Below are 288358 nucleotides of genomic sequence, written 5' to 3'. Positions count from 1 at the left end.
ATTATGTCTACTCACGACGAGTCACGAGCCATGGACACCAATTATGACGTCTATAGTGAACCGTTGCCCCCTCCCCTCCGGGCCATGAGTATTGATTCTGTGGTAGGCCTATACTAAATTATATTGATCCCTGGAATATATCAACTGGGAATGGAAAGTCATCACCAATCATGGTGGTGACGCGAGGTTAATGGCCATGGGTGTAATTATGCATAAGCACCACAGGGTGTCGCTGTATAGTCCTACAAATCAACCTGAATCATTTCTGCTACAGCTGATTCAGTCGCCATCTTTTTCCCCAGACATAAACAACACCGTGGGGTCGCGGACCGCGGTGGCATTTTGATGCACACTTTGACATTTCGGGAAGTTTAAACCAAAGATCCGACCTCGTTAGCCCCCCCGCAGGGCACCGGCCGGGTCTTTGATCTTTCCCCTCGTCCCAGAGATGTGACAGGGGGATCCGGGGACCTGAGGGACAGCTGGTCGGTGTTGGTTGGTGGTGCTGCTGACAACTAGAACAACGTCACCGTGGAACAGAGGGGAGAGGAGGCTCGTCAGATCAGCTGTTTGCAAAGTAATAGGTAACGGTTTGTTTGCATGATGACAACTGTCTGTGTGACAACCATGCATGTCTTGATGTTTTGTCGTATCTGTTTGAATAGCAGTTTGTAAAACGTGTGTTGGGTTTGTTTGCAGTCGCGCAGCCAGTGTGGCGTCGCTTATTTGCCCCAATAGTAGAGGCCATTTAACAACCTCGTTTCATAGCAAGATATTATCTTCTTGCAATGCGATGAAACGAGGTTGTTGTCATAATTCATAATTTAGATGTCGCTGGCCGACAAGAGCTTGTAGATCGGCTCTTGTCTGCGACCGACACCGGCGTACGAAGGACAGGGTATACAAATAAAAAGTCAGGCTAGACAGCGTTACTTGGCAGATGTGTGATATATTTGTATTCTGTCTTGTAAAGACAGACACCATGGGGGTCCAGAGTCGTGGACCTCCTGGTGCGACGGACTGAAGGTGTTTAAATAAAGGTGGGAGCCAGGAGGAGGTGGTCAGGGCTGGTCCTACACATGTAGAAGACATGGACCAGGAGTATGAGAGAAGACTGCTGAGGCAAATCAACCACCAAAACCTGCCAGCAGCAGAAACCCACCTGACTATAAAAGTGAGTTGTAATTTAAATCAGTGCTGTTATGTTCTCCACACATTTTCAAGTCAAGGACCCCCAAATGGATATGCATAGTCCTCTGAGTGACCCTCCTAAAAAAAGATTTTCAAGGATTACTTTCTCACTGCTGTTGGAGGTCCAAATATGAAGCTGTTATCCACCACAGGTTGGATAGGTATTGGCCTATTACAATATACAAAATGGGTAATTGGGGCCAAGTCAGGTGTTCAACTGGGAAAGCCACAAAGTAGCGTTTCAGTGATTTTGTTGTTTAATCTATATGGGTTTGGGAGCCTATATGAATTATGCCTTATTATACCAAGTACAACTGTTTGCCGAAATAAATGGGTTGACAAATCCAAAGATATGAGCTCTTGACATCCATCTACCAGAATTGAGCATGACAACCATGGAGTTCAGAGTCAGCGTTCGCTAGGGTCTCACAGCACACGCGTGCTCCAAATAACTCCAGTCCACATTTTGCACAGATATTGCTCAGTATTCTGGCTATGAAGATACAGTAGCTGCTTCCCACACCATTAATGTACATTTTTCATGTAATTATTACGCAATCATTTTGCAGACACTTGCCGGAAGTGGTCTGACCGTCTGATGCAAAATACGTCACATTTTCCACATAATGATGTTGCCGCTTGGCCCCTCCCCTTTTCACTGCACACAAACAAAGCGACAAGAGTTGTTCCCCAAATCGACATGGGTCCATGGAACTGCTTAGGACACAGACAGACAGACACGCTGTTCCCACAGGAAAGAAAGAGTCCTGGCTGCCTCTCGACTCTTGATCTATTATAACTACTGTAAGCTGTCGGCAGGTTTGGCGAGATCGCACGAAAGCCAGACAGACACGCACACGAAGCAACACGTTTTGTTTGTTAGATCAATGTTTAACAGTGGAAAGATGGAAACCTCTAGTCTGCCAGTGAAATAATTGTGACTCATTTTGTTGGGGACCACCTGTAACCCCCTTGATGACACATGGGGGGCTTCTTGCTCAATATTGCCATATAAGCTTGATAAATGTAGCCCCACACTCCTGCTGTGAAACGATGAAGCATTCTCTCTCTCTCTCTCTCTCTCTCCCTCACCCCCAGTGTGGAGGGGCCACTTGCAGCCCCCCCAGTGTCAAGTCAGGAGATCGCTTCATTCCCACTCGTGCTGGAAGCAATTGGAGCATCAACTTTCATTATGCCAATGTGAGAGTGCGTGCGTGCGTGTGTGTGTGTGTGTGTGTGTGTGTGTGTGTGTGTGTGTGTGTGTGTGTGTGTGTGTGTGCGCGCGCGCACAGTATATACTGTAGATACACACGCACCCAAAGATTTGCACACATTGTCACAATTTAAAATTCTTGAATTCGTGCCGCACTATGAGCTTGTATATCTGCTATTTTTGAATAGCCGAAGTATAAAATAATGGTTAAAATCTAAAGTGACACAGATGCTTTCTCCATCTTAATGGGTTAAAGCTATTGCTATGGTTGAGATGTTGTCTTCTTTCTCCTGTAGGAAAACTGTCGCTCTCCCAGTCAGAGTCACAAGGCGAAGGACGCCAGTTCAGATTCAGGCAAAGGTTGGTCATCCTTTTGTCATGGACACAGTACAATTCTCTCTGTTATGCTCTTTGCAGTTAAATGAACACCAAGAAGTGTATTATCTGTATTCTGACCATAGTGATTAAACAACCTTTTATTATTATTATTTTTTTTTATCACAATTACCGTAATAGATTTATTTTGTATGGAGATTCCTGCCAAGGTTTCTGCCTGACAGCAATGTTGTGTAACTCGAGTTGATACCATAAATGAGGGTCATTCCACACAAGTTTTCCACTTGACAGACAATATTTTGTTCTTATCCGTTCTTGTTCTTACATAATGTGCGGTGCTTCTTCCAGATGCTGTAGCCTATGCTGCCCTGTTGAGGAATGAGTTATTGGGGGCGGGAATCGAGACGGTGCCAGACCCGCACACCGATGACCGGAGACATACAGTCCTCTCCCCAGACTCCCACAGCCTCTTCAGGGTATATGAACCACCAGCAGTAGCACAAACTGTTGCATCAGTGGTGTTGCTTGCTCTCCCTGCAAAAATGTTTAGTTTAGTTTAATGGGTTATTTGAAAAACAAACACACACAATATAGGTTGGAATGTTTCAAGGATGAGACACATTAAAGTCCAAGTCTTATTTCCATTGTGGTCCTCATGCACAAAATACATGACAGATCACACAAGTGACAGTAAGGTAAATAATACCAACTTTCAATTGCACATGAAATCTAAGGGAAAAAATAAAAGTCAGCAACCCACATGGGTAGTGGAAACGTGTACCAGTGGTCAGATCAGAATACATTTCAGAACAATATTAGGAGTAGTCTTTGGTCACATTATTTTGGTGTTTTGTGTGCAGGTGACCCATAAGCCATAACTCGAAAACTTCACTATGTAACAAGCAATTCTTTTGTGTTCCCCACCAGTACACTGTCCACACGAGGAGAGCGCCTTTCGACGGCGCTAACGAAGTCTCGCCCTACTCCCTTTCTCCTCTTAGCAACAAGAGGTACAGTATGTTAATATCCCACTTGCCATACTCCAGTGTGTCCACTGGCTTCTTGAGGGGGTTCCAGTGGCCAGTGGGTCCCCAGCTAAATGCTGGGTAGAACTACCCATGAATGGACTGTTATGGCTCTGTAACCGAGTTAAATTGAGAAGGCTTTAGAGCAGTGGTTCTCAACCTTTTTTGTACCACCTCACAAAATATTTGGCTCTCCAAGTACCACCATTATGATTCATGTTAAAATTCAGTAGCGTACACTTAACCGTATCACATCCTATTCAGCTAGGCACAGTTCACACAGAAGGCAAATGAATCGTATATTAATGTATACAAATACAAGTAAGACGCGCAAACGCGGGAAGCGAACGCAGCTCGTAAATTGCAATAACAACAATTAGAATAAATTACGTACTTTTTAAGGTTTTTTTTAAGTTAAGTTTTTTTAAATTAAATGTTTTTTCAAGTTTTTTTTTAGTGTGTGTATGTGTGCGTGCGTGCGTGTTTCCTTTTTACGTTTTTTTTTTAAGTGAAGTTTTTTTTTAAGTTAAGTTTTTTTTTAAGTTAAGTTTTTTGTGTGTGTGCGTTTTTCCTTTTTACGTGAAGTTTTTTTTTAAGTTACGTTTTTTTAAGTTAAGTTTTTTTTTAAGTTAAGTTTTTTTTTAAGTTAAGTTTTTTGTGTGTGTGTGTGTGTGTGTGTGTGTGTGTGTGTGTGTGTGTGTGTGTGTGTGTGTGTGTGTGTGTGTGTGTGTGTGTGTGTGTGTGTGTGTGTGTGTGTGTGTGTGTGTGTGTGTGTGTGTGTGTGTGTGTGTGCGTGTGCGTGCGTGCGTGCGTGTGTGTGTGTTTTTGTGTGTGATACAGCTGCGCCCTCTGGTGGTGGGCGGGTGGTGTTACAGCGTGACACACAGACACACACACACACAGACACACAGACGTGATCTGCTGGGTCTCATAGTAAATGCTCACTGCGTTCGCAATAAAGAATATATATTTTTCACATTTGTCAGCCAAAGTCATGCTGTACAAAATGGTATTGATAAAACTGTGACTTTAACACCAAGTTATCACACGGCACAGACAGACAGATACTCCCGAGTCCCCACCCCCTCCTTTTTCATTTTCGGGAAGATTCATCGTACCACCAGAGGAGGTCTCCTGTACAACTAGTGGTACGTGTACCACAGGTTGAGAATCACTGCTTTAGAGTGTATTTTGGGGTCCCAGTGAAAATAAATGACCAAAAGGTGTCCTTGGCCTAATATCGTTGCTTGGAAAGAAACATCTCCACATTTCAACTTTGTATATTCCGTTCGTAAATGAATGCCCTGCTTCGTCCTACAAGACGGGCCAGACAAAAGTAAAATATTTAATTACGATTCACCAAGAGCCTGGATGGCTTGGTTCCAGGCTTTAAATAATTTATATAAATATTAAATCTCTATGGGGAAAAATGAATGGGTTGACAAATGAATATGTGGCACCACAAAATGGACTGATATGCTATGGCTATGCCCTATTAGCTCAATGGTAAAACTTTCAGCACTTGAAAGCACATGAAACCGGGTTCAAATCCCGGATAGGAGAGGAAAGTTACACAAGCTCACAATGCGAGCTTGAAAATCTGCTTTCATCAGTTTGGGTCCCGGGCTCCCGGACGGGCAAATGTCTACTGTAATCTCTCCTTTGGGTCTTGCTCTAGTGACTGTACAGATAACAATGCCGTTTAGGATTGTGTCCAGCTTTTTATGTTTTTTTGTGGCTTTCGCCTTTATTTTTTTATGGAGGGACAGACAGTAGATTGTGTCCAGCTATTGTCGTCTTGTTGACCTTCCTTCTTCACTCTGTTCCCCATCAAACATTTGCAGTCACAAGCTGCTGCGTTCCCCGCGCAAGCCGGCCCGCAAGATCTCCAAGATCCCCTTCAAGGTGCTGGACGCCCCGGAGCTGCAGGACGACTTCTACCTCAACCTGGTGGACTGGTCCCTGGGCAACCTGCTCAGCGTGGGCCTGGGGGCCTGCGTCTACCTCTGGAGCGCCTGCACCAGCCAGGTGAGCTGTGAATCACTTTGTGACTCATTGTAGCCTTGTAGATCTGCTATTTCTGATTTTTCATTTACTAGAGTACGAGATCAGGTCCAGAGCCTGGGCAGAGACCCTGTACACACACACGTACGTACGTACGTACGTACGTACGTACGTACGTACGTACGTACGTACGTACGTACGTACGTACAGAGACTTGGTGCATGTTATGTATAGATAGATGTAACATTCAAACGTGGAAACGATTATGACGATTATAACAAAATAATTGCGATTATCTAAGTGCCATCATCATCATCATCGGCGATCACTCGGTGTCGAGTATGATGGTCCTCCTGGGGGGTCCTTGTTGTGGGTCGTCAGATGCCTATGAAGGCCGATTCTGGAACCACATATTTTTGTGCAGTGTGGGCATGGGTGTGAGGTGCTGGGGGTGGGATGTGGAACGGCCTCTCTGATGGTAGTTGCTGCTCTCTCCTTTCGTTGCTGCCTCTTGACTGTGTCAGCCCGGCGGAGATTGCGTTCATGGAATATGGCTCCCTGTTACATTCCCTTATATGTCTAGGGGTTATTAAAGGATGCAACAAGGCTGGCAAGTGAACTGTTGTTTATTCACGGTGCTTCAATAAGGTATTTACACAAGACAGAAGGTATGCAATAATACAACAGTATGAATATATATATATAATATAGGAACATATATATAGCTATCCTTCTATCTAGACAACCTGTACGGACTAATAACGATAGTTTCTGGGTTTCCAACCAACTTAAATATAGGGCTGAGCCCTCTCGAGCCAAGTCGAGTTACAAGGTTTAACTTAAATATTATTTAATTTATATAATGAAACCAAAAGGCTGTATGGGGCAAACCAAAGAAAACAACAAAACAGACTACACCTATCCTAACGCAAACAGAACCCTCTAGCTAATCCTAACCAACAAAAGAAAAAGAAGGGTTACAAATTATCAAACTATATAAACTCTCTACTCTTTCTAATCCTAACCAAATACGAACTGTTACAAAAACCAAGCTCCCACACGCCAAATCATACCTTTCCACTTAACAAAAGTATAATTTCTTGTAACGTTACCACAGCGAGACAGGTCAGACAGATAAACACTAAGGGTGCTCCACACTGGAGACCCTGGTGTATGTTTATACAAGGTGTAGCTTCACAGCTCCCTGGACAGAGTGCTCTCAATATCACAGACTGAGGCTGCGTTCGAATTGCTAGGGTTGTTCCCTACTCCCTACTCCCCATACGGGGACCCAGACTCAGTGGACTCAAATAGTGATGAATTCGGACAATACTCCCTGTATGGGGAGCACCGACTCTGACGTCAATATCGGTAGAGGGCGCTATAGGTCCGCGGGTTCATGTACTTTTTATTTGCATTGTAATCCCCATAGGGTTTTTTTCAGATCGCCTCATAAAGAACTGTATGAAAAATAAACAAATCATCCCGCCGTTTCACTCATTTGGATATGAAGAATCAACTGACACCAGTCAAAACGCTGCTGCTGAAATGATGATAAAAAGGTTATTCTTTTAAAATAACATAGGCCTATGATTATTATCAATAAATTAATATTATATCCATTATCCAGCAATATGAAAACAGTGCACCACCTTGACAATATGAAAATATCAGCAGCATGATTATGAACCCCGCTAATCCTGGGGGGGGGGTGAGCTCTGCTCACAATACGGACGTTAACAGAAACAGCAGTCCAATAAATTGCTGCCTACTGTAGTGGCAGAAAATACTACTGCCACTACACTACATAATGAAGTTTTAATGTATTTAGCGCAATTCAATGAAATAATGTTAGATAACATATATGTTTTAATGGCAGGAATTAATTAATATTAATAAAACATATGTTCGGAGACACAATTAATATGTCTCACATGCATGTACAAAATATATATTTGACTTTAGCACATAAATGAAAACCTCACCAACCTTAATCCAAAAACTATTAAAAAAGTCCGCGGTTGTAAAAATAGTGTCGGCAGCAGGGCGCGAAACCGTGAACCGATGAACGATGGTTTGAAAGGCGGCGTAACAGCCCACTAGACTAACGAGGAAGCTGATAGAATAGGGTTCTGAGGCAGCATAGGAGTCAAATAGGCCAGCAGGGCAGCTGTCAGAAAGGGGTTCAGATTAGTAATACTATTGCAAATGAATTGTTTTATTATAAATAAATAAAATAAAACAATTGAAAATAAATGCACAGATCATTTGTCTCGAGATCTGTAGCTTCGAGATCCGCCAGGGAAGAAAAGAGAGGGGAAACGATAGTTTTAAAAGTACATTTGTGTTGATTTCTTTCGCTGGTTCAACTTCTGCCTCTTCTGAGTTGGAGCGCAATGAGCGCATGCATGCAGAAGCAGCGCACGTGCACGCAAACGCGTGCATGTGCGCTCAAGGGCGAGCTTGCGCAATGCATTATGGGGCAGATTTGCTTCGCTGTGTTTTTGTAGTGACCATCGGATGGTCCCTACAATTCCCGGTGCATTGTGGGATACTTCAGTCCACTACATTAGGGTGCAAAAATGCTCACTACATATTCGGACACTATAACAAAATGGCGGAACCCCAAAGTAGTGCACTATATGGGGCATAGGGAATTAATTCGAACGCAGCCTGAGTCACACTGCCAACGAGCTGGCATCACAGCTGCTCTTAAGTAGTCTTCCACAGGCTGGCCTTCTGATCGAGGATAGGCTCCCGTTGACGAGGTGGGCAGGTGGAAGGTAGATAGGTCTCCGCCTCCGAGCACCAGCCAGACCTGTGACTGAGAACTTCGATCAGCACTCTATACAAGCAACAGCATATGACCGACAACTCCATACTACCATAATCACTGTATACTATGTAATATATATGTATAAATATAATCACCGTATAACATATAATATATATATATAAATATACTCCCTGTATAATATATAAATATAATCACGGTATAATATATAATACATATAAATATACAATCACCGATTATGTAACACTCCTTCATAGAGACTTTTCCTCCATGTGCTTCTATTTCGAGCAAGGTCTTCCCAGCTTGTGCTGTCTATGTGGAATTGCTTGAGGCTGATCCTAATGTCCTTGAAACGCTTTTTCTGACCTCCAGGAGTTCTCTGACCAGTCGCTAGCTAAGTGCCACAGGCCCCCTGGCCATAATGATCTTTGGGTAGTAAGGGGTGTACATTAGTCCAGTGCCTCTGAAGCGTTTTTCCTTGGAGCCCCCCTTCTGACATCTGACAAAGGTTGAGACCCCCAACCTCCATATCTCTGGTGACCTGGATGGCAGGTTATGTTATGTTTATTTATTTGATATGGACATCACAATCGCATTGCTCATTGCACAGTTGTACAATTTGTAGATGCATTGTTTACAGTGTGTTAGCACAAGTACTAATATTCACCACCTGTCCACAGAAGACTAAAAAAAAACTAAAAATACAGTAACACTTTAGTTTAAAAAACCCACTCAAGTACAAAAAAGGAATACATACTACTACTAATAAACATAATCACTCACGTAACCAGTCAGAAACTATACATGTGAGCACAGTTGATTTGATTTCAACCATTGTTTGAGTCCTCTGTAGAACACATTACCATCCGTCTCTAGTTAGAACCGTAAGCATTAGTCCATGCCAGTGCAATGTGAGTGGGTATGGGTTGTGACTCGGACAAAACCAACATGAGTTGTCCATGTTTGAGCACGGATGTGATGAGAAGGTTAATTGAAAGGTGTCCTGTGTTTATGCATGTCTTCAGGTGACCAGATTATGCGACCTCTCCATAGACGGTGATTCTGTTACGTCGGTTTGCTGGAATGAGAGGGTGAGTTTGACTGTTTTTAATGGACATGTATCATATAGTCACTGTCAGACAGAAACCTCTTATCTCCATATTCTAACTTTTTGTGTTTTCCCCCATGTAAATGTATGCCCCGTTTGCTCATACTACAGCGTCACTTTGCTGCGTGAACTTGTAGATCTGTTACTTTTGAATTTGAATCATGAAAAGTAACAGTTTTAGACATGAGAGGTTTCCACCCGACAGATGATCCCCAGCCAAAAACCTAGTACACAACGTTTGAAAGAGTAACTTCAAGAGTATACAAATGGAACCAAATAGACCCACATGGTTCGTTTGGTCCATTTGAACTGTACAAACAGTTCATCATTTATCAGCTTAAATTTCATAATATTCCAATGTTTCTCACACAATTCAAACATTTTCCATGAAGATGTTTATTGTCTTTACTCTGTAGTTTAGTCTGTGTAGTAGTAATGCCGTGCTCTTGTTTCATAAGTATAAATATGTAAATGTAATTGTTGCGTGTGCTCCTGTCAGGGCAGTCTGGTCGCTGTAGGAACCCATAAAGGTTACGTCCAGATCTGGGACGCGGCAGGAGGCAGGAAGCTGACCAGCCTGGAGGGTCACTCGGCACGTGTAGGTCAGTCACTCCTTCACTCGCTTTCATTTTCCAAAACCTTTATTAAAATATTTTTTTTTCTCTATGAATTCTGAACAGAATTGGTTTGGTTTGTAATGTCAGACATGAATTTATACTTTTGTTAAAATAAAAATGTGGGATTTCATATGAAAACATCTATCTTACCTATACACCCCTGTCCGTCTTGGTGTCTTCAAGGTGCCCTGGCGTGGAACGGGGAGCAGCTGTCGTCGGGGAGCCGTGACCGGGTCATCCTGCAGAGGGACGTTCGGACGCCACCCCCTGTGGAGAGGAGGCTGCAGGGACACCGGCAGGAGGTGTGCGGCCTCAAGTGGTCCCCGGACCACCAGCACCTCGCCTCCGGTGGCAACGACAACAAAGTGAGAGAGCATCACGCGTCTTATATCTAGTCTACACACACGTGACACGTCTTCTTTGGTTCCATTTTTATTTCCTTATTTAGTTCCTTTTAAATGCCGGGGTCCAAATCTATTTTTCATATTAAACGCCCGGGCTAATATTTGGAAAAATACGGTAACTACAACATTTGAGTACTTTTTCCCCACCACTGTAATATTTCGGACTAATACAGTATTTAATCTAATCCTCCAGCTGCTGGTGTGGAACAGCTCCAGCCTGCTGCCGGTGCAGCAGTATGGCGACCACCTGGCAGCGGTGAAGGCCATTGCCTGGTCGCCCCACCAGCACGGGCTGCTGGCATCAGGCGGCGGCACGGCCGACCGCTGCCTGCGCTTCTGGAACACGCTGACGGGCCAGGCCCTGCAGAGCACGGACACCGGCTCGCAGGTCTGCAACCTGGCCTGGTCCAAGCACGCCAACGAACTGGTGAGAGAGAAACGGCTTATTATTGCATGATTGTTGCTGGAAACCTCGTACGCATGGATTAAAGTTCTCAGTCGTTCGTCCACGACTGATCTTAGTCATTTGGATTTCAGGGAAGCAAGCACCATATCTTCTATGAAAGCATGTCGCTTTGTACTTTTTATTTTGTATATTATAAAGTAATTTCCCATTTCTTGTTCATACATTAGCTTGGAAAAAGACCACAAGGTTGAAACGTCGTACAGTATATTGCTGCTGCACCTTGAGCACTTCATCTATTTCCAACCATATCTTCATAGAATTGGTCCTCACAAATGCTCATTATGAATTTCTGCCTACTGACAGAAACCTGCGGACCAATGACATTATCAATGGGGATTCCAATCTAATATAAATTCAGCTTTTCTCCTCCTGGAAATTAACATGGTGAAATAGAAGCCATGTTCTTGAAAACATTATAAAATATATTATATTGTATTATATATACAAGTTGGAAAACGTGTATATATATAAAAAATATATATGGAAATGACGAACATTAACACACACATGCAATCAAATCACAATAAGAATTCTCAAAGCTTTTGTCACATTTATTTTAATTCTAAGCGCTGGGCCCGGTTTCCCCTAAGTACCAGTACTGACACTGCTTTAAATCGTTCCATTCTAGTCTACAATGTTAAACCTACAGTTGCAAGCGTTTGCATTATCTAACTGTTTTCCTGTGATCTCAGGTGAGCACTCATGGCTACTCTCAGAACCAGATCCTGGTATGGAAGTACCCCTCACTAACCCAGGTGGCCAAACTGACGGGACACTCCTACAGAGTTCTATACCTGGTAAGACCACATTGGAGGTTAGACTATTTTATATTGTAGACTTCAGTCATGTTGGCGTCTTAAATCAATCCCTCTCCTTTTCTGTTCTTCTGCACCCAGGCTGTGTCACCGGACGGTGAGGCCATTGTTACGGGAGCCGGGGACGAGACACTACGCTTCTGGAACGTGTTCAGTAAAACGCGATGTACCAAGGTACAGTGCAGTGCAGGCACCCGTCATACACCACATTTTGTGACATCATAACCCTAACCCCTCCCCATTATCCTACAAGACACAGCTGTGGCGGAGGCTTAAGTTCAGTACGCTTTTTTAGTATAATCATAGTACCTGAGGATCATGTTTTAGGGGGGGAAGAAAATCACGGCACTCCATCTTTAAGTTTACAACTGGAAAGCAGTTCAGTAAACCAGATGTTTTGTGCCTTGTCTTCCTCAGTAAACCAGATGTTTTGTGCCTTGTCTTCCTCAGTAAACCAGATGTTTTGTGCCTTGTCTTCCTCAGTAAACCAGATGTTTTGTGCCTTGTCTTCCTCAGTAAACCAGATGTTTTGTGCCTTGTCTTCCTCAGTAAACCAGATGTTTTGTGCCTTGTCTTCCTCAGTAAACCAGATGTTTTGTGCCTTGTCTTCCTCAGTAAACCAGATGTTTTGTGCCTTGTCTTCCTCAGTAAACCAGATGTTTTGTGCCTTGTCTTCCTCAGTAAACCAGATGTTTTGTGCCTTGTCTTCCTCAGGAATCCAAGTCAGTGCTGAACCTGTTCACCAGGATACGGTAGTGGCGAGCGACGAGGAAGGGGGACTTCAGAAAGTGGGGGACACGCTGGCACAGACCCCCTAGCACATGGCAGGTGCTAGACCTGCTAGACCCCCTCTCTCTCTCTCCTCACAGTACTACCCCGACACTGCACCGCGTCTCTGAGACCACACCTCTTCATTCACTTTTTTATACAGAGGACACGTCGTCCAACAATCTCCTGATTGAAGACTTACCAATGATCATGGATTTAAAATCAAAGCAACCTGGAGTTTGGGACATTTTGACTTTTGCGTAAAAAGCTTTTTTTTTCTCATTATGGATGTGTTTAAAAGAAAATGTTTTATCATGTATTAAGTATAAACGTGCAATAAGCTATATATAATGGAGACATGTTTTCGTAAAACAAAAAAGCTCTTTTTAAGTTCTCAATTCTCAAAGGAGATGAGGCTCCTGGGGTGATGTGCAGCCCAGCTTTGGGTGTGTGTGTGTGTGTGGGGTGGATTTCTATATTTTGATAACATGCGTATATGATCGATAGTATACGATGGAAGATAAATAAATATGTGCACCCACATAGCTGCTCATGCAGCTGCAAAGACCATGTTTTTGTGCTGTTTTATTCTTATCACTGTCCTAACCATGCAGATCCCGTGAGCAGTGGTGGACAATGTCCTCTCAACTCCAGTGCTTGAGTCAAAGTAGAGATACTCCACTTGTCATGGTAGACCTGCGGCAAGGTCTAATGGTTTGGACTCTTATTATCTAGCCTGGAAACCAGATTAATCTGCCACAGCAAAAAGGGCCATGCCAGGCCGTCTGCATTGTTTTTGTTATTCCCTTTGTGTCCACTGAGTGACGCTGCAGCACCATGCTGCTTCAGGCAGGCTGAGTGACTGCAGCACCATGCTGCTTCAGGCAGGCTGAGGCTGCTCTTCTTCTATTTCACACAAATCCCAGCAGCAATCAGCAAGTCTCTTAATTGTACCCAAATGAATTAATTTGGAATTTAAGCCTTAATTAATTAAAGCCATTTCATCAATCTGTTCCACTGTTGCTGCCACTTCTGCTAAATTGTTTTGGTGAGCAAGTCGTTTTGAGGAACACAGTTTGCATCAGCTGGCTACCGACAGCTTGAATGTACAGTTGGGTGCCACCGATATTGTCCCTTATCATTTGACCCATTTAGGCCTGACCTCAAAATTTAAAAAAAATCCTTCTAAATCCTCCAGTTTTCTGAAATAAATATTTTCACGATTTTTCAAAAATAGCAGACCTACAAGCTCGTAGCGCGCCACTTGGTGGCGCGCTATGAGCTTGTAGATCTGCTATTTTTCAATAGCTAAATTATAACAATGTTAAACACAAAAAGAAAAGGACAATATCGATGGCCTCCAACTGTACTGTATTGTTCTTGACAGTGGCAAGGAAATGAGTGGCACTGTGACCATTGTAAAGAAATCCCCTAAAATACAGAGGGCGAGACAGACAGAGAGGGAGGGAGGAACAGGAAACTCTGGGCTGCCACCAGCAGGGTTTGTAATGGGACTGTCCGACATGGTAGAGTGGCGACAGGGCCTGCTGGCATGGTGGCACCCTGATCTGCACGTAGGCATGTCTGCCCTCTTGACAGGAACCCAACACTCATTAACAACAACACCTCCTCCCCTCTGACATAGGCGCAGTCACATGCGCGTGTGTACGCGCGCTGCGCACACACACACACCAATATGTGCTGAAGCATAAACAAAATACTGTATACGTGTGTGTGTGTGCACTGCAGATAAGGAGCACTCACGTGCATGCATGCACCCACACTGACCCATGCATGCCAATGCCATGATTGCCCACTTCTCCCTCCCTCCCAGATACACAAGCTATGTGACCCACATCACATCATGTGTTATCTGGCAGGCCAGACATAACAGAGCCTGTAATCTGCACCCTCCATCAGCTCCAGGGTCCAAAACATGTAGCCTTCCACGGCCTCGTGGTGACGTGTTGCTGTGCTCCACTGGTGGAAAGTAAAAGTAGTAATAAAAAGAATAATACATTTTATTTATTGTTGCTGTCGGCCAGAAACCTTATCTCGATATTTAGTTTTAGTTTAGTTTTTTGTAAAATAATGCTCTACAAAAGTATCAAACGAAGCAGATCTATAAGCTCAAAATGTGGCACAAAGCAATGTGTTTTGAGCTTGTAGTTTGAGTAACAGTTTTGGACATAATGTGGTTTGCGCCCGACAGACGTTATAAATAATGCACTTTAGATTTGAACAAATCTCAAACCCTCACAAGTACTTTATTGCCTAATTGTAGGCATTATGTTTACTTTTATTTACACAAATAGTTTAGAAAATATTATTTGACAATTTGGCCAATTATGCTTCACCATATGATTACTTTCCTTAAATGGTCACTAAATCCCAACCCCCAGGTTGGCCTTAGAACAGTGGTTTTCAACCCTTTTCATATCCTATCATACCATTATTTATACCACTATTTCAGGACATTTAGGCCCTCGCAGACCCAAAACTAAGGGATTTTTTGCGATTTTTCCACAATTCCATGCTGTATTGATGTTTGTACTGTACCATAAGAGAGACAACAGGCAAATGGTGATCAAGATGTGTAGACTTATTTAACATTAATTTAACTCTTGAGAGTGTAAAATGAAACCAAATGGACCCGTTTCATTTTACACTCAAGAGTTAAAGATCTATAAGGGTCCATTTGGTTTCCATCATTTTGCTGGGGACCACCTGGAACCCCCTCAAGGACCACTGGTGGTCCCCAGACCACTGGTTGAAAACCCCTGCCTTAGAAGCCAGCAGATCAGTGGATCCAGCATCCAGGAAGCCTGCCACCATGCCCTCACACAACGACACAACAATGGACTGCACACTAATCTCATCTCAAGAGCATGATGACAGACAGCCAAAGAAAAAGTTCCATCAACACTATAGCTACACAAAATCCTCAGACATGAGTCTGGGCACTGTGTGCAGTGTAGAAATTGACACCATAAGCCCTACTATTATTTGTCCTATATTATGCTTTTTCGTTTCAGTGCTGCAAACAACATCAAACAAACCACATTTATTTGCTTTATGTTGTTTGCAATAATAATGCATATTAATAATAATAAATAAAATAACTGGAATGGTTAATGGCACAATATTTTATCTTTTTCCATAATAGCAGGCTGTGTTGTGATTTTGACAGTGTCTTAAAAAATGGAGATGTATGTATGCTCAGGAGCCCTTTAACAACATGTTTTTGATGGCATCTGCAGTTTACAAAACAGCTGCTGCTATCTCTGTGTTGACTAGAATGTGTATCTGCATTCTTCTTATGGATGATTATTTTCTCACCGTTTGTACAGTCACTTGGTTTACACCGGCCCATTCCACCCCCCCCCCCCCTCTCTCTCTCTTTCCCTCTACCCCACCTATCTCTCTGTTTCTCTCTTTCTGTCTCCCTCTGCACACAAATCCACTAGCACTCAATCAGAGGGCTGGATGGCGAGAGAGCCACAGGCTGTGCCAATGCAGCGTGAGTAAAGTGCAGAAGCTGTGCACACACACACACACACACACACACACACACACACGCACTACTGATACATCACAGATCTGCCCCCCACTCCCACCCCCTCTCCCTGGCAGGGACCCCTGTGTGAAACAAGGACAACCATTGATCTGGGCATGGATTGAGAGAAGCCTCACAGACATTACACATGATGTCGTTTCCAGCAGATGCACATCTCTGCCGGGAAGGCCGACATGAATCAGAAGGCCTTCGCCCTGTTGTATGTTACTGAAGAAAGTGAAGCAGAGGCTTGTGGAGTGTTTGTTGAATATGAACAGACATATTCCCGTATGTGTTTGGGGTACACAGCAACACCCACTGTGTTGTGTCATTGTGTAATGCAGTGGTTGTCAAAGGGTGTTCCCGGGCAACATACATAAAAATGATGGTTTTCGACGATCAAAACATTTATGAAAATCATGCTTTTCGACGACATACTGTAGCACAGGGGTGTCTACCCATGCACCCAAAAATATTATACCATGCTGGAAATAGTTAAAAATTAAAAAAATGTACCTGAGTGGGCTTTGGAATTGTGGCACTGGTGTTACGACAAACACAAAAATAGAGGGGGACATTTTAATTGGTATTGTTTTGTAATGTTACTCACATTTGTGTGCAACATACTCGGTATTTTCATCTTACGCAAACATTAAATCCCCATTGACAATGAATGGAGAATGTACGTCATATACTATATGTGTCTGAGCAAATTAATGACATATTACGTCATGATGTACGATAAGAGCACACCTCACTTCACACGTGTGTGATTTTTACTTACATTGATAGTAGACAAGAGGATTTGAAGGATTTGTTAGCCTGACTTTTTTTGTGTACTTACTAGCCTATGTCTGTATAATATTTGAACAGGAATATATTGTGCATTATAGTCTGGTGATGATGTATTCAATATGATGCATATACACTGAGACAGGTGTGGTGTGTCATGACTCACACCATATATACTAATACTATACATGTCTACTCATTTGTGTGAAGGTCTGAGGAAGGGCTTCGGCCCGAAATGTTACCACATTTAAGTAAAGATATGTCTGGGAGCAAAAAATTGGTGTGCTGACCTTTTCATTCTTGAGTTCAAACCACACTCAACTCTATTTTTACTTTTAACTTAAACGCCCAATGCATTTGTGGTGTATTTTCACACACAACTAACCCAGTAAACTCACTAAACTAGAGAGAAATGAACTCCCTAGACTAAATAGCAAACTGTAGTCAACACATCAGATGATCGGATGAAGAACAGGCAGAGAGGTGAACTGGAGATCCCATCAAAGTAGTATTTATTTCGGAAGTACAAATACAACAGAGAACAGAGCTTCCCGCGGCCCTGGCCCACGGGAGCTCCCAGCAGACTGACCGTGTGGCCAGCCTGCCAGAGACTGCTAGTTTAACAGTTACAATTGACATGATATATACGTTCACAAAACAACAGTTGAATTCTGGAAGGGTGGAGTTAAGATTTACATACAGCATTTGGTGGAGGTTCCTAGACAATAGAATGCTAAATTCTCCAACACCTGGCCTAGCCTCAAACAGTTTAGAACAATGCAGGGTACTCAGGCTGAGTGATTGCTCTAGACCTGTTGGAGACATTTTTATCAACCTCTAACCAAATTAGCACAGTGACCAAAATGTATAGTCTAATTATTGCAAATATGGCTTATGGACTATATTTACGAGACCACACATTCTCAATGGCAATAGCACAAACTTTGGCATGCTACTAGTCCTACATACTTAGACCTAGAAACCCCATTCAAACCTATTTAGGTTCATCTTACGGTGGACATGTTTGCCTGTAAAGGAATCTTTGAACATTTTCATAGTTTTAGAAATATAGTGCTTTCAAATTTGAGAAATTTACAATGGGGCTCAATGGCAGATATTGGCACATCAAAAAAGCACTTTCACCTAGAAACTCCATTCACACTTTTTATAATTCAGCTTACTGTGGAGACACAAGCTGGAACTTTTTACTTTGAAATGTTTTGTAGTTTCGGAGTTTTTCGTCTTTTTTTCAAATCCTCAAAAATGATGAAAACCGGAAACGGCATGCTATAGTATGCCGTCCGAGACCATGGGCTATAGCCCATGGTCAAAAAGGATGAGAAACGAGGATTTGAAAAAAAGATGAAAATCACTCCGAGACCATGGGCTATAGTCCATGGTCTCGGGGTGATTTTCGTCTTTTTTTCAAATCCTCAAAAATGATGAAAACCGGAAACGGCATGCTATAGTATGCCGTCCGAGACCATGGGCTATAGCCCATGGTCAAAAAGGATGAGAAACGAGGATTTGAAAAAAAGATGAAAATCACTCCGAGACCATGGGCTATAGTCCATGGTCTCGGGGTGATTTTCGTCTTTTTTTCAAATCCTCAAAAATGATGAAAACCGGAAACGGCATGCTATAGTATGCCGTCCAAGACCATGGGCTATAGCCCATGGTCAAAAAGGATGAAAAACGAGGATTTGAAAAAAAGATGAAAATCACTCCGAGACCATGGGCTATAGTCCATGGTCTCAGGGTGATTTTCGTCTTTTTTTCAAATCCTCAAAAATGATGAAAACCGGAAACGGCATGCTATAGTATGCCGTCCGATGGTCAAAAAGGATGAAAAACGAGGATTTGAAAAAAAGATGAAAATCACTCCGAGACCATGGGCTATAGTCCATGGTCTCGGGGTGATTTTCGTCTTTTTTTCAAATCCTCAAAAATGATGAAAACCGGAAACGGAATGCTATAGTATGCCGTCCGAGACCATGGGCTATAACCCATGGTCAAAAAGGATGAAAAACGAGGATTTGAAAAAAAGATGAAAATCACTCCGAGACCATGGGCTATAGTCCATGGTCTCGGGGTGATTTTCGTCTTTTTTTCAAATCCTCAAAAATGATGAAAACCGGAAACGGCATGCTATAGTATGCCGTCCGAGACCATGGGCTATAGCCCATGATTTTCGTCTTTTTTTCAAATCCTCAAAAATGATGAAAACCGGAAACGGCATGCTATAGTATGCCGTCCGAGACCATGGGCTATAGCCCATGGTCAAAAAGGATGAAAAACGAGGATTTGAAAAAAATATGAAAATCACTCCGAGACCATGGGCTATAGTCCATGGTCTCGGGGTGATTTTCGTCTTTTTTTCAAATCCTCAAAAATGATGAAAACCGGAAACGGCATGCTATAGTATGCCGTCCGAGACCATGGGCTATAACCCATGGTCAAAAAGGATGAAAAACGAGGATTTGAAAAAAAGATGAAAATCACTCCGAGACCATGGGCTATAGTCCATGGTCTCGGGGTGATTTTCGTCTTTTTTTCAAATCGTCAAAAATGATGAAAACCGGAAACGGCATGCTATAGTATGCCGTCCAAGACCATGGGCTATAGCCCATGGTTAAAAAGGATGAAAAACGAGGATTTGAAAAAAAGATGAAAATCACTCCGAGACCATGGGCTATAGTCCATGGTCTCGGGGTGATTTTCGTCTTTTTTTCAAATCCTCAAAAATGATGAAAACCGGAAACGGCATGCTATAGTATGCCGTCCGAGACCATGGGCTATAGCCCATGGTCAAAAAGGATGAGAAACGAGGATTTGAAAAAAAGATGAAAATCACTCCGAGACCATGGGCTATAGTCCATGGTCTCGGGGTGATTTTCGTCTTTTTTTTAAATCCTCAAAAATGATGAAAAAAGGCATGCTATAGTATGCCATCCAAGGCCATGGGCTATGGGCCTATAACCTACTGTGGGCCTATAACCTACTGTGGTGACTGTGGCTCAAGAGGTAGAGCATGTCGTCCAATGATCCATGGGTCGGTGGTTCGAATCCCGGCTCCTCCTGTCTACATGTTGAAGTGTCCTTGGGCAAGACCCTGAACCCCAAATTGCTCCTGATGTGCTGGTTGGTACCTTGCATGGCTTCCGCCGCAATCAGTGTATGAATGTGTGTGTGAATGGGTGAATGTAATGCACAATATATGTAAAGCGCCTTGGATAAAGGCGCTATATAAATGCACCATTTACCATTTAACCTATTTAGGTTCATCTTACGGTGACATGTTTTCCTTGAAAAGGAATCTTTGAAATGTTTCATAGTTTTAGAAATAGAAAAGCTATAGTCCATGGTCTCGGGGTGATTTTCGTCTTTTTTTCAAATCCTCAAAAATGATGAAAACCGGAAACGGCATGCTATAGTATGCCGTCCGAGACCATGGGCTATAGCCCATGGTCAAAAAGGATGAGAAACGACGATTTGAAAAAAATATGAAAATCACTCCGAGACCATGGGCTATAGTCCATGGTCTCGGGGTGATTTTCGTCTTTTTTTCAAATCCTCAAAAATGATGAAAACCGGAAACGGCATGCTATAGTATGCCGTCCAAGACCATGGGCTATAGCCCATGGTCAAAAAGGACGAAAAACGAGGATTTGAAAAAAAGATGAAAATCACTCCGAGACCATGGGCTATAGTCCATGGTCTCGGGGTGATTTTCGTCTTTTTTTCAAATCCTCAAAAATGATGAAAACCGGAAACGGCATGCTATAGTATGCCGTCCGAGACCATGGGCTATAGCCCATGGTCAAAAAGGATGAGAAACGAGGATTTGAAAAAAAGATGAAAATCACTCCGAGACCATGGGCTATAGTCCATGGTCTCGGGGTGATTTTCGTCTTTTTTTTTAAATCCTCAAAAATGATGAAAAAAGGCATGCTATAGTATGCCATCCAAGGCCATGGGCTATGGGCCTATAACCTACTGTGGGCCTATAACCTACTGTGGTGACTGTGGCTCAAGAGGTAGAGCATGTCGTCCAATGATCCATGGGTCGGTGGTTCGAATCCCAGCTCCTCCTGTCTACATGTTGAAGTGTCCTTGGGCAAGACCCTGAACCCCAAATTGCTCCTGATGTGCTGGTTGGTACCTTGCATGGCTTCCGCCGCAATCAGTGTATGAATGTGTGTGTGAATGGGTGAATGTAATGCACAGTATATGTAAAGCGCCTTGGATAAAGGCGCTATATAAATGCACCATTTACCATTTAACCTATTTAGGTTCATCTTACGGTGACATGTTTTCCTTGAAAAGGAATCTTTGAAATGTTTCATAGTTTTAGAAATAGAAAAGCTATAGTCCATGGTCTCAGGGTGATTTTCGTCTTTTTTTCAAATCCTCAAAATGATGAAAACCGGAAACGGCATGCTATAGTATGCCGTCCAAGACCATGGGCTATAGCCCATGGTCAAAAAGGATGAAAAACGAGGATTTGAAAAAAAGATGAAAATCACTCCGAGACCATGGGCTATAGTCCATGGTCTCGGGGTGATTTTCGTCTTTTTTTCAAATCCTCAAAAATGATGAAAACCGGAAACGGCATGCTATAGTATGCCGTCCGAGACCATGGGCTATAACCCATGGTCAAAAAGGATGAAAAACGAGGATTTGAAAAAAATATGAAAATCACTCCGAGACCATGGGCTATAGTCCATGGTCTCGGGGTGATTTTCGTCTTTTTTTCAAATCCTCAAAAATGATGAAAACCGGAAACGGCATGCTATAGTATGCCGTCCGATGGTCAAAAAGGATGAAAAACGAGGATTTGAAAAAAAGATGAAAATCACTCCGAGACCATGGGCTATAGTCCATGGTCTCGGGGTGATTTTCGTCTTTTTTTCAAATCCTCAAAAATGATGAAAACCGGAAACGGCATGCTATAGTATGCCGTCCGAGACCATGGGCTATAGCCCATAGTCAAAAAGGATGAAAAACGAGGATTTGAAAAAAAGATGAAAATCACTCCGAGACCATGGGCTATAGTCCATGGTCTCGGGGTGATTTTCGTCTTTTTTTCAAATCCTCAAAAATGATGAAAACCGGAAACGGCATGCTATAGTATGCCGTCCGATGGTCAAAAAGGATGAAAAACGAGGATTTGAAAAAAAGATGAAAATCACTCCGAGACCATGGGCTATAGTCCATGGTCTCGGGGTGATTTTCGTCTTTTTTTCAAATCCTCAAAAATGATGAAAACCGGAAACGGCATGCTATAGTATGCCGTCCAAGACCATGGGCTATAGCCCATGGTCAAAAAGGATGAAAAACGAGGATTTGAAAAAAAGATGAAAATCACTCCGAGACCATGGGCTATAGTCCATGGTCTCGGGGTGATTTTCGTCTTTTTTTCAAATCCTCAAAAATGATGAAAACCGGAAACGGCATGCTATAGTATGCCGTCCAAGACCATGGGCTATAGCCCATGGTCAAAAAGGATGAAAAACGAGGATTCGAAAAAAATATGAAAATCACTCCGAGACCATGGGCTATAGTCCATGGTCTCGGGGTGATTTTCGTCTTTTTTTCAAATCCTCAAAAATGATGAAAACCGGAAACGGCATGCTATAGTATGCCGTCCAAGACCATGGGCTATAGCCCATGGTCAAAAAGGATGAAAAACGAGGATTTGAAAAAAATATGAAAATCACTCCGAGACCATGGGCTATAGTCCATGGTCTCGGGGTGATTTTCGTCTTTTTTTCAAATCCTCAAAAATGATGAAAACCGGAAACGGCATGCTATAGTATGCCGTCCGAGACCATGGGCTATAGCCCATGGTCAAAAAGGATGAAAAACGAGGATTTGAAAAAAAGATGAAAATCACTCCGAGACCATGGGCTATAGTCCATGGTCTCGGGGTGATTTTCGTCTTTTTTTCAAATCCTCAAAAATGATGAAAACCGGAAACGGCATGCTATAGTATGCCGTCCAAGACCATGGGCTATAGCCCATGGTCAAAAAGGATGAAAAACGAGGATTTGAAAAAAACATGAAAATCACTCCGAGACCATGGGCTATAGTCCATGGTCTCGGGGTGATTTTCGTCTTTTTTTCAAATCCTCAAAAATGATGAAAACCGGAAACGGCATGCTATAGTATGCCGTCCAAGACCATGGGCTATAGCCCATGGTCAAAAAGGATGAAAAACGAGGATTTGAAAAAAAGATGAAAATCACTCCGAGACCATGGGCTATAGTCCATGGTCTCGGGGTGATTTTCGTCTTTTTTTCAAATCCTCAAAAATGATGAAAACCAGAAACGGCATGCTATAGTATGCCGTCCAAGACCATGGGCTACAAAAAGGATGAAAAACGAGGATTTGAAAAAAAGATGAAAATCACTCCGAGACCATGGGCTATAGTCCATGGTCTCGGGGTGATTTTCGTCTTTTTTTTAAATCCTCAAAAATGATGAAAACCGGAAACGGCATGCTATAGTATGCCGTCCGATGGTCAAAAAGGATGAAAAACGAGGATTTGAAAAAAAGATGAAAATCACTCCGAGACCATGGGCTATAGTCCATGGTCTCGGGGTGATTTTCGTCTTTTTTTCAAATCCTCAAAAATGATGAAAACCGGAAACGGCATGCTATAGTATGCCGTCAAAAAGGATGAAAAACGAGGATTTGAAAAAAAGATGAAAATCACTCCGAGACCATGGGCTATAGTCCATGGTCTCGGGGTTATTTTCGTCTTTTTTTCAAATCCTCAAAAATGATGAAAACCGGAAACGGCATGCTATAGTATGCCGTCCGAGACCATGGGCTATAGCCCATGGTCAAAAAGGATGAAAAACGAGGATTTGAAAAAAAGATGAAAATCACTCCGAGACCATGGGCTATAGTCCATGGTCTCGGGGTGATTTTCGTCTTTTTTTCAAATCCTCAAAAATGATGAAAACCGGAAACGGCATGCTATAGTATGCCGTCCGAGACCATGGGCTATAACCCATGGTCAAAAAGGATGAAAAACGAGGATTTGAAAAAAATATGAAAATCACTCCGAGACCATGGGCTATAGTCCATGGTCTCGGGGTGATTTTCGTCTTTTTTTCAAATCCTCAAAAATGATGAAAACCGGAAACGGCATGCTATAGTATGCCGTCCGATGGTCAAAAAGGATGAAAAACGAGGATTTGAAAAAAAGATGAAAATCACTCCGAGACCATGGGCTATAGTCCATGGTCTCGGGGTGATTTTCGTCTTTTTTTCAAATCCTCAAAAATGATGAAAACCGGAAACGGCATGCTATAGTATGCCGTCCGAGACCATGGGCTATAGCCCATGGTCAAAAAGGATGAAAAACGAGGATTTGAAAAAAAGATGAAAATCACTCCGAGACCATGGGCTATAGTCCATGGTCTCGGGGTGATTTTCGTCTTTTTTTCAAATCCTCAAAAATGATGAAAACCGGAAACGGCATGCTATAGTATGCCGTCCGATGGTCAAAAAGGATGAAAAACGAGGATTTGAAAAAAAGATGAAAATCACTCCGAGACCATGGGCTATAGTCCATGGTCTCGGGGTGATTTTCGTCTTTTTTTCAAATCCTCAAAAATGATGAAAACCGGAAACGGCATGCTATAGTATGCCGTCCGAGACCATGGGCTATAACCCATGGTCAAAAAGGATGAAAAACGAGGATTTGAAAAAAATATGAAAATCACTCCGAGACCATGGGCTATAGTCCATGGTCTCGGGGTGATTTTCGTCTTTTTTTCAAATCCTCAAAAATGATGAAAACCGGAAACGGCATGCTATAGTATGCCGTCCGATGGTCAAAAAGGATGAAAAACGAGGATTTGAAAAAAATATGAAAATCACTCCGAGACCATGGGCAATAGTCCATGGTCTCGGGGTGATTTTCGTCTTTTTTTCAAATCCTCAAAAATGATGAAAACCGGAAACGGCATGCTATAGTATGCCGTCCGAGACCATGGGCTATAGCCCATGGTCAAAAAGGATGAAAAACGAGGATTTGAAAAAAAGATGAAAATCACTCCGAGACCATGGGCTATAGTCCATGGTCAAAAAGGATGAAAAACGAGGATTTGAAAAAAAGATGAAAATCACTCCGAGACCATGGGCTATAGCCCATGGTCAAAAAGGATGAAAAACGAGGATTTGAAAAAAAGATGAAAATCACTCCGAGACCATGGGCTATAGTCCATGGTCTCGGGGTGATTTTCGTCTTTTTGTCAAATCCTCAAAAATGATGAAAACCGGAAACGGCATGCTATAGTATGCCGTCCGAGACCATGGGCTATAACCCATGGTCAAAAAGGATGAAAAACGAGGATTTGAAAAAAAGATGAAAATCACTCCGAGACCATGGGCTATAGTCCATGGTCTCGGGGTGATTTTCGTCTTTTTTTCAAATCCTCAAAAATGATGAAAACCGGAAACGGCATGCTATAGTATGCCGTCCAAGACCATGGGCTATAGCCCATGGTCAAAAAGGATGAAAAACGAGGATTTGAAAAAAAGATGAAAATCACTCCGAGACCATGGGCTATAGTCCATGGTCTCGGGGTGATTTTCGTCTTTTTTTCAAATCCTCAAAAATGATGAAAACCGGAAACGGCATGCTATAGTATGCCGTCCGAGACCATGGGCTATAACCCATGGTCAAAAAGGATGAAAAACGAGGATTTGAAAAAAAGATGAAAATCACTCCGAGACCATGGGCTATAGTCCATGGTCTCGGGGTGATTTTCGTCTTTTTTTCAAATCCTCAAAAATGATGAAAACCGGAAACGGCATGCTATAGTATGCCGTCCGAGACCATGGGCTATAGCCCATGGTCAAAAAGGATGAAAAACGAGGATTTGAAAAAAAGATGAAAATCACTCCGAGACCATGGGCTATAGTCCATGGTCTCGGGGTGATTTTCGTCTTTTTTTCAAATCCTCAAAAATGATGAAAACCGGAAACGGCATGCTATAGTATGCCGTCCAAGACCATGGGCTATAGCCCATGGTCGGCATACTATAGCATCCCGGCATACTATAGCATGCCGTTTCCGGTTTTCATCATTTTTGAGGATTTGAAAAAAAGACGAAAATCACCCCGAGACCATGGACTATAGCCCATGGTCTCGGAGTGATTTTCATCTTTTTTTCAAATCCTCGTTTTTCATCCTTTTTGACCATGGGCTATAGCCCATGGTCTTGGATGGCATACTATAGCATGCCGTTTCCGGTTTTCATAATTTTTGAGGATTTGAAAAAAAGACGAAAATCACCCCGAGACCATGGACTATAGCCCATGGTCTCGGAGTGATTTTCATCTTTTTTTCAAATCCTCGTTTTTCATCCTTTTTGACCATCGGACGGCATACTATAGCATGCTGTTTCCGGTTTTCATCATTTTTGAGGATTTGAAAAAAAGACGAAAATCACCCCGAGACCATGGACTATAGCCCATGGTCTCGGAGTGATTTTCATCTTTTTTTCAAATCCTCGTTTTTCATCCTTTTTGACCATGGGCTATAGCCCATGGTCTCGGACGGCATACTATAGCATGCCGTTTCCGGGTGGTCTCGGGGTGATTTTCGTCTTTTTTTCAAATCCTCAAAAATGATGAAAACCGGAAACGGCATGCTATAGTATGCCGTCCGAGACCATGGGCTATAGCCCATGGTCAAAAAGGATGAAAAACGAGGATTTGAAAAAAATATGAAAATCACTCCGAGACCATGGGCTATAGTCCATGGTCTCGGGGTGATTTTCGTCTTTTTTTCAAATCCTCAAAAATGATGAAAACCGGAAACGGCATGCTATAGTATGCCGTCCGATGGTCAAAAAGGATGAAAAACGAGGATTTGAAAAAAATATGAAAATCACTCCGAGACCATGGGCAATAGTCCATGGTCTCGGGGTGATTTTCGTCTTTTTTTCAAATCCTCAAAAATGATGAAAACCGGAAACGGCATGCTATAGTATGCCGTCCGAGACCATGGGCTATAGCCCATGGTCAAAAAGGATGAAAAACGAGGATTTGAAAAAAATATGAAAATCACTCCGAGACCATGGGCTATAGTCCATGGTCAAAAAGGATGAAAAACGAGGATTTGAAAAAAAGATGAAAATCACTCCGAGACCATGGGCTATAGCCCATGGTCAAAAAGGATGAAAAACGAGGATTTGAAAAAAATATGAAAATCACCCCGAGACCATGGGCTATAGTCCATGGTCTCGGGGTGATTTTCGTCTTTTTTTCAAATCCTCAAAAATGATGAAAACCGGAAACGGCATGCTATAGTATGCCGTCCGAGACCATGGGCTATAACCCATGGTCAAAAAGGATAAAAAACGAGGATTTGAAAAAAAGATGAAAATCACTCCGAGACCATGGGCTATAGTCCATGGTCTCGGGTGATTTTCGTCTTTTTTTCAAATCCTCAAAAATGATGAAAACCGGAAACGGCATGCTATAGTATGCCGTCCAAGACCATGGGCTATAGCCCATGGTCAAAAAGGATGAAAAACGAGGATTTGAAAAAAAGATGAAAATCACTCCGAGACCATGGGCTATAGTCCATGGTCTCGGGGTGATTTTCGTCTTTTTTTCAAATCCTCAAAAATGATGAAAACCGGAAACGGCATGCTATAGTATGCCGTCCGAGACCATGGGCTATAGCCCATGGTCAAAAAGGATGAAAAACAAGGATTTGAAAAAAAGATGAAAATCACTCCGAGACCATGGGCTATAGTCCATGGTCTCGGGGTGATTTTCGTCTTTTTTTCAAATCCTCAAAAATGATGAAAAACGGAAACGGCATGCTATAGTATGCCGTCCGAGACCATGGGCTATAACCCATGGTCAAAAAGGATGAAAAACGAGGATTTGAAAAAAAGATGAAAATCACTCCGAGACCATGGGCTATAGTCCATGGTCTCGGGGTGATTTTCGTCTTTTTTTCAAATCCTCAAAAATGATGAAAACCGGAAACGGCATGCTATAGTATGCCGTCCAAGACCATGGGCTATAGCCCATGGTCAAAAAGGATGAAAAACGAGGATTTGAAAAAAAGATGAAAATCACTCCGAGACCATGGGCTATAGTCCATGGTCTCGGGGTGATTTTCGTCTTTTTTTCAAATCCTCAAAAATGATGAAAACCGGAAACGGCATGCTATAGTATGCCGTCCGAGACCATGGGCTATAGCCCATGGTCAAAAAGGATGAAAAACGAGGATTTGAAAAAAAGATGAAAATCACTCCGAGACCATGGGCTATAGTCCATGGTCTCGGGGTGATTTTCGTCTTTTTTTCAAATCCTCAAAAATGATGAAAACCGGAAACGGCATGCTATAGTATGCCGTCCAAGACCATGGGCTATAGCCCATGGTCGGCATACTATAGCATGCCGGCATACTATAGCATGCCGTTTCCGGTTTTCATCATTTTTGAGGATTTGAAAAAAAGACGAAAATCACCCCGAGTGATTTTCACTCGGAGTGATTTTCATCTTTTTTTCAAATCCTCGTTTTTCATCCTTTTTGACCATGGGCTATAGCCCATGGTCTTGGATGGCATACTATAGCATGCCGTTTCCGGTTTTCATCATTTTTGAGGATTTGAAAAAAAGACGAAAATCACCCCGAGACCATGGACTATAGCCCATGGTCTCGGAGTGATTTTCATCTTTTTTTCAAATCCTCGTTTTTCATCCTTTTTGACCATCGGACGGCATACTATAGCATGCCGTTTCCGGTTTTCATCATTTTTAAGGATTTGAAAAAAAGACGAAAATCACCCCGAGACCATGGACTATAGCCCATGGTCCCGGAGTGATTTTCATCTTTTTTTCAAATCCTCGTTTTTCATCCTTTTTGACCATGGGCTATAGCCCATGGTCTCGGACGGCATACTATAGCATGCCGTCTCCGGGTGGTCTCGGGGTGATTTTCGTCTTTTTTTCAAATCCTCAAAAATGATGAAAACCGGAAACGGCATGCTATAGTATGCCGTCCAAGACCATGGGCTATAGCCCATGGTCAAAAAGGATGAAAAACGAGGATTTGAAAAAAATATGAAAATCACTCCGAGACCATGGGCTATAGTCCATGGTCTCGGGGTGATTTTCGTCTTTTTTTCAAATCCTCAAAAATGATGAAAACCGGAAACGGCATGCTATAGTATGCCGTCCGATGGTCAAAAAGGATGAAAAACGAGGATTTGAAAAAAAGATGAAAATCACTCCGAGACCATGGGCTATAGTCCATGGTCTCGGGGTGATTTTCGTCTTTTTTTCAAATCCTCAAAAATGATGAAAACCGGAAACGGCATGCTATAGTATGCCGTCCGAGACCATGGGCTATAGCCCATGGTCAAAAAGGATGAAAAACGAGGATTTGAAAAAAAGATGAAAATCACTCCGAGACCATGGGCTATAGTCCATGGTCTCGGGGTGATTTTCGTCTTTTTTTCAAATCCTCAAAAATGATGAAAACCGGAAACGGCATGCTATAGTATGCCGTCCGATGGTCAAAAAGGATGAAAAACGAGGATTTGAAAAAAAGATGAAAATCACTCCGAGACCATGGGCTATAGTCCATGGTCTCGGGGTGATTTTCGTCTTTTTTTCAAATCCTCAAAAATGATGAAAACCGGAAACGGCATGCTATAGTATGCCGTCCGAGACCATGGGCTATAACCCATGGTCAAAAAGGATGAAAAACGAGGATTTGAAAAAAATATGAAAATCACTCCGAGACCATGGGCTATAGTCCATGGTCTCGGGGTGATTTTCGTCTTTTTTTCAAATCCTCAAAAATGATGAAAACCGGAAACGGCATGCTATAGTATGCCGTCCGATGGTCAAAAAGGATGAAAAACGAGGATTTGAAAAAAATATGAAAATCACTCCGAGACCATGGGAAATAGTCCATGGTCTCGGGGTGATTTTCGTCTTTTTTTCAAATCCTCAAAAATGATGAAAACCGGAAACGGCATGCTATAGTATGCCGTCCGAGACCATGGGCTATAGCCCATGGTCAAAAAGGATGAAAAACGAGGATTTGAAAAAAAGATGAAAATCACTCCGAGACCATGGGCTATAGTCCATGGTCAAAAAGGATGAAAAACGAGGATTTGAAAAAAAGATGAAAATCACTCCGAGACCATGGGCTATAGCCCATGGTCAAAAAGGATGAAAAACGAGGATTTGAAAAAAAGATGAAAATCACTCCGAGACCATGGGCTATAGTCCATGGTCTCGGGGTGATTTTCGTCTTTTTGTCAAATCCTCAAAAATGATGAAAACCGGAAACGGCATGCTATAGTATGCCGTCCGAGACCATGGGCTATAACCCATGGTCAAAAAGGATGAAAAACGAGGATTTGAAAAAAAGATGAAAATCACTCCGAGACCATGGGCTATAGTCCATGGTCTCGGGGTGATTTTCGTCTTTTTTTCAAATCCTCAAAAATGATGAAAACCGGAAACGGCATGCTATAGTATGCCGTCCAAGACCATGGGCTATAGCCCATGGTCTTGGACGGCATACTATAGCATGCCGTTTCCGGTTTTCATCATTTTTGAGGATTTTCAAAAAGGATGAAAAACGAGGATTTGAAAAAAAGATGAAAATCACTCCGAGACCATGGGCTATAGTCCATGGTCTCGGGGTGATTTTCATCTTTTTTTCAAATCCTCAAAAATGATGAAAACCGGAAACGGCATGCTATAGTATGCCGTCCGAGACCATGGGCTATAACCCATGGTCAAAAAGGATGAAAAACGAGGATTTGAAAAAAAGATGAAAATCACTCCGAGACCATGGGCTATAGTCCATGGTCTCGGGGTGATTTTCGTCTTTTTTTCAAATCCTCAAAAATGATGAAAACCGGAAACGGCATGCTATAGTATGCCGTCCGAGACCATGGGCTATAGCCCATGGTCAAAAAGGATGAAAAACGAGGATTTGAAAAAAAGATGAAAATCACTCCGAGACCATGGGCTATAGTCCATGGTCTCGGGGTGATTTTCGTCTTTTTTTCAAATCCTCAAAAATGATGAAAACCGGAAACGGCATGCTATAGTATGCCGTCCAAGACCATGGGCTATAGCCCATGGTCGGCATACTATAGCATCCCGGCATACTATAGCATGCCGTTTCCGGTTTTCATCATTTTTGAGGATTTGAAAAAAAGACGAAAATCACCCCGAGACCATGGACTATAGCCCATGGTCTCGGAGTGATTTTCATCTTTTTTTCAAATCCTCGTTTTTCATCCTTCTTGACCATGGGCTATAGCCCATGGTCTTGGATGGCATACTATAGCATGCCGTTTCCGGTTTTCATAATTTTTGAGGATTTGAAAAAAAGACGAAAATCACCCCGAGACCATGGACTATAGCCCATGGTCTCGGAGTGATTTTCATCTTTTTTTCAAATCCTCGTTTTTCATCCTTTTTGACCATCGGACGGCATACTATAGCATGCTGTTTCCGGTTTTCATCATTTTTGAGGATTTGAAAAAAAGACGAAAATCACCCCGAGACCATGGACTATAGCCCATGGTCTCGGAGTGATTTTCATCTTTTTTTCAAATCCTCGTTTTTCATCCTTTTTGACCATGGGCTATAGCCCATGGTCTCGGACGGCATACTATAGCATGCCGTTTCCGGGTGGTCTCGGGGTGATTTTCGTCTTTTTTTCAAATCCTCAAAAATGATGAAAACCGGAAACGGCATGCTATAGTATGCCGTCCGAGACCATGGGCTATAGCCCATGGTCAAAAAGGATGAAAACGAGGATTTGAAAAAAATATGAAAATCACTCCGAGACCATGGGCTATAGTCCATGGTCTCGGGGTGATTTTCGTCTTTTTTTCAAATCCTCAAAAATGATGAAAACCGGAAACGGCATGCTATAGTATGCCGTCCGATGGTCAAAAAGGATGAAAAACGAGGATTTGAAAAAAATATGAAAATCACTCCGAGACCATGGGCAATAGTCCATGGTCTCGGGGTGATTTTCGTCTTTTTTTCAAATCCTCAAAAATGATGAAAACCGGAAACGGCATGCTATAGTATGCCGTCCGAGACCATGGGCTATAGCCCATGGTCAAAAAGGATGAAAAACGAGGATTTGAAAAAAAGATGAAAATCACTCCGAGACCATGGGCTATAGTCCATGGTCAAAAAGGATGAAAAACGAGGATTTGAAAAAAAGATGAAAATCACTCCGAGACCATGGGCTATAGCCCATGGTCAAAAAGGATGAAAAACGAGGATTTGAAAAAAAGATGAAAATCACCCCGAGACCATGGGCTATAGTCCATGGTCTCGGGGTGATTTTCGTCTTTTTTTCAAATCCTCAAAAATGATGAAAACCGGAAACGGCATGCTATAGTATGCCGTCCAAGACCATGGGCTATAGCCCATGGTCAAAAAGGATGAAAAACGAGGATTTGAAAAAAAGATGAAAATCACTCCGAGACCATGGGCTATAGTCCATGGTCTCGGGGTGATTTTCGTCTTTTTTTCAAATCCTCAAAAATGATGAAAACCGGAAACGGCATGCTATAGTATGCCGTCCGAGACCATGGGCTATAGCCCATGGTCAAAAAGGATGAAAAACAAGGATTTGAAAAAAAGATGAAAATCACTCCGAGACCATGGGCTATAGTCCATGGTCTCGGGGTGATTTTCGTCTTTTTTTCAAATCCTCAAAAATGATGAAAAACGGAAACGGCATGCTATAGTATGCCGTCCGAGACCATGGGCTATAACCCATGGTCAAAAAGGATGAAAAACGAGGATTTGAAAAAAAGATGAAAATCACTCCGAGACCATGGGCTATAGTCCATGGTCTCGGGGTGATTTTCGTCTTTTTTTCAAATCCTCAAAAATGATGAAAACCGGAAACGGCATGCTATAGTATGCCGTCCAAGACCATGGGCTATAGCCCATGGTCAAAAAGGATGAAAAACGAGGATTTGAAAAAAAGATGAAAATCACTCCGAGACCATGGGCTATAGTCCATGGTCTCGGGGTGATTTTCGTCTTTTTTTCAAATCCTCAAAAATGATGAAAACCGGAAACGGCATGCTATAGTATGCCGTCCGAGACCATGGGCTATAGCCCATGGTCAAAAAGGATGAAAAACGAGGATTTGAAAAAAAGATGAAAATCACTCCGAGACCATGGGCTATAGTCCATGGTCTCGGGGTGATTTTCGTCTTTTTTTCAAATCCTCAAAAATGATGAAAACCGGAAACGGCATGCTATAGTATGCCGTCCAAGACCATGGGCTATAGCCCATGGTCGGCATACTATAGCATGCCGGCATACTATAGCATGCCGTTTCCGGTTTTCATCATTTTTGAGGATTTGAAAAAAAGACGAAAATCACCCCGAGTGATTTTCACTCGGAGTGATTTTCATCTTTTTTTCAAATCCTCGTTTTTCATCCTTTTTGACCATGGGCTATAGCCCATGGTCTTGGATGGCATACTATAGCATGCCGTTTCCGGTTTTCATCATTTTTGAGGATTTGAAAAAAAGACGAAAATCACCCCGAGACCATGGACTATAGCCCATGGTCTCGGAGTGATTTTCATCTTTTTTTCAAATCCTCGTTTTTCATCCTTTTTGACCATCGGACGGCATACTATAGCATGCCGTTTCCGGTTTTCATCATTTTTAAGGATTTGAAAAAAAGACGAAAATCACCCCGAGACCATGGACTATAGCCCATGGTCCCGGAGTGATTTTCATCTTTTTTTCAAATCCTCGTTTTTCATCCTTTTTGACCATGGGCTATAGCCCATGGTCTCGGACGGCATACTATAGCATGCCGTTTCCGGGTGGTCTCGGGGTGATTTTCGTCTTTTTTTCAAATCCTCAAAAATGATGAAAACCGGAAACGGCATGCTATAGTATGCCGTCCAAGACCATGGGCTATAGCCCATGGTCAAAAAGGATGAAAAACGAGGATTTGAAAAAAATATGAAAATCACTCCGAGACCATGGGCTATAGTCCATGGTCTCGGGGTGATTTTCGTCTTTTTTTCAAATCCTCAAAAATGATGAAAACCGGAAACGGCATGCTATAGTATGCCGTCCAAGACCATGGGCTATAGCCCATGGTCAAAAAGGATGAAAAACGAGGATTTGAAAAAAAGATGAAAATCACTCCGAGACCATGGGCTATAGTCCATGGTCTCGGGGTGATTTTCGTCTTTTTTTCAAATCCTCAAAAATGATGAAAACCGGAAACGGCATACTATAGTATGCCGTCCAAGACCATGGGCTATAGCCCATGGTCAAAAAGGATGAAAAACGAGGATTTGAAAAAAATATGAAAATCACTCCGAGACCATGGGCTATAGTCCATGGTCTCGGGGTGATTTTCGTCTTTTTTTCAAATCCTCAAAAATGATGAAAACCGGAAACGGCATGCTATAGTATGCCGTCCAAGACCATGGGCTATAGCCCATGGTCAAAAAGGATGAAAAACGAGGATTTGAAAAAAAGATGAAAATCACTCCGAGACCATGGGCTATAGTCCATGGTCTCGGGGTGATTTTCGTCTTTTTTTCAAATCCTCAAAAATGATGAAAACCGGAAACGGCATGCTATAGTATGCCGTCCAAGACCATGGGCTATAGCCCATGGTCAAAAAGGATGAAAAACGAGGATTTGAAAAAAATATGAAAATCACTCCGAGACCATGGGCTATAGTCCATGGTCTCGGGGTGATTTTCGTCTTTTTTTCAAATCCTCAAAAATGATGAAAACCGGAAACGGCATGCTATAGTATGCCGTCCGAGACCATGGGCTATAACCCATGGTCAAAAAGGATGAAAAACGAGGATTTGAAAAAAAGATGAAAATCACTCCGAGACCATGGGCTATAGTCCATGGTCTCGGGGTGATTTTCGTCTTTTTTTTAAATCCTCAAAAATGATGAAAACCGGAAACGGCATGCTATAGTATGCCGTCCGATGGTCAAAAAGGATGAAAAACGAGGATTTGAAAAAAAGATGAAAATCACTCCGAGACCATGGGCTATAGTCCATGGTCTCGGGGTGATTTTCGTCTTTTTTTCAAATCCTCAAAAATGATGAAAACCGGAAACGGCATGCTATAGTATGCCGTCCAAGACCATGGGCTATAGCCCATGGTCAAAAAGGATGAAAAACGAGGATTTGAAAAAAAGATGAAAATCACTCCGAGACCTTGGGCTATAGTCCATGGTCTCGGGGTGATTTTCGTCTTTTTTTCAAATCCTCAAAAATGATGAAAACCGGAAACGGCATGCTATAGTATGCCGTCAAAAAGGATGAAAAACGAGGATTTGAAAAAAAGATTAAAATCACTCCGAGACCATGGGCTATAGTCCATGGTCTCGGGGTGATTTTCGTCTTTTTTTCAAATCCTCAAAAATGATGAAAACCGGAAACGGCATGCTATAGTATGCCGTCCGAGACCATGGGCTATAGCCCATGGTCAAAAAGGATGAAAAACGAGGATTTGAAAAAAAGATGAAAATCACTCCGAGACCATGGGCTATAGTCCATGGTCTCGGGGTGATTTTCGTCTTTTTTTCAAATCCTCAAAAATGATGAAAACCGGAAACGGCATGCTATAGTATGCCGTCCGATGGTCAAAAAGGATGAAAAACGAGGATTTGAAAAAAAGATGAAAATCACTCCGAGACCATGGGCTATAGTCCATGGTCTCGGGGTGATTTTCGTCTTTTTTTCAAATCCTCAAAAATGATGAAAACCGGAAACGGCATGCTATAGTATGCCGTCCGAGACCATGGGCTATAACCCATGGTCAAAAAGGATGAAAAACGAGGATTTGAAAAAAATATGAAAATCACTCCGAGACCATGGGCTATAGTCCATGGTCTCGGGGTGATTTTCGTCTTTTTTTCAAATCCTCAAAAATGATGAAAACCGGAAACGGCATGCTATAGTATGCCGTCCGATGGTCAAAAAGGATGAAAAACGAGGATTTGAAAAAAATATGAAAATCACTCCGAGACCATGGGCAATAGTCCATGGTCTCGGGGTGATTTTCGTCTTTTTTTCAAATCCTCAAAAATGATGAAAACCGGAAACGGCATGCTATAGTATGCCGTCCGAGACCATGGGCTATAGCCCATGGTCAAAAAGGATGAAAAACGAGGATTTGAAAAAAAGATGAAAATCACTCCGAGACCATGGGCTATAGTCCATGGTCAAAAAGGATGAAAAACGAGGATTTGAAAAAAAGATGAAAATCACTCCGAGACCATGGGCTATAGTCCATGGTCTCGGGGTGATTTTCGTCTTTTTTTCAAATCCTCAAAAATGATGAAAACCGGAAACGGCATGCTATAGTATGCCGTCCGATGGTCAAAAAGGATGAAAAACGAGGATTTGAAAAAAATATGAAAATCACTCCGAGACCATGGGCAATAGTCCATGGTCTCGGGGTGATTTTCGTCTTTTTTTCAAATCCTCAAAAATGATGAAAACCGGAAACGGCATGCTATAGTATGCCGTTCGAGACCATGGGCTATAGCCCATGGTCAAAAAGGATGAAAAACGAGGATTTGAAAAAAAGATGAAAATCACTCCGAGACCATGGGCTATAGTCCATGGTCAAAAAGGATGAAAAACGAGGATTTGAAAAAAAGATGAAAATCACTCCGAGACCATGGGCTATAGCCCATGGTCAAAAAGGATGAAAAACGAGGATTTGAAAAAAAGATGAAAATCACCCCGAGACCATGGGCTATAGTCCATGGTCTCGGGGTGATTTTCGTCTTTTTTTCAAATCCTCAAAAATGATGAAAACCGGAAACGGCATGCTATAGTATGCCGTCCGAGACCATGGGCTATAACCCATGGTCAAAAAGGATAAAAAACGAGGATTTGAAAAAAAGATGAAAATCACTCCGAGACCATGGGCTATAGTCCATGGTCTCGGGGTGATTTTCGTCTTTTTTTCAAATCCTCAAAAATGATGAAAACCGGAAACGGCATGCTATAGTATGCCGTCCAAGACCATGGGCTATAGCCCATGGTCAAAAAGGATGAAAAACGAGGATTTGAAAAAAAGATGAAAATCACTCCGAGACCATGGGCTATAGTCCATGGTCTCGGGGTGATTTTCGTCTTTTTTTCAAATCCTCAAAAATGATGAAAACCGGAAACGGCATGCTATAGTATGCCGTCCGAGACCATGGGCTATAGCCCATGGTCAAAAAGGATGAAAAACAAGGATTTGAAAAAAAGATGAAAATCACTCCGAGACCATGGGCTATAGTCCATGGTCTCGGGGTGATTTTCGTCTTTTTTTCAAATCCTCAAAAATGATGAAAAACGGAAACGGCATGCTATAGTATGCCGTCCGAGACCATGGGCTATAACCCATGGTCAAAAAGGATGAAAAACGAGGATTTGAAAAAAAGATGAAAATCACTCCGAGACCATGGGCTATAGTCCATGGTCTCGGGGTGATTTTCGTCTTTTTTTCAAATCCTCAAAAATGATGAAAACCGGAAACGGCATGCTATAGTATGCCGTCCAAGACCATGGGCTATAGCCCATGGTCAAAAAGGATGAAAAACGAGGATTTGAAAAAAAGATGAAAATCACTCCGAGACCATGGGCTATAGTCCATGGTCTCGGGGTGATTTTCGTCTTTTTTTCAAATCCTCAAAAATGATGAAAACCGGAAACGGCATGCTATAGTATGCCGTCCGAGACCATGGGCTATAGCCCATGGTCAAAAAGGATGAAAAACGAGGATTTGAAAAAAAGATGAAAATCACTCCGAGACCATGGGCTATAGTCCATGGTCTCGGGGTGATTTTCGTCTTTTTTTCAAATCCTCAAAAATGATGAAAACCGGAAACGGCATGCTATAGTATGCCGTCCAAGACCATGGGCTATAGCCCATGGTCGGCATACTATAGCATGCCGGCATACTATAGCATGCCGTTTCCGGTTTTCATCATTTTTGAGGATTTGAAAAAAAGACGAAAATCACCCCGAGTGATTTTCACTCGGAGTGATTTTCATCTTTTTTTCAAATCCTCGTTTTTCATCCTTTTTGACCATGGGCTATAGCCCATGGTCTTGGATGGCATACTATAGCATGCCGTTTCCGGTTTTCATCATTTTTGAGGATTTGAAAAAAAGACGAAAATCACCCCGAGACCATGGACTATAGCCCATGGTCTCGGAGTGATTTTCATCTTTTTTTCAAATCCTCGTTTTTCATCCTTTTTGACCATCGGACGGCATACTATAGCATGCCGTTTCCGGTTTTCATCATTTTTAAGGATTTGAAAAAAAGACGAAAATCACCCCGAGACCATGGACTATAGCCCATGGTCCCGGAGTGATTTTCATCTTTTTTTCAAATCCTCGTTTTTCATCCTTTTTGACCATGGGCTATAGCCCATGGTCTCGGACGGCATACTATAGCATGCCGTTTCCGGGTGGTCTCGGGGTGATTTTCGTCTTTTTTTCAAATCCTCAAAAATGATGAAAACCGGAAACGGCATGCTATAGTATGCCGTCCAAGACCATGGGCTATAGCCCATGGTCAAAAAGGATGAAAAACGAGGATTTGAAAAAAATATGAAAATCACTCCGAGACCATGGGCTATAGTCCATGGTCTCGGGGTGATTTTCGTCTTTTTTTCAAATCCTCAAAAATGATGAAAACCGGAAACGGCATGCTATAGTATGCCGTCCAAGACCATGGGCTATAGCCCATGGTCAAAAAGGATGAAAAACGAGGATTTGAAAAAAAGATGAAAATCACTCCGAGACCATGGGCTATAGTCCATGGTCTCGGGGTGATTTTCGTCTTTTTTTCAAATCCTCAAAAATGATGAAAACCGGAAACGGCATGCTATAGTATGCCGTCCAAGACCATGGGCTATAGCCCATGGTCAAAAAGGATGAAAAACGAGGATTTGAAAAAAATATGAAAATCACTCCGAGACCATGGGCTATAGTCCATGGTCTCGGGGTGATTTTCGTCTTTTTTTCAAATCCTCAAAAATGATGAAAACCGGAAACGGCATGCTATAGTATGCCGTCCAAGACCATGGGCTATAGCCCATGGTCAAAAAGGATGAAAAACGAGGATTTGAAAAAAAGATGAAAATCACTCCGAGACCATGGGCTATAGTCCATGGTCTCGGGGTGATTTTCGTCTTTTTTTCAAATCCTCAAAAATGATGAAAACCGGAAACGGCATGCTATAGTATGCCGTCCAAGACCATGGGCTATAGCCCATGGTCAAAAAGGATGAAAAACGAGGATTTGAAAAAAATATGAAAATCACTCCGAGACCATGGGCTATAGTCCATGGTCTCGGGGTGATTTTCGTCTTTTTTTCAAATCCTCAAAAATGATGAAAACCGGAAACGGCATGCTATAGTATGCCGTCCGAGACCATGGGCTATAGCCCATGGTCAAAAAGGATGAAAAACGAGGATTTGAAAAAAAGATGAAAATCACTCCGAGACCATGGGCTATAGTCCATGGTCTCGGGGTGATTTTCGTCTTTTTTTCAAATCCTCAAAAATGATGAAAACCGGAAACGGCATGCTATAGTATGCCGTCCGAGACCATGGGCTATAACCCATGGTCAAAAAGGATGAAAAACGAGGATTTGAAAAAAAGATGAAAATCACTCCGAGACCATGGGCTATAGTCCATGGTCTCGGGGTGATTTTCGTCTTTTTTTTAAATCCTCAAAAATGATGAAAACCGGAAACGGCATATTATAGTATGCCGTCCGATGGTCAAAAAGGATGAAAAACGAGGATTTGAAAAAAAGATGAAAATCACTCCGAGACCATGGGCTATAGTCCATGGTCTCGGGGTGATTTTCGTCTTTTTTTCAAATCCTCAAAAATGATGAAAACCGGAAACGGCATGCTATAGTATGCCGTCCAAGACCATGGGCTATAGCCCATGGTCAAAAAGGATGAAAAACGAGGATTTGAAAAAAAGATGAAAATCACTCCGAGACCTTGGGCTATAGTCCATGGTCTCGGGGTGATTTTCGTCTTTTTTTCAAATCCTCAAAAATGATGAAAACCGGAAACGGCATGCTATAGTATGCCGTCAAAAAGGATGAAAAACGAGGATTTGAAAAAAAGATTAAAATCACTCCGAGACCATGGGCTATAGTCCATGGTCTCGGGGTGATTTTCGTCTTTTTTTCAAATCCTCAAAAATGATGAAAACCGGAAACGGCATGCTATAGTATGCCGTCCGAGACCATGGGCTATAGCCCATGGTCAAAAAGGATGAAAAACGAGGATTTGAAAAAAAGATGAAAATCACTCCGAGACCATGGGCTATAGTCCATGGTCTCGGGGTGATTTTCGTCTTTTTTTCAAATCCTCAAAAATGATGAAAACCGGAAACGGCATGCTATAGTATGCCGTCCGATGGTCAAAAAGGATGAAAAACGAGGATTTGAAAAAAAGATGAAAATCACTCCGAGACCATGGGCTATAGTCCATGGTCTCGGGGTGATTTTCGTCTTTTTTTCAAATCCTCAAAAATGATGAAAACCGGAAACGGCATGCTATAGTATGCCGTCCGAGACCATGGGCTATAACCCATGGTCAAAAAGGATGAAAAACGAGGATTTGAAAAAAATATGAAAATCACTCCGAGACCATGGGCTATAGTCCATGGTCTCGGGGTGATTTTCGTCTTTTTTTCAAATCCTCAAAAATGATGAAAACCGGAAACGGCATGCTATAGTATGCCGTCCGATGGTCAAAAAGGATGAAAAACGAGGATTTGAAAAAAATATGAAAATCACTCCGAGACCATGGGCAATAGTCCATGGTCTCGGGGTGATTTTCGTCTTTTTTTCAAATCCTCAAAAATGATGAAAACCGGAAACGGCATGCTATAGTATGCCGTCCGAGACCATGGGCTATAGCCCATGGTCAAAAAGGATGAAAAACGAGGATTTGAAAAAAAGATGAAAATCACTCCGAGACCATGGGCTATAGTCCATGGTCAAAAAGGATGAAAAACGAGGATTTGAAAAAAAGATGAAAATCACTCCGAGACCATGGGCTATAGCCCATGGTCAAAAAGGATGAAAAACGAGGATTTGAAAAAAAGATGAAAATCACTCCGAGACCATGGGCTATAGTCCATGGTCTCGGGGTGATTTTCGTCTTTTTGTCAAATCCTCAAAAATGATGAAAACCGGAAACGGCATGCTATAGTATGCCGTCCGAGACCATGGGCTATAACCCATGGTCAAAAAGGATGAAAAACGAGGATTTGAAAAAAAGATGAAAATCACTCCGAGACCATGGGCTATAGTCCATGGTCTCGGGGTGATTTTCGTCTTTTTTTCAAATCCTCAAAAATGATGAAAACCGGAAACGGCATGCTATAGTATGCCGTCCAAGACCATGGGCTATAGCCCATGGTCAAAAAGGATGAAAAACGAGGATTTGAAAAAAAGATGAAAATCACTCCGAGACCATGGGCTATAGTCCATGGTCTCGGGGTGATTTTCGTCTTTTTTTCAAATCCTCAAAAATGATGAAAACCTGAAACGGCATGCTATAGTATGCCGTCCGAGACCATGGGCTATAACCCATGGTCAAAAAGGATGAAAAACGAGGATTTGAAAAAAAGATGAAAATCACTCCGAGACCATGGGCTATAGTCCATGGTCTCGGGGTGATTTTCGTCTTTTTTTCAAATCCTCAAAAATGATGAAAACCGGAAACGGCATGCTATAGTATGCCGTCCGAGACCATGGGCTATAGCCCATGGTCAAAAAGGATGAAAAACGAGGATTTGAAAAAAAGATGAAAATCACTCCGAGACCATGGGCTATAGTCCATGGTCTCGGGGGGATTTTCGTCTTTTTTTCAAATCCTCAAAAATGATGAAAACCGGAAACGGCATGCTATAGTATGCCGTCCAAGACCATGGGCTATAGCCCATGGTCGGCATACTATAGCATGCCGGCATACTATAGCATGCCGTTTCCGGTTTTCATCATTTTTGAGGATTTGAAAAAAAGACGAAAATCACCCCGAGACCATGGACTATAGCCCATGGTCTCGGAGTGATTTTCATCTTTTTTTCAAATCCTCGTTTTTCATCCTTTTTGACCATGGGCTATAGCCCATGGTCTTGGATGGCATACTATAGCATGCCGTTTCCGGTTTTCATCATTTTTGAGGATTTGAAAAAAAGACGAAAATCACCCCGAGACCATGGACTATAGCCCATGGTCTCGGAGTGATTTTCATCTTTTTTTCAAATCCTCGTTTTTCATCCTTTTTGACCATCGGACGGCATACTATAGCATGCCGTTTCCGGTTTTCATCATTTTTGAGGATTTGAAAAAAAGACGAAAATCACCCCGAGACCATGGACTATAGCCCATGGTCTCGGAGTGATTTTCATCTTTTTTTCAAATCCTCGTTTTTCATCCTTTTTGACCATGGGCTATAGCCCATGGTCTCGGACGGCATACTATAGCATGCCGTTTCCGGGTGGTCTCGGGGTGATTTTCGTCTTTTTTTCAAATCCTCAAAAATGATGAAAACCGGAAACGGCATGCTATAGTATGCCGTCCGAGACCATGGGCTATAGCCCATGGTCAAAAAGGATGAAAAACGAGGATTTGAAAAAAAGATGAAAATCACTCCGAGACCATGGGCTATAGTCCATGGTCTCGGGGTGATTTTCGTCTTTTTTTCAAATCCTCAAAAATGATGAAAACCGGAAACGGCATGCTATAGTATGCCGTCCGATGGTCAAAAAGGATGAAAAACGAGGATTTGAAAAAAATATGAAAATCACTCCGAGACCATGGGCAATAGTCCATGGTCTCGGGGTGATTTTCGTCTTTTTTTCAAATCCTCAAAAATGATGAAAACCGGAAACGGCATGCTATAGTATGCCGTCCGAGACCATGGGCTATAGCCCATGGTCAAAAAGGATGAAAAACGAGGATTTGAAAAAAAGATGAAAATCACTCCGAGACCATGGGCTATAGTCCATGGTCAAAAAGGATGAAAAACGAGGATTTGAAAAAAAGATGAAAATCACTCCGAGACCATGGGCTATAGCCCATGGTCAAAAAGGATGAAAAACGAGGATTTGAAAAAAAGATGAAAATCACTCCGAGACCATGGGCTATAGTCCATGGTCTCGGGGTGATTTTCGTCTTTTTTTCAAATCCTCAAAAATGATGAAAACCGGAAACGGCATGCTATAGTATGCCGTCCGAGACCATGGGCTATATATAACCCATGGTCAAAAAGGATAAAAAACGAGGATTTGAAAAAAAGATGAAAATCACTCCGAGACCATGGGCTATAGTCCATGGTCTCGGGGTGATTTTCGTCTTTTTTTCAAATCCTCAAAAATGATGAAAACCGGAAACGGCATGCTATAGTATGCCGTCCAAGACCATGGGCTATAGCCCATGGTCAAAAAGGATGAAAAACGAGGATTTGAAAAAAAGATGAAAATCACTCCGAGACCATGGGCTATAGTCCATGGTCTCGGGGTGATTTTCGTCTTTTTTTCAAATCCTCAAAAATGATGAAAACCGGAAACGGCATGCTATAGTATGCCGTCCGAGACCATGGGCTATAGCCCATGGTCAAAAAGGATGAAAAACAAGGATTTGAAAAAAAGATGAAAATCACTCCGAGACCATGGGCTATAGTCCATGGTCTCGGGGTGATTTTCGTCTTTTTTTCAAATCCTCAAAAATGATGAAAAACGGAAACGGCATGCTATAGTATGCCGTCCGAGACCATGGGCTATAACCCATGGTCAAAAAGGATGAAAAACGAGGATTTGAAAAAAAGATGAAAATCACTCCGAGACCATGGGCTATAGTCCATGGTCTCGGGGTGATTTTCGTCTTTTTTTCAAATCCTCAAAAATGATGAAAACCGGAAACGGCATGCTATAGTATGCCGTCCAAGACCATGGGCTATAGCCCATGGTCAAAAAGGATGAAAAACGAGGATTTGAAAAAAATATGAAAATCACTCCGAGACCATGGGCTATAGTCCATGGTCTCGGGGTGATTTTCGTCTTTTTTTCAAATCCTCAAAAATGATGAAAACCGGAAACGGCATGCTATAGTATGCCGTCCAAGACCATGGGCTATAGCCCATGGTCAAAAAGGATGAAAAACGAGGATTTGAAAAAAAGATGAAAATCACTCCGAGACCATGGGCTATAGTCCATGGTCTCGGGGTGATTTTCGTCTTTTTTTCAAATCCTCAAAAATGATGAAAACCGGAAACGGCATGCTATAGTATGCCGTCCAAGACCATGGGCTATAGCCCATGGTCAAAAAGGATGAAAAACGAGGATTTGAAAAAAATATGAAAATCACTCCGAGACCATGGGCTATAGTCCATGGTCTCGGGGTGATTTTCGTCTTTTTTTCAAATCCTCAAAAATGATGAAAACCGGAAACGGCATGCTATAGTATGCCGTCCAAGACCATGGGCTATAGCCCATGGTCAAAAAGGATGAAAAACGAGGATTTGAAAAAAAGATGAAAATCACTCCGAGACCATGGGCTATAGTCCATGGTCTCGGGGTGATTTTCGTCTTTTTTTCAAATCCTCAAAAATGATGAAAACCGGAAACGGCATGCTATAGTATGCCGTCCAAGACCATGGGCTATAGCCCATGGTCAAAAAGGATGAAAAACGAGGATTTGAAAAAAATATGAAAATCACTCCGAGACCATGGGCTATAGTCCATGGTCTCGGGGTGATTTTCGTCTTTTTTTCAAATCCTCAAAAATGATGAAAACCGGAAACGGCATGCTATAGTATGCCGTCCAAGACCATGGGCTATAGCCCATGGTCAAAAAGGATGAAAAACGAGGATTTGAAAAAAAGATGAAAATCACTCCGAGACCATGGGCTATAGTCCATGGTCTCGGGGTGATTTTCGTCTTTTTTTCAAATCCTCAAAAATGATGAAAACCGGAAACGGCATGCTATAGTATGCCGTCCAAGACCATGGGCTATAGCCCATGGTCAAAAAGGATGAAAAACGAGGATTTGAAAAAAATATGAAAATCACTCCGAGACCATGGGCTATAGTCCATGGTCTCGGGTGATTTTCGTCTTTTTTTCAAATCCTCAAAAATGATGAAAACCGGAAACGGCATGCTATAGTATGCCGTCCGAGACCATGGGCTATAGCCCATGGTCAAAAAGGATGAAAAACGAGGATTTGAAAAAAAGATGAAAATCACTCCGAGACCATGGGCTATAGTCCATGGTCTCGGGGTGATTTTCGTCTTTTTTTCAAATCCTCAAAAATGATGAAAACCGGAAACGGCATGCTATAGTATGCCGTCCGAGACCATGGGCTATAACCCATGGTCAAAAAGGATGAAAAACGAGGATTTGAAAAAAAGATGAAAATCACTCCGAGACCATGGGCTATAGTCCATGGTCTCGGGGTGATTTTCGTCTTTTTTTTAAATCCTCAAAAATGATGAAAACCGGAAACGGCATGCTATAGTATGCCGTCCGATGGTCAAAAAGGATGAAAAACGAGGATTTGAAAAAAAGATGAAAATCACTCCGAGACCATGGGCTATAGTCCATGGTCTCGGGGTGATTTTCGTCTTTTTTTCAAATCCTCAAAAATGATGAAAACCGGAAACGGCATGCTATAGTATGCCGTCCAAGACCATGGGCTATAGCCCATGGTCAAAAAGGATGAAAAACGAGGATTTGAAAAAAAGATGAAAATCACTCCGAGACCTTGGGCTATAGTCCATGGTCTCGGGGTGATTTTCGTCTTTTTTTCAAATCCTCAAAAATGATGAAAACCGGAAACGGCATGCTATAGTATGCCGTCAAAAAGGATGAAAAACGAGGATTTGAAAAAAAGATTAAAATCACTCCGAGACCATGGGCTATAGTCCATGGTCTCGGGGTGATTTTCGTCTTTTTTTCAAATCCTCAAAAATGATGAAAACCGGAAACGGCATGCTATAGTATGCCGTCCGAGACCATGGGCTATAGCCCATGGTCAAAAAGGATGAAAAACGAGGATTTGAAAAAAAGATGAAAATCACTCCGAGACCATGGGCTATAGTCCATGGTCTCGGGGTGATTTTCGTCTTTTTTTCAAATCCTCAAAAATGATGAAAACCGGAAACGGCATGCTATAGTATGCCGTCCGATGGTCAAAAAGGATGAAAAACGAGGATTTGAAAAAAAGATGAAAATCACTCCGAGACCATGGGCTATAGTCCATGGTCTCGGGGTGATTTTCGTCTTTTTTTCAAATCCTCAAAAATGATGAAAACCGGAAACGGCATGCTATAGTATGCCGTCCGAGACCATGGGCTATAACCCATGGTCAAAAAGGATGAAAAACGAGGATTTGAAAAAAATATGAAAATCACTCCGAGACCATGGGCTATAGTCCATGGTCTCGGGGTGATTTTCGTCTTTTTTTCAAATCCTCAAAAATGATGAAAACCGGAAACGGCATGCTATAGTATGCCGTCCGATGGTCAAAAAGGATGAAAAACGAGGATTTGAAAAAAATATGAAAATCACTCCGAGACCATGGGCAATAGTCCATGGTCTCGGGGTGATTTTCGTCTTTTTTTCAAATCCTCAAAAATGATGAAAACCGGAAACGGCATGCTATAGTATGCCGTCCGAGACCATGGGCTATAGCCCATGGTCAAAAAGGATGAAAAACGAGGATTTGAAAAAAAGATGAAAATCACTCCGAGACCATGGGCTATAGTCCATGGTCAAAAAGGATGAAAAACGAGGATTTGAAAAAAAGATGAAAATCACTCCGAGACCATGGGCTATAGCCCATGGTCAAAAAGGATGAAAAACGAGGATTTGAAAAAAAGATGAAAATCACTCCGAGACCATGGGCTATAGTCCATGGTCTCGGGGTGATTTTCGTCTTTTTGTCAAATCCTCAAAAATGATGAAAACCGGAAACGGCATGCTATAGTATGCCGTCCGAGACCATGGGCTATAACCCATGGTCAAAAAGGATGAAAAACGAGGATTTGAAAAAAAGATGAAAATCACTCCGAGACCATGGGCTATAGTCCATGGTCTCGGGGTGATTTTCGTCTTTTTTTCAAATCCTCAAAAATGATGAAAACCGGAAACGGCATGCTATAGTATGCCGTCCAAGACCATGGGCTATAGCCCATGGTCAAAAAGGATGAAAAACGAGGATTTGAAAAAAAGATGAAAATCACTCCGAGACCATGGGCTATAGTCCATGGTCTCGGGGTGATTTTCGTCTTTTTTTCAAATCCTCAAAAATGATGAAAACCGGAAACGGCATGCTATAGTATGCCGTCCGAGACCATGGGCTATAACCCATGGTCAAAAAGGATGAAAAACGAGGATTTGAAAAAAAGATGAAAATCACTCCGAGACCATGGACTATAGCCCATGGTCTCGGAGTGATTTTCATCTTTTTTTCAAATCCTCGTTTTTCATCCTTTTTGACCATCGGACGGCATACTATAGCATGCCGTTTCCGGTTTTCATCATTTTTGAGGATTTGAAAAAAAGACGAAAATCACCCCGAGACCATGGACTATAGCCCATGGTCTCGGAGTGATTTTCATCTTTTTTTCAAATCCTCGTTTTTCATCCTTTTTGACCATGGGCTATAGCCCATGGTCTCGGACGGCATACTATAGCATGCCGTTTCCGGGTGGTCTCGGGGTGATTTTCGTCTTTTTTTCAAATCCTCAAAAATGATGAAAACCGGAAACGGCATGCTATAGTATGCCGTCCGAGACCATGGGCTATAGCCCATGGTCAAAAAGGATGAAAAACGAGGATTTGAAAAAAAGATGAAAATCACTCCGAGACCATGGGCTATAGTCCATGGTCTCGGGGTGATTTTCGTCTTTTTTTCAAATCCTCAAAAATGATGAAAACCGGAAACGGCATGCTATAGTATGCCGTCCGATGGTCAAAAAGGATGAAAAACGAGGATTTGAAAAAAATATGAAAATCACTCCGAGACCATGGGCAATAGTCCATGGTCTCGGGGTGATTTTCGTCTTTTTTTCAAATCCTCAAAAATGATGAAAACCGGAAACGGCATGCTATAGTATGCCGTCCGAGACCATGGGCTATAGCCCATGGTCAAAAAGGATGAAAAACGAGGATTTGAAAAAAAGATGAAAATCACTCCGAGACCATGGGCTATAGTCCATGGTCAAAAAGGATGAAAAACGAGGATTTGAAAAAAAGATGAAAATCACTCCGAGACCATGGGCTATAGCCCATGGTCAAAAAGGATGAAAAACGAGGATTTGAAAAAAAGATGAAAATCACTCCGAGACCATGGGCTATAGTCCATGGTCTCGGGGTGATTTTCGTCTTTTTTTCAAATCCTCAAAAATGATGAAAACCGGAAACGGCATGCTATAGTATGCCGTCCGAGACCATGGGCTATAACCCATGGTCAAAAAGGATAAAAAACGAGGATTTGAAAAAAAGATGAAAATCACTCCGAGACCATGGGCTATAGTCCATGGTCTCGGGGTGATTTTCGTCTTTTTTTCAAATCCTCAAAAATGATGAAAACCGGAAACGGCATGCTATAGTATGCCGTCCAAGACCATGGGCTATAGCCCATGGTCAAAAAGGATGAAAAACGAGGATTTGAAAAAAAGATGAAAATCACTCCGAGACCATGGGCTATAGTCCATGGTCTCGGGGTGATTTTCGTCTTTTTTTCAAATCCTCAAAAATGATGAAAACCGGAAACGGCATGCTATAGTATGCCGTCCGAGACCATGGGCTATAGCCCATGGTCAAAAAGGATGAAAAACAAGGATTTGAAAAAAAGATGAAAATCACTCCGAGACCATGGGCTATAGTCCATGGTCTCGGGGTGATTTTCGTATTTTTTTCAAATCCTCAAAAATTATGAAAAACGGAAACGGCATGCTATAGTATGCCGTCCGAGACCATGGGCTATAACCCATGGTCAAAAAGGATGAAAAACGAGGATTTGAAAAAAAGATGAAAATCACTCCGAGACCATGGGCTATAGTCCATGGTCTCGGGGTGATTTTCGTCTTTTTTTCAAATCCTCAAAAATGATGAAAACCGGAAACGGCATGCTATAGTATGCCGTCCAAGACCATGGGCTATAGCCCATGGTCAAAAAGGATGAAAAACGAGGATTTGAAAAAAAGATGAAAATCACTCCGAGACCATGGGCTATAGTCCATGGTCTCGGGGTGATTTTCGTCTTTTTTTCAAATCCTCAAAAATGATGAAAACCGGAAACGGCATGCTATAGTATGCCGTCCGAGACCATGGGCTATAGCCCATGGTCAAAAAGGATGAAAAACGAGGATTTGAAAAAAAGATGAAAATCACTCCGAGACCATGGGCTATAGTCCATGGTCTCGGGGTGATTTTCGTCTTTTTTTCAAATCCTCAAAAATGATGAAAACCGGAAACGGCATGCTATAGTATGCCGTCCAAGACCATGGGCTATAGCCCATGGTCGGCATACTATAGCATGCCGGCATACTATAGCATGCCGTTTCCGGTTTTCATCATTTTTGAGGATTTGAAAAAAAGACGAAAATCACCCCGAGACCATGGACTATAGCCCATGGTCTCGGAGTGATTTTCATCTTTTTTTCAAATCCTCGTTTTTCATCCTTTTTGACCATGGGCTATAGCCCATGGTCTCGGACGGCATACTATAGCATGCCGTTTCCGGTTTTCATCATTTTTGAGGATTTGAAAAAAAGACGAAAATCACCCCGAGACCACCCGGAAACGGCATGCTATAGTATGCCGTCCGAGACCATGGGCTATAGCCCATGGTCAAAAAGGATGAAAAACGAGGATTTGAAAAAAAGATGAAAATCACTCCGAGACCATGGGCTATAGTCCATGGTCTCGGGGTGATTTTCGTCTTTTTTTCAAATCCTCAAAAATGATGAAAACCGGAAACGGCATGCTATAGTATGCCGTCCGATGGTCAAAAAGGATGAAAAACGAGGATTTGAAAAAAAGATGAAAATCACTCCGAGACCATGGGCTATAGTCCATGGTCTCGGGGTGATTTTCGTCTTTTTTTCAAATCCTCAAAAATGATGAAAACCGGAAACGGCATGCTATAGTATGCCATCCAAGACCATGGGCTATAGCCCATGGTCAAAAAGGATGAAAAACGAGGATTTGAAAAAAAGATGAAAATCACTCCGAGACCATGGGCTATAGTCCATGGTCTCGGGGTGATTTTCGTCTTTTTTTCAAATCCTCAAAAATGATGAAAACCGGAAACGGCATGCTATAGTATGCCGGCATGCTATAGTATGCCGACCATGGGCTATAGCCCATGGTCTCGGACGGCATACTATAGCATGCCGTTTCCGGTTTTCATCATTTTTGAGGATTTGAAAAAAAGACGAAAATCACCCCGAGACCATGGACTATAGCCCATGGTCTCGGAGTGATTTTCATCTTTTTTTCAAATCCTCGTTTTTCATCCTTTTTGACCATGGGTTATAGCCCATGGTCTCGGACGGCATACTATAGCATGCCGTTTCCGGTTTTCATCATTTTTGAGGATTTGAAAAAAAGACGAAAATCACCCCGAGACCATGGACTATAGCCCATGGTCTCGGAGTGATTTTCATCTTTTTTTCAAATCCTCGTTTTTCATCCTTTTTGACCATGGGCTATAGCCCATGGTCTTGGACGGCATACTATAGCATGCCGTTTCCGGTTTTCATCATTTTTGAGGATTTGAAAAAAAGACGAAAATCACCCCGAGACCATGGACTATAGCCCATGGTCTCGGAGTGATTTTCATCTTTTTTTCAAATCCTCGTTTTTCATCCTTTTTGACCATGGGTTATAGCCCATGGTCTCGGACGGCATACTATAGCATGCCGTTTCCGGTTTTCATCATTTTTGAGGATTTGACAAAAAGACGAAAATCACCCCGAGACCATGGACTATAGCCCATGGTCTCGGAGTGATTTTCATCTTTTTTTCAAATCCTCGTTTTTCATCCTTTTTGACCATGGGCTATAGCCCATGGTCTCGGAGTGATTTTCATCTTTTTTTCAAATCCTCGTTTTTCATCCTTTTTGACCATGGACTATAGCCCATGGTCTCGGAGTGATTTTCATCTTTTTTTCAAATCCTCGTTTTTCATCCTTTTTGACCATGGGCTATAGCCCATGGTCTCGGACGGCATACTATAGCATGCCGTTTCCGGTTTTCATCATTTTTGAGGATTTGAAAAAAAGACGAAAATCACCCCGAGACCATGGACTATTGCCCATGGTCTCGGAGTGATTTTCATATTTTTTTCAAATCCTCGTTTTTCATCCTTTTTGACCATCGGACGGCATACTATAGCATGCCGTTTCCGGTTTTCATCATTTTTGAGGATTTGAAAAAAAGACGAAAATCACCCCGAGACCATGGACTATAGCCCATGGTCTCGGAGTGATTTTCATATTTTTTTCAAATCCTCGTTTTTCATCCTTTTTGACCATGGGTTATAGCCCATGGTCTCGGACGGCATACTATAGCATGCCGTTTCCGGTTTTCATCATTTTTGAGGATTTGAAAAAAAGACGAAAATCACCCCGAGACCATGGACTATAGCCCATGGTCTCGGAGTGATTTTCATCTTTTTTTCAAATCCTCGTTTTTCATCCTTTTTGACCATCGGACGGCATACTATAGCATGCCGTTTCCGGTTTTCATCATTTTTGAGGATTTGAAAAAAAGACGAAAATCACCCCGAGACCATGGACTATAGCCCATGGTCTCGGAGTGATTTTCATCTTTTTTTCAAATCCTCGTTTTTCATCCTTTTTGACCATGGGCTATAGCCCATGGTCTCGGACGGCATACTATAGCATGCCGTTTCCGGTTTTCATCATTTTTGAGGATTTGAAAAAAAGACGAAAATCACCCCGAGACCATGGACTATAGCCCATGGTCTCGGAGTGATTTTAATCTTTTTTTCAAATCCTCGTTTTTCATCCTTTTTGACGGCATACTATAGCATGCCGTTTCCGGTTTTCATCATTTTTGAGGATTTGAAAAAAAGACGAAAATCACCCCGAGACCATGGACTATAGCCCAAGGTCTCGGAGTGATTTTCATCTTTTTTTCAAATCCTCGTTTTTCATCCTTTTTGACCATGGGCTATAGCCCATGGTCTTGGACGGCATACTATAGCATGCCGTTTCCGGTTTTCATCATTTTTGAGGATTTGAAAAAAAGACGAAAATCACCCCGAGACCATGGACTATAGCCCATGGTCTCGGAGTGATTTTCATCTTTTTTTCAAATCCTCGTTTTTCATCCTTTTTGACCATCGGACGGCATACTATAGCATGCCGTTTCCGGTTTTCATCATTTTTGAGGATTTAAAAAAAAGACGAAAATCACCCCGAGACCATGGACTATAGCCCATGGTCTCGGAGTGATTTTCATCTTTTTTTCAAATCCTCGTTTTTCATCCTTTTTGACCATGGGTTATAGCCCATGGTCTCGGACGGCATACTATAGCATGCCGTTTCCGGTTTTCATCATTTTTGAGGATTTGAAAAAAAGACGAAAATCACCCCGAGACCATGGACTATAGCCCATGGTCTCGGAGTGATTTTCATCTTTTTTTCAAATCCTCGTTTTTCATCCTTTTTGACCATGGGCTATAGCCCATGGTCTCGGACGGCATACTATAGCATGCCGTTTCCGGTTTTCATCATTTTTGAGGATTTGAAAAAAAGACGAAAATCACCCCGAGACCATGGACTATAGCCCATGGTCTCGGAGTGATTTTCATATTTTTTTCAAATCCTCGTTTTTCATCCTTTTTGACCATGGGCTATAGCCCATGGTCTTGGACGGCATACTATAGCATGCCGTTTCCGGTTTTCATCATTTTTGAGGATTTGAAAAAAAGACGAAAATCACCCCGAGACCATGGACTATAGCCCATGGTCTCGGAGTGATTTTCACATTTTTTTCAAATCCTCGTTTTTCATCCTTTTTGACCATGGGCTATAGCCCATGGTCTTGGACGGCATACTATAGCATGCCGTTTCCGGTTTTCATCATTTTTGAGGATTTGAAAAAAAGACGAAAATCACCCCGAGACCATGGACTATAGCCCATGGTCTCGGAGTGATTTTCATCTTTTTTTCAAATCCTCGTTTTTCATCCTTTTTGACCATGGGCTATAGCCCATGGTCTTGGATGGCATACTATAGCATGCCGTTTCCGGTTTTCATCATTTTTGAGGATTTGAAAAAAAGACGAAAATCACCCCGAGACCATGGACTATAGCCCATGGTCTCGGAGTGATTTTCATCTTTTTTTCAAATCCTCGTTTTTCATCCTTTTTGACCATCGGACGGCATACTATAGCATGCCGTTTCCGGTTTTCATCATTTTTGAGGATTTGAAAAAAAGACGAAAATCACCCCGAGACCATGGACTATAGCCCATGGTCCCGGAGTGATTTTCATCTTTTTTTCAAATCCTCGTTTTTCATCCTTTTTGACCATGGGCTATAGCCCATGGTCTCGGACGGCATACTATAGCATGCCGTTTCCGGGTGGTCTCGGGGTGATTTTCGTCTTTTTTTCAAATCCTCAAAAATGATGAAAACCGGAAACGGCATGCTATAGTATGCCGTCCAAGACCATGGGCTATAGCCCATGGTCGGCATACTATAGCATGCCGGCATACTATAGCATGCCGTTTCCGGTTTTCATCATTTTTGAGGATTTGAAAAAAAGACGAAAATCACCCCGAGACCATGGACTATAGCCCATGGTCTCGGAGTGATTTTCATCTTTTTTTCAAATCCTTGTTTTTCATCCTTTTTGACCATGGGCTATAGCCCATGGTCTTGGATGGCATACTATAGCATGCGTTTCCGGTTTTCATAATTTTTGAGGATTTGAAAAAAAGACGAAAATCACCCCGAGACCATGGACTATAGCCCATGGTCTCGGAGTGATTTTCATCTTTTTTTCAAATCCTCGTTTTTCATCCTTTTTGACCATCGGACGGCATACTATAGCATGCCGTTTCCGGTTTTCATCATTTTTGAGGATTTGAAAAAAAGACGAAAATCACCCCGAGACCATGGACTATAGCCCATGGTCTCGGAGTGATTTTCATCTTTTTTTCAAATCCTCGTTTTTCATCCTTTTTGACCATGGGCTATAGCCCATGGTCTCGGACGGCATACTATAGCATGCCGTTTCCGGGTGGTCTCGGGGTGATTTTCGTCTTTTTTTCAAATCCTCAAAAATGATGAAAACCGGAAACGGCATGCTATAGTATGCCGTCCGAGACCATGGGCTATAGCCCATGGTCAAAAAGGATGAAAAACGAGGATTTGAAAAAAAGATGAAAATCACTCCGAGACCATGGGCTATAGTCCATGGTCTCGGGGTGATTTTCGTCTTTTTTTCAAATCCTCAAAAATGATGAAAACCGGAAACGGCATGCTATAGTATGCCGTCCGATGGTCAAAAAGGATGAAAAACGAGGATTTGAAAAAAATATGAAAATCACTCCGAGACCATTGGCAATAGTCCATGGTCTCGGGGTGATTTTCGTCTTTTTTTCAAATCCTCAAAAATGATGAAAACCGGAAACGGCATGCTATAGTATGCCGTCCGAGACCATGGGCTATAGCCCATGGTCAAAAAGGATGAAAAACGAGGATTTGAAAAAAAGATGAAAATCACTCCGAGACCATGGGCTATAGTCCATGGTCAAAAAGGATGAAAAACGAGGATTTGAAAAAAAGATGAAAATCACTCCGAGACCATGGGCTATAGCCCATGGTCAAAAAGGATGAAAAACGAGGATTTGAAAAAAAGATGAAAATCACTCCGAGACCATGGGCTATAGTCCATGGTCTCGGGGTGATTTTCGTCTTTTTTTCAAATCCTCAAAAATGATGAAAACCGGAAACGGCATGCTATAGTATGCCGTCCGAGACCATGGGCTATAACCCATGGTCAAAAAGGATAAAAAACGAGGATTTGAAAAAAAGATGAAAATCACTCCGAGACCATGGGCTATAGTCCATGGTCTCGGGGTGATTTTCGTCTTTTTTTCAAATCCTCAAAAATGATGAAAACCGGAAACGGCATGCTATAGTATGCCGTCCAAGACCATGGGCTATAGCCCATGGTCAAAAAGGATGAAAAACGAGGATTTGAAAAAAAGATGAAAATCACTCCGAGACCATGGGCTATAGTCCATGGTCTCGGGGTGATTTTCGTCTTTTTTTCAAATCCTCAAAAATGATGAAAACCGGAAACGGCATGCTATAGTATGCCGTCCGAGACCATGGGCTATAGCCCATGGTCAAAAAGGATGAAAAACAAGGATTTGAAAAAAAGATGAAAATCACTCCGAGACCATGGGCTATAGTCCATGGTCTCGGGGTGATTTTCGTCTTTTTTTCAAATCCTCAAAAATGATGAAAACCGGAAACGGCATGCTATAGTATGCCGTCCAAGACCATGGGCTATAGCCCATGGTCAAAAAGGATGAAAAACGAGGATTTGAAAAAAAGATGAAAATCACTCCGAGACCATGGGCTATAGTCCATGGTCTCGGGGTGATTTTCGTCTTTTTTTCAAATCCTCAAAAATGATGAAAACCGGAAACGGCATGCTATAGTATGCCGTCCGAGACCATGGGCTATAGCCCATGGTCAAAAAGGATGAAAAACGAGGATTTGAAAAAAAGATGAAAATCACTCCGAGACCATGGGCTATAGTCCATGGTCTCGGGGTGATTTTCGTCTTTTTTTCAAATCCTCAAAAATGATGAAAACCGGAAACGGCATGCTATAGTATGCCGTCCAAGACCATGGGCTATAGCCCATGGTCGGCATACTATAGCATGCCGGCATACTATAGCATGCCGTTTCCGGTTTTCATCATTTTTGAGGATTTGAAAAAAAGACGAAAATCACCCCGAGACCATGGACTATAGCCCATGGTCTCGGAGTGATTTTCATCTTTTTTTCAAATCCTCGTTTTTCATCCTTTTTGACCATGGGCTATAGCCCATGGTCTTGGATGGCATACTATAGCATGCCGTTTCCGGTTTTCATCATTTTTGAGGATTTGAAAAAAAGACGAAAATCACCCCGAGACCATGGACTATAGCCCATGGTCTCGGAGTGATTTTCATCTTTTTTTCAAATCCTCGTTTTTCATCCTTTTTGACCATCGGACGGCATACTATAGCATGCCGTTTCCGGTTTTCATCATTTTTGAGGATTTGAAAAAAAGACGAAAATCACCCCGAGACCATGGACTATAGCCCATGGTCCCGGAGTGATTTTCATCTTTTTTTCAAATCCTCGTTTTTCATCCTTTTTGACCATGGGCTATAGCCCATGGTCTCGGACGGCATACTATAGCATGCCGTTTCCGGGTGGTCTCGGGGTGATTTTCGTCTTTTTTTCAAATCCTCAAAAATGATGAAAACCGGAAACGGCATGCTATAGTATGCCGTCCAAGACCATGGGCTATAGCCCATGGTCAAAAAGGATGAAAAACGAGGATTTGAAAAAAATATGAAAATCACTCCGAGACCATGGGCTATAGTCCATGGTCTCGGGGTGATTTTCGTCTTTTTTTCAAATCCTCAAAAATGATGAAAACCGGAAACGGCATGCTATAGTATGCCGTCCAAGACCATGGGCTATAGCCCATGGTCAAAAAGGATGAAAAACGAGGATTTGAAAAAAAGATGAAAATCACTCCGAGACCATGGGCTATAGTCCATGGTCTCGGGGTGATTTTCGTCTTTTTTTCAAATCGTCAAAAATGATGAAAACCGGAAACGGCATGCTATAGTATGCCGTCCAAGACCATGGGCTATAGCCCATGGTCAAAAAGGATGAAAAACGAGGATTTGAAAAAAATATGAAAATCACTCCGAGACCATGGGCTATAGTCCATGGTCTCGGGGTGATTTTCGTCTTTTTTTCAAATCCTCAAAAATGATGAAAACCGGAAACGGCATGCTATAGTATGCCGTCCGATGGTCAAAAAGAATGAAAAACGAGGATTTGAAAAAAAGATGAAAATCACTCCGAGACCATGGGCTATAGTCCATGGTCTCGGGGTGATTTTCGTCTTTTTTTCAAATCCTCAAAAATGATGAAAACCGGAAACGGCATGCTATAGTATGCCGTCCAAGACCATGGGCTATAGCCCATGGTCAAAAAGGATGAAAAACGAGGATTTGAAAAAAAGATGAAAATCACTCCGAGACCTTGGGCTATAGTCCATGGTCTCGGGGTGATTTTCGTCTTTTTTTCAAATCCTCAAAAATGATGAAAACCGGAAACGGCATGCTATAGTATGCCGTCAAAAAGCATGAAAAACGAGGATTTGAAAAAAAGATGAAAATCACTCCGAGACCATGGGCTATAGTCCATGGTCTCGGGGTTATTTTCGTCTTTTTTTCAAATCCTCAAAAATGATGAAAACCGGAAACGGCATGCTATAGTATGCCGTCCGAGACCATGGGCTATAGCCCATGGTCAAAAAGGATGAAAAACGAGGATTTGAAAAAAAGATGAAAATCACTCCGAGACCATGGGCTATAGTCCATGGTCTCGGGGTGATTTTCGTCTTTTTTTCAAATCCTCAAAAATGATGAAAACCGGAAACGGCATGCTATAGTATGCCGTCCGAGACCATGGGCTATAGCCCATGGTCAAAAAGGATGAGAAACGAGGATTTGAAAAAAAGATGAAAATCACTCCGAGACCATGGGCTATAGTCCATGGTCTCGGGGTGATTTTCGTCTTTTTTTTAAATCCTCAAAAATGATGAAAAAAGGCATGCTATAGTATGCCATCCAAGGCCATGGGCTATGGGCCTATAACCTACTGTGGGCCTATAACCTACTGTGGTGACTGTGGCTCAAGAGGTAGAGCATGTCGTCCAATGATCCATGGGTCGGTGGTTCGAATCCCGGCTCCTCCTGTCTACATGTTGAAGTGTCCTTGGGCAAGACCCTGAACCCCAAATTGCTCCTGATGTGCTGGTTGGTACCTTGCATGGCTTCCGCCGCAATCAGTGTATGAATGTGTGTGTGAATGGGTGAATGTAATGCACAATATATGTAAAGCGCCTTGGATAAAGGCGCTATATAAATGCACCATTTACCATTTAACCTATTTAGGTTCATCTTACGGTGACATGTTTTCCTTGAAAAGGAATCTTTGAAATGTTTCATAGTTTTAGAAATAGAAAAGCTATAGTCCATGGTCTCAGGGTGATTTTCGTCTTTTTTTCAAATCCTCAAAAATGATGAAAACCGGAAACGGCATGCTATAGTATGCCGTCCGAGACCATGGGCTATAGCCCATGGTCAAAAAGGATGAAAAACGAGGATTTGAAAAAAAGATGAAAATCACTCCGAGACCATGGGCTATAGTCCATGGTCAAAAAGGATGAAAAACGAGGATTTGAAAAAAAGATGAAAATCACTCCGAGACCATGGGCTATAGCCCATGGTCAAAAAGGATGAAAAACGAGGATTTGAAAAAAAGATGAAAATCACTCCGAGACCATGGGCTATAGTCCATGGTCTCGGGGTGATTTTCGTCTTTTTTTCAAATCCTCAAAAATGATGAAAACCGGAAACGGCATGCTATAGTATGCCGTCCGAGACCATGGGCTATAACCCATGGTCAAAAAGGATAAAAAACGAGGATTTGAAAAAAAGATGAAAATCACTCCGAGACCATGGGCTATAGTCCATGGTCTCGGGGTGATTTTCGTCTTTTTTTCAAATCCTCAAAAATGATGAAAACCGGAAACGGCATGCTATAGTATGCCGTCCAAGACCATGGGCTATAGCCCATGGTCAAAAAGGATGAAAAACGAGGATTTGAAAAAAAGATGAAAATCACTCCGAGACCATGGGCTATAGTCCATGGTCTCGGGGTGATTTTCGTCTTTTTTTCAAATCCTCAAAAATGATGAAAACCGGAAACGGCATGCTATAGTATGCCGTCCGAGACCATGGGCTATAGCCCATGGTCAAAAAGGATGAAAAACAAGGATTTGAAAAAAAGATGAAAATCACTCCGAGACCATGGGCTATAGTCCATGGTCTCGGGGTGATTTTCGTCTTTTTTTCAAATCCTCAAAAATGATGAAAAACGGAAACGGCATGCTATAGTATGCCGTCCGAGACCATGGGCTATAACCCATGGTCAAAAAGGATGAAAAACGAGGATTTGAAAAAAAGATGAAAATCACTCCGAGACCATGGGCTATAGTCCATGGTCTCGGGGTGATTTTCGTCTTTTTTTCAAATCCTCAAAAATGATGAAAACCGGAAACGGCATGCTATAGTATGCCGTCCAAGACCATGGGCTATAGCCCATGGTCAAAAAGGATGAAAAACGAGGATTTGAAAAAAAGATGAAAATCACTCCGAGACCATGGGCTATAGTCCATGGTCTCGGGGTGATTTTCGTCTTTTTTGCAAATCCTCAAAAATGATGAAAACCGGAAACGGCATGCTATAGTATGCCGTCCGAGACCATGGGCTATAGCCCATGGTCAAAAAGGATGAAAAACGAGGATTTGAAAAAAAGATGAAAATCACTCCGAGACCATGGGCTATAGTCCATGGTCTCGGGGTGATTTTCGTCTTTTTTTCAAATCCTCATAAATGATGAAAACCGGAAACGGCATGCTATAGTATGCCGTCCAAGACCATGGGCTATAGCCCATGCATACTATAGCATGCCGTTTCCGGTTTTCATCATTTTTGAGGATTTGAAAAAAAGACGAAAATCACCCCGAGACCATGGACTATAGCCCATGGTCTCGGAGTGATTTTCATCTTTTTTTCAAATCCTCGTTTTTCATCCTTTTTGACCATGGGCTATAGCCCATGGTCTTGGATGGCATACTATAGCATGCCGTTTCCGGTTTTCATCATTTTTGAGGATTTGAAAAAAAGACGAAAATCACCCCGAGACCATGGACTATAGCCCATGGTCTCGGAGTGATTTTCATCTTTTTTTCAAATCCTCGTTTTTCATCCTTTTTGACCATCGGACGGCATACTATAGCATGCCGTTTCCGGTTTTCATCATTTTTGAGGATTTGAAAAAAAGACGAAAATCACCCCGAGACCATGGACTATAGCCCATGGTCCCGGAGTGATTTTCATCTTTTTTTCAAATCCTCGTTTTTCATCCTTTTTGACCATGGGCTATAGCCCATGGTCTCGGACGGCATACTATAGCATGCCGTTTCCGGGTGGTCTCGGGGTGATTTTCGTCTTTTTTTCAAATCCTCAAAAATGATAAAAACCGGAAACGGCATGCTATAGTATGCCGTCCAAGACCATGGGCTATAGCCCATGGTCGGCATACTATAGCATGCCGGCATACTATAGCATGCCGTTTCCGGTTTTCATCATTTTTGAGGATTTGAAAAAAAGACGAAAATCACCCCGAGACCATGGACTATAGCCCATGGTCTCGGAGTGATTTTCATCTTTTTTTCAAATCCTCGTTTTTCATCCTTTTTGACCATGGGCTATAGCCCATGGTCTTGGATGGCATACTATAGCATGCCGTTTCCGGTTTTCATCATTTTTGAGGATTTGAAAAAAAGACGAAAATCACCCCGAGACCATGGACTATAGCCCATGGTCTCGGAGTGATTTTCATCTTTTTTTCAAATCCTCGTTTTTCATCCTTTTTGACCATCGGACGGCATACTATAGCATGCCGTTTCCGGTTTTCATCATTTTTGAGGATTTGAAAAAAAGACGAAAATCACCCCGAGACCATGGACTATAGCCCATGGTCTCGGAGTGATTTTCATCTTTTTTTCAAATCCTCGTTTTTCATCCTTTTTGACCATGGGCTATAGCCCATGGTCTCGGACGGCATACTATAGCATGCCGTTTCCGGGTGGTCTCGGGGTGATTTTCGTCTTTTTTTCAAATCCTCAAAAATGATGAAAACCGGAAACGGCATGCTATAGTATGCCGTCCGAGACCATGGGCTATAGCCCATGGTCAAAAAGGATGAAAAACGAGGATTTGAAAAAAAGATGAAAATCACTCCGAGACCATGGGCTATAGTCCATGGTCTCGGGGTGATTTTCGTCTTTTTTTCAAATCCTCAAAAATGATGAAAACCGGAAACGGCATGCTATAGTATGCCGTCCGATGGTCAAAAAGGATGAAAAACGAGGATTTGAAAAAAATATGAAAATCACTCCGAGACCATGGGCAATAGTCCATGGTCTCGGGGTGATTTTCGTCTTTTTTTCAAATCCTCAAAAATGATGAAAACCGGAAACGGCATGCTATAGTATGCCGTCCGAGACCATGGGCTATAGCCCATGGTCAAAAAGGATGAAAAACGAGGATTTGAAAAAAAGATGAAAATCACTCCGAGACCATGGGCTATAGTCCATGGTCAAAAAGGATGAAAAACGAGGATTTGAAAAAAAGATGAAAATCACTCCGAGACCATGGGCTATAGCCCATGGTCAAAAAGGATGAAAAACGAGGATTTGAAAAAAAGATGAAAATCACTCCGAGACCATGGGCTATAGTCCATGGTCTCGGGGTGATTTTCGTCTTTTTTTCAAATCCTCAAAAATGATGAAAACCGGAAACGGCATGCTATAGTATGCCGTCCGAGACCATGGGCTATAACCCATGGTCAAAAAGGATAAAAAACGAGGATTTGAAAAAAAGACGAAAATCACCCCGAGACCATGGACTATAGCCCATGGTCTCGGAGTGATTTTCATCTTTTTTTCAAATCCTCGTTTTTCATCCTTTTTGACCATCGGACGGCATACTATAGCATGCCGTTTCCGGTTTTCATCATTTTTGAGGATTTGAAAAAAAGACGAAAATCACCCCGAGACCATGGACTATAGCCCATGGTCTCGGAGTGATTTTCATCTTTTTTTCAAATCCTCGTTTTTCATCCTTTTTGACCATGGGCTATAGCCCATGGTCTCGGACGGCATACTATAGCATGCCGTTTCCGGGTGGTCTCGGGGTGATTTTCGTCTTTTTTTCAAATCCTCAAAAATGATGAAAACCGGAAACGGCATGCTATAGTATGCCGTCCGAGACCATGGGCTATAGCCCATGGTCAAAAAGGATGAAAAACGAGGATTTGAAAAAAAGATGAAAATCACTCCGAGACCATGGGCTATAGTCCATGGTCTCGGGGTGATTTTCGTCTTTTTTTCAAATCCTCAAAAATGATGAAAACCGGAAACGGCATGCTATAGTATGCCGTCCGATGGTCAAAAAGGATGAAAAACGAGGATTTGAAAAAAATATGAAAATCACTCCGAGACCATGGGCAATAGTCCATGGTCTCGGGGTGATTTTCGTCTTTTTTTCAAATCCTCAAAAATGATGAAAACCGGAAACGGCATGCTATAGTATGCCGTCCGAGACCATGGGCTATAGCCCATGGTCAAAAAGGATGAAAAACGAGGATTTGAAAAAAAGATGAAAATCACTCCGAGACCATGGGCTATAGTCCATGGTCAAAAAGGATGAAAAACGAGGATTTGAAAAAAAGATGAAAATCACTCCGAGACCATGGGCTATAGCCCATGGTCAAAAAGGATGAAAAACGAGGATTTGAAAAAAAGATGAAAATCACTCCGAGACCATGGGCTATAGTCCATGGTCTCGGGGTGATTTTCGTCTTTTTTTCAAATCCTCAAAAATGATGAAAACCGGAAACGGCATGCTATAGTATGCCGTCCGAGACCATGGGCTATAACCCATGGTCAAAAAGGATAAAAAACGAGGATTTGAAAAAAAGATGAAAATCACTCCGAGACCATGGGCTATAGTCCATGGTCTCGGGGTGATTTTCGTCTTTTTTTCAAATCCTCAAAAATGATGAAAACCGGAAACGGCATGCTATAGTATGCCGTCCAAGACCATGGGCTATAGCCCATGGTCAAAAAGGATGAAAAACGAGGATTTGAAAAAAAGATGAAAATCACTCCGAGACCATGGGCTATAGTCCATGGTCTCGGGGTGATTTTCGTCTTTTTTTCAAATCCTCAAAAATGATGAAAACCGGAAACGGCATGCTATAGTATGCCGTCCGAGACCATGGGCTATAGCCCATGGTCAAAAAGGATGAAAAACAAGGATTTGAAAAAAAGATGAAAATCACTCCGAGACCATGGGCTATAGTCCATGGTCTCGGGGTGATTTTCGTCTTTTTTTCAAATCCTCAAAAATTATGAAAAACGGAAACGGCATGCTATAGTATGCCGTCCGAGACCATGGGCTATAACCCATGGTCAAAAAGGATGAAAAACGAGGATTTGAAAAAAAGATGAAAATCACTCCGAGACCATGGGCTATAGTCCATGGTCTCGGGGTGATTTTCGTCTTTTTTTCAAATCCTCAAAAATGATGAAAACCGGAAACGGCATGCTATAGTATGCCGTCCGAGACCATGGGCTATAGCCCATGGTCAAAAAGGATGAAAAACAAGGATTTGAAAAAAAGATGAAAATCACTCCGAGACCATGGGCTATAGTCCATGGTCTCGGGGTGATTTTCGTCTTTTTTTCAAATCCTCAAAAATGATGAAAAACGGAAACGGCATGCTATAGTATGCCGTCCGAGACCATGGGCTATAACCCATGGTCAAAAAGGATGAAAAACGAGGATTTGAAAAAAAGATGAAAATCACTCCGAGACCATGGGCTATAGTCCATGGTCTCGGGGTGATTTTCGTATTTTTTTCAAATCCTCAAAAATGATGAAAACCGGAAACGGCATGCTATAGTATGCCGTCCAAGACCATGGGCTATAGCCCATGGTCAAAAAGGATGAAAAACGAGGATTTGAAAAAAAGATGAAAATCACTCCGAGACCATGGGCTATAGTCCATGGTCTCGGGGTGATTTTCGTCTTTTTTTCAAATCCTCAAAAATGATGAAAACCGGAAACGGCATGCTATAGTATGCCGTCCGAGACCATGGGCTATAGCCCATGGTCAAAAAGGATGAAAAACGAGGATTTGAAAAAAAGATGAAAATCACTCCGAGACCATGGGCTATAGTCCATGGTCTCGGGGTGATTTTCGTCTTTTTTTCAAATCCTCAAAAATGATGAAAACCGGAAACGGCATGCTATAGTATGCCGTCCAAGACCATGGGCTATAGCCCATGGTCGGCATACTATAGCATGCCGGCATACTATAGCATGCCGTTTCCGGTTTTCATCATTTTTGAGGATTTGAAAAAAAGACGAAAATCACCCCGAGACCATGGACTATAGCCCATGGTCTCGGAGTGATTTTCATCTTTTTTTCAAATCCTCGTTTTTCATCCTTTTTGACCATGGGCTATAGCCCATGGTCTTGGATGGCATACTATAGCATGCCGTTTCCGGTTTTCATCATTTTTGAGGATTTGAAAAAAAGACGAAAATCACCCCGAGACCATGGACTATAGCCCATGGTCTCGGAGTGATTTTCATCTTTTTTTCAAATCCTCGTTTTTCATCCTTTTTGACCATCGGACGGCATACTATAGCATGCCGTTTCCGGTTTTCATCATTTTTGAGGATTTGAAAAAAAGACGAAAATCACCCCGAGACCATGGACTATAGCCCATGGTCCCGGAGTGATTTTCATCTTTTTTTCAAATCCTCGTTTTTCATCCTTTTTGACCATGGGCTATAGCCCATGGTCTCGGACGGCATACTATAGCATGCCGTTTCCGGGTGGTCTCGGGGTGATTTTCGTCTTTTTTTCAAATCCTCAAAAATGATGAAAACCGGAAACGGCATGCTATAGTATGCCGTCCAAGACCATGGGCTATAGCCCATGGTCAAAAAGGATGAAAAACGAGGATTTGAAAAAAATATGAAAATCACTCCGAGACCATGGGCTATAGTCCATGGTCTCGGGGTGATTTTCGTCTTTTTTTCAAATCCTCAAAAATGATGAAAACCGGAAACGGCATGCTATAGTATGCCGTCCGATGGTCAAAAAGAATGAAAAACGAGGATTTGAAAAAAAGATGAAAATCACTCCGAGACCATGGGCTATAGTCCATGGTCTCGGGGTGATTTTCGTCTTTTTTTCAAATCCTCAAAAATGATGAAAACCGGAAACGGCATGCTATAGTATGCCGTCCAAGACCATGGGCTATAGCCCATGGTCAAAAAGGATGAAAAACGAGGATTTGAAAAAAAGATGAAAATCACTCCGAGACCTTGGGCTATAGTCCATGGTCTCGGGGTGATTTTCGTCTTTTTTTCAAATCCTCAAAAATGATGAAAACCGGAAACGGCATGCTATAGTATGCCGTCAAAAAGCATGAAAAACGAGGATTTGAAAAAAAGATGAAAATCACTCCGAGACCATGGGCTATAGTCCATGGTCTCGGGGTTATTTTCGTCTTTTTTTCAAATCCTCAAAAATGATGAAAACCGGAAACGGCATGCTATAGTATGCCGTCCGAGACCATGGGCTATAGCCCATGGTCAAAAAGGATGAAAAACGAGGATTTGAAAAAAAGATGAAAATCACTCCGAGACCATGGGCTATAGTCCATGGTCAAAAAGGATGAAAAACGAGGATTTGAAAAAAAGATGAAAATCACTCCGAGACCATGGGCTATAGCCCATGGTCAAAAAGGATGAAAAACGAGGATTTGAAAAAAAGATGAAAATCACTCCGAGACCATGGGCTATAGTCCATGGTCTCGGGGTGATTTTCGTCTTTTTTTCAAATCCTCAAAAATGATGAAAACCGGAAACGGCATGCTATAGTATGCCGTCCGAGACCATGGGCTATAACCCATGGTCAAAAAGGATAAAAAACGAGGATTTGAAAAAAAGATGAACATCACTCCGAGACCATGGGCTATAGTCCATGGTCTCGGGGTGATTTTCGTCTTTTTTTCAAATCCTCAAAAATGATGAAAACCGGAAACGGCATGCTATAGTATGCCGTCCAAGACCATGGGCTATAGCCCATGGTCAAAAAGGATGAAAAACGAGGATTTGAAAAAAAGATGAAAATCACTCCGAGACCATGGGCTATAGTCCATGGTCTCGGGGTGATTTTCGTCTTTTTTTCAAATCCTCAAAAATGATGAAAACCGGAAACGGCATGCTATAGTATGCCGTCCGAGACCATGGGCTATAGCCCATGGTCAAAAAGGATGAAAAACAAGGATTTGAAAAAAAGATGAAAATCACTCCGAGACCATGGGCTATAGTCCATGGTCTCGGGGTGATTTTCGTCTTTTTTTCAAATCCTCAAAAATTATGAAAAACGGAAACGGCATGCTATAGTATGCCGTCCGAGACCATGGGCTATAACCCATGGTCAAAAAGGATGAAAAACGAGGATTTGAAAAAAAGATGAAAATCACTCCGAGACCATGGGCTATAGTCCATGGTCTCGGGGTGATTTTCGTCTTTTTTTCAAATCCTCAAAAATGATGAAAAACGGAAACGGCATGCTATAGTATGCCGTCCGAGACCATGGGCTATAACCCATGGTCAAAAAGGATGAAAAACGAGGATTTGAAAAAAAGATGAAAATCACTCCGAGACCATGGGCTATAGTCCATGGTCTCGGGGTGATTTTCGTCTTTTTTTCAAATCCTCAAAAATGATGAAAACCGGAAACGGCATGCTATAGTATGCCGTCCAAGACCATGGGCTATAGCCCATGGTCAAAAAGGATGAAAAACGAGGATTTGAAAAAAAGATGAAAATCACTCCGAGACCATGGGCTATAGTCCATGGTCTCGGGGTGATTTTCGTCTTTTTTTCAAATCCTCAAAAATGATGAAAACCGGAAACGGCATGCTATAGTATGCCGTCCGAGACCATGGGCTATAGCCCATGGTCAAAAAGGATGAAAAACGAGGATTTGAAAAAAAGATGAAAATCACTCCGAGACCATGGGCTATAGTCCATGGTCTCGGGGTGATTTTCGTCTTTTTTTCAAATCCTCAAAAATGATGAAAAAAGGCATGCTATAGTATGCCATCCAAGGCCATGGGCTATGGGCCTATAACCTACTGTGGGCCTATAACCTACTGTGGTGACTGTGGCTCAAGAGGTAGAGCATGTCGTCCAATGATCCATGGGTCGGTGGTTCGAATCCCGGCTCCTCCTGTCTACATGTTGAAGTGTCCTTGGGCAAGACCCTGAACCCCAAATTGCTCCTGATGTGCTGGTTGGTACCTTGCATGGCTTCCGCCGCAATCAGTGTATGAATGTGTGTGTGAATGGGTGAATGTAATGCACAATATATGTAAAGCGCCTTGGATAAAGGCGCTATATAAATGCACCATTTACCATTAAACCTATTTAGGTTCATCTTACGGTGACATGTTTTCCTTGAAAAGGAATCTTTGAAATGTTTCATAGTTTTAGAAATAGAAAAGCTATAGTCCATGGTCTCAGGGTGATTTTCGTCTTTTTTTCAAATCCTCAAAAATGATGAAAACCGGAAACGGCATGCTATAGTATGCCGTCCAAGACCATGGGTTATAGCCCATGGTCAAAAAGGATGAGAAACGAGGATTTGAAAAAAAGATGAAAATTACTCCGAGACCATGGGCTATAGTCCATGGTCTCGGGGTGATTTTCGACTTTTTTTCAAATCCTCAAAAATGATGAAAACCGGAAACGGCATGCTATAGTATGCCGTCCAAGACCATGGGCTATAGCCCATGGTCAAAAAGGATGAAAAACGAGGATTTGAAAAAAATATGAAAATCACTCCGAGACCATGGGCTATAGTCCATGGTCTCGGGGTGATTTTCGTCTTTTTTTCAAATCCTCAAAAATGATGAAAACCGGAAACGGCATGCTATAGTATGCCGTCAAAAAGGATGAAAAATTAGGATTTGAAAAAAAGATGAAAATCACTCCGAGACCATGGGCTATAGTCCATGGTCTCGGGGTGATTTTCGTCTTTTTTTCAAATCCTCAAAAATGATGAAAACCGGAAACGGCATGCTATAGTATGCCGTCCGAGACCATGGGCTATAACCCATGGTCAAAAAGGATGAAAAACGAGGATTTGAAAAAAAGATGAAAATCACTCCGAGACCATGGGCTATAGTCCATGGTCTCGGGTGATTTTCGTCTTTTTTTCAAATCCTCAAAAATGATGAAAACCGGAAACGGCATGCTATAGTATGCCGTCAAAAAGGATGAAAAATTAGGATTTGAAAAAAAGATGAAAATCACTCCGAGACCATGGGCTATAGTCCATGGTCTCGGGGTGATTTTCGTCTTTTTTTCAAATCCTCAAAAATGATGAAAACCGGAAACGGCATGCTATAGTATGCCGTCCGAGACCATGGGCTATAGCCCATGGTCAAAAAGGATGAAAAACGAGGATTTGAAAAAAAGATGAAAATCACTCCGAGACCATGGGCTATAGTCCATGGTCTCGGGGTGATTTTCGTCTTTTTTTCAAATCCTCAAAAATGATGAAAACCGGAAACGGCATGCTATAGTATGCCGTCCGATGGTCAAAAAGGATGAAAAACGAGGATTTGAAAAAAAGATGAAAATCACTCCGAGACCATGGGCTATAGTCCATGGTCTCGGGGTGATTTTCGTCTTTTTTTCAAATCCTCAAAAATGATGAAAACCGGAAACGGCATGCTATAGTATGCCGTCCGAGACCATGGGCTATAGCCCATGGTCAAAAAGGATGAAAAACGAGGATTTGAAAAAAAGATGAAAATCACTCCGAGACCATGGGCTATAGTCCATGGTCTCGGGGTGATTTTCGTCTTTTTTTCAAATCCTCAAAAATGATGAAAACCGGAAACGGCATGCTATAGTATGCCGTCCGATGGTCAAAAAGGATGAAAAACGAGGATTTGAAAAAAAGATGAAAATCACTCCGAGACCATGGGCTATAGTCCATGGTCTCGGGGTGATTTTCGTCTTTTTTTCAAATCCTCAAAAATGATGAAAACCGGAAACGGCATGCTATAGTATGCCGTCCGAGACCATGGGCTATAGCCCATGGTCAAAAAGGATGAAAAACGAGGATTTGAAAAAAAGATGAAAATCACTCCGAGACCATGGGCTATAGCCCATGGTCAAAAAGGATGAAAAACGAGGATTTGAAAAAAAGATGAAAATCACTCCGAGACCATGGGCTATAGTCCATGGTCTCGGGGTGATTTTCGTCTTTTTTTCAAATCCTCAAAAATGATGAAAACCGGAAACGGCATGCTATAGTATGCCGTCCGAGACCATGGGCTATAGCCCATGGTCAAAAAGGATGAAAAACGAGGATTTGAAAAAAAGATGAAAATCACTCCGAGACCATGGGCTATAGTCCATGGTCTCGGGGTGATTTTCGTCTTTTTTTCAAATCCTCAAAAATGATGAAAACCGGAAACGGCATGCTATAGTATGCCGTCCAAGACCATGGGCTATAGCCCATGGTCGGCATACTATAGCATGCCGGCATACTATAGCATGCCGTTTCCGGTTTTCATCATTTTTGAGGATTTGAAAAAAAGACGAAAATCACCCCGAGACCATGGACTATAGCCCATGGTCTCGGAGTGATTTTCATCTTTTTTTCAAATCCTCGTTTTTCATCCTTTTTGACCATGGGCTATAGCCCATGGTCTTGGATGGCATACTATAGCATGCCGTTTCCGGTTTTCATCATTTTTGAGGATTTGAAAAAAAGACGAAAATCACCCCGAGACCATGGACTATAGCCCATGGTCTCGGAGTGATTTTCATCTTTTTTTCAAATCCTCGTTTTTCATCCTTTTTGACCATCGGACGGCATACTATAGCATGCCGTTTCCGGTTTTCATCATTTTTGAGGATTTGAAAAAAAGACGAAAATCACCCCGAGACCATGGACTATAGCCCATGGTCTCGGAGTGATTTTCATCTTTTTTTCAAATCCTCGTTTTTCATCCTTTTTGACCATGGGCTATAGCCCATGGTCTCGGACGGCATACTATAGCATGCCGTTTCCGGGTGGTCTCGGGGTGATTTTCGTCTTTTTTTCAAATCCTCAAAAATGATGAAAACCGGAAACGGCATGCTATAGTATGCCGTCCGAGACCATGGGCTATAGCCCATGGTCAAAAAGGATGAAAAACGAGGATTTGAAAAAAAGATGAAAATCACTCCGAGACCATGGGCTATAGTCCATGGTCTCGGGGTGATTTTCGTCTTTTTTTCAAATCCTCAAAAATGATGAAAACCGGAAACGGCATGCTATAGTATGCCGTCCGATGGTCAAAAAGGATGAAAAACGAGGATTTGAAAAAAAGATGAAAATCACTCCGAGACCATGGGCTATAGTCCATGGTCTCGGGGTGATTTTCGTCTTTTTTTCAAATCCTCAAAAATGATGAAAACCGGAAACGGCATGCTATAGTATGCCGTCCGAGACCATGGGCTATAGCCCATGGTCAAAAAGGATGAAAAACGAGGATTTGAAATAAAGATGAAAATCACTCCGAGACCATGGGCTATAGCCCATGGTCAAAAAGGATGAAAAACGAGGATTTGAAAAAAAGATGAAAATCACTCCGAGACCATGGGCTATAGTCCATGGTCTCGGGGTGATTTTCGTCTTTTTTTCAAATCCTCAAAAATGATGAAAACCGGAAACGGCATGCTATAGTATGCCGTCCGAGACCATGGGCTATAGCCCATGGTCAAAAAGGATGAAAAACGAGGATTTGAAAAAAAGATGAAAATCACTCCGAGACCATGGGCTATAGTCCATGGTCTCGGGGTGATTTTCGTCTTTTTTTCAAATCCTCAAAAATGATGAAAACCGGAAACGGCATGCTATAGTATGCCGTCCGATGGTCAAAAAGGATGAAAAACGAGGATTTGAAAAAAAGATGAAAATCACTCCGAGACCATGGGCTATAGTCCATGGTCTCGGGGTGATTTTCGTCTTTTTTTCAAATCCTCAAAAATGATGAAAACCGGAAACGGCATGCTATAGTATGCCGTCCGAGACCATGGGCTATAGCCCATGGTCAAAAAGGATGAAAAACGAGGATTTGAAAAAAAGATGAAAATCACTCCGAGACCATGGGCTATAGCCCATGGTCAAAAAGGATGAAAAACGAGGATTTGAAAAAAAGATGAAAATCACTCCGAGACCATGGGCTATAGTCCATGGTCTCGGGGTGATTTTCGTCTTTTTTTCAAATCCTCAAAAATGATGAAAACCGGAAACGGCATGCTATAGTATGCCGTCCGAGACCATGGGCTATAGCCCATGGTCAAAAAGGATGAAAAACGAGGATTTGAAAAAAAGATGAAAATCACTCCGAGACCATGGGCTATAGTCCATGGTCTCGGGGTGATTTTCGTCTTTTTTTCAAATCCTCAAAAATGATGAAAACCGGAAACGGCATGCTATAGTATGCCGTCCAAGACCATGGGCTATAGCCCATGGTCGGCATACTATAGCATGCCGGCATACTATAGCATGCCGTTTCCGGTTTTCATCATTTTTGAGGATTTGAAAAAAAGACGAAAATCACCCCGAGACCATGGACTATAGCCCATGGTCTCGGAGTGATTTTCATCTTTTTTTCAAATCCTCGTTTTTCATCCTTTTTGACCATGGGCTATAGCCCATGGTCTTGGATGGCATACTATAGCATGCCGTTTCCGGTTTTCATCATTTTTGAGGATTTGAAAAAAAGACGAAAATCACCCCGAGACCATGGACTATAGCCCATGGTCTCGGAGTGATTTTCATCTTTTTTTCAAATCCTCGTTTTTCATCCTTTTTGACCATCGGACGGCATACTATAGCATGCCGTTTCCGGTTTTCATCATTTTTGAGGATTTGAAAAAAAGACGAAAATCACCCCGAGACCATGGACTATAGCCCATGGTCTCGGAGTGATTTTCATCTTTTTTTCAAATCCTCGTTTTTCATCCTTTTTGACCATGGGCTATAGCCCATGGTCTCGGACGGCATACTATAGCATGCCGTTTCCGGGTGGTCTCGGGGTGATTTTCGTCTTTTTTTCAAATCCTCAAAAATGATGAAAACCGGAAACGGCATGCTATAGTATGCCGTCCGAGACCATGGGCTATAGCCCATGGTCAAAAAGGATGAAAAACGAGCATTTGAAAAAAAGATGAAAATCACTCCGAGACCATGGGCTATAGTCCATGGTCTCGGGGTGATTTTCGTCTTTTTTTCAAATCCTCAAAAATGATGAAAACCGGAAACGGCATGCTATAGTATGCCGTCCGAGACCATGGGCTATAGCCCATGGTCAAAAAGGATGAGAAACGAGGATTTGAAAAAAAGATGAAAATCACTCCGAGACCATGGGCTATAGTCCATGGTCTCGGGGTGATTTTCGTCTTTTTTTTAAATCCTCAAAAATGATGAAAAAAGGCATGCTATAGTATGCCATCCAAGGCCATGGGCTATGGGCCTATAACCTACTGTGGGCCTATAACCTACTGTGGTGACTGTGGCTCAAGAGGTAGAGCATGTCGTCCAATGATCCATGGGTCGGTGGTTCGAATCCCGGCTCCTCCTGTCTACATGTTGAAGTGTCCTTGGGCAAGACCCTGAACCCCAAATTGCTCCTGATGTGCTGGTTGGTACCTTGCATGGCTTCCGCCGCAATCAGTGTATGAATGTGTGTGTGAATGGGTGAATGTAATGCACAATATATGTAAAGCGCCTTGGATAAAGGCGCTATATAAATGCACCATTTACCATTTAACCTATTTAGGTTCATCTTACGGTGACATGTTTTCCTTGAAAAGGAATCTTTGAAATGTTTCATAGTTTTAGAAATAGAAAAGCTATAGTCCATGGTCTCAGGGTGATTTTCGTCTTTTTTTCAAATCCTCAAAAATGATGAAAACCGGAAACGGCATGCTATAGTATGCCGTCCAAGACCATGGGTTATAGCCCATGGTCAAAAAGGATGAGAAACGAGGATTTGAAAAAAAGATGAAAATTACTCCGAGACCATGGGCTATAGTCCATGGTCTCGGGGTGATTTTCGTCTTTTTTTCAAATCCTCAAAAATGATGAAAACCGGAAACGGCATGCTATAGTATGCCGTCCAAGACCATGGGCTATAGCCCATGGTCAAAAAGGATGAAAAACGAGGATTTGAAAAAAATATGAAAATCACTCCGAGACCATGGGCTATAGTCCATGGTCTCGGGGTGATTTTCGTCTTTTTTCAAATCCTCAAAAATGATGAAAACCGGAAACGGCATGCTATAGTATGCCGTCAAAAAGGATGAAAAATTAGGATTTGAAAAAAAGATGAAAATCACTCCGAGACCATGGGCTATAGTCCATGGTCTCGGGGTGATTTTCGTCTTTTTTTCAAATCCTCAAAAATGATGAAAACCGGAAACGGCATGCTATAGTATGCCGTCCGAGACCATGGGCTATAACCCATGGTCAAAAAGGATGAAAAACGAGGATTTGAAAAAAAGATGAAAATCACTCCGAGACCATGGGCTATAGTCCATGGTCTCGGGTGATTTTCGTCTTTTTTTCAAATCCTCAAAAATGATGAAAACCGGAAACGGCATGCTATAGTATGCCGTCAAAAAGGATGAAAAATTAGGATTTGAAAAAAAGATGAAAATCACTCCGAGACCATGGGCTATAGTCCATGGTCTCGGGTGATTTTCGTCTTTTTTTCAAATCCTCAAAAATTATGAAAACCGGAAACGGCATGCTATAGTATGCCGTCCGAGACCATGGTCAAAAAGGATGAGAAACGAGGATTTGAAAAAAAGATTAAAATCACTCCGAGACCATGGGCTATAGTCCATGGTCTCGGGGTGATTTTCGTCTTTTTTTTAAATCCTCAAAAATGATGAAAAAAGGCATGCTATAGTATGCCATCCAAGGCCATGGGCTATGGGCCTATAACCTACTGTGGGCCTATAACCTACTGTGGTGACTGTGGCTCAAGAGGTAGAGCATGTCGTCCAATGATCCATGGGTCGGTGGTTCGAATCCCGGCTCCTCCTGTCTACATGTTGAAGTGTCCTTGGGCAAGACCCTGAACCCCAAATTGCTCCTGATGTGCTGGTTGGTACCTTGCATGGCTTCCGCCGCAATCAGTGTATGAATGTGTGTGTGAATGGGTGAATGTAATGCACAATATATGTAAAGCGCCTTGGATAAAGGCGCTATATAAATGCACCATTTACCATTTAACCTATTTAGGTTCATCTTACGGTGACATGTTTTCCTTGAAAAGGAATCTTTGAAATGTTTCATAGTTTTAGAAATAGAAAAGCTATAGTCCATGGTCTCAGGGAGATTTTCGTCCTTTTTTCAAATCCTCAAAATGATGAAAACCGGAAACGGCATGCTATAGTATGCCGTCCAAGACCATGGGCTATAGCCCATGGTCAAAAAGGATGAAAAACGAGGATTTGAAAAAAAGGTGAAAATCACTCCGAGTCCATGGTCTCGGGGTGATTTTCGTCTTTTTTTCAAATCCTCAAAAATGATGAAAAACGGAAACGGCATGCTATAGTATGCCGCCCGAGACCATGGGCTATAGTCCATGGTCTCGGGTGATTTTCGTCTTTTTTTTAAATCCTCAAAAATGATGAAAAACGGAAACGGCATGCTATAGTATGCCGCCCGAGACCATGGGCTATAGTCCATGGTCTCGGGGTGATTTTCGTCTGATTTTAAATCCTCAAAAACGATGAAAAAAGTTATGCTATAGTATGCCATCCAAGGCCATGGGCTATGGGCCTATAACCTATTTAGGTTCATCTTACGGTGGACATGTTTGCCTGAAAAGGAATCTTTGAAATGTTTCATAGTTTTAGAAATATAGTGCTTTCAAATTTGAGAAATGTACAATGGGGCTCAAAGGCAGATATTGGCACGTCAAAAAAGCACTTTCACCTAGAAACTCCATTCACACTTTTTATAATTCAGGTTACTGTGGAGACACATGCTGGAACGTTTTACTTTGAAATGTTTTGTAGTTTCTGAGTTATTTAACTTAAACGCCCAATGCATTCTCAATGGCAATAGCACAAACTTTGGCATGCTACTAGTCCTATACATACTTACACCTAGAAACCCCATTCAAACCTATTTAGGTTCATCTTACGGTGGACATGTTTGCCTGAAAAGGAATCTTTGAAATGTTTCATAGTTTTAGAAATATAGTGCTTTCAAATTTGAGAAATGTACAATGGGGCTCAATGGCAGATATTGGCACGTCAAAAAAGCACTTTCACCTAGAAACTCCATTCACACTTTTTATAATTCAGCTTACTGTGGAGACACATGCTGGAACTTTTTTACTTTGAAATGTTTTGTAGTTTCTGAGTTATTTAACTTAAACGCCCAATGCATTCTCAATGGCAATAGCACAAACTTTGGCATGCTACTAGTCCTACATACTTACACCTAGAAACCCCATTCAAACCTATTTAGGTTCATCTTACGGTGGACATGTTTGCCTGAAAAGGAATCTTTGAAATGTTTCATAGTTTTAGAAATATAGTGCTTTCAAATTTGAGAAATGTACAATGGGGCTCAATGGCAGATATTGGCACGTCAAAAAAGCACTTTCACCTAGAAACTCCATTCACACTTTTTATAATTCAGCTTACTGTGGAGACACATGCTGGAACTTTTTACTTTGAAATGTTTTGTAGTTTCTGAGTTATGTAACTTAAACGCCCAATGCATTCTCAATGGCAATAGCACAAACTTTGGCATGCTACTAGTCCTACATACTTACACCTAGAAACCCCATTCAAACCTATTTAGGTTCATCTTACGGTGGACATGTTTGCCTGAAAAGGAATCTTTGAAATGTTTCATAGTTTTAGAAATATAGTGCTTTCAAATTTGAGAAATGTACAATGGGGCTCAAAGGCAGATATTGGCACGTCAAAAAAGCACTTTCACCTAGAAACTCCATTCACACTTTTTATAATTCAGCTTACTGTGGAGACACATGCTGGAACTTTTTACTTTGAAATGTTTTGTAGTTTCTGAGTTATTTAACTTAAACGCCCAATGCATTCTCAATGGCAATAGCACAAACTTTGGCATGCTATGATGCTACTAGTCCTACACACTTACACCTAGAAACCCCATTCAAACCTATTTAGGTTCATCTTACGGTGGACATGTTTGCCTGAAAAGGAATCTTTGAAATGTTTCATAGTTTTAGAAATATAGTGCTTTCAAATTTGAGAAATGTACAATGGGGCTCAATGGCAGATATTGGCACGTCAAAAAAGCACTTTCACCTAGAAACTCCATTCACACTTTTTATAATTCAGCTTACTGTGGAGACACATGCTGGAACTTTTTACTTTGAAATGTTTTGTAGTTTCTGAGTTATTTAACTTAAACGCCCAATGCATTCTCAATGGCAATAGCACAAACTTTGGCATGCTACTAGTCCTACATACTTACACCTAGAAACCCCATTCAAACCTATTTAGGTTCATCTTACGGTGGACATGTTTGCCTGAAAAGGAATCTTTGAAATGTTTCATAGTTTTAGAAATATAGTGCTTTCAAATTTGAGAAATTTACAATGGGGCTCAATGGCAGATATTGGCACGTCAAAAAATCACTTTCACCTAGAAACTCCATTCACACATTTTATAATTCAGCTTACTGTGGAGACACATGCTGGAACTTTTTACTTTGAAATGATTTGTAGTTTCTCAGTTATTTAACTTAAACGCCCAATGCATTCTCAATGGCAATATCACAAACTTTGGCATGCTGCTAGTCCTACATACTTACACCTAGAAACCCCATTCAAACCTATTTAGGTTCATCTTACGGTGGACATGTTTGCCTGAAAAGGAATCTTTTAAATGTTTCATAGTTTTAGAAATATAGTGCTTTCAAATTTGAGAAATTTATAATGGGGCTCAATGGCAGCTCTATGGCACGTCAAAAAATCACTTTCACCTAGAAACTCCATTCACACATTTTATTATTCAGCTTACCGTGGAGACAAATGCTGGAACTTTTTACTTTGAAATGATTTGTAGTTTCTTACTTATTTAACTTAAACGCCCAATGCATTCTCAATGGCAATAGCACAAACTTTGGCATGCTACTAGTCCTACATACTTAGACCTAGAAACCCCATTCAAACCTATTTAGGTTCATCTTACGGTGGACATGTTTGCCTGTAAAGGAATCTTTGAAAATATTCATAGTTTTAGAAATATAGTCCTTTCAAATTTGAGAAATTTACAATGGGGCTCAATGGCAGATATTAGCACGTCAAAAAAGCACTTTCACCTAGAAACTCCATTCACACTTTTTATAATTCAGGTTACTGTGGAGACACATGCTGGAACGTTTTACTTTGAAATGTTTTGTAGTTTCTGAGTTATTTTCGTCTTTTTTTCAAATCCTCAAAAATGATGAAAACCGGAAACGGAATGCTATAGTATGCCGTACGAGACCATGGGCTATAGCCCATGGTCAAAAAGGATGAAAAACGAGGATTTGAAAAAAAGATGAAAATCACTCCGAGACCATGGGCTATAGTCCATGGTCTCGGGGTGATTTTCGTCTTTTTTTCAAATCCTCAAAAATGATGAAAAAAGGCATGCTATAGTATGCCATCCAAGGCCATGGGCTATGGGCCTATAACCTACTGTGGGCCTATAACCTACTTTGGTGACTGTGGCTCAAGAGGTAGAGCACGTCGTCCAATGATCCATGGGTCGGTGGTTCGAATCCCGGCTCCTCCTGTCTACATGTTGAAGTGTCCTTGGGCAAGACCCTGAACCCCAAATTGCTCCTGATGTGCTGGTTGGTACCTTGCATGGCTTCCACCGCAATCGGTGTATGAATGTGTGTGTGAATGGGTGAATGTAATGCACAATATATGTAAAGCGCCTTGGATAAAGGCGCTATATAAATGCACCATTTACCATTTAACCTATTTAGGTTCATCTTACGGTGACATGTTTTCCTTGAAAAGGAATCTTTGAAATGTTTCATAGTTTTAGAAATAGAAAAGCTATAGTCCATGGTCTCGGGTGATTTTCGTCTTTTTTTCAAATCCTCAAAAAGGATGAAAAACGAGGATTTGAAAAAAAGATGAAAATCACTCCGAGACCATGGGCTATAGTCCATGGTCTCGGGGTGATTTTCATCTTTTTTTCAAATCCTCGTTTTTCATCCTTTTTGACCATGAAAACCGGAAACGGCATGCTATAGTAATACTATAGCATGCCGTTTCCGGTTTTCATCATTTTTGAGGATTTGAAAAAAAGACGAAAATCACCCCGAGACCATGGACTATAGCCCATGGTCTCGGAGTGATTTTCATCTTTTTTTCAAATCCTCGTTTTTCCGGAAAAACGAGGATTGTAGTTGTTCTTCTGGAAGTCTTGAACGTAAGGAGAGATCTCGAGATCATGGAGCCAGCATCCTAACTCAGTGAATTACTTGCTACTGTACTTGCCACAACACAGTCTTCCTTTGCATTTGAGTTGGAATTTTGAAGTTGAAAAAAAAAGCAGGAGATTTGTCTATCGATTGTTGTGCTGTTGTTTATCTAGATGTTTGAATGTTTATGAACCACAATGGAAACAAGTCTCTATAGTGGTAACTGGTAACGCACCAACAGCAAATAGAATCGCATCAGGTTTTATCCAGCCAATTGGAGGCAGCATAGCTTGATAGGGCCACTTTGAGGGCAGCACACATCACACCAGTATAACTATCCACCAAATGGTGTCAGTATTGCACTGTACTAAGTTAAATAAAGCTTTGCTATTACACGTTAGTTACTATGAACTCCTGCCCCGCGAATGGACGCTGGCTGTGGCGGACGGCACCACACATTTACACATGTTCCTTTTTTAGTGCTTATACATTAGAATGATTAGATGCTGGCTTGCTGTTAGTCTGATAAACATGCTTTACATTAAAGAGCAGCCTATTAGTAGATTTAAAAAGCAGGCAGGGTTGGCGAAAAGGGCCTTTCTATGTGGAGTTTGCATGTTCTCCATGTGTCCCCTAGGGCAGGGGTTCTCAACGTTTTTGGCTGGGGACCCCCGAAAATGCTTTGGCAACGTCTCGGGACCCCCGCCCCGCCCCCTCCCGACACCCAATATAAATTGACTGCTACAATAACCTTAAACCATTTTGGGCGGGAACCCCTTTTGGTGTTTTAAGCATTGTTATAATTTAGCTATTTAAAAATAGCAGATCTACAAGCTCATAGCGCGCCACCGAGTGGCGCGCTATGAGCTTGTAGGTCTGCTATTTTTTTTAAATCGTGAAAAAAATAATAATTTGGGGACCCCCTAAAATAATTTGGCGACCCCCCGAGGGGTCGCGACCCACGGGTTGAGAACCCCTGCCCTAGGGTAGGTAGTACTAGGTGCCCTTACTATGGAGGGTAATTACTGCCAACAATGTAGTCGCTCAAGCCAGACTCTTCCACAATCTTGGAATGATACAGATATGAATTTGCAGACCAGTAATCCACTACCGGTTTTTGACTCATTTGGTTTCCAGTAGAACTTATTTACATGACTGTACAGGTGAAAAGGAAGTGCCAACAACAATGTCATTCAATTACCAGAAACCTAGATAGCAATCCTTCTAGTTCACCACAATGTCAACAGTGTAAGTGAAGTCATTGAGCAGGTCCTAAAATGCATTGCATGTAAACAGAAATGAAACCGCACTACAGAGGAATATTGACAGAGTGGAGATAACATATACCAGTAAAGTTGAGGTCATATTTTTTCTCACGGTCAAATACATTTAGGCTACAGTGCATGCAGCTGGAAATTTGTATTTACTGTATTTACAAATGTCCACCTGATTTCTCGTAGACCATGATGGAGATTGAAGATCCACATAATTTCATGTACGTGGCTGAAACAGGATTCAACATGTCAGAACAGTGCATGGTATTCAAACGGGGTCCGGGGGGGTTGTTTTAGTAATAAGTCATGGTTAACTGTTTTTCAAAAGTTACTTCTGTTTCGAGAAATGTGCTCAGGGCAATTGAGAAAAACTGTAAATCAACAGACATTGAGGCTGTTTATATAGCAAACAGTGCCAAAGCCTATCTGAGATTTATATTCAACATACAGTAATGCTCTAGTTTCCAATGTGTACCAGACATCAGGGTTGCGATACTCTTGCGATACTCTTGCGATACTTTTGTACTTTTTATACTCAAGTTATCTTTAATTCACGACTATTACATTTAAGTGCTTTTTCCACCACTGAATGTGTGTGCACGGCACATGTACGCACGTGTTTGCATGCGTTTACACATGTGATTGTGTGTTTGCATATGCATGCAGGCGTCCTTGCGTGCACGTGCATGCGCGTCTGCACCACAGGGTGAGGTGCTTTGTCATGTTCCCACTAGCCTCGGAAACCCAGACGTTTATGTTCCCACTGACCCAAAGTGACAGTGTGACAGAGCCCCAGGCCACTGGTGTCCTAACCCTCTCTGTACTGCTTGTGTTGGCTGAAGAGCCATCGGGAATGTCACTATACCAGTGGTGGAAAGTAACTAAGTACATTTACTTACGTACTGTACTAATTGGGAGGTACTTTTACTTTATAGGAGTATTTACAAATTTCACAAATTTTACTTCTACTCCACTACAAAACTTTAGTTACTAGTTACTTACTAGTTACTTAGTTACAAAACATACTGTCCTGTAATACATATAAAGCTCACAATGCGTCACGATGCGAGCTTGCAGATCTGCTATTTTCAACCAAAAAAATCATACATTTTATACAGTTGAAAACGTGTGAACTGGGACATTCTGCATAATGATTACTTTCTACTTTTGGTACTTCAAGTACATTTTGATACCAATACAATTTTGTACTTTCACTCAAGTACATTTTGAATTCTGGACAAGTAAAAACTTGTAACAAAGTATTTCTACATTGCAGTTACTTTTACTTAAGTAAAACATGGGAGTACTTTTGTCACCACTGGTCACTATACTGTACATAGAAAAATCCACAGTGTTAATTAAACCCTGAGAGTGTAAGTGCGTAAGTGCGGAGTGACAAACTCAAACAGCTGCTTTGAAACCAACTTAATTGCCACACAGATTTGTTTTTTTTATCCACACAGGCTAAGTAGTGCCGACCCAACTCCTAATAGATTATTTCAAGATGATATTATGTATCCTGGAAAAAAACTCAAATCTAACCACCTGGATTTGAGACCAGGCTCTCCAGCATGGATTACGAAACATCCACCAAATCACACCTGACCACCAGTTTTGCCTTAAGGGCTACAGGCAGGCCGGCTACTTCTACTGCACGTGCTTTTACAGAATTTAAAGACGAGCTGATTTGCAGATAAAACAGAACAACACCGTGGTATATCTGTGGCAACTACCGTCATGTCAGATAACCACATGATTTGTGGCATTATTCGGGAAGGACACATCCTGTTATTGTCCAAATCGTCCACATCAGACCACGGGAGACAAACACAGGCACACACAGTCACACAAAGATTCTCCTTACGGGAAGCCAACTGCCTCATCTGATCTACTCTTTCTTCATCATTTCCCCCAGAGACTGGAGGGTGGGGAGCTCAGTACTTGAGTCAAAGTAGGCTATACTGTAAAGTAGGATACGATCTGTTTCAATATTACTCAGCTACTCAAGTGGAACTTGGAAGTTGCTCAGTCAAATTTGTACTTGAGTCAAACGTAGTACTATATTCAAAAGTACATACTTTAGAAAAACTGTTAAGCATTCAAAAGTACAAATTATACAAAGTGCATTTCCTATTTTAAATAAATGCATTGCTGCACCCAAAACCATTCAAAGATTACAAAAATATCAATAATAGCGCTCGAAAATAGCAAATCTACAATCTCACAACTTCTAAGATCTGCTATTTTCATATTATAATCTTAATCGGGGCTTAAAGTGTTTCATTCATTGTTCATAATGTGCTCTTTCCTTTTCTAGAAATGTACTTGAGTCAAACGTAGCCTACAACACTTTCAAATGTAGTGGAGTGAAACTCATCAAATATTCAAAAATACAAATACTCAAGAAAAGCACAGCTATGCAAAAAATATTTACAAACTACAGTACAGTACTCAGTACATGTACTAATATTTACTGCTCTCAGCCCACCTCCCCATCCACCTGTCCAAGCCACTCAAAGTTGATCTCTACCATCCATGGCGTTCTATTGAATTAGCCTGGAATGCCCTGCATTACCCCATACTCCTCTCCCAGTGACTGGCCCAGCTGACTGTCAAGCCAACGAAAAAACAAACAGCAGCTGGCAAAGGAGAAACTCCAGGAAGAAATGTGTTTTTATAATGTGGATATGGAGAGAGCAGGTTTGTTTTGCTGGAAGTGGTTCTGCCCCCCGTCCCCCGTCTCCTTGGCTCGGGGCCCCAGGGCCCCTCAGGGACCCTCAGCCCCTGGCTGGTACAGCCGGGAGTGTGTACTGTCCACCAATGGCGGAGGAAGAACTACTCTGATTGTGGAGTTCAATAAAAGTAGCTGTATACCACAGTGTCAGAACTAATTTGTTACCATGTAGTAAAAGTCCTGCATTCAATATCTTACTTAAAGGGGAAAACCACCCATTTTCAACATTTTACTATGTCATTAATATACCTTAGAGCTGTTGTGTGGTAATAATAAAAAAGTCCCCCCCATTTTGTGTTTCCTAGAACTGTAATTATGGAAAAAACCATTAACATGGTGAAACACATCTTGATGACATCATCAAGATTTGTTTCACCATGTTAATGATTTTTTTCAGACCTCTAGTTCTAGGAAACCTTGAGTACTTAAGCACAGTACTCAAGTAAATGTACTTAGTTACTTTCCACCACTGTTGGGTTGTTGTGTCCACGTGCCTCGAGAAGGCCCCCGAGTGCAGCACATGTGGCCGGCTGAGGGCCTGGGGTGGTCAGCTCTCATCTTACTGATATAGCAGCAGACAATGGCAGCATCTCAGAGTCAGACACACAGACAGATAGACCGAAAGAGAAAGAGAGAGAGAGAGAGAGAGAGAGAGAGAGAGAGATTGAGAGATTGAACGGAGCTCTGCGGGCCCACCATGGAAGCTGCTGGCCCCTGTTTGCACCTCTGTTTACTGTAAACGGGCTCCTCAGTTTCGCTGAATCTAGAACGGAAGAGGAAGAGATTTAAGGTTTCCTCTCTTGCCCTCTAGCCGCTCTTGAACTCACTCAACTCAGAGAGAGATAACGCAGCGAAATCAAGTAGGCTATTATTTGTCAGCATACCTGTACATTTTAATGGAACTTTAATTAAACGTTCAAGTTGGTCATCTCGATGTATCATCATACCATTCATGTACAGTATATTACCCTTTGGTGGTCCTGGCCTGTGCAGAGCTGTTCATTATTTGGTATAGGTGTTTCTTTTGCAGTCCTGCACGCATACGGTAGCCTAACACTTATGTTACTTCTTATCTTATCAAACACGTCACCACAATAATGTTAGGCTCCCAAAAAATCCCCACCCAGATGGTGCCACGATATAGGTGACTTCAACCGGAACGATCTAAAAGGGGTCTTTCCTAAATTCCACCAACACGTCACCTGCAGCACCCACGGTGACAATATTCTTGACCACTACACACCTTTAAAGATGGATACAAAGCTCAGAAAGCTGTCCACCGCCCCCCGCTCAGAAGCTCTGACCACTATTCCATCCAGATGCTACCGGCCTACAGGCAAAGGCTTAAAAGGGAACCGGTTGTTGAGAAGGAGGTCCGGAAATGGGCTGAGGACACAGACGCTATGCTACAGTCCTGTTCAGACTCACTGGGAGATGTTTAAGGACGCCGCTGGGAATAACATCAACGAATACTCAGACTCAGTTACTGGTTTTATCAGCACGTGTATAGACGATATAGTCTCAAAAAAGACCGGATCTACCCGAATCGAAGTGGAGTGCGTACACAATTGCACGAACGGGACGGCACGGTTTCTGATCCGGCGACATGAAAAATGCCTACTCCAAAAAGATGGAGGACCATTTTGAAAGCGGCAACATCAGGAGCACGTGGCAGGCGCTACACACCATAACGGACGATAAAGCAAAAAACAGAAGTGAAGTGAACCCGCCTGCCTTCCTGCCCAACGAGCTGAACACCTACTACGGTCGGTTCGAGACCAGCTCCACACGCAGCAGCCAAGCGGAGCCATCAGCAGCAGCATCAGCAGAGGAGACCTTCCCCTTCACCATCTCAAGGGACGAGGTATGAAAAACCTTCAAACGGGTCAACATCCAGAAGGCAGCAGGACCCGATGGGATACCAGGCCGGGTCCTCAAAGCATGCGCGGACGAGCTAGCAGATGTTTTTGCTGACATCTTCAACCTCTCCCTCTCCCAGGCTGTGGTCCCCGCAGGTTTCAAGATGTCAACCATTGTGCCCATCCCCAAAAAGGCAGAAGTGACATGCCTGAACGACTGCCTGGTGACCTGTCGCTCTCACACCAATAGTCAGCAAATACTTTGAGAAGCTGGTGAGGAAATACATCGGCTCAACACTGCCTGCCTCGCTAGATCCGTGGCAATTTGCATACCGCAAAAACAGATCCCAGACAACGCCATTGCCATGGCTCTCCATACCGTCCTTTCGCAGATGGACAACAAGCACCTGAAGGACAATATGTACGTATGCTGTTTGTGGACTACAGCTCAGCATTCAACACCATTGTCCCAGCAAAACCTGACACAAAGCTCTGAGATCTAGAGCTACACCCAGGCATGTGCGAATGGATACAAGACTTCCTGTCAAGCAGACTTCAGGTGGTGAGAATGGGCAGCATCACATCTGACCCCTTCACCCTCAACACTGGAGCACCCCAGGGATGCGTCCTGAGCCCTCTCCTCTACTCCCTGTACACGCATGACTGCACAGCCACACATGACTCCAACACCATCATAAGTATACGCGGACAACACGGCAGTGATAGGCCAAATCGTCGACAATGATGAGTCCGACTACAGAGACGAGATCAAAACACTGGCACTCTGGTGCCGGGAGAACAACCTCAACAAGCTCAACGTCGACAAGACCAAGGAGCTGATCATGGACTTCAGGAGGCCACGGAGAAATCATGCGCCCATCCTCATCGATGGCACTGCAGTGGAAAGGGTCAGCGAGTTCAAGTTCCTCGGAGTACACATCCAAGTTTGTGTGACGCTGTACTAGTATGATCAAGTAGGGCATTAATTTAAGAAAAAACACAAAAAGTTAAAATATGGAGTTAAGAGGTTTCTGCCCGACAGCAATTTATGATCTATAACCTCACGATGCACTGTGAACTTGTAGATTGGCTACTGTAGTATGCTCCCTGCTGTGAATACAAATTGGAGCATTTAAAAGTGAGCTGCAAGCCTCCCTCTTGTGTTTCATACTACCGTAGTAGTATAATCTCACAGAAGAGCATTATGATGAAATTAGGTCTCCGCCCTGAGCAAGGAAAAATATAGGCTACTGCAGCGCTAAGAAAACTATATTACAATTATTTTAGACTCATCTGGTGATTTGGACCTGCCCTGTTTTGGATGCAATTTAACAAAACAAAAACAAGAACTGCCCAAGTTTCATGTTAATGCTAATTTTAGCCTGGTAAATATTAGACATCATGTGCCCTCATGATTATCACGTATGCCATTTTCTTATCAGTGCGGGCCGAGGCACACAGGGCCATGGGAGAGTGAATGCCCCGAAGGCCCGGCGCATAGCACCGCTATCTCTGCCCTTCCTGTTTACATTCCAAGCCCTGCGTCCTGCAGCACTGTACAGTATCTTGCACTGTTTCCCAAACAGTGGGTTGGAACTTGGGACCCATTTGTGGGTCACAGGCACATCTTATGGGTCCCTTTGTTTATTTAGTTTCCTACATTTTGTTTTTAATTAATATTATTTCAAAACATTTACGGTTCAAAAAAGCTACATTTTTCATGAATTGAAAACAAAACTCAATGATTCTTTTCAGTAATTTCAGGAAGAAATAAAAGAAAAATCTAAGAAATTCCATGAATTAGAAAAATGTTTAAGAAGTACTGAAAATAGCTGATCTACAAGCTCATAACGCTGCACGAAGCGACGCGTTGTGAGCTTGTAGATCAGCTATTTTCACTAGTTTGGGTCCAAGGCAAACATCTAATCTCTCTTTTGAGCCTTGGGCTAAAAGGTTTGTGAAACGCTGTCTTGCTGCTGGACCCAAACCATGAGAGATGTCAGTGCTAATCCTGGGATTTACTGGAAGATAAACAGCACATTAAGGTGATGTATTAAATCTTACAGTAAATAACATGTCTATACACTCGGTCACCACAGCCTAATTCCAATACACACGTCTTCAAGATTCAAGTTTTCTATCTTAGGCTATAACAGAGTAAGATTATTTTGTTTCTAAAAATAAGACATAGCACCCTTTGAATTGTGTGTGTGTGTGTGTGTGTGTGGTTCCCTATGTGTATTTGCACAGTGCACAGGATGTGTGTATAAATATGTAATTACATGTATATAGGCCTATCCGCCTACAGTATGTGTGTATGTACTGTATATTTATGTGTGCATATGTTGGCGTGTGCAGTCTTAAAGGAGTAGTTCACCCACAATTATACACCCCATGAAGCCTTGAATTCATGGAGATTTCTTATTTTTTTCCCCTGACTTCTTAATTATTATTTTTTGAGTGGTGCAACCACTCCCTTACGGAGCTATGTGTGTGGGTGGGTGGGTGGCTGGCTGGGTCTGAGCACGAAAACAGCATGGTTGTTTTTTCACCACCTGTGCGCAACCTAACACACACAAACCCACACGCACATATTAACTGTACAGTATATATGATGATTTCGGGTGTGCCAGTACAGTAGCCTGGCTAATAAGCCAGACTAATATCACACAACACTGTCGTGGTATATTAGTCTGGGCTGGCTCCACTTGGATTTCATTTCCCGGGGGGCGGGTTCAAACATTTTCTCTTTGACGCAATTGGTCAGAGCTACTGTCAGTCAAAGGTCTCAAGCATTGAACGTCACTGTACCAAAGCCCGCCCATATTGCATACCGTGTCCCGATTGGCCCGACCTGTTCTCGGTTGTAGGAAAGAGGCGTGCTACTGAGCCTCGCCAGACCCTAATCCGCTGGCAGGCAAAAAAATGTTTGCCAACGGCTGATTCGGTCTGGTTTATTAACCAGGCTACCAGTACAGTACAGTGACAGTACAGTACAGTAGAGGGACCCCCACACGGTAACTGTCATTTCTCAACCGTTTCGGACGCAGGGCAGCACGTCGGAACCGGCCCGGCCCCCTGGGCACGTTCCTGGGGGTCTGGATGCTCCTGGGACCCCCCGGGTCCCCTGGGGATCCCCACATGGTAACTGTCATTTCTCTACCGTTTCGGACGCGGGGCGGCTCGCCGGAACCGGGCCGGCACCCTGGGTGCGTTCCTGTGGGTCTGGAACACTGTAGAGCTCAAGAACCTGATGTTAGATATAGGAGAGTGTGGAGGCGGGCAACGATCCAGGAGTCCGCAGTAACTATAACTTTTAAAAATGTAGGAAATAAAAGGGACCCATAAAAATGTGTCAGCGACCCACAAATGTTGGGAAACAGTGAGATAGCCCATGCAGGGTCACACAGCTGGTGGCCTCTCCCAGTCAAATGCCCTAGATGTAGAACTCAAACAACTATCTCCCATTCTCCACATGATGATGAGCCAGTAGGGATGGAAAATATTTGAACTCATACAGCAGAGGTTAGGAGAAAACCTCCTTTTAGCAAAACCCAGCACAAAAAGGAAAGGCAGTAAAAAGAAAATTGGTTCCCCCAACTTCCCAGATACAAGAACTCACAAGGGAACAGTGGCGGAAGTACGCAGATGCTTTACTTAAGTGATTAATGTATGTTTTGTAATACTCAAAAGGTACAGTAACTAGTAACTGACGTTTTCAAAAAGTTGTAGGAGAGTAAAAAAATTACAATATTTGCCTCCGAGTAGTGGATGAGAATTGAAATATGGAAATCCTTGAGTAAAGGGAAGATGGCGAGGTAGTGTGATCTCCTCAACTGTAACTTGTGACATGTCACAATGGAAACAAGCTTTTGCTTTTTTGTGTATAGTCCATGCGTTTTCTAAATTGATGTCATTTTTTGTCTATCTATCTATCTATCTATCTCGACCAGACAGACCAACAAGGGAGTCAGTAATTCATGCTCATCTTTAATAATCTCATAGAAAATATTCGCTGAGCACAATAAACACTGTCTTACCATACGTTGTGTGAATGATAAAAAAACAAAAATAAAAACATTGAAAAGTTCCATTTGAAACATTGTATACAAATATACGTATGTAAATGTACAATGACCTGTCACCGTACGTATGCAATATACTGCAGTATCAATCCAGCCTTTAGAAGACTCTGGAAACGGAAGGGAAAAGTTAACACACCTTTTCTGTCAAGCGTCTCTCACATGAGACGTTGGGCGTTAAGACCAAAACTAAACACATACATTTAGAAAATTGGAATTCTCCGTTTCGTCAGAACATCGAGAAAGGTCAAAATTGAACAGCACAACTAAACATATGTTCTTTGCGAAATAACTCGCCAAAAAACAGAAAACAAATAAAATAAAATAAAAAATAACCACCATTAACGGTTCAGTCAGTTCGTAATTTGACATGTATTGGTGGTAGTGTGTATAAATTATACCAACTGTACACTGACATTAATAGTATTATTATGTACACGAAAAAGATAATAAATATACTGTTACAAACAGTCAAAGTATCAGCACATCACGGCTGGGTGCAAGAAGAGATTGTGCAGCTATACGAACACACACACACACACACACACACACACACACACACACACACACACACACACACACACACACACACACACACACACACACACACACACACACACACACACACACACACACACGAAGAGAAGTGTTATCTTTTTGTGAAGCTGTAATGACTTCCCTCAGAGGGTAGCACCTTACAACGTGGTACCGCTAATGCCCAATTTATTCTCCATCGTAATACAGCGTCATCACGGACTGGAAATAGCAGACCTGTAAACTCTCAGGACATTATTGCATCAGCAATGCATTGTGAGTTTATTAGGTCGACTATTTTCTGACCACAACAGCATCATTACAATTAAGTATAAATCGGCTTAAGGTGGTTAAGACAGACCGGCAACCAGCTGCCGAAACTGTCAAATTATTAAAAGTGCTGGGGGGAGGGGGACACATAAAAAACAAACTAACATTCACCTGTTCAGTCACTACAGTCTACAGTTAATCAAAACTCAAGAACTTTCACTTGGTTTTAGCGGTCTTCATTGGCCTGCAATGCTGCAAGAAGAAATGTCAGCACAAAAGCACAAACAGGCTAAATGAAAGCAGGAATTCGTAGAAGGGATGTGTTTACGGGTGACGGCCTCACACAATCCAGCTCAGAATTAGATGTAGACTTCCGTACACTACGGGATCATTTAGGGTATTTATCGGGTTTGATTGGGTGAGCATTTCACCAGCGACTTTTCAAGCGTAGATTCTATCAAAGTGCTTTCATCACACATTCTTTGGAAATCTACAGATCTTTTGGACAATGTTAATCTCAATTCTAAGGAAGACTTTGCTCTGAAATAATTGCTTTTGTGCTGAAATACTGAAAATTAGACATAAAATAAAAAGACATAAAATGGATAGAAGTTGATTTTACGCAGAACATGGACTCATCCATTATGCTATTGCTATTGCATTACGCATAATCATATTTTTTGTTTACTTTAATGTATTATGACTTGGAAAGTAGCTGATGTTTTATACACTCTCTTTGTACGGTGTCTCAAAGTGCAAATTGTGCTGGGAAGTCAAATTTTAGAGATACATCCACCAAACACGTTTGTGAGAACAAGCTTATACTATTGCCAGAACATCAGAGGAAGACCAAGAGAGCGAAATATATTCTCTGTGTAGAAAACACAGTTCACGTTCACACAAAGTGTTCAATAAATTATAAAAAAACACCTACAAAAGTCACGGCTGTAAAAAACAAAAACAAAAAAGGCACGTGACATCTTTAGACAAGTGTTAGGAAAAAATGGTATCTATTACAAATACATGTTGAGCAGTAGCTTTGGACGGACCGCCTTACTGGGTGGCGTCCGATCCCAACACGACACAAGGAATCGAAGTGCAAGTTCAGAGTTCTTGTTGTGTCCGTACTGTATATATACCGTCACATTCACCTTCATTTGCCTGTGAGAACCAAAATACAGCATTTCTACAGCACTGGTTCTCAATGTCTGGTCCGGGAACCACCAGGAAGTCTAAATGGACGCTTACGGATCTGTAAATTGTAGAATTTTACAGTGCATATTGGGGTCTCAAAGACCAAAAACAATTGTCCCATTTGTACACTCAAGAGTTACAGAACCATAAGGGTCCATTAGCACCATGCAGATGGTCCCCAGACCAGACGTTGAGTGTCCTACAGTAGTCCCTTCTTCAGAGAATTGAGCTGTTATGGCAAACACTCTATCCTCCCTTCTGGAGGCTCAGAAACATTAACCACTGCAAGGTTTCCAACCCTCTTCTACAGGGTGGCGTGGTCACCGGGGAGGGCCCCAAAGTCAGCCAGGCTCCCTCTTAGCCGCAAAGAGGCAGATTGCAGGATTGCTCCACTGCAACGAAACCAACTCCCAAACCATAAAAAACAGCACGAGAGACGTGCTGTTCCCTTATGGACATCAGCGAATGGTGGAAGTGTTCGGGGACGTCCGGCTATGTCTCGGCCAGAGAGTCAGCGGCATGGTCGTCCGGGGGACAGCCCTGGAACGTCCCGCCGTCTCCGTCACATCCCCCCGCCCTCGCCTCCATCGTCTCGCCGCTCCCCGCCTCGTCGCTCTGGAACGCGTCCTGCTCGTCCAGAGTCAGCTCAAACTGGAACTTGGCCACGGCCGGCTCGCGGTCCTCGTCCCCCAGCAGGACCTCCTCGCTGTCGCCACTGTAGAAGGGCGGCGAGGGGCTCTGGGGGATCATGCTCTGGTACCAGTTCCTGTTGTCCTCCAGCGTGTCCAGGATGTCCTGGGCGTCCGGGTGCACCAGGTCGGCCCAAGTCTCCCACAGAGGGTGCACGATGTAGTCGATGAAGCCCACCTGAACGAGGAGATGACGGACGACCATCAGTAAATTAAGGCGTTTTATCTTTTCAACTGGTAATCAGCTTTTTTTTCTATAATCACACTTGCTTCTGTGAGAAAGTCTTTGTTGTAGTATAATCTCTGAGACAAGTGTTGGTCACTGCCCCTGCTGGAACTAGTTCCCCAGGAGGACTAACAGCAAGCATAACAACAATGATATAACAATGATATATATATATATCATTGTTTTTAGGCCTACATCTTTCTTTGAGATTTACTTTAGACACAAGCCAACAGAATAGCGATCGGGTAGAAAGAAATCGTGGATTTTACCGCAAATTTGCAGAATTTTGTAGGGGACCGTTTGTTTTGTTAGCAAGCAATGCTAGCTAGCGCTTGGTAGCTCTAACATTACATCTAGCTACTTGTTTAAGCATTCATTTAATATTTAATTGTGGATTTCAGGTCTGACATTTATGTCAGACACACTCTAGTATGTGAAGAGTTTACCTGTGCTATTAACTCATTTTGGATTAAAAAATAAAATCACACCGTTTTAGTGTTACATCAGCGCGAAGGCAGTCTCTGAATTGGTCACAGTCACATATATCAAAACCGACAAGTGATTGTAGCAGCATGCTAACCTGTGTCCTCTCCACGGAGGCGGTGTGTTTGTCGCACATGGGGCTGATGTCCATGCCCCTCTCCCTCTCTCTGTCTCCCTGGTGGAAGAACTCGTCCATGATCCTGTCCGTCCACTGGCGGTACAGGTCCAGAGACTTGGTGGGGTTGCTGAGGTCAGCGCAGTGTACCATGTTTCGCAGGACCTGTGGGGGACACAGTGGACCTTCGTTAAGCATCTAGCATCGCATCTGTCTTTGTGTACATCTGTGTTTGTGTGTCCTTGTATTACTATAATATGCTATAGAAATAGACATTGTGTGGACAACTTTCCTGGTCTTTACAAGAGAAATGGTTGTTTTATGCAAAAAAAACAAAACAAAAGATGTATGCAAAAGTATAATAAAACAAATGTAGTGTGTGTGTGTGTGTGTGTGTGTGTGTGTGTGTGTGTGTGTGTGTGTGTGTGTGTGTGTGTGTGTGCGCGCGCGCGCGCGCGCGCGCGCGCGCTAGGCCTACCTGCATTCTATCTGTATTGTTGTCCAGCAGCAGCACTCCAGAGCTGGTGACCTTCTTGGTCTCCACCATTGTCTTCAAGTCAGCCAGCAAGCTCATGTGTTTGGACATGTCTGTGGCCAATACCTGGACAGCAGAGAGGAAATGTTTAACCTAACTAAATAAAACATACAACGTATGGAAAACGAAATAAAGAGGAAATCATAAGGAAAGAAAATTAATTACGAGGCGCATCAGTTGCTCCCCGTTTGAAAAAGGCATTCAAAGGCAATACTAAAATAACGCCAAAAAACACAATTAACGAGACCAGATTCTACAAATGTCTACAAACAGTTTTCTGAAAAAACCCATGTTTCTATGTTGGTGGTTCTCAAACAATTTTGTGTCGAAGACCCCAAAATGATATGTATTTGGCCGCCGACCCCCATCTGAAAATATGTTGTTCCAGGGACTCCCTCCCCCAGTAGCAAAGATTTGAGGTAAAATTGGTTAAAAGCTAAGGTGACACAGATGCGTTAGACTATATATATTAATAGAGACGGCACCCGGAGGAAACCCTGAGGCGAAATGGACATAGTGGCCAAATTTGGTATTGCAGCTCGAGCCAGCGCTGGTCCGTTGACTATCATTGCGCACGGTTTCATACATAAACGTGTGCAATGATAGTCAACGGCCAGCGCGTTCACGATTTGGCCCAATCCATCCCAGAATGCACTCTGTTCCTAACCGGAAGGAGGAGTGAAATCGCCTCATGCGCTTTTGAGCAACTTAATGCAAGTGGATGGGAGGAGAAATCCGGTGACGTCTCTATTCATATATACTCTAAGGTTCCATGTCTTATACTGTTAATCGCAATTATTTGTGTGACAATCAATGGTAAACTTGGTGCCAGCGCTACTAACTCACCATGTCTATGACCATCCTCCTGAGGCTCTGCCGCTGCTTCTTGCTCAGGTTCTGGAAGATGTCACAGTTGTCCTCCTGCAGCAGCTTGAAGCCCACCGCCAGGTGGTGGTTCTCCAGCACAGACTCATCATTGTACATCAGCGCCAGCTCAGAGTCTGCATTTGTTGACACAGAGAATGCACAGATTAATATAAAGCAGTGCTCAACTGGTTCTGGACCTTTTCAGGCCGTGACACCCCTCCCTCTCAAATAATTGAGAAGCGTGTTTCCTGTTTTATACAGTATATTCTTTAAAGTTCAGAATCACTGACCACAGTGCTTCCATTTTCATAGACCCAAAGCACAAAGCGGACTTACTGGTGTTGATGAGAAACTGGTTGGAGACCCCCGGATGGTCGACGTCATGGATGGCAGCCGCAAAAATGGCCGCCAAGATCTCCAGGTCAGTGAAGACTGCCTGCGTGTGTGAGAACATACCAGGAAATGCAGGGTGAGACAAGGGGAAGCGAGAGCATAATGACAATACAATGAACGTGCGTCATAGTCAAGGGAACTGGCTTAGCAAGTTACAGCTTTTGGGACAATGGTATGAACCCGGGACTTCCCTTATTATGTCATCTTCTGCTAATGCATCATATCAACGACAGTCATGCGGGTTCAGGGTCTTATTATCTTCAATACTAATCCCAGCATATCCGACAAGGCGAGGGAGCATGTTTAGAAACCACAGGTTGTAATCAAAGGTTAAAATCCTTCACTATACAGACCTGGAACGCATCGGTGTCACTTTAGCATGATTTAAGCACATTAACCATTTAACAATTTTGCTTCTGTGACAACATATTTTCAGAAGGGGGTTTACAGCCAAATACAGATAATTCTATAAGTCCTTGACGTGAAAAAGCACCACTGATACGTTTTTCAGAAAAGGAACGACATTTTTGTAGAATCTGGTTTCAGGTCTCAATGGGTTTTAAGCACGGGGCTGCAGCCCGAGGCATCCAAGCTCCGGGGAGCACAAGACCCCCTGGTCTTAATGTGGATGAATTATCCAGCATTAGAAACAGACAATACTAAGACCTAACCAATAGACATTCTTTCGTTTTTAGAGGAGAAAGACAGCTTGAAGAGGAGAGCGACTGAGGGGAAGAGGAACGTACGTCCAGAGCGGGGGTGGACAGCAGGATGTGCGTGGACTGGGCTACGTCGGCAGCGTGCAGGCTGTTGTGGTACGCCACGTCAGAGTGGTAGTGATTCTCCAGCGTCAGCATGAACGTCACCAAGGTGTCCGCCGGGATCTTGAACGTCCTCATCAGGTCTCGCTCCTGCGTCCGGGAGAGAGAGAGATGACGTCATGACGAAAAAATTAAAAAACGAAGACGAGTGCCGTGAGCTAATATCACTAATAATTACAGCGCTATACCTGGGTGACTCGCTGTCTGATTTTTTATTTTATTTTACTGCTCATTTCCATTCTGAGCAGGTGGAGCACTCTGGTGATACAGAACAATGAGAGTGTGTGTGGTTGGGTGCTAGTGACTCACCAAACTCACTGCTAGTTATGTATGCGTGTGCGTGTGCATGTGCGTGTGTGTGCGGATGACCAGCACCCACCTGAAAGATGGTGTAGATGATGCACGTCAGCGGTCGGTTGTGGGAGTGCTCAGCCACCCTGAAGATGTTCAGACCCCACTTGTTGATGTCCTCCAGGTCCTATCGGTGGTGGAAGAAACATGGATTCATTATGACACCACATACAGTTGGGTGCCACCGATATTGTCCCTTATCATTTGACCCATTTAGGCCTGACCTCAACATTTTAAAAAATCCTTCTAAATCCTCCAGTTTTCTGAAATAAATATTTTCACGATTTTTCAAAAATAGCAGACCTACAAGCTTGTAGCGCGCCACTCGGTGGCGCGCTATGAGCTTGTAGATGTCACACAATTCTAAATGTTACTAAATGCTAAATGTAACTCAATGTTACATATTGCCCACATTATGCTAAATGTCAAATGTTGCCAAATGTGCTAATGCCAGGATTAGAACAGAGCAGAGGCAGTTCCTCTATGATGCATTCATTCCCCATGACACAAACACCCTCCATCTATCTACACTGTGTGGGACATGCAGTACGTGTGTTGAACATCATGTTCTTCGCGCTGACCGTTATCTAATACATGCAGCTGGTTCCTAAACAATGGGTTATGGGTCCCTTTACTTTTTTTGTTTTCTACATTTTGTTTTGAATTATTATTTCAAAACATTTTCAAAAAACTTCCAGAAGAGAAGCTACATTTTCCATGAATTAAAAGGAAATTTGATGATGTTTTAATTAATTTCATGAGGAAATAAAATAGAAATCTAAGAAATTCTATAAATTAGAAAACAAATGTTTAAGAAGTAGTGAAAATAGCTGAGCTACAAGCTCACAACGTGGCGCGGAGCAACGCCTTGTGAGCTTGTAGATCAGCTATTTTCAGTAGCTTGGGACCCGGGGAGATACCAAATTTCTCTTTTGGGTCACGGGCTCAAATAATAAAGTTTGGGAACCACTGATCTACACTATACCATCTGTCTGTGACTGTCCCGGCGTGGCAAAGGCATCGTAACGTACCTTGGACAGGAGCTCCTCCTGGTCAGTCTTGACCCCGAAGCGGTGGTGGGAGGCGTTGCATCCGGAGAGGCCACCGGATGGCGTGTGGCTGAGCTTCCTCACGCCGCTGATCTGGCTCATCATCATGGCGTCCGGCTGCTGCTGCTGCTGCTGCTGCTGCTGCCCGCCCTGGATGCCCCCATGCTGCCCCTGCCGCCTCTTCCTCTCCCTGCTGGCCTTGGGCACCGGGCACGGGAGCTCCAGCTCATTCTGCTTGTCTGGTGGTGGTGGATGGAGATGGAGATGGAGAGAGGGTGGATGGGGAATGGGAGACGAAATGGAAAGAAGTGGTTAAGAACAGTAATTCTCAAACTTTTTTTAATTTTTATTTCAAGGAAAGTTTCATATGCATTAGGCCAAGGACCCCCATTTGATATACTTTTCTATCTCTGGGATGCTAATCTACATGATAAAAGCCTAACTCTGAGAGTGTAAATAATTTACCAAATGCACTTTTATACAGTAGTTACAGATCCGTGGCATGTACCTCTTGGACCCCACCTTGAGAACCACTGGTTCTCAATGTGGGGTCTGGGGACCCCCCAGGGGTCCTATGAGGGGGTTCAAGGGGGTCCTCAGCTAAATGATTGATTGTCCTGACTCCTGGGCTCGGCTTGCTGTTGCTGCTGTACAGAGCAAACAAAGTGAACTCGCTGACCTCTCACACCGAGGCGGCAAGCGCATTCAGTCTTTCTCTCTCAGTCCACTGACAGCTGGTCAGTTAGCATGGCTGAGTTTTATAGCAGCAAATATGTTTTTCAAGAATTGTCATTTTCACACAAGCAGCCGGGTTGCTGTGTGGCGCTATTGAGTTTCTGACAAACCCTGACAAACTAACGACAGCTCAGCTGTTCAAAGAACACGCGTGCTAGAGATGACCAAGTGGGAAGTGTGAGGAGCCGTGGGAACGTGGAATCGTCGACTCACACAGCATGCAGAAGTTGGGAGAAGCTACAGTAGGAAGGATGCGTTGCAGTGCAGTGTGCGGCAGTGGCAGATTTCCTTTTTATAGTATCAACACTCACACTGCAATATGAAAATACTCTGTTACGAGTAAAAGTCCAGAATTCAAACATTACTTGAATAAAAGTATTGGAATCAAAATGTACTTAATAACCTCACCTAAAAACTGCTATTTGTTATATTGAGTAAATTCTTCAGCATTTGAAGCTGTGAAAGAAAACAACAACAACAACAATAATAATAATAATAATAATAATATAAACAATTTCTTTGATTTGCCTACTTGCGGCACATTCTATCCAACCCTACAGCCACCTACAGTATGTGCTCTGACTTGGTGTGGGTTGATGTTGATGTGGGATTTCTCACTCGTGTGTGTCTGTCTAGGGTAACATGCAGCAATTCATTATGCCGCCATCGTGAAACGAAAAGCCTCCGCTGGGGAAAATGAAGGCACAGAGGATCTCGCTACACCCGACAGATGCTGCTCGCTTACAACACATCATTTTGTGACGTGCTGTAAGCTTGTAGATCAACTATTTCCGCTATTTTGTAATTCTTTTGGAAAGAAAAAAATATTAAAAATTATTAAATGTGTCAGTGATTTCTTAAATTAAATAGTTAGTCACAATTAAATGTGTGACAATTAATCGTCAACGTGATTTTGGAATCGCCTTCTCCATGAAACCTCTGTTACAAAACAAAAACCTCTCTAATGCAAGCCACGTACACAGCAACTTCTCTGTCTCTTTGTTCCTCTATCCCTCCTCCTTTCTCTGTTTTTCATCTCTGTTCACCTTCTTTCCACCTCTTCGGGGAGAAGATGGAGGCATGTTTGTTTACCAGCCAGTGGGAACCGTGCACTGCGCCGTGTTGTGGAAGAAGACACCGACAGACAGACATACGTAGACAGTCTGTATGTCCGCTGACTTAAAAGCAGCACCACCATTTTATTTACTTGATATATTTAGTGGCATTAAACTTAACTGCAGGTTAATTCAAAGTAAAGCGTGGCTTAGAGGGATAGAGAGGGTTTCTGTGAAGCATTTTTCCTCTGCTGAGAGACGTAAGATGTAAATTAGTATTGATCGATATGTTTTCTCCCACTTAGCTCACTGATTATATTTCAGAGAACTCAATATTGCCATGCCCTTTTACAATAAGCCTGTTTCAAGGACTGGGCAGACTTGAGTGCGATGGCTAGATGTGTGTCACTAGCCTGTCTCACTGTCTTGAAGTCTGACTGCTGAGCCCATGCACAGGGGAGAGCGAGGCCTGCTCGCTGTCACGTTGACGGGCTGACTGATGGAAGGTGACTGGCTGGCTGGCGGTGAGTCACTAAATGCCAGCAGGCTTTTAAAAGACAGGGAAACACTGCTGTCTCCCACCATGAATAATACAACCACCATTCGCGCCTTTGTCTGTACTCACATGTTAACACACACGTGCGATTGTATAACTTAGTATCCACATTGTAGGACAGTGATCTATTTTATGAGTGCCATTTACATTTATTTTTATCCCTAAAGCTGTCGCAGCACGATGCGTTTAGAGCTCGTTGATCTGAGCTTGTAGAACTGTGCGTGACACCGGCACACAACTACGTTTTAATCAAGCAACCATAAAAACAACTTCTGGCGTGTGCGCCAAGTGTGTGTGTGTGTGTGTGTGTGTTTCAGACCAGATCAGACTGCATGGTTCGCACAGACAGCACAGCACACCAACTCGGAGGCTTTCCAAGACTCAGCACATGTTTGCAGTCAGTGACCCAATGACCTTGACTGAACAGACTACATCGTTCCCAGAGGATGAGAGCAGCTCTGGGCACGTCCATGTAGGGCTGCAACTATCAACCTTCTTCTTAGTGCTTATTCTAGCCATTGCTTTTTACATTGACTGAATAATCCAGAAGCATCTATACCATATATGTCGTTCTCGGGCAGAAATCTCAATATTCTGTGTGTTTTGTTTTTCCGAATGAATGCCGTACTTGAGCGATCATACTACAGTGATCATACTACAGTGATCATACTACAGCGATCATACTACAGTGATCATACTACAGTGATCATACTACAGCGTCACACAAAAGCATCAAAAGTTGCAGATCTAGCTAAAAAAGTGTCATGTTTTGAGCTTGTTGATCTGCTGCATTTGCCATTTATGAATTTGAATCCTGAAAAGTAACAGTTTGGGACATTTTTCCACCCGAAAGATAAGATACTATATTTGATTTAATTTTAATTTGAACAAATCTACAGATATTCTAATTTAATTTGTATCATTGACTGAATATATCAATTAAAGACAAATTGTATAGTTTGTTATTCAACGATGGCGTGCATTTTTTTATAAAAATAATCAATTAGCTTGATTAACTGTTGCACCCCTACGTGCACAATGCACATGCACAATGATTCCTGTAGTGTGTGTGTGTGTGTGTGTGTGTGTGTGTGTGTGTGTGTGTGTGTGTGTGTGTGTGTGTGTGTGTGCGCTCACCTAGGAAGGTGTTGGAGATGTACTCAGACACCTGGTTGCCAGCGCGACTCTTCTCTGACAGGTGGCTGAGCTCCCTGTTCAGCATCCTCTTGAACTGGAGAGAGAGACCAGATCACATTAGTTCAGTTGGAAGACACACTGGACTAAAGGCCACATGCAGTAAACACAGAAAGCCAATGGCCTAGTGGTTAAGGCACATCACACATTTAGGCTCTAATACAGCCTGACAAGAGAGTTGCAGGTTTGATTCCCGAGCCTGACAACCTTTGCTTTTAAACAAAGGAAACACAAGGAGAGTTGCCAGCGACTATTAAAACAACCTGGCACCGTAACAATTTCCCAAGTAGAGGCATAGAGTTTCCTGTTGTTCTTCCATTGGAAGATTCCCCTTGGGAGTGACACCCATTGTTTATTAGGTCTTTGGTTCTCGAGGTGGGGTCTGGGGACCCCTAGGGGTCATTGAGGGGGTTCCCGCTAGCACGTATTTGATACTTGATAGATTTGGAATGATTTCAATGTATAACAACACTAATCTTTACTTACTGAATACATATCAATTCGGGGGTTCTTGACATGCAAAGTTATGAGAACCATTGGTTTATAAAATATCAAACAGATGAGGTCTGGCTTCAGGTCCTATAGTTTCAGTTAGCGGTCGAACTCAACCACTAAACACCTCAGCATAGACAGAACGAGGTGCAACATGGTTGTTGTTTAGGTTCCATTTATTTCCCACCACATAATCAAACACTTTTTTCTTTCATCAGGAGATGCAGTCACACTGCCAGCCAGCCTCGGGCACTGTGTGATGCTGACAGAATCAGGCTAATCTACAGGTGTACAGACACACGCAGCTACAGTATGCAACAGAAACAGACATAAACATCTACAAATTGGGGAATTCTGACAGCTATAAAATGCACACTAGGACACAAAAATGATGGGTGTACGAACACACACCCCCACATACCCACACACCCACCCCCACTCACACACACACCCCCACACAGGTCCTGAGCCAGTCACAAACTGCGAGACACACCTTGATGTATCCCCAGGAGACAGAGAGCAGGTAGTTGACCTCCGGCATGTTGCTGTGCTGTTCTACGCCCCTGGCGTTCCCCAGCAGAAGCCCTGCGCGCTCCTCTCTGAGTGGAGCCCCAAGGCTGAGCTCAGACACAACAGCCGCACCGCTGCCAGTCACCGGCAAGTCGGCCGCGTCAATCCCCCCGTTCCTCCACAACCTCCCCCTCCTCACAGCAGATCTCTGCCGAGAGACGCCGCTGCGACAGAGACCCCTAGCCGCGAATGCGTGCACCAACTCATGGCCGCCTCCGTTGCCAGGAGGTAATTCGCGAGGGACGAGGGCTCGGTGTCTCCCCCAACCTAGCGGCCACGGATCGGAACTGGTCAGTATTTCCGTCTTGGTCTTGTGTCCTTTCCTTGCCCTGCGCTCCCACGCCAAAGCTGGTCTTCTCTGCTCCTTCACCTGACCCTCAGAGGCAACGCAAATAAAGGAATACAGCCAGCCCAGTCCCTCTGCTGCCGATCCAAAGACAGCCAGCAGCCCAGTCCGCGTGATGCGCCGATGAAAGGCAGGCTCTACAAGTGGGAGGAACAGAGATACTGTACTGTGTGTGCGCGTGTGTGGGGGTAGGGTGGGGGGCTTCCAACCGTAGAGTCCCTTGTGGCAGACAGGCGGGTGGAGGCGGCTACTCTCTCTCCCCTTCTCTCTCTCTCAGCCCTGCGAAGCACTCGTCAACAGTCACCACTGCAGAGAAGCCTGGAGAATCCCATCTCCTATCTACCTCTCTCTCCCTCCCTCCCTCCCTCCCTCCCTCCTCCCTGCTCAGTAATGCAGAACAGACCCCACCGCATGGCGCATAGCGCTGCACGCTGCTCTGCAGCAGCAGGCTTCCATCCAGGCACCAGGGCTGTTTACCACAGCCATGATGATGCTATGGAGTAGTTTCTAGTTTGGGTTAGGGAGTGCTTAGGCTTTATAACGTGCAGAGGAGAGGACAGCCAAAGGTACTGTAGTTATTTAGTTACAGTTAGGCCCCTTGTCTGTCATAACTACCGTTTCTCAACGTTGGGTGGAACCAAATGGTCCATTTGGTTCCATTTGTACTCAGAGTTGGAGTTTATGGTCTAGATGGGGTGGGACCCCCCATCAACTAGAGGGGGTCCCTGAAATAAAAAAGGTTGAGAAGCGCTGGTCATGTCCGACGGCGTGCTTCAAACGTCTGCCGGCAGGACGGGACTGCTATTTGCATGCAGCTCTGCATTAGTCTGCAGCAGGAAGTACGTTGAGCCAAGATGAAACTGAGATATTACACAATACAAAGAAAGAGAGGGAGGAAATTATAAGATAGTGAGAGAGAGAGAAGATAGTGAGAGAGGAAGAGAGAAGATAGATATGAATAGAGTGAAGATAGAGAGAGTATACAGAGAGAGAGACAGCAGTATGAGTTGTAAGTAGACTGCAGTGTACCACCAGCGGACCACCAATTGCACGGCAACCTAAACGCCATGGCAACAGAGTCACGTGCACCACTCTCACTCACGACGGCCGCCCAAAGCCCCCCTCTTCCAGCCTCCAAACGCATCATACCAGCCCACAGTCCCATACAGCACACTCACACGCATGCACGCACAGATGTGGAAATGTGCGCACGCACGCACACACGCCTTTTGTGTGACGCTGTAGTATGATCGAGTAGGGCGCTACTTTACGAAAGAACACAAAAAGCCCTGAGGAACACAGATAAGGAACCTTTGTGACGTTTTGCTTTTTTTCCCTTCTTTTTGGCTTATTACACACAAAGCATAACTATTTTTTCTTAGCGATTATTCCACTGAATACTGTTTAAATTGATCTATTCATTGAAAATGGCATACCTACAAGCTTATCCCTCGTTTTGTTATTTAATGATCAATTTATGAATTTGTTCTCAAAATTGATTATTTCAATTACCTGTTACACACCTAAACCACGTCTTGCCCCAGAGTTGTACAATGGTTTGGATATTTCACAATCCTTTTTTATCTTTGCATTCTCCTCCTCCCCATTTCTTTTTGTTTGTTAATTCTTTCAACTTCCCAAACGTCCGTCATCACAAAAGATATGGTATGAAAAAAAAAAGGAATTCTGCCGTGATTGTGCTATTTTGCAAGAGGCATCTTTGATCCATTTCACTCGCTCACAAAGGGGTCTTTTCTGGCCCTGCCAGCACTGGCTCAGTCTCTGGCCTCAACAGCTGTCTAATAGCTGTCAACTAGACAGCTAACTTCCACTCAACTGTGAAACTTGAACGGCACTCTCAAAGCTTTGGCCTGAACCTCACAAAGCCCCCACAAATCCTGCTGCCAGAGACAGTCCATAAAAAAGAAAGAAAGAAAAAAGAAATCAAAGAAAGCTCATAAAAAGAGGGAGAAAAAAGAAAAGAAAGAAAGAAAGAAAGCCCAGAATCAAGTGGCTTTATTCCAGTGGTTCTCAAACTGTTTCATGTCAACAACCACCAGATTCATTATGCACTTTGGCCGCAGACACTCATCAGAAGATATTTGTTCCAGAGACCCTCCCATACAAGATGTGTTTTAAAATGTTTCAAAAACGTAAAAAAAGAAAAATCCCCAACTAATCTTTCAAGATGTTTTGAAAATAGATTTTCAAATGGCCGATGTACGGATTTAGGGTTTAAGAGGTTAAATGACTTTTGACGCTATATTAACTGATTTAACACCGCTCAAGGACCCCTGGGGGGGTCCCAGGACCCCACTTTGAGAACCACACAGCGCTCTAGGAAACTGAAATCAGTCATAGTTCAGTGTGGACGCACGACATACGTGGATTACATTGAGACATGATGACAGGGCCATGAGTGTGTGGAGTGGCGGCGCAGATTAGCCAACACACGCATCCTGTTATGTCAGCCTGACGAGACCTCTCTCTTAGCTCATCCACACAGAGGTCCCACATCGCAAGAGCAGGAGAAGAAGAGGACATTGTGTTTTCACCAGAGACATGCCGTCAAGAGGCCTCAAAGGAAACTCTTGAGAGTGTACAAATGGAACAATTAATGGTTCCGTTCTCAGAGTTGCAGACCTGTTAGGGTTCATTTGGAACCCTTTCAAGAAACCCCAAAGGGTCCCCGGACCTAGCTTTGAAAACAACTATACTGTAGTATAGCATCTTAACACTTAACACTGCACTGCCTGTAAATCATCCTCCTAAACTGGAAACGCACAAACATTCCACAGTTTAAGGGAAAGCAAGGTTTTGAAAGTGGGATGAACGGCCGTTGAAACAACTCCATAATGCTAGGTCTTACTGACTTTAATCCCAAAAGTCTGCCATCTCCCATCTGTTTCATTTTTGTTCTTGTTTATGTATGCATGGATGTATTTGTTGAATTGTTTTGTCTACTGTATTTGCTGTTTTCTGTTGGACCCCCTCGAAAACGAGATGATACATCTCAATGGGATACCCTTTCAATAAAGGTTCAAAGGCACCATGTCATATCAATTAGTTATGACAGACAACATTTGCACAAAACACAATTCACGAAAAATCTAAACTAAAACAAACACAATTCATAAAGAAATACCTTCAACAGCTCTCGGATGTGTAAGACCTTTCTTTTTTTTTTACAACCCACAAACTTATTCACAAAAAAATAAGAAACTCTCACCTGTGTCCAACTAGTGTGTAACCCAAACTCTTTCTTGTTCTTTTCAGAGCAGCATAGTCCCATTGTAAAAACAGAAGCCACGCCGCACAGTAATACTTCTTGCATGCTATGCACAAGAAGTCGTGTTAAGTTCCAGCCGAGGTCCGTTCAGTTCAGTGTAGTGAGTGAGTGAGTGAGTGAGCCACAGACTGTGTGTGCTTCAGTGTGTGTGACTATGCTTCTGCTTCCTCTGTGTATACAAGTCTGGTTGTGCTGGGGCGCCAGTCAGGAAGCATATAGCGATAAAGCTCAACTTGACTGACTGGAGAGACATGGCTCCTCCTCTCATTACCAGTGGTGTAAAGTAACTAAGTACTTTACTTTTCCTAATACTTTTATTACTGATCTTATTGATCTTACTTAGTCATCTGAGGCAAATCTTGTACTTTTACTCGAAAACTTTAGGTACTAGTTACTTTGTAGATTTGGATTATTATTACAAAACATACATTAACCACTACAGCCATATACTGTACATTTCTGCCATTTAAAAATAACCAATCTACAAGCTGCGAGCTTGTAGATCTGCTACTTTCAAAAGATGTTTTTAATACATTTGAAAACTTTAAATGAGACAGTCTGCATAGAGTACTTTCTACTTTTGGTACAATTAAGTACATTTTGAAGCCAATATACGTTTGTGCTTTTACTCAAGTACCTTTTTTTATTTCCGAACGTTTACTTGTAACGGAGAAGTATCTCCACACTGCAGTACTGATACTATTACTCAAGTTCAAAATGTGAGTACTTTTCCCACCACTGCTCATTACAGGCCCATGCAGCAGCACGTGTCCCCCCCCCCCCCCCCTCCTCCTCCAGACTCTGGAGAGTCTACTTCTATGCTGACAGATCACTGAGGTCATTTCACTGGCAGCCTCCGGCACCAACTCATAAACACACACCTGCGTGAGCGTGCCAATTGGTAAAGCCCCACATTTACGGCAGAGCAGAATTTCCGAAGGTGAAAAGTTGAAGGTGACTACTAGGCTGGGAGGTATTTCGTAAATTATAGGCCTGGGAAATAAATTAAAAAAAACACTTAAACCCTCTAGTTGTAAGAGAACCAGACTGGAGTTACAACGCCACTTTGACCGTTTCTTTCAATCTATACCAAATCTCAAAAATAGCCGAACTACAAGCTCACAACGCGTCGCAACCCACGACACGTTGTGAACATGTAGATCGGCTACAGTATGTTTGGTGAATTTCCCCCCAGAATAGGCATGCTGGGGTGGTTTCTGGTTAACAGAAGAATTATTGAAATCAACATTTTGAGGTTAACTAAATAATCGAGAAGCAGGTTTTTTTTTAGGTTTTGTACACTTGTATTTTCACATTGAAAACGTTTGAGACAACGGTTAGTTATTATCGCCCCGGCCCTACCGGAGAGTTTTGCCAATTGGTAAAGCCCCACATTGCGGCAGTACAGACAGAGATCTAGAAGGTGAAAGGTTGAAGATGACGTGGAGGTGTTTCATAACTAACTCATCTTTTTGTTGGGAGCTGCCCCGTACAGTCACTCCGTGAGAGAGAGAGAGTGAGGGAGAGAGACATGGGACGAGAGATAGAGAGAGTGAGGGAGAGAGAGCGAAGCGGGCCTGATGGCACCAGAGTTCAGTCGGTGCATTGGAAAGTTGAAATTGTTTAAGTTGACAGAGCCCAGAGTGAGCCAATGTCAACCACCTGTGGCCCAGATCTGACTATTTACACTGTCAACATCTCTGGAAGTCATGCACCAGAGAAGAGCCTTACTACCATCAGTTCTCACACCACAAATACAGCTCTCATAGACAGGAGTTCAGCTAAGGCAGTGCTTCTCAAACCTTCATGTCAAGCAAGGACCCCCAAAATAATATGTATACTGTATGGCCGCAGACCTCCACCCCATCTGAAATATTTTGTGCCGGGGACCCCTACAACATTTGTGTTCAAATGTTTAAAAGTATATTCAAAATTCTTCAATTATTTTCAAGGTTCTTTTTTTTTTATAGCAGGTATATAAGCTCGTTGTGAACTTGTAGATCGGCTATTTTCAGAGAGCCTATATGGGTCAAAATGGGTAAACTAGTTTTGCTGGGGACCCCCTGGGCACGCCATCTAGAATGACTGGAGGTCATCCCCAGACCTCACTTTGCGAAACACTGAGCCAAGGTATATGCAAAAAATAAAAGATAAAACAAAATCCTAGCGATCAACACTAGATTAATATCTCTCCCTCTTGGCTTACTCTCCATATGGTGAATGATGGTTTGTAAATCCGCATCACGTTTCCATTTACAATTAGACATCTTTAATCACCGCTGCAGCGTGTCCCTGTCTCCTCGCCACCCCTTCAATCAAACATAATCACCACCGCAACTATAATTTAACGTCCATTACCCCCTCGCCAAAGCTACTGACCCACCGCTACATCTGTTTCAATAATTCCGTCATTTTTTCCCCCCCAGAAGACGGTGGGGCGCTTCAAAGTCGCCTAGTGACCACACGTGAGTTAAAGTTTCCTACACTCGCTTTTCTTTTTGCGCTGCCGCTCGCCCCGGCGCCCGCTTCGCACGCTAGCCCGCAAAAAAAAGAGCAAGAAGAAAAAAGGCTGAAAAAAAAGAGGGGCTGCTTCCACTAACTGGATTCAGATGGCAGTGTTTGTGCAAGGCCGTCGCCAACGTCAGAGTGGAAGTGTGGCTAACGCTAATGATAGTGAGGGGGCATGGGCAGCAGCCTAGCTTCTACTGAGGTCATGGCGACCGGTGCCCGGGCGGTCAGCGGGGTGTGTGGTCCCACACACACACACACACACACACACACACACACACACACACACACACACAGGTTTGTATTGCTATACTTGTGAGGACATTTTAGGATGGTATGAAAAAAAGAAGCCAAAAACAGTCGAAAATTGCAGATCTACAAGCTCAAGCGCTCACCGATCTGAACTTGCAGATCGGCTATTGTTTTGGTGCATGACATCGCCGCACGGCTGTGTATAAAATAGAGAAGACTCTTCCCTTCCATTTCTCTACTATACTTTGGTCCTCACAAGTATAGTAATGCAAGTACACACCCCCACCCCCCCCCCGGATACACCTGCGCCCTTGGAAAATGAAAGTGGAGTCGCCCTCAACGTTTTGGTCACACTGCATGGACAACCTTCTCCATTACATCCTCTCTCTCCACGCATGAACAGTAATGGTGCTCATTAGCGTTTTGGGTTGTGGGGGGTGACGGGGGGACTGGAGTCGTGTTACCTCAAGGAACCACACTCAGCACCCACCCGTAGATGAGCAAACCATTCAGCACCCACCCGTAAGATGGGCAAACCCATTGGGTGGTGCAATAAAGGAAGCATGACGGTGGTTATCGTCGCTGTCGGGCAGAAGCCTTGTAGTTCCAAGAGTGTTACTTCTTCAGGAAATGGGTGGGGAAAAAAGGAAGCTGTGGTCCAATATGGATCCAACATAGTTATTATATAGTGACAAGGTCTTGTTAATACTTTTCAATATTATTCTATATTTATAAAACCCACAGAGACTTAACCCCTAAACGAAAATATAGCAAAAATAGCCGCTCTACAAGCACACAAAACAACGCATGATTTCAGCACTTATATTGGCTATTTTTGCTAATTATGCAAATATTGCACGACACTCATATGACAAATCAGGGCATTAATTCACGGAAAACCATAAAGAAACATGGAGGTTCCTTCCTGCTTGACAGCAACATTATGCCATGTCTCTTTGTCCAATAAGTTCTCCTTTTCCCCTTTCCGCCTGTACAAGCACACACACAACAGTCAAAGGGCACTTGCCCAATTTAATTTGGGACATCTTAATCTCTTGGCGTCCTCACTCTTTGAGCCCTTATTACCGAGTACAGGGTACGAGGTTGCCCACACCAAAGTGGCAGTGCCGGGTCATCCAAAATGAAGGACAAATGATTCATGGCCAACAGTGTGGCCTGGCGTGCGCTCGGCCCGGGAGCAAGCGACTGGGACCGCCATGTGTGCCGGGAGGGGGGGCCGGCTCATTGTCTTCGAGAGTCCCAGTGACGTCATAGCCTGTAAAGCCCTCAACCTGGACGCCGGGACCCTGACTGGCTCTCTGGCTATTGTCGTCTGGCGACAGGGAGGGGGAGGAGCGGGGTGTGCTGCCTGCTGAGGGCACAGGAAAGAAAGACAGGAAGCTTGCTGTCATGGTCACGGTCACCCGTCACGGTCCAACTCCTCGGTCCTACGAACTCCATCTTCTCCCTTATTCCTCCCCTCCTCCTTTCCCCTCATCTCCTCTCCCTTCGTCTCCTCCTATCCCCTTCTCTCCTCTCCCTTCCTCTCTTTTCACTCCTCTCCTGCCGTCCCTTTCTGTCCCCTCTCCCTTCGTTTTCGCTTCTCTCGCCCGCCTCCCCTCCTCACCCCTCCTCTGCTTCCCTCCCTTCGATTTCTCTCCTCTCCCTCAAACCACACGCGCCACCGCTCTGCCACTGTGTGTAGACTAGTGGAGGAAGTGGACAAACGCCACCCTGGATGTTTAGATTGTGACACTGCCATAGTTTCTCGCCCTCCATGTGTGTTTGCTCCATAATGCAGTTGAAGTCATGTTGAACTTTAATAGCAGCCTAGGTTGGACTGTACCTGCAGGATATGATATAAGTCCGAATATTGCCTGTCATCTTTTTACGATACTTCTGTGCTCTGTGAGTGAGGAACCAGAAGTAGTAATTCCACCTTTTTAAATTACGTCCCTTAAATTGAGTCCCTGGCACAAGATAGTCAGATGGGGGTCAGGGGCCAAATAGAGGGGGTCCTTGTTTGAGAACCATTGCAATAGCGAACTTCTGGCAATGGTAATTTTATTTAACATGAACACAGGCATGTAACTTTCACAACATTTGTTTTGACACCGTCATAAGTATAAATTAAACTTTTGTCTTTAAACCGCAAGGGTGGAGGCCAAAGTTAAAAACCTCACGACCTTTATGTAATGATGTCACTGGAGAAAAAGAAACAGTTATACCACGCAAACCCACTGACACTACCACCATTCACAGTGACGTCACACACACGCACCGATTCTCTCTCACACACCGACACACACCGATTCTCTCACACCGACACACACCGACACACACACACACACACACACCGACACACACCGACACACACACACACACACACACACACACACACACACACACTATATGTCCAAAACTGTTACTTTTCACGATTCAAATTAAAATAACACTGGTGTGAAGTCTGCCACTCCATTGCAGATTCACTGCCACTAATACTAGATACTGTACATGACATGAATGCTGTATAAAACAAAACCAGTCACAAGATGTATTTATATATATATAATATAGACTTGGCTGTTATAATATGTCATTTCAAAAGCTAGCAGATCCACAAGCTCAAAAGCAAGCTTGTGGATCTGCTACTTTTGTGTACAGTATGTATGATCAGGTAGGGTATTAATTTACGAAAAAACAAGTTTAAAATTATGGAGACAACAATTTGTTTCCTACTATAACTATGACTTGTTTAGCTGGGGACCCCCTGGAACCCTCCGGGACTGCTGCACACCGCATTTATGACCAGTGCAGCATGTAATAAATGCATGCAGTCTTTAGCCCACCATAAAGCAGACAGGTGTTTTAAATGAGTCCTCTATTTTACCATCCTAGGAGCAGCGAGCAGCCGCTGGTGTGAAACACCCAGGGAACAGTTAGGGGTCAAGTGTCTTGCTCAGTTTGACACTTCAACACATTGCTGAGAGCTGAAAACGAACCTGGGACAGTGGGACCTTTGCCTTCCAAGGCAGGCTCTCTTAACCGTAGAGCCATTCCTCAGTAGAAAAAGGCAATTTTATTGTATTTTATTTTTTTGTAGAGAAAGACCTTTTCGTTTTCACACATAAAACGGAAAACATGGTAAACGGAATAGCAATGCAGTGCAAGGATGTGAACAAAGGCTGAGAAAGAGACAGATTGTGACATACATTCAGCTACACTTCCAACAAGAGACTATTGATATTGCACTGTAGATAAATAAAACTGTTGATAAATAAATGCAATGCATATGTATTGAATTTGTTATAGTCCAAATGGATGGGAGATAAAGCATTTTCATATTTTCAAATATGAACCGCCTTTGAAAAACCTTGCCTTGGACACCACTGCCATACAATATCATGCGTCAGCCTCGGTTTCTGTCACTTGCTCTGCATCAGAGGCAGTGTGAACATGGGCGACAGAGTCGAACCCAACATCGCACTGCATTCCCAGGAATGCGGGCGGTGACGATATTCCAAAAGATAACAAGAAGTCTGCGGTGCTCTATGCAAACCCACCCCGCCTGCATTTTACTGTAGGCCCATAAAACACTGGTGGCGGGCGGCTCGGACGCGCTACCACAGATGGGGCCTGTTACTTTGCAAGTGCGTCAGAGTGGTGAAAAGGCAATCTATATTTTGCATACGCTGAGCACTGGGGACAAAGGCCTATTGTACAGTCATGGACAGGCTGCTACAGTCATCACCATGGTAATTCAAAGTCTCTTCATTTCCATGTGTTCTCCAACCGCTCAACTGCCCACTACCTGGACATACAGTGTGTACTGTACCGTACATATGCCTGTGTGTGCATATACTCCATTGCCACTCATTTCATACATACTTGATATCTGCTGCTAAATGACGCTGCATTGAGTGGTCAGTTGGGTGGACGACCGTGAATGTCCTTCGAGATTTTCAAGTGGATATACAGTATGACATTACATGTGTGTTGTACAGTATGACATTACATGTGTGTTGTACAGTATGACATTACATGTGTGTTGTACTTGTACTGCAGTCCTATGGTGGATATACATTATACAGTATGACATTACATGTGTGTTGTACAGTATGACATTACATGTGTGATGTACTTGTACTGCAGTCCTATGGTGGTCGTACTGTATGTAGTCTGATAAGTGGATAAAGCATTGGTTCTCAACTTGGGGTCAGAGGACCCGTAGGGGTCCTTGAGGGGTTTCCACGGGGCTCCTTAAGCTGAACGATTGATAGGATCTTTAGGGGTCTGGGGATCTTTGGAATGAAAAAGGTTGAGAATCAGTGTGGCAGAGCATATTGTTGACACAGCCATGGTAAGGAGGGTGATTGTCAATGTAAGGCAAACTGTATAACTGCAGTTGGAGGCCATCGATATTGTCCTTTTCTTTTTGCTGAGGTTTGCGTGATCTGCGCAAAAGGACAGTTAACCCATTTTGGGCGGGAACCCCTTTTGGTGTTTTAAACAGTTATAATTTAGCTATTGAAAAAAAGCAGATCTACAAGCTCGTAGCGCGGCACCGAGTGGCGCGCTACGAGCTTGTAGGTCTGCTATTTTTGAAAAATCGTGAAAATATTTATTTCAGAAAACTGGAGGATTTAGAAGGATTTTTTAAAATGTTGAGGTCAGGCCTAAATGGGTCAAATGATAAGGGACAATATCGGTGGCACCCAACTGTATAAAGCATTCAGCAGGATGTACTGTACAGTCATATGGCATCCTTCTTGCACTCGCAAAAGGTTGCTGCTCCTCTTTCCTGCTCACATTGGTGTACTCTTTCAGTGATTCTCAAGCCTTTCAGTTTCAAAGACCGCCCCCTCGTTTGATATGACGGGCCTTCAATCTACACTGCACAATCATCAGTGCTGATTTAACTCTGAGTGTACTAATATTAGTTGTATTCGATTATTACTTATTCGTTTTTATCTCGATGAACTGTTGCACACCTACAGAGGGCACACACATAAGAGGTGAGACATGTCTGAGACATGGCGCGAGGAGTCAGATTTGAACTCGCAACTGACAAAGACCATGTAGTGAGCCAACTGGTTGAGCTGCCATGGCATCTAATTACTAAATGCTGTGCTCCTCATTACTAGAAGTGCATGTCATCACTGTCAGGTGGAAACCTGTCCAAAATGGTTACTTTTCAATTCAAATTGATCCAATGCAGTTATTTAATATTTATTATTTAGTCATTGGTTCAATATTTATAAAATCCACAGAGAGACATAACTTTCAACCTTTTGCCTCTATTTCGAGCTTTTAGATCAGCTATTTTAGCTATTTTTAGCACTTAACCGTTATACAACGCAGCATAAAACGTAACGTAACGTAAAATATATTTAAAACATACAAGATTAAATATGGAGATACGAGGTTTCTAAGCCTATACTTGCAACGAAATGCAAGCTCAGTGCAACTTCAATGAACTTGCATCACACGCTCTCAAACAAACATCAAAAGGGTCAGGGAAAAAAAACAAACAGCGGACATTTGCAGATGTATATTCCCATCAACAGGCAGCAGCCACATCACACACAATCCCTGTTCAAATAGTGCATCACGCCAGCAGTGCAGCTTCTTAAGCTTCTTAAACTTAAAGACAATATGATTGTTGCTGTGCAAACAGGCCCCGAAAACAAACAAGCTTTTGCAGACCGGTTAACTACACGAAACATAGCTCGGGTGTTCTCAAAGTGGGGTCTGGGGAGCACCAGGGGTCAGTGGGGGGGGTTCAAGTGCGTCCACTGTAACCTCATAAATACCTTGGCTATTTTGATTTTTTTTTAAGGTTAAATACATGGAGTATTTCCGAAACATTAGAACAACACAAATCTTGTATGGGAATTGGGGGATCCCTGGTAAAAAAATATTTTCAGATGTGGGTCCGTGGCCAAATACATAATGAATGGGGCAAACATTTGGCAAAAATAGGAGACCTACAATATTGTAGATCTCCGATTTTCAGCAAAGAGATACTAGCAGAACTTGAACAGAGAGAAGGTTAACTGTGTGTTTAGGGCAGGGGTTAGCTCAGCTAGAACCCCCTAGCTGAGAGAGAGAGAGAGCTGAAGCAGGGACCCCCGCTATATATGTATATATATATATATATATATATTTTTATTTAATTGAATTGTTTTATCTGTACTTTCTGCTCTTTTTTCCCTCTACACTAAACCTCTTTAACAAAAATAGCCGAACTACAAGCTTGTAGATCTGCTACTTTTGGTAAGTTCCTCAGAATAGGAATGCTAGGGTTCAAGTCGTTAATGTAAAAATAAAATTTGTCGGCTTCTCTGTAGTAACTCTGAAGACCCCCTAGGGGGTTTAGGGTTTTAGTGAATACGATGCACGTATGGACTGAAAGGTCCACGGATGGTAGGAGAACCACCGCATGGGAAGGTGCGCTTAAAACGTTTCAGGGTCCACAGTAGACATAACACAAACATCATCCCCACTCACCATTTTACGCAGAGGTACATTAAAGACTTATTTCAAAAGGGTTCTCAAAACAGGAGAACTTCAGACTCATTCGACTGAAACAGATTGTGGTTTTCAGGTGCCATGAAAGGAAGATGCTTTCACGTCCAGTGGTGGACAAAAGTACTCAACCCTAGTACTCGAGTCAAAGTATAGATATTCATGGTCAAATATTATTCCAGTTGCTTTTAAAAAAGTACATATTACAAAAGTACATATTACAAAGTACATTTTCATTTTAATATCAATGCCATTGCTGTATTAAAAATTTGATTTAGAAAATGTTCAACAAATATCAATACTGACAATAGGCTCCCATTAAAAAATGAACCACCCTCCAAGTGGTCAATTCATGTTTTGTCAAGTTTGCAGTGGAGTGAAAGCCCACAATTATAATTACTTCAAGTAAAAGTACAGATACTCAGGCAAGTACAGTATTTGAGTAATAGTACTTTGTTACTGTCCACCACTGTTGACGTCAAAACAAGCCATAAGAGAGCCAACGGTGCCCATACCTTGTTGGAGGCCATGTCACTGACAAGAGTGACAGACTCCTTACCTTGTTGGAGGGGGTGCAGTACTTAGTTTAGACAGTTTTTGGTTTAGACTAGTCATTGGTTAGACCAGTCATTAGTCCTACAACTACAACCTGGGGTGCATACTGTCTAAACTAAGTACTGCACCCCTACAACGCATCTCAAACCCTCACCCTAAACCTAACCTCCCACGGGGCAGCACACCTAAAACTAACCTTAACCCATGTCTAACCAATGACTAGTCTAAACTAAGTATGCACCCCTGTTGGGGGCCATGTCACTGACAGAGCAATAGTCTTACCTTGTTGGAGGCCATGTCACTGACAGAGCAATAGTCTTACCTTGTTGGAGGCCATGTCACTGACAGAGTGATAGTCTTACCTTGTTGGAGGCCATGTCACTGACAGAGCGATACGTCTGGATGGTCTCCAGCTGGTCCAGACACCAGTCCAGCTCCTCCATGGTCTCCATCGCCAGCTTCTGGTACGTCTCATCTGCCAACAGACAAACAGACATGTACTCAGAGGGTCCCAGAGGGTCCATGTTGCTCACAACGTCGGCGTTAGAGCCCCCCGGCAGCACTGAGGCAGCGTGCTGCTGCTGCGGGGGTCCGGGTCCAGTCCGTACGGAGGACGAGGTGGGCTGCCCCACACCACCACCAACGGGACGTCCCGCAGTGGACGAGGAGCAGCATGGGGGAGAGAGGGAGCACGAGGAGGAGGTGGGCTGCCCCACACCACCACCAACGGGACGTCCCGCAGTGGACGAGGAGCAGCATGGGGGAGAGAGGGAGCACGAGGAGGAGGTGTGCACGCCACACAGCTGCTCCTTCATGCCGTTAACGCGGGGGTCCGCGGCGCCTTTAAAACAACTTCAGTGGAAAGAAAAGTCCTGCTCCAGGGGGGGAATGCGATGCCGCTTCGGCACGTTTCTCCAGCTTTCTCGCTCTCTCTCTCTCGCCTCTTTGCACCGTCTCTCTTTGTCAATATGCCCTTCTTTCCCTCGCTCCCGTGCTCCCTGTGCGCCCCCCTCCCGTTCTGTCCCATTCCCACTCTCTCTCTCTCTCTCTCTCCTTCCCTCTCTCCCGCCTTAACCCTGTCGTGCGAACTAGGCGGTCTGCTGCCTCCTGCTGTAGCTGTGTCAATGACCCCACTAACCCCCCTTCTCCTCTCTCTCACACTCTCTCTCACACACACACACACACACACACACACACACACACACACACACACACACACACACACTTGGATTACTGCACTTGAGAGACCGTCAAAATTTTAGGTTGATTCTATGAAATCTTTTGCAATTTTTAAACGCCAACTGTGCAACCTGAATATTTTCCTAACTGTAAACCTGACACTAAGAATCTTCGTTTAAACCATAAGAGCCATGTAAGACCAGGAAGACTGTCCTATAAGTCTATTTCTAAAATTCGAATATGCTTGTGGGGCCCTCAAAAGTATGCACACAAACACACACACACACGCACGCACACACACACATGCACACCCCTGAGGGGGCTTTTGGAAGAGGCGGAGTCCAGTCAGGCGAACTCATGCACCCCTTTTCAGTTTTGTTTTTTTTTACCCCCAAAGCAGAAGACAAAAAGTGTGGGGCAGATTGACGTGTCAGTCAATCTGTTGCATAAACTATGATACGATATCACTGCAGGAAGGGATCCCATAAGCTATGATACGATATCACTGCAGGAAGGGATCCCATAAGCTATGATACGATGTCACTGCAGGAAGGGATCCCATAAGCTATGATACGATGTCACTGCAGGAAGGGATCCCATAAGCTATGATACGATGTCACTGCAGGAAGGGATCCCATAAGCTATGATACGATGTCACTGCAGGAAGGGATCCGATAAGCTATGATACGATGTCACTGCAGGAAGGGATCCCATAAGCTATGATACGATGTCACTGCAGGAAGGGATCCCATAAGCTATGATACGATGTCACTGCAGGAAGGGATCCCAAAATATCAGGATAATATATGTTGTACAATTAATAGTAAAACATAGCTGACCTACAACCTCACAACGTGTTCCCATGTGAAGTTCCGGTCGTTGAGATGGACAGACGTGTTTCGTCTCGCTCCTGCGCCAAGTCACAGAATGTGGACAAAAAAGCGTATTTTCTCGCTCATTTTCTTTTTATACTCCTGTGGATTATGGATTTCTACTCCAATTCACCCTGGTTCTACCATCACGTGGATATGAGGAAAATTGATTACGAGAACAACACCAGCGTAAACAACGAAGAACACAGCACGTTTTATCTCCTCGGCAACAACAATGGGTCGACCGGTAAACATCTCGGGCACGGCGCGGCTGGAATCCACGCGCTATTAACCTGCAATCCGGCCAAAAGAAACAAACCCCTGCTTGGCAAGATCGACAGACGCCTGTTCTGTTGTATATTCTTGTTAATGGCAGGAGACATCCAACCCAATCCTGGTCCTGTACTCACTAGACTTCAGGTGAAGAAACAAATTTGCAGCCTGATGAACACGGACGCAAGGACAACAAAAGAGACGGTCACGGCCACACAGCCAACTCAAGGTACGGGCACGCAGTCGACTTGGGGACCCATCGCAAGGACAACACATGAGACGGTCACGGCCACACAGCCAACTCAAGGTACGGGCACGCAGTCGACTTGGGGACCCATCGCAAGGACAACACATGAGACGGTCACGGCCACACAGCCAACTCAAGGTACGGCCACGGAGCCGACTTGGGGACCCAACGCAGATCCTCCAAGGCAATCAAACAAAGGAACGGAGCTGAACGTGAATCTTCCCCCCCCCACCCCCACCGAGGACGCCCGCTCCCTTCCCCCCATTCAACCCATGGCTACTAACAAAGACAATGGACCTGATCAACTCTTCTCAATGGCTGACATCAACAAATCAATCCTCAACAACAATGGTATTCATCTTTTTCATCTCAATGTAAACAGCCTTTATTCCAAACTGGCCGAAATTAGAGAATTATTCCTTACCGGCAAGGCAAACATTTTGTGTTTTTCTGAGACCAAACTAGATGAATCCATCAGGGACGCTGAGATTGAAATTGAGAACTATTCAGTAGTCAGAAATGATAGAAACCGTAATGGGGGTGGTGTTTGCATGTATATCCACAAAGATACTGAATTCATTACCCGTACTGACTTACAGCATGTTGAAATTGAAACTGTGTGGGTTGAATTAATTTTCAAAAATGCGAAATCAGTACTAGTTGGCACAGTCTACAGACCTCCTGATCAGCAAGGCTTTTATGATATTCTTGAGGGTTGCTTAGCTGAGGAGGAGGGTGCAGAGAAAATCCTGATGGGTGATCTGAATACAGACGTACAGCGTAAAGAGGCGCCTGTTTTCAAATCATTTAGTAGGTTTTGTGATCTCCATAGTATTAGCCAGCTTATTACCCAACCCACTAGAGTGTGTGTTTCTACTCATTGATCTCATTCTGACCTCGGACAAATCCAGAATCTCCAAGAAAGGTGTTATTGTATGCGGGCTTAGTGATCATTTCATGATATTCTGTACCCGCAAAAAACAAAAACAAAAGTCTGGCTGCCACAAAGCAGTCATATCAAGGGACCTCAAAACCTACTCATGTGAGGTCTTTAACCAAGAATTGGAGAGTCTGGATTGGTCCGATGAGCTTAACAGCACACTTGTTGAAGAAGCTTGGCTTGGCTTCAAAACCAAATTTACATCAGTACTGAACTACATGGCTCCTCTGAGAACCATCAGGGTCAAAACCCGCTCGGAGCCATGGATGAATTCGGACATAATGACTGCAACAAATGCCAGAGACAAAAAATGCTCTGAATTTCTAAAATGCAAGTCAAAGCTTGCCAAGCGCTTCAACAGGGGTCTCCAAGCTCAGCTGGACAACCTAAAAACCCAACGAAACAGGCTAAGAAAAAATGTTACTGCCATGATCAAATCCGCCAAAAGTAACTTTATTAATAATAAAGCTGAGGAAAACAAAAACAATCCTCGAGAGCTCTGGAAGCTACTCAACAACCAATTAGGCTATAGTCAGAAACTGAAAACCAGGTTTTCAAACATAAACATTAAAGCGAACAACACTCTCATCACTGACAAGCTTGATGTGGCCAACTACTTGAACATCTTCTTTACAAATATATCAACAACGCTGGTTAACAATCTGCCCTCCCACTCTGGGCTCTTTGGTGTAGAGCACATTAAAACCTTCTACAGAAACCTAGGTGTTTGTAAAGACGATTTTAAATTAGTTATGGTAACAACTGATGAGGTACTTAAGAAACTGAGTGCCCTCCAACCCAACAAGGCCACTGGCCATGACAATATTCCCTCCAAATTTCTCAGAGACTCAGCCATCTCTATAGCTCCAATCATCACCCACATAGTAAACCTCTCCATCAAACAGGGACAGGTCCCCCTAGATTTCAAACTGGCCAAAGTAACCCCCCTGCACAAGAAAGGGAGTAAATTAGACCCCGGCAACTACCGCCCTATTTCTATTCTAAGCTCCATCTCGAAAGTGATGGAAAAAATAGTCTATGAACAGGTTGAAAAGTATCTTGCCACCAATAAATTATTGTACGAGTTCCAATCTGGCTTCAGAACATCCCACTCCACTGACACATGCCTTCTCTATTTGAGCGACCACATCAAACAAGAGGTGGACGCTGGCAAATACTGCGGCATGGTCATGCTGGACCTCCAAAAGGCTTTTGACACAGTGAACCACTCCATACTGGTTAACAAGCTAAAAGCAATTGGTTTCGATAGCACATCAGCGAGCTGGATGCAATCCTACCTGGAGGGGAGAGAACAGATGGTGGAAGTGAACGGAACACTGTCCCCCCCCCTCCCAGTGAGCTGTGGCGTTCCACAAGGAAGCATACTGGGGCCTCTACTGTTCCTAATATATGTTAACGACATGACTTCAGCTTGTGACTGCAACTTGTTCCTGTTCGCAGATGACTCGGCACTGCTGGTCTCGGACAGGGACAAACTGCAGGTTGAAAATGCCCTCAGCTCTGAACTCGGTAGAATCTGCACCTGGCTCGCTGATAACAAACTATCTTTACACCTGGGAAAAACTGAATCCATTCTCTTTGGATCTAATAGTAATCTCAGCAAGGCAAATGGCTTCTTGGTTAGAGTGGGTGACAATGTTATCACACGTAAAGATGAAATTACCTACCTAGGTTCCATCCTGGAGGCTAATCTTTCCGGTGATAAAATGGCCACCAACGTAATCAAAAAAGTCAACCAAAGAACAAGATTCCTTTACAGGATCTCCTCACTGGTCGACAAAAACACCTTGAAGACCTTAACAGGAGCCCTTGTACAAGGCTTCTTTGACTATGCATGCACCTCCTGGTACCACAGCACCTCAAAGGCCCTTAAAACTAGGCTCCAGACCTCCCAAAACAAACTGGTCAGGCTCCTACTTGGCCTCACCCCCCGAACCCACCTCACCCCTGCCCACTTTGACAGACTGGCATGGCTTAGGGTCGGCGACAGAGTACAGCATCTTGCAATGGGTCTGGTCCACAAGATTCGATACTCCACCAAGATACCCATGTACCTGTGTAGATACTTCCTTAATGTTAACGAAGTCCACACCCACAACACCAGAGGGAGTGCAACGAATCATGTTCAACCCAGATTCGGCACAAACAAGGGACTAAATTATTTTCGCTCCTATGCCACCAAAATGTGGAACGCCCTACCAACAGTCATTAAGACATGCGAATCCCTTGACTCCTTCAAAACCGCTCTTAAAGGGCAACTACGGATGGCTGCAATTCGAAACTGGCCCCCGTAAAATCTGAATCCCCCCCCACCGCCCCCCCCTTTTTTCCCTCACTGTATATGTTTCTTTTCCCTTTTTACCTCCATTATGATGAATTCCTGTACTGTTCTTTGTCTATATAGAAGTGTCTATTTGTACGTCTCTAAATGTTTTGATGATTTGAACATGGTGGACCCTGTTGTAAACAAGTGTAATGCTTAATTGGGTCGTCCACTCACAGTTAACAGCCTTTGTATTGAGTTTGTGCTTGAAATGTACTGTAATTCTGCAAACTGTTAATACAATTTTTCAATCAATCAATCAATCATGCGTTGTGAGGTTGTAGATTTGGTATTTTCACAGTTTTCGCCTATACTAGTGACCTGTCCAAAATAGGGACGCCAGGTGTGAAGTGGTTAGTGGAATTGAATTAAAAATGTAATAGCAATAAAAACACTGTTACAAGTAAAAGGCCTGTGTTAAAAATGTTACTTAATAAAAGTACAAACATATTGGCATCAAAATATACTTGGGAGAAGATACAAAGAACCAAAGTGGAAATACATCAGATTTAAAAAATCGTTTGTACCAGCATCAACTACGATGTTGAACGAGGCTCTGAAACAGCAGTAACTGTGTGAGGCTAGATTATCCACATCATGTGTGCAATTGTGTAATGTTGTGTCTCCCTCTGTAATGTATTTTTGTTTGTCAATCGTCATTGATGTTTTATGTGTGGCTGTAGCTGGGGTGAAAGCCCAAGACAAATTTCCCTTGTGGACAATAAAGTTTACCTTGACCTTGATACTTAAGTACCAAACGTAAAAGTACTAAATATTTGAGAATAGCAGATCTACAGCGCTTGTAGAAAATAGCGCTGAACTGGTTAACGTATGTTTCGTAATGATAATAATAATAAAAATATACAAAGTAACTAAAGTTTTCAAATAATTGTAGTGGAGTAAAAGTGCAATATTTGCCTCTGAGATGTAGTGGAGTTAGTAGAAGTAAAAGCATTAAAGATTGGAAGTAGTCCAGTAAAGTTAAAAATACTTCACAATTGTACTTAAGTACAGTACTTTGCCACAAAGACAACCTGCAGCACATTCCAAAACCCATCTGATTCACCTGAGACAGATCAGGCTGCTTCTTCTGAACTACGCTGTCCAGACTCCTTCAAGGCAGTGGTTTAAAGTAACCAAACACATCTACTCTCTCTCTCTCTAGGTCGTCCTCAGACGAGCCCTCCATCGTCGTTTCAAGTACTGTACTTCTATGTACAAAATGTGAGTACTGGAATGTCAGAAATAAATGTCAAACCTTTTAAGAAATACAGAAAATAGCAGAGCTTGCAGTGGCAGCCGTTTTCTGGTTCCATCGGTCCCCATTTATTTTCCCCGTAGAGATTTCGAAACATATTTATATCAATTATTTTAAGCCTAGAATCCAGGATCCTGGTGAATCATGACCATAACACATTACATTCTGTGAAAATAATAATGAAAGCCGCAAAACAAAAGGTATTTATTAAATATGGTATATAATTAAATATTCCTTTTTTTCACAGAATAAAGTGTTTTATGGTCATAATTCACCAGGATCATGGATGGCTTGATTCTAGGCTTAAATGAATTGATATAAATGTGTTTGGAAATCTCTATGGGAAAAATGAATGGGGTCTGGAACGATGGAAAATGGCCACCAGTCGGCCACTGCTAGGGCTTAGGTAGTTACTAGTTATTCATTCATAATGTTTTTTTGTCCTGGCTAAACACCAAATTTCTGTTTGGGGGTTTGAGTTGAAAATGTTTGGGAATGTCTGCTTTACAGACAATAGCAACTCGCTTTGGCACCATCACCACGTTGGCCCAACCGGCTGTCTGCCATCCCATACCCTCTGGACAGAGAGAGAGAGAGAGAGAGAGAGAAAGAGAGAGAGAGAGAGAGAAGCCTGTATCAAACAGCAAACGCTGTGTTTGCACAAGCAACACGAGAGGCAAACTTTGACTCCCTGAATTGGGGGGAGTCCAGACCAGGGTTTGACTCGGTGCCAAAGAAACCAAAGCACTTCCTCTCTGGCCCTGAACTTACACAAAACACGGAGAGGAGTTTTTAGTCGGAGCTGGGGGTCAGTCACTGTCAAAGACAAACGGTCAACTTGACTAAAACAACCCTGTCGCCAGGAATTAGGTTGCATTGTGTCAGGCATCTTGTTGGTGAAATGTGATAAAATAATCAAAAATAATAATGCAAATACGTTCAGAATTCAGCTTGGAAGGGTATATCGCACAGGGTGTTTATTTAAAATAATAATCAGGGCCCAGAGTGAGAGAACATTGAAGGCATCTGGAACTCCCTACAGTAAAAGTTTTCATTTTACACATTTTTTTATCCCTAAAGTAATCAAAATCTGTCAAAATCTTTTAAGAAAATGGCATATTTCCGATTAGTATAAAATAGGGTTTAATTGGCCGATGTAAGTTTTGTAATAATAATCTAAAGTAACTCGTAGCTAAAGTTTTCAACAGCTGTAGTGAGTAAAACCTCAAGGATGTACTGGACCAGTACACGAGTAAATGTACTTAGAAAAAGGAGCCGTGGAGGAAAAAGTAAGTATGGAAAACACTCATCTTTACTTCATAGAGGGCTTCACACATGGAAGAGATTTAGCCCATATGCTTAGCACAACAGGACGACCCGCGTGCCCCCCCCCCTCCCCCTCCCCCTCCCAATTTACGTCAATATAGTGGATCAAAGCACATCAAAGCGCTGCGATGACATAAAAGGCTCAACGGACCGCTGCTGTTTAAAACAAAGAGCTCCAGTGGAATCACATTCTGCGCGGCGCGCATGCAGTTGGCGTGCGGTCGCTGCTAATGAAAGGTACAGTCGCACAGCGTAATAATGATGACCAGGGCTCTTGGGACCCCCAAAAGGGAGGGCGAGTAATTATACAGGATTACCTATATGGTTGGTTGTCACGCCATCTATCTGCCACGGCGGCTCTCAAGTGGCGGCTGGCGACCCGCGATGTGCCACGACTCCTCGAGCCTCGTACTGCGTATACAGTATATACACACACAGATTCCTCACATGAACGCATGCACAAAAGGCTTGCGTGTGCACAAAGCCCCCTGGATGAAATTGACCTCTTAAAAAGGACCACTTCACCACTTTTCAACCAATCTTCATGCACAATTTTGTTCTACTCAGTCTGTGTCTCATGGAGGGCTGTGGGCAGTTCAGAAACCAGTATATCTGGGACAGAATGCAAGCTAATAGAAACTGCAGGCTTTAGATTCCTGAAAAGTAGCAATGCGATAATGGAAGCCATCGTTCTCGCGATAATACAAATCTAAATATATTTAAAGGTATATTCAGTGATTTCACTTAATTCAAATATCACTTATTTTTTTGTTTTGCTGTGATAATCCTCCCTACTATAGAGTGTGCTGACCATATAAGGAGTTCCTGCCTGTCCCCAGTTAACCCCTGGGGGTCAAAAAACCGTAGGTTTCGTTTTTGGCTAGGTGGCCCAGCCTTCATCCAATCAGGATAGAGAGGGGCTTTCCGCCAATCATGATCAAGCGGGGGCGGGCCTTGGTGTGTGTGTGCTGTTGGCCTGTCGCGTGTCCCCCCACTGTAGTGCTTGCATGTGCACATCTTGTTACCGGGGCGGACCGGGGTTTTTTCAAAATCACCCAGATCACTGAATGCTCCTTTAAAAACAATCTTGTTTAAAAAAAAGCCTAGGATTATGTCACTGGAAGACGGGTTTCTGAACTGCCCACAACCCTCCTATGAGACACAATAGAAAAACATGTGTGCTGTTTAATCATGAACATTAGTGAGGACCAATTATATGAAGATAGGTTGAAAAGTGGTCCTTATCAACCCATAAGACCTGAGGCCGATTCTACAAATATCTTCTAAAACAGTTCTCTGAAGAATTTATATGTTGTGGTTCTCACACTTTTTCATCTCAAGGACCCCGGAAATTGTATGAATTTGGCCTTAGACACGATTCTCAATATATTTTGTTCCAGAGAAGCACGGGCATGGGTTAACACTCAAACAGGCATCCCTATTTTGGGTTGTCATCATCGTCATTAATATGGGCAGAAAAGTCCAGAAATTATCAAACATGGGTACAATTCTTCCAAAAATAGTTACAATAGCAGATCTACAAGCAAGTTGCTGGCTATTTTAGCTAATTTTGCTACTATTGCAACTCTAGTACTGCCATACAACAAAGTATGTACTGTAGGGTAGTCTTGGGTCCCAAGCTGAAAAGTTTTCACGAACTCTTTTCTACACGATATGTAATTGAGAAGTCTAATCCACGCCCCCGCCCCCATAACCCAAAACGACTCCCAGACACCCTTGGCATTTTAGTCATGTAAAAGTCAGTGACACGGAGCAAAAGGAAAAGAAGGAGGGGCTGGAGGGGTGGACGAGATCAAAGCAAGGCAAGGCGGCGAGGGATGTTGAACGCAGGCACACACACCAGCGTGCGGCTGCCCTGAGCCGTAGGAACGAACGGGGGAGACCGTGCCAAGAAGGTATTGACCACATCCTGCCCCTGGTTCCCTACCAAGGGGATATTATAGAGACATTAGAGGGCTTTTTGCAGGGCAGTCAGAAGACATCAAAGACTCAAATGTCATGGGCCGCCTCGTCTCCACAGCCATTCACATGGGCCGCCTCGTCTCCACAGCCATTCACATGGGCCGCCTCGTCTCCACAGCCATTCACATGGGCCGCCTCGTCTCCACAGCCATTCACATGGGCCGCCTCGTCTCCACAGCCATTCATGGGCCGCCTCGTCTCCACAGCCATTCACATGGGCCGCCTCGTCTCCACAGCCATTCACATGGGCCGCCTCGTCTCCACAGCCATTCACATGGGCCACCTCGTCTCCACAGCCATTCACATGGGCCGCCTCGTCTCCACAGCCATTCACATGGGCCGCCTCGTCTCCACAGCCATTCATGGGCCGCCTCGTCTCCACAGCCATTCACATGGGCCGCCTCGTCTCCACAGCCATTCACATGCATAGATATTAAGAAATAGATGCCTAATTTGCCGCTGCAGTTCATTGGAGCGACGTGTATCGCAATGAAGGCGGAAGTGCAGTGCTGAAGGCTTTTTTTTTTTTTTTTTTAACAAATCTTTATAACAGTCATGACAATATACATTACAATACAAAACAAGACAAACAAACAAACACAAACAACAAAGTTATTAACAATACAACATCAGAGCCAGGGGGGATTAGATTACTAACAGAAAACATTAAAGAGTGAACACAAAGCAACAGTTCTCCGCAGCTTTCTTATTTAGAAGTGCTGAAGGCATTTGCTGAAGGCGACTGCGTCGCTGCCCAAGTGACGTCACTCATGTGACTCCTCCATGTCTCTCGCTGTCACTCAAGTGACTACTGGCCAATCACAGCGCGTCTTTTCCGGGACTTATGTTACGCACGCGGAAGCTTGACAAGCTTCCACTTTGCTTCCGCTATTCTTCGCAAGGAATGTCGGGAAAATAGTGCCTTCAATGGTGACACACGCCTCAGAGCCGGAAGGGGCGTCTATGCAGACATATATACATAGACGCCCCTTCCGGCTCTGAGGCGTGTGTCAAAATTGAAGGCACTATTTTCCCGACATTCCTTGCGAAGAATAGCGGAAGCAAAGCGGAAGCTTGTCAAGCTTCCGCGTGCGTAACATAAGTCCCGGAAAAGACGCGCTGTGATTGGCCAGTAGTCACTTGAGTGACAGCGAGAGACATGGAGGATTCACATGAGTGACGTCACTCGGGCAGCGACGGACGCAGTCGCCTTCAGCAAATGCCTTCAGCACTTCTAAATAAGAAAGCTGCGGAGAACTGTTGCTTTGTGTTCACTCTTTTAATGTTTTCTGTTAGTAATCTAATCCCCCCTGGCTCTGATGTTGTATTGTTAATAACTTTGTTGTTTGTGTTTGTTTGTTTGTCTTGTTTTGTAATGTATATTGTCATGACTGTTATAAAGATTTGTTAAAAAAAAAAAAGCCTTCAGCACTGCACTTCCGCCTTCATTGGGATACACGTCGCTCCAATGAACTGCAGCGGCAAATGAGGCGTCTATGTATGTCTATGCGTCTATGTATATATGTCTATGTTCACATGGGCCGCCTCGTCTCCACAGCCATTCACATGGGCCGCCTCGTCTCCACAGCCATTCACATGGGCCGCCTCGTCTCCACAGCCATTCACATGGGCCGCCTCGTCTCCACAGCCATTCACATGGGCCGCCTCGTCTCCACAGCCATTCACATGGGCCGCCTCGTCTCCACAGCCATTCACATGGGCCGCCTCGTCTCCACAGCCATTCACATGGGCCGCCTCGTCTCCACAGCCATTCACATGGGCCGCCTCGTCTCCACAGCCATTCACATGGGCCGCCTCGTCTCCACAGCCATTCACATGGGCCGCCTCGTCTCCACAGCCATTCACATGGGCCGCCTCGTCTCCACAGCCATTCACATGGGCCGCCTCGTCTCCACAGCCATTCACATGGGCCGCCTCGTCTCCACAGCCATTCACATGGGCCGCCTCGTCTCCACAGCCATTCACATGGGCCGCCTCGTCTCCACAGCCATTCACATGGGCCGCCTCGTCTCCACAGCCATTCATGGGCCGCCTCGTCTCCACAGCCATTCGCTTCCAGTTCCTACTAGTCTAAAGAGCAGTGGTTCTCCAAATGTTTTCATGTCAAGGAAGGACCCCAGGCCCAGACTGAAATGGATTTGCCCCCCGCCCCCCATCTGAAAATGTTTGGTGCCCGGGACCCCCATTAAGAGAAGTTTAGTCTGTTAAAAGCTTTCACAATTATTCACATTTTTTCAAAATGTTTTGAAAATAACCTGTCGCTATTTAATACAAATAAATAAAAAAGCAACCCCCCCAAAAAGGATTATTATTTTTATATAATAGATTAACGTTATTAACTGTTGCACCCCTACTATACAGAGAGGACAGATGAGTTAATGTTGTGGTGTAAAACAAATTGTCTTAAACCGAAATTTCGGTTGACTCTAGCGCTCGCTCAGTCAAAGAAAGCCACACCAGTGGCTTCCACTATAGATTACACTGACCTTGTGCAACACTACAAATACTTGAGAATGGAGATAGATCTTAAAAGTGTATCCAAACAGAAGCCGTTTATTAGAAGGAATTACAAGTGCCTTCATTTTATGAGGAAACTGAGACAATTTAGAGTAGAGAGCGAGAGATATTATTGGTCTATTTTATTGCTCATTTGTAGAGAGTGTTTTAACATGCTGCTTTGTAGCATGGTTTCTACTCTTTAACAGTGTGTCATAAAAGTACGATGAACTAAACTGTGAACATGGGCAGCCAAATTACTGCGGCACATCACTAACCATGATGTTTATACAGGTGGAAACTAAGTAACTAAGTAGATTTACTTGAGTATTTAATACTTACTCGATACTTCTACTACACTGCCCCATTCCCTCCTCTACACTAAGATACTTCTACTACACTGCCCCATTCCCTCCTAGTCTACACTAACGTACTTCTACTACACTGCCCCATTCCCTCCTAGTCTACACTAACGTACTTCTACTACACTGCCCCATTCCCTCCTAGTCTACACTAACATACTCTACTACACTGCCCCATTCCCTCCTAGTCTACACTAACATACCTCTACTACACTGCCCCATTCCCTCCTAGTCTACACTAACATACTTCTACTACACTGCCCCATTCCCTCCTAGTCTACACTAACATACTTCTACTACACTGCCCCATTCCCTCCTAGTCTACACTAACGTACTTCTACTACACTGCCCCATTCCCTCCTAGTCTACACTAACATACTCTACTACACTGCCCCATTCCCTCCTAGTCTACACTAACGTACTTCTACTACACTGCCCCATTCCCTCCTAGTCTACACTAACATACTTCTACTACACTGCCCCATTCCCTCCTACACTAATCTCTTTACTAAACATAGCTGATCTACAAGCTCACAACGCTTTGTGAGCTTGAAGATGGGCTATTTGACGAATCTTCGCCAAGAGGGCCGCTATAGGGTCCAAAGTGGTTAATATTATTCTCTAATAAAGGTTTGCCATTTGTGTTGACTACTATATGGGTTTCCATATGTGTTGATTTATAGGTACAGAAATGTTTAATGTATGTTTTTTTAATGCATACAGTATATCTTTTTAAATGTGGATCCTAACTTAGACAACTAGCGGAGTTCTAGGCCCGGGCACAGCTGGATCCTAATTCCTAACAAATAAACAGAATAGTATGACACAGCTACAGTATCATACAGTCATGTATGTGTGCTGTTGTTTGATAGTCTATAACAACGGTTCTCAACCTTTTCAGCCCGTGATAATAATAATAATCATATTTGATCTGGGGATCCCCCACCCTGACAAGCACTTGGAAGTGTAGGAATTTAGTTTGACTCTGTTCCACAGACAGATATTGTGAAAATAGCAGAGCTGTGTAGTGTGTAGATTGGCTATTTTTGTGAGACTAAAAAGGTAAGGCAAGGCATTGGCTACAGTAGCAAGTGATTGATTAACATGGACAGGCCTAAAATAAACGGTTTGTGACGCCAACAAGATGGCACCGAAGTGGAAACTATTTGTTTGTGTTAAAGAAAAACAAAGACAACACAACACTGCCAAAGACTAAACTGTAACAACTTTAGTTAAACATAACCGGATAGTAGAGACCCCGCGCACACGCACACACACACACACACACACACACACACACACACACACACACACACACACACACACACACACACACACACACACACACACACACACACACACACACACACACACACACACACACACACACACACACACACACACACACACACACACACACACACACACACACACACACACACACCTCTAGTTGGTCATAAATGCAGTGCTAAATGGGTCAACAGACATTTCACAATGTCATCTGTCAAAGGTGGCGTGATGCTCTGTCAGTGTGAAAAGTCCCACTCCAGGACACACAAACGCACACTGAACTTTTCCAGACAACAGGCTGTATTTTTTATTTATTTTTTGTCTGAGGATTGCTTTTTTTTCTTCTGGTCCTCTACTCACTACTAATGCTTTGGCCATATGCTGGATACTGCACAGAGGACAACAGGCTCTCAGTGTGTGTGTGTGTGTGTGTGTACACTTGTATTACTATACTTGTGAGGGCCAAACATCCCCCTCCCCCCCACCCCCAAGTACAGTACACTATACCAATGTACTGGTCCTCCTCACAGGAGAAACGGTTGTTTTATGATTAAAATAAATATTTGGGTAGTTACAGTAGGCATAGTGTTAGGAAAACATAAATATTTGGGTAGTTACAGTAGGCTTAGTGTTAGGAAAACATTAATATTTGGATAGTTACAGTAATCATAGCGTTAGGAAAATAACATAACATTTAGAGTTTAGGTTTAGAGTTACGCCTGATTTATACATAGTTGTGTCCCGGTGTTACGCGCCGGAAAAATCACCATTTTGTCCCCACATGTATACTGTAGTAATACAAACGCATGCGTGCGTGCGTGCGTGCGTGTGTGCGCATAGACAGAGCGAGCCATCATCTCTTCTTGCTCTCTCTCCCTCTAACCTCACAAACCAGCCTCTGTGAGAGTCATCAAGTACAACAATCAGCCATAAGCACCCCTACGCACGCAATAATCTAAATCTACAAAGTAACTAGACTAAAACTAAAGTTTTCAAATAATTGTAGTGGAGTAAAAGTACAGCATTTGGATCCGAGATGTAGTGGAGTAGAAGTAAAAGTTGGAAATACTCAAGTAAAGTACAAATTCCTCAAAATTGTACATACTGTAAGTACAGTACTTAGTTACTTTCCACCACTGACACCAAGCACCAAAGTGCTAGTTCTGAATGTATATTATGAGCATCTCAGTAGCTTATGGAAGTTTTAACCACTTAAACATTATACTTAGTTGACCGGAGTCCCCCAGGGGTCCATACCGGGCCACTCTACGAGCTCACAGCGCGCTGCATTGTGAGTTTGTGGAACTTGCACATTTGCCAATTTTCGTCACCGTTTGCCTCTTATGACATGTGTTGATAGCGAATACGGATCCAAATTAAATAGCCATACGCTGAATGTCACACAGCGTAACACCATGATGTAGGTGTGACTAACATAATGTCTGTACAGGAAATAACACGATCAATGTCAATGCCAACACGCAGTTAACCAGAAGTATCTGACTCATTTCTGGAGAAAGAAAGAGTTGAACAGGTTCGTCTTATCTAACACACACACACACACCTCTCTACTTGACCACACACACTTGCTTGGTGTGGTGTTTACATTTGTCTGCCGCCTGCAACATTACGTATGAATCCGGGAGGCTTGTGGGGAATTTGAGGGGAAAACACAATGAATCACGTCAGTGTCACCCCGAAAAAACACGAAACATTCACACGTACGTCAGCTGCCTTGGCTGCTGAGCGATAAAGAAAGATACACAAGAAAACAGAGAGAGAAAAGGAAAATAATGGGGTGAGAACCGAAGGCGAGTGAGACAAACGGAGAGGGAGGAAGAGAGAATGAAAGAGAGATCAAGAAACAGTGAGAGAAAGAGACAGCATGAAGATGACTCAGGGAGATAAGGAGACATGAGGGCAGCCAGGTGTCTGCAGCTCAACAGCAGTGATGGAACAAGTACTCAGATACTTACAAACGTAAAAGTACGTAAAGTAGCAATGTATAAATACTCTGTTACAAGTAAAAGGCATGCATTCAAAATTTGACTTGAGTAAAAGTACAAAAGTATTTGAAGATATATATTTTTCTTTATCCAAAACTAGCAGATCTACAAGCTCACAACACGTCACATCGTGAAACATCGTGAGCTTGTAGATCAATCAAAATATATAATGTTTAAGTAACTAAAGTTGTATTTACTGTAGAGTGGCGTGAAAAGTACCCTCTGAAATGTAGCGGAGTAGAAGGTTTAGCCCGTAGCACTTGCCGTAGCCTTGACGACCTTACAGGCGTATGCAAAGGCTCAACTTATCTAACTTAGATAGCATTTTATGTAGACTATGCATATATACATTACTATATAGTGCTATGTTTCATTATATAGATATTCCACTGTTAGTTTCTTAGCTTATGTACAGGTATGATTCATGATGACTATTTTTATGTAGGCCTATGATGTATTCCCATGTTTTTGTTCTTGCCTACTGTAAATCGCTCTGGATTAAGAGTGTCTGCTAAATGCCTAAATCGGAATACGGAAACACACAAGTCAAGCACAGCACTTACAGTAACTGTACTTCACCTCTGCATGCTACAGTACTGTAGTGTATATACTGTAGATTCAAGCACTGTAAACACCTCAGATGTTCCCACGGATAGGCCTGTAGCCAAATGTCACAGGAGAAAAACAAACCCCGCTATCGGAACACTAATCCATTTTCCTCACCGTCGCAGAAACAAAAAGCAGATTAGCGGCATTATGTTTTGGGGCGGCGCATTCCTCACCCGGCACATAAACAGGCCTTCAAATTATGAGCCGTATATTTGACAGCCCATTAAAAAATAAATAACTTCAGACCAACATCGCCATTATTTCACTCGTTCATAAACGATTTATTGTCATAGTGAAAATGGCAAATCTACAAGCTCACTTGTACAGTTGGAGGCCACCGATATTGTCCCTTTGGCCATTTAGGCCTGAAATCCTCCAGTTTTCTGAAATAAATATTTTCACGATTTCTCAAAAATAGCAGACCTACAAGGAGTGGCGCGCTACGAGCTTGTAGATCTGCTATTTTTCAATAGCTAAATTATAACATAATGTTTAAAACACCAAAAGGGGTTCCCGCCCAAAATGTGTTAACTGTCCTTTTGCGCAGATCACGCAAACCTCAGCAAAAAGAAAAGGACAATATCGATGGCCTCCAACTGTAGGTCTTCCATTTTCAATATTTTTGCACGCCGCCATTGTACATTGAGGTACATAATACAGGGTCATGGTACTTAATCAGACAAATCATTTAGTTGATTGTATAAAAATAAATTATATATATATATATATATATATATATATATTTGTAATCGTCCCCGCCCCAATAACTTGTTTCTCAAATTATTCGATAACCCACATGAGCAACGTCTATGTGTTTGTCTGTTTCAGAGCAATATTAACCCATTAAAATCGGGGAAGGCATCCGTGTCATTTTAGATTTTTGCATTGGCCATTCAAAAATAACAGAACTACAAGCTTGCAGCGTGCTTGAACGTCTATTTTTCGACACTTTTGAAAAAAGTGTGAGACCTAACCGATTTAGAAGGCATTTGTAGAATCGGCCTCAGGTCTTAATGGGTCAAGTGGGTTATTGGTTCTAAATATCGGTTTGGATAAATATTGTGTGTTGATTTCCCAGCCCTAGTAGTAGTTGTTGTTGTTGTTGCTGCCAGTAGTGGCATATGGAGTGTGAGGACGCGCTTGTCTCTTGGGGACCATGTGGTGTGTGTGTTGTTAGACCTTCTGGTCGCACTGGATTCCCACCCACACCACACACTGCCACTGCTTTGTATTCATCTCCCAGGAACATAAACAACCTGCCCTGTTCTGCTGATTGGGTCTCTTCATGGTTTACAAGTGTGGCTTAATCTCTTCATCCATCAAAAACAACAGCCGTTCCGCTGAAAACACACGAATGCATGTGCGTTTGAGTGCGTGCGTGCGCGCACACACACACATTTATTACAATACTTGTGAGGACATCAACATTTAATTTTCTTTATTATTAACCATAACCCTCAAGTCTAAAATAGCCGATCTACAAGCACACAACAATGTGCAAAACAAAGTGTTGTGAGCTTGTACATCGGCTATTTTCGTTGCGTGACACAGGCGCCGCACAACTAGGCATACATCAGGCATAACTCCAACCTCCTAAACCTAACCTCTGAATGCCTCATTCTAACCGTGACCCCAGCCTGAATCTTTTCCAAATGTAAGCCCAATGCCAAAAGAATATCAGTTTTAACCGTGAAACATCCATTTCTCTTGTGAGGACCAGGAAAATGGTCACACAATCCCCCACATTCTACCATACGTGCCCTCACAAAGTCACAAGTACCACACACACACACACACACACACACACACACACACACACACACACACACACACACACACACACACACACACACACACACACACACACACACACACACACACACACACACACACACACACACACACACACACACACACACACACACACACAGCTGAGGCCTGTTTGACAGGCCTTCACAATGCACCATGGAGCTGTGCTGGCACAGGGCAGCAGGAGGGATGGGCCAGCAGTCAGGTTTATGGCTGTGCTGACGTCAATAACATAATTCAAATACTTAACCAGGCTGCACGCTTCCAGCCCTCAGGATCCTCTCCTCTGGACGGGAGGCTGGAAAACCCGACACAGACATCCGGGATGACGGTGGCGATGCAGAGGCAGCTGCTGTGAGAGCTGAGCGACTACACAGAGAGGCTGGAAGGGACTGCTGGAGCAGTTTAGAATGAGAGACATCAAACCTGTTGAATCCTCCAGTTCGCCACTATATCACCACTTTAATCCAGATTGCTCTTTGTTCATTTTAGAGGTGTGAGAGTTCATTGAACTATCATCGATTTAATCGTTTGTAAAAATAGATAATTTAATAAAATAACCCTATACGAAAATGTGGAACAATAAATTGGCCTAAACGTATGTTGTCTTCCGTATAAGCTTAACCTTCGGGAGGTCAAACACCATTTGAGAAGCGATGAGTGTCTGCTGGCCTGTCGTACAGTCCCCAGTTGGGGCTCCCTGGCTGCATCAGAACATCCAATTAGTTCCCAAACCTTTTTGCTCAAGACCCAAAAGAGAAATTTGCCGTTTGCCCGGGACCTAAACTAGTGAAAAATTGCAGATCTGCTATCTCAAAACAGGTCGCTTCACACCGCGTTGCAAGCTTGAAGATCTGCCATTATCACAACTTATTATTTTATAGTTTATTCATGAAATACTCGTTTATAAATGTACGAAATGAAGAAAGAAAAAACCCTGCTAATAATGCACTAATATCGCAATATTGTGCAGAACCTCACAGGGCAGAATAATGTTTATTCTGCACTTTACCTGGCAGTAGAGATCCCCCCCATTCATGCAGTGAAGCCTGATGACGCACCGTGGCCCATGTGTATTTTGGCACAACCTGCCCTTCTATTCGGCTAGTATCTCCTTACCAGGGGGATTACCAGATAGCCAAACAGTTGTCATGATTGGAATACGTAGGGGTGTGGTGGCGCAATACGTAGCAATGTTGCCTCACAGCTAGAAGGTTCCGGGTTCAATTCCTGTCGGGGACGCTGATAGGCACGTGTGTTCTCCCCTGTACAAATGGACCCTAACGGGTCCATTTGGTTCCATTTGTACACTCCGAGTTAAATTAACATTGGGGGTCCAAGAGATAGAAATACCATTAAATGGGGGTCCGTAGACTAATGCATGTCAATCTGGGGGTCCTTGAAATTAAACGGGTTGAGAATCACTGCTAGAGCCGTAAAAATCTTCTCTTATGGGGGTCCCTGGCATATCTTTTCAAATGGGGGTCTGCGGGCTAATATGTATCAATTTGGGGGTCCTTGACATGAAAAAGTTTTGGAACCACTGGTTTACATAACCAAAGAAGTGTCTGCTGCATATGTTTAGATGCCTGTTAGATTGTCAGATCTATGCTGCATGAATGTGTATGCTGAAAAACATTTGCGTACACAAGCTGGGACCTGACGTGAGACGTTGGCTGCTATCCAGTCAAATTGACAACATAATGATACATGCCGACAGTTGCGTTGAGAACAACATACAAAAATGTTTCGGTCTGCGCAAGTTTCATAAATGACGGCCCTGGGGTGCGAAGTTGGCGTGATGTACAGTAATAATGTACATTTTATCCTAAGGCTGGTGCTACTTACTAGAGCGAAGGCCAAGGGTTCACGAAAAATTTAAATAAATCTTCCCTCCCCGTCCGATCTAAGCTGATGCCGGAGATTTTACTCAAGCACCAGTGCTGTTTCTCCCCAATTACAGTAAATTAACACTAGGTCATAGCCCCTCTATGACCTGCTTCTGATTCACTGTAATTAGGGAGAAATAAATTATTCAAGTTAGAAGAGTAGCTGGAACAACATAAATATTTACTTTGCAGCAAAACACTTTGAGATTTGCGCAAAAAGAAAATGAAGTTGCCGTAGCAACTTACTACACACATGTAAGAATATGCAGAAGAGTGCAGACATAATGAAAGCAGCAAATGTATAACCTCACAACGCGTCGCATCGTCACATTTTTAAGCACTTTATACTTGACCGGAGTCCCCCTAGCCTCGCGTAGCAATACTAATACCACGGAGTCCCCCTGGCCTCGCGTAGCGATACTAATACCACCGGGGTCCCCCTGGCCTCGCGTAGCGATACTAATACCACGGAGTCCCCCTAGCCTCGCGTAGCGATACTAATACCACGGAGTCCCCCTAGCCTCGCGATACTAATACCACGGAGTCCCCCTAGCCTCGCGTAGCGATACTAATACCACGGAGTCCCCCTAGCCTCGCGATACTAATACCACGGAGTCCCCCTAGCCTCGCGTAGCGATACTAATACCACGGAGTCCCCCTAGCCTCGCGTAGCAATACTAATACCACGGAGTCCCCCTGGCCTCGCGTAGCAATACTAATACCACGGAGTCCCCCTAGCCTCGCGTAGCGATACTAATACCACGGAGTCCCCCTAGCCTCGCGTAGCGATACTAATACCACGGAGTCCCCCTAGCCTCGTGTAGCGATACTAATACCACCGGAGTCCCCCCTGGCCTCGCGTAGCGATACTAATACCACGGAGTCCCCCTGGCCTCGCGTAGCGATACTAATACCACGGAGTCCCCCTAGCCTCGCGTAGCGATACTAATACCACGGAGTCCCCCTGGCCTCGCGTAGCGATACTAATACCACGGAGTCCCCCTAGCCTCGCGTAGCGATACTAATACCACGGAGTCCCCCTAGCCTCGCGTAGCGATACTAATACCACGGAGTCCCCCTAGCCTCGCGTAGCGATACTAATACCACGGAGTCCCCCTGGCCTCGCGTAGCGATACTAATACCACGGAGTCCCCCTAGCCTCGCGTAGCGATACTAATACCACGGAGTCCCCCTAGCCTCGCGTCGCGATACTAATACCACGGAGTCCCCCTAGCCTCGCGTAGCGATACTAATACCACGGAGTCCCCCTAGCCTCGCGTAGCGATACTAATACCACGGAGTCCCCCTAGCCTCGCGTAGCGATACTAATACCACGGAGTCCCCCTAGCCTCGCGTCGCGATACTAATACCACGGAGTCCCCCTAGCCTCGCGTAGCGATACTAATACCACGGAGTCCCCCTAGCCTCGCGTAGCGATACTAATACCACGGAGTCCCCCTGGCCTCGCGTAGCGATACTAATACCACGGAGTCCCCCTAGCCTCGCGTAGCGATACTAATACCACGGAGTCCCCCTAGCCTCGCGTAGCGATACTAATACCACGGAGTCCCCCTGGCCTCGCGTAGCGATACTAATACCACGGAGTCCCCCTGGCCTCGCGTAGCGATACTAATACCACGGAGTCCCCCTAGCCTCACGTAGCGATACTAATACCACGGAGTCCCCCTGGCCTCGCGTAGCGATACTAATACCACGGAGTCCCCCTGGCCTCGCGTAGCGATACTAATACCACGGAGTCCCCCTGGCCTCGCGTAGCGATACTAATACCACGGAGAAATTTGCCAATTTTCATCAGTGTTTGCCTATTATTAGGAAATGGGTTGATACCGGATGAGGATCCAAATAGCCAGACGCTGAACACCATGATGTAGCTGTGAATTATCAGCAGCGTGGTGTGACTAACATAATGTCAATTTGATATGTAGTCCTTTGACTGGAAGGAAATTGCCAATGTCAACAATATGCAGTCAACCAAAAATATGACTCATTTCTGGAGAAAGAAATGGATGAACATGGTTTGTCCGAACACACACACACACACACACACACACACACACACGACACATTACATTTGAATTAATCGAAAAGTAAAAGTAAATCCACAATAAAATAATCTATTCCGGGCACCTGCTGGCCTAGTGGTCCAGGCGCATGCCACATATAGGCTTTGGGCCGACAGCGTGCTGCGTGTCTCTCCCCTTCCTGTCAGTCTTCACTTGATGTACTATCAATAAAGGCAGAAAAGCCAAAAACAAATCTTTAAAAAAAAATAATCTCTTCCTTTCTCAATATGTGGGAGCGTGGAATGTTCAGTCATTCATTTAGGAGGAGTTCCAGGATGTTTGTCACAGTCAGAGCAGGAAACAAACAGACGGGGGGCTAAAACATAACCTCCTTAATGCAGGTAAAAACAGCACTGCTTTCCTCCCTCTGTGCCGCCCGCCCCACACACACACACACACACACACACACACACACACACACACACACACACACACACACACACACACACACACACACACACACACACACACACACACACACACACACACACACACACACACACACACACACACACACACACACACACACACACACACACACACACACACACACACACACACACACACACACACACACACACACACACACGCACACGCACACGCACACGCGCACACACACGCACACACACGCCATGCTGCAACGAGTTGCGAGTTTATAGATCGGCTATTTTCGGTGAGTGACATCGGCGCGCAACTAAGTATAAATCAGTCAAAACTACAAACCCAACTCCTCAACCTCTGAGCTCTAGGGGCCCCATTTAACCCAACTCCTCAACTTCTGAGCACTAGGGCCCCCATTTTACCCAACTCCTCAACCTCTGAGCTCTAGGGGCCCCATTTAACCCAACTCCTCAACCTCTGAGCTCTAGGGGCCCCATTTAACCCAACTCCTCAACCTCTGAGCTCTAGGGGCCCCATTTAACCCAACTCCTCAACCTCTGAGCTCTAGGGGCCCCATTTAACCCAACTCCTCAACATCTGAGCACTAGGGGCCCCATTTAACCCAACTCCTCAACCTCTGAGCTCTAGGGGCCCCATTTAACCCAACTCCTCAACCTCTGAGCACTAGGGCCCCCATTTTACCCAACTCCTCAACCTCTGAGCTCTAGGGGCCCCATTTAACCCAACTCCTCAACCTCTGAGCTCTAGGGGCCCCATTTAACCCAACTCATCAACCTCTGAGCTCTAGGGGCCCCATTTAACCCAACTCCTCAACCTCTGAGCACTAGGGCCCCCATTTTACCCAACTCCTCAACCTCTGAGCTCTAGGGGCCGATTTTCACCAGTGTCTTAATTTCTTTGCCGTTTTTAATTTGAACAACATTTTTAAATTCTATGCCGATCTACATGTTGTGAGCTTGTAGATTGGCTATTTGAACATTTTTTTAAAAATAGTAACAAAAAAGGCTAAGAAGTTTAGGGATAAGGGGTAAGGCACTGGCAAAAATAGAGCCCTAAATGCCTAACGCTAGCCTTAATCCTTTTCTAATTGTAAGCATAACTCCACAAACCATTTTTATGTAAGAACCCATTTATCTTGTGAGGACCCAGAACACTGTCCTCAAAATGTGTGCGTCTCACACACATACGCAAGTCGCAAACTAATCAAAAAGGTGTGTAATAGATGTGTGCAAAAGCAGGACATTTCAGAAAAGAGGACGATGCAGCAAAACCACAGTGTGACGTGCGCGCAAACAGCAAGCCACACTTCAGCAACACATCCTGTTGCATTTTCCCTAAATACAATTGCTCATCAAGAAGTGCCGCAGAAGTGCATAATAATCAGCAGACAGACTCCACCCCCACCCCCGCCTCATTACCATGTCAGAACAAACCTGTTTCACATTGCGGTCTGTTTAGCTTTGGATGACGCGCTCGCGGAAATGAGACAAAAGGTGGATGAGCAATGCTTACTGAAGAGAGAGAGAGAGAGAGAGAGAGAGAGAGAGAGAGAGAGAGAGAGAGAGAGAAAGAAAGAGAGAGAGGGGGGCCCCATACACCCCGAGCATGTACGCACGCCAGGGGCGGAAAAAGTACTCACATTGTTTACTTGAGTAAAAGTAATTGAATACTGCAATAATATAGAAATACTCTGTTACATGTAAAAGTCCGGAATTCAAAATGTACACACAACAAAAGTTTTCAAATAAATGTAGTGGAGTAAAAGTGCAACATTTGGATCCGAGATGTAGTGGAGTAGTAGTAGTAAAAGTATTGGAAAATAGAAATACTTAGTTAAAAGTAAAAGTACCCCAAAGTGTTACTAAAGTACAGCCCTTGAGTAAACGTACTCCGTTAGTGACGCACACACTCACGTGTCTCTCCATGGTTCTCAGAGCGTAAAGCATGTGTACGTTAGGATGGAGCCGTGGAGGGCAGTCAGCTCACATTCTGTTTAGTCAAGTCATGTGGTTTTGAGTTGCACACCAACACTGTGGGGGGAAGAAGTACTCACATGTCTTTTACGGTATACGGTACTATAATACTATATATTAAGAAGAAGTACAAAAGTGTTGGCATTTGAAATATACAGTAATATGTTTCACACACATGATATACTGTACAGTTGGGTGCCACCGATATTGTCCCTTATCATTTGACCCATTTAGGCCTGACCTCAAAAAATTAAAAAATCCTTCTAAATCCTCCAGTTTTCTGAAATAAATATTTTCACGATTTTTCAAAAATAGCAGACCTACAAGCTCGTAGCGCGCCACTCGGTGGCGCGCTATGAGCTTGTAGATCTGCTATTTTTCAATAGCTAAATTATAACATAATGTTTAAAACACCAAAAGGGGTTCCCGCCCAAAATGGGTTAACTGTCCTTTTGCGCAGATCACGCAAACCTCAGCAAAAAGAAAAGGACAATATCGATGGCCTCCAACTGTATGTGTGAAACATTTTCAAGAATAGGTCTAGGCCTACAAGCTGCCAAAGCATCACAATGCAACGTGTGTTGTTCCTTGAACAGTAGTTGAAGTTAAAAAAAAAACATGGCTCATTTGGTTAATGTATGTTTTGAAATTGAATTAATAATCTAAATATGAGAAGTAACTAGGAACTAAAGCTGTCAAATATCTAAAGTATTGAAAAATGAAAACAGTCAAGTGAAGTCATAGTACCTAACAATTGTACTCGTAGTACTTGAGTAACTGTACTCGGTTGCTTTCCATCTCTACACTGGCTTTCGTGGGAATGGGCCTGCGGGGCTGCACAAACAGATGTGCATTGAGAATAATTAGACATGCACGTGCAACAAGGACAGATAAGCATGAATAAACATGCCAATGGGAAGTCTCCGAAGGGGGACCAAAGGATTCAGAAGCAAGACAGATGTGAATGGCACACTGTGTGCAAATAGAACCTCTCAAAGTTCTGGGGGTCCACCCCACCGTGGCCAAATTAATTCCAAACTGGGGGTCCTTGAAATTAAAACGTTTGAGGACCACTTCACAGTACTTAGTTTAGACTAGTCATTTGGTTAGACCAGTCATTAGTCCTACAACTACAACTACATCTCAAACCCTCACCCTCACCTCCCACGGTGCAGCACACCTAAACCTAACCTTAACCCATGTCTAACCAATGACTAGTCTAACCTAATTATGCACCCCCACGTCATTAGGCACCGCTACGTAAACATGAATAGCGCAGTGCGGCGGTCAAAAGGACTGTAGTGAAACATAACTATGGCCTTCTAAGTCCAACATGCCCCCAAGCTTCCCCTTTAGCATCCGTGACTACATTCAGCTCAGGCCAGCAAAAAGCCGTCGCAGATTTTGTACTGATCACTGATGGCAAAAGACGTCACAACGTGCCATTTGCCTGAAAAATACCGCTTATCAAGCATAATTCAGAGTAAAGCCCATAATCAAATTCGGTCCGCGGGTGAGTGTGGCTTTTGTTACTCCACTGGCTCATGAGACTCGGGTGCAATGGGCCAAGGAGAAGCGTGCGGCATAAAAAGTAAACTCACGTGTGAGAAACAATATGGCTAATAGTGTAGAGTGGCGTACAGTGACGCAACTGCAACTGATCTGATTTAGGCTTATCCTTTGCTTCTCTTTCATCACACACACACACACACACACACACACACACACACACACACACACACACACACACACACACACACACACACACACACACACACACACACACACACACACACACACACACACACACACACACACACACACACACACACACACACACACACACACACACACACACACACACACACACACACACACACACACACACACACACACACACACACACACAGAGAGAGAGAGGGTGGGCTATGAGCGCTTGCAAGATTTTCAAGTGGGCCTTGATCCATAAAAGGTTGGGTACAGTGAATATCAAAATCTTTGTCAAAATCTTAGACAAAATGAACAGTCGACTAAGACTAAGACAATTTCAGATGACTGAAAATAGGACTAAAACTAAATGGTGCGTTATTCAAAAGACTAAGGCCAAGACTATATCCAAATTTGCTGTCAAAATTAACACTGTATGGAAACCACTGCTGCTACAATCAAGCGATTGCTGAGGCTGAAAAGTAAACATCTAATGCTGATTTCACAACGGCTAATGGAAAAAAACCCATCAAAAACGACTCCTCAACTAACAAAGGTTTGGTTGACTAAGATCAAACTGATTCATTAATTGATTAATCTGAGGCGACAGCCGTACTTTTCATTCCTTTGGTTAATTTACATATTTCCATCTCCCCACGTCAAGCACGATCAAACCGTCCAATGACAGTGACGTCTGAAGCGTAATTAACTAAAAATTGCTTGAAGAAGAAGAATTGCTTGAAGATCTGTAATTTACAGTAGGACAAATTGTAAATTAGGTTCAACACTGCCTTTTGCCATTCCATTTCCATGTCTTCTATACATCCGTTTGTCTTTCTGACAACAAACTTGTTCTGCTGAACCCTGTGGTTCCTTGCCACAGTCAACTTCTCTTGAACCCTGTACTGTTGTTGTGGTGTGTGTGTGTGTGTGTGTGTGTGTGTGTGTGTGTGTGTGTGTGTGTGTGTGTGTGTGCACACGCACGCACGAACGCACAAACGCACAGGCATTCTAGTCCACGCGTGTGCGTGCGTGCTTCTATTACTATACTTGCGTGGGCCGTGTCTCCCTACAATTACAGTATAGTAGAATCTGAGAAAAAAATAAAAATAAAATAAAAATAAAATTGTCTTGGGTGGACGTTGGGTCGACGGACATCACAAACATAATGATTTTCAGGCCACGAAGAGGCTTAAGTTAACCCTTAAGGCTAATGGCAAAGAAAATGCACCTGCTTCGAATGTTATCAACCGATAATCACCACCAGTATGTTATCTTGACCATGCAATGCAGGCAATATGGACATTTCCACATACCGCCTACCGCAGGTAGGCGACTAGGAAATGTGGAAGTGAAATTACTGCCGTCGAAGCGAAAACATCGTGAAACTGACTTACATGGCTGGTTAAGACCGATATGAGGTTAGGGGACTTACGTGGCCGGTTACGACTGAGGTTAGGGTTAGGGTTCAAGTTAGGGTTAGATTTAGGGTTACGGTTAGTAATAATCGGACAACGCAACCAACGTCACATCGGACAATGGCTGACAATACTGGCTGCATTGAATGGTGTTGATAAGGGCTGATGAAATCAACTGATAACATCCGTAGCCGCTAGAAAATGTGTGCCATTCACAAAATCGCTGCATGTGTGTGTGCGACTGTGTGTTGTTCGTCACATTTTCCACCCTCGTTAAACCCTTTAATGGAGGTACTCAGTGTTGCTACTGTCAACAACGGCGCTCCCGTGCGGAAACACGCAGGTACCCTCCTTCCCGCCGTGATGCGGCTCGTTAACAGTGGGAACATTGTTACCTCATCCCCAAAAAACGGCGAGACAGACGGCGAAAAACAGGAAAAATCTGTTCTCCTTTTCCTGCCAATGAATGATTGTATTGAGAAACAAGACAACGAGGCGACGGGAGGGCTGAGAGCGTCCTTCCTATACGCTGCGTTCATTGACTCATTGTTATTGGCTCTCTGGTGTTGTCGTTTAGTGGCAGGTGTACACGCTTACGTATATCCAGACTTCCATTTGCTTCTGACCATGGGGGGGGGGGGGGGGGGGGGTCTAGGGCTGCAACTATCCATTTATACTATATTTTCGAAGTGATTATTCTACTGATAACGTTTTTGTTTAATCAAATAATTGATGAGCAGCATGCCTCATGCCTCCGTTTTTGATACCACCTATGGTCATTGATGCATTAGTCTCAGTTTTCCTATGCATTTATGGATGTGTAAATACTGGCCGCAACCCCCCCAAAAAAAAGAAGAAGTCTGTGGATTCTACTCGTATCAAACCAAATACTATGCTTGTTCTCGACATATGGTAGAGTCCAGGGTTCCAGGGGGTGGCCAGCAAAATAATTTAAAGTTATGAATCAAATGGACCATTATAGACAAATCCATGGCGGGGAGCCCATAGCTGAGGTGTACAGCTTTAAATCTCAGCACTGATTAGCTACACCTGGCCTACAGGGCACTGCTCCATGGATTCGTTTATAGGTGCAGTGTGTGCCTCAGAGAGTGTACACTCAAGGGTTATGATAAACATACAAAGCACCCGCCCAACGCGCAATGTTCCGGTCACCACAACCTTCTTCAAGCATGCACCGTGCTGGCATTGGGTCCCAGCCAGAGATAAGCATGTCAAATGGGGGTCTGTCTGTGGACCAATGCATACCAAACCGCCGGTCCTTGACATTAGAAAAGGCTGAGAACCAGTGGCGTACAACACGTGCAGCGTCGTGATATCTGAATTCTATTTATTTTTTTCCGCGATGGGAGCCGGCGGCAAGGTCAAGGTTTTGGGAGGGAGGGAGCGGAGGAGGAAGGACAATGAGGGACTCCTCGCAGTCATGTTGTGTCTGGCGTGTTTTTTCCTGCCGGGGGACGGCTCCTAACGGCCCCATCTGTGCTGATAGGAAGCGGAGAGCGCCCGTATGTGGGCCAGCATGACGTCAATGGACCTGCAGGAACCAGCGCTACAGGAACCACAATCTCACTGACAACCCCCCCACACACACACACTCCCACTCCCGCTTGCTCTCCCCTGCATAGATCTACACAGCTAAATACTGAGTGTTAATTTAACACAGTGTGTGTAAAACTGGACACAGAGGGGTCTCTGTCTGTCTGTCTGTCTGTCTGGTCTGTGTCTGATTTGATTTATTAAGACGTCATAAAAGACAAATACATGCTACATGTTTATCAGAGAAACGTCAAGGATATAAACATAACAATGTCCGTTTGTCTCTCTAACTAGGACTGTCTATCTAAGTTACTCTGTCTGTCTCTCTCACTCTCTCGTTTTTTCCTTCCATCTCAGATAATAACGTCTGCGTGCGTGCGTGCATGTTTTCTCTGTGTGCATGTTTCCTCAAACCATAACCACGTGCACAGCTCCAGTAGGTTGAGGCTGGGTTAGGGTGAGGGCGAGGCAACCTAAACCTTGATTACAGAGTTGTTGCACATGTACATGTAAAGGACCAGTGGTGGAAGAAGTACTCAGATGTTTTACTTAAGTGAAAGCAGCAGTACTACAATATAAAAGAACTCTGGTAAAAGTAAAAAGGCCTGAAGTCAAAGCTTCAGATACTCAAAGTTACGTGTGTGTGTGTGTGTGTGTGTGTGTGTGTGTGTGTGTGTGTGTGTGTGTGTGTGTCATCTATACCAGTTAAACATCTACAGTTTCATCGTAATAATGACCTTTATTTAATTTACCAGTTAGTTCCAACATAAGCAAGAAACATGAAGAGTTTCCGATTTTGATTATTCTGTCCTGCACCAGCGCCAAGAATGGATGTGCATAACCGTGTCAATAGAATGGATGTGCATAACCGTGTCAATAGAATGGATGTGCATAACCGTGTCAATAGAATGGATGTGTATAACCGTGTCAATAGAATGGATGTGTATAACCGTGTCAATAGAATGGATGTGCATAACCGTGTCAATAGAATGGATGTGTATAACCGTGTCAATAGAATGGATGTGTATAACCGTGTCAATAGAATGGATGTGTAACCGTGTCAATAGAATGGATGTGCTAATATAATGGACGTGCATAACCGTGCCAATAGAATGGATGTGCATAACCGTGTCAATAGAATGGATGTGTATAACCGTGTCAATAGAATGGATGTGTATAACCGTGTCAATAGAATGGATGTGTATAACCGTGTCAATAGAATGGATGTGCATAACCGTGTCAATAGAATGGATGTGCATAACCGTGTCAATAGAATTGATGTGTATAACCGTGTCAATAGAATGGATGTGTATAACCGTGTCAATAGAATGGATGTGCATAACCGTGTCAATAGAATGGATGTGCATATTTAACCGTGTCAATAGAATGGATGTGCATAACCGTGTCAATAGAATGGATGTGCATAACCGTGTCAATAGAATGAAAGACATGTCAGAGTGTCATAGCAGTAGTTGAGACGGAGACGCAGTAACAGAAGACGGCAGAGAGGTGGGTCGGAGGAAACGGCTAGAAGACTTGAGATTGAAAATGTTGTCAACAAATAGAAACTAGACTAAAATGTTATGGATAGGGAGAGACTAGTGGAGAATAGATCCAGAAGAACTAAAAGACAAAGGTTAAAGGTTAAAGTCTGTAGTGCTGTATGCGAGGTTTGTTCTCCGCATTTGACCCATCTCGGTGAATCATTTGTAGTTGATCTAACCCCCCAATCAAAGTTCCAACCCTTGATGCTTGGTGCCAAGCAGGGAGGGATAGGGAGGGACTAGTGGAGAAGAGATCCAGTAGAACTAAAATCAGTCATCTTATGTTTGGTTGCATGCTGAAAATAGAAGATCTAAAAGCTCACAACGCTTGTAGATCCGCTATATCAACGAGCTTGTAGATCGGCTATTTTCTTTAACTGATCTTGTGTGTAACATCATCATAATCACCGTACTGCAGCAGGACTCACCTGACAGACAGACTCTGGTGACAGGGGGCGGAGCCACCGGAGACCTCCTACGAGCAAAGATCAGTAGAATTCTTGTTTAGGCCAACAGCTTGACACACAATAGGCCAATAAATAGCTTGAAAATAACAGTGTTAAACAGTGTAGAAATTGAACCATATGGGAAAACTTTTACTTTTTGAGAGAAAAATTAACACTAAGGAGGATTTTCCTGTTCATGTCTGATGCTACTGTAGCCCTAAGTGACCTTATAGAGAGTATGTGTGTGACATCACCATCATGGCAAAATAAAACTACAGTCTGGCTTTGACAGCCCATACATCCAAACAGAAAAGTCCTATCTGATTGCATTTAATTAAACAACGTTAAACTCACTTTATGCATGCGCATATCCTCTATCCACGTGATGATGTTATATTGAATATGTCACTATTGGGAGGGCATCTTCGTTCCTACTCTCACCTATGGTCATGAAGTGTGGGGCATCTTCGTTCCTACTCTCACCTATGGTCATGAAGTGTGGGGCATCTTCGTTCCTACTCTCACCTATGGTCATGAAGTGTGGGTCATGACCGACAGAATAAGGTCGCAAATACAAGCGGCCAAAATGAGTTTTCTTCGACGGGTGGCTGGCATCTCCCTTAGAAATAGGGTGAGAATGAGAAGTTCAGTCACGCGAGAGAGACTCGTGGGTAGAGTCGCTACTTCTTGGCTTGGCAAGGAGCCAGCTTAGGTGGTTTCGGGCATCTGGTTAGGATGCCTCTCGGGCGTCTCCCTAGGGAGGTCCTCGAGGCACGTCCCACTGGGAGGTGGGAGGAGACCCCGGGGCAGACCAAGGCGCAGTTGGAGGAATCACATCGACTCACTGGCCTTGAAACGCATCAGGATCCCCCAGGAGAAAGTTACTAGCAACTAAGTTGCTTTGGAGAGGAAAGTCTGGAGCTCCCTGGTGGAGCTGTTGCCCCCGCGACCCGACTACGGATAAGTGGTTGAAGATGGATGAGAGTGCATGGTTTATGGCAGGGGTTCTCAAAGTTGGGACCCCAGAAAATGCTTTGGCCGTGTCTTGCGACCCCCGCCCTCCTCCCCACCACCAATACAAATTGACCGCTACAATATCCTTAATAAAAGAAAATACATCATAAATAAATACTGAAAAAATATAATCATTAAGGAAAGTTTATGCATGCACTATGTAAACTCTCAATTTTCATTTTCCAGCCATTCAGTTGCACAAAAAAAAGAACCCCACCCCTTTTTTATTATATATATATATATATATATAATTTCTGGACCCCCCCGAAGGGTCGCGACCCCGAGGTTGAGAACCCCTGATTTATGGCAGTGGTTCCCAAACTTCTCAGGTCAAGACCCGGCTTTTTTCCACTACTTCTTAATTCTATATTTTTATTTAGGCTATGGAATTTCTTTCATATTTTGTACTAAAAGAATATCTTGAAAGATATATATTTTTTTAAATGTAGGAAAACAAATGGGATTTTTACTCGAGTTGTGACCCATAAAAATTGGTCTGTTACTCACAAATGGGTCCCGAGTCCCGACCCACTGTTTGGGAAGACAGTGGGTTTATGGTGCCCTTCAATGGTTACGGTATGACGGCATGTGCACATTAATTATTCACCTCCCGTTCATTTCCATTCTATGCAAGCATAGAATGGAAATCTTCACGTAAGTCATTTTCACGTAAGTAAAGAGAAGCCCACAAGGTAGAAGGGCTCGTTGTGCTCAACAGGGACAACTTGCATCAGAGAAAATAAAAACAGTGGCACTTCAGGAGACACTATACCAAATAATTGTTTTGCAGGAGTGACTGACGTTTCGACTTTCGTCAAAACAATAAAACACGTGCAGACCACAGACCGCAGATCACATCACGTGCCTTGAGTGGCGTTCAACGTTGTTGAACTTTGATGTGGATTTCGCCATCGAACCAATCTATTAGAAAATCAGCGATAATCAATATTTTTTATGAGACAATCGATTAATAATCGATCCCTATTTTGGCATGTCATTATAGGAGAAAAAAGTTTAAGTAAAAAAGAAAGTGTTGAGAACTTTTTTTGCACGTCATCATTGTGCGAAGTATAAAATAATGCTTAAGTGCTTATTCAATAATAACAAAAACTATTTGATCAATCGAAAAAGTTATGATTTTGTTACAGTCCCCGGATTTCTAAGAAAATAATTTGACAGCTGCAGCCCTAATCTGATGCCACTGAACTATTCTCCCCCAAATCATGAAAATATTTCAGCAAACTGGTGTCACGCAGTATAGTACAAACACTGCTTTAATTCCTCTGTCTGAGTGCCGCGTTCAAATGCAAACAGCCGTGGCAAAAACTAGCACAGGACTCTTGGGGAAGCTTAAGATGTTGAAACTCTCTGAAGTCTCAGTTGCATGAGAACTTTTTCTTTGAACCCGTCTTAGAGGCTGCTGTAGGACATCTGTGACGCACTAGCGCCCCCAAGTGATCCATGTTGACAGTCAAAACCCAGCATCAAAGCACAGGGGTTTACAACGCATCCTGGTTAAGAACAATTTAACATGCAGTGCCTCCGTCCCACTCCTCCCACCCAACATTCCCCACTGACAGGTGCTGCTCCAGTCCGTAGGAGTACCCCTAGGGCCGATTCATACTCCTATTTTAGAGCCGAATAAAAGTCGGTTCGGCTCTGTAGAGCCTACAATGTGACGTCATTTGAGGTTCGGGAGAGCGGGTACCGTCCTAAAGTCGGCATAATAATTTCGGCACTACAGCGGTAAAATAGGAGTATGAATCGGACCCTAGACTCCACAGTGGTGGGCAGGTGCTTTACCACTGCGCCACCCGAGAAGTAAACTTTTTTTTTTTTTGTATTATTTGCCACGGTGGAATCACTTACTTATTTGACGCGCACTGTACATTGGTCAATGTGGTGAAATTGTTCCTGACTGTGCGGAGACTTGCCAGGACCTAAAAAAAAACAACAAAAGAATAACCCGAATCAGTATTTACAATTCATTTACTGATGGCTGTCAATCATGACATGGTGTTGAATGAGGGCAGAACCAAATGCGTCTGACCCTTACCTGTGCAAATGGAGTCACAATCAAGTCTTCTCCATGTCTGAAATTACAAGAAAGATATTAGTAGGGTCAACCATGTAATTCTGGTAATATATGGATCTGAAAATCTAATAATTGCAATTGCAAAATGCTGTTCTACCAGCAGCTGATGCCAGAGATAAAGTAGTCCATTTGGAATCTTGAAGTTTGTTGCCTACAATAACAGATGTACAGTATGTTTTCACGTCACTGAAGAATGATTCCATGATCAACTATGATCTGCTCTCTCAACTCAAGTGGCGTGTGAAGCTCATCTTATTTTGCGCTGCAGTACCGGTAATCTGATTCTAGCTAGGTCAACGTAATCATCACGCAAGTTCAGCACTTCAGGCTTTTCTCTCCAAATCAGTCCTCCCGAGTACAGGTCATAAATGCACATAATGATAAACAGACCTGAGGTAATGGAATCTGAAACTTGCAGATTGAGAGGCTTTAACCTTTGCTTTTTATGGAATCTGAAACTGCCCGGGACCCAGTTAAAACATTGACCCGATCCGGGTCTAGGGTATTGTTTGGTATTTTCGGACTTGTGAAGACTTGAGTCAGAGTTTGATTGATGCTTATTATAACTTGATATAGTTCATTGGTTCTCAACGTCGGGTCCGGGCCCACCAAGGGGTCCAAATGGACACCTACAGGTCCTTTTTTCTCTTTGGTTCCAATTGTACACTCTCAGAGTTAAATTAACACTGAGAATTGTACGGTATAGATTGGGGCCCCAAAGAGAAAACATGGTTCCATGTGTACACTCAAGTGTTAGTAATTTTGATCCCTGGTAGGTACAGAAACAGTGAGCTTTTAGGTGTAGCTAGTGTGACTGATATTTAAGTGTGTCAAGGTGAGGTGACAGACTGAATGAGTAATGACTGTAAAAGGGTACATTTGCCACACTTGAAACTCCATTACTTTTTATTGTCGATTAATTAGTTCTAAGTGTGCCAGCTTAATTGCTTTTACTGCTAGAGATAGTAGAGATAAAACATTGCTTTACATAAAAAATGTGGAAGCCCATTCTGAATGAGCACAGCAGGGTTTATGCCTAATGTATTGCACACCGGTGCCATGCATCAAAACTAGTCAAATTGCAAGGTCATATGACCTTGTATATTCGATGCGCAAATGCGATGCACAACCAAGAATAACTCAAGCTTGAGGCAACTAATCTCTGTCAACACCACTGCCCTAAACATGTAATGATGTTGTTAGTAGGAATAAACACAGAAGTACCAGGGAGGAAGTGGACTAAGACAGGGGAGGGAGCCAAACTGAGTTCCTGCTCTACACAAAAAAGGACCTTCCCCAGAGGCAAAAATAAAGGGAACACATGCTGTACCCATGCTGGCTTGTGGTGGATATTGTCAAGTTTCTATTTTTGCCATGGACATTCAAAATGAGTAGACAAACGCATCAAGAGCTAGCCCTACAGTAAATGACCATTACAGGTCTGTAACTCAGAGAGTGTACGAATGGTTCCATTTGTACACTCCCAAGAGCTATGGGGATCCTTGAAAATACAACATTTGAGAGTGGACTACTAATGTGCCATAATAAATCAGTGTCATACTGTACATAATATGTTTGGTGAGAGAATATTATTCTCTCACCAAACCTGAAACTGACATTCAGTAATTGGGTCTTATGATCAAAACAAGAGCATTATAATGTTATGTTAAAAACAAACAATCTACCCCCCCACGGACAAGGACAAGTCTTGCCATGGACACATGTGTCCGCACACACTGTGCGGCCACATTGATGACCTCTGGACAATGGACTCACAGTTCACTGACGATGGAGGAGTTGCGGGACATGGACCTGGGCGACAGCTCATAGTCGCTGTCAGAGCGGTAGAGGAAGGACTCTCGCCGCTGGCCCTCTCTGGCCAGGTTGGGATGCAGAACCAGGCCCGAACCCGGAGACGACGCCTGGAGGTCTGAAGGGCTGCCGCACGCCGACGAGCCATTCTCTATCTCAAAGCTATAAGAGAGAAGAGACGAGAGGAGAATGATGACACCTGGATTAACCCATCAAGACCTGGAACGCACTTTAGCATTTAACCACGTTAACCATTACTTTATACTTTAGCTATTGAGAAATAGCAGATACACAAGCTAGCGCTACGAGCTTGTAGATCTGCTATTTTTGAAAATGTCTTATTATTTTTTCCCGGTGAATGTTTTTTAACTCAAATCTTTGCTTCTGGGGGATCCCTGGAACAAAATATTTTGAGGTCAGCAGCCGGATACATTAATAACATAATTCTAGGGGTTCTTGAAAGAAGTTTGAGCAAGACTGACATAGGTTATAGGATAGGATACAAAAGAAGACATTTGTATAATCTGGTCTCAGCTCTTAAGCAAAATAAAATCTCACAACAGAAAAATCTTGTTAAACAAGTCCTAAAATGCAATAAGTCACATTAGCCCCGTTTCAACCAAAACAACATCAAAACGTATGTTTTTGTATGTTTTGATAGCCATATACAGCCAGCCAGTTGAGAGGCTTTCCTTCTGGAAATTTGAACATGTTTGACCATTTTGTTTGACCATTTCAAACACTTAATTTAAAAATAATTAATAACCAAAAATACTTCTATGGAAGCCAAATGATTAATTATTCAGTCATTATGACTAATTTCAAAGGACAACTTTGGTTTTTTTCAACCAAGGTTCATGTTTTAGGTTGTTCTTAGAGAAAGTAAAAGATGATTTTTCTCTCTCATTTGCCGTTTTCTTTCGTTTGAGGGATTTTAGCTATTTTTGACAGGGGGACGGGGGCATTCGAACATGGGGCTAAATAAGTCTTTACCAAATGTTATTATGGCGATTTCTTTATTATTTACTATAGTCCTACTAGACCCCAGGAAATTACATCTAGCCACAAAAGATCACAGGATCTACTGAATGTGAAGGTAGCCTACTGGGGGGATGCCATACTGTGTGCCGTAGGTTTGTCACCACCCCCTTCACATTCAATAGACCCCGTGATCTTTTGTGGCCATATGTAATTTTGATGTCTAGTAAGACTATAGTAAATAATACAAAAAGAAATCGCTATAAAATTTTGTAAAACAATAAAGAAAGCAGCAAATGAAAAAATAACTCATCTTTTACTTTATCCAATAACAACCTAAAACATGAACCTTGGTTGGAAAAAAACTAAAGTTGTCCTTGAATCCATGATGACAATGACGATTACAGTATGTCTCTTCCTAGACTCAAAACATTCAATTGTATTGGGCGATACTATGCAGGCTTGCACAATTATCATACAAATCAGATCATCAACCAAAAACCTTTGTCCAAAAACGCAGGTCAGCTGACTCAGCTCCATAAATAGTGAGCAAATAAAAACCAGATAAGAAAAAGAAAGACTGCAAGTAAAAACATGTCCATTACGTGTAGGTCATAGGTGAGATCTTGTCCATATATACAGCATTGATTGAAAAGGGGGAGGGTTGTGCAAGTGTGTGTGTGAGTATGTGCACATTGACCTATGCACGTATCTATGCACATGGGGGGTAACTATAGAATCTAGGTCAGCCCCCAATGTTTGGCATAGATCTAGGTCCGACCTAAACCATGCCATTGTTCAAACTAAATCCATCCATGACGTAGGCACGGACGTCATAGACACAAAGTCATGCATTTGATCTGACCAACGTGCTTTGAGGAGGGGAGCGGAACCAAAGAAAACTACCGTCCGTGACTGATCTCCAAAATCAGCTCAGACATAGAATTTGTCACGGTACTCTCTCTGGTGTTAGTAGTTTTATTAGTTTAGTTTTTGCTTAGGTTTCATCAACCCTCAAAACTAGAGACGATACAAAATGAGTGCATGTGAAATGCGAGATTTGCATTTGCGTCTGTCCAACTACCGTACAGACGTATACGGGTCGGACACGGTCCATTCTTCACCATGAAACGGGGTGGAGGACCGGATGGGTAATTCTTTAACCAGATCACCAGGCAGGAGCCGGAGGTCAGATGGGCAGACTGGGCTTATTAGAGGGCAGAGGTCCAACGATCAGCGGCGCCACACACCAGGACAACATAATATACCAGTAATCCTCAATTAAATTAAACATTCATTTGCGATTCTGAATTTTTTGATTTCACAGTGAGAGAGTGAGATTGTGTGAGTGTGTTTGAGAGAGATACTGAAAAGGGAGAGAGAGACAGCCACAGATTTTGTTTGCGACTCAGATGTAGGCCTAGTACTGTACCTGCTCTTAATAAAGCCTAATTTATCATTGATAAAGACAGCTTTGCTTGCCAGAAACAACTCAAGAAGAAGCCATTATATCATAATGACATAATGACAACATATAAATTAGGCTGGGGCCTCATCATGGAGCATCATGTTAAATTCCACCACTGCATTTATATCATAAATAATCCAACTGCACTGACACGAGATGAGCCTGTCCTCAGGAATCACTCAATCAGCTCACTGACCATCCTTAATGGAACCACATTTTAGTGTTTGACCCACATTCAGCCACCACACCTCACCCTAATCTGTGTTATACTTGGGATTGTCTGAGCCGATATGCCACAGGGACACTCTCAACCCTACACCTCTGCCAGAGAAGAGTGATGGGGCTCTCTCTCCCTCTCTCCCCCTCTCTCCCCCCCTCTCCCCCCCCCCCCCCTCTCCCCCCCTCTCCCTCTCTCCCTCTCTCTCCCTCCAGGGTACAACCCAGTGTGCGTCATCATAGACGACACACGCAAATACGCAGCGGTGCATTTAAAATCCCTTAATCTGACACAATCATGCATTAAGCCGTAGTAGTATTCAACAACCTGGGTTTGCTATAAATCCTTGTTTAATCTGCAAAATAGAGCATTTGAATAGATGCTACCGTCGAAAGTCTATCATCTCTGTCGGGTGGAAAGCTCAAAATGTCCAAAACTGTTACTTTTCAGGATGGAAATTCTAAAATAGCAAAAGGAGCAGATCTACAAGCTCAAATTGAGCTTGAGGATCTGCTACTTTTGTGTGACACTGTCGTATGATCAAGTAGTAGGCCATTAATATACGGGAAAAAACACGTTTAAATAAGGAGATAAGAGGTTTCTGCCCGACAGCAACAATTATGCTTATTTCAAAATACACACATACTGTAAAGACCTTTACACACCGGGAGTGTGACCAATAAACACAACTATTTCACATCAAACTTTAGCGATGCCTCATTCATACAGGTTGCCTTGATTCATACAGGTTGCCTTGATTCATACAGGTTGCCTTGATTCATACAGGTTGCCTTGATTCATACAGGTTACCTCATTCATACAGGTTGCCTTGATTCACGGCACAAAACCAAAATCCCATCTTGTCCCGAAAAATTACTTCCATCACTTTATCACCTCGTTATGTCATCGTTCTGTGTGGATGTACTTAATCACACACACGAGTCACTCAGAGCCTTCATACTGTACTGCCTTGTACGATAAAGTACAAACATACGGTATGACTGTACAAGCTTCTATTTGCCAACAACTAGAGATGCATCACACAGTTAATCAAACTTATCAATGTAATTGATTATTTAAAAAAGATAAAGTAATAAAAGAATAGATTAATAATCTATAGGCATCATGACAATGCGTCATGATGTGCCACGTTGTGAGCTTGTAGATCTTTCACTATTACAAATATATAAATTAATGCTTAAGTGGTTAATCGATGCATTAATACAAATTAAAATACAAAAATAAACCTAATCAACAAACTAAAGTAAGCAACAGAATCACAACAGCTAAGAAAACAACAGTTGCAGCAGTCCTGTCCTACAAGCAACACCGTACTCGGGAGTCAAAAGTCACCTGGGTGTGAGGTGGCTGAGCACCTCCTCGCTGAAGTCAAAGTGCGCTGCCGGGCGGCCTCTATGGGACCTCCTGAACATTCTCCTCCTCTCCAGTTCCACTCGCCTGCGCCCTCGCTCCTCACTGGCCATGCCTAAACACTGGCTGCTCTATCTGCCGTGGCACACATGCACACAGACGTACACGCTTACACATACACACGCACACGCGTACACACAGACTTGCACACATACACACGCTGCTCTGTCCTGCAAAAGGCCACATGCTGTCTGAACGTAGGCTGAGGCTGACCACAGGATAGAGGGCAGATCTGGGCTGGACTCCAGGGACTGGACTCGTTTCTCTCACCCTCTGCTCATCTGAATGCTTCCCTCTCCATCGATTTGCTCTTAATCTCTCTCACTCTCTCTCTCTCTTAATCTCTCTCTTTCTGTCTCACTCTCCCTCAATCTCTCTTTCTGTCTATCTCTCCCTCAATTTGTCTCTGTCTGGGTCTCTCTTGGATTACGGATCCCAATTTGATGAACTGTGATATTGGGTGTTACAGTTCAAAGAGGAGATTGTGTGCACATCATATACCTGTATTTAGAGCAGGTGCTAAACCTGTACAATGAGACCTAACAGTATAATGTTGAAACGTTGCCATTGTAGTAATACGACTTTCTTTCAACTGATGTTACTGACCCAAATAAGGGTCCATTTGTACACTCTCAGAGCTACAGACTGTAAGGTTCCATTTGGACCCATGGGTGGTCGCCAAACCGGACATTGAGAAACAGTGTGTGAAATTTGCATTTCAGCTTAAACTGCATGTTTATCCGTTATTCTGTCTCCCACAGAATGCCCATCACCTGCTGCACTTGCATCTGCTCCACAGGAAGTTAATTTGTAGGGCACATTTCAACAACGAGGCGCTTCAATGTACACAAAACAATAAGCAAAGGAAACACAGTACAAATAACATTTGGATTCAGTAAAAAAAAAGAAAAAAAAGTCGTTACTGAAAACAGTCAGTAAAAACATATATATAATATATCTCTCAATGAAAGTAAGTAAGCAAATAAGAGTTGCAGCACACACACACACACACACACACACACACACACACACACACACACACACACACACACACACACACACACACACACACACACACACACACACACACACACACACACACACACACACACACACACACACACACACACACACACACACACACACACACACACACACACACACACACACACACACACACACACACGAGAAAGGAACGTAATTGCAGTAGCACAGTGATGAACTCTCACTGCTTGCAAAGCTTGTGCTGGGAGTTGCTCTTTGCAATGAAATTGCAAGAAATTCCCACCATCCCATGGGACCCCAAATTATGCCCCTGCCCCATTCCTAAAAATAACTAACAAAAGTGACCGGAGGCTGAGGTCAGAAATAGAAGATGTGACAAAAGGAGGAACTACAGTAGGCCTATACTGTAGGACGTAGAGGGTAATTGTTTAAAAAAAATGTGTCAAAATCTTTCTAAAATAGCAGATCTACAAGCTCATACAACTGGTACCAGCAAAGTATAGTATTGATTGAATACTTGATTAGACAGAAATGCAAACATCACAGTTATACACTTGGTCCAAAAGGATAACACAAAACAGTCCTGTGACTTGTTTCCATTGAGGTCCAAGTCCACAGAACTACAGTATAGGACAGGGTTTCTCGAAGTGGGTGCCATGGCACTCTTGAGTGCCTTGACGCAAGTCAGAATACTTTGATAATAGTTGGAATGTATCAATATCACTGCAGTTTGACCCACCTAGACACTAAAATGGACCCGAGTTGCACTGGACTTGGTGCGTTCCTACAGTACACTCTTCACCAAACATAGGAAGTTCACAACGCGTCACACTGTGAGCTTGTAGATTGTTTTTTTGGTGAATGTTCCACACAGAATAGGGATTCTCTCAGGTTTTCCTCGTGATATACTGTATGTCAGGGGGAAAGATTTACAAATTAATATGTTATAATATGTATAAATGTAAGGTGCTATAAACTAGTAGCACAATGTAATCCAGGGGTGCCGTGGATGAAAACATCATTTACAGGGGTGACAAAAAATGTTTGAGAAGCACCGAGTATACAGTAGATAGAGGGGACTGGGGCATGGTGCCACAGACTGTAATAAACAGCTGTGGCAACGACGGACAATTATGAAACGACCACATTTCAAAGTCTGACCATCATTGTTACAAAACAGGCCCGATCTTGAAACCCATAGAAAAGTGAAAGTTCAGAGGGTTCACATGTCAGTGTTTTCCCTGTTTGGTTTGGTTTTCCTCTGGAACGTCCAGGCCAGCCTCAGCTAACTGAATGAGTGTGACTGGGCTGTCTGAATGGCCGCGCGGAACCAGAGACACCCATTGTTGTCTGAGTGGAAACAGATCAGCGTAGAGGAGGAGGGTGGAGACACACTGGCTGTTCTTTCTCCACCAAAACCACACAGCTGGAGCGCAGTGCGCCGATCAACAAGCTTCAGGGAATACACACACAGTGGTACTGGACAAATACTCAGCCTCGGTACTTGAGTAAGTACAGATGGTCAGATATCACTCAGCTTAGCTACAAATGGAAGTTGCTCTGTCAAATTTGTACTCTAGTTAAAGTACCAGAGAACTGGATTTTTACAAAATAAGAACAAAAAAGTTCATGCTCAAAAAGAAAACATTTGATTTCTAGCCTCGTGTAGTGATACTAATATCACTGCGTGGATATTAGTCTCGTCCCAGTATTACGATTTCTTTCTCCAATGTCCCACCCCATATTTGTATACTGGGCCCTGGTTGGTTATATCCTGGGTCCAGAGTGACGAATCTGGTTGGCTCGTCACCACTATGGGTGTGAAGTCCTCCCTCACACATGAGAGGGGCAAAACTTAATCTGCCTGGGGCAATATACATAGCAATGGCATTGTGGAAGGCAGAGGAATGTCTCTTCTTTCACACGGAGACAAAAAAATTATCAACCATTGGTTCATACTGTAAGTTAGGGGCAGTGGAAAAAAGCTTCTTTTGAGAAATCTCGTCTTCGGCATCCCAAAGAAAGTACAAGTTACATCTTCTTTTTAATATTGGAGGTCACTTGCCCTGCATAGGATGAGGAGAGTGTGGAAATATGAAACAACCTCAAGGAGGCGTGCTGTAGCTACAGTGGAGTGGTTTACTGCTGTATGGCAGAGGTTCTCCAATCTGGGAACCCATCGGGAAAAAAAGGAAAAACGTAGCCCTCTTTAGCGCAGCGCTGGAATCTGTTCTTGAGAGATTAGTGGTTCACAAACTTTTTTGGCTAAGGTCACACCTGTAAATGTTTTCATCCAAGGCACCCCTGAATTACACTGTTACAAGAGAACCTTACATTTATCATTTCCTTTCATTTGATTCTCTTAACAGCCTTTTTATATTTCAGTCTGTGACATTTGTATGACTGACTCAGCCTCTAAATTATTCTGAGGCAATATTACTTAGTAGGCTGAATAATTTATGCAAATAAGGGACTTTGTTATGTCGTTTCAAAGTTCACCTGAACATTCAAGAATATGTAATGAAATTAATAATTCAGTAAAAACAAAAGTGAACGTGGCGTGATCAAAACATTGAAAGATGCAGTTTTTCAACAGTGTAACTACCATCTGTTCAATTATTATGAACAAACATTCCCTTGAATTAAACGTCAGGCTGCAAAGCTGAACCAAAATTGCTTAAGCACAATTGCTCACTAAATCAAGTATTTTTAATCAATTCAATTGATACATTGATTAAAAGATGTATCCCTAAAAAAATGGATTAGTCAAATTATAAAGAGAATCTATTCAAATGTTTTGTCATTCATATATGTGTGTGACTAACATAATGTCAATTTGATATGTAGTCCTTTGACTGGAAGGAAATTGCCAATGTCAACAATATGCAGTCAACCAAAAATATCTGACTCATTTCTGGAGAAAGAAAGGGATGAACATGGTTCTCTCTCTCACACACACACACACACACACACACACACACACACACACACACACACACACACACACACACACACACACACACACACACACACACACACACACACACACACACACACACACACACACACACACACACACACACACACACACACACACACACACACACACACACACACACACACACACACACACACACACACACACACACACACACACACACACACACACACACACACACACACACACACACACACACACACACACACACACACACACACACACACACACACACACACACACACACACACACACACACACGCGGTGTGAGCTTGCAGATCGGCTTTTGAATCTATTTTAAAATGTTTTTCAAAATAGTAAAAAAAAAAAATCCTACAAAGTTTAGGCGCACAAGATAGGCCACCCTGCCATCTAAAATCCTTACCAAGTGTGAGCTACAGTGAAGCGTCTGTATCGCCGCAGATCCTTACTGCCAGCCTGCCTGCGGAAGGACAGGGGCGAGCCAAGAGGCGAAGCGGTTAGGATCTCTGCACTCCGGCCGTGATGATGACGAGAGACGGGGTCGACGTGACCCCGCTGCTCCTCCTGGCCTAGGATGAGCTCCATGCTTCCAACAGCACTGCTCTCCATCCCACCACCACTCCCGCTTAAAAAGCTGCCTGTGTCCAGGCCAGTGACGGAAGAGTGGAAAACTGAGCGGTCGGTTCCTTCCCTCCACGACAGTCAACGTCACGCGCTGGTCTAAAGTTTAAATATCACTGCCTTCAATCACTTGCTGACACATTTTTGACACGTCTCCATTCCCAGAGTGATATTCACTCTGCTGTGGCAGACGCTTTTTAAAGCTACCAGACAGACGGGAGTGGGATTCTCACAGATTTTGGCTCGACCGTGATTGGCGAGTGTCTGGTTTCAGTCGAGCCCCGAGAGGATGTGATGTCACCCCAGCAAGATTACAAAATAACACGCCGCAAGCTGGGTTGGCTAATCAATGATCGTCAGAAACTCAACACAACACAGCTGTGAAGCGTCACAGACAGTAATATACGCCAGCTGGTTCTCAAGATTTTTAATTTCAATAACTCCAATAACCCTGAGATGTGTACAAATGGAACCTGTAGGGGTCCATTTGGTTCCATGTGTACGCTCTCAGAGTTACGGACCTGTAAGGCTCTATTTAGAAGCCCCTCAAAGAACACAGAGGGTCGCTGGACTGGAGCCCACTTTGAAAACCACTGACAAACAAACCAGAAGGTTACTTAAAGACAGATTTTAAATCCAACACTGGAAATTCAAATCATGTTAAGAAACACTACCTATGTTATAATTTGGCATTCTCATAAACAATGTTATATACATTTTGGTGTTTGAAGTTTGAACAGATAATTCTACCCCGCCTCAACAATTCCCAAACTCAAGACAGTCCAAGGACCTCAGTAAGGAGATAGGCATCCTAAAGTCTGAACCACCTAAGCTGGCTCCTTTTCAAGCGAAGAAGCAGCGTCTCTACTCCGAGTCTCTCTCGTGTGACTGAATTTCTAACCCTATCTCTAAGGGAGATGCCAGCCACCAATCTGAGAAAACTAATTTTGGCCGCTTGTATCTGCAACCATATTCTTTCGGTCCTGACCCACACTTCGGCCATAGGTGAGAGTGGGTCTTCTCCTTCTCCATCCTCCCCTCACTTGTGAACAAGACCCCGAGGAACTTAAACTCCTTCACCTGGGGTAATGTCTCATTCCATACTTGGACTGCACAATCCATCGGTTTCCTGCTGAAATGCTTCCAGACCATTGCAAATAGAAATGCTCCTAGACCACTGCAAATAGATAAAGTGTTAGTGAGCTTGTCAGAAAAGAAACAAATGATAAAAGCCTCAATGCGGGTAGCATCCATCGACAATGTAATTCCCTTGCTCCATATAATGTCGGCGTGTCGCACATCAACAATGCAAAAAAATAAAATAAAAATAGAATAGAATACGCAACGCACATCACTTAGTTGAGGTGCTGAGTTAGATAGTGACATCAGAAAAAGAAGAATAAAGCCACACACTCAATTGCTCCAATGTAATTTATTGACAACTTCATCTGGTCAAATCTGGTCGTATGGTTTGACCAGATGAAGAGCCTTGGCTCGAAACTTCGTCAATAAATTACATTGGAGCAGATGAGTGTGCGGTCTTATTCTTCTTTTTCTGTACATCGACAACATGCCATGGTGTGACACATTGTGAGCTTGTAGATTTGATGTATTTTCAATGTGCAACACAGGCACGCAACCAAGTATAAACCTGTCTTTAGAGAGTGATTCACAGCAAAGGAAAACATTTAAATAAGTCATATTTCAGAGAACTTTGTCGCTAAAGAATGTGAAACTAAATGGCGAGACCTTCTGTGCCATAACTGAAAAACATCCAGTAGAAGCAAGGAAGGCGTTGGCTTTTTTGTCTTTTTTTCCTCCTGTATTAGATTCATATTGTTTGACCCCAAAGCAAACAAACATGTAGCACTGTCATCACCTCTGGTGTCTGCTGCGACTAAGTCTGTCACGATCCTGACATTTTACTTGACCATTAAATGTCATTAAAAATGACCATTAAATTAACAATTTAATTGAAATAATTACATTTGTGTTTGCTTTTTAGGCTTTGTAAACAAAACAAATGTGCACAGGGCAGATTTGACAAATAATTTACTATGACAGGTATCTATAATGAAAATAAAATGTAATATTAGCCAAACAACTTGTGAGCTTTCAGATTGGCCATTTCCGCAATTTTTCTTTATACAGATGGCTGGGAACGATTCTGGACGCCTATACAAGAAATAACTGAATACCTGAAATAAGTGCGATCAGGCAATTACTTTACTATTAAAACAAGGAAAGCATCGGTGTCATTTTCGATTTTAGTGTTGGCTATTAAAAATGGCAGATATACAAACTCACAGCACGTCACTTCGTGCCGCACTGCAAGCTTATACATCTGCCATTTTTGACAATTTTGAAAGATTTCCGCGGTGGGTGCAGTAAGTTCCGACCAGTCATTGGTCCGACAACGACAACCTACCTCAAACCCTAACCTAACCATAACCGCAAGCACGGAGCAGCGCATGTTCGCCAACCTTAACGCATGTTTGTCAACCTTAATCCGGTCGTTTTCTGCATGTCGGACCAATGACTGGTCAGAAAAGCGTACGGACCCCTTCCAGGGCCAAATATACATCCATGTGGGGGTCCTTAGCACAGAAAATAACTATTGATTCAGATCAGAAGGCAGTTGTACAATCAGCCTCAGGTTTTAACACTTTGTGAGCCGCTTACTGTACATACCGGTAGTGTAGCTGCGACACTCACCTGTTGGGGTCGGCCTGCGTGATGTCGATGCGAGGCAGGGTGTTGATGGGCAGGCTGGTGGGTCGGATTCGGGCCCCCCTCTCCTCTTCGGGGGTGAGGGAGACCGACCGGCCCCTCTCCCGGTCCCTCTCCATCTGCCGCCATGACAGCGGCGGGAGCTGCAGGTTGCCGGAGAAACGGCGGTAACCCCGGCGGAGGTCCACGCCCAGAGTGCTGCCGGCGGAGAACAGCATCCCCGGAGTCTCCTGACACACGATGGGGACACAAAGGAAAACATAAATCAGTCTCCTGACACACGATGGGGACACAAAGGAAAACATAAATCAAGGTAAACATTACGCGTTCATCATAGTCGGCGGTGGGAAAAGTACTGAATCCCAAGTATGTCAAAGTAGACTTATTAGGGAATCAAAAATGCATTGTATGTTTACATTATTTACTAGTCCACATTAATTAAGTCTATTTTGTGAAGCTCTTTGTTCATATCGGGGTCTGCACTGATCAGAAGCTGGTCGATTTGACTGCTTTGTTCATAGGCAAGTGCCTCCCGAGTACCCATGAAATCCTATATGCATAATAATAAATATGTTTGTATAGAACCTTCTATAGGAAACATGCAGCTCAAAGTGCTAAAGATTAGGTATAAAACAAATGGAATGGAATCATGTGAATCTCGGCATCGACAAGGGAATGCACGGTTCCAATGTGGATCTTGGACATGTGTCCAGTCATGTCTATGACATAATATATGATGTATGACTCCAATTTAGGTTTCAACCCAAACAGAGTCCCTTTGACCAACCCTAACCCACAGGACATATGCACATTAAAAGGAAGCAAAAAAAAAAAAAAGGGACAGCAAACAAGAAAACAAGAAAATCTTAAGACTGTGCGGTACATTATGAATTCCATATCCGTATAGTGAGCACTGTTAATGTGAATGTACTAGGGCAAGATATTCAAAGCATGATAATTTACAGATGGCAGCAGGCAGGAGATAGAGTTAGAAAGAGTTTCAGCACAAGTTGAAGGCAAATTGTTTACTCTTTCAATAGTCGCTCACAACAAGTTGTACACTGTGTAGACTTTCCTTAGTCACGATAACCAGCAGCACCGGGTTTCATTTTTCACTGGTCACTCACAACAAGAAAGTTTGATTTTAGGGTTCGTGAACTTGCTATCTGTTCTGGATGTAGGAGGGGAAATTAGCAGATATACAAGCTCATAGGGAGTCATTTTGTGCCGTACTATGAGCTTTCTTTGTTCCTGGGGAGGTCCCTAAAACGAAATATTTTGAGATGGGGTGTCCACTGTCCACAGCCAAATACAATTTTGGGAGTCCTTGACATGGAAAAAGTTTGAGCACCACTGATATATGCTTCAGAAAACTGTTTTGTAGAACCTGCCTCAGGTCTTATCCTTTCGTTGAAGGAACTGAACTGCATTGATGTTGGAACTCTTTGAGGAACAGAGACAAATTTGTTATGGCACTGAAATGATTAATGAACTACACTTTCAAGAAAAAAAGAGAAATAGATCCAATATAACCTTTGAAAATCAAACTGACTGATGTTGTGGTTGGGGTTCAATTCATTTGAGCGTTTCATTTTACTGTCCTGCAATGAACTTTAACGCAAGTCATTTGTGTTGGGAAAATAAGCAGGGTACAGCGTTTGGTAATTGGGATGTTAACCTTTGCGGGGTGGGACACTGACATTTTGACTGGGTGGGTTTAAAGCTTGGGGTTTAAACTTGCTCCACGTCCCGTATTTCTAAGTGACAATGTTGACAGTTCTGGTCAGCAGTGTGTCATCAGGGACGTCATGGGACTGATGATGGGTCCTTGTTTTGTCTCCTTGGTTGTTGTCGTCCTCGGTTAACCACTGAAACCCTACTGTATATCAGCCATTACAAACCTGTGGGCCAGGGCCTAAGAAGTGGGCAAGTGTGCACTGTAACGCATTATCCACAAAGTATCCATACCAAAGCCCACCTCCGTTTGCACGAGGAACAACTAGTCCTAGTTCTTCCTAGTTAGGCCGACCTGAGACCACATTCTACAAAATGTCTTCGAAATCCTGACAGTTTTCTGAATAAACCTGTTTCTATATCAGTGGAGCGCAAACAATTTCATGTCAAGGACCGCCAAAATGATGTAATCGGCCACCGATGCCCATCTGAAAATGTTGTACCAGGGAGAGGCAAAGATTTGAGTTAAAAACGTTTGCTGTGAAATAAATAATATATTCAAAGATTTCACCACATTTTCAAAACTTTTCCAAAATAGCAGAGCTACAAGCTCGCACACTCACACTCGCACACTCACTTCAGATCTGGCAATCCATTGCAGTGGGGCTATCATACATTTTCAATAATAGGCTAACAACTGGACTAATAGTAATATCAGGCATTTACACCAACATCCCCCTAGAGGGCACTGTAAGATCATAAACCATCTATTACAGTAGTGTTAAGACTGAAAAAGAAAAACCTCAGAATGAGATGACATATCACGATGATATTACACTTTACTTTGATCCCAAAGAGCACACCGGGACATCCAAAAATATTCAACCAAATAATTTAAATCAGCAAAGCAGCCCATCCCCGAGTTAACATCAAACACGAACTGAAATATTATAAATTAAAAGAGAGGCATCATGGCCTTGGGCAGAGAAGCACATCAATGAGAATTCAACCGGGACTTCAACAGTGAATGTTGATTCAGTAACCCACAAACACAGCTATAAAAACAACCGCAAACCCACGGACAAACTAGACAAGACTGATTTATGAATACCCTGCCTTTTAAAAAATACACAATTTCTTGGTTCCATTCCCTCCGACTCATTAGAGTGAGTAAATTAACCGTTTAGTCAAAAGCCCATTTCCAGCACTCGATGCCTCGGAGACGTTCTTTACGGCGCGGTGTTGAATATAAATCGTGCGCTCACTTGATGCGGTTGATTGGGTGGCGTGACCTGGGGCCGCCGGGGCGGGAACGCCGGGACGCATCGGTGCTTCGACGTTAATGGTCGGCCGTAAACCAAGCTGCCATTCCTCGCAGGAGAGCAGGCTGCCAGCCAGGGTACACTACACGCATACAGGAGAGCAGGCTGCCAGCCAGGGTACACTACACGCATACAGGAGAGCAGGCTGCCAGCCAGGGTACACTACACGCATACAGGAGAGCAGGCTGCCAGCCAGGGTACACTACACGCATACATCACCAGTCACATTTACCTCCATCCCGCGGTGTAAATGAAGAGGCCTGGCTGACAGACACGTCCCAAATGGAACAGCAGCCAGAGACAGAGCCGGAGGGAGAGGAGAATCCAGGAATTCCTAGAATCAGTGTGAGTTTCTTATAAGACCTGAGGCAGGTTCTACAAAACAGTTTTCTGAAGCATATATCAGTGGTGCTCAAACTTTTTCCATGTCAATGACTCCCACAATTGTATTTGGCCGTGGACACCCATCTCAAAATATTTCGTTCTATATAGGGACCTCCCCAGGAACAAAGAAAGCTCATATAGCACAGCACAAAATGACTCCCTATGAGCTTGTATATCTGCTAATTTCCCCTCCTACATCCAGCTTTTAGTTACCGACCACAAACGTCGTCTTAAACAAACATTACATTCCCGTTGATAATGAATGGAGAATTTTACATCATAGTGTCTGAGCAAATAGGCATAGTGTCTATTTTACGTCATGATGATGTACTACGATGATAAGAGTTTAATAGATACAGTACAAAATAATGGTTAACGTGGTCATGGTTAATATCTAAAATGACACAGAAGCTTTCTGGGTTTTAATGGGTTAATAGGGCCTATGCACTGCAGCCCATTGGACTGCATGTTACTTACAGTATTTCAAAAGGTGTCAGCCTATATGATGCCCAATTAAGGCTCTGTTCCATATAAGTGCAGCAGAGCCTTTCCAGTGAGCCAACGGGAAGAGAACACAATCTTAATTATCATTGTGTGAGTCAAAAATGTGTTACCCTACTGTATGTTACTACATGTAATTACTGCAGCAAAGCCTTCCCACAGAGTTCAATTTCCAGGTCCAATTTCATGCCAATATAGCTGCAGACAGTGCGTGCACACGGTCTGTGTGTGTGCGTGGCTGCGTACGCACGCATGTGTGCGTGCGTGTGTGTTTTGAGAGAATGACTAGAAAGGAAAAGAGAGAAGAGAAACTAGAAATACTGCATCGCAGGTTGTATGCCTCCACCAACCGGTAGCTTTGTCTGTCCAGACTGAGACTCATGAATGATGATTGTGAAGGAATTTTAACAATGTATTTTTTTTTTTGAGCGACCTTCTCATATTTCTAACCAGGTCATCCTTGAGAGTCCAAGCCAAGGGGACGTTTGTGCCAAATGTCGTGAAATGTTCCCTCAAGGCATTCCTGAGAATGCCGTTCACACTGTTGGGAAGGACAGACAACAACCCAAAAATGGCATGGCTGTCCGGAGGCGGAGGCATACAAATAAGACGATAGAGAGAGAGAGAGAGAAAACGAGAGAGAGAGAGAGAGCGCGAGTGAGCAGGAGATGTACGTCATTTAAATTGCACTAGACTCTAGTACATCCACCCCAGGCGCCATGTGTCTGACTCTCCCCCTTTAAGCCCAATTAACCAACCTGAGTGCTGCTCAACACCCCTCCTACAAACTGGCCATGCCAAAGCGAGACTCGAGTTGCTAACTCAATTCATGAATAGCAGTTAAGTACGTATAAAAACTATTAAACAAACAGACTGTTCCACATGATGGGCAGACGTGTGGCTCTTTTCAACTACAGTATGAAACACAACCCAGGAACTTCTATAAGCTTTTTAAACATTCCAGAAGCACCCATTTAGGACGGGAAACCCTTTTGTGGTTTACACCTTTCAAGACTGGAACTCCTTTTTGGGTTGTTGTTACAATGTACAATATACAGTAGAAACATAATTGTTTGTCATTTTTGAATAAATATTTGATATAATATTTTTCAGAAACCTTTGGTCAGGATTTAGAAGGCCTCAGGTCTAAATGGGTTAACTTATGTAATGTTTTTTCGAGGGGAAAATACATCATTAAAAAAAAGCTTGCATGACAGCATTTTGCCAGCCTACTACACAACCGGATTTGAGATCTTTCCTCTGCGTCAAACACCTACAGTACTCCCCCACACAGCTGGATAGCAGCTGGGATACCAGTGTCTTTTAAATAGAGTTAGTGTTGCTTACACAACATGTCTCACAGCTCACATTTGGACATTTGCTGGGCGCTAGCCCCTCCTATGCCCAGCTTTGAGTATTTGTGTGAACAAACAGTGAAGACAAGTGTGTAAACACACACACATCATTGAAGACAAAAGTGTGTAAACACAAACATGAGGACGCAAATTGTGATTGGCCGGGAATGAGATGATGTATGATGATCGATCCATCTGGTACACGCCAAGATGCCGACAGACAGAGATATGAGGGCTGTCAGTCCAGTTGTTACAATTTAGCCTACACTTTTCAGAGTTAAAAATGTCTAAATGAACACTGAGGGTTTTAGTGTGCAGCGTGGCGTGTGCTGAGGTGAGAGAGAGGTGGACATGCCGGACATATGTGATTATGATACAGTATCGAGGTCGATTCTACAAATGTCTCTACAGTCCTGAAAGTTTTCTGAGAAAACCAATGTTTCTCATCAGTGGTTCTCAAACCTTTTCATGTCAAGGATCCCCAATTTTTCAGATGGCGGGGAAAAAAGGTCATGGAAGGGGAACCTTCTGAGAGCTTCCTGAGCAAAGGTAATAGTCTAGACTTCAAAATCAGTCAGGGTGACCACTGACCACACATGTGTGTGTGTAAAAAGAATAAGTTCTGAATTCTGGGTTCCCAGAAGTCCCGCTACGTTAGTACTACTGTACCTCCTGAGCAGCAGGGCCCATATTAGGTTCTGAGAACCTTATGTGAAACCAAGCCGCAGCATATGGAAAACAAATCCAGAACCCATGAAATAAGTTATGGCCCGGCTCACTTCTTAGTTCATATAGTCGACAAGAGCTAGATGCAATTGGTGAGTTTAAGAGCAAAAGAAGATTGAGAACGACAGAGGCAACAATACGTAGGATCCACAGAAGACGGAGCCGAGGAAGAGAAGAAAGGAGAAGAGACAGAGCAAGTGTGAGGGAAACCAGAGACAAGGACTCCAGTTTCCCAGCTCCCTCCATCCACCGGACTATCAATGAACACAGTTCTGCTGACTGCGTCTGTCCTTTAGAGGAAATGGGAGGACGTCTGGTTTATTCTTAGACATTCTTCCTGTACCAGGGAAGAGAACAGAAAACACGATGTCAGTTGAGACACCGACATATACGTCCTGTTTCAGGGAAGAAGACACGGTCAGTTGAGACACCCATGTCGATAGTGATACATGACGGTATTGTTGTTCCGTTTCATCTATTCATCTATTCATTGTGCATGGAATGTGTCTCCGAGACGAGAACATGACGCTCTCTCCCGTTTATGGATTCCTTCCTCGATTTGACAAAGGAATAGTTCCTTCCTCCGTGGCCTTGATTGGACAAAGGGGAAGTAAACACTACTGCATATCCACTTCATGCATTTCTCATTATATCCACTTACAGAGGATGAGAATAGAGCAGTGGTTCTCAAACATTTTCATGACTAGGACCCCCAAATGTAGAAGCATTTGGCCACAGACCCCCATCTGAAAAGGTGTTGTGCTAAGGAGAGCTTGTACATCTGCTATTTAAGTATAAATAGGCTTAAAGTAGTAAAACTACTATTTTGATGGTTATTTTGCAGGGTACCCCCTGGTCCCCTGGGACCGCCCAAAGGCATCTGGGGTCGCCAGACCCCACTTTGAGAACCACTGGATTAGAACACTCAATCGAAAAGGTATCAAAAGTGTAGTTTTATTAATCAAACTGCTCGCTATGGGAGAGCGCCCTCTGGTGTGATCATACAGAAGCATTACGTCATACACTCACAGGCAATGATTGGCTGGGCATGTCACGTGTGCGCCAAGGCCCCGCCCTCCAGGCAGTGGGATATAGGCGACCGACCCACGTGACTACCTCATTCCAAGCTTAAAGTAAAGAATTATACCCGAAGTCTGGTGATTTGGAGGACTGAATGTCTTCTGGTACCGCAAAACGTATTGATTCTCTATATTAGACTTCTATATGCTCCAGAAGATCGAGGCTTGCCCTCTATCATCCAGATTACCAGCACAGGAAGTACAACTGTTTCTATCCTTCCCCCCCCTCTGCCACTCAGGTGGAAGAGCACATCACTGCATGCCTGGCTGACATCTCACAGTGGATGTCCTCCAACCACCTCAAGCTGAACCCAGACAAGACTGAGCTTCTCTTCCTGCCCTATGCGGGAGCTAACTATTTCAGTAGACAACGACCTGGTAACGTCTGTCCCAACAGCCAGGAACCTTGGTGTTGTCCTGGACAGTCAGCTCTCGTTTAAAACTCACATCACAGCTGTCACTCGATCCTGTAGGTTCACACTCTATAACATACGACGAATTAGACCGTTCCTCACCCAGAAATCAGCCCAGCTCCTAATCCAGACAACATCCAGTCTTGTCAAAACTTGACTATTGTAATTCGCTCCTTACTGGCCTACCGGCATGTGCACTTAAGCCTCTCCAAATGAGAGCTCGTCTGGTCTTCAACCAGCCAAAATTCTCACATGTCTCCCCCCTGCTCCACTCCCTGCACTGGCTCCCAGTCGCTGCCCGCACAGAATACAAAACTCTGATGCTGGCATTCAAAGCAACCAAAGGTATGGCTCCCCCATATCTTGCAAGCATGATTGAACCCTACAAACCCTCCCGCGCACTCAGATCAGCCAACGCAGGAAAGCTGGAAGTACCCTCACTAAAAACACAGGGACAACGCTCCACACGTCCCAAACTCTTCTCCCTTCTGGCCCCAAAACTGTGGAATGCACTCCCCGTTGCAATCAGAACTGCAGCATCACTCCCAATCTTCCACCGTAGTCTGAAGACCCACCTTTTCAGACTCCATCATGGCCCATAGCACCTACCCCCTTAGATAGCACTTTTTAGACTTAGATAGCATTTGAAACAGACTTATAGCATGTCATGTAGACAGCACAATAATTGCATTGTATATAGTCATAGCACATCATAGTACATATGTATAGCATAGTATAGTATATATGTAGAGTTAATATGTATAGTGTCATATATAGATATGTTCTAGTTACGTTCTTAGCTTACGCATGTTTCTTGATAAGTGCATTTTATATATGTGATGTATTCCCATACTTTTGTTCCTGCCTAATGTAAGTCGCTCTGGATTAAGAGAGTCTGCTAAATACCTAAATTGTAAAGGTACAGCGTCATGCAATATGGAGGCACTAAGCCTTCTGTGTCAAACAAACTTGTGCTGGATAATGTTTGGGATGAAGATGAAATGGCATTTTGTTGGCCACAAAGACTAAACAACTGGGCTGCCCAAACCATTCTTGTGTGTGTGTGTGTGTGTGTGTGTGTGTGTGCGCGCGCGTGCGTGTCGTTTTTCCAGAAGGAATAAGGGTGTAACACAAATCGATTGAATTGATTAAAACAATTGATTTGCAATTTATCTGTATGTCATTAAAAGGCTAAATAGACGATCTACTGTTGCTATATTCACTATTTTACGACAAAGTAAAAAAAAAATGGTTAATCGAGACTTTGGATTACTTTTTCGATTAATGGAATAATCATAGAATTAGAATAATAATAAAGGAAATAATAATGTTTCGCCCTGATGAAGACCTTTACCGTTCAAAACACGTTGGCATTTTTATAGAATAAAACATGTTTTAACTTTACTTCCTCTCCTCCAAATTTTTTTGAGTGCTTGGATCTCCATTTTAAGTCTACATAACTCTCTGATCCTCGAAGCACCTTCGATCCATTCATAAGACATTCTCCTGTAAGCACCCGGTTGGCCTCTGTGGCTTTTTCTCTGAATAATAACGTTGTTGAAGAAGCCCTCGATGAATAAATGATAGGAGTTTGGCATTGAGGCTTTGAGAACATGCCGTGCAGTTGAGCCATAGCAGAGCTTGCTTGTTTCTAGTGGTTGATGTGAAGAGGAAAGACTGTCCACATCAATTATTGATGGTCAGGTGTATAAAATGTGAATGGCTTCATGAAAAGGCAGAGGACATGGTGACTCATGTTACTGAACAAACAATCATAGCAATGAGTACTGTCAGAATTTTAACCAAAATAACTCACTTACCCTACCTTTAAGACAGTACTCAAGACAGTAAATGTTTTCAACACCATCTTAAAAACAAGCACCCCATTCCCAAACGGCCAAAGGTGACCGACCTACAGTAAATTACTGGCTTCCCATAGCCCTCACTCCCATAGTCAGCAAGTGCTTCGAGGGCCTGGTTAAAGGACTCATATTGCCCATGCTTCCCGCCACCCTTGATTGATCCCCTGCAGTTTGCCTACAGAGCAAACAGGAGCACAGAAGATGCCATCGTCCATGTGCTGCGCACACGGCCCTTTCCCACCTGGAGGGAAGTCGCACCTACGTGAGGATGTTTGTGGACTATACTGCAGCTCCACATTTAACACTTTAATTCCCTCCAGGGCAGGCTCGATGGCAAGCTCCGGGACCTGGGCCTCAACACATCACTGTGCGACTGGATTCAGAGCTTCCTGACAGACAGCCCCCAGACAGTGAGAGTGGATGATCGTACGTCCTCCACTCCTGTCCGCATAGGGGCACCACAGGGCTCTCTTGCTCTGCTGTACTCCCAGTGTAGACATACGACTGCGTGGCGACACAGGAGTCAAACCATGTCGTGAGGTTTTCTAACGACACGGCAGTGGTGGGTCTGATCTCCGGCGGCGATAAGTCGGCCTACAGCGAGGAAGCAGTGGTGAACACTGCACAGACAACCACCTCTCTCTGAATGTCAAAAAGACCAAGGAGATTGTGGGTGACTACAGGAAGAAGAAGGATGAGCACCAACCAGTCAGCATCAATTGCTCAGTGGTGGAAAGGGTGGACACTTTCATTGAACATTGAGAAGGACCTGTCCTGCTGTCGTAAAAAAGGCCCAACAGCGCCTGTATGGACTCAGGAGTCTGAAGAAATGTGGCCTGAGACCCAACACAATCAGGGACTTCTACAGGGGAACAATAGAGAGCCTCCTGACGGGCAGCTATTAAATAGCACGAGAGGTATTCCCAATTTTGGCAAAATAAATCCATTGAATTTGATGTTTTCTAGGCAAAATAAACCAAATTAAAATGTAGAAAAGAGGAGACATCTGACGCTTTTGCAGTTTGTCGAAGCTAGCGCATTTTTGATGTGCCGAACAGCATTGAAATTTTGGGTCAAAATAGAAAAATCAAACATGCTTGCTCGCAAACAGAGCCAATAGTCAGCAGAGCTGTAGGCGCAGATTTTGACCGACATCAAAGTCAAACCGATGTTGGACTCGGGGGACATAGGACAGTTTGTCGGCCTTTGTCCAGTAGTGTGAAGATGTCAAACTGGAGAGAACGGGTTGTAGATCTGAAAACTGTGTTTTTGGAAGTGCCTGACTGCTGGGAAACCACATATTGCAATATTGCTGGAGGAAGGCTTTGAAAATCCAACTATAATGCACCAAATAAAAAAATTAAAATTAAAAAACCCTGATATCTTCTTTGACACACAGCAACACCATAACACTCTGTATTTGCTTTTGACACATCAGTGAATAACGCAAGCATATAGATTCAGAGGGGTCGCGACCGCCAGGTTGAGATCCTCTGCTCTACATCCCAGTAATGCTAACTAACCTAGAAGACTAAAGCCTGATTTATGCTATATCGTACACCGCCAAAAGTAGCAGATATATAGTTGTGGCACGTTGTGAACTTGTAGATCTGACAATTTCACTGTGCAACACCACAAAACGACAAAGTATGAATCAGGCTTGAAGATGAATTGCTTTGTACGCACTACGCAGGCATACCTCAACAGGTATGGATGTAGATTACAGAGATGTACGGAGTGGTAATAATACAGGCAGCGTACAGACAGTACAGACAGCACAGACACAGTAAAGACAGTAAGACAGTACAGACAGCACAGACACAGTAAAGACAGTAAGACAGCACAGACACAATACAGACAGTGCAGACAGCACAGACACAATACAGACAGTGCAGACAGCACAGACACAATACAGACAGTGCAGACAGCACAGACACAGTAAAGACAGTAAGACAGTGCAGACACAATACAGACAGTGCAGACAGCACAGACACAATACAGACAGTGCAGACAGCACAGACACGGTAAAGACAGTGCAGACAGCACAGACACGGTAAAGACAGTGCAGACAGTACAGGAAAGTGATGAGGTCCTACTGTTCATCGTCACAAATGTTCTGGTCTTGCACGTCTAATTATAAACACTGCTGCTTTTGAGGGGAAACAGATGGACCTTTTCACTCTCGCACTCTGCACACGCACACACGCATGCACGCACACACACACACACACCACCATCACCCCACCCTTTTGTCAGATCTCTCTCTCTCTTTTCCTGTTTTTCCTTCACCTTTGTCTCCTTCTGTCTTCCTCCAGGCTTTTAATCCCCCACCACCTCTCTCTCTTTTTCCCCCCTGCTCTCTGCCTCGCCCCACCAAGCCCACCCTCCCCTGCTCCGCAGTTGGCCCTGCCCAGCCAGGCCAGCCGTCTGTTGAATGGGCATCTGTTCAGTGAGTCAGTCACCATCTCCTGATGAGACTGCACCATAACATCGTCCAAAAGCCTCACCGTCACCGCCGGCTGGTCCAACGCGGACGACAACACACGGACGAGGAGTCACATTGTTAAGGATGAGGCACACAAAAAGAAAATAATAGATATAATAAAGTTCTACACAAGAGGAATGAATGGCGGTGGGCTCGGCAACTAGGGTTCATTCAGGATTTTCAGAAGTGGCCGTGGGCGAGGCGCAGTGATGTATGCAGGGGTGCAACAGTAAATCTAACTAATCTATTTAATCAATTATAAAATGTAATCGCTTTGGAGGGAACATTTGAAATATCGCTTTTTGTTCTTATAAAATAGATAGATTTAATCTATTATATTAAAATTGATAAGATTTATATTATAGATTTATATCTATTATATTAAAACAATCTATTACATATTTTTGATATATAAAAGATAAACAAATGATCCAAAAAAACATGCCTCTACATTATTCAATTCAACTTAAAAGTAATCAATAGAATAATGGCTAAGAACATCATCGATACTTGCATCCCTAGAGGGATGAACTGATGAATGAATGGATGGATGGATGATACAGGACAGGAAAGGCGGGTCGATACTCACATCACCTGGGGTGACTCCCAGCGCACTCCTGCTTTTCTTCATCCTGACTGATGTACCCTCGGAAGAATCGTCCGCCTCCTCCTTTCGATCTGTTTTAAAACGTCCGTCCGTCCACCCGCTGTCCCCTCCTCCTCCTCCTCCTCCTCCTCCGGGCAGCCTCAGCGCTACACCTGCACAATGACAGAGGAGTGGAGTGTGGGCGAGCAGAACACCAGTCCAAAGGCTGCTCTTTTGGAATGCATACAGTGACAGAGCAGCCTCTGTCAGAGTAATGTTGTTCAACAATACACATTCATTGTATCGTTTCTGTATTGTATTTGTAACAAGTTGATTCTCAGTCCCACAGAAGGTGCACATTCTGCTGTGACATGTGAATCTAACATACCTGTGTTTATCTATGTAGATGCTGTAATTGGGACGCTGCCTTGATTGCCTGAAGAGAGCTCTGATTGATTGCTTTAGGGGGAGCGTCTTGTGTGCTGCTAAATGCGTCGTGATTTGCTGACTGCTTAGCCAGGGGTGGAGTCAGGAGTCTATATAAAGGGGAAATGGCTCAGTAGAGAGTGGGCTGCCATGGGGAGAGGTTGACTCCAGTACCTCTCTGTTAAGTTATGTTATTTTAGTTATTTTCTTCACTTATGTTGTCCAGGCCTGGATCTAATTAAACTCATCTTTCACCTGCAAGTCTGCCTCATGTCCATTATGTCATTTTTATGGTTTTATTACTGACAAACGGCTGATCTACGATCCCACTTGGTAACACATACAGTGCCTGTTAAGACAGATGGTTCTCAAACATGTCATGTCAAGGACCCCCACGTTTATATGCATCATCAGGCTGCGGACCCCCTTCTGATAAGATTTTCTTTCATAATCTTTCAAAAATCTTGGAAAATAGACAAACTAAAAGCTCAAAAACGCATCGCAACGCATTTTGATTCTTGATGCTATATTAACTAATTGGGGACCCCCTGGAATACTGTCAACTTGTGTCAAGGACCCATGGAAGTCCCCGCCTCCCCGGACCCCACTTTGAGAACCACTGCTTTAAGATATGATATTAACAAGTTGTTTTTCTGCAGGCATACCATTATGGAGATATTACCTGATGTACTGTAAGGTCTATTCTGCTCAACAGTTGGATCAGGTAAAGGCCACATTGCACACCCAATAGCCAGATTAAGGTCATGCTGTCCTTTGATTATGAGAACCTGCATTTGATGTAGCCTCGGTCCCAGGCTCACTTAACTGCGAAAAAGAAGAGCCTGGTCACAACCTAGGACAAATAAGCTATCTAAGGCAGGACTTCCGCCGTGTAACCCCCCCCCCCCCCCCCGGAAGTTAACGTTTTTTGACCAATCGCAGCGTTGTGTTCCCGAAAATGTATTCCCGCTGAAATGATCATTGGGTGGGGACTAGTAAACACAGCCGCACCGCGTGACGTAGTTATCTTACACGCAACACTTCCGCCACTTCCGCTGATAGTCTTTTCAGCGTAGGTCTTGGCCAGGGTGCATTTGATGCCAGTAGTGTTTGTAGCGAACCCAAGCCAGAGAATGGTGAAGCGTACTGATGTTTCCAGAAGGTTTTATTTATGCTCAGCCTTAGACCTTGTTTTGAACATAAAGTCCTTTCCTTTGTGTGAAACACCTCTTTTCTGGACAGACACCGTAAGAACTATAGGACAGATAAAAAATGAGCTCTTACAACATACAAACATTACAAACCAGGTCATAAAACAATAACATACAGAATGGGCCTTTAAAACACACACAAAACATAATCATGAATAATCACAATGTTTACATGAAAGCAACACCTTCTCTGTGTTAATATAAACATATCCAAGTAAATGCACAGAATCATAAAACACAAACACATTACCTTGTTCCCGTTCTAGCTGGGTGCTAAGATAAAACTGTTGCTGCTGCTTGCCTCAAACATTTCCTTCTGATTCTGAGCAGCCAGGTGAGTGCAATAACCAATCAAGGAAACCCCCAGTGGAAGATTACCAGGCTCTCAGCCACACTGAACTCAAAACAAAAAAAAACCCTTCAAAATAAAAGTATGACACATGTTGCATGCAAATAATTACAAAGACAAAATACAGTGCCATGGGTCATTTACAGTGTTGATTCTTTATGTCATATTTTAGTCATCTGAAATGTTTTAGTTTGTCTAGTTTTAGTCGACTCAATCTACAGTTGATTTAGTTTAGTCTAAAATGTATCTTTACTATCTTGGCAGGCCTTGATGGTGTCGTAGTGCCGTAAAAGCTCACAACGCATGCAAGCTTGTAGATCTGCTATTTTCAGCATGCAACCAAGCATAAAATGACTTGTCTTGTAGTTCTACTGGATCTCGTCGCCACTAGTTCCTCCCTAACATTTTAGTCTAGTTTTTATTTGAAGAAATTGTCAATATATAAATTGTCAATATATTTAGTCTTAGTTTTAGTCATCTTAGTTAGATTAGTTTTTATTTATTTGTCAGTGTAAAAAGGTAGTCGAACAGGATGCCAGGGATATGTAAGCCACACATACACCTCCCATTGCAGTATTCACGGCAAGCAGGTAATCCAGGTTTATAGAGCTTTGAGTGCATTTAAACGCAATAAGGTGGGTGTAAGCTGCCAAACAGGGGGGGTGAAAATACGGTTAAATAATGAGGTCACAGTGGGATCTTTATATCCAATAAAAGGAATTATTACCGGGGTATGCATGCTTAAAGTTGTTATATAATAGATTCCTGTCCTGTCCGGTCTGTCCGTCTGCTAGGTAGCGTCCTCTGGATGCCCGAACAGAACATCACTTACAGAATTACTTCAGCTCTCCGAAAGCATCCAACAGTCAGACCGCGGTTGGCTGATCCATCAACCAATATAGCAATCATGTCACTATTGATTTTTTCATTTATTTTGATTAACAGGCCCCTGTGTGTTGTTGTGTCAGGATTCTGATACACAGTTAAATGTGGATTTTGCCGTGCACCTTCTGGTACCATTGACAAGTGGTTATGAATAGAATATGAATAGACTTCTGCTGTGACACAGGATGGCTTCATTCTGTTGAGGCTTACAAGACATCAGCTTCCTGGAGCTCTCAGTAATTGCCAAGGAAAGTGACATGAAACGCAAAGTGGGCAGAGGTAGTGTTATCACACACAGCATGTCATGGACATCGGAGGTATGATGATCAAAACGGGTCCAGCATGTCAAGAAGAATTGAGGTATGATCACACAGACCTTCATGAAGGTCTGATCTCAGCAGGAAGGGAAGGGAAGACAATTGCTCCACATTATGCACGGTCAGCAGGCATGAGGGTCTGTTCGTTTATCAGAAGTGCATCCTCCATGCCTCTGAAGGTAAGGAAGAACATGATAAATGTGATCCTAACCGGCAGGAGAGATGAGAAGATGATATTACGTACAGTATGAATGGATGGGTGTTTTTAATGCTCTCCATTCTCATCTATGGGCTGCACTACAAATTAAATGAAACCACACTTTTCTCACACACAGCCCGTTCCCCCGCCTTTAAACGAAACCCTGGCTTAGAATCAAAAAGAAAGAAAGAAAAAAGCAATTGAAAACTTTTTGTTTTAAACCACTTTCAACCTGGCGTCCCTATTTTGGGCATGTCATTAGACTGACACTACTGAAGTAGAAAATACTGGCTAATCAATCCTAAGCTGTCAAACTGCTTTCCTAAAAGGTTTTCTGTACAGCCATCACTGGCTTTAAAGAGGGATAAATGTGGAACTATGGGCACATGCATTTACCCAGTGAACAGCATATTTGATGAGTGAATTTGATATCATTAGCCTCTCTACCGGCTACTACACCCCTGAGCCACTGTTGCCTCAATATATGTAACAGGATTGCATTGATTATTATATTGATATCATGATATGCAGCCAACTAACATTATGCTGTGCTCAGGTAAAGGGTCTAGGAGTTCATATCCACCACGGTGCATTTGGCTTGCCGGGCGTCTCTATATGAAAGTGAATGAAAGTGTTCGGGGAAGGGAAGCTGGGCAGGATGGAGGGTGATCTTTATCACTGTACATACTCCTGAAGCACCTGTCAGATTAGGATAGAGGCACGTTCTTCAGTGGACGTGATTAAGCAGCGGGAGGAATTAATTGGCATTACAACTAGGCTATAGTTGGAGGAATAAAAGGCTCTACAATAAGCCTAATGACCATGATGATCCGCAGCAGCAGTCGACCAAAGTAACAGGCCTTCGTCGCACGCACGCACGCACGCACGCACGCACACACACAATTATTTTTCTGACCATAGGGTTCAAATTGTGTTACTACTGGGCATGTAACGATTCACTCAACTCACGATACGATTCGTATCAGGATATGAGGTTCACGATACGATTTTCACAATATTTTAAACAAAAATATTTTCCAGAAAAAAGGTTTTATTTTATATAATTTATCTTCCCCCCAAGCTTTATTTTTTTATTGAACTACATTGCAAAATAAGTAGAATTACTTTTGACAGTGCAGAAACATAATTGCATTCCCTGATGTATTAATGAGCATCAACGACCATCACCTGGGCAGTCACAGACACACAGCTCCCCTCTACAGAACTCTACTACTGAAAGTGACTGCATGGAGTGAGGAGTCGGTCTCATTTCTGTAAAATTACTTAATTTCTGTGCAACAACTGTAAACATACTTTCTTGTTTAGAACCTAGCTCGAGTTAACATGTAAAAAAAAAAGGCATCTTGATGGCATCTTAGGTTAGATGTAGATTTGACAGTGCAGCAACATAATTGCCTTCCTCGATGTATTAACACAATCAGCGCCGGGATTTCTTTCAAAATAGAAGCTCGGGGTGCCGGGAAGATATGGCCGCTTTTACTCTGTAAGCCCCCCCCCCCCCACCCCCCGTTCCGGACAAAAAGATTAGGATATAAGTCGCTGATGATCGCTCACTTCATATTTTGAACGAGAGGCATGTTGAAGTCAGAAATTAGGAGCTTAGTATATCCATCTGGTCAAAACCACGGAGAGCTCTTTAGATTACGCCCGCCGAGCCTTTCTTTGTGAACGGTAAACAGGGAAGTGAAGGCCAAATCCAAAAAAAGAAAGAAAGATCTGAATATTTTTCTCTCGTTTGATATCAATGAAAAGGCGCAACCCGTCGGTTGGATTAGTTATGACATTCTCGCACATCGTACGGCCTAAATGGGTTAATGAGCATCAACGACCATCACCTGGGCACAGAAACATACAGTTGGGTGCCACCGATATTGTCCCTTATCATTTGACCCATTTAGGCCTGACCTCAAAATTTTAAAAAAATCCTTCTAAATCCTCCAGTTTTCTGAAATAAATATTTTCACGATTTTTCAAAAATAGCAGATCTACAAGCTCGTAGCGCGCCACTCGGTGGCGCGCTATGAGCTTGTAGATCTGCTATTTTTCAATAGCTAAATTATAACAATGTTTAAAACACCAAAAGGGGTTCCCGCCCAAAATGGGTTAACTGTCCTTTTGCGCAGATCACTCAAACCTCAGCAAAAAGAAAAGGACAATATCGATGGCCTCCAACTGTACACACTCTCTAGTGCTCTACTACTGAAAGTGACTCAGTCTCATTTCTCTCCAAAAATAGTTACATGCCTAGTTACTACTGTTATCTACTACAAATACTATTAACATTGAGGGACTGCAGTTTCTTCCAGCGGTGAAATGACCTTTTAAGGATCTCCAATACGTCCAAGGTCCACTGTCTCCAGAGGCCAAGAAGGTCATTAAAAGTCAAACTGAAGTGTTGTTCTAACAAGCAGACACTCGTATGACATGAAGGGTCCACATGTGTGAACTAGGGGGCGCACGGGCGCACACACACACACACACACACACACACACACACACACACACACACACACACACACACACACACACACACACACACACACACACACACACACACACACACACACACACACACACACACACACACACACACACACACACACACACACACACACACACACACACACACACACACACACACACACACACACACACACACACACACACACACACACACACACACACACACACACACACACACACACACACACACACACACACACACACACACACACACACACACACACACACACACACTTTTAGCTGCACATTTTTTTGATCTTTCCTCTCATCAAAGGACCTGCTGGAGTTTGTGTTACGTGCCTTCATTTCCTCCTGAATCAATTATTGGAATTCCCTTTTAATTGTCTTTCTGGGTTGCAGTTATCTCAGAAGGCAGCTGGCTGCTAGGCTATCCGAGTCCAAGAAGGAAAGGACATTTACAGTTGGCAGATTGGTCTCACTGGGATCCAAATTGGAGCCAAATGTTCCAGAGAATGCATTGAAGTCAATGAGAGCTGGGTGGACAAAATATTTATGAATGGATGCAAACTTTGTCAAATTGATTCAGTATTTCTTTGTATGGGTTCATGAAAGGCGCTATACAAATTCAAGCCATTATTATAATAATTATTATTAAAGAGTAAAATCAACAGACTGTAGAGCACAGTCCTCTGTGACGTTGTCCACAAGAAAGGACATCAAAATACAAGTGCACAAACATCAAAACCCACCAGAGTACTGACAATGCTGCAGGGCAGGACCATTTCTGGAGGTTGAGAAAACTGCTAATGTTTTATATCAGCATCAGGCCTCAAGTAACCCGTCCTCCCTGCCGTTCAGCCACACTTACGCCATCACTACTGCCCGTAATTGGCTTGTTGATGTGGAGTTAGTATGTGGTAACCACAGTAACAACGGCACTTTGCCCGGGCTCGTACCATCAAAGTGCAAGCATCTAATTTATGACACTGAAGCGGTGCTGGAGGTCAGGATGTGTTTCAGTGTGTGAGGGCAGACAGTTCCTGCTTTAAAAGCATGTGGGGGTGCAGAATGCAGATTTAAAATCAGATTCATCGTTTCTCCCCTTAAACTATTAACACAGGGACCTGAGGCCGATTTTAAAAACGCCGTCTAAATCTTAACCAAAGTTTTCCGAAAATCTTCAATTTTTTTATTTACAAAAAACAAAACAAATCCTGTTGCAATATACATAGTAATATCTAAAATGACAATGCTTTCCTGGGTTTATAAAAGGCACTGTATAACAACGTATAGGCTTTTAATGGGTTAAGGCCTGAGGCTGATTCTACAAATGCCTTCTAAAATCAGTAGTTCTCACACCTTGAAGATTTTTTCAAAAATGTCAAAAAATAGCAGATGTACAGTTGAATAGCCAAGGCTAAAATGACACAGATGCGTTCCCAGTTTCAATGGGTTAATCTCCCTACTGCATTAACCCATCTATATTATAGCGCGACCGATGCCAGATTTTGGGTCCGATGCTAATCTTGATTAATCAAAATAGTTAAATAATCGGCAAGAAATGGATCGATAGTACAGCCCTAAATCTAAATAACACTATAAGAAAACACAATATATGAGGCTACCTATGGTGCAGTGCAGGATTGTGTGCTCAAGGTTATAACTATACCAAATACAGCAGAACTAAATTCCAAGTGTTTTTCCTACATGTGATGCAGATGCACATCATGTGCATGTGCAGTACTGTAGGTGTGCATACTTACAATAGAGTCTTGACTCGTTTTACAATGCAAATAACTGACTAAGTACTTCTGTGTTGTATTTAGCAATTTTAAGAAAAAAGTTTAATTATTTTTCAATTTCGCTACACTTGGTCTATCGATAAATGTGTGTATTCTCTGTGTCATGTCACGGTTTGTCTTAAATGTGTTCAAAATACAATGTCTATGTTAGTTGCTGCGAGAGTGAGGTCTAGCCAACACCAACTCTGGATTCCTGGATCGCTGCCCTCCACAATTTCCTATCCAACATCAGGTTCTTGAGCTCTGCATTGTTGTCAGCCAAGCTGTAGCACCGCAGCACGTCTATATAGGTGGTACGCTTCTTTTCCCTCCTGGCTTTGCTCCCATAGGGTAAATTTACTTGCCTCAAGTTCTTGGTGCCTGACGCAGTGCCCCACCAGCCTCATCCTTCTCTCTCTGACTTTGTCCATGACCCGTGGTAGGTCCCCATAAGAGGTCCACATTTCTGATGTGTTCCGTCCATGTGACACCTAGTGCCATTCGTAGCATTCTTGTGTAGACTCCATCCAGGGCTTTTTCCTGTTGTACTGTGAGGGTCCATGTCTCGGCCCCATACAGCAGTACTGACTCCACAGTAGCTATGAACAGCCGCCTCTTAAGGTCTTCTCCCATATCTGATTTGATGGTTTAGTCCTCGGTGTTGACTGTCATTACATTTGTTTTCTTGGCATTGTATTGAGCTTGAGGCCGATCTTCCTGCACTCCTTTTCTACTGCCAGTCGTAGCTCCCTTCCTTTCTCGACTGTATCCGAGATTAGGGCGATGTCGTCTGCATAGTCCAGGTCAGTGACTATGATGAGGTGTACTCTCCTTGACTTCCTCGAGACCAGAGTGAACCCCAGTGCCTCCTCTCTGCCATTGATTGCAAGTCTCAGTGCATGATCAGCGACAAAGTCCCTGTGTGCAGCTCTCAGCTCCTCCCTGGCTTTGATGATTCTGGGGTCAAGACATCAGTCTTTCCTTCTTGCGTTGGGGACTTGCTGGAGACATGTCTCCAGCCAGTTGCCAGTTGACTCCATTCATATTTCCCCTTCCTCCTTCCCTCCTTCCTTGGGGCCCTCAGGTTCAGTCTGACTGTTGCTGTGACGATCCTGTGGTCCGAGTAGAGTGAGCTGAAGGACCCGTATGCCTCGCTGTTAGTGACACTGCTCCTCCATTTCCTACGAGTAAGGATGTAGTCAATCTGATGTGCCGTGTCGTGACATGTATCTTAGTATAGCATCAGGTGCCCTGCACCCGTTAGCTACGCCCCGCCCAGGTGGGTTTAGGGGCGCAGCATCATCCGGTCGGTCTGGCAGACACGCTTGGGTACCTGGCACTGTTGTGTTCCTGGGGACTCCCGCCCATGGAAGTATAGGATTTGTGTTTCTGATGTAATGATCCATAGTTTCCTTTCGTGGCCGTTTACATTCGAGGGTCGCCGGTCCTCTCGAACGGAACAGATTAACGTCATGCCCAGGACTGTGTATATGTATTTTGCCAGAGAATCACTGTTTACTTATGTATATGCATATTCATACATTTTCCCTTAAAAAAAACTTGCACTATCCACGTTTTACACAGATTGAATTTATTTGCTAAATAATTACTGTATCGATTTTAAATCGAATCGTATCGCCATAATACCAATATCGTCCATATATCGTATTGTCAACCATGTATCGTGATACGTGTCGTATCGCTGTAAAATGGATCATTACACCCCTACCTTTAACCCATTCAATCCGGAAAAGCATCTGTGTAATTTTTTATAAACACACAGAAACAACATTTCCATTAAACAGTTAGGATTTAGAAGGGATTTGTAGAGTTGTCTCCAGGTAGAACCACTTTCAATGTTCCCTATTTTTGCCCTCGTCTTCATGAGGCAAACATTTTCAAATAATTGTGAAAATAGCAAATCCACAAGCTCATGTATCGCAGCACATTGTGAGCTTAGTGGGCTATTTTCACTATTAATGATGTGAGTCATGTGACAAAGTATATGGGGCGGCTTAATTGTTTAAATTGCTCACTGCAATACTGAATGCAGCCTCCAACATGTTAATGAGCAACAAACACAAAAAAGTTAATGCGCAAACTTTGAACCTGGGATCATCGGTTTCTCAAGCGGCCTCTGTACTCATTCAGCTATGGCCGCCCACCAAACAATAGCATTAATGTACTGTAGCCTGTAACATTACCACAGCAAATGATCTTTGAGGAACACTGCTTTGCAGGCAGTATAAACTTAAAGTCAACTCCCAAGAGTCTCTGAGGAGGTCGTTTTCAAAATATTTTCAGATAGGGCAGGGGGTCGTGGCCAAATACCAATTAAGCATGAAAAATGTTTGATAAATCAGTGCTAAAGAATTTACAGTGGAGTTCAGTCTCCAAAACCCAGACACAATACATTTATGGTTGTGTGCCGTGAGTCGTGACTCATTCAAAAAATAGCAGGGAAAGAGTGTGTTCCTGTTAGACAGCTCAATTTGTGTCACATGTCTACGCGGAGTACACTCACACAATGCCAAGGCTGTGACGTGCGAGTCAGTAGCCGTCACACACTTATGAGAACAGGACACCCAAACAAAGGTATCTTTTATGGCGCCACAACAAAGGGAGGTCAAGGCATCATGCCTTCAATTGCATTAATATATAAAGTTCAATTTCCGTTTGTCTCAATAATGAAAGTATATCAAGGCCATAGGGGTCTACACACAATGACGATGACGATGTCCACTTGCATATATTTGCTGTGCTTTTCAACTTTTTGTGATTATTTGTTTTATCACGGCGTGTTACGAGATGGTAGACCTGCTATTTTCTACTTTTAATTTCTAGCTAACTCATCCTGTATCTTTTAAGTTCCATATTTAATGCTTTAGTCTACCCAAATTAAATGTCAAGTATACAGTGAGCGGTAGTCAATAACAATTAACATGCCAGACCACTGGCATGTTCCTTTAAAACCTCACTTTGAAGCTTTGATATACTGCACTGTATCCATCTGCCTCTCTTGGAAGTTGTTGACATAATGACTCTCTTGATTTGATTTCTATCAAATCAAGACTCGTAAGAGATGATTAGACCAGGACAACGGTTCCCACTGTGGCAGAGAGAAGAGATTTGGTCAAACTAGCGGCTTTGACAGTGTTGGCCTGCGTTTATAGAAAATACCACAACAGCTGGGCCTTTATACAAAAACTATACAGTTCACATGACCACAGTTTACTACATATTACGAGAAAATATAATTAACAGGGAAATAAATTAATCACACTGAAGTAAATCTGTGGGATACAGTCTCGTAAATAGGCTGTTTTTCTTCACATCAACTTTTTAGGAAACAATGTAGGTCATTTTTATTCTGAGCTATTGAGCTAACCTTCAAGAAACAAATAAGGTTGCAGTAACAGTACAATCTTGTTTTTATCGTTAGAAAGATATTCAAAAGATTACAGTATGTCGCTTTTAGTCTCCTCATTCTGCTGAGAAAGTAATCTGTACGAATACCCACCTGACATTCATCATCACACCAGAAATTCCATTTGTAACTTGGGAACACTATGTTCCCATTTACACAAGAGTGTCCAGATAGTACTACAGTGTTACATTGAATTAGATCTCTTTCCCCGCGCAAACTGCAGATTTGTCATTTCTATGTATTTCTACTGCAGTGCATACATTATTTACATGCAGATTGAAGAGTGACACATTGCATTTAAGCTACACTTCATACCGGTAACTTAAGTGCCCAAATGTGTCCATGTCCACCTTCAAAGCTGTCGGGTGTTCGAATATGCAATGTGTGTAGACATTTATACCAGACTCGTGTTGCGTTTTGGAACTATTCATTTATAATCCAATCTTTAACTATTAGTAGACTATTAACTGTCATACAAAGAATTGCGATTAACAATTTAATTGTGTATCTGGTGTTGAACATTGGAAGATATGAATACAAATTACATTTCCGTTTCGCTTCTAGGCTTCGTTACTAAACTTTTCAAGCAGCATCTGGTTAAACAAAAAGTGATAATTTGCAGAATACAATGGAATCCACTCATAAGGAGTCAGGTTTCACAGATGGGCTAGCTTGTCCCGGGAACAGATCTAAATTGCAAAACAAGAGTCACATTATTACTAAACAGTCCTAGTGCATAATGTCCTTGAATATAAAACAAGTTCACCAACACCAAATCGAAGTATACATATTCTGTCAGTATCAATGATGATACACCCAGAGGAAGTGTGGTTAACAGTCCACAACTTCCACAAGCACTGAATAAGGACAGAATGGCAACAGTACAGTACAAGCAGAGCACTACATTTACACATGGTCCACTCAGTGCAGTGACATAAAAACATGTACAGTTGGGTGCCACCGATATTGTCCCTTATCATTTGACCCATTTAGGCCTGACCTCAAAATTTAAAGAAATCCTTCTAAATCCTCCAGTTTTCTGAAATAAATATTTTCACGATTTTTCAAAAATAGCAGACCTACAAGCTCGTAGCGCGCCACTCGGTGGCGCGCTATGAGCTTGTAGATCTGCTATTTTTCAATAGCTAAATTATAACATAATGTTTAAAACACCAAAAGGGGTTCCCGCCCAAAATTGGTTAACTGTCCTTTTGCGCAGATCACGCAAACCTCAGCAAAAAGAAAAGGACAATATTGATGGCCTCCAACTGTACATTACAATACAAGCAGCACTCTACATTTACACATGGACATGGTACGTACATTAGGTACCACTAACCACGTGTACCACTAGGCCTATAAGTAAGTTAGTATCCTTGGAAACCAACGGTTCCAAGCAAAGTGTCCCATAGGTCCCATACAGCAGCCTTTCTCCTGTTTCCGTCAAGTGAGGCAGCTTGATGTACAAGTACATCCTCAGTGCTTTTTGCAGATCATGTGGTCCTGATGGCACAATCGGTCCAAGACCTTCAGCTCTCACTGGACCGGTTCGCAGTTGAGTGTACGGCGGCTGGGATAACCGATGGATTGAGATCAGCTGGAGAATCAGAGTGGCAGGGGCCGTATTGCAGTCGCTCTACCGCACTGTTGTGACGAAAAGAGAGCCAGAAGGCAAAGCTCTCCATCTACCGAGCAATCTTAGTTCAGACTCTCACTTATGGTCATGAAGTGTGGGTCATGACCGAAACAGCCTAAATGGGTTTTCTCTGACGGGTGGCTGGCATCTCCCTTAGAGATAGGGTGAGAACTTAAGTTTAGTCACACGAGAGAGAATCGGAGTAGAGTCGCTACTTCTTCTTCACAAATAATTGTGATTAGCGATTGTATTGTGTTTTGATGACGAATAGAAATTAGATTTCCGTTTGGCTTCGTAGTGCACATGGCAGTTATGACAAATAACTTGTAGATCTGCCATCTCTGCTTTTTTATGTATGAAAATGACACAATGACAAAATAATTGATCTCAAATAATTGCGATTAGACGATTATGTAACAATTGTGACAACCTCACCGCCAGCCACTTCAGATGAAGAGTGTCATGTCGGACACAAGGCCACAGAGCTGGTACACCAAGTGCAGTGAGGTAAAACATAACAGTACAAAACAAGCAGAACACTACATCATGGTAGACTCAGTGCAGGGGGGTAAAACTCTGTGCCTTGTGGAGGAGGCGTGCACACAACAGTGTGTGGAAGCTGTGATAGTGACATCACCATGGAGGCCACATCATGGAAGCAGTCAGCCAACTATACTGTCCCACACATTCAGCCTGTGACTTACATCTACATCGCAAAAGTCATTAATATAGTCCATACTGCATTATTGTTAAAAATACGTATTTTTTTGTTCTTTAATGGCCAATATGGGCTATATATTCTAGGCTTGCATGTGACTCTAGGCAGGCTATTTTGAGGCCCTTCGAGACAATGTGTACTCGCTCAGCTCAGTTTTATACTGTATTTGTGATGATATTGTATTTTGGTGTTATTTTTGAGGGGCGATAGCGCTAGCCTATGTCCAGCTTTTGAGGGTGTGTGTAAACACAAACATTGTCCTAAAGCCCTAACCACACCAAAGGGTCACCATGCAACTCCTTGGGTCCAAACGGTTGCAAGGAGTTAACGCTAAAACCGTCTCGACCCTTCGGTGTGGTTTGGTCCATTGAATTCCATGCATTGAATCACTAGGGACGACAATGTGCAACAGGACATATCACACCGCAGGGACAACGCTAAAACCGTCTCGACCCTTTGGTGTGGTTAGGGCTTTACAAACATTGAATGCCATAGATAATGAATGGCCAGTTTTGAGCGTTTGTCCCAACACAAACATTAAATGACATTGACAATGAATGGCCAGCTTTGAGTGTTTGTGTAAACACAAACGTTGAAGACGAAGGTGAGGACGTGATTGGCCGGAATGAGATGTACGATGATAAGAGCGCCCCTCACTTCACACAGGTGTGATTTTTTATGCCACGTTGAACCATTTTAGAAAAAAGTCAATACCGAGGACTGAATAGTGAATGCAATAAGACCCCATTTATAGACTTGTCATAACAAGGTAAAACTGTAGCTAATACAAAATGAATAGGGGGTACATTTGATTTACAGTAGGTAGGTATCTGAGGTGGCAAGATAAGAATAGACCAATTCAAGACTAGACCTGTGCCCTCGGGGCACAGGTCTCCACCAGGGCAGGTCAGGTTGTGGCCTCCTGGTGGCGCTATAATAGGCCAATGTGAAAAGGGTTGGATATATTCCTCAGCCTAGTAGGAAATAGGGTTGGGATTCGTTAGGATTTGAACGGTTCCGGATCCTTACGGTTCCCTTAACGGTTCATAATATAAATTTTTTTCCGCCTTTTTTCCTGACATACATTATGCTTATATTATAACTAACCTAACCAAGTAGTAAGTACATAATAAAGACACATTCAATAATTGTATGCACTTTACAATTATGAGGTGGCACTATTATTTAAACTTCACCACCACCACCAGCTTGCCACAACAACAATATCATTGTCGCAATTTGTACTGTAAATTATATTGCAATTTGAACTGTGTATATTAAATATACAGTACACATTGCAATAATGATATTGTTGTGGTGACAAATGTTGTAACTTTAATGTTCAGATTAATTTAATATGAAGGACCCCAGTTACCCTAATGGAAACAAGCCATAGTGCTTTCTTGGGTTATAACATCCTCTTAGCAGACCTTGTATTGAACTGTAGGCTATGTTCCTGTGCTTTTTTTCCTGCAAACTGTTTAATAAGTAATCAATCTATGGAGGTATATATGCACCTAAAGGCTGGGCTCTCAACAGTCGCACGATTAATTTAGAGCCTAATCAAAAGCAGTTGAGTTGCTTATAAGTTGTAAAAATAAGTGCAGACAAATTGATTTGGCTCTATAGTTAACGTGATTCATAAAATATCAGACAGAAATACGTTGAGTCATTGGCGTTATAAATTAACACCATTAACAACAGTTGTACAATACGCCTAATGAAAAGTTCTGTAGAAGTTAGTAGTTTTTATTTTCTAACGTTACTAGCCTGGGGAAAGTGAACCAGTCTTGCATCATCCTCATCCCCCGCCGGCTGTGGTGGACTGCGGGGAGTGCGGGCACGGCTTTCCGCAGGCTCTCAAACACGATGTGCCTAGATTAATCTCGTGAGTCGTGGACTCGTGTAGGCATATATTGATTTTGAGATGTTTCCTCAATGTGGACATGCAACTGGTGCAAGTTGCAACAACCTATAGGAAACTATTGCATCGCATTTATTGCACTTTGTGTGCTCAGCCTCAGTCATTTCCCCTCTCTGTTAACCACACTTTCGGTCGGTCGCTGAATGCACAGAACAGTGGTATCCCCCCCGACCCCACTCACTCGTGTAGGTGGGGTGACGTCACCCCAGTAACTTGGCTCTGCTTGCATGCATGCACAGACACAGCAGAGCTAAATTACAACTAATGAGAACCATTTGGGGAACCGTTAATAAAAAAACGATGGAACCGGCTCCGGATCCGCAATGTCGGAAACCGGGTCTGAAACAGACCCGAATCTCAACCCTAGTAGGAAAGTCTGTGAAAGATTTCACGTAAATTGCACGCTGCGTTCATGATTTGAGGCTTTTTGTTCAAAACGGGCCAATCCTGCAAACTTTGAAAGCCAATGTTAGCCAATTAGGATGGAATATCGGACAGATCAGTCTTGAGCACATGACTAGAGATACTGTGTAACGATTTGCGGGATGTTTGGACAGAATCTGGAGGAGTAATATCCAAAGATGTGTTTTACAAAAGTCGGCCTCCTGGTGGCGCTATAACAGGCCGTTCTGGAGAATTTGGGTTCATCGTTGGCATCAAGAGAGTGTGTGTGCAAAATTTGGCATCGACCGGGTTAACGGTGCCGGAGATTAGCTGGTAACAGACGGACGGACGGACGGACGGACGGACGGACGGACACACACACACACACACACACACGGATGGATGGACGGACGGACACACGGACGAAGTGCAAAACATACTCTCTCCCCGTGCCTTCGGCCTGGTGGAGACAAAAATCTAAAATATAGTTATATCATATAAAACTAACTAATTCTTGTTCTCAGGCTTTACCCTCGAAGTCATTGAGCCTTCACAGCAACAGGCATGCAAAACAATATGTACCCTAAGCTCTCAAGGTGTAAAAACACCATTATAAGTCTTAAACAGTAGCCTTATAACAGCACCATCACAACTTAGCAACTAGGGCTGGCCAAAAATATATCGAATCTGACTTAACTCTGCTCATGTAGGTTAAAGGGATAGTTCACAATTTTTGAACTTAAGTTGTATGAAATACTTACACGTGGTTGCAACTGTATTATTTGACTGCCTGAGTCCCGTGGTGGGAGTTCGTCTCTGGTTTTGGTGAATATTAAGTAGTTCCAGTCATTTTGTGGGGGGAACTGGGGCCACGCATTAATAGTAAATGAATCCACAAAACTAGCGTCATTTGTATTGTTTGTACTATTTCTAAAATATTAGTGCAACTCTCATTCAACTTTGACCCCTCTATCACATGGAACTATTTTTTGGGCGTAGTGATATGGACACAAAGTACATAGTTCTGTGTGATAGAGGGGTAAAAAATGAACGAAAGTTGCACTATATGGTAGAAATAGGTCACCAATACCAATGACATTAGTTTTGTGAATTAATTTACTTTTAATGCGTGGCCCCCTGTGCCCCCCACAAAATGACCGGAACTACTTAATATTTCACCAAAACCAGAGCAGAACTCCCACCACAGGACTCGGGCAATCAATTAATACAGTTGCAACCACTATATTAATGGTTATATTTCATACAGCTTAAGTTAAAACATTCTGAACTATCCCTTTAATGGAATAATTAAGAATATATCTTAAATATAACAACTAAATCCACTAGTATGATTAAGCCTGTATTATACTTTGTTGTACAATGATGGCGTACAAACATTAACATTTTCAATTACTATTAAATAGTGATAATAGCCAATCTACAAGCTCAAAAGCTTGAGCTTGTAGATCTGCCATATTAAACTTTTTTGTAATAGTAGTTGGAGGCGAAAGTTTGAGAGAATCATCGCCCAGCGCCACTGTGCTCAGTGCATGGTCACAATTCCTGAGAAATATCTCTAAACAAAATAGCAAGCTTATACTGAAGTGAAAACTGATTTGAAACTGCAGTAGTAGAGACAAGTTAAGATTGAACTTAAAATAAAATTGCAGGTGAGACCAGGGCCATCAACATTTTGTCACAATATTCTTCCACATCGCTGGCTAAACATGCACCTCTGGTCCATAGAGTAATAAAAGGATAGAGACCGAACCGGAGCGTTAGCCTCGCCTCAAATTTGAGGTCCGGGCTGACGCACGTGACGTCATGAACGTCCGTCCACCTCCTTTAAAGTGCTGCAGTTCCACTTTTCGCCAGTAGGTAGTGGGCGGCAGCTTCAACTTTCGATAGCCTTACTGGGGGCTTGCTCTGGTCGCATTAATGAGCAGTAGGGGACTAATTTATCACTAGGTCTTACTGCTGTGCTGCTGCTGCTATAAAGAGGCATCACAGAGGTTATCCAAACCCAAAGAAAGGAAAACTAATTGGGCAGACAGGACACATTCATCATCTGGGCCAGTCACTATTTGATCAGATATCTGACTGCTGCCGGCCGGGTAAACATAATAAATCATTTGGGCGTTCTAAACTCTGGCACTAACACAATAGGTGACTACAAGCCCATTGAGGTAATGCCAAATAGTCAATGGCTACTCAAAATGAAACACCAGCTAATTCAGCACTTCATCAATTAGACATTGGATTTGGATCACACAACTATGATGGATGGAATTGGGCTCCAGGGTGCGTTATAATGAATGACATACTGTGTGACTAAGAGGATAACAATAGCACCTGGCACCTGAGGGATTTGGGGGAGGAAGAGGTGCTTGGGAAACCTCCTGGGATCGGCAGCGTGTTCAATCAACACAGTAGTCAAACCTTCACCGGACTGTCGAGAGAGACATTTATCAAAGTGCAGCCTTGGCTGTCCTAATGAACCCCTCTGTACACACCACAAGCACAAGAGTCAAGACACACATCTAGATAAAAGCCAGACCAGAACAACTATGCATGTGCGAGCCAATCAGAAATCAATGATTTTCAACTCTCGGGTAGGAGACCATTAAAACTGGTCCCCAAACGAATCAATTAAATTTGAACACAAGATATTGCTGGACGCCTGTGGAGGTTCTATACCATTTTAAATCACAGGTCAGGGACCACACAGGGGCAGAGGTTTTTAAATATTAACACTCCGATTGCCCGGGGTTATTTAATCCATTAAATCATAGCAGGGGGGAAAGTTTTCGAAGACGTCCCACTGTGACGTCCCACTGTGACGTCCCACTGTGACGTCCCACTGTTACGCAACATCGAATGTTGCGCAACAGGCGCTCCCAGGCTGTGGAGCGATGCGATCGGTTTTGATAAAACTTCGTCCTGGGCGCTGGGTGTTACTAATTGAAAGGACGGTGAACTTCGTCCTGGGCGATCGGGGTGTTAACAAGATTTAGTTCCTTTTTGTATAATTCTATGGAAATTATACTTAAATTGAGAGTTGAAATGAGTTTTGAAAAAGGTGACCCTTTAATGCCAGCCAGTCCACATCCACACTCCACATCAATGCAACTAGTCAACTCCTCGCAGAAAAAACGTTGCATGATGCAACTATTTGCAACCATTATCCCCAATGGCAGTTGCAAGTAGTTGCATTGATGTGTGGACCGTCCATAAAACGGTTTTATTTTTTATTTTCCAAAAAAGGGGACATGACAGTGTGCTGCATAAATGGCACCACAACACTGAATGCCTCCGTGGTGTAGATCTGCCATTCAGCCACTAAGTGCATTTTCTTGTTTAGGCTGTAGATGTTTTTAGCCCCACAAGAGACATGGCAATGTTGGTCAGTCAGTTGGTCACATGGGGTTTAAAGATGAACTGGAATGAAAAATATGTTTTACTCACGTTTAGAGGCAGAGCATATACTGTACTGTACATATACATGTTATTAACGGACATAGTCAATGTATGCCAAAAGAAAATGAAAAAGTAACATACATATACGATATGCACCTGTTAATCTGCATGTTGTTATCAATTTTGTTACAAAAAAAAAACACATATTTGTTAGTGCCTATCCTATTGCTTAGCACCTACTGGTTTAAATAACCCACCGTGAGTCACTGGCTGAAGTTCCAAAACAAAATCTTCTCCCAGATGGTTTTGTCCTACTTATCTGAATGGTAATGCATGCAGAAGACTGATAGGATGTCAGGCTTGATGTATAAAATATATGAATAAATTAAAGTGTTGAAACTTGTCTTTGTAAATGGACTGTTGCACACATGTCACTTTGGCCATAAATGCTCCCAAACCAGTAATGAATATTAATTTAGTCTGGCAAACTCAAAATTAACGTATGAAACGGAACGTTTTACACCAATGCATAAAATCCTTGTTGAACCGTTTCTGGACAAAACTGCAACCACTGTAATTTAAGCCGAAACAACATCAATGATTCGCCACACAACTCCTGTACAGAAGTAGGGGTATAACAGTTCAACTAATTGTATCGTAAATAAAATAATCGATTAACAGTCAATCCCTATTTTGAGCATGTTATTATTGGTGAAAATGCCAATTTTCACCAATAATAATGCCAATGCCAATCTACAAGCTCACAACAACGCATCAATTCGGGATGCGACACATTGAGATTGTACATCTGCCATTTTCGCAATTTTTGGATGACACAGTTGAGCGATGAAGTATTCACTGATTATATTCACTGAGTATTTTTTTCTTCCCAACTTAAATTTGATTCATTTTTCATGAACAATCAATAAGACACAAGATTTAAGCGATTCACTGATTATGAAAAAAAAGCTTCTTGATTATTCGATTGATCAAAAAAGTTATAGAATAATCGCTTAAGAAAATAGATAGTAATAGTTGCAGCCCTATACAGCAGATTGCAGTCAGCAGCAGTCAGCATATAGCTGCATGACTCGCAGACTACAGACAGCAGTGGAAGAATATGGGATGGATTTACTTGTGGTGGTGTGAATGGGTGGACAGAATTCAATTGAAATATTTTTTTTCCTCTTTCACTCAATATATGTAAAGACATAATTTAATGGGGGTGCAGCCTTGTTGCAAAAAGTTAAATTAAGGATTCAGGACACGTAAAGAAAAGTTTTACTGGTGTGCTCTATTGCTTCAATACGCAGCAATTAACAGCACACTCAGCAGTTACCTCAGTGCATGGTATCCAAGTCTACAAAAGAAACACCGACTTGCCTTGATTCAGCAAAAAAAAGAAGTCAGATAAACATTCAGAGTGACAAAAGGAATGCGTTACACAGACAGACATAGCACGTATTCATTCACTGGTGAGCATTAATCATACAAGGGCAGCTCTTGTGGCTTGCTTACCAACAGCATAGCCTTAAAACAGACCAGTCAGCTCGCCAGCCAGTCAGTCAGGCAGCCAGCCAGAATAATTCAGCCATGCCAGTCAGCCTGGCAGTCAGCCAATCAGTCAGTGAGATATTTCATCCAGGGGCACAATAAGGGGGAGGGGATGCCCTGAATGATTCAGAAGGGCGGGGCCAGAGCTGGACAGGGGCCCTGCATCACGCCAGAGATACCAGGCTTGGAATCTTTGAAGTTTGTCGATGGCAGGAAATCCTGTTCGCAGACATGAACCTACTCTTCTTGAATGCGTGCCACCCAGTTGCGTGTCCACAATGTTGGCAATATGAATATTTTTAAAGTGACGTGTTGTGAACATGTAGATCGGCTATTTACCATTTTTTGGTGCATGTGAAAATGTTCACCTACAATGACATGCCCAAAAAAGGGAATAATATTAATCAATTTTATTAAATTGATTATTTTTTATAATAGTTTATAAAAGTGTTGCACCCCAAGTGATATTGACAGTATGAAATACACTGACAAATTAAATATACATGAGACATTTAATTTTAGTATGAAATTAGGTTCATATGTGGGCCGGGATTTCTAGCCACAGCCTTCCTTAATTATATCACAAACATCAGTAAGGTCTTGGATGCATTCCTGCTGTAGGGGTAATGCTTGGCCATGTACCTATTCAGTTTTTTTTGGTTTGACCTTAAAGAAGAACACCCTGCCTATCACATGCCAGTGTGTGTTCACAAAAAGAGTTCTGTTATCCCATCATAAGATGTAATGCCACCGCCACACCGTCAAAACATGTAAACAATTAGTCTGACTCTGACGATGTTCAGAATGTTTTTGTTTTCTGAAAGACTATTGTTCAGCAAAGTTCATCACAGCCCCAGCATTGTAGACCACCACTGTAATAGCACCACACTGACGAGGGAAAATAAATGTAGACGGACACAGACAGCTCAGATTCACAGCTCCACACAGGACACTGTCCTCACAGCAAGTGAGGCTTTTTATTGAACACATGACACACCCATAATCACATACACGCCCACCGCAGGTGGCACTGATCAGTGTTCAATTACGCATAAACATGCACCAGAGCAGTAATAGTTTGCCTCTGTACATAATAAAAGATACAATTAAGAGCACTTCTTAACACTATAATTTAAGTTTGGAACTGAGACACTAGAAGTTCAAATAAATAGTTTATTTCAGATTAGTTCTTAGTTCGAGTCACTTTTGTTGACTTGTCAAATTTGAAAAATACTGGACTAAGAATAACATGATTTCTAACTAGAAATCTAGGTTCCCAGTTCGAACCCAGATTGTTGAAGTCTCCTTGAGCAAAATACTGAATTAGGATACATACTTTTGACTCCACTACATTTCTAAGAATACTTAAGTATCCTTTAGTTTAAAGCAAGTACTGAAGCACTTTAACTCAAGTACAAACTTGATAGACCAACTTTCACGTGTAACAATATTTGACCAAGAGTATCTATACTTTACCCTGAGCCATCCAACCCTAGCATAATGAGCAGGGTGGACTAAGTACTCAAGCCCAGTAGTAGAGGACAGAGACATGCAATGGGCCTGGTTTTCAAGATACTCAAGGGACCAGTGTCCATGTACCTGTCAAACTAGTGAGAAACACCCACGGACACAACACCAGAGGGAGCTCCACTGATCTCATTCCCCCAGATTCGGCACAAACATTTGGATGAATTCATTCATTCTACGATTATGCCACCAAAATGTGAAATGCCCTACCACCAGCCATCAAAAGGTGAGACTCCCTAGTCCTGCCCTACTTCAAACCCACCTTAAAAGAGCACTGGAATGCAATCTGCAACTGGCTTTCCAAAATAAATGATCCCCCACTGTTTTTCTGCTGCTGATTGAAAATGTTAACAGTTTGTAGAATGGGTATACAGTTCAACGGAAGTACAGGTCAATACAAAAACTGCTATGGATAAAACCAGAAAAAACACTAAGAATTGTTTACATCAGGGCCCTCCATTTTCAATTCATCAGAACACAGAACATTTAAAGACATTTATGCAACAAAATAAATCATGATATACAGTTAGTTTAGTTAGTTATCTAGTATTGATGATTTCTTATAGTATAGCCCTCAGGGCCTTTTGTGTTATCCTTTTAGCATTTTTGTATACTGTATACTTTTTTGCAAACTGTTAATACAATATTCAGAGATTAAAATAGGGTGCATTTTTTTTGTTTATAGTTAAAGGACGCAATAAAACAACGACCTCTGCATCCATGGTATGCACTACTGTACTGTTTTTTTTTATTCTAGTTTACTTTGCTAGCTTTATTTATAATCATTTCTTAATCTGTTTTCTACATGAATATAACCACATTATAACCATATAAAATGAAATTGTAGTTAAATGCTGCAATTTGTAAAAATGGCAAAATATGACTCCTAACATCGTTGAACTCATAAAAAGTCACTAAAAGACCATCCCTGCATCACGGGACTCATTACATTGAAAACCTATTTTCATCACTGAATCAATCAATTACCTGAGCCTAGTCAAAGGCTCTGAGCCTAGTATGTGCTCTCTGGCGCCCTCCAATGGCGAAGAGACGCAAGGCTAGGTTACAATGGGGCAGCCTGCCCTACACAGTAGTACACACCCACAACCTCCTCTATCAGATTCACATGATTCAACATTCACAGAAGGAAAGAGTGAGACTAGCCTGCTTAACTGACCCGTACGGACGAAAGCACGCTCACTCCACCATGTCGACTGTCTGCAGCAATACCCATAGCGAAAAGTATCGAGTCTGTCTGTCTGAGACTCAGACAAAGAACCAGACGAGACGGCATGCGGGTAGCCTACACACGAATAGCTGCATTTTGATTAAAACTATTCAGATATGTTTAGTCGGAAATTAGTTGTGCACAACTTAGGCAACAGACTACAATGAAAGTAGACAAGTTCCGCAAAACAAATGTGCTCAACTTCCTTTTTTGCAAACTCATTGGCTTAACCAGCGTACAAAATACGCAAGTGCAAGTCACATACGGGATAATCAATCACCCATGCCATGCAGGGCCTTCTTTACCAAAATCATTATTACGGCCGGTGCTGTACCTGTTTTAGTGCGTTGAGAAGATGCCGTGGTTGTTGTGGGGCTGATGGATGGTGTGCTGCGGTCAGCTCCGGTAGACAGGCTCTCAGGCTGCCTTTATGAGCTGTCGCGCTTTCATTCCCTGTGCACCTCCCAAACCACATCGATTGGTTTAACACCCATGACGAAATGCCTTCCATTTACCAATGACTGCAGGTCGGTCGGGTCCGCGCGTCCTCCTGTGCGCGCTCCCTACACCGTCGTCACCTATAGTGGTCTCGAGTCTCGACTCGTCTAGTTTCTTCAATTTATCCTGTAAAATGCATCTATCTGTCTCTCTCTCTCTCAGTCTCTCTCGCCTGTTGCTGCTGTTGTTGTTGTTGTTGTGAGATTGTAGATAGGCTATTTTTGGCAAATAGATAATGGGCAAAAGAAAAAAATAAGCAGAGGACCCCCAAGTCTCCCGTATAGACAAGTATATCTGAAATGAAATGAAATGATTACTATATTTACCCAGGGTATCTGGGCTAAGCTCAAGAACTTGTTTCCAGCCAGGCCCTGCTCATAGAACATTTCATCGTAGTGGTTCAATGCCTTGTTCAAGGGCACTTCAGCGGTGGTAATTTGAACGTGTCGGACCGCTGATTCGAACTGGCGACCTTCCGGTATCAAGACCGCTCCGCAATCCGTTCGACCACCGCTGCCACAGCCATCTTACATACTGTAGGCCTATTAACCTATATCAACATAATATTCAGCTAATAATGTAATGTGCTTATCCCCAAATACAGCTCTGAGGATCAGGGGAATGGTTAAACCAGGACAGATTTATTTCCACCCTCACATCTACCGGTGCAATAGTGAATAAAAGTTAAACGAGTCAATTAAAAAAATAGGCATATAGGCATAATAGGCCTAACTAGCAGGAGTACATTCTCACAACACATTGCGACAAGTTGTGAGCTAGCTAGTCATTTTCACTATTTTTCCTGCGAGTGTGACAAAGTATAAAATATTGCTTACTGTAAGTGGTTATTCATTGATACACACACATATACATTGTTTTCTTTATTTAAAATCACACCCGTGTGAAGTGAGTGGTGCAACTCCGTGTGGGGGTCCCGGGGATCCCCGGAACTTCCAGACCCACAGGAATGCGCCCGGGGTGCCGGCCCGGTTCCGGCAAGCCACCCCGTGTCCGAAACGGTCGAGAAATGATAGAGTTACCGTGTGGGGGTCCCCAGGGGGACCCTCTACTGTACTGTACTTTACTGTCACTGTACTGTACTGTACTGTCACACCCGAAATCACGTAATGGCTGCTAAAAACTCAGCTTCCCATCATGCACCTGTGCAGTGTGAAGCTCAACATCGCCACTTTGTCACCTGTTGGGACTCTAAACAGGCATGCACGCACACATACATACATAGGGACACACATTGCTGTTCAATGGAGTGGTTGCACCACTCAAAAACACACTTCTCGATTATTCGATGAATTGAAAAAGTAATCGACAAAATAAACAATAGCTGCAGTCCTACTCAGATACTTTTTCACAGCACAGGCACAGCACAGATGTAAAGTTTGGTCTCTCTGGGGTATAGCCACTAGCCAGATGTGCCTGTGACTGCCTGTTTCTGTGATCAGACTGTATCCAGTCATGCAGTGACAATCTGTACAAGTGTACATTGTCAACGTTTGTCTCAACCACGGTTGGCTAATCTGCCACCATTTCTGTTTAGGTTCAAGTCAAATTGTGATTTGTGTTTCAATAGGCCTACTTGAGATAATTTTCTTTTGGTTTTGAGATAATTGGGTTGTTGGAGGCTTGGAGCAGATTGATTGCTACTGTCCTGAAGCCCCTGGTGGGGTGGGCAGAGCAGAGCATCAAGGGCAGCTGGTGGGAGTGGGCAGAGCCGAGCACAAGCACAGCTGGTCCTTATCTTTGTTCAACTCTTGGCCTTGAGGGCCTTTGTTGTGGTACTCCACTTGATTGGAGATGTTTATTTTGATGGCTGGCTTTTAGATGATTCACCCCTTAAGCCCTACTTTATACATAGGCTAGTTGTACAATGGTTTTGCACTGAAATAACAAAGATAACCAATTTACAAGCTCAGATAGTCAATCTAAAAGTTGTGAGCTTGTAGATCGTCTTTTTCTTCCTCTAGGTTTAAAGTGGTTAATGGGCCGCACACTTCATAATTGGGTCTCTTACTGAATTTAGAGTACTGAATAGCACTCGCCTTTCGGTCACATGGGCTCAACTTCAATCCCGGGCACCGCCAACTCAAGAGACACAGCTTGGGTGCAGTAAGTACTGGAAATGATGGTATGGTGTTGTGCTCCATATAGGTATAAGTGCAGCTGAAACTAACGTACCAGACCACCTGAAGGCAATAATAGACCCCCCTGCAGTTTCCCTACTGGGCTAACAGGTATACTGTAAGTGGCACCTGTACTTTCAGGGGCCTGCTGCCTGTGCAAAGATTTTGTTTGTGAACTAGATTAATTCAACACCAGTGTGTCAGAGCGGATAAACTCCAAACTAGGGCTGGGTGATATGACTTCAAATGAATATCACGATTATTTCAAACTTGCTGGATGTAATTTAGGCCTGAATCCATCGATAAGTCCTGACAGACAGAGCAGCAGGAAAGCACATCTCAAACTCAAACCTACACTGCAAGGCTACGTGCTCTAGCTCTCTCCTCGCCTTTTCTCTTCATACACCTCCACAAACTCCTCTGTCTTAACCACTTAAATCCTATATATTTCGCTGGCCAATTTGAGGCCTTTCCACTAAATATCGTTGACCCAGACAGTGGCCTTGTGGTTAGAGTGTCCGTCCTGAAACTGGGAGGTCGGGGTTCGATCCCCGGCTGGATCATACCAAAGACTGTAAAAATGGGACCCAATGCCTCCCTGCTTGGCACTCAGCATCAATGGGTTGGATTGGGGGTCAAATCAACTAATGATTCCCGAGCGCGGCGCACGCTGCGGCTCACCGTTCCAAGAGATGGGTCAGATGCGGAGAACAAATTTCACTGTGGTAACGTCTGTGACTAATCGTACGACTTTGACTTTGACTTTGACAGGGATGGTATAGGATTCAAGCTGTTATAGGTTTGTGGAAGACAACTCTGATTGGACTCATCTGGAATGGGTATGAATCTGCATACAGACAGGAGTTTGTCAGACCAATGGGCAAGATCATCTCTGACATCTTCCAATATAGTGATCAAAGGGAGTTGAGGCTGATAAGCTTGTGCTGAATGGTTATATACCTGCCATATAACCCCAAGGGCTAATACAGCATCTCTTTGCATGAGGAACTCAACATGTCAAACATGATGAAGGAAATACACGGCTGAGGATACACTGGAGTTCATCTGGGTCAGCGGTGAAGGGAGTAACCTACTCAGATTTCTTATGTTAAAGTAGAAATACCAAGATATGAAAATACTGTGTTATAAGTTAATTCATTAGTTTGTATGTTTTGTAACAATAATCAAAATCTGCAAAGAAACTTATAACTAACATGTAGTGGAGACTGGAGAGTAAGTATTGAAGAATGGACATACTCAAGTAGGCCTACGTTGAAATTGTACTTAAGCACAGTACTTGATCGAGTACATGTCTACTTAGTTACTGTCCTCCTCTGATCTGGCTGAAAAGTAACAACAACACGGAGAGGAAATTAAACAGTGGAGAGTTCACAGAACGGCTGGCAGCCAGCAGCACTTGCTGTCAAGGTCAAGGACAACTATATTGCTCTACAAGTGGGGAAATTAGGCATGGGCTTACCATAAAAAACATCCCTATATCACGTAACATGTTTTCACACAACTCCAGGGCAAGCTTTTACCTACCTGTATGCACATTATAAAATGGCATAATTTCTGTCTATTCTGTGTCTCATTGATGGGACTAGACCTGTACGTGCCCGTCGGCCACTGTGCACATCCTACTATAAATGTGCCACGTCGCTGCGTGCGTGCGTGCGTGCGTGCGTGCGTGCGTGCGTGCGTGCGTGCGTGCGTGCGTGCTATAGACGAATAACAGTTAAAGTCCAAATTTTATTCTGACCCCTCCACGAAAAGGCCTCGTTGTCCTGTCCCCTTATCCATCATTTTTAATCTTTATTTCAGTTAACTAAAATGTTTTTTAGTTTTCATTATGTCGTAACTATAATAACTCTGACATTGAGTTGAGTGTCACATAATTGGGTTTAGCCGTTTAAGGTTGAACTTTGGGGCTAAAGCTGCAAAGGATAGTCCCTAGGTTTTTGCAACAAGGCCACACCATCTGATGCATTGGCTGTTGCCAGGCAACAGTTGTCCTGAGATGAATGGCTGTCCTTGTACTCCTTATTCTCATCCTCATCATCTTCATCTCTTTTTGTGAGCCAACACACGTGCATGCTTGCACGCACACACACTCACAAACTTCATAAAATATAAATAAAGTTTGATTTAATCTTTATTTTAGCTCTCTAGCATAGCTCTAGCCCGGAGGATTTGCCTGGGTTTGCAAGACGAAGGAAAACCAATGCTGTGTGTGAAGTGTATTATACAGTAGGTCAACCAAGGTGAAGAGATTAATTTGGCAGACGCATGCACACTCACAGCCTCGATGCAATGTGAATTTGGGAAACAGAACCCAACATTTTGTTGCTGTCAGGCAGAAACCTGTTATCTCCATATTTATTTAACTTTTTTCTGTAAATGTATGGCCTACTTTGTCATACTAAACTACAGTGTCACACAAAAGTATCAAAAATAGCTGATTTTACAAGCTCAAAACATGTAGCTATATATGCGAAACATTTTGAGATCTGCTATATTTGCAACTTTGGAATTTGAATCCTGAACAGTTTTGGACACATGAAGTTTCCAGACAGCAGTGATTTCCATACAGTATTAATAAGCTACCTTGCAGAGCTGTCTTGAGTTATAAGCTCCACATCTAGCAGCCTCATTTGTGAAAGTAGACTACATGAGGTTGGTGTGAACTGTAGTAGTGAAAGTAAATGTAGCAAAGTGTAGAAATACTCTGTTACAAGCAAAAGTCCTGTATTCATAATTGTAGTTCAGTCAGATAATTCACAAATACATTGAACAAATATTCATTATAGAATGAGAATATAAATGTGCATATAATATTTTATCTTGGCGTTCGGCTCTGCTACATTTTATCAGTGTTTGGCACAATTATACAGCCCTCCTTAAACAGTAAGAGCAGGGAGATAGATAGATAAACAACAACCCACAGACGCATGAGTCCACCGGTGGTGCTGGGGTGGTGGTGGGAGAAAACAGTGCATAACTAGAAAAAGTTGTTTGGACAAACTGTGTAGGAGTAATATATGAAACATCAAACAGATGTGTTGAACACATGACTATAGAGATATTGTATACCGATTTGCGTAATATAAATACATGTGTTTGTCGACCTCATGGTGGCACTATAACAGGCAGATGCGAAAAATGCAGGGCAAAAAAATGTCCTTGGCCTCTAGGTCTAGGGAGTGCGCCTGAAGATGTACACAGATCGGTGCAGTTATAGGTAAAAACAGGAATTGGACTCTTATAGCGCCACCATGAGGCTGATTTGGAATGAAGTGGCATTTCTTCCTCTGCCTAGTGGGAATGTGCATGCATAATTGCACGGAAATCACACGCTGTGTTAAGATTTGAGGCATTTAGTTAAAAACGGAAAACATGGGGCAGAGGTTTATCGTTGGCATCCAGGGAGTGTGCATGTGTGCAGTTCGGCATTGACCGGGCCATTAGCTGCGCACGCACGCACGCACGCACGCACGCACGCACGCACGCACGCACGCACGCACGCACGCACGCACGCACAGGATTACCAGCCAATTAAGGTGCCTAGACGGCTACGCCAGCCGCCCGGGCTGACTGAACTAACTCTGCAAGCTACTTGATCATCTCAAGAATCAAAAGTTTTAATATTGTCTTATCTTACTTACAGTATACGAGTACAAGCAGTCAAATGTTGTAGGGACTTGTTCTGGAAAACTTTACTTGAGTAAAAGTATTGGCATCAAAACCAAGATCATGCAAACCCGGCCATGTCCAAGGGTCCTTGACTACCAGGGGCCACTAGGGGCCACATAGCTTAATATTCCCTTACTCCACCTCAGGAACGTATACTAGCCAAACTTCGGCCCACCCTTACACTCTCTCTGAGTCCTTTGTCTCCTCCAGGCTGGATTACTGCAATGCACTTCTCATCCCTAGCAAGAGCCTCCAAAAGCTCCAACACATTCAGAACAGCACTAGGATCCTGATGAGTGTGTAAATATGTGCATATCAATCCATACTCATACACGGTTACTGTGGTTACTGCGTCTATACATCATCATCATGATAAAAATCATGCTCACTTCACACGGGAAATGTGATTTTCGAGTGGCTTTGTGTATACCCAAGAAATGTTGGTATATGCGTGATATGAGGACAGTGGAATTAAACTCAAGAGGCTTGTTCTTCAATTCCAGATGTATACTACAAGCTTAATTATACAGCAGAAGAGAATCAGACACCTGCACAAACTGCAATAGTGCCTGCAGAAATGGGCTTTTTGAGGAAAACACCAGCGCACTCACACCGGAGAAAAACCTTTTAGTTGTGACAAAGGCCAGTCCGGTTCTCTGAAAGCACACGTGCGACAGCGCACACCGGAGAAAGACCTTTTAGCTGTGAGCAGTGTGACAAGAGTTTTGCTCGTTTAGATAACCTAGCGGCACACCGGTGCATTCACACGGGAGAGAAACCTTTTGGCTGTCCACAGTGTTACAAGCGAAGTCAATCTGGCTCTCTGACAAATCACCTGCGTGCCGTGTGCATAGAGAGGCCTTTTTACTGCACTTGGTGCAACAAAGATCCTGGACTGAAGCCGTGTGAACACTATCATCCAGAGGCGCTCATACATGCTATGCCCATAAATGGAATTCCCTGACGTCATGAATATGACCTTATAGCATTGACATAGACTGGCCTATAAGTACTATGATAACGGAGAGAATCCTAGTTGTAAGTCTGCCTAGCGGAAGAGTAACCTGTTACTATACTGTTAACATCCAGAGCCAACTATTCCCACCACCCGGTTCAGTCAGCGAGGTTCTAACGGAAGGTCAGCAGAGGAGTAGTTTCTTCACAAGCCAGGAGGTTCTGAAACAGAAAGGAGGAAGACAAAGAGGAGATGTTCCCAGAAGAAAGAGAAGGAGGCGTAGAGGCAGGACATGATGACAACCACGTGGAGACCAGGCTGTACGGCCGTCGTTTCGCCGTCCTGACGGTGTTCAGCCTGAACTCTCTGCTCAGCGCCTTCCAGTGGATCCAGTACGGCATCATCAACAACGTGTTCAGCCAATACTACGGCGTGAGCGGCGAGGCGGTGGACTGGCTGTCCATGGTCTACATGGTGGTCTACGTGCCGCTCGTCTTCCCCGCCGCGTGGATGCTGGACCGGAAGGGCCTGAGGCTGACGGTCGTGGCGGGCGCCGCATTCAACTGCCTGGGGGCGTGGCTGAAGTGCGCCAGCGTGCGGCCCGACCACGCGGGCTTCGCCGTGACGGCGGCCGCGCAGACGGTGTGCGCCCTGGCCCAGGTGTTCATGCTGGGCCTGCCATCTCGCGTGGCCTCCGTGTGGTTCGGCCCTGGCGAGGTGGCCACGGCCTGCGCCGCGGCTGTGCTGGGCAACCAGCTGGGCTCGGCCGTGGGCTTCCTGCTACCGCCCGTCCTGGTGCCCAGCAGCCCCGACGACCCGGCGACGACCGGACGCAACGTCGGAAACATGTTCTACGGCACCGCGGGGGTCGCCACTGGCCTCCTCGTCCTCACCCTCGCCTTCGTAAAGGACCGCCCCGCCATGCCGCCCAGTCGGGCTCAGGCAGTGCTGAGCCAAACCCATCCGGAGGTTTACTCCTACAAACGCTCCATGCTCAACCTCTTCCAAAACCAGGCCTTCGTCCTGCTGCTGCTCAGCTACGGCATCCTGACCGGCTCCTTCTACTCCGTCTCCACGCTGCTCAACCAGATGATCATGGCTCACTACCAGAACCAGGAGCTGAACGCCGGCCGCATCGGCCTGACCCTGGTGCTCTCCGGCATGGTGGGCTCGGTGCTTTGCGGCCTTTGGCTGGACCGCACCAAGATGTACAAGGCCACCCTGACGACGGTGTACGCCCTGTCACTCGTCAGCATGCTGGTGTTCACCTTCACCCTGGACCTGGACAACATCTACGTGGTCTTCGTCACGGCCGGTGCGCTGGGCTTCTTCATCACCGGCTACCTGCCTTTGGGCTTCGAGTATGGCGTGGAGATCACCTACCCCGAGGCCGAGGGAACGTCGTCCGGCCTGCTCAACGCCTCCGCTCAGATCTTCGGGGTGGCTTTCACTCTGGGCCAAGGCAGACTGACCACGGTCCATGGCCCTCTGGCGGGGAACCTGTTCCTGTGCGCCTGGATACTCTTGGGCCTGTTGCTGACGTGCTTCATCCGCTCGGAACTGAAGAGGAACAGCGTGAACGTCGAGGCAGACAGCGAGCAAACCAAGGGACAGTTTTTAAAATGGGAGTTTTTGGGAGTTTTTAAAAAAAGACATAGGAGCGCCACATAATTGTGGAAAATAAAAAAATCACCTTGTCCGACGGACAAATAACTTTTAATCCACAGAAGCGGACAAGCCTTAATGTCAAGCCCTTACTATACCTTTAAAATACTAAGGCCCACGCCTGACTCAGGCGTGGGCCCTGCATAGTGCATAGTCCCCTGGGACTCTGTCGAGTGCCTACTTGCTTGTTGCACACAAGTAGGCCTACTAGTGCGCAAGCAGAGCGCAAGTACTGTCGACCGCTACAAACTGTCAAATCTCAGCTTCTCTTTGAAAGAACGATTGAAATATTGAATTATTAGGTTTAGCTATTTGCTACGTACCTACTTTTTGCACGTAAAAAAGTAGTATTATGAAGTATATCGTAATAAAGATGTGGATTAAAGGACCCAATGCCTTCGATGGTGACGTATATCTCGATCAGTGTTGGGTGGATTAAAGGAAATGCCTCTATGTATATGTATATGTAATTTGTAAGTTGATTAGCGGTATACTGTGGTTACTTTTGATGCGTATGCACCGTCCCAGCATATGACGTCAGGGTATAACTGGTACAGCTAGCTCTCAATGATGACGTAATAAAGATGTGGATTAAAGGACCCAATGCCTTCAATGGTGACGTATATCTCGATCAATGTCGGGTAGATTACAGGAAATGCCTCTATGTATATGTATATGTAATTTGTAAGTTGATTAGTGGTATACTGTGGTTACTTTTGATGTGTATGCACCGTCCCAGCATATGACATCAGGGTATAACTGGCGTCATATGCTAGCTCTCAATGATGACGTAATAAAGATGTGGATTAAAGGTCCCAATGCCAGAGTGTAATTGGTTTTCGATGGGGACGTAATGACGATATGTTTTAGTGTCGGGAGGATTAGAGGTAATGCTCCTATACATGTATGTAGTCTGGCACCACTGCCGTATCAGGCACAAGTAGTCATTACGTCATTTGCTGGGACGGTGCATACGCATCGTCGGGCGAAACTAGTACTTGCGCGCTCTGCTTGCGCAAGTAATGACAGTGTGGGGAGAACAAGGATCCTTCCGCTGGCTGCAGGGGGCGGCAGGGAGACGTCCCTGTCGCTGCTCCACCACCCAGAGATGTTCCGGGATTAAAGGAGCGAAACATCTGTGAAGGGTGGCTCCCGGCTGATGACCCTGCAGCCGGCACCATGGCACCGTCGGAGGTGCGTCATGCAGAAATGCCCAGCAAGTCTTCTCACTTGTGCTTACATCTAAAATACTAAAATAGTGGTGCCCGCTTCATGGCCCAATGGTATGCATGCCAGTGTGTCGCATGTTCGAGTCCCGTTCATGACTACCTTTGCTGCATGTCTCTCCCCCTCCCTCTCTCCCTCTTCTTCTTCCCTGTCCGTCTTCACTGTAACTATCAATAAAGGCACAAAAGACAAAAACCTTAAAAAAACAAAAAAACAACTAAAATAGTAATATAATAGCAATGTAAACTAGAAAGGTGCAATTCTGGGAAATTGCAAGTGTGGTTGCAATTTCTCTCGAGCAGCTCGCTAAGTGCAGTATGACCCACATGACGTCACAGGTAACCAGATAAATTAATAAATTATATGAAAGAAAGAAAGAAAGAAGTCAGGCAATTACTGTAGTCTTTTAGAGCCTAAATAACCGGTTGCCAGCCAAGTCTATGGACTTTAATGTTTGTTTGATGACAAGTGATGACGTGCACTGTTGAGTTGAGACAGTTTATTGTCTGGTTGTTAGTGCTTCCCATTAAAACTTTATCAAAGCTTCCTGTTGTCATGCTCACGAAACGGAATAATAAATCCCCATCTTGGAGATAAAAGAGAGAGAGACATGTCTGGCTGAGATTCAGTGGTTTCATCATGTGTTCAACAGCACGCTACCTGAATTACTCACCAACTCCTCACATCAAGGCCAAAAAGCAGATTTGTCTGTCAAATGCTGAGGTTTGACTCTCTCGCATTCCCTCTTCAGGGAGGTCATTAAAATGGTAAGGTGTAAATTTATATAGCATGCTTTGCATATAGTTTGTGCATTACATTCACACTGCAATTCACACACACATTGTCATACACTGATGGCAGAGGAAACCATGCAAGGCACCTACCTGCACATCGGGAGCCATTCCATTGTCTTGCTCAAGGACACTTCGACACTAACTCTTGGGGAGCCTGGGATCGAGCCGGCCACTCTACCCCTGAGCCACTTCCCGGCCACATTACTAGTCAATACTATAGGCTACTGTTGTACTGTACTACAAACCTACAGGCAAAAGTGGACAGTAACAAAGTACATTTACTTTTTTTTTGAGTACCTGTAATTTCCTTGGGCATTTGTATTTTTTTATTCTTGACTTTCACTCCACTACATTTCAAATATGGTATTGTATTGTACTTTTGACTGTTGAATGCAATGCATCATCCCTCACAGGGACTGACAGGCCCCAGTGCTGACTGCTGAGGGCCTGTGAAGTGAAAATGATTCCCCACCAATTTCACAGACAGACATATTTCTCATTAGATCAACAGCAGACAGATAGGCACGGTGAGCAGTCTAATTCATTATATCGTTGTTTTTTTAAAACTATTATATTTTCTCAAACAACAGAGACAACTCACTCACTATAAAGAGCTTTAATCAGAGTTAGAAAACAGAAGGCAGTCCAGTTCCAAGACCTGTTTAGCGTTGGCTAGTGTTTTCAAAGTGCGGTTGGGTTCTGGGAGTCACATGACATACTGTAGTGGAGAACGTACGATGCTTGTACATTCTTGTAGTGTACAATGTTTTCCCTTGTTAGCCATGTAGCAGAAATTCAATTATATCAAGGATTGAAACATACAAAGAGTGAGAGTATAACAGCAACAGCTGGTCAAAATTGAGCAAATCACACTTCAGACATTCACTAAAACATTGACCGGTTCTTTGGCCATGTAATGGGGCAATAACAACAGATACAACTCCCCAATAATGCTACATAGACTTTCTTGACAGTCCAGTGCAACATAAAAAATACTTTTCTATGCAAACGTTGTTTATGTATGTCATGTTGTGTATAGATGAGTTTTCTACTTCTAAAAAAAGATATGGTCTAAAAAGACATAATGTACTGTATATAACATTCAATGTGTAAAAAATACAATTCTAAAGCGGATATAATTGCCAATAGTTTGTCATGTACAGTAGTTATAAAAGGACTATCCAATTTCTTATGGAAGACTGCTTAAACATTTTGTATGGGTTAAGATTTCATCGATTTCACGTTTCTTGCCTGCCGTTGTAGACATCGGTGCATAGCACACAAATACATTTCATTTTACAGTCCAAAAAATAAAAAGGTCTTTGGTGAACATGTAAACATTTGCAACAGGATACAATAAGGCCTTAAAGTCACAGTGCCAAATGATGATTCTTTTCTTTTGATAAAAATGTTAAGTTGTATTAGGAGAAGCAATACAATTATGACAATAGGTGTCTAACAATACAATTCTAAATAGTTGTCAGAGAGCCTGCATTGCATAGTACAGACAGGTGACAGGTTGACAACCCCAAATAAAAGGAATGGATAAACTTAACTAATGCATCCTACGTGAGCACAGTTGACCTCAATGTTGGATCAAGATTACAAGATGAAAAGATTTAAGTGACTGTAAAAGGTTTGTTATTGAGGCACAGATGGCAGGAGCTTCACTGTTCAGCTGGCTTACAGCTGGCTAGTGTTTCAACTGAAGCAATCTGGGAACCCATCAGCAAAAAAAAGGATGTATAACAGGATGTTGACCGGTTTGGCCCGGCCTCAGCCCTACACTTACTGTCATTCCCCCTATCAACAGTCTATACACATTCTGAATGGCCTTGCTGACAGGTTCGGTAGCACAGCACAGAATCTGTTCTCGAGAGATTACAACTGAAGTGACATCTACATTTGATTACCTTCTTAGCAAATATTCTCTTGATGACTTTTTTGGTTAAACAATCGAGAATCACTTTTTAATAATCGACCCAAAACATGTGGGGGTCGCTCTTATCGTCATACATCACATTCTGTGCTCAGCCAATCAAATCGCAATGGGTTATACACAGACACACAAAGCTGCGCATAGGAGGGGCTAGCACCCCTCAAAAACTGTGAATTTAGCTGATTCACACGTGCGTTATGACTAAGCTTGTAGATTATCCATTTTTGTTTTCACTACTTTTCCGTGGGGGGGGGGGGGGGGGGGGTAGAAAAGTTATCAAGGATTTGCCATTTAGTTCGATTAACTGTCACACTATGCGAAACACTTCAGTGAATAGAAATTGGTAGAAATGTCACATTTGGTGACTGTGATGAAAGAGGAAAATCAGAACTCTCCCTGAGGAGACTGAGAATGGCAAAGCAGAACGTGATCAGACTGGATCAAGAACCATGAGTCAACAACTAGAGGTGTTATTATAGTAGGGCTTCACTTGCAGACAGTGCAGAAACCCCTCGGTTTTAACAGACACATTTGAAAATTCATATTCCTGCCATGGTTTGGGTCCACTTATCAAGATATTCGGAGTGATCAGCTTTATCTTATGATGACATTTCCAGGATGATCCACCCACTAGGCACGAGGTGTCACTCATTGGTTTGATGAGTATAAACATGATGTGAATCATATGCTATAACCTTCACAGTCACCAGACCTCAACCCAGGGAGTTTTTGGACCGATGTTTTAGACAGCACTCTCCACCGGCATCATCAAAACATCAAATGAGGGATTATCTCTTTTGTTATAATGGTGTTTGAACCCTCCAGTGGAGTTCCAGAGACTGACACAACATAATATACCAAGCTTCTGGTGGCATGTAGTGGTGCCAACACCTTTTACTACTATTACTAAAAGACACTTTGTTGTTTTCTTTCATTTGTCACTTGTCTGTACTTCACTCCAGTGAATTCCCTCCGGAGGAAAAAAGATTGAGGGTATCCAGTGTGAGAGAAAGAAAGAGATTGTTGCAGTGCGAATTACAACAGAATAATTACCGGTACGGTAATTAATGTCCCATATTATTAAAAAAATAGACCTAATGTATACATGCAAAAACAATTTGCCAGGTGGAGAAGGGGTAAAGTTCCTGCCACCAATAATGGAGTTTTATTCCTCCACAGTGCCTCTGGCTACTGAGCACTCCGACCAACACAACTGACCGTGTTTGCAGATGGGAAGCTGGAAGGGGACTGCGTTCTCTGTCGCTGCACTAGAAACTTCTAGTTTGGTCGGGGCACCTGTTCAACAAGGAGTGGAACCATGAGGAATAGCACACTCCTCCACATGCGCAGCACCCTCCTGTTGAATCTCCTTTGGGAAAGAAGCGCCTTGCGACTCTAGTGTGTATCACGGGAGACATGTGGTTGTCTATAGCCCCCTCACACTAAACAGTATGGGTTAGCTGGGATAGGGACTATAATATACATGGGGGCAATTGGCAATGACAAATATTTGGGACTAAAACAACAAAAACAGCTTATTTAAGGAAAAAGGAAATGGTGTTATTTTTTTCTCCCTCAGTAAAAAAAGGAAAGGAAAAAAAGCATGATTTAGGACAAAAAGACTTCAGCTGGATACATGCAGATTAAGAGGGCTACAGGTATGGTTTTATCAGTGTCTGCTCTCTCTACAGACACAAGACACGGGTATAGAGGACACAGTGTCATCCCCAACCCCCCTCTCCATGAAAAACAATCAAAATATGTCCTCTAGCAAAGAATTATAGGCATTATAAATGAGCAACAGATGCATCACTCTCCAGGGAGTGTAATAGACTTCAGGGTCCCTCCGTCTTCTCTTCCACCCTCTCCTCTGTCTGTCTGTCTGTCTGTCTGTCTGTCCATCCATAGTCCACAGGGAGCTGCTCTACCACTGCTCCCAGCTGAAGTCATCCCCACCACCGAACACGACAAAGAAGCCGAGGATGGTGAGAAAGATGACCGTGTTTCCTGCCATCACCAGACCACACGCGCCCCACTCGATCTGGAAAAGAGACATCATATTATAGGTTGTAGCACTAGCGCCTCCCAGTGGCTCTTTAGACAAAGACGTTACAGAGATTCAGAGAGACCCCAATTGATCCCTGCAGGGGAAATTCAGTTGTCAATGGCAGTACAGCAGCTACAGCTAAGGGTAGCAACAAAATACTAATAATTATGAATATACAAAAAAGGGTCAGCAAGGACAACACACTGGGACTAGGAAAGGAGTACCAGGTAGACACCAGGTATTCTACAGGAAAAAAAAGGGGGAAAAAAAGAAACGTCCTCCACACTTGACTAGTGTATTTCAGAAAAATACACCACTACTACTACTAATAATAACTATATGTATATGGACATTATATAACCCCCAATTAATTAGACCAAAAGCAACAGTTATTGCGTACATAGGCAGGTTCAGGGTAGGTAGGCAGCGAGCGTACTTGTCTCCCCTCAATTTGTTTGTAATTAAATAAATCCGAGACAAATGAACACACATTACAAGAAAGAACAGACAATATTTAATTTCTTAACAAGGAAAGGGAGAACTCACAATAGCCTTGCGGGCTAGGACAACCGGAAGGCCGAAACTTGATACCACAATTCCAGTGGTGAAGAAATATGCCAGCTCCCTACACGCATTGCTGGCAGCATCCGTGTCATCGCTGAGTCTTCTGGCAATGAATGTCGGGATGGGGCTCAACACGTAGAAGATGAGAACAAACAGTGGCCAATATTTCCTAAGAAAAGCCAGAGTCAGTAAGTAAGGACTAAAGTCTGAACATTTGAAGTGCAAGACTGCATATAAGGATTGGAAATGTATGCCTTTAGAGCTCATGCCTTTTGTCTACCGTTTGTGTTGTTCAGACTCAGGGATAAAGTTTAAAACTTGTGCAACTCCTCTTCTCCCATGCTAATTGATCAGGAGTCAATAAGGGAATCCATAAAGAATCAGACTGATATAAGCATGCTAATGACATTGGTATCAATAAAATCGCATCAATCCCATCCCTAACAGCATAATGGTAGGAGTCATGAAGTTATTCTGTCAGCCTATCACATACAGTAAACTCACTGGTAACAAGTTACAACGTCTGTTAGCTGCTTGTAGATTCAAAACATTTTGAAAACAAAATTTTCTCTTATGGGTCACCTGCAAAACATTTTCAGGTAGGGGTCTGCAGCCCGCCTAGCCTAGTACATCATTTGGGGGTCCTCCTCGGCTTGACATGAAAATGTTTGAGAACCACATTCAGTACAGCACTGGTTGAAGGTTCTCAACCTTTTCAGGCTGTGAACCCCAATATAATCATATTCGAAATGGGGACCCCCCCCCACCCTGAAAAGCACTTGGAGTTGAGGCATTTAGTTTGACTGATAAATATAGTGAAACTAGCAGATCTACCAACTCACAACGCCTCACGTTGCAAGGCATTATTAGTCGCAATTTGCAACTCTAGATATTTTTATAATGGGATGAATCTAGAGTAGCAATACGCTCCATTGACTCCCCACTCATCCAAATTGCAACTCTATGTGGGGGTCCCCGGAACTTCCGGACCCGCAGAAACGTGCCCAGGGGGGGTATGTGGGGGGTATGTGTGTGTTAGGCTACACAACAGTGACACTTGGTTTTGAAAACCAACCAAATGCAATTTCCTTGCTCAGACCCATGTACCCAGCCAGCCAGCCAGGCAGCCAGCCAGGCAGGCACACACAAAGCTACTTAAGGGGTTGCACCACTTCAAAATCCACCGTAGACATGTTGTGAGCTACTTTCTGTCAAGACATTCTGTGCAGGTGATTATCTTTCTAAGTGTTGGAGTTTGGAAGCACTCGTTTTTATCAACGGTCGCGCTTATGTGCGAATTCGAAACAGGTGGTACGCAGGGCCGTTCAGTGACTTCGACGAGTACTTCCAAACTCCAACACACGCAATTTGGATGAGTGGGGAGTCAATGGAGGGTATTGCAACTCTAGATTCATCCCATAATAAAAAAATCACACCTGTGTGAACCGAGCGGTGCAACTATACATTTATTAGGCTTACCATACGTCCTCTTTTGCCCGGACAAGTCCTCTTTTGGGGGGCTGTCCGGGGGGGTTTTATAAATTCCTTCAAATGTCCGGGGTTTTACACGCATCTGTACACTCAGACCATTCAGACCAAAGTGTATTACAATGCACGTTCAATGGTTCGTAGTGGAAAAACACTGTGGGAGGCGGACTTTCAGCCCGAACCCCTGAATGTGTATTATTCATAACTGCATGCGCGCTGACAGCACTGGTCCCGATAGCAGATCAGAGAAAGGCTCGCTGCTGCTCCGCTGTTGCAGCGCTGCATAGACTGTTGTCTCTTGCTCTCCGTGAGGAAAGCTTGAATTGCAAAAGAACTATCTCATCATTGACATGCAGAAAAAGTATGCTACTGTTTTCTTACCTATGTGACCAATGAGAAGCAGATTGTATTGTCTGCAAAGGAACTATGTGTCTGTCACAAATAAAAGTTTTCCTGCAAGCCCATGTCAACAACACAGACATGGCAGCTGTGCGCGAGGTGAGTCCTTCTGCAAATTAAATTGACCCAATATTATTTTGTACAACCAAGCAAAGCATAAGATAATATGATGGTTTGGAGAATAGGCTGGTCTCTCTTTTTATAAGAGAAGCCATTGCATACAGGTTCTCAAACCTTTTAATTTCAAGGACCCCCATAACTGAGAGTAAAACTTCATTCCAGATTCCATTTGTACAGTATCAGAGTTAAAAGTTATTAAACTAATTAAAGGGTCCATTTGGTTCCATTTGTACTAGTTAAACTCTCAGAGTTACAGACCTGTAAGGGTCCATTTGGTTCCATTTGTACTCTCTCAGAGTTACAGACCTGTAAGGGTCCATTTGGTTCCATTTGTACACTCAGAGTTACAGACCTGTAAGGGTCCATTTGGGTCCATGTGTTACACTCTCAGAGTTAGACCTATAATGGGTCCATTTGGAACCCCTTCAAGGAACCATGAGGGTCCCTGGATCACACCTTTGAGAGCCACTGTAATATAGAGCATATTTGATTAAATTTAGGAGCATACCATTTGTTTTTGTTATAGATTATTTTGACATGTTATAGATTATTTTAACCCTAACCCAAACAGAACCGCGCACGCACGACACATGCACACGCACGACGCGCACGTGCACATGCACGCGCACATGCACGCGCGCATGTGTCCTCTTTTTGGTCATTCAGAATATGGTAACCCTACATTTATTGTTATAGTTACTGTACTCTGCTGTGCTCTGTACCGTACTGTATTGTAGTATACTGTGTGGGGGTCCCCGGAACATCCAGACGTGCCCATGAGTGCCGGCCCGGTTCCGGCGAGCCGCCCAACACGGTCGAGAAATGATGGATTTACCATGTGGGGATTCCCGGAACATCCAGCCCCCCAGGAACGCGCCCAGGGGGGTGGTCCGGTTCCGGCGAGCTGCCGCACGTCCGAAACGGTCGAGAAATTACAGAGTTACCATGTGGGGGTCCCCAGGGGGGTCCCGGAACATCCAGAGCCCCAGGAACGACCCAGGGCTCGTACTGTAGTGTACTCTGTGCCACTTTACTCTGTGCTGTACTCTACTGGCCAGTTTAGGTGTTGCAGCTTTCCGTGCTCGGACATACGGACGGACGGAGCGGATCGAGGCACCGCTCCAAAATCTAGAGTTGCAATTTGCGGCTAAGGCATTATAAGCTTGTAGCTATTATCACATTTTCCTCTTATGTTATTTGATAATTTGGCCAATGTTTGACCAGTTTTGATATTATCTAGTTTGTTGATCACTTTTGATATCTTAATAATGGTCTTTTTTATTTTTTAAGGTAAGTTAGGTAAGGTAAAGGTACTCTTAAGTCCCTACATCCATTGTCATCTTGTCCGGGACACCCCCAAAATCATCACAGGTTGAGAATCACATACAGTACATACCCGTACTGGTCCAATGCACAGCCCAGCAGAAGGAAGGTCAGCCCGATGGCACCACTAAACGACAAGCCAACTAGTGCTGAAAGGCAAACCGAAAACGTAGAAGTCATTCTATTGCATGGCCGACATACAATGACACGTTACTATGTCGACATGAATGTAAACATAGGATGGGGCACCGCGATAACCTGTTGGTATACTGTTATTACGCATTCAAAGACAGAATGACATCATCAATGATTCAAGACCAATTTTGACAAGGTTATGTTAAAACAACTTTACCAATACGTGTACACGTTTAAGAAACTCAAAGAAGTGTCGCGAACAAAAAGGAGCCTTGGAAAATGTAACTTACGATAAACAAGCTGTCGTGACTCTTGATCATGGTGATAATCAAAGTTAGTAAATTACAAGTAACTCCCTTAATTACCTTTCACGCCCGCCATTGTATAAAGATGTGCTTTTTCAGCTTCTCTCCTTTTCTTTCGTGTTGTTTATTGTGCTCCTTTCTTTCTTTCGTCTAACGCCGTACCACTTCCTCCTTTCCAGTGTTTTTTGTCTCTCTTTTCTGATCATCAGCTGACCTTCTTAAAGGTACAGTGACTGTCACTGAAAGTTCCTGACCTTAGAGGGACTCAGCTGATGCTCAACAATTAAGTTCAACAACTATTGATAGTTCTCATCTCAACCCATTACATTTCAATGACCCAGGTCAAGGCCAAGTGTATGTCCCAAACTGGGCAATTAATTAAAAAACTCTCAAAAACACTTATAGAGTTTTTTTTAAATATTTAACTGTACAGTACACTACACACAGTAAAACATACATAAACAAGAACAGACATACGTATAATAATGATAACAAGATCCAGGTGGTATTACATTTTAAATATAAAGTGCAACTACAACCAAAGTGCAACCACAAGTGTGACTATTAACCATCCTCACCACCCACCCCTGAAACTAAACAGCAGCTATACCTCCTCCTGCTTCCCTTGTTGGTGGCACGATTGTATGAATGAGAATTTGTACCAGTTTGATTCATTGATTGGTTCATTTGGTTCCTAATGAGGTTAGGGCCTATACTTACCCATACAAGTGACCCTAATTATGTATCAGTCAGCTGGGAAGTGGGAACCATAGGGGTGGGAAGTGGGAACCCACTGGAACCCCCAGTTTACCGGCCCTCACGCTAAGAAGTAGCCTCCTAGCCAAGTTGATATTTGCACAAGCAGTAATCCATCTGTACTATATGGTCGCAAAGCATATTTACATTACAGTTTACACATACTGCATTACACCTTTGAGACATAATATAAAGGGGAATAATGTATGCAAATTGCATATAGCACATTGAAATAGGCCTAAAGGCTTTAAAGCTATTCATTCATTCTCTCTCTCTCTCTCTCTCTCTCACGCACGCACGCACGCACGCACACACACACACACACACACACACACAATAATGATATTTAATTAAATCCAAGAATTGTAGTATGTCTAAGACTTTAAAACACCTTCTTCTTCAACCTCACTTAACTTAAGTGTGTTGTGTCATATTTCTGCTAGGTCATTCCCTCTCTATTTCCTTGTGTGGTTGAGAGGATTTATTGGGGAGATTAAACTGGTTGGGGCATAATAATAATATACAAAGCTTCAAAGCATGCAAGTTCACAATTAGTTGGAATCAACATGTGAAATGTTATTGGTGGTGTTGATGTTGAACATGCAAATAATTGCCTGGGTGCTGTCTCCACTCACGCTGTTTTTGTTTGTCTTAAATTGGAAAAACCTTGCCCTGTTATGTAGCCTATCTGTTATTTGCAATGTGTTGCAGTGGCTTTTATTTTATTTGTGGCCCTCTCAGATTGGTCTACAGCAGCATTTCCCCAACAATCTGACAACCCCTTACATTTAGTCTTATACCTGTAAATTGTTGTGCAATGCCACAAACTGATACAAAGCACCCCCCCCCCCCCCCCACCCCTTTTCCCCCTCACTGTATATGTTTCTTTTCCCTTTTTACCTCCATTATGATGAATTCCTGTTCTGTTCTTTGTCTATATAGAAGTGTCTATTTGTACGTCTCTAAATGTTTTTGATAAATTGAACATGGTGGACCCTATTGGAAACAAGTGTAATGCTTAATTGGGTCGTCCACTCACAGTTAACAGCCTTTGTATTGAGTTTGTGCTTGAAATGTACTGTAATTCTGCAAACTGTTAATAAATATTTCAATCAATCAATCAAAAAACACGTACAGTATAAGCCCTATAAAAGAAACAACCAGCAAAAATAGATGATCTACACGCTGTGTTGTGTAGGCAAGTTCTGTACAAATAAAAGTACAAACGTGTTGAGCTTATCCTTTTTTTTTGTTGCTGCATTGTCATTACCAGATATTAACTTTTGAGTATTGATTTCATCCAACTTAGACCATCGATTGTTCCCTATAGATGAGGAGCTACTTGGATTTCTGGATCATACAAATACTGTACTGTAGCAGCAGGACAGGGAGCACAGAATACTGTACTGTAGCAGCAGGACAGGGAGCACAGAATACTGTACTGTAGCAGCAGGGCAGGGAGCACAGAATACTGTACTGTAGCAGGACAGGGAGCACAGAATACTGTACTGTAGCAGGGCAGGGAGCACAGAATACTGTACTGTAGCAGGGCAGGGAGCACAGAATACTGTACTGTAGCAGCAGGGCAGGGAGCACAGAATACTGTACTGTATCAGGGCAGGGAGCACAGAATACTGTACTGTAGCAGGACAGGGAGCACAGAATACTGTACTGTAGCAGCAGGGCAGGGAGCACAGAATACTGTACTGTAGCAGGGCAGGGAGCACAGAATACTGTACTGTAGCAGGACAGGGAGCACAGAATACTGTACTGTAGCAGGACAGGGAGCACAGAATACTGTAATGTAGCAGGGCAGGGAGCACTGTGGCTCAAGAGGTAGAGCAGGTCGTCCAATGATCCATGGGTCGGCGGTTCGAATCCCGGCTCCTCCTGGCTACATGTCGAAGTGTCCTTGGGCAAGACACTGAACCCCAAATTGCTCCCGATGTGCTGGTTGGTACCTTGCATGGCTTCCGCAGCAATCGGTGTATGAATGTGTGTGTGAATGGGTGAATGTAATGCACAATCTATGTAAAGCGCCTTGGATAAAGGCGCTATATAAATGCACCATTTACCATTTACCATTTACAGAATACTGTACTGTAGCAGGGCAGGGAGCACAGCATCTTTAAATGAGCTTTTCGACCGGACCTTATTTTAATTGATGAAAACTGCAATCCGTAACATATTCTATCATACAGATTAATTAAGACAACATTTTAGTCACAATAAAGAAAAGTTACGTATGTGGGCGTGTGTGCGTGCGACCGTGCGTGCGTCCGTGCGTGCGTGCGTGAATCAAACAGCAGTTTGAGAGCTGAGGTTGAGATACTGTACTGTAGCAGCAGGACAGGGAGCACAGAATACTGTACTGTAGCAGCAGGGCAGGGAGCACAGAATACTGTACTGTAGCAGGACAGGGAGCACAGAATACTGTACTGTAGCAGGGCAGGGAGCACAGAATACTGTACTGTAGCAGGGCAGGGAGCACAGAATACTGTACTGTAGCAGCAGGGCAGGGAGCACAGAATACTGTACTGTATCAGGGCAGGGAGCACAGAATACTGTACTGTAGCAGGACAGGGAGCACAGAATACTGTACTGTAGCAGCAGGGCAGGGAGCACAGAATACTGTACTGTAGCAGGGCAGGGAGCACAGAATACTGTACTGTAGCAGGACAGGGAGCACAGAATACTGTACTGTAGCAGGACAGGGAGCACAGAATACTGTAATGTAGCAGGGCAGGGAGCACAGCATCTTTAAATGAGCTTTTCGACCGGACCTTATTTTAATTGATGAAAACTGCAATCCGTAACATATTCTATCATACAGATTAATTAAGACAACATTTTAGTCACAATAAAGAAAAGTTACGTATGTGGGCGTGTGTGCGTGCGACCGTGCGTGCGTCCGTGCGTGCGTGCGTGAATCAAACAGCAGTTTGAGAGCTGAGGTCAGTATATCGAGGAGAACTTATGGAGGCATGCTGAATGCTTGAAGGCATACTCATACTCAGGCATGCCCAGAAGTATTACTATAGAGACCTCACTGTCACAGTGAGGTCTCTATAGTATGACTTGTTCAATTCCAAACTCGAGTTTCACTTGATTTCACAGAGGTTTGTGCAGTGCATTTTATTAAATCTGAGACAATTAAATTGCTACACATTTGGCACATTTTGTTAGGAAATATCAAAATGATATCATGTTTAGCGTTTGTGTGGCTGCAATTAATTGAATATATTGATATAATCCATTATAAAAAATGATTGATTGATTGATTGATTGATTGATTGATTGATTGATTGATTAATAATAAACCCCAATTTTGGGCATGCCATTGTAGGTGCAAAGTTTCAAAAGGTCTGTCAAAAAACATGTTGCGAGCTTGAGTTTCTAAGTAAATCGAAAGAAGAATTGCTAATAAAATAATTGATAGTTGCAGTCCTATTTCAAAGTATCTCCATAATACTATGAAGTCATTGCTATGACCTACAAGATACAGTATACAATTTAGTTGTGTACATGTTGCCTAATATGACAAACAAAACAAAAACTCATGAACCAGACCTCAACACAATAAGCAGATGTTTATTGTGGTACATACAGTGAATGGGGTTCACAAACTTTTCAGGCCGCGACCCCCCCAAAAGGGACCCCTCACCCTGACAAGCAATTGGAATTGTAGGCATTACATTTTAGTTCGACTCGGTTCCACAGATACATGTGAACATAGCCGAACTACAAGCTCACAACGCCTCGCACTGCGAGACGTTGTGAGCATGTAGATCGGCTATTTTCGTATTGTTTGCCTCTGTCTTATGTAATATTAGACAATTTGGCAAATCTTTTAAATGTTTTTTTGTGGCTTTCGTCTTTATTTTATACTTTTTTATAGAGGGATAGACAGTAGGCTGACAGGAAACGGGGAGAGAGATGGGGGGGCGACACACAGCAAAGGCCGTCGAGATCGGGAGCCGAACCCGCGGCACACTGCCAGACCGGACTACCAGCCAAGGTGCCCGGACCTCCGAGCCACGGCCCAGGCCAATTTGGTATTAAAAAGGTCTTAAAGGTCATGAAATTATCACTTAAAATGTGCAGATACCCTGTATACACTTACACTGTATGTTGGTTTGTGTACTGTTGAAGCTATCATCTAATCATCTGGAGACCCCCCCAAAACAATTGGGGACCCCCAGTTTGGGAACCAGTGGTCTACATTGTCCTGCACTGCAAACTACAGGTTGTCGATTTGAATATCGTTGTGCCTTTTCACAGGGATGAGGGAGAAATGGACAGAAGAGTTGGGAATCTTGGGATGTTGGAGTGAAATCTAGGTGCAAATAAAAGCTCATGTGATGACTGAGGGTCCTGTTCGACCCGTCCTGGCGTGAAGCTGAGAGATCTTCAGAGCGATGGTCGCCAGGGGTGCCAGCATCACCTGTTCCAAACACAGACGCAACACTGTGCTTAGACATTCACAGAGGTGGGGCCAAGCAGAGGTGGAAAGTCACTAAGTACATTTGCTTGAGTACTGTACAATATTATTGTACATATTTGAGGTACTTTTACTTTGCTTGAGTATTTTTTAATACTTTATACTTCTTCTCCATTACATCTCAGAGGCAAACATTGTACTTTTTACTCCACTACAATTTTTCAACAGCTTTACATTATATTATACATCTGCTATTCAAATTTATCGGCTGTCCGGCTATTAAAGATAGCTGATTTACAAGTTGACGACGTGGCGTGATACGATGATCAAATTCTTTGACTAATTCTGTATGTTTTTGAAAATATTGTGAAATGAGATATTCTGCATAATGAGTACTTTTACTTTGCCACTTATTTTGATGACAGAACTTTTGTACTTTTACTCAAGTAAATTTCTGAATATAGAGTATAGAGACTATATTGTGATTTATTTATTTATTTAGTGTATACAAATGGAACCAAACAGACCCTTAAATGGAACCAAATGGATCCATTTGGTTTCGTTTGTACACTCTCAGAGCTATGGGGGTCTGTGGCCTAATGCGCACCAAACTCCATGAAATGAAAAGGTTTGAGAACCATGCACTGAGTTAGTCTAGAGTCTAGACACTACCTGTGTGTCTTGGGAGATGTCGTCCTTCTCGTAGCTGTCGATGTAGATCCGAACAGTTGCCCCGACGCTTCCTGTCCCACTGAGTCTGTAGATGATCCGAGATCCATCTGTGAAGATTATCCGAAGGCCCTACAGTAAAATAATAAAACACATAAGACAATGAAAACATTGTTTCAGAGCAAGTTCCTCCTTCAGTGTACAATATAAGACTGTCAACTAGCACGGATTAGAAGAATTGACAGATGAAACCAGAAGCGCCTTTGTTAACCACTTGAACCTAGGGCATTAAGCAACTAAACTAGTCGACTAGTAAATCCACTAGTCGACCTTGTTGGTACTAGTTGACTAGTTGATAAGAAAAAGGAAAAAAATGGTTTATTTTTTTTATTTTTTATTTTTTCCCCGATTTTGTAGGCCTCAAGATCAGGTAGATTATAGTTATAGTCACCATGTACACAGTTTTTCACCATGTACAAATATTTATTTATTTATTTATTTATTTATTTTATTTTTTTTACATAATAGGTAGTTAAACAACTAGTCGACTAGTCGACTAGTAAACTAGGCAACTAGTCAACTAGTAAAAATGACTAGAAGTGAATGCCCTACAGTGAACCCCAGCATTCCTATTCTTGGGGAAACTAAATATCCGTCCGTCCGTCCGTCCGTCCCATACCTGGTTCCTTGAGATGGTGCTGTCCACTGGGTCTGTGTATTCAAAATTGTCTGCTTTCTCCACCTGGTAGATTTTGTCGCCCACGGCAAACCTCTGTCCTGCAAAGGACTTGTCCACTATTGTGTTTTCCAAGTATTCCATCATCTCGAAGGCTGCGTCCAGGTCTACATCCTCGTAGTCATATCTTGGTTGGGGCGATGACATTGACAAAAATCACAACAGCATTAACATTGAAAATGTGTGCTGGACTTCTATGCCATCCAATGTGTCTTATATTATCATTTCTCATTAGAGTTTAGAGTATTACTTTTTTTTAATTGCTGAACTATTATGATAGCAGTCATAGCACCAACATTAAGTAAAGTAAATAATACTTGTGAATAGGCCCCAGTGCCAATACTATACTGACAGGCAAGGCAGTGTAATTGTTTTAACAATGTGCAACAGCATAGTTTGGCCACTAGATGTCAGCTAAATCCTCTTTTATGGCATGCCTTCAAATGCTTTAGCACTGTGTATGGAATCTGCTATACCAATAAAATGCATTGTCTTGACATATCTATCAAACTCTGTGTATTTGTGTGCGAAAAGCCTGGTGTAGCCCGGCCGTTAATCTGTGTGAACATACACACACACACACACGCACGCACGCGCACACACACACGCACACACACGCACACGCACACACACACACACACACACACACACACACACACACACACACACACACACACACACACACACACACACACACACACACACACACACACACACACACACACACACACGCTTGCCAGTGGAAATCATGTGTTGATCTGTTGGTTTGTAATCACAGTGTGAAAAAACTTGTTCCGAAGAATGTGACTTGTCTGGGACTATCTGTGGTCACTGGTCTGGTCTGTGGATGCAATACGGCCACCATATTGAATAACTTCCATTTCTGATTTTCTGCAGCAAGCCACATTTTATTTTATTTTTTCTCTCGAGTCTGTCTGTCTGTCTGTCTGTCTGTCTGTCTGTCTGTCTGTCTGTCTGTCTGTCTGTCTGTCTGTCAATCAGTCAGCTGGAGTAGCAGTGGTAAAACCTGTGAGCTGTTTTCAGAGCACGACACCTGCACATAACCAAGTCTAACTGAGGCTTAACAGGCCTGATGCTTTTAAATACCTGGTGTAGTAATTTCTGCCATATTTCAGCCAGTGGTCCTTCATAATATCCTCGACACTCTGCCGCCTAGTGGCCAGGATGGACAGCCATGCCAGCACGGCCCAAAGCCCATCATTTTCACGAATATGGTCTCCACCTGTCAGGGTGGTACAGGGGCAGAGTTTTAATCAAGATGATTGTAAAACCCTCCAGACAAATTATTGATTCAACTTAACATCACTCGTAATCAGTGTCAGACTAATTATATTGGGGAATTCAAGCCAAGAGAAGGCAATTTTCTGTGAACCCTCAAGTCCTCGACATCTATTAAAAAAAACTGCAGCAGAACTTCAATTCGTTTCAACTTTTAACTTACGTTTTATGTTTTAACTTAAGTATAGCCAAGAGATTTGACTCTCCCGCTTAAAGTAAGAGATATCAAGTTTTAAAATGATTTACGATTTCAAAGTGATTTCTGTAGTCCGCTTCACTCACTGAAGAGCTACCTGTGCCGAAACTCTCCTCTCCACACAAGGACAGTCGGCCAGCGTCCATTAGGCTCCCAAAGAACTTCCACCCAGTGGGAGTTTCATAGAGCTCTATTTTTGTTGCCTTGGCTACTCTACAGGAAATACACAGAAACAGCATTCAAAGAAGAGCTCAAAATATCAACACTAACAATGATAAAACAATGTCGTCTGAAACTGTAACATCTTCAAATGGACAACCTTGGACTACGTAGCATCTCTAAAGTCCATGTAACAGGCTATATGTCACTTCCTTCACAGGTGATCACAATGTTACAAATTAAGACTCCGTTCCATTCAGGTCAGGCCGCCATATTATCCAAGTCTCTCCACTATTAAAATAATCATAACTCGACAAATTCACAACTGATTTTCACGCTGTTTGGTTTGTTACAAATGTTAGACATGTAATTACAGTATATTAAGTACTAATTAACAGTAATGATTATCCCCAGTAATGGTCATTCCCACCTTGGACCTGTCAGCGTCTTTAAAGGGATATTTCACTTTTGGTCATTTTAACGTCTACTCTGTCTTATGTGAACACCCAGACAGTTTGGAAGTTACTTGATTCAGTAATTAGATATTTGATATTCATTTTAGCCCCCTTCCTATACAAACCCATTATAACTTAAAACTCAATTTTAACCATGATAGATTCATCAAAAATAATTATTTTGGAAACAAACCACCTCCAGCTCCAGCCCCCCCTCCTCCTCACAAAATCAAAAATAATTATAAAAAATAAATGACAGTAAATGACAAACCACGGCCCCTCACATTAGAAGGACAATATCAGTCAACAGAAAAAAGGTCGGGTGTTTTCGATGAATCTATCATGGTTAAAATGGAGTTTTAAGTTATAATGGGTTTGTATAGGGCAGCTAAAATGAATATCAAATATCTAAATACTGACTGAAGCAACTTAAAAACTGTCTGGGGTGTTCACATAAGACTGAGTGGACGATGAAATGATCAAAAGTTTTTTTGAAAGTGAAATATCCCCTTAAGTGGTTAACGAGTATCACTGGTAACACCTGTATACGGCTGCCATGAAAAAGGTCTATAGCAGGCAGCGACCCCCAACCTGTGGGCCGGGACCATGAGGATATTGCAAGTGGGCCCCTAAATAATTGGCACTAAGATTGTTTTGATAATATAACATTACTGTAAAAGAAAATGTAAAAATATATACCATTATGTAAAGAAAAAAATAAATGAATAAATAACAGCACTCCTTGTCGGCTTTGACAAATTGACAATAAGGTGAGATGACAGGCCGAGGCCTTACTTGTCTAAGGCTGCGCTGGTGGGCATGCTGCGAGCGAAACCTCTCACCCCCGTCTGCTGGAAGTAAGGGATGCAGAAGATATTGGCAGCGATCACAGCCACTGAGTCAGATGGGGTGACCAAGAAGCCATGCTTCCCCAGGATCATGTTTCGGTCCTAGAAAGCCAGGCAGACAGTGATCAGAAGGCCCGGGTTCAAGTCCAGTTCATGACCTTTGACCCTTTATATAGGATATTACTAAGTGTCCAACTGTCCATTGACCATTGTATCCAGACAGTTATAGGGACATGTTTAGTTTAGTGCGGGTTCTCTTTTCAGTTTAGTCTAGAGTAAATTAATTTTGTTAAATAAAACCGCAATCTATGTTGAAAGTGAATACAAAATAAATGAAATTAAAATAAAATCAGTATAACTAACACAACTTGTTGTATTTGGTCTTCAATTGCAACATTTAGATCCAATTTCCGGGTAGGACCAGTGCCACTATGGTTGACAAGAGTATTAAATGAAAGTCTCTATTGTAGCTCTACAGTAAAGATTTCAGCACTCATGTGAGGCCCCAGGTTCCAATCCCAGGTAGGACGTGACATTTATGGATGGCAGCTTTAAGCTTAAAAATGTAAAACTGTTTTTAAATGTTTTGTGCCTTTTACAGTTTTGATAAATAGAGCTTATCTGCACATACCCCGTCAGCATCAAACGCTGCACCAAAATCATATGGTCCCTCCCTCATGGCTTCAACCAGGTCTGCAGCGTAGATGAGGTTGGGGTCCGGGTGTAGGCCCCCAAAGTCCTCCATGGGGACACAGTTGACGGCAGAGTTAGCAGGGGAGCCCAGCTCCTCGCAAATGATCCTTCTCACATAGGGTCCCAAAACTGGGGAACAAAAGAGATCAGACAGAGATCTACATCGAGACCTTTCCTTGAAGAGGAAGAGAAACCTTTTTGTTTTGTTTTGGGGGTTTTCTTGACTTTGTTGATTGTCCGCAGTCAGTGTAAGGCAGGAAATAGGGAGAGTGAGTCGGGGAGTTGACATGCAGCAAAGGTCTGTCGGGCCGCTAATCGAACTGGGGACTCGCTGTCAGGCATCAGAGCCTGTGGTACGCGCCTTTAGGTTTTAATTGTGCACTCTCGTTTATAGAACAGCAGGCATATTCTGAATGCCTACATTGTAAATATGTACGGTACTGTATGTATGTATGTATGTATGTATGTATGTATGTATGTATGTATGTATGTATGTATGTATGTATGTATGTATGTATGTATGTATGTATGTATGTATGTAAAGTACAGTACATCCCCTGGACATGATGCTAGTATGTCGCAGGGACCTATCCCCAATCCAACCTGCTGAGTGCCAAGCAGGGAAGCATTGGGTACCCTGAGTCCCTGACACCTCAGTCTCAGGGTGGACACTTTATTCATATACCGGTAGTTGATGCCTCACTTCACTTCACTTTATCATGGCGTAATGAATATCATATGTGAATAGCAGAGGTCTCAAATGTCAATAATAACCCATCCATGTATCCATATCTTACCAGGAAATACTGCCAGGTTTGTTGCTGTTAGCTGTTTATATCCCATATCCCGGAGGGACTATGCTAGAATTGCAAGTTGGTTGTCTAACAACAGCAGAGCAACAGCTGATTGAATAGGATAAGTTTAGAATAAGTTAAATGCTATTTCAAAGGGGGAAATCCTGCTCAGCTAAAATACTATATGAATGGTGTATTCATGTTTACAATAAGAGAGAGCTGCCCTTTCTCAAACTACACACCTATAGTACATAGTTGCTTCATTCTCAACCTGAAACACCTGGTTACTTACTGTATCTACGGTAACTATCGGTAGCCAAAGATTGGAGAGGGAGACAGCGGCCTTACTCGACTCTGTCTTATTTTACCTTGAGACTGTCCTGCACCTGTTTACTAGATCGGATGTGCGTGTTCTACTTTTCACCTGTTTACTAGATGGGATGTGCGTGTTCTACTTTTCACCTGTTTACTAGATCGGATGTGCGTGTTCTACTTTTCACCTGTTTACTAGATCGGATGTGCGTGTTCTACTTTTCACCTGTTTACTAGATGGGATGTGCGTGTTCTACTTTACCTTGAGACTGTCCTGCACCTGTTTACTAGATGGGATGTGCGTGTTCTACTTTTCACCTGTTTACTAGATGGGATGTGCGTGTTCTACTTTACCTTGAGACTGTCCTGCACCTGTTTACTAGATGGGATGTGCGTGTTCTACTTTACCTTGAGACTGTCCTGCACCTGTTTACTAGATCGGATGTGCGTGTTCTACTTTTTGAAAGAGGTCAAGAAAAATGTGATCACATCACGAACAAGAGATCATGCTAACGTTACCAGAAATAACTTGATTGACAGCATGCAAAGAAGAGCCATAAACATACTGGTGTGGAATTGATGGCCTGCTAATCACCTAATCCCATGAGAGAGAGAGAGAGAGAGAGAGAGAGAGAGAGAGAGAGAGAGAGAGAGAGAGAGAGAGAGATACTGGTACATATGGTGGTGATATGAATGTTTGGTGTCTTGTTAGAATAAGGAACATGCCAAAATCTATACATGTCCAGACTCGACTTTCCACGGGGGGGGGGGGGATATTGTGTGTGTGTGTGTGTGTGTGTGTGTGTGTGTGTGTGTGTGTGTGCGTGTGCGTGTCGCATCTGGTTTCAGTGTTATCACACTAGGGGATACACTGAATTCAAACTGGGAACAGTTTGAATTCAGAAACCTCATCACTCCCTACGACGGCTTCTATTACCACATTCTCGTCTCAAAGACTTGGGTCATATACTGTAACAAACACTCGGGAATAGAACAGCTGAAAACCTTATTCGGTTTCTATATCACAATCTTCCCTCTTTATCGTTGCCATGAACGTTGCGTATCGAGCTTGAGTGGCATGGATTAGCACTTTTCCACTGGGTAAACACAACGTGTTTTCACCCTGACTTGACCTTCGCCTTTGACTTAGCAAAGATTCCCCACAAACAAGTGACGAATGTTTGCATCATGAACACCCACGACTTATCACCGCCACCTATAAAACAACACATTGTGACGTCTGGCTTTCTGGAAGGGATTGGAATTTCCTCGATTGCAAACAAGTGGATGTGTCCCGATGTCAAAGTGTTGTGAAAATGCAGTTGTTTATTAGGGGCTACAAATAGAATAACAAGACTGGTTCCTAATTCCTATAACTTGGTGGTTTCATGTGGCTTTGGGATTTCTTGCAGTCCACTCCTGTGTACGTGGCCCATCTATGACGTTTCTATGACATATGACTCCATATTTGGGCAAGGTTTCAGGCTGATTCGACCACCATTCCGTTCCCAAATTTGGACAATCAGAGCCCCATAGAGCACCGAAGTCAAAATGTATACATCCTAACTGGGATACGTTTTGTCCCATAGACATCTTTAATATCGGGCCACAAAAAACTGTGTTCCAAAAATAAACAAATGGGCACGGTGGTTTGACTCTGACGGCGAGAAATGCTAATGTTACCGCCGGCGAATTCATTCAAATTTCGTCAGAAACATACTGTATCAAATAGAGTGACTGACTATCGTAAACTATACAGAACCACGTCCCTGACAATATCGCCGGGACAGTAGTTTCTTTTTGGACCACAAAATTGGAGAGAAAATGAAAAGAAAATACTAAGGGATGAGAAAGCGACATCAGGACTTCGGTACTCTATATTTCAAAAAGTTTAGAAATTAGAAATTGTGTAGGATTCTACTGGCTCCAATTTTGTTGCAGCCTTTACCCGCAGCGCGGCCCGCAATTCAGCCGCTGCCCGAGAATAACGAATATAGGAGCTTTCTCTGTCCCTTAATGGTATTTTCCGTCACCCGCTATATCTTTTGCCGACACCGGTATTTGCGCCTAGAGGTGTGGTCATGGGCGTGTTGGCACGCTTTCCCCTAAATTGCTATTTTGGTCAAACACATTTGGGAAAGCGTGCATTTTAAAAGCACCCGTAAACCGTAGACATATGCCAAATTAGTTGCAGCGGCTGCGGCTATGAAGCAATATAGCACTAACGGTTAAGGGATCTCTTAAAGGGATCTCTTAAAGCCAAGACTGGTGATTGGTTAAATCTGCTTTAATTATTGCAACGCCCAAACCACACCTATGCATAATATAACGGGTAAGGTGTTTAAGATATTTAGACAGGTAACCAAAATACCAACTTTAGTGGGGGAACACCCTTTCCCCACTCCTAAAACCCCAAATAGTGGCTTTAGAGAGATGAGACAAAAATGGAGCCCGTACGTCTATAGTGAGTGTGCACATAATCTGGTGGTAATCTGGTGCTGGCACTGAGCTGTTTGCCAGATTAGTTTTGGACAGACAGACAGATACACCCTCTTATAGATAGCTACCTCTTTCAGACCACGCCAAAGAATCTCTGTATGAGATAAGCACTTCTGTTCAGGGAGTTTTCTTGGCAAGATGCACTGAATACATGAAGTAAAAGCTGTCCACACCAAGCACGATAACTGTCTCCTATAAATCACCACTGTCAGCGTTATGGTTGTGCTGTGGGCTCTGCCATCCACCTGAGCTAGAACCACCTTTTTTAAAGCCATACATTTATAGTAATAATAGTGATCATGTTGGTGTGGGCAGCCAAGTAAGACTATATATGGTCATACCAAAAGAAAAAATGGGACCCAGTGCCTCCCTGCTTGGCACTCGGCATCAAGGGTTGGATTGGGGTAAATCCCAGGCGACATACCAGGGGATGTACTTCATACTACATCAATCTACATCAATCTGCCTCACGCTACAGTACAGTTCTGTAGCGGCTACAGAAACGGGAGTTAGGCTCTTGCCGTATGGCAAGGCTTACTTATCCATTTATGTTGGCTATTCAATAATAGAAGATCTACAAGCTCAAAGCTTTGTGCTGTTCTGCGAGCTATGGTGAAAAATATCGAAGATGTTTGGAAAATGTTGAATACTCTCACCTCCATGCATGGCGTCTAGTCGTATCTTGTAGCTCTGGCCAGACAGCAGCTCCTTCAGAGCAGCAAAGTCAAAGATGTTTCTCATCAGATTGGCATAGGATTCCACAGAGTCTACCATCTCCACTTGGAATGAGCACAAACAAAAAGAAGGATTTACATGTACGTCCTAGGCTTTAGTCTTCACAATTATGGAGTGTTTAGGTTATAGTGGCATAAATGTCTCACATTCAGGGACGGGCTTGACATACCATATCATTTTACTATTGATTATAATTGAGCACAGTAGGTATTTGAAGAAAAAGAGCCCTATTTTTTAAGACATGCAGCAAATGTTGTCAGGCTCAGGAACTGAACCTGCGACACACTATCAGGCTGCATTAGAGCCTACAGTGGTATGCACCTTAAACGCTAGGCCAGTGGAGCAAGAAAATAGCAGATTTTCGGATCACAGCAGGTTGTGAACTTGTAGATTTTTGAAAATTCTTCACATCATGACCAAAATAGCTATCCCAAGTTTAAAGAGGTTACTTTTGCATCCTTCTGCTTCCTACTGTATATGGATATCGTGCGTGCGTGCGTGCGTGCGTGCGTGCGTGCGTGCGTGCGTGCGTGCACATGGTAGCCATTCACCAGTGAAAGGTTTGAACTTATTCTCCAGGTCGAACTGCTGTCCGCCCAGTGTTGACAGATCCACTCTGAGCCCTGGGCAGATGGCAAACTCCTCCAGGCTCCTGCTGATCTGAAACATCTTGTTTGTGAAGGCCTCCTGGGCTGGTCCTAGATACCAGCAACACCCAGCAGAAGGACACGTGGAGTATTTACAATTCTCAATACATTTGCTTCTACTCTCAGAGGCAAATATGCAGATACGATTCAAAAGGTCTTCTATAAATTAGTACTTTTTATTCATATCAGTGCTTCTCAAACTTTTTCATGTCAAGGACCCCCATCTTGAAATATTTTGACCCCCAAAATCAAAGTGAAAAGAAAAATGTTTGCGTTAAAAGTATATATATAGTATTTCATTTGCACAAATTCTCACGATCTACAAGCTAGTGTGTTCTATTTTTGAGGGGGAAAAATAAGTGACACATACACTATAATACACGTAGCTAAAATGACACATATGACCCACCTAGCTCGAAAATGACACATATGCTTTCCAGGTTTGAATGGGTTAAATGAGGACGTTGTGAGGACAACAGTCAGCACTGGTCACATATAACAGTAAAAGGTTAGTGTGGATTTGACATGTGGTATTTCAGTAGTGTGCATGTGTCATGTCTGGATAAGGCCGTGCACGGCTCTCCGCGCCTTGTGAAATGTCTAGTCTTCTCTCGTAACACTATTTTGCACTCTGCCAAACTCGCCACCGCTTGCTTCCTGCACTCGGGTTACATCTATATACCTCCGTTGGCGGTGTTGAACTTGATGCCAAAGTCTCCGTCGGGACCGCCGGGATTGTGGCTGGCGGTGAGGATGATGCCACCGATGGCTTTGTGCTTCCTAATGACACAGGAAACGGCCGGCGTGGACATGATCCCCTGGTGGCCGATGATCAGTCGGCCCACCTGAAAAAAAACGGCCCACGGCGTTAAGTGCAGATGCCATCATGTGTAACTCACTTTAAATCCCTCTAAATATACCCCCCATCAGCGAAAGCATCTCTAAGCTCTCTAAATTAAGCCCCGCGGGCACCTCAGGGAACACATTAATGGCATTGGCAGTGGGACAACAACTACACAAGTTTCATACACTTCTATTTCCAGACAGAACGGCCAAGCAGGAGCAGCCCGGAGCCATCTTCTAGAACAGAACGGCCAAGCAGGAGCAGCCCGGAGCCATCTTCTAGAACAGAACGGCCAAGCAGGAGCAGCCCGGAGCCATCTTCTAGAACAGAACGGCCAAGCAGGAGCAGCCCGGAGCCATCTTCTAGAACAGAACGGCCAAGCAGGAGCAGCCCGGAGCCATCTTCTAGAACAGAACGGCCAAGCAGGAGCAGCCCGGAGCCATCTTCTAGAACAGAACGGCCAAGCAGGAGCAGCCCGGAGCCATCTTCTAGAACAGGGCCAAGCAGGAGCAGCCCGGAGCCATCTTCTAGAACAGAACGGCCAAGCAGGAGCAGCCCGGAGCCATCTTCTAGAACAGAACGGCCAAGCAGGAGCAGCCCGGAGCCATCTTCTAGAACAGGGCCAAGCAGGAGCAGCCCGGAGCCATCTTCTAGAACAGAACGGCCAAGCAGGAGCAGCCCGGAGCCATCTTCTAGAACAGAACGGCCAAGCAGGAGCAGCCCGGAGCCATCTTCTAGAACAGAACGGCCAAGCAGGAGCAGCCCGGAGCCATCTTCTAGAACAGAACGGCCAAGCAGGAGCAGCCCGGAGCCATCTTCTAGAACAGGAGCAGCCCGGAGCCATCTTCTAGAACAGAACGGCCAAGCAGGAGCAGCCCGGAGCCATCTTCTAGAACAGCCCGGAGCCATCTTCTAGAACAGTGCTTGTCTGTCTTTTACAGTTATCACAGTGTTTGTTGTGGTACCATTGCATTGCTTTTCATTCAATTTTTGTCGATATTGCTTAAAAAAGAACAAAAAGTGATCCAAGTTAGTTATTATTTAGTAACAAGCTATTGTTAGTCATTTTCATTGGATACATATTTATTCATACAGACTTTCTTTGACACACTAGCACATGCACATACACATTTAAATAACTACTAAGCACCCAAGGAGTAGGGGATAATTTTACTGCTCAGGGGCACTTCACACGCCGGGGGGTGAACTAGGGACCTTCTATTTCCCAGGCAGACTCTCTAGCCATTAAGCTCTGGCTGCCTCTGGTGTCGTCCCTATTTTGGTTATGTCATTACAAACTCACAACGCGTCGCCATTGTGAGCTTGGATCGACTCTTTTCACTATACGTTTGCTGGACACTGTCATACAGTGGAGCAAACAATTGAGCATTCATTTCTAAGAAAATTATCATTCAAAAAAGATAAAGATATGGAGATAAGACAGATACAATCTCTACGATATGCTGCTTATTATTTCAAGTCAGCTCTAGAAAAAGGCAATCTGCCACCACCTATAACTTGAAATCATTGTTGAAAGCCTGTGACCCTATGTAAGTAAGTAAGTAAGTACATTTTATTGATAGAGCACATTTCACAGACATCAGTCACAAAGTGCGTCACAACAAAGTGCTACTGTATACACGTCACATAGGAGCAGAATGGGTCAACTGTGACACCCCGGAACCATTGTTTTCACTTTTCAACCAGTTTCTATGATAATCACTGAAGTATAACACATAATGAAAGAAATGTAATTTCCATTTAATTACAGTAGGCCACCAAGGTTAGGAAGCACTGATAAACGTTTTGTTTTATATTAGCAGGATGGACCTTTGGCATGAAATTAGATACGTTTTATTAATAGTGTGTGTGTGTTTACATGCCCCGAGGAAGACCCACCACAACACAAGGGAAACACCTACAACAGATGACAGTGACACACACACACACACACACACACACACACACACCACACACACACACACACACACACACACACACACACACACACAAGCGTGCAGGCCGACAAACACACACACACACAAGCAAAACATTTGCACAATGACACATGCAAGACCACATAAACACCTGCACGTGTGGACGGTATGCACAAACACCCCCCCCCACAAACACTCACAGCGGCACACACACGGGGGCAAAGCAAACGCCAACACACCAAGGCGTGGTGACACGGTTGGTGACACTGACCCCGTTGGCAGCTGCCATCTGCACGATGACCTCGATGGCGGTTCGGTTGAAGAAGCGCCCGTCGCCGCCCACCACCACGGTGGAGCCCTGGCGGTCGCGCAGGTCGATGGAGGAGAAGACGCTCTGGATGAAGTTGTGCAGGTAGTTCCTCCGGGACTGGAAGACGTAGACCTTCCTCCGCAGGCCTCCGGCCGTGGTGGGCCTCTGGTCCGGGTAGGGGGCCGTGGGGACCGTCAGCACCTGGAGGGGGCTGTCGTCCATCATCCTTCGTTTCGCCACCGAACGGAAGCTTTGAAATGACAGACAGAGAGAGAGAGAGAGAGAGAGAGAGAGACCAGGGAGAGAGAGTGGCCTGCAGGTCCCTCTCAGTTGAGAGGGAGAATGACTATATTGCTGTGAAGGGAACGAGAGGGAAACATCTCGCTCCTCCCACAAACAGAGGGGCAGTTATGAAGCCCAAAATAACCTTTGGTACACAGTAAAGTCCTCGGTGGTAATTGAACTCAGAAAGTGCATGAGGGTGGCCTGGGCCGGCCTAGCGGTCCGCAGGCCCCTTGGCTGGTAATCCAGCATGACAGTGTGTCCCGGGTTCGAGTCCCGATGAACTTTGCTGTGTGTCTCACCCCCCCCCCCCCCTCCCCCCCATCTCTCTCCCTGTATCCTGTCAAAAAAAAAGAACATGCATGAGGGTAGAAAAAAATGTGTGAAGCAGGGCAGGGACTCAAATGGATCTTTACATGGGTCCATTTTCACACTCTGAGATCATTTAACACTGAGGCATTTGACTGTGTGCTAATGTGTGTGTGCAGAGTGCACAGGCAGCACACAGTAATGTGTGTGTGCAGAGTGCACAGGCAGCACACAGTAACTGAAGACGCTCCTTTGCACATGTGCAGGAAGATCACTGTCACGGCTGCAGGCCTGTGTGTGTGTGTGTGTGTGTGTGTGTGTGTGTGTGTGTGTGTGTGTGTGTGTGTGTGCGTGCGTGCGTGCGTGCGTGCGTGCGTGCGCGCGTGCGTGCGTGCGTGCATGTGCGTTGAGTGAGTGCGTGTGCGTTGAGTGAGTGCGTGCGTGCCATAGGCTGTAAAAATGAAGGGTGCGTAGAGCATGTGTGTGCATGTGTTTCTGGGTGAAAGCAGGCCTACGGAAGTGCTATGGTAGTATTCTTTGTGCGTGCATGTGTGGCTGCAGCTGTGCCCCCCCAGCCCCATATCAGATATCTTTCTTTTTCTTTTTAAGCTTTATTTGTCCAGGGTAGATTCTCTGGACATGAATGCTCCTTCTGAGCACACAGTTGCACACATTTACATTTAAGAGCTGCCCAGTACAGTTGTTTTTTCTTCTTTTAAAATACATGTGTTTGTGTTTGGTGTGGACAGGCACGACTCATATGAGACAGAAGTATGTGGCCTTAGAAGTTTGTTTTTAGGATACCAGGTTGAAAGTGGTATCCTAAAAGTGTCCTGAGCAAAACATAACTGCTCTCCGAGCTCTACAGTATACTAATAGTGCCCACTACTCATACTGTAGTTAGGATGGGTAAATGCAGAAGACAACTTTCACGTATGTGCAAATGTACAGTGACAAAAAAATCCCCAAAAGACAACTAAACACAAGATGGTAACATAACCTTAGATGTAGTCCAGGAACAGACATTGTGTCCTTTTGGCAGATTCTTAAACAAGACATGGTTCAAGTGATGATCATTATAATACTGTACCGTATTATACATTCAGGTACAGTATGTGTATATCATATTAATAAAACACACAATTAATACTGATTTCTGAACATAAAGGAATAATAACTATACTGCATCTTCAAAACTGCAATGCAAACAAATGATCCACATGGAACCGTGCTGCCCTCTAGAGTATATTAAAGGGCCTTGCTTCTAAGAACACATTTTTGCATCACACATTTATTTTCGAAATATACCCAGGCATGATACTCTTTCTATTACCAATCTTATGTTGATAATGCTCAATACTCAGGAAGTTGAAGAAATGGCCCTACAATCACTATTACTACAGGAAGCCAGGCCTGTAGTGACTCATTAACTAGACTCTATTGATTGGCATTGATTTTTGACGACCTTTGCGTATAGAAATGAAGTGGTGTTTGTTGTTTTCAGGTCAAGGATGAGTAACGTGCTGCCATGCTACTATTCACGGTCAACTATAGAGGGCCAACATGTCCCTGACCAATCCTAAGTCCACAGTAAGTTGGCATCTCATAACTAGACTAGAGTTAATGAACTACATGTTATGTCATTTAGCTTTGAGGGAATTTTGCAACAAAAGAAAAAAGAAAACAGACATTCACCCACTTCAAACATGCAGTGTCCGTCAGCGTCACGTCATCGCCTGGAATGTTCCCTTTTTAATCAATTAAGGGTGCTCCACTGCCGACAGTTGCGTGTGGACGGTGTCTGGACGGCGTCACCCATTTGACCCGGTTAATTGTTTGACACTATCCAAACACAACGCGACGCTCTCAGTGGGGCCCCGGTCTTAGGTTGTCGGGACCAAAGTAAACATTAGCCTTTCACAAATAATTCAGTTAATAATTCAACTTTTTATTATTTATTGTATCAAAAATATGGTATTTACAATACTGTATGCGGAGAGTCAATGTGACTCAGTCATGTGCATTCTGTTCCAACACATTCAACTGAGTGGAAAAATATGAGGACGCGATCATTTTAATCCCGACCCGACCACATTTCAACATGTATCTCCCCGTTAATTCGGATGCGTTCGTCTGAGATCCTACGGTGGTCACTGATGGGGACAAACCTTCCTTTCGCTTGTTCTCGTGGGCTGGCTGACTTTGTATTTAGGACAGAAATTCCACTAAGAAGTATTACAGCTGACTCAATATTCTGTGTGACTGCCTTTAATCTTAGCCCTGCAGAGATTTGACTGTTCCAGGAAAATGTTCTCTTTCCTATCAATCTTTCCATGCCTTAATAGTACTGCGTGTGTACTGTACGTACATCACAGCAGTCCACGTGTCCCTCTGCCACGGTGGGACTGTGCTGTGCATGTTAATTAGGGTGTTTCTTGCGTGCATCATGATTATGGATTCCCCGGCTGTGGATCGAGGGTTTCCATGGTCTATGGATGCAGACTGTTATTATAGTTGTTATTGTCCTTCCTGGGCATCTACAGTATGCCTCTGTCTGTCTGTTGGTCTGTCTGTCTCTCTACCTGTCTCTCTCCCTGTCTCTCTCAAACAACCCAACTGGTTGAGTCAGATGGCCCAGCACCTAGAGCTCAAGGCTTCTGCTCAAGGCTTCTTCCTGTTGAAGGGTAGTTTTTTCTTTTCTTTTATCCTAAAAAGTATTGTCTTGACCTTCTCTATGTGTAACGTGTCATGAGATGTTGTGATTTGGTGCAAGATTTGGTGAAAGTCAACTTTCTTAAGGTAATTTACGTTGATCTTTGGCGATTTCAGTTCAGATAAAGTTCAGTTCGGTGGACGCCGGAGTTGTGGACACGGCAGGGTGTCGGGCGGATGCAGGGCCGATTGACATCTGGGTATGGTGAAGGGAGTAGGCCGTCCTCCGGCTCGGCCGCCACTGGATGCCCCTCCTGCGCTCCGAGCGCCCCTTTGGCCTGAGGTGTGTGTACCTCCCGTTCAAGTTGGTGTCTCCGCAGGCATTGAACCACCAGCCGCCTGGGGAAGTGACATAAATGCCATGCGGGCACAAGCAGTCGGAAAACAAGCTTGGTCAGTATCACGTACTGTACACTACCTTCACAGCAAAGCATCACATTAAATGACTGTCGTTTAGTATGGTTACCCCCATGTTTGTATACTAGAGGTTCGGGCCGCTATGCGGCCCTCACACCTACGTCGCACCGCTGATCCGGCCAATATGTCTGAGTCATAGTGTCGGGGGCTTTGTAAGAGTAATGTCTTCTGCAATACACACATGGAGTCGCCAGTCGCCAGTCACCTTACAGTGAGGGGTTTCACCAGGAGGGTGTAACGCAGGTGCGGGTTTAAGGGTTCATGACGATCTTTATTCTGTTAAGTCTTGTGTACACATACGTACGTAAGTGTAAAAATCCCTGTTGCCCTTTAGTGTTGTTCAAGTGACTTTGCATGCATAATAATATAATATTTTGTCTACCTGTGTAGTCGAGTGCACAGTTGGAGTCCTGGTGGTTGTCGTTGTCCCTGTCCTTGGTGGAGAACATCATGCCCGTGTGGTTGATCATGGCATCGGGCAGGTCCCCGGACGCCTGCGCCAGGTGGATGGTGTAGCTGCTGTTGGGGCCCTCCAGAGAGAAGCTGTACTCGATAGAGCGTGTGCCTTGTTTCCAGTCCTCCAGCTGGATGTGGAGGAGACGGTCTCCGTTAGACGCCAGGGAGTAGATCTTCTCCAGACCCAGCCAGAACTCACCTGGAATAACAAAAGGTTCATTTTAATTTATATATTATTTATGGTTAGAACCTAGAAAATAACCATATGAAACGTTTATCTCCTGGCTGCTCACCTTGAAACTCCCCGAATCCGTTTTCATATCTTTCCCAGGTCTGATCAAAGTTCACTGACCCGTCCTTTCGCCTCTGAATGACCGTTGAACCACCATCTGAATGTAGAGAAGAAAAGGGCAGGCCAACTTAATGACTTCATTTATATATGACATTTGAGTGTCATATATAATTCATAACCACTTAAAACATATAATAGGTCTATATTTCATTTGGGATCCCAAGGGGTCTCTCTACACCAAATCTCTTCTCTCTACACCAAATCTCTTCACTCACATCACTCATGATCTTTATAAATACAGTTTTGATTTGATGATGATGATGATGATGTGGGTTTGTAGCCCTGCTATTTTCAATAAATGTTCAACTTATATGACCCAGAATACTGTAGGTGTGCTACGGTTCAAATGATTAACCACTTAAACGCCAGCAACCATATTGTGGTTTTCGAAGGAAAATAGCCGATTGACAAACTCACAAGGCGTTGCGCTGCGTTCATTTCAGCTAAAGCTTTCCCCACAATAACAGAAAACAAAACATGTACACTAGTATTGAGCCCTGAGGGACACTGGTCAACCATAGGGTTGAAGTGGTTCAAGTGTGATATTGACTGTATTTTACCTTGGGTCATATCACAGTAGGCCATGAAGGCTGGATGTCCTTCAGGCCTGATGGCATAGACACCGCTCACTCGCTCACCTCTGTCGAACAGATCGCTGCAGTCTGACGGTAGACTCACTAGACGCGCAACCCCCCCCCCCCCCCCCCCCCCCACACACACACACACACACACACACACACACGCACACGCACACGCACACGCACACGCACACGCACACACATTCTGTTTAGATTAGACTAGTCACTAGAGCATGGAAGAGATTCATCCTAAAATAAATCATCATTAACTGTGGCCTCTTGTTATTGATTAATCTAATGTCAACTCAGTGCTTTTTAGGCAGAATGCTTTCTGAATAACTTACCATTCGTTTGTGAATCGTTTGTTGACAGAAAAGGAGTCAGGGTGGGTGTTTCAGAGACGGAGATGTCAGTCATCGTCTCCACATTCTCTTGGACAAGTGTGTTGGTAGTGAGCTGGAGAGTATAATTGTTATAGGACCACAGCACTTTAGTTTATGGCCATTTTTATTGACATGAACAATTCTCTAAATTAAAAGCAGGGTTTCAACATTTAGTTTTAGAGTTTTTTTTTTTTTTTAATTATTATTATTATTGCGCTTTGAGGGAAATGCTAATCTTTATTATTAGTATGAGGTGGCTGGACAGAAAAAAAGGTTTTCGGCTGGTTATTCTGCTAAATGCCTAAATTGTAAGTAAATCATGCATTTGGAATCTAATAATATTAAGAAGCCACATGATAATGACAAGAAATCAAGGAAAATGGGTAAAAATAAATTGCTGGATAACCCAGAAGCCTATTTTGGACGAGGAGTGTCCTTTAACCACTTTCACCCTAGAGCTCATAATGCATTGTGATGCAAGTAACACGTTGTGAGCTTATAGATCGGTTATATTTGCTATTTTAGAACATTTTAGTATAAAGTATAAAGAATTGGTTAACCCATTACAACCGGTAAATCATCAGTTTCATTGTACATCACAATCTTTTAACCACTTTAACCATATTTTATACTTTGGCTATTCAAATATAGCAGATATACAAGCTCATAGCACATTCATGCTGCACTGTGAGCTGCCTTGTAGATCTGCTATTTTTTTTAAATTGTGCAAATCAATATTTTAAAGCAAACATTCTTTACTCAAATCTTTGCTTCTGGGGGTCCCTGTGGAACTAAATATTTTCAGATAGGGGTCCGCTACCAAATCATAACTATCAATATGGGGGTCCTTGACATGAAAGAATTCTAGCACCACTGATATTATAGCAACATCAGTATTTAGGATAGTTAGGATTTAGGAGAAGTGGTTAAGCATAAGCACCATAACTTAATAAAACGAATGAGTACCTTCTCCTCCAGGATGTTGATTTTAATTCTCTGGTAGTTTAGTTGTTCACTCTGTTCCTTTACAGCTCTCAGCAGGTCAACGATGCTCTGCTCCTGAGTGTGACTCAACTCCTGATCAATACACAAAGGAAGACATGTTAAATATACACTAGCAAGACTATTGCAATAGGGTCAGTAATTATACTATGGTTAAAAACAACACCACTGAATCCTATACAACTGTATACTTTTTTTAAATTGTCTTTAACAATAAATGAATCAAATCAAATAAATACTAATAATACATTATACTTATTTTAGGCAGAGGAACTGCCAGCGTTAGAATTGGTTGGTTTCAACAGAGACTTTGGCTATTTCAGAGGCAAACGGATTTCACCATGAAAATAAAAATAACGTCACAGACTCAAGTTTCTCTCCTTTGTTTTTTTGTTCTCTAACATTTTGACAACAACATTAACTGCTATCATCATCCCTGATATGTACTTATTTATCTGTGCCTACAACTGGGTGTGTGGCATTCTGCTTTTCTGCAGTGAAAGCCCAGAGCCGTTCCTGGTGCTGGCAGTGAGTGACTCACCCTCAGGGCGGTGATCTCTTCCAGCTGTTGGCTGCTCACCATGTCCAGCGACAGGCTCCTCACCCTCTGCTCCAGGCCTCCCACCGCGCTCAGCAGCTGCTGGCGCTCCTGCAGGATGTAGTCCACCTTTGAGCTGATCTCCAAAGACTGGTTCTTCAGCTCGTCGTTGTTGGCCTTCAGCACCACCGTGGTCTTCTTCAGCTCCTCCTCCTCCTCTTTTATCTCACTGGCCATGTTGGACAGCTGGTTGAAGTAAAAGTCAAAGTTCTGGAGCTTCTGGAAGATGTCGTTGATCTGTCCCTTGGTCTTGTGGACAAACTCCCGGAGGCTCTGGCCCAGCTGGAGGAGGCCGGTGGCCAGGAGGCGCACGTCGTCCAGGGCTGCGAAGCGGGAGCGAGTTACAGCGGGAGGAGCCTCGGGCTGAGGAAGAGGGTCCGCCGAGGTGCCACAGAGGATAGAGGCGCAAGCAGCCATGGTGACAAGCACGAGAGTTAGAGTCAGCTTCATAGTTGGGTGTAATTCTGCTTCAGTTTCAAAAGCGCTGTGATGTTGTCACCGAGGCAGCCAGTCCTCTCTCTGTTCCTCTCTGTGTAAAGGACACCGCTGGACAAAGACCCTGGGCTTTTTATACACGCTGGCTGGACCCACTTCAATCATTAACTTGTCCGATCGGTCACATCTGTTTCTAGGATATGGCTTCCTGCCTGCCCTGCCAGTGACCCATTAAAGGGCTGAAAATATTACACACTGGGCCCAACCGGTGCACCGGGGCCCACTGGTGGTCCGTGAGGATATTGCAAGTGGGCCCCCAAATAATTGATATTATATTGATATATATATTGATAATAACATGAATATTAAAAATGTATACGTAAAAATGGCCTGGGCCATGGCTCAGCGGTCCAGGCACCTTGGCTGGTAATCCAGTCTGGCAGTGTGCCATGGGTTCAACTCCCGACCCCGACGGCCTTTACTGCATGTCTTCCCCCATCTCTCTCCCCATTTCCTGTTAGCCTACTGTCTGTCCCTCCATAAAGAAAAGGCGAAAGCCACAAAAAAACATAATAATAAGAAATGTATGTATGTAAAAAATAAATGCCTTGGTATGTATATTTAAAACCTTGACAAATTAATTGTGATACTCTATGCTCTACGGCAGGGCTACTTAACTTAAGATGGCTCAGGGGCAGGGCTACTTAACTTAAGATGGCTCAGGGGTCACTCAGCAAAATTCCAAAAGTCTAAGGGCCGCAAGCTACATTTGTTAGTATTATTATAGGTATGCACATGACATCATCCTACCTGGAAGTTATTATTATTAGTATTATTATAGGTATGCACATGACATCATCCTACCTGGAAGTTATGCGGGAACGCCCACTGAGTGGCAAAAAACTTGTTTACTGATGCAATCTCTTTGTTCTGGTGGTGAGTACCCTAGATGCCATTGCCTCTGACTATTTGAACTTGACCAACGCAAGACTATGCTCCAGTTATGGCTCTCAGGGTAATTGTGTGTCAGTGAAGACAGTTATGTTATGCAACTGGTTTATTTTTAAACTCAATGACCCAGTTAACGTCAGTATTGATTATGAAACTTCACCTACAACTGTTTTGCCACTGATTATAATTTGTTTGTCTTCTGTTATTTTGGTCAGAGAAGGACCAATGGTGTATCAAATGTGAAGAGCACTCCTCTTTTACTTAGAGATCACTAACATGCCCCCCCACACCATTGGGCCCCAATGGCTAATTTGTCCTGGGAGGAAAGGTGGGGCATGTTATTGATTTCTAAGTAAAAGAGGAGGGCTCTTCACATACACACACACAGGCCCAGGGGCCCTTGACTCTCAGGGGCCCTTGACTTTCAGGGGCCCTTGGGGGGAACTGGGCCGCAAAGCCATTGACAATTTACTAAAATGAATTGTATACTATAGGTTAATCGGCTGGTTAATCCAATATCACATACTGTATGCGGGCCCCTCCTCTGTATTTACAGCAGTGGTTCTCAAACCCAAGGACTGGGTTGACATGCAAATACATGTATGTGTTTAAGGATATCATTCTGTTTTAATTGTAATGTTTGACTACTGTTATAGGCCTACTATACAAAGCAGAAGCACCATGCGCATTATTAGCTTCAGCGTGTTTCTGTCTCTCTCTCTCTCTCTCTCTCTCTCTCTCTCTCTCTCTGGTCTGACATTACACACAACAGAAACCAAACAACACTGATTCATGGACACGGCAACTGTATTGAGTTGAACAGGATAGCCTATGTTGTGTAACAGTCAGAAGGGCAGACACCAGCGGGCAGACACCAGCCTGCAATAGGCAAAGTGGCAAACATTATTCAAATGAAGATAGTAGTAGGTTTCCTGGTTGTCTCAGCTGATAAAGACAGCTGAGTTTAAAGCCAAGCCCTTCAAAACGAAAGTGAAACGAAACTGTGAGATATGTACAGTATATGTCTAAAGTCAAACCCATGCCTTTGACATAGATTTCATGGCAGCTTTCTATCCTGCAGTGTCTCTGGACCGAGTTAGCCTGGCTAATAAGCCAGACTAATATCACACAACACTGTCGCGGGATATTGGCAGGCAATTTTGATTCGGTCTGGCTTATTAGCCAGGCTAGGACCGAGTTAGCCTGGCTAATAAGCCAGACTAATATCACAAACGGCTGATTCGGTCTGGCTTATTAGCCAGGCTAGGACCGAGTAGGGTTGACTTCCCTTGGGGATCCGACGCTATTGGTGCACATTTACATTAAAGCACTTCTATAAAACAATGAATGTGCACTCAGCCTGAGAACTGCTGACGGTTGCTTTGTGGCACTCCTATAGCAGCATATGAAGAACAATCACTCCTATAGCAGCATATGAAGAACAATCACTCCTATAGCAGCATATGAAGAACAATCACTCCTATAGCAGCATATGAAGAACAATCACTCCTATAGCAGCATATGAAGAACAATCACTCCTATAGCAGCATATGAAGAACAATCAAATATTATAATCATTTCCATAATAATATTTTATTTTAATTAATTAATCAGTCCCTTTTTTTTGGCTTTCGCCTTTATTTTATATTTTTTATAGAGGGATAGACAGTAGGCTGACAGGAAATGGGGAGAGAGAGGCGGGGATGACATGCAGTGAGGGATCAGGAGTCGAACCCGTGGCATACTGCCAGACTGGATTGCCAGCCAAGGTGCCTGGACCGCTGAGCCACAGCCCAGGCCAGTTAATCAGTCCTAAACAAATAGTGAATGGTGTACCCTCCCTGCTAACCCTAATATGCACATGCATGCATGACCTCATCCAAGATTGTGGAATCATTCTTCTAATCGATCTAGTGGTCTATTCCAGTGGTTCCCAACCTATTCTGGAACAGAGCCCAATTGAAAGTCTTGATAGCATTCGGTATAGAGCGTCGCAGTCCCGCCCCCTACCATGGCCCAGGAAATGATTCTCCGTTCATTTTCCTCATAGACATTTCAGAAAGTATTCATTTAAAGACGTTTACGCCGCGGACAAAGCCAACTCGAGTCGTGACAAATCATGACAACAAACAACATTTTTTGGGCCGAACAAATAATTAGAAAGAAGAAAAAAACGGCAGGTTACAACACTTTTTTTGTTGTTTTTCTTCTTTGTAATTATTTGTTTGGTCCAAAATATCCGTCTTTAAATAAATACTTTTTGAAATGTCTATGGGAAAAATGCATTGGGATTCATTTCCTGGGCCATGGTAGGGGGCGGGACTGCGACGCTCTATGAGGAAAACAATCACGGCCATGAGGAAAACAATCACAATGGAATGGATGCCTCAGACGAATATGCCAGATCGTATGACCCATGAAAATCTCCAACCATCAAATGTACAAGAAAACAGGTACCCGGGGGGCTATGACATATTACTGTATGTTGATCACAAAAGATGGACACACCATACACCAACAGGCAAAAGGAACCCTGGGCGGCCCAAACCACGCAGAATGCTGCCAAGGACCGAATTAAGAGTAAGTAAGTAAGCAAGTCAATCGTCTTTTTTATTTAGTTATTTTAGAAAATTCGACATTAAGAACACATTTTCCCATCTCCGGCATTAAATTAATATTTTTATATAGAATAATATAATATAATATAGATATAATATAAAGGGGTCATGGTGGCACAGTCGGTAGTGCTGTCGCCTCACATTTAGAAGGTTTACATTACATAATTGATGCTGGGTGAAAAAATGGGTTACAAAATCGTGGGATAAAGATTTTGAAAAAAATGAATAATATAATAATGGGGTTGAGTGGAAGGAGGTTGTGATTTGTTACTCAAGATGGCCACTACTCTACCTGTGGTGATTAAGAGGAGAGAGACCACATGGCATGCATGAGGGAGCATTTCAATTGATGATAATATGCTTTTAAAAATAGATTTTGGTGACCCAATGGATAAAATACACCGCAAATCAGACCGCAAATCGTACCGGTTTCGTGGAATGACTCAAGTATTCATTCATCTTCCATGAGTTGAGTTGATGAACTTCTCTACTGTCTTTCCTCTGTTAAATGTTAACTGGCTATATACTGTATATGCACCTCTGAGTGTGTGGACACAGCAAACATAGCCCTCACCTCACCTCTGACTCCGGCTGGGGGCCCATGAGGCTACTCTAGTCTACCAGGTACTTTTATCAAGCCAAATGTGAAATTGGACCATCATTCTAGTCGACTGAACAGGCTCATGTATCTAGGCGTAAATGGGGGCGTGTGTGTTTGATCAGGTGGGTGAGGGAGAGTGAGGCATGTGGGTATCGACTGTTTGTCCGTGCACGTGCGCACGTGTGCTGTGTGTGGGTGTCTGCAAAATCGATCACACATGCCTTAATTTATGAACTACGTACTAGAGTGGTGCCCTTTGGGCACTGGTCAACTTGGAACGATGCAAGTTGGAAATGTACTTACTTACTTACTTTGTCAAGCATGCCAAATGAGGCTTTTGTGCTGGTTCTAGACAACAGGAAATGCAGAGTACCCGTTCCACCCATCTGTCTGTGTCCCTTTTATGCTAGACTGGAACTCACCTATGCTTTTTATGGCATAGGCAGCTCCCGGCAAGATCCGCCGGGAGAAACTAGGCGCAGCTGCTGGACATGAGACTAATTCATTAGAGCGACAGAGAGAGAGAGAGGAGTGTGTGTGTGTGTTTAACAAAGGATCAGAAATCGGCAGAGAGTGAGCGACGTTTGCGCTACTCTATGCCGAATTGAAGTGGACTCGGCCCCAGACTTTTTTTTTTCCCTGGAAATTAAAACGTCTGGGTTTCCGAGGCTACTTTTATGCCCATATATAGAGATTTCTGTATGTGTCTCTCTGTGTCCCGTTATTCCTATATATGGAGTTCTGTGACAGGCATGCACAAATATGGAGTGTTGTGATGTCAGAACAGGAGCGGACGTAGAATACGCACATCGACAGGCTGGGTGCTGGGCTAAAGAAAACTTCAGTAGATATTGGAATGAACTGATGAAGATCAAATAGATCGAAACGTTAGAATTTTCAATAAAGAACGTCTTTCTTGTACCTGTGGTGTGCGGGCTCCATCCAATATCTAGTGATGTCAGAACAGGCCAGCTTATGGAGTTCTGTGTCAGGCATGCCCAAATATGGAGTGGTGTGATGTCAGAACAGGCCAGCTTATGGAGTTCTGTGTCAGGCATGCCCAAATATGGAGTGGTGTGATGTCAGAACAGGCCAGTTTATGGAGTTCTGTGTCAGGCATGCCCAAATATGGAATGGTGTGATGCCAGAACAGGCCAGCTTATGGAGTTCTGTGTCAGGCATGCCCAAATATGGAGTCATTGGAGTGGTGTGATGTCAGAACAGGCCAGCTCCATACATGGTGGGCATGGGCCCTGTCCAGAGTCAGACAGACAGACAGACAGACAGACATACATGGTGGGCATGGGCCCTGTCCAGAGCCAGACAGACAGACAGCCAGACAGACATACATGGTGGGCATGGGCCCTGTCCAGAGCCAGACAGACAGACAGACAGACATACATACATACATACATACATACATACATGGTGGGCATGGGCCCTGTCCAGAGCCAGACAGACAGACAGACGGACAGACATACATGGTGGGCATGGGCCCTGTCCAGAGCCAGACAGACAGACAGACAGACATACATACATGGTGGGCATGGGCCCTGTCCAGAGCCAGACAGACAGACAGACAGACATACATACATGGTGGGCATGGGCCCTGTCCAGAGCCAGACAGACAGACAGACAGACATACATACATGGTGGGCATGGGCCCTGTCCAGAGCCAGACAGATACGTCATTTATAGATACTGCGATTGGATGCTCGCTATTTGCTGTGCTCACAAAATCTGTGCCAAGAGAGATTTATCCAATCATTGCCTGTTAATACTCGAGAGGGCATTGCCTTTATACCACATGTCTAATAGGCCTATCTCACAGCCCGCTTTTCACGCCCACTTCCGGTAAATAGTGGTGTCTTTAACATTAGCATTTACACGTTTTTTTCTCTGTAAAAATGTGACAGACCAATATTATTATGAAGCAAACAAGATGGTAAATCAGCTCGAACAGATAGAACAAACCTTACCTTGAGAAAACAAAAGTTGTAGACTTCTTAAATTACCTCTGTTAACATGTGGAGTGACGTCACGCTATCACCACTAACCCCAAAAGGGGGCGTATTAAGGGGGGCGGGGAAATTCTGTGAGATAGGCTTATTCTGGAGAAATTAAGGGTAGAACAAAACTCATGGTGTACATTGATATTCTGTTGTTGCAACAATGCTATTTAGCCAAAAATGATTATAGACATTATAGCAGTTAATTGTCATTGTTTTAATACAATGACAGTGTACTGTAAATGCTCCAGTTTTGTGTTGCAGGCTTCTGATATTTGAGTGAACACAGTTGTTAAAGGTCTGTGCCCTTCTGGTCAACAGGAGGTTCCAGTCTTCCAGATTCATAGGTCAATGTTACATGACTACCTGCTACAGTGCATACAGTAGTGTGTAGCCTATTGTCCCCCAGTCTGCAGTCAAAATGGCTAGCAGTTATTGTTATATAACGGACATTGAACGAGGAAGAGGACTGTGGTGAGGGGCTATTGGATACAATAAATATGTAATTATATCCTTTACATCTGTTTTGTATGAGACTGATGAGACATGAACTAAAATGCAACTTTGAGTCTCAAAGTACAGAGTTGACCTACTAAAGAAATACCCCAAATTTAATATTTAATATTAATTGGGTATACAGTACAGTTCACCTTAACCAAAAAATAAGTCATTATATAGCTTATATGTCCATATTTCAACTTTGTATGTTTTTTTCACAGATGAATGCCCTACTTCATCGTACAAGAGTGTCAAGAAAAGGTAGCGAAAATAGCTGATCAAATTCTAAGCTTGCAGCGTCTGCTATTTTCACTATTTTAGAAAAATATGTAAATTGAAAGTGAAAGTAGTTAAGTGTGTCTGTGGGTTTTATACATTTTGCATTTTGGACCAGCTTGTGTGACTAAATAATAACTACATTGGAACCATTGGAACACAGTTTTAAAAGTAACAGTTTTGGACATAAAAGGTTTCCACCTGACACGGCTGACATTTTCTGGGAAAATTCTTCATAACATTATTACTATGTATTTTGCTAAAGGAAGGCCTGTATTTATCAGCAAAATTAACTTTCCATACAGAGATGGTCAAGGGTTGAATAGAGGGTATGCGCATGCTTAAAGTGAACGACTTGTACAAGTGGACGACTTGTACACCCCATGCTATAGAAACAGGAGATAGGTTTCTACCCTATTGGCCACATGGCTTGGCAGGGCTTACTTACATACAGTATACAGTGGTTATATTTTCCACAAGGAGGCAGGAGGCCTCCACAAGTGACACTAGACGACTGTGGCATAGAATCAGGCACATTGCAGAGACAGGACCTGCCTCTCTCTCTCTTCACTTCACTTTGTGTGGCTTTGGAAATTATATTTATAGCTTAATAACCACTCACATTATCTGGTAGCGTTGGTCTTATTAGCAAATTACAAACCAAATTTATACACCCCTCCATTTTTATTCCTCTCATTTCATAACAGTAAATCTGCCGCTTGGAGTTGACTGTTTGGCCAAGTTGTCTGTCTTCATGCCTCAGCGTGTGGTCAGTCAGTCAGCAGTCCTTTGGTCCAATAAAGGCTATTTCTTCCCCCCTCTCCCTCCCCAGTCCCCACTAGTTCAACCACAATCCCTCTCGGAGGCACTTTTCTGCTTCCAGCAATGGAAAAGGAGCGTTTCTGGCTAATTCCTTTTCCATCCGTGTTATGAACACGGTGGAAGCAGAAAGGCAGCGGTTGCAGCTCACTTGCAGTCAAGTCGGTGCGTAATGGATTTGCTATGAATATCTTCCGCCGTCGTGTAACTGTACTGTATGGGGCTCAGGCCACGCGTGGTAAACTCATTTGGGCGTTCCTGGGTTGGACAAAGAATATACTCGAGTATTCAAAAGTTCAAATTACAAAGTACATTTTCTTTTTTTTAATAGCTTAAGTAGCAGATCTACAAGCACACGTTGCGAGTTTTTTGGATATTTTCATCAATATATTTAAAATAGAGTTTAACGGTTAATTCATTATCATAATATATAAGTTTGGTTATATATTTGGGGGGCCAATACAAACTTTACAACATATTCTTGTATGGCAAGTGACGATCTGTTTGAGAACATTGTAATGTAATGCAATATGATATAACCTTATTACCTTTATATTTTTATTTTACTTTATTGTGTCTGTTTTGGTACTGTATTTCAGTCTTTTTTATTTACTTATTTTTCTCAAGGTGTTCTTAATGTATTGTGTGCTTATGTGTAGTCTAGTGGTGTATATATGTGTGTTGCTATGTCTTGTTGTGTGTAAAAAAACCAATAAAAACAATTTAATAATAATAATATATAAGTTTGGGTCCCAAGAGTCCCTTCCTAGAAGTGGAGTATAGTCAAAAGAAATTTAGCAGAGCGAAAGTCATGAGCTTGCAAAATAAATAAATGATGCGGGCTGGAGAGTTTTTTGATCGGCCGTATTTAAGGAGGGCATCTCGCCTCTGACTGCAGGGAAATGCAGTATTTCTCTTGGCCAGAGCAGATAAACAGAACCCCTTCACGAACCCCCAAACACACACACAAAGGAAATGAGAGAGTCTGCAAAAAGAGAAAAAAATCTGAAATAAATAAACGGTTGCAGGGCAGTAAACACACACACACACACACACACACACACACACACACACACACACACACTCACACACACACACACACACACACACACACACACACACACACACACACACACACACACACACACACACACACACACACACACTGGTGGAAAAAGTACTCAGATGTTTTACTTAAGTAAAAGTATCAATACTGCAAGGTACAAGTCAAAATTTACCTGAATAAAAGTACAGTATTGGTACCGAAATGTACTTAAAGTACCAAAAGTAGAAAGTACTCATTATGCAGAATGTCTCATTTCACAAGTTTTCTAATGTCTAAAAATCTTTAGAAAATGGCAGATCTACAAGCTCACAATGTGTTGCACTGCAATGCGTTGTGAGCTTGAGCTATTTCCAAATGGCTGAAATAGTTTTCAAATAATCGTAGTGGAGACATTTGTCTCTGAGATGAGATGCTGCGGAGTAGAGGTAAAAGTATTGGAAATTGGAAATACTCAAGTACAAATACCTCAAAATTGTACTTACTGTAAGTATAGACCTACAGTACTTTAGTAGATGTACTTTCCACCACTACAGTCTAACGCAGTAGATCTCAAAGTGGGGTTCCAAACGGACCTGCCTGTGGAATGAATCATTTGGTTCCATTCATACCGTCTCAGCGTTATGGGGGGTCCTTGAAAATGAAACGCTTGAGAACCACTGCTCTGACAGAAAAGTGTATCCCCCTGTCCCTCGTGACAAGAATCTAGTGCCTGCCAGGCTGTCATGCAAACACAAGTATCACATCAGAGCACTGCAGAGGTCTGGTCCTGGGGGGTCTGAAAACGGATCCATGAAGAATGAAAGATATGCCCCGAGAGAATGAAGCCCCTCGCCCCTCCCCTCTGCTTGATTACAAGGGGACAGACAGGCAGGCAAGCAGGCAGGCAGGCAGGCAGGCAGGCAGGCAGGCAGGCAGGCAGGCAGACAGACAGACAGACAGACAGACAGACAGACAGACAGACAGACAGACAGACAGACAGACCACATAGCACAGGATAGGGTTACAACATGTGTCATGATGAAAGAGGCAGCCGCTTAACAGAGAGATAGATAGAGAGAGAGAGAGAGAGAGAGAGAGAGAGAGAGAGAGAGAGAGAGACACACACACACACAGAGAGTTAACATTGTATGGAGTTATGGTGCGGTATATGACTGGAACGTTGTAAAGTGACTGTCAAGTGTCCATAAGCTTCAGGTTAGCGGGATGGGCATTATTTTGAAAGCACACTCACCATCACCATGGGCCTTCAATGAGCCTCTGCCGGGTCTGCCCCTCCTTCCTGGGTGGCTGGGTCCTCCTGCCAAATCCTACTGGCTCTGTCTCACGGTGCTGGGCGTGGATTACTTCAGTCCAGGCTCTGACTTCTCACTCTCATTGGCCCAGGAGCCGAGGGGGGGGAGTGTTAGTCCTTTGCCCCTCCCTCCACACCCCACGCTCTTTTACACACAACAACCCAGCCTGTGTTATGGCAAGGACTTCACACACTGGTATTTAGACCAAACAGCCTCGGCATGCCACTTTCTCTGACGGAACCTCCCTACAGAGACAGACAGACAGACAGTCAGTCAGTCAGTCAGAGAGACAGACAGACAGAGAGACAGGCAGCCAGGCTGACGGTCAGACAAATGGGCGGATAGGCAGACAGAGAACACCAACAGGGATGAACTCAGCCGAAAGCAGACTATAGTGGATTCTCTGACAAACACACTCACTCACACTCACACACACACACACACACACACACACAAGACTGAGACATGGTACAGTAGAGGACAGACATTCTAAGGTAAGAACAGGATTTGGTTTAATACTCTTCTCTCTCTCTCTCTCTCTCTCTCTCTCTCTCTCTCTCTCTCTCTCTCTCTCTCTCCCCCTAAGTAAGAAAAGAGCAATTAAGCCGTTGCACTGAATTATTGTTTCTGTGTTGAATGTTGACCTTGGATATCCTGGCCTGCAGATGTCAGAATCAGAACAGAAAGAAAAACACAACAAGTGCATTAATCTAACTAAAATGTGTGGTGAATACTGATCAGGATTACGAACGAAATGATTTTGACTTTCAACAATCAATAAATGTCTGATTATATTAAAAATCACTGCATGAAAACGTAATAGAAATACACCAAAAGAACAAAATGCACAAATGCATGCTCGCACGCACACACGCACGCACGCACGCACGCACGCACACGCTGACATGGCGGCCCACTTTCTATTTTAACCTTGCCAGGTTAAAATACCATGCCTTTCTTCTTTGCTGGAATCCCCTGGCAGTCAGGCAGGCAGCTGTTTCATCCTATGGGCTTTGGCTCTGCGTACCGCGGGTTCAGACGCTAGATGCCACAGAGCAACAATAGCTACTGGAAGATGACCAGGACATCTATCTAATGGTCAGAATTCTGGACAAAGAACACAGGAATGCTCCAGACAGAGAGAGAGAGAGAGAGAGAGAGAGAGAGAGAGAGAGAGAGAGAGAGAGAGAGAGAGAGAGAGAGAGACTGGATTTCTAGCAAGTGTGGATGGAAGAAGAAGAAGAAGAAGAAGAAGAAGAAGAAGAAGAAGAAAGAGGGGGATTAAAGTACAAGTAGTTGGCTTTGGCTCCGTAACTGGCTCCAAACAGAAGACAAGGTTTTAGAGTTATGTGCTGGAATGAAAACCACAGGCCGTGCAGCCAACACTGGAAAGGAAAAGGAATGACTTTTCTGAGAACAGGGCAGAGACATGACAGCCATATGGACACACATACTTTAGAGACAGACAGATGGACACAAACGCACAGAGGGAGAGAGATGGACAAGACAGATTGACCTGTAAGGGAACTCTAGAGTAGTGGTTCTCAAATTATTTCAAGGACCCCCATAACATAACATAAAAGAGCGTACAAATGGACCCCCCCCCCCCCCCCCCGCACTGCTCTAGAAGAGAAGGCATTCTTTTTTTTCACACATAGTTTGCACTTCTAAGCTTTGCATCTCATGTTCAGGTCATGACTTGAGGAAGTTGGTGGTCTCCAGTTTTAGAACTCTGGGCATTTACACGTTGTAGTAGAGAGCACTGGTGCCCCATGAAGTATTTCTTTCCCAATGACCGAGCACAGGGTGGAGCAAACCTCCATCGACATGATTGATCATCTACAACGAAATGCCCCCTTTCCCCTCTATAAAATAGTTCCCAGAGGGGCTATAACAATATTCAACAAGGACTTTGGTCTGATCGCTACCATCAATTAACTTAAGTGCTGTAGTCTTTCTTTCAATTAATGTAAATGTATTTCTGCAAGTATTACTGTAAGAGCCTAACAGTTTGGTTTCTGTTTAGTTTTTTTTGTAATAGTAAATGTGTCCTTGTCCCTTGTCTGAGGTAGCCGGCATTATGTTTGCTGTGGAATGGATGCCTGTTATGTGTCATAAGTTCACATTTCATTGGTGGTTTCAGTGAAAAAATGCTTGTGGAGACGGAGATGATTGGGTTCGCTGGGTTTATGGTGATGCAGGGAGAAGGAGAAAGGCCTTGCGAGTGCGGGACGCATCTCTCCGGGAAGAACAGGAAATCACAGTCCAAAGTCCACGGATGAAGGGAAATCGCTGCTGCCGGAATAACGTAGACTTCCTCCTCATCCAAAGGCCTTTGAAGTGGGGCTACGGATTTAGTGGGATAAAAGGGAAACCTTGATGTAGAAAAAAAAGAAGAAAGTTATTTGCCTTGAGAGGGTCAACTTTTGGATCGGGCTCAGTGTTGGGATAATGCTGCAGCGGCGCATTGGTAGGTAGGGGCCTGTTTGGGGTTAAGTGAATATTTAATGTTTCGTTGGTGGGTTTCCTGTGAGGTGGGCCCCGCTGGTCTAAGTGGTGACAATTAAGACCCACGCCATGAGATTGCAGAGGGAGAGCGCTGAGAGGCGAAGAGTGTCGAGAGTTAGCGCTGAATTGCATCTCTTGTGGTCAGGAAGAAATGTGTGCGCGACTCTATATTTATGTGCAGTGGTGGAAAGTAACTAAGTACATTTACTCAAGTACTGTTTTGAGGTACTTTCACTTCACTTGATTATGTCCATGTGTTAAATACTTTATACTTCTACTCCACTACATCTCTGAGATAGAATTGGATTATTATTTTTACAAAATGTACGTTAACAATTTAAGGCCTATTTTATACTTTGTCTATTTGAAAATAGACAATCTACAAGCTCACAGTGAGTTGCAGTTGATCCCAATCATTTTGTACAATTTGTAATACAGGACTTTTACTTCCTTTACAGAGTATTTCTACATTGTGGTATTGCTTTTAATCTGAGTACTTCTTCCATCACTGTTATATGTACGAGGTAGAGGAGGTGTTGTGGGCTAGCAGTTCACGGTTTGGACGCCTATATCAGTTTGTTTTTCTGAGGACAGCCTGTACAAACAAACAGTCTAAAAATGAATACCCCAACTCATAAACACAATATAACCATTTTGGAAAGTGTAGTTTAAGGCATCACTGTAGTTGTGTAGTATTTTCAAAACACAGAGGCTCCAGTACAGGTGCTGTAAAGTGTACATCATGTCAAACAATCATTTTCAATCGATCAAGGACAAGTTAGTGTCTCCTGGGAGTTTGTGCTCCCAGACATATTGCAGAAGTAGGCCTACAGTATTGTGCCTTACTGTCAAACAGTGGACATCTCATTTTGCAACGAGTTATTTTGCAATGTTAGTCCTATACAAACAGCATCCTACTGTTTGTTTGGCAGTGTTGGAAAGGACTCAAGATTATTTACTTTAAGTAAAAGTAGCCATACCACAATCTAAAAATGCTCCATTACAAGAAAAAGGCCTGTATTCAAAACAAAATGTGACTTGCGTAAAAGTATGACGGTATTGCATCATATACAATATAATGTACTTGAAGTAACAAAGTAAAAGTAATCTTTATGAATAAATAGCCCATTGCATATTATATATTTTCAAAATATTTCATAAAATGTAAAATATTTCACAAAATGTTGAAAATAGCAGCAGTGTTAAAAAGGGCTAATGCAGGTTTTGCAATAATACTTCTAAATCTTTCAAAGTTACTACTAACTAATGTTGTCAAATAATTGCAATGGAGTAAAAAGTACAATATTTGCCTCAGAAATATAATTGAGTATAAGTGTAAAGTATAAAAAAATGAATGTAAAAGTACAGCATAATTGCACTTAATACAGTACTTGAGTAAATGTAGTCCAGCGTTGCTGGACTGACATGTGATGTGATTGTGGCCATTCCTTGAAGGTCAGACCTCTCTCTCTACTGAACCTGATGAACCAGAGGGAAATACTGTAATGATTGAGATTTAACACAACGACAGCTGTTGTACTTTACTGTATGCTGTTGATTGACACTTTGCTGTTAATAGTGGCTCACGCGAGTTACAGTAAATAACAGTTGGAGACTTGCACACTAGGGCTGGGCCCTACGGTAATTTAAAACTTTGACTCGATTACTATTGGATTAATGAACGATTAACATTTTTTAAATAGTGAAAATAGCAGATCAACAAGCTAGAACATAAGCTCACAATGATTTAGTCGATTATAAAAAAAAAACAATCCACAAAAAAAAATTGTCTTCGTTAAGACATACAAAAAAATATATATTAAAAAAGACCTTTCTTCTCTATTACATATAAAGCTAGATTAAGTCGGTTATACGTAGGTTCTAAAGGTCGGTTGATATATTTTCAGTTAAATGTCCAGCCCAAGCACGCACGCACGCACGCACGCACGCACGCACGCACGCACGCACGCACGCACGCACGCACGCACGCACGCACGGCACATGTGTTACACAGCAAATGACAACAGCATCTGCTAGCGAAACAGAAGGCACTTGTTGGCATGATGTGAAGTTTATTGAGTCACTGTCCCTCTGTCATCGCCCTGGGCCCCTGGATCTGTGGTCAGACTTTAAAGGGCTTTCTCCACCCTGACACCGTGTTTAGGTTTCAGCCAACTGAAAGATAAACAGCCTTCTGAATCATCTATTTCCATACGACTACCAGTGGTGGACAAAGTATACTCAACACCAGTACTTGAGTCAAAGTGAGTTTTCAGGGGTCCCAAGCCAAATATTTGCTATTATATGTCATCGTAATGCAAATCCAATTGAGGGTCATTGAAATTCAAAACATTGAGAATCACTAAGTTAACACTAACAGTATACTGTTAGTTCCAATAAACACCTCAAGGTCACGTCAACTTTCCTCTGTGCCAAGACAAGACAATGGACAAAGCTTGCTTGTGATAGTGAAGAAAACCATGCTGGTACTCCCATTAACCACACATATTTTATACTTCATTGCACAACGGTATCGCATGGCTAACATAATCAATGCTATTTTCATTATTTTAGGAATCCTTATTCTTGCCTATAATAATGATATGCCCAAATGTGGGACACCAGACTTAATGTGGTTAAAGAAACAAAACAGCAAAACAGCAATCTCATGGTGGATTCATCTCTTTGTTGTTTTGACCAACTGATAGATAGCTATGCGAAGTTATCCACAGACTCAAATACCAGAATGGGCTGAATGCTGTTTGTAAAGTATTACAAACATTTGTTTTAATTAATCTTCTTGTAGTTCCAGTTGGGTGGGATTCTACTACACTGTATCACTACTGTGTACAGGACATTATAAGATAGTAAGCTGTAAGCTGTTCTTATCATTTTCTGAACTTAAGACAGTGGTTCACAAAGAATTTCATGTCAAGGACAAGGTCTCCCAAATGTATTTGGCCACGAACCACTGGACTAAGACACTGCTGGAAAACAAGCACTTTCATGACTTACTAGCTGAACAGTCAGAGTGGCGTCTATTAAATGGCAACTGGTCTGTTTCGATCACAGCAGGACACCCTGTGTTGCATTCCTTCTACGCCTCTGGCCTATTTAAATAAAATAATCCTCAATGCATCTGCTGTACTGCACATTATGTGCTCTGTCTAGACCTTGTGCACATCTCTGCATGTAAGAGCATATGCATAATGCACATGTGCATATAAATCAATAGTATGCGTGCCATGCTGTAGAATCACTGGTTCTCAATCCATGGGGGCCCCCGTGGGGGACTCCAACCCGTCAGGCTAGGCCAGCGTAGCCTGGCTAATAAGCCAGACCGAATCAGCCTCTCCAGACCGGCGGATTACGGTCTGGAGAGGCTCAATTGTACGCCCATTTCCTACACCAGAGAACTGGTGTGGCCAATCGGGACACGGTATGCAATATGGGCGGGCTTTGGTACAGTGACGTTCAATGCTTGAGACCTTTGACTGACAGTAGCTCTGACCAATTGCATCAAAGAGAAAATGTTTGAACCCGCCCCCCGGGAAACAAGATCCATACACAGCATCTCCAGACTCAAATACCACACAACAGTGTGATTTGAGTCTGGCTTATTAGCCAGGCTAAGGCCAGCGGGCCCATTTCGTTCTTCTGAGGGAACCGGTTTCTGAGAGAACCAGCTACTAGATGGTTTGATTAGTCTTTTGCACGTATACCCAGGTCGGAAGACCCATTTGCACGTTCATCAATCGTCAACATTCATCCCGCAGCACTACTGTAGTTCTGCTTGCCGAACATGTGTTCCCAAATGGAGAAAGATGTTCTTCTTGGCAGACGTCAGTTAAGTAGTCAAGAAGAGCATGGAGCGGTGACATACTGTAAAAGGAGTGAGTCATAATATGTACACGCTCTCGGAGTTCAACACTGAGGATGTTACGGCGTAGATTGGGTCTTTGTCGGGTGCAACCTCATATCTCCAATACTGAAACTTTTCAGGATTCATCTAACTAGAAATTCTCATACGTACGTACGTACGTACGTCTGTAATCCACGTAACTCGAGAACCGTTCGCCCCACCGACTTCAAATTCGACACACCCATTCCACACCCCCGCAGGGAGTGCAGTGCCCGGTGTCGAGTCGGTCGGACCCACAGTTGTCTAGAACCTCCACAAAAGGCCTCTGCCCGGGCTCTGGACAGGGCTCCTGCCCAGTATCCATTTATGGAGCTGGACTGTTCTGACATCATTCTGATGTCTGCATAGACTCCATATTTGGGCATGCCTGACAAAGAACTTTTGTTAGGTGATGTAATGACGATGTAAAACAAACGGTGTCAAAACAAACATTAAATTATCGTTATTGTTAATGGGATTTAATGTTAGGGACAAAACAAACATTAATTTATCTTCATTGTCAATGGCGTTTTTAAAACAAACATTAAACCTGTATATAGGAGCCCTCAAAAATATATATCTACAAGCTCGAAAGTGGAAACACAAAGCTTGGTGTGGCTTTTGGAGGGTGTGACGCTGCGGCTGTTGTATGATCAAGTAGGGCATTAATTTATGAAAAAAATAGAAAAAGTTAGAATATGGAGATAGGACAATATATAAAATGGGGGTCCGAAGTTTGCCTAATCCATATCAAACTGTGGATCATTGAAATACAACAGGCTCAGAATCCCTACTGTAGAAATTAGAATAGATACTGTAGATGAAAACACTGCATACGTTGTTGGAGAAGGCCGGAGGTCTAGGCTGTTTTGTGCTGTTTGTGTGTTTACTGCATAGCTGTCATGGTTTGGGGGCTCTGTGGGTCTGTGGTTCTGTGGTGACGGGAGAGGACAGACAGATGCCTCAGAGGCTGGTGGTCGGGGGGGGGGGGGGGGGGGTAGGGAGACAACAGCATGTGAATGGGGATGGAGAGAGAGAGAGAGAGAGAGAGAGAGAGGGAGAGAGAGAGAGAGAGGGGAAGAGAGAGAGAGAGAGAGAGAGAGAGAGAGAGAGAGAGAGAGAGAGAGAGAGAGAGAGAGAGAGAAGGTGGTGGTGGTGGAATTTTTGGGGATGTCATTATTGGCGAAATATTCTTACAATTAAAAATGTCTCCAAATTGTCTGATCAGAATAGCTACAGGCTCAAAATACGTGCGTGTGAGCTTGTAGATCCGCCTTTTTGCCATTTGTTGTACGACAAAGACAGCTTAAGTGGCTAATAATACATAATCTCTGTGTTCTTATAACTCCAAGTGAACACATTTTTGTTCCAGACATGGGGGAAAAAAGAGTGAAAAGACTGAGTCAGCTAAATTGCTAAAGGAGCCAGATGAGTCATGTAGGCCCATCCACACAGCCAAACAGAAGTAGTATCTAAACCCTCTGAGATGAAATAGGACACAGAAAAGAGAGAGGCAGTCAATTGAGAAAAAGTCCAGAGAAAAAAAAGAAAGTAATGGAGAAACAGTAGTGTAAAACGTAGTCACTCTTACTAGAGTAACATCAGCAATACCTGCACAATGTAGAAATACTGTTAAGTAAAAGGCCTGTAGTCATAATTTGACTTGAGTGAAAGTACAAAAGTATTAGCATACTTGCTATACCAAAGTCAAATCGTGCTAAATCTTACCATACCAAAGTTCTGCAAAATGTGGTTTTGCTCGTTTGAGAATAGCAGATCTGTATGCTCACACCAGTCTGCGATGTGATGCATTGAGAGCTTGGCTATTTTTGAATAGTAGTAAGTAAAAAATGGGGCTTAGTTGGTTAATGTTTGATTTGCAATATTAATCTAAATATTAGTAACAATAACTATACGTTTTCAAGTAATTGTAGTGAAGCAAAAAGTACACTTTATTTACTATGAAAACGTGCATTTCCCGTCAGTTACTCCGGCCGTCCGTCACCCCACGCCTCCATACTGTATATGGTCATGCCTCGTGACATCACGTGACATCATCAGGGATGGAACTCCTTGATGTTATCAATATAAATCCCATATATAGAGATCCCTGATGTCATCAATATTGGCCAGCAACTCTACATCTGACCTCAAGCCTCAAAGCCTTAGATCTCCATGGAGCTGGCCTGGGCCATGGCTCAGCTGTCCAGGCACCTTGGCTGGTAATCCAGTCTGGCAGTGTGTCGTTCGACTCCCGATCCCGACGACCTTTACTGCATGTCTTCCCCCCATCTCTCTCCCCATTTTCTGTCAGCCTACTGTCTGTCCCTCCATAAAAAATATAAAATAAAGGCGAAAGCCACAAAAAAAAACATAAAAAAAAAAAAAATCTCCATGGAGCTGAACTGTTCTGACATTCCATGTGTTGATCCTTCCCTCTTCGATGTCTCCCTTTTGACTGATACCTGTCCATTTAAACTCTAGACTGGCCCGACCCAAAGTTATTAGTGCAGCCGTGCCCGGCAGCCGGCGAAAACTAGAGTTCTCAACAGGCCCAAAAATGACCTGGGCCCTCATCAAACCCTGTACACTCAAGTCACTGCCTCCGCTGCCACCCTTAGATCTCCATATATGGAGCTGACCTATTCTGACATTCCATATGTTGATCTGACCTCATCAAACCATATACAATCAAGACATGCTCCATATACTGTATGGCCAGTACAGAATTCCTTTCATAATGTTGATCTGACCCCCCATGCTAAAGCGCCAGTGCTCGCCCAGCAGTCTGCCGTCACCCATGCGTCACCCATACTAATTGAAAAATGACAATAAATGTATTATTTAAAAAATACTTATCGTTGTCAGGCATAAACCTTATATCCATATTTTAATTGTTGTGTTTTTTCGTAAATTAATGCACTAGTTGATCATACTACAGGGTCACACAAAAGCTTCAAAAGTACCAGATCTACATGTTCAAAACGGGCTCAAAGATGTGCTACTTTTGAATTGGAATCCCGAAAAGTAACAGTTTTGGACATATGAGGTTTCCACCCGACAGAGGTTAGAGAGAGAGAGAGAGTTAGAGAGAGAGAGAGAGAGAGAGAGAGAGAGAGAGAGAGAGAGAGAGAGAAGAAAGGCAGTAGAGCGGTGCACTGCAGTGTCAGAACAATGTCGTTCTGTCTGTCTGTGTTTGTGTCGGTAGGAGTTGTAGTTAGTTCCACTGGCCATGGCTACTGGGCTCAGCAGGGCTGCAGCCGGAGAGCTATTTTCAGAGCTCATCTGCGATGGCAGGGTTATAATCAAGAGAACGCCAGGCTGGCCGACCATTGTATGCGAGCGCTCTTATGCATGGATGAAGTCAAGTTGTGGCAGTTAAGAGAGAAAGGCGTAGCGAAAATGAGGGCGATAATTTGCAGCTCTGTATAAATAACAGAATGAGGGAGACAGACCGTGCGTTCCTGTGTGTGTGTGTGTGTGTGTGTGTGTGTGCCGTGCGTGCGTGCGTGCGTGCGTGCGTGCGTGCGTGCGTGCGTGCGTGCGTGCGTGCGTGCGTGTGGGAGTGAGTGACCAAAAAAAGAGAGTATGTGCAAAAGTGTGTGTCCTTGTGTGCACTTTTTGTGAGGGAGACTGAAAAAAGGGAGCCATTATGAATGGAATATAAAAATAATGAATATCTCCATAGAGTTTAGAACGATCTTCCATCCGGTCGTAAAGCTGAGGTTGAATCTCAACTCGGAATCGTACCAAAGCAAAAACCTCAAGTGTATATTGATGCCAAATACCACTGTCAGGCCAGCAAACAACACTTATGTATAATATGTTTATTGGAAAGTTCAACAATAACGGCTTTTGTTGCTTGTAAGGACTGTTTATGTCATGACTTGGACAAATCTGGCATGCGTTTAGCGGTTTCAACTAAGTCTCACTGATTTTTAATTTGTTCTCAGTTCAACCAGATTATGTGACATCCCACTGCTCAACGGCTGAAGACAACAACATGATGGAAGGACAAAATGGTAAAGGAAATAAAATAACATTCTCTAATATAATAAATTCCATGTTTTCTTTTGAGTTTCAGTAAATCATACACAGTGAGATCCATAACATCCTGGACTTGATGGCGTTCCTTACAGGCAACAGATGTTAACACACAGTTCTCTCATTAACAGGAAGCAGTTTATCACACAAAGCCACGGAAAACGGAGTGAAGGGAAAGCCTCCGTACTCCGTTGAGACACCGTATGGATTCCGCCTGGACCTGGACTTCCTCAAGTACGTAGACGACATTGAGAAAGGCAACACCATCAAGAGGGTCCCCATCCAGCGGAGGAGCAAGGGCCCCCGGTCCAGCACCCTCCCCAGGCACCTCACCCTGTCTGGGTGCGGCTACCGGCCCAGTCCCTGGGGATCCACTGGAGCTCTTGGCCCCAGGTCACGGATCTCGGACCCCCACCACAGCTATGCTTCCTGGGCGTACGACCACAGGTCCCCGGGTTCCCCCGCGGGCTTCCGATCCCTGGCAGAAATGGAGGCCAGAATAAGGGAATTTGATGAGCAGCCCCTGGGGGAGCACATCAGACCTAACCTCCTCCGAGCGTCCAGCCTGCCTCTGACAGTGTTGCTGAGGCAGGGTTCCGAGTCCACGGAGGACGCGGGGAGCCTCCGAAGCTCTAGGGACTGCCTTGGAGGAAGGGACGCCTCATGTGAAGACGTCTTCGCAGAGCGGTCCTCAGACTTCCCTCTCAACCAGGACTTTTCTGGGACGCTGAGGCGCCTTTCAGAGGCCCTGGAGCGTGTGGGTGAGTTGGAGATGGAGGTGAGAGTGGTCCCTGAGCTCAGAGCCCATATCTGCATCCTCCAGGAGGAGAGAGAAAGGCTCCGTCTGGGCCTGAGTCCACGACCTGTCAACGGAAAGATGGATCCCTCCTCCCCCTCCTACTATGGCACCTGTGACGTCAAGAGGCCGAGGCACGACAGTCACATCGGTCAAGATGGCGATGGTGGCAGTTCGAACCCCACACACGAGTGGAGGACCAGCACAGACCTGGATGAACTGCTGACGGTGACGTCCCTGCAGGCCAAGGTCGCTGTGCTGGAGCAGAAGCTCCACGAGAACGGCATGGAGCTCCAGGGAGCCTTGGGGATGCTGAGGGAACAGCGGGGGGAGAGCCGGAGAAAGGACGGCAAAATCGAGCAGCTGACCAGGAACCCCGGGGGGTGGGTGCTTGCTGAGAAGGTGCTGGTAGACCAGGACGGAGACGGGACGGAGGAGAACTCTACTTATTACAAGCCGTGCCACAGTGAGGTCGCTCTCTCGGGTGGCTCAGACACATCCACAGACGCATGGACTGTTACTGCACACAGACAAAAGAATCAAGGCAGTTTGGTGCCAGCATCCACCCCAGACGGCCCCCCAGCACCTACAGGTATGGAGCTTGAGGAGGTCTCAGCCGAAGCTGTAGACTCAGCCGTGGCCGTGGATCACATAAGGAGGATCAAGCATCTCCTGGAGGAGCAGTGGGAATGCCTGTGTGAAGGCAGGGTGCCAATGGAGCACCGCGACCCCAAAATTAACTCCCTACAGCAGGAGATGATGGGACTGGTAGATATCCTGTCGTCCTGTTACGCCCAACACGGCCACAGCAACGAGGAAGGGACCCAACATGGAGGTATGGTACTACTGTAGCCTGCCCTGTAGTGTAAGGGCTCCATGCCATCATTATTGTTTAGTAAAATGATCCCCATTAACTGATACAGTAGCATTACTAGTCCTCCTGGACTCAACAATTAAAAAAAGCATACTTATGCAACAACTAGTAATTATTACCTATAACATTTGTAATGACTTTGACTAAATTTATAATAGATAAGATGATGAGGAGATTCCAGCTAGATAATGATACAGGGTTGAGTAAGACAAGGCCGATGCCCGTTGAGAACGATGCTCGTTGGGAACCTCCGGTAATGCAGTGCCAGTACCTGAACCGCTGCACCCATTGTCAGAGAATCTGTTGTACCAGTCTTATATCATAGTATCTGGAGGCCAGTCTTATATAATAGTATCTGTTGTACCAGTCTTATATCATAGTATCTGGAGGCCAGTCTAGGACGTCAGAATTATAACTCCGTATTGATTGACACTACGGATCTCCATATGGGCATAGACGGGACACAGACACACATTCACAGAGATTTGTGAATTTATAGAAAGATCCTACCGATTCCCTCACACACGTCAAGTTTGAAGTCGATCAGTTGAACGGTTCTTGAGCTACACGAAGGACAGATATTATGCACACTCACTCAGAGATGTTGTGCTTATAGATAGATTACACAAATATTAACATAACTGGACAATTACTAAAACTCTACAGGAAATGAGAGTGCATACTGTACACAGAAAAAAAGCATTACGGCTTCAGCAGAAAGGCAATGACGACTTAATACAGCATAAAGTTGGAACAAAACACATATCATTCCCATTGATATACACAGTAATCACAAAACACAATCCTGTAGCAGCTATACTAAGATTCAAATAACACAACTCTCTTAACTGGTTTCTCAAAATGAACGTTTGTCTTTCTTGCTCATTTGAAAGTTAATCCTGAGAAAAACACTGTAAGGAACTGTAAGGAAATCTCATTACCATGCAAGAGAAGATTTTAATCAGCGAAATTAAGACCCACAATTTTACTAGGCCTAACTGGTGTAAATTGATGGTTGTCGTCGGTTTGGGTTGAGGCGGGATTGTATTTTTTTTTCTTCTTTTTATTCATGACCAAGTCTTCCTAGGCTGTTATTATTTATTTTGTAAAGAAGTCCTTTTCTCTGCTGTGTTGGAATGTCCTGACGCAGGTCCTAAGAGACCAAACTCTGGGGTATTTCCCCCTCTCCCTACTTCATAGCCCTGCATGAAAACCACATTTTACTTAATTACAAGGAAAGTTTTTCCTCATTCAAGAAATGTCGATGAGGCAATGCAAAAAGATCTTGAATCAGGGATCAATGGGAAAGCTTCACAGAAATACAGACATTTCCTCCCTTCATCAATAATATTGTGGTAGTATAACGATTATATCATATGATATAATACATAATACATACATATATATATATATAAATTATATATATATATATATATACATATACGTATATATTTTTTAAACTAGTCCATACAACTAGTCCTCATGTCCGCCAACCATTGTCCGCCCGGGATATGGGAACAGATCCCATATCCTGTGGTGAAAATGCAAATAATGCTTTAATGTGGGGGGAAAGTGTGGGAAAAAACGACTACCTCATTGCCTGCATATATCAACGGTCAGTGGTGGACTGGACTCAAGTAGGCTACTTGAGTCAAAGTTTACAGTAGAGTAGATACTCCTGGTAAAATATTACTCAACTGCAAGTGGTTGCTCACTCAAATTTGTAATTGAGTTAAAAGTACTGGAGTACTTAAGTATTCAAACGTACATGCTTTACAAAAAAATATATATGATAATTCACCCAAAAGAATATTTTTTTCTATCAATTACACCCCATGGATATTATTTAGTTTTTGTCGCATTCTTAAGCCAATAATTTGATGTAATCGATCGGAAAAGTCATTTTGTGGGTGAACTATCAATTTAAATGACAACGCACATTCTTTTTCAACAAGTCACAATGCAACACGTTGTTTTCTTGTATAATATATCATCTATTTTTTTTGTTAATTGTCTTACGACAAATTAAGCCTATATAGGGCTTCATATGACTGTGGTTGAAACTTTATTGTCATGAAACCTTGTAAACATGCTCCTTGTCTCTCTCTTTCCCTCTGAGTAGCACCCAGATCCATCATGAAGCGAGACGGAAGTGCCCGACAGTCAAAGAACCTACACTTTGCTGGTGATAATGAAGGGTTAGTGCACAAGTCTCCCAAATGCTTTTCACTCCATTCTGAGATTTATGGGCATTGGTCTGTGGTGGAAGACATACTCGGATTGTTTTCACTTTACTGTATGTAAAAGTAGCAGTAGTTCCACAAAATTAAAATACTGTTACACGTAAACGTTGCTGTATTCAAAATGTAACTTAAATGCAGTACTTGAGTAAATATACCGATATACTTAGATACTTTCCACCACTGGCATTGATTTGAACTGAAGCCTTGGCTGACCTTACGTTTGGACATAGAAACAGTTAAATACCAGCTTGGGGCTCCTGAAACCATAGGGTTGTTTTGTTTTGCACTTTACAGGCATCTTGATAGTTGTAAAGTTTGAGTGATGAGGCATGCCTCTCCTTATGTTCTCCAGTTAAAGGGGATTAGCGCTGAATTCTAGTTTTGAAATGTGTTATTCCCATGCATAAATCATTTGTTTCCCATATAGCCTAAATTGTTTCATCCTGTCTCAACAGATGTAGTATCCTATTCATTGTCAATAAGACAGTTCATCGCTAGGCCTTCTCATATCTCAGTTTTTGTTCCTTGATGCGATTTCTGATTTTGAGACAGACTTGGTTGTTAGCTACAGCCAATAGGCTCTGTGTATGACTGTAGTCAGTGGTGGACAGAAACTAAGTACATGTACTAAGTACTGTAATTTTGAGTATTTCCCATTTTACTTCTACTCCACTACAATTATTTTTTAAACTTTATTTACTAGTTACTTTGCAGATATAAATTAATATATTGTAAGACATACATTAACCACTTTAGCCCTATGTTATACATAGGCTATTTAAAAATAGACGATCTATACAACGCTTGTAGATCTTCAAACATTTTTGTACTTACTTTTGGTAGGCCTACTTTATTATACTTTAGTACTTTTACTCAAGTAACATTTTTAACACAGGCCTTTTAATTGTAACAGAGTATTTTTATATTGTGGTATTGCTACTTTTATTTAAGTAAAATATCTGAATACTATACTGAGTACCACCACTGACCCAGTCCCAGGTTTTTAGAAGTTGGCATACCACAGTTTCCTGTTCCATAGATCTGTTTGATTGGCTCAACAGATCTGAACTGGAAATACATATAAAGGTGTGATAAGATATGGTTCCGGTTCAAATCTGCTGTCGAGGCAATCAAACAAAGCTATGAGAAAATGAACTGGGACAGGAAGCGTCTATGCCACAATGCTGGGACTGCAGTTTTGCACAGAGCCTAAAGCGGAACTGACGTGGGAGGGTGTTGTTTTCCCAGCTGACTGTAGTACCCTTCCCTTCTCACCTTAAGACAGAAGGACAAGGTCACCCACCAATACCCATCTTGGGACAAACCAAGGTTTTTGCAGAAAACGAACAATGGAAATCGAGCAATCTTTTCCCTTTAATGACTTTCCTTTAGGTCAAACAACAAAACATTTCATCAACTAGCTTCAGTGCATATACCAGATGTTACTAGGTAATTTCCCCTGACATTCAGACCTGTTTTAATTGACACATTCTCTCTTTACTGGCCAGTGGCTCGTCTAACTTCACCAGTATTTGGCTGGCAGATGGATTTCATTTACTGCTCTGGTTTTCATTCTCTAATGTGCCAAGATGCGAGACCCCAGTCGCCAGTAAAGAGCCGGACGGGCAGGATTTTGTGAAGCCAAGTATCCGAGACCATCCGGAGCAGAAGGGACAAGTCGTCTCGCCTGAGGCGATGGCTGTTACCCATGTGTGTGAGGAGGACCCAGAGAAGATAAGTACAGAGAGAAAGGGCCCCGCAAGCCAGGGCCAAACTGAATCAGGACAAACAGATGGAGGCACGGTGTCCATGGACGAGGCTGGGGCTCAAGAGAACGCAGCCAGGATGGACACACCAGGCCCGGGGGAACAGATGGAGAGTGACTCTGGCATTGTAACAAGTGCCGGGAGATGGTGAGGAGTGCAGTGTGAAATTTTTATCGTTTCGTTTTCTATTTTGCTGGGTTTTCTACATGCTGCAACTGTTGTTTTTTGGGGGGTGGGGGGTTACCTGCCTGCCAAGAATGTGTTTTGTTCATCAACTATTGGTTAAGGGATCCAAATTCTCTGTCCTCCAGCATAATTACTTAACCACTTGAGTCTGAAACATCATAAGATACAAATAGCCATCTACAAGCATTGTGACAATGTGTATATATTAAGCACATTGGCCTAGGCTATTTGAGAATTTTCACATATACTGTATAATGACTGGATGCCAGGATTGATATTGTTTTAAAGCTTTGTTTTCTTTCGTCTGCCACTCTGTAGGGACAGTGTAAACGGGGAGTTTGTGTCTGCCTGTCAGTTTCTCAAAGACCACATGGACAACATGAACAACCCCAACGACGACATGGTACTGAACCCCTCTAGCAGTACTCCTGAAGTTTCTACACTCGTCTCTCATTTGTACACTCTCAGAATTACAGACCAGGGGTCATCAATATGTCCGTGGCAAATTACACTGTACACTGATTTACTATGACACTTTTGCACATTATGAGTCCACTAAGACAGTGGTTCTCAAAACGTTTTATTTGCAAGGACGTCCATAACTCTGAGAGTGTACAAACAGACATAGAGGTTAAGACATAGAGAAACAATGTCCTAAGCTGCTCTCTATCTCTCTCTCTCTCTCTGTGTGTCTTCCAGAGAAGGGCATTGGTGGTGCTGTTCCAGAGCTGGTTCGGCGTAGCGGCCGAGGAGAGCTCCGTGGCCAACAGGGTGGCGGTGCACCTGAAGGAGGTGAAGAACAGCGCCCCCTCTCTGCTGGCCTTCCTGGTCAACCTGGCCGACGACAACGGCAACACGGCGCTGCACTACAGCGCGTCCCACTGTAACTACAGCATCGTCAGCCTCCTGCTGGACACAGGTAGGCACAGGTAGTGTCGTACTCATCTACAACACTGCTTCTGGATGAGTGGGGAAAGTCAGGGGTCCTTGAGGGGGTTCCATGGGGTCCGTAGCTATTTCATACGACAAATATGAAAGTGGCTCAGAGGCCGGTAGAACAGCCGTACTCTGGCTCCCCCAGAGTTAGTGTCGAAGTGTCCTTGAGCAAGACACTGAACCCCTAATTGCTCCCGATGTGCCGGCTGGTGCCTTACATCGTTGCCTCTGCCATCGGTGTATGAATCTGTGTGTGAATGGGTGAATGTAATGCACAATCTATGTAAAGCGCTTTCTGATAAAAGCGCTGTATAAATGTACCTTTCACCATTTACAGGGCTTAACACATTCAGTGACAATCATTTCAAATCCAACACTTACTGTAACTGCCAATGGCATCCCCAGACGTCATTTCAGGGTTTTCATTAATTATGCTAGATCACGCTCTTCGCCAACATATGAATGGCTCTGGGTTGCTAGGAGATAAAACCGGAAATGAACCGAAAGTGAAAGCTCTGTCTCCCATCCACCTCAATGTAAATTGAGATGCATTTATCTCTGATTCTTTTCACAGATTGCGTTTTTGGTCAAAACAAGCTTTATTCATGGCCCATAACTAAAGAAGCGATGATCGTGGTTCCAAAATAAAAGATTCTCAGTCACCACTATGGACAGTTTCAGCCCAACCCGACCTGGGGTGTGGGCATGATTAAAAGGCAGACAGGCAGACAGACAAACAGACAACGTCAACTATAGAGATAATATATATAATCCTGACCTGATGCCATTTCAGTGGAACAAACATTTACATAGCACTATATACACAGACGTACTAATTGCAATGAAATGGGTTAGATTCTGGCTCACCTGTGTCATGTTCATCTTAGTGGAGTGTTTTTAAATGACAAAACAGTAAAGGTGGCCTTACACTAGCCGATTATTTTCAATCTGAAATCTGATAGCACCACACACTACAGGATAATCGGAGCGGGGCAGAGCAAATATCAAACATTCTTGATGTTGAACGGGCCGATCCCGATCGCGCTTTGAGCGGCCCCGAGCAGATCGATTGAGTCGGGCACCCCCCGAGCGTCAAAAAATGCCCGATTATCGGCTAGTGTAAGGCCACCTTTACTAGATGGTCATCCACATTTTTGCATTTTTGTTTTTCATTTCATATGAAAGTAGAGGATTGTTGCCCAAATTGAGGTATCACTTGCTTAGATTTACCCACAAGGTTTGAACTACAGCTTATAGTAATGCTTTTCTTTATTATCCCCATGCCGACCGTCTCGACACGGGGCACTGCAACTCCCTGTGGGGGTTTGGAACACACGTGTCGAATTTGTAGTCGGTGGGGCGAACGGTTCTCGAGTTACGTGCATTACAGACGTACACACGTACAGACATACACAGACATGCATTTATAAGATGAAACTTTAAAACATGAACAGCTTCACTCTATTGTTTCAGAACAAGAATAGTATTCAAATGTAACAACATAGTTTTGTCTTGATTTACAGTTACTGTAGCATGCGGAGAGGGCCTGGCATCTCAGTGGCTGGGCGGGAGACTATTGTTGTGGTTACATTATATTATATGCTACCAGCTCAGTGTCCTTGTGGTTACATTGTCTGTCATACCAAAGACTATAACAATGTACCCAATGTCTCCCTGCTTGCCAAACATGGGTAAGTGCATGGGAGTGATGCGTCATGTGCAGGGGGTGTACTTGCACCCCATACGGATGCTGTCAGTGCACGGAATGGGACATTATCACGTTTAATCAGACTATTGATTGGAAGTAGGTGAGATACTGACCTACCGACGAGCTTAGTAGGTGTTGTTATTCTGTGGGTTGATGATGGCTACTGTTTTCACTGACACAAAGTTACCGTGCAGACGACTCAGCGCCGTCCGAGTTGCGACCCGATAGGCACAGAATAGTAAATTTTTACTATTTTTTTTAGGCAACAGCGTTTGCCCCAACTGCTACTGGCCAGAAAGCCATCATCAACCCACAGAATTATGACAAAACCCTTAACTGGTACGTCAGTATCTCATCTACTTCTATAGTATCTCACCTACTTCTATAGTATCTCATCTACTTCTATAGTATCTCATCTACTTCTATAGTATCTCATCTACTTCTATAGTATCTCACCTACTTCTATAGTATCTCATCTACTTCTATAGTATCTCATCTACTTCTATAGTATCTCACCTACTTCTATAGTATCTCATCTACTTCTATAGTATCTCATCTACTTCTATAGTATCTCATCTACTTCTATAGTATCTCATCTACTTCTATAGTATCTCACCTCCCAATCAATAGTCTGATTAAACGTGATAATGTCCCATTCCATGCATGACAGTATTCTTGCCTTCTCTAGATCAGGGGTTCTCAACCCGTGGGTCGTGACCCCTTGGGGGGGGGTCGCCAAATTATTTTAGGGGGTCCCCAAATTATTATTATTTTTTTTTTGTGCGCCACTCGGTGTAGCAGTCAATTTATATTGGGGGTCGGGAGGGGGCGGGGCGGGGGTCCCGAGACGTTGCCAAAGCATTTTCGGGGGTCCCCGGCCAAAAACGTTGAGAACCCCTGCCCTAGATCATGGCTGGGGGATGTACTTTTACATCAAGCTGCCTCACGCACGCTACAAAAACAGGATAGGCTCCTGCCCTATGGGCCACATGGATCATAAACTGTTGGTTCCCAAGCCTACTTACATAACTTAACCCCGATATATTTGTTGTATGACCAAAATATCCGACCTAACACCTCCCAATGTGTTGGGACACATTGTGAGATTGTAGATCTGCTATTTTTGTTGTTTTTGCAAACGTTTGCTAATTTTCACCTATAATGACATAAGGGCCCGATTAAGCAAGTGGAAAAACCCATGCGGTAATACAGATTTGGGCCTCGCTCTGCGCCTTTTCGTATTATGGAAGCCGTGGTGAGCGCTCACTCATATGGAATACCACGTTCCTGCATAATTTAGCATTGGGGGAGTGTCCATATGTTAATTATTTTCGCTTTGCGCTATTTGCTATTAAGCCCCTTGACCTAAAAACACTCGCGCATACCGATTCGACCTGGGTCTGACCACGTCTTAAAAGCAAAAAGCACTGTTTGATTTTACACTTGAGCGGCTCTGGAGTGTTGCCATGTCTGTTTGCTGTTTATTATAAGCGGCTTCTTTTTCTGTAAAGTTGCTTGTAAATATTGGTAGTTGTGGTTGCTTTTCTTGTTTCTAAAGTGCTTATTTGGGCTTTTTAAACCAGTGATCCTCACACAGCGACATTCCCATGTCAAGGACCCCCAGATGAATGCATTTGCCCAACTAAGCCAGTGACCCCCATGACAGATTTGTGTTTTTAAATGTTTCAATAACATTTTTCAAAAATATTCCACAATTGTCACTTTTTTCAAAGATTACTTTTGAAAATAGCAGATCTAAAAGCTCACAATGCATCACATTAATTCATTAAAACTATGAACTCTGACTGCAGGGGGATATATATTTATAATGATCATTATAACAATGTGCAAGAAAATATGTAAAAAGAAGGAAGAACTTTATTCATTATTTATTTGTGGACAATCAAAATATGCTGGAAATTTTAATGTGGTGTCATTAAAATGAATCTTGATATGGCAGACTCACTATCTAGAAAATAAAAAACATGGCACTTCATTTAAAATAGGTTGCAGACCCCTGTTATATGCGATTCTTTAGGGAGTATGTTTATAGACCTATTTACTTGTTTCTATGAGACATGGCAACAGCAGGAGACGAGCTTTCTGGCTCAAACGTTCAAACGTTGAGATTGTAAAGGGTCATATATCGCTCAACCTTTTAAAAAAATTAAAACATCTCCATAATCACTGGGAAGTTAACGTTCATATGCTGTATCACACCCGACTCAATTCTTCTTCAATAAAATGCTACGAGCGAAGACCATAACATTGGGGCCGCAGCAATACGCATGGCGCACGTATGGCATTTCAACTCATTCCTTCGTCGTGACTCGAATGAAATAAAATAAAATAAACGTTATTTTACTGGTGTTTTTCAATAGAAACAAATAAAGAGCGTGTGTGCAACAGTCAGTGCATATACGTGCATGCACTATAGGCTATATTTCCTCCTTGTCGGGATGGTGAGCTGAGCTCTTCACAGCCCGTTTGTCTTTCATATTATTCTTATAATATTTGATATTATAAACACTCATGGTTCTCTCATTTCTCAACCGTTTTTTTAAAATGTAAAAATCCCCATATTCCTTAGGAATCTTGCTTTCATTCGCTGTATGGTACATGGTTCTATTTTTATCGAATTAAACAATATCAAACGAACTTGTATATAACATTACGCATGGATTGCCAATTTGCCAGCCAATGCTGCGTATCTACTCGCAGTTCCATTCCGATCTGAAAGGTATAGGTAGGTGCCATTTCAAAGTCTTAGTTATTCATTTATGAATCAAATCAACTAGAATAAAGATTTTTACAGCTGCTTAGAACAGAAACAAATTAAGTGATGATGTGCGTATATCTCCCTCCCTTAGCATATGGCTGCGCCGCTGTAATGACTTTCCAATGAAAACTGCAAGTTACTTAACAAAATAGAGACATAGGCCCACATCATGGCTGTGACAGCTTGTGGATCTGTTCTTTTGAGGCATAAAGGTGACAGCATGCAGTGCAATATGAATAATTAACCCAAATGTGACAAAGTCATGTCATGTCTATGGTGCCAGTCTGCATAAATGTAATACCACTTGCCGAAAAGGGCGCATTCCATGAGGACATCAGCTGGTGTCGTAAAGAGAATAGTACGGACATGTTCATTGGGTAAGCCTCAAAACTCCCTGAAACACTCCCATGACTAATTCAAGGCCGTTTTGCTCACACCACGGGGTGTCGAAAGCGCTTCTTACCTGGCCCATAATTGTAATATGACATTGCACACTCCCCCACGTCTTAAAAACTGTAAAATTATATGTAATTAGATTCCACTTGCTTAATCGGGCCCCCTATGTCCAAAATACAGTCACCAAGTAGAAACTCTAAATATAACTAAAAACTATGCATAATATCACTCACACGATAGTGATAAAAATATCATCTTTTAATCTCCTATGCACATAGTTCATTTATTTTTATATGGACTTGACGTGACAAAGGAAGTGAGGGATCACTGCACAAACGTATGAAGGACTTATTTATGCTAAATGTTCATACTTACACGCCCATATCAGTTCTGACTTAAGTGATTGATACAGTACGTATGTGCAACAGATGTGAAGATTCTGAATCTGTGTTTGAATATTGATCAAAATCAGATTAGGTTTTGTTTTTGAAATCTCCTTCAAAGTGTGTGGCCGCAGGACAATATTTTACTGAAATGGGTCATCTATCTTTCCTGTCTCCCTCCACTGTGCCATCTAATAAATCTTAAATATGTGGGTGGGTATAATGAGGACGTCTGGGAATCTGAAGGTCACTGACCTTCCGAACGACCCCTAAGCAACCTAACTGCTTCGGCTGCCATATTAAAGCAGCAATATGTAGTTTGGGGTAGTGGCCACTTTGGACACAAATAACATCCAACAGCCGACGTCTTTGACTTCATCACCAAAGAGTCTCGGCAAGCATGTCCGACAAGGACGCACTGCGATTGGCCAGTGTTTGCTTTCACTTGCAGTTCTGCCTTGGTGCCTTGGCAAATGCATAGAGTATATAAAAGGATAGAGACTGAACTGGCGCGAAGCTCCGCCCCCCCAGCTATTCATGACAGTGGAAGTTGCTCAGTGGCGTTTTGAAGCACCCGGAAGACTGCCGGAAGTCCCTCCTCCGGACCTCAAATTTGAGGTCCGGGGTGACGTTGGAGTGATGGTCCTACGTCACAACACAATGTTAAAGCCCAGCTGCACGGGGTTTCCCGGTCATGAATCCACGGGTCCACCTGTAGTCCCTCCTCCTACCACTAGGGCCCAGAGCTTCAACATTGAATAGCCTCACTGGCCCCTTGGGCAAATGCCAGGATAATTTTGTGGGACATAATATCCTATGGTTGTTAAAAAGTGCCACTGATCCTAATCATTAGTATGTGTTAAATACAGAGGACATTTTCAACGTATGTGGAAATGTGTTGTAGCAAATACCCCAACAACTAAAGGGACACAATTCTCACTCTCTCTCTCTTTCTCATGTATATACAGTACAGTATATATAGAGCGTTCAGTTGGTTTCTTTGTACAACAGGTGTGAGTGAGGTGGACCTCCAGAACAAGGCGGGCTACACAGCGGTGATGCTGGCCTCACTGACTGCCCCCGAAGGTCCTGGTGACATGGAGGTGGTCCGCAGGCTCATGGAACTGGCAGATGTTAACGTCCGCTCCAGACAGGTAATTCACAGTTCCCAAGGTCAATATGTTCCCATTTAACAAAACGGGGATGGCGGATGGTAAAGAAATTGATTAAATTGTAGTTCCGCTTGTGAGATTTTCAAGTGGGCCCTGATCCAGAAAAGGCTGGGAAGCCAGTGGTCCAATAAGGCAGGGGTTTTGGCGACCCCTCGGGGGGTCGCCAAATTATTTTAGGGGGTCCCCAAATTATTTTCAAAAAAGGAAAAAAAAAAAAATGATTTTTTTTTTCACCATTTAAAAAAAATAGCAGACCTACAAGCTCTGCTATTTTTAAATAGCTAAATTATAACAATGCTTAAAACACCAAAAGGGGTTCCCGCCCAAAATGGTTTAAGGTTATTGTAGCAGTCAATTTATATTGGGGGTCGGGAGGGGGAGGGGCGGGGGTCCCGAGACGTTGCCAAAGCATTTTCGGGGGTCCAGGGCCAAAAACGTTGAGAACCCCTGCAATAAGGTACAGTTGGAGGCCATCGATATTGTCCTTTTCTTTTTGCTGAGGTTTGCGTGATCTGCGCAAAAGGACAGTTAACCCATTTTGGGCGGGAACCCCTTTTGGTGTTTAAACATTATGTTATAATTTAGCTATTGAAAAATAGCAGATCTACAAGCTCATAGCGCGCCACCGAGTGCTATTTTTGAAAAATCGTGAAAATGTAGAAGGATTTTTTCAGGATTTAGAAGGATTTTTAAAAGTTTTGAGGTCAGGCCTAAATGGGTCAAATGATAAGGGACAATATCGGTGGCACCCAACTGTATATGCACATCACCATTTTGGAAATAACTCTTCCTACTTCCAGCCCAGGCAGAGCAGAGCCACTAATTAAGGCTCTGTTCCATTTAGTGTGCAGTGGTTCTCTTTTTTGAATTTATTTATTAAGGACTGCCATAAATCTGTGTACAAATGGAACCAATAATTATTGTAAGTTCCATTTGTACACTCTCAGAATTACACACCTGTACGGGCCCATTTGGAACCCACTCACATTGAGACCCACTGGTGTAGCAGAGTGTTTCCAGTGAGCCAACATGCACAATAGCAGCACCCTGACTCCGTTTGACCAGAATGGAACAGAGCCTTCATTGGTATCATAACACCTGTGAAGGAAGTAGGGAAGGGGCCTGGAAGTAGGAAAAGTTAGGCCACCTTTACACGGCAACGGTCTCTAGACCAAACGGCAAAATAAAATGTTTAGACGGCAACAGTGATATCTGGGGTTGAAAACATAATAAAGTTAAAAGCCCTTCCAGAGTGGAAATCTTTGAAAACGCTGTGATATCATGGCTCATGTCGCTTATGTTTATTTCATTGGTGCAGAGCCCTAGGCGATATTTGAGTTCCTAGGATGAGCAAGCGCTCCCTCGCCCCACTCATCATAGGAATACAAGTTTAGCGAGTCATGGAACCAAGCTACAGGTGAATGTAAACAAACAGCCATGTGAAGGAAGTAGAACGGAAGTGGTTGTACGACAGAATAAAAAGTGAGAACGCAATGGGACTTTTCCGTTTTTGCGACAGCCCGTTGCCATGTAAAGGTGGCCTTCTGTGTGCATATGTGACCGAGTCTGGCAAATAGGCCCTCATCTCGACAAGAGTAAAAAAAAAATCTAGTTTATTTAGCGATTTTCAGCCTTTTCATTATTGGCGAGATGAGGACCATTTTGCTAGGCTCGGTCACATAATTATACCCAATTGTTGTGTCTCTCTCCGCCGTGTGCTACTCTCTCCAGACGGGTCAATCGGCTCTGCAGCTGTCCGTGAAACACGGACGCGCAGTGATGGTTCGCCTGCTGCTGAGCTGCGGGGCCGACGCCAACGTACAGGACAGCCAGGGAGTCACTGCCCTGATGTCGGCCTGCGAGAAGGGACACACGCACATCGCACGCCTCCTGCTGGAGAGGTGCCACTGTGACCTCAACCTCACCGACAAGGTCAGACCCAGAGAGAGTCACGTGAACATGTGACAAAGTCGTACTGTATGACAAACAGACAATGTCTTCTCACTGTCTCATTCACTGCCAAATTTGGCGACGTCAGTGTTCTCCGCTGTGTTCTAGCGGGTAGTGGAGGGGAGCGGGGTGTAGGAGAGGTTGGTTCTTGCAGGCTAGTGTACAGTTAATGCCACTAAGTATGTTATAAAAGGGGAAAAAAAGAGCTTGTAGATTGGCCGTGTTCACTATGTTCACTGTTTGCTGTATGACAAAGAATATAGGGCTTAAATAATTTAGTTAAATTGAATGTCAACTCTACTTTTATGCGTACAGAATTAGCCTTTGTGCAGAAAGAGCGGCTTACGTCTCTGAAAGCCTGGATTCCTTGAGTCAGTGTGGGGACTGGGGAACGGGTGGAAGTGATAGAATAAAGGATCTCCATGGATTAATCAGGGCTAGAGCAAATCTCACCGGGTTGATAAGAGCTAATCCGCTTTTGTTTCTTCTATAAAAGCACAGTGAAAAAGAAAACATGGCTACCGTGTGACAGGTCCTTGATATTAAATCAATATTAATCCCACTGTATAAAAAAACCTCCTGCCTTGACACCCCAGACTATGTACCGAAGATTTCCTGCTTTACTCTACCACAACATTCACCTTGACTTATCTTGCTGTAAACCCTTGTGAATTCAACTAAAGCCTAATTAAATCAGACCTTAACGCACTTGAACGATACAAATGTGACCTCCCGCTCACTTTCATCTGTCTTACAAGGAACCTTGTTATTGCACAATTATGAATTGACTAAGAAGATCTTGACAGCTTCTGGTATGACTTTTTTTTTCTTTCTTTTTTTACCATAAAAGGTATTTCAGAAACAGAACCAGCTTAGCTTAAGAGTTTTGTTTTCTTTATCACCTCACCATTTTGTAGTATCTCTTCTCATGGAATACTGCCAAATAATGGAGTGCGCACGAAAAAACATATTCCACCTGTAAACCTGTGATGTGAATACATAAACCCGATTCTGAAAATGTCTTTATGGTGGTTTAATTACGATAACCTGAGACCACATGCACACAGTAAAAACGTAATCTAATCGCTCTCTTTATTTTTGTTGTTCTCTTCTCTGTGCGTTTCCTACAGCGTGGTCGAACCGCCCTCTCTGCAGCCCTGCAGGGCTCCCATGCTGACACAGCCTCCCTCCTACAGGCCCACGCCAAAGCTAGACGAGTCTAGGGGTGGACCTCCCATGCTGACACAGCCTCCCTCCTACAGGCCCACGCCAAAGCTAGACGAGTCTAGGGGTGGGCCCATAGAGTATTAAAAGGATAGAGACTGATCTGGCGCGAAGCTCCGCCCCCCCGCTATTCATGTCAGTGGAAGTTGCTCAGTGGCGTTTTGAAGCACCCGGAAGAGCCTTCTACTTCCGACTTTTTTCGATTTGGTGCCCAAAATGCGGAAGTGCAAACGCGCTCAATGTTAAAGCCCAGCTGCACGGGGTTTCCCAATCATACTTCCACGGGTCCGCCTGCAGTCCCTCCTCTTACCACTAGGGCCCAGTGCTTCAACGTTGGATAGCCTCACTGGCCCCTTGGGTGGACCTCCCAGCTCACCACTTCTTCAGAGACCCTGAAACATACATGCTTACGGTAACCTACGTACAGTACACTATAGCAGTGGTTCCCAAACCTTTTCATGTCAAGGACCCCCAAATTGACACTCATTAGCCCGCGGACCCCCATTTGAAAAGATACGCCAAGGACCCCCATAAGAGAAGATCTTTACGGCTCTAGCAGTGATTCTCAACCATTTTCATTTCAAGGACCCCCAGGTTTGACCTGAATTAGGCTATAGACCCCCATTTAATGGCATTTCTATCTCTGGAACCCCCAATTTATATTGTAAAATCAAAGTAAATTGAACTCTGAGAGGTTCCATTTGTACACTCCATTTGGTTCCATTTGTACACTCTCTGAGTTACAGACCCATAAGGGTCCATTTGGTTCCAAACTATCATTTACCTGGGGACCCCCTGGAACTCTCTCAAGGACCCCTAGTACTCTGGGAACCACTGCACTACAGTACGCTTCAACGGAACAGAAACTGACCTCTCGCTTCAGTTCATCTCCACCGCCAGTCGAAGATTCCTTTCAATGATACTCGCTGTGGACACTAGTCAATAGTCATGCTGCTCTGTGCAATTTGTGACTTTCATTTTGCAGACTGGCACAGATCTCTGTGGGCAGAAAGTGGAATCGTTTTGCATAATCAGAGGCTGATGATCCGACGGCGACGGGAGTCTGGATTGCTTCAAATGACAGAACTTCCAGTGTTCCATGAGCGATGTGACAGTGTTTTGCAGTGCCTTGCATGTATGTGCTTAGTTACTGGTATGAGTGAGTGGACACCTGTAGTCTCTATAGTATCACTATTTAAAGCTCTGCAAACAATGCAAATAAACATAATAGTAATACCTTGGCGGTATTAGTTACTGTACATGTGCACGTTATGCACATGGCCATGCCATTACAGCTTTTTCAGGTACATGTTACTAATCGTCATACGATGAAGTATTAAGTGGTTACCACTTGTATTCAGCAAAAATAGCTACAATTATCATATCTACCAGCTCACAACGGGTGGCCACACGATGCATTTTTGAAGTTTGAAGATCAGTTTTTTGGCAAAGAGATTTGGTGTAGAGCAAAAAATGAGGCGACCAAGTACAGACCACTGTGGAACCCCTGTCAATGAAGTACATTTAAGCACCAATCCAATTTGGATTCCTATGAATGTTACTGTATATGGCTGGATACTTGCAATGCTTGCAAACCACATGAAGGAATGCAACAATGTGCCCAACACATGTTGAATGCGAAAAACATGAAGGCTATGCTGAAAACGTGATAAAAATGACTCTGACTGTGGGTTACAGTCAATATTAATTACGTTGATATATGAACTATGAACTGCTTATTTCTAATAAAATGTCAACATATAAAAACAATATTGTTCAACTTTTCCTTCACATGGTCCAACTTCATACCAGCAATAACACGCTCATCTATGGAGACATTATTGATGGCTCAGCATCCCAGCCAAAAAAAAGAGAGAAGAAATGCTGCAATGACAGGACTGACCAGGAGATGGAGGCGTTTCCCCAAACCACGGTCAATCAAGTCAGCCAAAAACCCCATCTGAAAACAAAGCACACATGAATCAGGAATTCTGGGATGAGCTACCAGAGGGATTAAATCCAAATCCTTTGTGGTGTGACAAACAATGCAGACATGAGCCCAGTGAATTGCATTGGTGCCACAGCAATCACACTAACCAGCATTTTAAGTGTGTGGCAGCCGGATAAAGGGCCCAGTCCTCCACAATAAGCCAAAGAGTTTGAGTAGCTGTCGTTTCTCCTCCTGGTTTCCCAAGGGAAATGCAACAAGGCCACAGGCTTTTAATGGTGTGAGCCGATGTGTGCAAAATAAGATCAAATGGGGATTGGGGTGGGGGGAGACTGGAGATTTCCGATTTGGAACAACGCTGTCTCATTTCCCCTGAGGATCAAGCAGACTAAAGCCCGATTTGTGCTTTCTTGTATGACATGTTGGGTTCCGAAAATAGCTGATCTACAAGCTCACAACGCATTGCATCGTGGTGTGTTGTGAGCTTGAAGATCTGTTATTTTCGACAGTCCCATTGACCTCACGTAAAATCAGTCACACCAACAGAGGGAGAGGGAGAGGGGGAGTGAGAAAGAGAGAGGGAGAGTAGAGATGAGATGAGAAAAGAAGCATCAGTTAGAAATACTCACAGATGTGAGATCAAATACCGTGTTTTATACATAGTGGTGGCATTGGGTCAGGATGCAGAGCGGCCATGTGGAAGGTTCCCGGTTCCATCCCCGGCTCGTCCCAGCACGCGTATCAAAACGTCTCGGTATTGTACCTGTCAAACTACTTCCAAAACGCCAACGCCGTCCACAACCACAACACCAGAGGGAGCTCCACTAACCACGTTCAACCCAGATTTGGCTAAAACAAGGGGTTAAATTAATTTGAAAATGATTTCTAACTGTTTATATGATGCTTTTGCATAGTGCTGTATATTTGTATGTCATTAAATGTTTTGATGAATTGAGTATGAAGGACCCCAATGGAAACAAGGCTTTCTAGGGTTTCAATCCTCTTGCGCAGACCATGCATTGAACTGCACTTTCTTGTGCTTGGGTGAATATCGATGTACAGTAAGTCACTATTAAGCACTTCAGAAGAAGCACTATCAAAAAGGTGCTATAGAAATGCAGATGGCCTAAAGTTACAGGTATTCTTAAAACATGTATTTATGCAGAGTCCAGCGTCTGAGGTACAGTGAGTACATCTGTAGCATGCAGAGTCCAGCGTCTGAGGTACAGTGAGTAGTACATCTGTAGCATGCAGAGTCCAGCGTCTGAGGTACAGTGAGTACATCTGTAGCATGCAGAGTCCAGCGTCTGAGGTACAGTGAGTACATCTGTAGCATGCAGAGTCCAGCGTCTGAGGTACAGTGAGTAGTACATCTGTAGCATGCAGAGTCCAGCGTCTGAGGTACAGTGAGTACATCTGTAGCATGCAGAGTCCAGCGTCTGAGGTACAGTGAGTACATCTGTAGCATGTAGAGTCTAGCGTCTGAGGTACAGTGAGTAGTACATCTGTAGCATGCAGAGTCCAGCGTCTGAGGTACAGTGAGTACATCTGTAGCATGTAGAGTCTAGCGTCTGAGGTACAGTGAGTAGTACATCTGTAGCATGCAGAGTCCAGCGTCTGAGGTACAGTGAGTAGTACATCTGTAGCATGCAGAGTCCAGCGTCTGAGGTACAGTGAGTAGTACATCTGTAGCATGCAGAGTCCAGTGTCTGAGGTACAGTGAGTACATCTGTTCCATTACACAGGTATAATGTGGATGCACACAGTGGGGAAACGCCAGCTGTGCAGGTGTGAACGCTCCATCCCCCCCAACCCTTCCTTCCTGGCTTTCACACCTCTATTAATTAACCCATTCAGGCCTGACGTTGAAATTTAAAAAAAAAAAGTTTTCTAAATCATGACAATTTTCGGAAAGATTTGAGGCACATTTTAACGATTTTTCAAAAATAGCAGATCTACAAGTTCATAGCGCGCCACTCGGTGGCGCGCTATGAGCTTGTAGATCTGCTATTTTTCAATAGCTAAATTATAACATAATGTTTAAAACGCTAACGCTAACGTGACATGGATGCGTTCCAGGTCTCAATGGATTAAGGTGTGCATCTGGGCCCCATGTCTGGCTAACCACATCTGGGACACATCTGGCACCATTGTGTTCATAAAGATATACATGTCAAGTAATATCCTAATGGACCATGTTAAAAGAAGTAGGGTCATTTTTATTTTATCTAATAATGATAATGGACAGGGGGCTTATCTGGAATCTATGCCGACGAACCACTTACACACTATAGTATATGTCATCCCTGTGCGTGTGTGTGTGTGTGTGTGTGTGTGTGTGTGTGTGTGTGTGTGACACAGTTCCAGACATGAAGACCACCAACCAACCACACATGCCATTATTGTGATTAAAAGAGCTTCACTCTCGATTACTGTAGATGCTGTCATTAAGTGCATATCAGATGATTTACTGTAGTGTGACACAACATGAAGAACATAATAAAACACAAATACACACTGACTGAGGAACATTTTTCAGTCAAATTTTATATCAATATAGATATTCAAAAGAACAACTTTGTTACAGAAAATCAAAAAGTGGAACCGTTTTTTTGCCATTTTGATATACAAATAATATTTGCATGTACTGTACATACAGTAGTTGGCCTGTAAAATCTCCCTGTCGTTCTTGTGGCGAACACATCTTTGATGAACTAAAAACTTACAAAATAAAGAAAAAGGCACAGACAAATGATTAACACTGAAGGCCTGATTTACACTTTGACGCATTACAGTGTCTTGCGTCGGAAATAGCCGACGCACAAGATCACGCATGCGGTGCATCTGCAACGCAGTGTGAGCTGTGTGACACCGTTGTATGACGGAGCATAGATCAGGCTCAAGGTGAAGAAGCTTTGTAAAGATGAGTGAAGTTTTTTTTTTCTTTTCTATTCTTTTTTTTTTTTTTTTTTAAGGAGACAAATAAATCAAGATGTGTCAAAATGACGCACAGCAAGAAACAAGACAAAAACCACTTTGGTGGGGAAATTCAATACTCTTTACAGTCAGGGAACACAGTGCCCTCTGTCATACAAATAAATTAATACAACTGTCCACACTCTCGGTTATCTAAAATCTTATGTACATCTTGTCTTTTACAGAATTGTATAATACATTATCAAAAACCTCTGCAATATGAAAACATATTTACAAATCAATGATTCAAAAAGGGACCCTCGCAGCTTCCCCAGTGTCACACGCACTAGTGCTTTCAGTCGCTCTGACACGCGCGCACATACACACACACACACACACACACACACACACACACACACACACACACACACACACCAATACAACCACACAACTGATACGACGCACACATTCACCCGGTAATTCTCTCATGCAGCACACAACGATACAGAAGGCATTCATAGAGGGTTGTGCAACAAAGAGCATACGAAACAGTTCAAATATGGCTGTGGGATGAACGCATCACATGCATGATGATGAGTACACACACACACACACACACACACACACACACACACACACACACACACACACACACACACACACACACACACACACACAATGTCTCTCTACCTGTGTAATCTCATCTTATGCCTATGTGCAGGAGGAGCAGCTACAGTATTATAGCGGTATAGTAGAGTAGTGTGTGTTTATGGTGCAGGGCAGAAGCATCATGTTCACTGACAGCCACATCCTGCCTGATGTCAACCTCCCTAGTCCCTACGGTACAATCTGTTGTCCGTCTGCTGCCACTAACATCACCATGACAAACCCCCCCGCCCCCTGCCTTCTGCTCCCAAGGGGCGGTGTCCGAAAAATGGCTGCTCAAAGACGTCTGCAAGCCGCGGGAGGAAGGACAGCGGGCTAACGGGAGGAAGGACAGCGGGTTAACGGGAGGAAGGACAGCGGGCTAACGGGAGGAAGGACAGCGGGCTAACGGGAGGAAGGACAGCGGCTAACGGGAGGAAGGACAGCGGGCTAACGGGAGGAAGGACAGCGGCTAACGGGGGGAAGGACAGCGGGCTAACGGGAGGAAGGACAGCGGGCTAACGGGAGGAAGGACAGCGGCTAACGGGAGGAAGGACAGCGGCTAACGGGAGGAAGGACAGCGGGCTAACGGGAGGAAGGACAGCGGGCTAACGGGAGGAAGGACAGCGGGCTAACGGGGGGAAGGACAGCGGCTAACGGGAGGAAGGACAGCGGGCTAACGGGAGGAAGGACAGCGGGCTAACGGGAGGAAGGACAGCGGGCTAACGGGGGGAAGGACAGCGGGCTAACGGGGGGAAGGACAGCGGGCTAACGGGGGGAAGGACAGCGGGCTAACGGGGGGAAGGACAGCGGCTAACGGGGGGAAGGACAGCGGGCTAACGGGGGGAAGGACAGCGGGCTAACGGGAGGAAGGACAGCGGGCTAACGGGAGGAAGGACAGCGGCTAACAGGAGGAAGGACAGCGGGCTAACGGGAGGAAGGACAGCGGGTTAACGGGAGGAAGGACAGCGGCTAACGGGAGGAAGGACAGCGGGCTAACGGGAGGAAGGACAGCGGCTAACGGGAGGAAGGACAGCGGCTAACGGGAGGAAGGACAGCGGCTAACGGGGGGAAGGACAGCGGGCTAACGGGAGGAAGGACAGCGGGCTAACGGGAGGAAGGACAGCGGGCTAACGGGAGGAAGGACAGCGGGCTAACGGGGGGAAGGACAGCGGGCTAACGGGGGGAAGGACAGCGGCTAACGGGAGGAAGGACAGCGGCTAACGGGGGGAAGGACAGCGGGCTAACGGGGGGAAGGACAGCGGGCTAACGGGGGGAAGGACAGCGGGCTAACGGGGGGAAGGACAGCGGGCTAACGGGAGGAAGGACAGCGGGCTAACGGGGGGAAGGACAGCGGCTAACGGGGGGAAGGACAGCGGCTAACGGGGGGAAGGACAGCAGGCTAACGGGGGGAAGGACAGCGGGCTAACGGGGGGAAGGACAGCGGCTAACGGGGGGAAGGACAGCGGGCTAACGGGGGGAAGGACAGCGGCTAACGGGGGGAAGGACAGCAGGCTAACGGGGGGAAGGACAGCGGGCTAACGGGGGGAAGGACAGCGGCTAACGGGGGGAAGGACAGCGGGCTAACGGGGGGAAGGACAGCGGGCTAACGGGGGGAAGGACAGCGGGCTAACGGGAGGAAGGACAGCGGGCTAACGGGGGGAAGGACAGCGGGCTAACGGGAGGAAGGACAGCGGGCTAACGGGAGGAAGGACAGCGGGCTAACGGGAGGAAGGACAGCGGGCTAACGGGAGGAAGGACAGCGGGCTAACGGGAGGAAGGACAGCGGGCTAACGGGGGGAAGGACAGCGGCTAACGGGGGGAAGGACAGCGGCTAACGGGAGGAAGGACAGCGGGCTAACGGGGGGAAGGACAGCGGGCTAACGGGAGGAAGGACAGCGGGCTAACGGGGGGAAGGACAGCGGGCTAACGGGAGGAAGGACAGCGGCTAACGGGAGGAAGGACAGCGGGCTAACGGGGGGAAGGACAGCGGCTAACGGATCCTAACGCATCCTAACGGATCCTAACGGATCCTAACGGATCTTGATTTTATTTGTGTGTGTGTATGTGTGTGTGTGTGTGTGTGTGTGTGTGTGTGTGTGTGTGTGTGTGTGTGTGTGTGTGTGTGTGTGTGACTGTGTGCATGCGTATTCCTGTGCATGTGTTTGTATGTATGTCTGAAATGCTGAGTCTCT

General features: G+C 43.3%; 7 protein-coding genes across 14 annotated transcripts; 3 read left to right on the top strand and 4 right to left on the bottom strand.

Moving 5' to 3' along the window:
• Window positions 1–265: 265 nt before the first annotated feature.
• On the top strand, window positions 266–13309 carry fzr1b (fizzy/cell division cycle 20 related 1b). Of its 4 annotated transcripts, none has more exons than XM_079530204.1 (14): window positions 267–577; window positions 974–1174; window positions 2290–2391; window positions 2701–2764; window positions 3089–3216; window positions 3668–3750; window positions 5610–5793; window positions 9589–9654; window positions 10171–10273; window positions 10472–10653; window positions 10886–11119; window positions 11851–11955; window positions 12055–12147; window positions 12688–13309. In XM_079530204.1, exons 2-14 carry the CDS (start codon window positions 1091–1093, stop codon window positions 12727–12729), a joined length of 1470 nt encoding a protein of 489 aa, XP_079386330.1. In that variant the 5' UTR covers window positions 267–577; window positions 974–1090; the 3' UTR covers window positions 12730–13309. The 4 variants fall into 4 exon arrangements, with proteins under 4 accessions (XP_079386331.1, XP_079386330.1, XP_079386329.1 ...); XM_079530203.1 differs by having other exon boundaries at window positions 267–584; window positions 978–1174; XM_079530202.1 differs by having other exon boundaries at window positions 267–584.
• Window positions 13310–88544: 75235 nt separating this feature from the next.
• On the bottom strand, window positions 88545–198896 carry LOC306912590 (3',5'-cyclic-AMP phosphodiesterase 4B-like). 4 transcript variants are annotated; one of them, XR_013788404.1, is made up of 18 exons: window positions 176914–176959; window positions 175030–175199; window positions 162625–162869; window positions 151174–151371; window positions 149359–149395; window positions 149172–149242; window positions 146271–146317; window positions 114619–114731; window positions 99660–99753; window positions 96159–96415; window positions 95156–95254; window positions 94702–94866; window positions 93899–93998; window positions 93542–93696; window positions 92639–92761; window positions 92143–92325; window positions 89206–91514; window positions 88545–89167 (listed from the first exon to the last, which is right to left on the bottom strand). XR_013788404.1 is itself a non-coding variant. In XM_079488924.1 (17 exons), the coding sequence occupies exons 2-17, from the start codon at window positions 175069–175071 to the stop codon at window positions 91140–91142; spliced, it is 2304 nt and encodes a 767-aa protein (XP_079345050.1). In that variant the 5' UTR covers window positions 175072–175199; window positions 198849–198896; the 3' UTR covers window positions 88545–91139. The 4 variants fall into 4 exon arrangements, 3 of the variants coding, with proteins under 3 accessions (XP_079345050.1, XP_079345051.1, XP_079345052.1); XM_079488924.1 differs by lacking the exon at window positions 176914–176959 and adding an exon at window positions 198849–198896 and having other exon boundaries at window positions 88545–91514; XM_079488925.1 differs by having other exon boundaries at window positions 88545–91514.
• A 7154-nt stretch (window positions 198897–206050) lies between these two features.
• On the top strand, window positions 206051–207469 carry LOC306943007 (choline/ethanolamine transporter FLVCR1-like; the record flags this gene model as incomplete). Its single annotated transcript, XM_079529212.1, has 1 exon — window positions 206051–207469. The coding sequence occupies one exon, from the start codon at window positions 206051–206053 to the stop codon at window positions 207467–207469; it is 1419 nt and encodes a 472-aa protein (XP_079385338.1).
• Window positions 207470–210085: 2616 nt separating this feature from the next.
• Window positions 210086–217983, bottom strand: leprot (leptin receptor overlapping transcript). Its single transcript, XM_079530456.1, has 4 exons — window positions 217865–217983; window positions 217438–217513; window positions 214017–214203; window positions 210086–213464 (listed from the first exon to the last, which is right to left on the bottom strand). The coding sequence occupies exons 1-4, from the start codon at window positions 217878–217880 to the stop codon at window positions 213348–213350; spliced, it is 396 nt and encodes a 131-aa protein (XP_079386582.1). The 5' UTR covers window positions 217881–217983; the 3' UTR covers window positions 210086–213347.
• A 4181-nt stretch (window positions 217984–222164) lies between these two features.
• LOC306943512 (phosphoglucomutase-1-like) lies at window positions 222165–236457 on the bottom strand. Of its 2 annotated transcripts, XM_079529895.1 has the most exons (11): window positions 236096–236457; window positions 233726–233888; window positions 232948–233094; window positions 232318–232440; window positions 227995–228185; window positions 227311–227465; window positions 225999–226114; window positions 225514–225649; window positions 224350–224533; window positions 223674–223802; window positions 222165–223004 (listed from the first exon to the last, which is right to left on the bottom strand). In XM_079529895.1, exons 1-11 carry the CDS (start codon window positions 236357–236359, stop codon window positions 222915–222917), a joined length of 1698 nt encoding a protein of 565 aa, XP_079386021.1. In that variant the 5' UTR covers window positions 236360–236457; the 3' UTR covers window positions 222165–222914. The 2 variants fall into 2 exon arrangements, with proteins under 2 accessions (XP_079386021.1, XP_079386022.1); XM_079529896.1 differs by lacking the exons at window positions 222165–223004; window positions 223674–223802 and adding an exon at window positions 223850–223950 and having other exon boundaries at window positions 224290–224533.
• Window positions 236458–239555: 3098 nt separating this feature from the next.
• LOC306943006 (angiopoietin-related protein 3-like) lies at window positions 239556–243640 on the bottom strand (the record flags this gene model as incomplete). The annotated part of the gene is made up of 7 exons (XM_079529211.1): window positions 239556–239776; window positions 240237–240509; window positions 240604–240699; window positions 241223–241339; window positions 241585–241696; window positions 242590–242700; window positions 243167–243640. 7 exons carry the CDS (start codon window positions 243638–243640, stop codon window positions 239556–239558), a joined length of 1404 nt encoding a protein of 467 aa, XP_079385337.1.
• A 10348-nt stretch (window positions 243641–253988) lies between these two features.
• Window positions 253989–280653, top strand: LOC306943005 (KN motif and ankyrin repeat domain-containing protein 4-like; the record flags this gene model as incomplete). The annotated part of the gene is made up of 10 exons (XM_079529210.1): window positions 253989–254282; window positions 264151–264219; window positions 264373–265872; window positions 268034–268109; window positions 269744–270067; window positions 270425–270509; window positions 270806–271025; window positions 277320–277462; window positions 279212–279412; window positions 280561–280653. The coding sequence occupies exons 2-10, from the start codon at window positions 264201–264203 to the stop codon at window positions 280651–280653; spliced, it is 2661 nt and encodes an 886-aa protein (XP_079385336.1). The 5' UTR covers window positions 253989–254282; window positions 264151–264200.
• Between the last annotated feature and the right edge of the window lie 7705 nt (window positions 280654–288358).

Source organism: Electrona antarctica, assembly GCF_951216825.1.
Source record: "Electrona antarctica genome assembly, chromosome: 19".
NCBI lineage: Eukaryota > Metazoa > Chordata > Actinopteri > Myctophiformes > Myctophidae > Electrona > Electrona antarctica.
The sequence above is the reverse complement of the archived record's forward strand: the minus strand, read 5'-3'. Positions and strand labels throughout refer to the sequence as shown.

Coding starts and splice junctions, on each gene's coding strand:
- fzr1b (XM_079530204.1), top strand. CDS start 1,091: ATGGACCAGGAGTATGAGAGAAGACTGCTGAGGCAAATCAACCACCAA. Junction 3,217..3,667: donor ACTCCCACAGCCTCTTCAGG/GTATATGAACCA, acceptor GTTCCCCACCAG/TACACTGTCCACACGAGGAG. Junction 12,148..12,687: donor GTAAAACGCGATGTACCAAG/GTACAGTGCAGT, acceptor TGTCTTCCTCAG/GAATCCAAGTCAGTGCTGAA.
- LOC306912590 (XM_079488924.1), bottom strand. CDS start 175,071: ATGAAGAAAAGCAGGAGTGCGCTGGGAGTCACCCCAGGTGAT. Junction 151,372..162,624: donor ACGCAGGCCGACCCCAACAG/GTGAGTGTCGCA, acceptor TCTCTCTTATAG/CTTTGAGATAGAGAATGGCT. Junction 92,326..92,638: donor ACAATACAGATAGAATGCAG/GTAGGCCTAGCG, acceptor TGTCCCCCACAG/GTCCTGCGAAACATGGTACA.
- leprot (XM_079530456.1), bottom strand. Junction 214,204..217,437: donor TGTGCATTGGACCAGTACGG/GTATGTACTGTA, acceptor GGCTTTTCTTAG/GAAATATTGGCCACTGTTTG. Junction 213,465..214,016: donor TCCTAGCCCGCAAGGCTATT/GTGAGTTCTCCC, acceptor TCTCTTTTCCAG/ATCGAGTGGGGCGCGTGTGG.
- LOC306943512 (XM_079529895.1), bottom strand. CDS start 236,359: ATGATGGACGACAGCCCCCTCCAGGTGCTGACGGTCCCCACGGCCCCC. Junction 233,889..236,095: donor AGATGGCAGCTGCCAACGGG/GTCAGTGTCACC, acceptor GTTTTTTTTCAG/GTGGGCCGACTGATCATCGG. Junction 232,441..232,947: donor TAAGTTCAAACCTTTCACTG/GTGAATGGCTAC, acceptor GCTCATTCCAAG/TGGAGATGGTAGACTCTGTG.